The following is a 269,916-nucleotide window of genomic DNA, read 5'->3' on the forward strand; positions in this document are numbered from 1 at the left end:
GTCTCATAGGCACAGGGGGACTGGGGCATTATTTCCCTCACTAACCCAGGTCAGTGAAGTTGTAGTAAACCTTGTATTCATGTATGCAAAGTTAAAGAGTCCTATTGATGCAGATCAATATGAAAAATTCAAGTCGGGATGAAGGTGTTCCATTGATCCAAAGTTTTTACAAGCTGATGTGCTTCATGGAAATGCATCAATTTCAGCTTAGTGGCACAAATGATTCCCATCTTAAAGCCCCTGTGCACCCTGAACTCAAACACTGCTTATTTAATATTTATGTGTAAACTTTCCATACTGTAAAAGAGCATACCAGTAATATTCAACAACCAAATGACAAAAACCCCAGCAGTTATAAACATCTGATTTTGTGAATACAACATAAGTCTCTCTGCGACACATGAGCTACTTGATAAGAAATCCAGTATCAGGTGGTTGAGATTCTCCTCTCCACAGGCAGAGGATGACGATCTGCTTCAGCTGCAGCAAAAGAGAGTTTAAGGGAGGGCCAGATATCTACATGCGCAGCATTCAGAGGACATCCCGGCTCTTGAGTGTTCAGTCGTTCTCCAGACTGCACAACAATGTGGACGTCGCCGCCAGTGCTCTCGCTCCTGTCTGTTGTATTCTTCTATGGATGCAAGTGCGCTTCAGGGTTCGTCTGCCCGAGGATCTGCCGCTGTTTCACCAACACAATCAGATGTAACAATGTGACAGAAGGATCAGCGCAGACGATAAGCAGCAGGGATAAAAGACTGTAAGTTGACACTACTGAGGTGGATTCATGAATGTGGTAGAGACTGCGAGGTGGTGAGTCCATGATGTGATTGATTTACTGTGACTGAGGCAGTTCATTGAAGAGTGGTCAGTCTTGACTGATAACTACTTTGTTGGTCTATCTTTGGTAATTCATTTGGCACTTTAATTATGACACGTGTTATTCATTTATATCTGTTTATTGATGCAACTAGCTCCTGTGATAAAGCCATTACCAAGGCCATTCCGTGCGTATTTACGCATGGAGCTGGGATCCACCTGAAACGCGCTGGCTTGGTTACATGAAATGCACTTACATTTAGGTTAGATACAGCGATGCTAAAGTAAATATCACATAATTTAACTTTTCCCCCCAAATTTGATTAGATCATATTTTAATTTGTTCTGGTGTATTCGATTCTATCCTGGCATACAGCACAAATTATGTCATGCAACTTTACAAGCACTGCTGTGGTTAATTTGTTGGAACATCCTCTTAGCACTTATTCCAAGTTTAAAAGAAAGACCAGTGACACCGTGTTGGCGTAGTGATGATACCTCAAGAGGTAGTTTACCACCTATAAAACAAATCCTAGTGTCAGTTTTATAGTCTAATAGAGGAAGATATCTAGAGTGTTGCCTTTGATCACCCCCAGCCATTAGTAAGTTATTTATAGAAGATGCCCCATTGACAAGAGGGTTTATAGTCATCTATCTAATAAGACGAGGTCTGTGGTGCATTTCTGTGTATGGAGTTTCTATCCATATGAGCAACTGGGAAGCCCATATTGGTCTAAATGTAGTCCAAACCAGTTTTTCATGCAACTTCTTTTCTGCGAACACACTGGAAAGGCATTCAAAGAATTGCAGTGTTGAGGCATAATTTGTTTCTCCTCATGTTCTAGTTTTTTTATTTTCCTGAACCATAACCATAGAACATCAGTGGTGCTAAAGATAAATGAGGGCTGCTTTATAAATGCAGCCTTGTTTATCTAGGAGGAGGAATCCTCCTGCTGTGTCATTATAAATGTATGTATAAGGCTCCTATATAGACTAAAAGTTGCTCGGCAAGTTTAGTAACTGTTAGCCTTGTTGTGTGCCTGTACACCTTGTCATAAAATCATAACAATCATAGCAATAAAATAAAAGACATGGACAGACTGAAGGATATCATCTTCTGGGTAATATTGATATTTCCCATTTCCAGCTTTACCTTATACAGCAAAAGTACCACCACACACCACACTCTATTGTTGGGAAACAGAGGACCCTGCACGTGTGCAACTTAATTACCTGTGAAGAAAATGTCAAGCTGATCTCACACGGTCAAGTGCGTCCTCTCAGTCTATATGGTTTTTGGGCATCAGCGCTCACTTTTCAAGTTTAGCAGATTGTCACGAGCCTTGAAGGTGGGGAATCTTGACCTCTCCTCTGCTAAATCACAGAACCTTGAGTCACTCCTGATAAGTGTCCATAAACACCAAGGGCAGCAGCTTCATGCATGTGTCAAATGACACCAGCACCTCTCACACTCCAGGAACTTTGTGATTTGTCGAATGATCAAATAACAGTATTTTTGAGTGATATCATTAGTTTAACATGTCAACTGAACATGTAACAGCTGAAGTCAGGAGGTGAGCAAGTGAAACAGGCTGGATGGCGAAGTTTTGTATGCCTTAAAGGCAGTGTGAAATACAATGAGAACCTACAACTTCAATGCCGTTGTGCCCACGAGGAGACAAATGATCAGTGTGACTGGACAGGCTGAAACTTAACCTGGAGGTCATGAAGTTTATTTTAAAGATTTGAGACTAAATTTAAAGCATTTCTGTATTTACACCTACAGTAGCTATGATTTCAGCATTAAAAAATCCTCCAAAAACATCCACTATGCAGTTTATTTAAACCCAGTTGTCATGGTGCTTTAAGACAACTTACTTAAGATGCATTTGATTATCAGATATTTTTAATTAATGGTGCTTCTCCCTATACCTTTTTCAGATTTCTCTATCACTTGCCATTGCACACGATCTCTAGCCATTCTTTTGAGGGTTTGAAAAGAGTCCAGAGAATGTAAGTATCAATTAGCCTCCACTGACAAACTTGTTTAAATGATCTGACATTTTGTCATATAACTGCAATGAAAGTTCATGTTTTCCAGTTTTCAGACAGGGATTTTCTTTCCAGTATTCATTAAACCATTAATTGTATGTTTCTTATGTTGCAGATATGTTGAAACTTTAAGTTTCTTTTGGTTCAGTTTTCAATTTTATGTTGTGACAACACTTGTGGTTAGGTTTGGGCACCAAAATCATTTGGTTAGGGTGAGGAAAAGATCATGTTTGGCTTAAAACACCCACTTTGGTCACTCCAAACATGGCTGGACATGTCCCAAACTGTTGTTAAGCTGCTGTCTGAGGCTTGGCAGCTGTCTCGCCTAGGGGTCACAACACCCACCATCCCCTTCCTGGTGAGAGGCTCAGCTCATATACATGTAATCTATATATGTCATAAGCGTGAAATGTACAAATGTAACATATGTGTACTTTGTAGAAATGAACAATGCCAAGATTCTATTCTGGCGACTGGGCAGGAATCAGTCAACTAGCCTCATGTTACAATGATAAAGCACTGTCAGCTAAACTGATGCAACCCCTCAAGTAAGGAACAATTATGAAAATGGGTGCATTACCATTTCCCTGTATATGTAGAGTAAGAATAGGGCTATGCATGTAATCATGTAAACTGTTATCATCCCTAACTTTGCATTGTTTTTTGTGGCCCCATTAATAAAAAGTTTATGGGCATCAATGGGCAATCTGTCTTTTCTTTCAGTGTTATAAAGGTACATGTTCATCTGATGAACTGCTTTGTTTCTGCCCTAAACTCAGTGAGATTGCTCAGAGTGTGACCCTGGAAAACATTGAGGCATTAGCGTTTAACAACCTTCTCAACCTCTCTGAAATGTGAGTCTTTTTTTTGTGGTTATCTGAGTCAATAAAAGTCCTGGCTACTACAATGTAGTGGAGTTAAAGCTAATGTTTATATTGCTTTGCAGCTCAATCCAGAACACCAGGAGTCTCATGCACATTGGCAGAAGGACATTTAACAACCTTCCCAAACTACATTACTTGTAAGAGACCTCAAAATATACAATTTTGATTTCTATATATGTATTTTGTTTAAGATATAAAGGTTTCAAATCCCATATACTCAAGACTGTGTTTCCCTTTACTTTAACAGGAGCATCTCAAATACTGGGATGAAAGTTTTTCCTGATATTACATCCATCAATTCTCTTGAATCAGAGTTTATCTTGTAAGTACATGTGTTGCAAAAGTTTTAGATACTTGTGACAAATAAAAACAAAAAACACATCATGTTGCATTGTTATAAACTGTCATGCTATTGCAGGGATATCTGTGACAACCTGTATCTACTGGAAATACCTCCAAATGCTTTCGCTGGCTTGACAAAAGAATACGTAACAATGTAAGTGATGCAAGAAATTCACTTTAATTGCTTTACACTGTCATTTAGTTGGAGACAAAGATGAATATTTCTCACCTTTAATCATAACAATCTTGTGACCGCTCACAGGAACCTGTACAACAACGGCATCAGAGAGATACATGACCACGCCTTCAACGGGACAAAGATAGATAAACTGTATTTTCCCACATTTACTTTTCCTTTTAACAGAATGATGTAGTTTCTCTCACAGCATTCAGCTTTTTGCTCCATTACCCTGTGTCTTGTAATTTCAGGGTATTAAAGAATAATCGAAATCTCAGAGTGATCTACAGAGATGCTTTCAAAGGAGCCACGGGCCCTGGAGTCTTGTAAGTGATATTTTTAATCCTCCTGAAAGTCACTTAATGCAACATTTATTTGCTTAGATTTATTTCGGGGCGGCAGAGGGAAGAGGATGTTTGTCAAAGTGACCGTTTAAATTGTAGACTAGCTTTTTATGTCTTGATAGATTCATTGCTCAAATTCTTCGTCCAGACTTGAGAGACAGTGAACAAGATAGTGCTTTGTGGCGTGCGCTTCTGAGCAGCTTTTCTTTCCATCTTGCATATAAAGATATGTAATATACTAATATAATAACAGCTGATTTTGACTGACTTTGCGCTCCGTGGCAGTGCACAACCAGCTCATTGGTCTGAAGAGGCCTTCTCAACCCCCACACAGTTGTATTGTTCACTATGTTCTTTCACAGGGACGTGTCTGCAACAGCTCTTACAAAGTTACCACCACAGGGACTGGAGTCAGTGCTGGTGTTGTTAGCTCAGTCAGCGTACGGCCTGAAGAGTCTTCCTCCTCTGCAGGGACTGTGGAGCCTACGAGAAGCCCATCTCACCTACAACAGTCACTGCTGTGCACTGCTGAGCTGGAACACCCACAGGTGACTAACACTGTGCATATAACAGGCTGATCTAAAGTAAGCTCTGCCCCACACTGCTGTTTCAAAGCACCTTCTAACGTGTGTATCACAGTAAAAGCAATGATGGTGACAGATTGTTTGATGATTTCCTTCCTTCTCTTCAGGGACCTTCCCATTATTCCTGCATGGAGTAATGGCTCTACATACTGTGATGAGAGTGACCCATCGGCAAGGTGCTTTCCTGTGTATAATCTGCTTTTAAATTAAAGTCTGTGCAGTAGTTGGTGGTTAATGAAAAGCTTTATTGGCAGAATCTTTGATTTCAAATGACACCACTCTCTAGTTTGGCTTTGACTTCTGAGTTCTTAAGATTAAGATGAACTAACCAGAATTATTTCCTCTCTTTTTTGTCTTCCTCTTTGAAACCAGTGTTCAACGTGTGATTGGAGGTTCAGCAGACACAACCCTACTTATGGATGTGCCGTTTTTCTCAGATGCCGATCTGTTTGTTGAGGATGAAGGCTTTGGAAACGTGAATTTCCACTATCCAGAACTGGACTTCTGTCAGACCCGACCGACTTTGGTTTGCACGCCTGAAGCAGATGCTTTTAATCCCTGTGAGGACATCGCAGGCTTCAGTTTTCTCAGAGTTGCCATTTGGTTCATCAACATCCTGGCCATCACAGGTAACCTGACGGTGCTCCTGGTCACTTTCACCAGCCGGACCAAGCTGACGGTGCCTCGCTTCCTCATGTGCCACCTTGCTTTTGCGGACCTCTGCATTGGGATCTACCTTCTGATGATAGCTACAGTTGACTTGCGCACACATGGCCACTACAGTCAGCATGCTATTGAATGGCAGACAGGGCCTGGCTGTAGTGCTGCAGGATTCCTGTCTGTGTTTGGTGGGGAGCTGTCAGTCTACACGCTTTCCAGCATCACTCTGGAGCGCTGGCACACCATCACCAATGCTCTGCAGGTAGAGCGCCGTCTGGTACTGACACAGGCGGCAAGTATAATGGCAGCTGGCTGGCTCATCTGTCTAGGGATGGGCATACTGCCCCTGGTTGGTGTGAGCAGTTACTCCAAAGTCAGCATGTGCTTACCCATGGACATAGAGACGCCTCTGGCTCAGGTCTTCATCATAATTATCCTGCTCTTCAACGTGGCTGCCTTTGTTGTCGTGTGTGTTTGTTATGTGCTGATCTATCTGGCTGTAAAGAACCCAGAGATCCCTGGAAGAAGCGCCGACACCAAGATTGCAAAACGCATGGCTGTGCTCATCTTCACAGATTTTCTCTGCATGGCACCCATCTCCTTCTTTGCCATCTCCGCTGCATTCAAGGTTCCCCTCATCACGGTCACGAACTCCAAGATCCTGCTGGTCCTCTTCTTCCCCATCAACTCCTGTGCCAACCCCTTCCTTTACGCTATCTTCACCAAGGCTTTCAGGAAGGACGTGTATCGGCTTATGAGCACCTTGGGCTGCTGTAAAAACAAGGCCAGTGTTTATCGCATGAAGGCCTACTGCTGCGAAGACGCACTTAAGAGCAACTTGCGATCCAAAAATAAAAGATCCGGTGCAGGAATGAGGCTGGCTGATATGTCACAACAGAGCCATCACCTGAAAGACGAGGGAGAGCTCACCTGAAAAAAAGAGATTTAAAACTTTTTTAGTCTGTTAATAGGACAGAAAGTGAGCATGTACAACTCATGCTGGATTTGGAGGAAATCGTTTGGATAAGTATAAGCAAATATTATTTAGTGACCTCTGACAGCTCCAATGAATGGAAGGGAAATCTGGTTACTCTGCTGTAGCATTGGGTGCCTTTTCCCATCATGCCTGCAGTTCAACCCACTGACTCAGCCTTTTTCTCGGGATACATGTGGACTCGTCTAAATGTGAAAAACACAAGTATAACTAATAGAACTGACGATGGCTTAGAGTCTTGGTAAGCCATACCAATGTGACCACCACTCAGGACATCAGTTCCACTTGTAGTTTTCCTGCTTGTAACCATGAGCAGATTATGAGACTGTGGGACCCTGGGCACAGATATGCCAAAGTTCCCACCACCACTACATAGGAGCAAGACACACAGACTTTGTGGTGGTTTTGTGTGTCTTGTTAGTTGTTATAGATGTTTTTGTGCCTTTGTGTCTCTTTGTGGTCATTTTGTGTCTCCTTGCGCTCAGATTATATCTCTACGAGGCAATATGACATCTTTATCGGTTGTTTTGTGAATCTCTATAATCCTTCCTGGCTCTTCGAGGTTGTTTTGTGTCTCTTTGTGGTAACCTTGTGTCTTATTTGGTCACTTTGTGTATGTATGTAGTCAATTTCTGTCTCTTTGTGGTTGTTTTGCTAATTTTTGTAATTATTTGGTGTCTCTTTGCAGTTCCTTTGTATCTCTTCATAGACTTTTTGTGTCTCTTTTTGCTCATGTTGAGTCTCCTCCTGGTCAGCACATGTTAATTTGAGCGACATTTTGCAGTTGAAGGACAGGGGTGCCTTTGGGGCCCTGGGCATGTACCAGGTAGACCTGTTCTGTAATCCATCCATGCTTGTCACATGTCCAAATGTCACCTGTGAAAAAGTCCTGTGGCTAGGTGGACATCCATTAATAGAAATCTGCAAGAAGGAAGCTCAAGAACAGCCACTAAATGGACCCTCACTGTGTTTGGTTTTTGTTCTAAATCTCAACATTTAAATGGACAAGAAGTCTTAAAGTGTACCAAAGAAACTGAACATTTTATTCCATGATTGTGTGATATGACTGAAAGCTCCAGGACAGCTACTAAATGGACCTTGTGTTGAGACTGTTTAGTCAAATAGGAATCCTCTCTCAGTGTTCCTCTTCATCTACAAGCAATTGTTGTTATCAGTGGTGAAAATGGACCAAACCATGGCTGCCTCTGTCGATTAATCACATTCCTGTTAATAAATCATGTAAATTAAATTATTTGGTTCATTCTGAGGTTGGATTAATTTGTTTTAATCAGGATTATCTGTGACCAAGGTTAAAACTAGAAGCTATGTTAGAGTTGACCACGTGGGGGAGTAGTTGGGCTGACAATTTAAATGCCACCAGGGTTTTTGTTTTTATTCTGAGGGTTTTTGAGATAATGTTACTGAAGATAAAATATATCACCTACCGTGTCAGTCTATGTTGTTAGGCTACATACATGTGCATAATGCTTGTTAGAAGATAATATGGTAAAATCTATTAGGTATATTTTTCTGTCTAAAAGAAAGAGAATAAGAAAACACATAGTTTAGGAAAAATAAAAAATATATAAACTGTGAAACTTAAAGACTTTTGTTGAGTGTCATTTGGGGTTCACTGCTGTATTTTGGTTGTTTTCAGTATTTTATTTCCACACTCAGTCCCGCCTTCATGGGATCCCTCCTGTGACGTGGAGAGAAGTTAACTTTTTTCTCCCCCTCTCCAGCTGAATGTGATCTCGGGTCAACAACTCCTCACACAAGCTGAATTGAAGTCACTCTAGTGGGTGATGTTGGTTATTGTCGGAGCTCAAGTGTCCGGTCCTGCACCACAATTCGCTTAGTATCAGCGACGTTTCCAGCCTGTTGCGGGACAGAGAGCAGCGGTGAGGAGCTCACACTGGTCATGGCACAGAAGGCTCCAGGCTGGTTTGGAGTTTTCCTCTCTACAACGACCCTAGCCATTATTGTGGGGAGTCCGGTCAGCGGTGAGTTGTTTATTTCCTTGGAGGCTTGTGTTTTGCTGGACTATAACTTCATGTCCCTCACAGTGGACTCTCAGGGTTAACTGTACAGCAGGGGCCAGTTCTCTCTTCTGCAGCTGGAATAGATTTAAATGCTCATTTAAAGAGATTTATATCCGCTCCTGGGAAAGGCTTTAAAGGGATTCTTTATAGACGTACAGAAAGTGCTTAGAACATCCTTAAAAACACAAGGCAGAATCCTGAGTTTGTTTCAGAGCACTGAGCATCTAAGCTGTCTTACTGTAGCTTCATTTTTAATTATAGCAATGAAATATGGCTTACTCTTATGCACTGGAATGTGACAGTAAATGCAACACTTATAATTACCTATTTGGTGAAGAGCCAAAGTTCATGCTGAAATATTTTTCTTTAATTTTGTGGTCTAATTTCACTATCCACCCTTTTTTAGGAGGTTAAATCCATTTTTTATTTCAGTCAAAACTGGTAAGTGCCGAAATGATCTGCAGATTTATCATTTAGTCATCACAGAAAATCGCCAGCTATTTTGTTTTTTGTCAGTTCATCTGTTAGATAATTGTTTAGTTTAGTTCAGTTTATCTAAGAAGGGACAGTGCAAACGAATAAATACATGGTATGAAAATGCCAGAATTAGCCAAAAGGCTATTTTTCATCCATATTTGCCAAGATGTTACTCAAGGCTACCTAAAATAAAACAGGGCATACAGTTTAAAATACTTCTTTGAACACATCAACAAAGAATAATTTTAACATGATTGTTTAGTCGCAAGAATCAGTAAATGCTTTATTTAGTGCTAAAATTGATGCAAAATAAAAGGACATACAATTTTTGAAAGCACTAGAGGCAGTGGTGACATATTTCCATGTAGTACAACACTAGCAGGTATTATTAGCAGTCGCAAAAAAGAGTTTAGTGCTGAGGCTACATGTGTATGTTTTAATCGTCCATTTTTTAATTGATTACTGCTAGAAGTATTTAGTTCTCTGATATGAATTTTAATTACATTCCACTCAAGATGCTTATTCGATGCAGCCCTGAAGCTGTCACATGCCCATGGTTTCTGCTTCTTTATGGTGGTTTTTGATGTAAACATATGCCTAATTCTTTCACTTTGGTTGTCAAATCTTTGATGCTTATTATCTCAGGTACAACATTGTGCTTCCACATGAATAAACATGTTCCTCTGTGTCAAGAAGAAACCATATTTTTCATCCAGTATGTTTAATATAACCTCATATCTCCCTCTGTAAACAGCTCAGCATTCAGGGGGCCGGTTCCACCGTCCCACCAGGACTTCTGAACCTCTTGTGAGACCAGGCCGTGTTTCAAGGATTTACCTGACTCCAGATCAGCTCAGACGGCTGCACTTCAAACCCACCATAGGCACCATAAAGCTGTCAGAGGGCCATGAAGCTAAATTCAACTGCTCCATCGACATCCCAGATACAAGGCTGGAGCCCAACATCCTCTGGTTGAAGAACGGCCAGGACCTGGCAGGAAACTCACAGGTGGTGATCAACGAGCTCCAGACCATCACAGACGGGGTCACAACTCTCCTCTCCACTGCCAGGTATGTAACACATTTAGGTGAAAAGCTGTGTGACAGGTTGATTACACAGACTGACAAGTGACCTCTGTATTACAGCATTAACCATGTGCAGCGAGGGGATGCAGGGGAGTATCGCTGCAGACTGAGCATCACCTCCAGAACTGTAGAGTCTCAGCCGATCACCATTGAGGTGCAAGGTAAGTTTTAACATGATGCCAAGACTGGATGCTTCTTGGGGTTTTCACATTTGTCATGACACATCGTTTAATCCGTCTGTAGGTCTACCAACGTTTATCCGGCAACCTGAGGACAGAAACGTAACCAGAAACTCACCCTTCACTCTGTCATGTGAGGCAGTCGGACCCCCAGATCCTGTTCAGATCCGCTGGCTCCGTGATGGATTACCTGATAGTGACTTTCATAACTCTCCCAGCAGCTTCTCTGTGTCAGGTGAGACATTAACCACACAGTCTCTGTGTCTTTCTCACACATACAGAAAATATGTGTTGCATTGTGGTCTACTTAACAACAATTATATACTCCTTCCCTCTCAATGCCTGTTCCCATTGAGGTTGTCACCAGAGAGAAGTGTTATTTCTTGCTGTTCTTCTCACACATCGTCCAGTGAATGGTCAGAATATGACTCGACATAAATCTGGATGACACCTTGAATCAAACAGAAAGAAGCTGAAGATGTGCTGACATAAGATAGGCTACTTTGCTCCCCTATCAGTCTGACGTGTAAGAGGAGCTATAGAAGTAGTTCTCTCTGGACTTTTAAAGTGCTCCTTTAAGGTCTGTTTCATCTGCGTCAAATCACTGAAAGCGCTTTTTGATCAAGCGTTATTTGTGGGTTTGTTTTTTCTGAAACTTGTTTTTAATAGAAGAACCTCTGGCTTTTATAAAAAGTTGTAAAAGTAGTATACTAGAAGGTACACACAAGCTACAGCTTGTTAAACCAATTAATTAGTTTCGCTTTGGTTAACCACCCTCCTGTGATTGAATGTGGAAAAATTCATTAGCAGAGATAAAGGGACATGTGGCTCTCTGATAATGGTGACACAGCGTGGAGCAGGTCTAATTCAGCTAGCATCACTTTGTCGGTGGTTTCTATTCTGCCTCGTCTCTGCTGCCTCAGCATCTGCTTACTGCAGTGAGATTTATCACCACAGTCAGTGTCACTGCTGAGTGGTCAACAACAGTCATTCAGGTGACGTGACACACATGGGGAATAACTAAACACTGAAATGCATTACTTCCTTTCTGATTAAAGCAACAGTTTGACATTTGGAGAAATATACTTATTCACTTTATTGCTGAGAGCTACGACTATACTAAATGAGCCAACAGCTGGTTAACTTAGCTTAGCATAAAGGCTGGAAACAGGGGGAAGCAGCTAGCCGGGCTCTGTCCAAAGGTAACAAAATGGGACCAGTTGCCAAGTAACTGGGCTTAAAATAGTTTGGCATGTAAACAAATCCAGTGTATGTACGCAATTCCCCCAAATCTTAGCTGACATATTCAAATAGTTTGCTTTGTCTGATCCACAGTCCAAAATCAAAGATATTTAGTTTATTAACATGGAAAAATAATATAATAATAAATAATATTCACATTTGAGAAGCTGAAACCAGTGAATGTCACATTTAACAAAAAAGGACTTTTATAGATAATCAATTTGCTGCACCTTAACTGACCGACTAATCAATCAACTAATCATTTCAGCTCTGCATGAAAGTTAATACCTACTGAAGTTGATTATTGTTTATGAATATACTGAATGTAAAAGTCAAGAGTAGTTGTGAGAAGATCAGTTTAGGTTTGTGTTTTAATTTCACGTTATACTCTCGAAATTATATAGCAGCCTTTTCAACTTGGACTCTCCCTTTACGGCCTCAGCTGCCCTCCTTTTGAAAGCAAACATTTGTTATTAGAAGCATAACCTTTCTGCTCTTTCTGCTCTAACCCTTCATTTTCCGCTCGCCGCAGGCTACGAGTTGCTGCTGTAGCCAGTGAGTGGAGATAAAGCCTGGCGCTGGGGGGTTAAAGGTTCAGAGCTGTGCTTTGGTCTAGCATGTGCAAGGGCCTGGGCAGTAAGGGGATGGGGGGCTGTACGGGGAGTCTGTTCGGGGGTTGGCTCCGGGGACAAAGACCTCATTCACGGGACGGCCCACAAACCAGCAGGGAGGGGCTGGGCACAGAGGCTGCAGGCTACCACAGCGCTGTGCAAGACCAAATATTGGCACAACCGCTCCTCTGCACCTCATGCATACTACGAGTCCAGGGCCCCCTTTTCCACTACGGCTTGGATCCCATGATATTATCACAGTGCTTTTATGATGTGAAGTGGTGCATGATTGTATTTTTGTTTGAGTTGAGTTGTTGTTAGCATTCACTTTTCAGTCAGAATGCTTCAAAGCAGATAATTAAACTCTCTTAAATACAGATGTTGATGGAGATTTAAATTGAGGTTATAGCCTTCTTATCCACATTTCAATCTTAAATCTCTCTCAGGACAGCAGGTGGACACAGATTCGGCTATTCAGCTTTGAAAAACAAAAAGAGAACTGAACCAAATGTGGTGCACAGTAATAAAGAGTGAAAAGTCGAAGGCTTAGTTGTAACCTGACTGAGCAGTTTGGCTATATTTGCTGCCTGAATATAAAAATGGAAAAATCACAGACATCTCAGGCAGCTCAGTAAGCTGGAGAGCTCCCCTCCATAATTTGTGATGTTTCCATTTGAGTTGCCAACCCATCTATTTTTATGACAGTGCTGCAGCTTTTTGTTTTGATTTACTTGCCAAGTACAGTGAAAGCAGAAGTGCGAGCCATTAAACTTATTTCATGTCCTTAAAAAGAATTGTGTCTTTAATGAGCCATTAGCTGATATGACTGACACTCTACTGTAGATGCTGGGCGGGTAATCCATTCATCAAACTGCTCCTGCAGCATGATCCACTCTTCTGTTGTCATATATTAGCACAGCATTGTGGAAACACTCATTGTTTTACCAAAATACTGCTAAACACATGTAAGCACATGCTTCACACAGCTCTGTTGCAAGTGGCACTTATCCATTCTTAAACGCAGTAATGAGTGTTTGGAATAAACTCATCATGTGTACGGACAGAGGTGGATTATGCTGCAGGTGTAATTACAGAAGTTTTATGGACATTTCCTCCACCATGAAAACTTGTCACCGTTTGATAGCAGTAGCAACTGGCATCATTTTAACAAGACCACAGCCACAAAAAACAATTAACAGACAGTAATGCAGCAATGTTTCTTCCTCTTAGGGGCTGAATAGTTTCACTCAAAAGACAGATATTGGAAATAAACCAAGGTGTTGTGACATTTACTAGATTGGCTTTTTCCCTGTTGTCACTTTTCTCCTTTGGAAAATTGTGGAAAGACCACTTTCATTTGGGTCAACAGTAAACCCTGCTCAGTGCCCACATTGCCTCAACCATCTGTTTGCCATGCAGTTTGAAATGAGGCATGTGGTAATTACATTTGCACAGCTTGGCTGGAAATGCACTGATGTAGGCTATTTGCATGTTTCTGTCAGAACCTTAAAGGGACACTTGTTGGGTTGCAGAGTGTTTGAGATATCGGCCGTAGAGATGTCTGTCTTCTCTTGAATATAGTAGAAATAGATGGCACCTGGCTTATGGTGCTCAAAGCACCAAAAAGTACATTTGAAAAGCTCAACAGTAATGTCTCTTTCCAGAAATCATTAACCGGTTACTCTAGATAAGCCACAGACTTTGCTGTGAGCAGTTTTTTGTAGGAGCTATTTTATTTCTAAAGTACTGCACATGCCACCTGTATCACCGTGCAGAAGGAAGCGTGCAGCTAGCTCACCTAGCACCACTGAGCTAGCTAACATTACAGCTTAGCCGAGGAGGACAGCAATAATGTTGACATCTCATGCTGTCATAAGCACACGCCTTCTGCGCAGTGATACATTTGGCAAATCTAGTTTGGCAGACAGAAAATAGTTCTTACATGAAACTGCTCACAACAAGGTCTGTGGATTATCTTGAGTAAACAGGTCATGATTTCTGGAAAGAGATATTGCTGTTGAGTATTTCAAAGCAGAGTGCCATCTAGTTGCATTATATTTGAAAGATGGCAGACATCTCTACTGCCGATATCTCCAACATATCAGCAACTCATACTAAACAATCTAAATTGATAGATAGCACGACAGGTAGAGGAATTGAACTGTCACTTAAAATGTTAATTTATGCACTTTTGATCTATGTGATCCAAAGTTTATATGAGATGGGTTTTTTTAAATGTAACTTATATAACTGATTCAACCCAACCTAACTAAAGCACTCTTTACCCTGGAGCTCCCGAGCAGACAAAGGCAAACTAAAGAGGTCTCGATATTCTGCAGAATGTAAACAAAGCAACCAAAGTTGTTTCCAGTCATCTCTCACAGGCTGTTCTGTGATAAGCTTTGTGGAAAGGTTTCCGAGATAGAGAGACTGGAAAACAGAGCACAAAAGGGACATTATTTTGCAGCCGTCCCAGTCCTATTCTAACTGGGCAGATCTGTGGCTGTTGAAAGAGAGGAATTGTGCATCCAGGAAAAGAGACCCAGCAAAACCATTGTTACCACAGTACATCGCACTGGAGAGGCTCAATTTGATCTTACTGTATGAGGTACTGCTGTGTGAACTTTTGAGGTATAATAAAGGAATGAGTCATCCCCAAATGTGTCTTTTGTATCAGTTTCAGTCTCACTTCTCTATTGAGACCGACATGGCACTTTTGCCACCCATTCGCCTTCGACACAGAGAGAAATCAGTAAGTTTGTCCAAACATAGAAGATGATAACAATGTGCCTGGCCAGCTTGAACTTCACTTTTTTTCCCTAGTAACACCTTTATCAATATTCAGCTTTGTCTTGACCTTGATTCCTCAAGGGTCCTTGAGGATTGTTTGTTTTGAGATCATACAGCATTGAAATGTTTCATTGTCCTCCCAAATGTGTCAATTACAGGTGTGGACAAGTACACACAGTTCAGTTGCGAAGCTTACAACACAAAGGGAGTCACCACCTCCAGAGAAGCAAATATCAACATCAAAGGTAAAACTCAGTCTTGTGGGGGCTGGTACACATTCCAAGAGGTTTTCATGCTCTGCAAGCTGACCATATGTCTCCATGTTAGGGAGTTAATAAGGGTTTTTTATGGTGTTTGGTAGTGCTTCCTGACCCTGTGTCCAACGTTACTGTGACGGCGAGGCAGTCCAATAAGTTGATGTTGAACTGGAGCCCCGGACATGATGGTTTTTCTCCACTAACTATATGCCACATCAGGGTAAGCCCCATGCCTGCACAAAGACTGGTGTTCCCTAATGTCCTCGAATTGATCCTCACATGTTCGTTGTTTCATCTAAGGTTAAAGAGGTGAGTCGGCGGCAAGGGGAGGTGATGACCACCAGGTTCATCAACGTCACAGTGCCGCCTTTCCAGAGCGAAATCCCTGGGCTGCAGGCTATGACGTGGTACAGCATGAGTGTTTCCTGCAGCAATGAGGTGGGGGCTTCTCCCGTCAGCATGTGGATTCAGAGCAACACTACAGAGGGAGGTGTGTGAGTAGTTAAGGAACTGTGGAACAATTATAAGGTTGAATTTAGTTGGCAGTTTGTGATACGCCAGCAGATTTGCAGATACGTGGCTGCAACATGGGAAGACGAACCAAAATCTAATTAAATCCATCCTAGTGTATACACATGTTTGAATTCACAAGGCTGCTACTTGCCTTAAAAGGCACCTTGATTATTTATTTAAGAAGAGCCTCTGTGTTATGCCTCATTCTCATCATAGCAGATTCCTGTTTAGGTTTCAGAAACGTAGCACTATGTAATTAGCCGACTGCTTTCCTGTCCAAAATGTGCTAAATGTAAGCCTCCTTGCAGTAGCAGCATGTCATGACTGGAATTTATGGAAGTTGCACAACTACCTGCTCTGGTCATGGCAAGTCCCCTTCAGGAAAATGTCTTATCCAGTAAAATCTCTTTTTTTCCTAAAGGGTCACATAGGAAATAGGAGTGGTCTCACAGAGAAACACAAAGTACTTACTGGGTGGAGCTGCGTTCAGTTTCCTTCCTAAAGCCACCGCAGGGGATATTTTAGTTGAAAGATTTGATACGTTGTGCCAGGAAGTGACCACATACCAAACTGTAATCAAAGATTTCAATGGAGAGGCAGTCTTACTTTCTCTTTTCCATTTTTGTTTTATAGGTTTATAGTACTCATGACGATATCTTAATCCCTCTGTTCCCATTTTTTGTCACACTTTCAGTGCCATCAGTGTATCCCCGAAATGTCACAGCACAGCTGAATGAGTCCCGGCTGGTGGTCAGGTGGAAACCTCCACCGGATGATAAAATAAATGGCATCCTGAGTGGTTATGATGTTATCGTCAGACACGGCACACAAGTGAACAAGGTGAGCTTGCCAACAACACTGTAATTAAAGCCTTTTGTAAATAATGATTCTCCTTGTCTATGGATCACACTAGCTTAGACAATTAACAAAATATAAATTGGAAATAAGAAGAAATACATAAAGTTAGTAAAGTTAGAAGCAACTTATATACTACACATACAGGAGATACATGTGTACATAAAAAAATATGACAACATAGGTAGCATTAACATATATAAAACAGTATGAGCATTAGTCACCTACATTTGAAAATGAATATAGAGAACACAAAGGCATCAACACAATCAAGTGTGATCAAATGAGTATAGACAGACACACACACATACTCACACACACACGCTAATAACCATAAGCCTGAGGGAATAAGTTTCAAGTTTGCTTTTAAATGTGGACACAGTTGCTCTGGACCTCAGGTTAGCAGGCAGCTTGTTCCTGAGAGCAGGACCACAGTAACTGAAGGCACCCTCACCAGAGCTGGATCTAATTCTGGGTACAACTGTAAAACCTCTGCCTGATGACCTAAAAGGCCTGATCAGGTTATAATAGTTTAGTTTCAGGTTATGTAGTCAGAAATATACATTCATGTACATAGATGCACATACATAGATGTACACATACACTATATATGTGCATGTATGTATATACATAGTTATATAAAGTCACACATGTGCACACATGCAGTAGATATGTACATACAGTCCCAAAAAAACAAAACATGACTTCTTATGTACTGTATTTACTGATTACACATAGGTAAACATACATACATACAGTATGTCTAATACCACAGACGTGGACTTGTCACATGACTTGGACTCATGTAAGACTCGAGTCACAAATTTGATGTGTCTAGACTTGACAAAATCAAAAAAGACTTGCAACTCAACTTGGACTTAAACACCAATGACTTGTAACTTGAGTTGGACTTGAGCCTTTTTACTTAAAAATACTTGATAGCAAAGCAAAGGCATTTTGGGAAAAGAAAGTCAGAGATGTTTTTCTAATATGAGATGAGTTAAATACAACAAGACAGGACAGAAACATACAAAATTCATTCTGTTGTGGTACTCTACCTTTTTATGACTAAGTTCAGTTGCACTTGCTTTGAAAGATTGATAAAAAAAAATTTAAAGCATGATTTTTGTGAACTTAATATTTTCTTAATCTGTGGTTAAAATGGCATTCCATTTGGTGAAGAGTACATTATGACTTCTCTAGGACTCAAAACTCAAAGTTTAGGACTTGGGACTTGACTTGGGACTTGTCGGTCTTGACTGAAGACTTGTCTATGGACTTGACTACAAAGACTTGAGATTTATTTGTGACTTACAAAACAATACAGACAGTATTTATATGTGTGCCTACACTTACGTACACTGCATATTCTCCACTATACACACACTACTACTATATTGTATATTAAGATATATAAACAACAGTTATGCTGTTGTTCATGCTCATGTTTGTGGTGTTATCTTTAAAGTTTCTTCTTTTGTGAAAGCTGATGTTTTCCTTTGAACATTTCTGATAACAATGACTCATGTATGACAAACATGAAAAGAATGCGTCTGACATATTTGGGAATATGTGATCCTCCCTTTGTCCTGCCTACAGAACCAGAGGTCAGCTTCCCTATTATCTCTGAACAACAGTTTTTCCACTCCTCTCAAGAATCGATGAGGCAGGGAAAGTAATTTACGAGAAGTGTCTCTTTTTCAGATTCACTCTCTAAGAAATAGCACAGTTTATTTTAATACTTTCTTTTGTATGCACCAATGGCGTGGCACATTTTTCCATGATGCTGTTTGTGCCGAGTCGTGCTTCTGTTACTGCGTTTGTGCTCTCTGGTACAATAGTGTGTTTCCCGTCCTTCCTGTCCGTGTTGTAGTTAAAGGAAGCTGATGGTGTGAAAACTGGCAATCTGTTTTTCTTTCTGCAGCATGTGGCTTTGAGTCATCACAGACTGACTGAAATCTGAATACAACGGGATGTGTACTATAGGCCCAAATATCCTTATGCGTTGTCCAGTCAGGTGGTGATGTCATTTCACAAAGGCTTTGTAATAGCAGTGACTGGAAATGTGCACATATGCTGCGTGTCTAATCCTCAGTCCCACCTGCCCCTGTGAAACTGAAATACATAGTTCGGATAAGATTAGATTTGATTAGATTTGAGGAATTAATAGTTCCTGTTACTTGCTCATAATTCTCCATGTTCCATGGTAGAAGTCATGGTGTCATCATCTTGTTTTGAATCTGAGGCTGATTCCTAAAATTTGTTGAAGATTTGCTGTTGTAAGACCATTTAACCACACAGTGCCCTCTGATGGGTGCCACAGACATGATGGACCATAAATCATGGGTTCAGAGTTCCCAGTCCGATCGTCAGCACATTGGTAAAGCAGAGGAACCCCACGGTGTGGTGTTGTGAAATGCAGCCCTATGTCTGTCACATGTTCCCTCCCATTGCAGGACATGAGCTTATATAGAAAGTGGGTCTCCTTCCCTTTTCTGAGGGAGTTTCTTTGATATATAGTAATATATATAGTTCCTAGTAATCAGTTCTTTGGGATTTTCCAAAAAGGTTTCATACTGTAAGTGAAATCCGTTTTAAGGGACTTTTCAATTGAGTTTCTTGTTTCTTATCGTGCTTTAAGTGGAAATGAGAACAAAAGGAGGAGACATAGTGAGAGAGAGGTCAGGACGTGCAGCAGAGCTGTTGAGTGAGATGTTGCACAAGTGTACAAGATGTTCTTCAGCATAATTTTCCACCAGTGTTTCCGAAACATTATCTCTTTTCATGGACAATATGCTTCCCTTTCAGTTTAATGACTTACCTTACTGTACCATTAAACCTATGTCTATCTGGTGACCTGCAGTATCTTCTTTTAACAGGTTAAACTCCACAAAGATAATAATTAACCTTAAAATCTGTTTTTAAGAGGAATCTAATTATGGCACTAGAAACAAATCACATTTGAATTGTCTCTGTTGTTATGCTGTGTGTTATTTCAGTTCCACAGTATCAACACCACGGTCCATGTAGAGCTGCAGGAATTCAACACAACCTACAGTGTGGAGGTGGCTGCATGCACGCAGGCAGGGAGCGGCATGGTCAGCCCACGAGTCTGGCTGTTTGTGCCACAGGACAGTAAGCTGCTCTATTGATTTATCTCATCATCTGGGAACTGTTAACTTTACTATCTGGCTCTAGTAATGGTAGTGTCCTTGGAACTGTCAGCTGATTGTCCAGTATTTTGTTTTATGACCAAATACAAGCCAAACTAACGGCAGTCACATCAGCCTCAGTTCTGTACTTTGTGTTATGTGCAAATGTTATCATGCTTATATTGTCATTGTGAGTATGTTAATAAGCTGATGTTAGCATTTAGCTCAAAGCAATGCCGTGCCTGGTAGAGCCACTAACATTTAGACTTTAGTCTTGTTTAAAGGGATAGTTCAGGTTTTTTGAAGTGGGGTTGTATGAGGAACTTATCCATAGTCAGTGTATTATATAGAGTAGATGGCAGTCAGCATGACTGCAGTTTGGAGAACCAGACAGCAGTACCGCTAAGGAAGCTAAGCAATGTACTCCTAAGGATGGGGCAGCAGCAAAAACGTTTTTAGCTGCCAAAAAAAATCCTTTTGAGAAAAATCAATATATACTTGGAATATTTTCTCTACTTTACGTTGCAGCAGACAGCCTTTCAGAGGGGGAACTAAAGCTGTCATCTATACTCTCTGTAGAGCCACCAGACTCCTTTGACAAAAACTGTGATTTTACCTCACAAAACACAGGAGTTGCTTTCCTACTGCTGCCTATATTGGTTGGATATTTTGTGTTACAGTGTGACTATGGTGGGTTAAGGGGTTAGTTCAGACTCACTGAAGTCACAAAATAACACAAAGAAACTTTTTGATCGAGGCAGCGGTAGACCAGCAGCTCCCATGTTCTGCAAGGTAAAATTACTGTTTTTGTTATAGGAGTCTGGTGCCTTTGAAGAGAACATTGATAACAGCTTCAGTTTCCTGTCAGAAAGGATTGTCTGACGGCAAGGTAAAGCAGTGAAATATTCTGAATATAGCATACACTTATACCGATATTGATTTTTTTAAGGTGGGCCTTTTTAGGTGACTAAAACACGATTTCTGCTGCTTTTCTGCTAATACACTGACTATGGATAAGTACCTCATACAACGCAACTTCACAAATTACGAACTATTAATTTCAGGTAGGATGGCCACAACTTGATCATTTACATTTAAACTATTTATCTATGGACATGTTGCTACAATCTTAGTTTTGCTGCAGTGCTACCATAAGGTACGGTAATGTGATCACATAACTGATCCTGAATATTCGATTTTGGATGTCTCATTTTGCTGAATGTTGTTTTTCTAAACTTTGCTTATTGTTCCTTCTCCTGTCTCAGAATCAGTGGTGTCCCCGTCGTCCAGCCCTGACACCGCAGTTCCAGACTCTGTCTATGTTGTGCTGGGTGTGGTGTGCGGCTTCTGTCTTCTGCTGCTTATCCTCTGGGGGGCTATCTGTGTACAAAACCGTACTTCTGACTCTTGGTTTGGGTATGCTGACAGTCTTTCACCTTCTGTGCAAACACGGTGCTGATTCAATGAACAACCTTGCTCTAAATTTGATTGTCTTTAAAGTTGCTTCAGATCACTGTATTTTTGACCCATTTGTCTATATGGTTCATCTTTACTTTTAAAAACTTATAGATCGGATCATGTTTTGGCCCCTTTCGATGTTAAGTAATCTTTCTTCAGTGACGCACTGTAGTAGAACCTAAAAAAACTGAACACTTCCTGACTCTGTTAATAAACTGCCTTTGCTTCCTCTTAATCATTATTATCTGCACATGAAGCCCGTAATAACTTTGCAGCTGGAGAAATCGACAACAGCCAGCTGTTAATTCTCTGGAATTCCTTTATGAAGCGTGTGACTCAGTCTTGCCACTCAGGATATGGATAGGAATGTGTCACAGGCTGCTGCTCAGATAGGAAAACAGCATGTGGCCCCAAGTCAGGAAGGCAGCTCTGAGGGTTTCCTCACTGTGACCACCACTTCAGTTCAATTCCCTGTGTCTGTGTGTGTGTGCTACTACTGAGCTGCAATGACGTTGGTGTTTAGCTCACTGTTCAGCGTTCCCTGTCTTTTCTCTTTCACTGTCTCCCCCTGCAGGCGGCTGTTTGGAGGTGAAGAAAAGCTGCCCACTGTGGTGCAATACAAACCCCAGAGATCCTACAATCGATCAGCCATAGGAATCACACGTATGTTCTTGAATATTAATGTGGATGATTCACATGTATGCAGACATTTTGAGTGATATAGACACATTTCTTAAAATACACAATAACTTGAGTGGGTCCTGTCCGCAGTTGAGAACCTCGGTATTAGTGAAGAACTCCAGGCCAAACTTCAGGACGTTATGGTCATGAGGACCTTGCTCTCCATTGGGAAGGTTCTTGGAGAGGGTGAGTGAGCTGTTTCATTTTGAGAAATGTGTAACCATAGGAGACATTCATATCCACATGATTACATACAGATAATAACACATAGTGTGCGGAGTATTAAGTATTTGTGATTTCCTTTAATCAGGTGAATTTGGCTCGGTGGTGGAGGGACATTTAAGACAACCAGATGGAACATCTGAAAAAGTTGCTGTCAAGACAATGAAACGTGAGTTCTCTATCACTAAAAGATCTCCTTTCATCATCTATAAACTGTAAGACAAGTAGCAACAAAGGATGATTTTCCGCTTTCTTCAAACAGTGGATAGCTTCTCTCAAAGGGAGATTGAAGAGTTCCTGAATGAGGCGGCCTGCATGAAAGATTTCAACCATCCTAATGTCATCAAACTGCTAGGTAGGAATAACGTATTACCTCTCTGAAGTATTGTAAAACCCAACAACTCTGTGTCCTGCTCTGTTTTCATTTGCACATCCTTACATTGTTTCTGTGCCTTGACTTGTCCTTTTTAGGTGTGTGCTTGGAAGTAGGTTCAGGACATTTTCCCAAACCCATGGTCATCCTGCCTTTCATGAAATATGGAGATCTACATAGCTTCCTGCTGCGCTCACGCCTGGGAGAAAGTCCAGTGGTGAGATTTCAGCCAAACACTGAAATACATTCTGGCTCATAAAATATATTATTGTTAGAGGAAACTTTTTTTTGATTGTCTGTTTTGTACACAGTTCTTGCCCACTCAGACACTCCTGAAGTTCATGGTTGACATCGCTTTGGGTATGGAATATCTCAGCGGTCGTAACTTTCTGCATCGTGACCTGGCAGCTCGCAACTGCATGTAAGTTGCAGATACAAAACATTTTGAGTAGTCACTTTCAGATTAAAAGTGAAACTTGTAAAGTTCAGTTTGCTTCTTTGCGAGGGTTGTGTCATTTACTATTCCTGTTTATTCTCAACGCTGTTCCTCGTTTGTCTTACAGGCTGCGTGATGACATGACAGTGTGTGTAGCAGACTTTGGGTTATCCAAGAAGATCTACAGCGGAGATTATTACAGGCAGGGCAGAATAGCCAAAATGCCTGTGAAATGGATCGCAGTAGAGAGCCTGGCTGACAGAGTTTTTACTGTAAAGAGTGATGTTGTAAGTAACTCCATCTGCTCCTGTCTCTTCCAGTAACAGTCAGCACCATAAATCACTAAAAGAAGAACTAACACCTCATCTTCACTCTCTGTTTCACACACCAGTGTCTGAATTTCAAAACCATGTGAAGTCTACACAGAGCAGTCAGCTGAATTTACCCAGCACTAATTACTCAGCGTTCCTTTTACAGATGTGGTAGACATTTTGTTTCTCCTCACATCATTTACCAGTGTGTGGTAATATCAGGATTTTTACCCTGTGTTGCAATTTATCCCTGCTTTTGAAATTTTAGAACTTTCAAAGTCTAATTACCTGACGTTTCAGATGACAAACAAAAGCCCTGTTTTGTTTTGTTTGCAAAAAGACAGTATTTTGCAGCTGAAGGGGAGAAACTACAGGTGAAAACAAAGATTTGTTTTTGGTCAATTTTGAGATTCAGGGCTTTTTTGCCTAGACTAGTGGAAAGAAAAGCTCCAAAATACACATTCATACCCATAGTTAGCTTTAGATCAGATCAGATTTCTGTTCTGGAAATCTATCCAGAAAGCTCATATTTAATTGGTTCATTCCTGATTTACATGCTTAAACATAAAGTTTCATAAACTTGTAATGCAAAAGATGATTGTCTTATTGCAAGTAATAATCTGGGAGAAGTTTTACCCTGTTAACCTGTAGTGTCACCCCTGGTTGGGGAAAAAATATGTCTATGCTCTATATTGAAACATAGAAAACTGGAAATGAAAAGTGGAACCAAAACCAAGGGCTGAATACATTCAAAGTTCACACAGTATGTAGTGGGCTGTAAACACAAATGTAGATTATCCTTTTGAAATTATTTTCAGCACACTTTCAAGCCAGCAAATTTTAAGGGTCGGAATTAATATAATCTTTTTCACATGATGAAATATCTGAAGTTAATATTCTGTGTCATGCAGTGGGCATTTGGTGTTACCATGTGGGAGATTGCTACACGAGGCATGACGCCGTACCCTGGTGTCCAGAACCATGAAATTTACGACTACCTTCTTGAAGGACAGAGACTGAAGCAGCCGGGAGACTGTTTGGATGAGCTGTGAGTATTGTCCATTCTTGACATGAGTGTTCACTTTGGGTTCGATTGTGTTGGACGTAGGCATATCAGAGTCAGGATAGACTTTAAAAGAAGAATGGAGCCCTTTTTTGTCAGGAATGGGCAGCAATGGGGGAAGTTTTGAGGAATGTAAAATTAGGAACGTAAAGCTGCAGTTGGTAACTTGAATAAAAATAACTTTGTTGTATTAACTGCAACTCCTTCAAATGTCTTAAGAACCACATTTTAGTGCAGCGTAATCTTTGTGACCCAGCTGCCATGTTGAAAACAGTTTAGCCAGTTGGAGCAAACTTTCTTCACTCACAGCTAAACAGTACACTAAAATATGTTTCTGAAAACATTTGAGCTGAGAAATAGGTACCGCATTAACAGAATCTCGATTCATATTTGATCAGTGCTAGTTTGACAGTGTGACCGTAGTTTATGAGCAGAGACTGACGTGATTTATTGCGAGTTAGAGACTCCTCAACTCTGATTGGTTGTTTTCCGTCAGCTGCAGTGGATTGTTGCAAATGCCATCAGAAGCTCTACAAGGAGAAGATAATTTCTTTTTGCATATTATCTGTCTTGTGAAATACTGTGTGGATATATTAACAGTTTAAGCAATTGTGACATAAACTTATTTTTATAAAAGTTACCAACTACAACTTTTATGTATTAACAGTGTAAAAGAACATAATGCAAGCTCTTCACGGACACTTTAAAAAAACCCTGAAATTCTTTGTGGTTAAAATACTGTCACTTGTCTGTATCAGAGCTCAGGTGCCACTATACAAGCAGCTGATATGTAGCCCTGCCTTCATTTCTCTATGGTGCAGTAAACTTTACTGCAAACTACACGTCAACCTAGAAGTTGTTTTGCACTTAAAGTACTGATGTGCAGTACATAACCTTTTTTTCATTTCCCCTTATTTTGGCTTACATCCAGTCCAGCAAAAAATATCCCCATCAAAAAGCTTCATCTTTTAGAATTAGACTGCTCTGCTCACCACTGCCATCTGCAGTGAAAGTAGAAACTGAATACAACTTGCAGATGTGTTTTGAAATGTTCTCTTATAAAGTGCTCTTATAGTTATTTCCTTTATTCACCTGTGTCTAGGTATGAGATCATGTACAGCTGTTGGAGGGCTGATCCACTGGACCGACCCTTATTTACCCAACTGCGAGAAATGTTGGAAAAGCTCGCCGAAAAGCTCCCAGAGTCTTTCAGCAAGGACGACATCATCTACATTAACACCAGCTTTCCTGAAGAGGACCCTGACGGAGAAACACTCCCTGCAGAATTCCCCTTGTTCAACTCGTCACCTTCCTGCAGCCATCACGCGGCAGAAAATTCAGTCGTTACTGCAGACATTCACGGGAGCCTGGAGGAAGAGAATGATGACGATGATGATCGTTACGTGGTGGTGATCTCCTCTGATCCTTCCCTCAGATCTCCTGCAGTGGACACTCCTCTTTTGTCGAGTGATTCTTTAAGTCAAGCAAATGGAGACATGGGTACTGATGTGACGGCTGTGCATCACAGCTCAAGTGACACTTCTTTCCTGTTGTAAAGATCGGTACCAAGCAGATCAGATCTGTAAGAAAACTGTCACCATGGTTCATCAGTACTAAACAGTATGCCTCATTGCACTGGGAGCACCTTGACTTTTCCTGATGTGAACTTTCTGTAGCATTGTTACCTAAGCAGTTTATGCTTTACATGGCCAGCCTACATGTCAGTGTTAGGAATGTTGTCAGACATGTTCGAGCACATCTTCCATAAGCTTAAGATACACTGAACTGTGAAATTGTTTACTGTACTGAATTTTGTGTTGCAATGTAAATATGGAAATGTACAGAATATTTGTAAAGTGATCTTATATACTGTAAAAACACATGATTCATAGATTTCTTTAAGACCTTATTAAATTGAGACTTATTTCACCAAGTTTTGCAGATTCTCTTAAATCATGTAAGTCAAAATTATAATTATAAAAGTAGTAAAATTCAAAAGTAGCAGCTACAACTATGGAAACGTATTTTATGAAAAGAACTGCACTGCAATATTTAAGTGCAAGCAAATATAAAGTCATAAGCAAAAGAAGTCACTCTAAAGAAAGGTCCATTTTGGCACTGATGCATGATCTTATTCTGAAAATTCAATTGCCAAACAAACAACATAAGCAGATAAATAAAATCTAGAGACTGACCGAAAATTAGGACCTAAATAGATTCAGTGATGGTGCTGCCTGCTCTGGTAATATGCTGCAGCCTACATGGTTAGTGCCTGGTGTAGGAGATGCTGTGAATTGTCCTCTATCACTATGGCAAGATGCTTCATTTGTATTGAACATAACTGAGAATAACAATGCATGTATACACAGCTATGTAATTTTCAGTATGTGTTGTGGATGCCTGTGTCGCACACAGGTAAGCATGCAGTGGTGCCTCAAGGAGGGGCCCCAGCAAGGATAACTGGAGGCTGATACTACGGTCTTTAAGAGGCTTTGGTGTCCAAATTTTTTAAGCTAGTGCAACGTGTGGTATCTTGTGAAACTAGAATACCTAATGCATCTACTGGTACCAGTTATGTGGGGCTAAATATCTCTCCGAAGTTTGGCTCAATTCTATTGAGGGAACAGGGGTCCCTTGAAGTCTCACCTCAAGGGGGGGGCTTCCTGTATATTCCAATGGCTTTTTGGCTGATACTATAAATGGCCAGAAAAGAGGTGGGTATACCCCGTAAACCTGCATTTACCCCCCACTACACCACTAGCATCAATGAACTCCTTCAAATTAAAGATGTGTCTTTTTCAAGGATAGAGACAACCAGCCTGTATGTAGAACAATGAGTCACCTAACATGTATAGATATGTAACACATTATAACAGGATTGTTGTGTCTAATAAGTCTATGCAAATCAGATAATTGGAAACATCCATTCATCCATTTTCATCTGTTTATCCAGGGTCGGCAGTGTGTACCAGTGGGACATACCTGGAACACCTCTAACAGGAGGCGCCCAGGAATCATCTTGATCAGATGCCCGAACTACCCCAACTGAACCCTTTCGTCGCGAAGGTACCATTGATTGTAAAAGAGGAAACTAAAATGTATCTGTATGCAATTCCTTAAATCTCCATATTGATTTAGTTTTCAACTAGTTTGAAAAATCCAGTTATGGCTTTTAAGTTTTGGTGTGCCACCCTTAGATGTTCACCAGCCCCATGAGGCCACCCCTATGAAACATTTCTATGGGCGCCACTGTAAGGATGGACTGTAGGTAGTATAAGTGGATAGGTTTAGTCAGTGTGATGAAACAATGGCTGACAGTAACCCCGGAAGATCTAGTATGCATCTTATGACCGCATGAGACTTTGTTCTTTTGTTATAAAAATAAACAGAGTGCAACTCCAGCTGGGACAGGTAGGTGTCAACGTCACCCTGAGTCCTCCTCCGGTTGTTCACGGCGCCTCCTGCAGGGACGTGTTCACTCACACAACGACATGGCTGCTGCAGTCAGGATGAGGACGTGGAGCTGTCCGGCCAGAGGAGTTTTCTATCCATGGACCGTCCTTTTTGCAGTTTTACTCAATACCATAAATGCGACCGAAGCAGCACCAGAGACAGGGCTTTGGATAATCACAGTTGTAAATGTGAGTATCTTAAACCCGTAAACACTGGAGAACTGCAGCACCGGTTGGCTAACGTTAGCTACATTAGCCTTGTTATGCTCGCCTGCTGTCAGCTGGGAGTGTGGACACAGTCATGTAATCTGTCCTGTATTAATTATATCGTGTTAAACCTTCTCCACTGCCACTTGGTGTCCTTGAGAGACCTGGATAATGTGTGCCAGTCGAAAGAGTAGAGTATGTTGTAAGCTAATTAGCATTAGCTTTGTTGAGAAGGGCTGATATTCACTTTAAGGTTAGCCATCAGCTAACTAACGTTAGCTGGCTTTAGCTCAGCTTAGACAGCTGTCCAAAGACTGTTTCCTATTTAGCTGAGTTCCTTGAATAAACCTTAATATGTGTATCCTTGTCTTTGGTTCTGTGTCATTAACACATATCACCTTATTGTTGTAATATGAAACCTGGAAGGTGATTTACAGTCAAGTACTTGTACATTGATGTCCCTCCTCCAGTTCATCAGTATTAAGACAGTTCCCAGACTCAGTCCAAGGAGAAATAGAAAGCCTTGATCAATAATTTAAGTACGGAGAAGTGTCTGATTCCCTCTGTTGTGTCTGTCACTATATCTAGTTGCAGTATTGAGTTTGCTGAGAGGCAGGGCACAACCTGGAGGGGTCATACAGACCTCTTACACACAGACACACACACATTCACATTTAAGTTTCTGATTAACCAGATCCACAGGTCTTGTTCCCTCTTTGCAAACATAGAAAGCGGCTGATTGGGTTTGAACTAACCATTGATCCCCCATCCTGCCTTAATGATTATATATTGATCAATAAGAAAACATATTTATTTACTGTCTCGCAGACCTCAAGACCATTGCTGTTAAGGAAATCCATGTATAAAGACACTGACATTGAACTGAAAGGTAAGACCTGGAAAATGTGCTCATGATCAATCGCAAAAAAATGTGCCCTTTTCCCCCTTGTGTTTATCATCACCTCTGTCTTCATCTTTTAGTTCTGCATTTTGGATGTCCTGAGAATGTGTCCTTCTTCATTGACTGGTATTTAAAATACTACCCCTGTCACAATGAATTCAACAATATTGAAGTAAGTACAAAAGCTTAATGCCATATTAATGAACAGAAAATGTATCTGGACACTGATTGTTTGTGAATGCTGATTGGGGACCGTTGCTGTCTATAGGAAATGTATGAGAGAACTCCTCTAAGTCGTGGGGAGGGCATGGATCCAAATCCCCTTGGACCAGGAGAATACATCAAACACAGACATGGTCCGATAATGTGTAACAGTGGATTACGCTCCTTCCCAATGCTCAAAGTAAGTTTGTTACATTACTCTCCTCAGCATGGTAACACACTTCGCATCATGGCATTTATTATCTCTCAACATCCGGTTACTGTCTGTGTTTTTCAGAAAGCCAAGGCAGATCCACGTACAGTCGGTCCGCCTGTTGATGGTGAAGTACGTGTAAAGAAAAAACATTACTGCTCATTGATTAGAGTAGAGTAGTGAAAGTTAAAGCTAGCAAAGGTCTAAGAAAGTAACAGAATGAACTATTAAAAGTAAGAAAATGTTTTTCAGTGTTGTTTTTTTAAATGGTTTCTGAATACATGGTGTAAAAAGATTTGCAATAATAAACTACATTACTTTTGTGATACTATAGGTTGAAAGTGACACTGGGTGGATTAACGAGGAGTATGACAGTGGCACCACCGCGAAGAACAGCAGTGTTAAAATCAAAGACAACGTCATTGCCACTACGTGGAAGGATGGGCCATACCTGCTGGTTGTTAAGATTGAGTCCAGTAAACAGGATTCCAACTGGAATTTGACAGGTGAGATTTTTTTATAAGCAGAAAGAGCCACTAATATACTGTGTGACTGGCATAGAGGAACTTTATCTCTCTATATTATGTTATTCTGAATGGAAATGCAGTTAAAAGCATCGATTGATTGGTGGTGCATTAATGTGCAGACTTCCCTCATTCATCAGAAGCTGGCTCAAAAACGCAAAGCTGTTTTGCATCCAAGTGTCAGATTTCAAAACCACCAGAAGCAAAGTTTCAAAGCTACAGCTTGTCACTTTTATGACAATACCTTTGTGTCATGTTTGCTTAAGCTGTCACTATATTCTGAAAGAAGTACATGAGACTGATAGTCTGTGGGGGAAAAAAAATCATTACCTTCATCCTCTTCCTACTACTTCTAATGGCATTCTCTAGAATTGACTGTGGCGTACTGAAAACAACCAGTCACAGCCAAGGAGTCCCTAAAGCAGCTGTCAATCATGTCAGTCACTCTGAACTTTGGTCAAAACTAAATTGCACTAATCAAATATGAATCAAGATTCTATTGCTGCATTGCCTGTTTCTTGCCTCAAATGTTTTCAAAAACATATTTTAGTGCACTGTTTAGCTGTAAAATGAGAGTTTGTGACCTGGCGGCATGTTGGAAACTAAAGAATGAAGCACCGCACTCTAGCAGGACCAACTTTCTCACTTTTACAGCTAAACAGTACACTAAAATACATTTCTGACAACATCTGAGGGGGGAAATAGGCAATGTAGCAACAGAATCTTGATTCATATATGATTAGTGCTGCCTGGTTTGATAGTTTGACCACAGTTCACGGGTTGTTTACGATCATACGCGGTAAGGCGGTTAAAAGCTTTAATAGAGCCAGCAGAGTAAAATTTATTTCACAGATTATCAGTTTCATTTAGTGCTGTGTGAAAAAAGTGACAGTTTCAGCTGATAAGAAAAAAATATTTTTGTAAAAGCTACCAACTGTTTTAATGTATTGGAAATCATTTGTCTAATGTCTGAATTTTTTTTTTTTTTTTTTCCCCAGTTAATGTGGTGATGAAAGGCAGCCATGGCTTCATCTCTATCACAGAATGGCCTCTCATGATTGTAAGTAAATGACTTCAGAGTAGAAACATGAATGAACTCATTCTTAAAATGTATGTGCTTTGATATTATGTGCCTGTGATTCTGTCCTGGCTCTAATGGAGGGTTGTATTTCACTGTTTTTAGTTATTACAATGGAGTCAAAATATGTGTCCACTGCTTTAAAGTGACAGTTCATCTAAAACACAATAAAACATACAGTTGTCGCTCTGGTTATCCCAGTACAATCTACTCCAGGGAAGTGAGTGGATTTAATTTAATTTGACTCCAGACCTTTGCAGATCAAACTGAAGCTGAATGAATCGTCTGTACTCTGAAAAAAGTAGATGTTTTTGGATGAACTGTCAGGAATTCGGTCTCCAGCTAATGAAGAACAACTGCTCCCATATGTGTTTATAGACTTATCCCTCTCTGTCTGTTTGTAGTTCTACATGATGATGTGCGTAGTGTACATCCTGTATGCCCTGCTGTGGTTTATCTGGGCAGCGTGCTACTGGAAGGATCTGCTGAGGATCCAGTTCTGGATAGCTGGGGTCATATTTCTCGGGATGGTGGAGAAGGCCGTCTTCTGTGCCGAATATGAAAACACTAATGCTGTCGGCTCTGCTTGTGAGTATCCACAGATCGTTGTGACCTTTTTCATGTGAGATGGGAAGATGTTTGGTTTTTAAACGTAATTTATTCCCTGTCACTGTTGCCTTCAGCTCCAGGTTTGTTGATCTTTGCCGAGCTGGTCTCTGCCCTCAAGAGGACTTTGGCTCGATTGCTCGTCATCATAGTCAGCCTCGGTTATGGCATTGTAAAGTATGTCAGCATATATCCGTACATACAGGTAACATCCAAAATTATTGTTCAAACCATATCAGGCACTCAACTTTTTGATTTTCTCTCGGTCTCTTTGATTTTAGGCCTCGACTGGGGCAAGTAATGCACAGAGTTGTGGGACTCGGCATCCTCTACTTTGCCTTTGCTAGCATTGAAGGTGTCCTGAGGATTACTGGGGTGAGTTGTGTTCTCTGATTTGTTATTGTTTTTAATCGAGGTCAGTCTATAAAAATGCCAATAATAGTTAAAACCGGAAGATTTTAACAGTTTTTAATCAGAGGAAAGCAAACACATGGAGCAAAGTTGTAACCTGCTTGTTTTGGTTGGCAAATGACAATAGACTATTCAGTGATCAAAACTATCTTGTAATCAATAACTCGACCCATTGTTTCACCACTAAATAAGAATCAGCAGTACAATATTAAAGCTCTGTGGTTTGTTGTCAGATTGTTTTGTAGTAACATTGACATGACGTTACAATACAATTTGTGCATCTTCCCTGATTTGTTGTGGGGCCATAAATCAAGGGTCGAGACAATGGCCCCGCTCTCATTACAGCAATTGTTCTGGCTGTGTTTGACTCCTGCGCCATCTGGTTCATATCCTTCCAGTGTACTCCTCAGCTGCACCAATTATCAATAGTTATCATACTCTCATGTAACAGCAAAGTGGATGTATTTGTTAATGAAGTGGTTTTCAGTTTTCCTGCCTTTTAGGTTTGGTGATGTGGTGTTTTCTTCTTTGCACTTTGGTGAATGGTTCTTGTTTTACTGGCCCTGCTGCCTTTTTTTTTTTTTTTTTTTTTAAATCTCCCAGCCTGTCTGTGATTTTTCCACGTCTTTCTCCTCTTCCCTGTGCCCTCTGGTCCTGCGCTATCCTCCCCTTCTAGGCGAAAGACTCTGACTTGGCCCTGCTGGCCAACATTCCCCTGGCTCTGCTTGACTCCTCTCTATGCTGGTGGATATCCTTTTGTGCACCTACAACCTTTCCCTGTGTGGCTCCTCTCTGCTCCTCACCTCCTTCACATGAGCCCAAATTAGACTAGGAGAGGTTTATCTACAGCTGTCTGTTTCCCCTCCCAGATAATTAGCAGTAGAAAGAGCACTTATAGTACAAGCTGGCTGAGAGACATACAGCATTAATCATTCATGGTTTCATCCTCCACTGAGATTTATAGCAGCTCATGTTTATCGGGTTGATGATTTAACTGCTTTTTAAATTTTTCATTCTCACTGCTTCTTTTCTTGCACAGTTAATCACATTTTGCTGTGTTACATTATGGGACAGTCTTGGTACGACTTGGCAGAAGTGATTGATTTGCATGCTCACCCACCACACTTTACAGGTGGTCCTGTTTAAAACATGGGTGCCACACGGGTGGATAATATAGATAAAAATGCTCCATTGCAATATATTTTTATTTGAGAAATTGTTAATGACAAAAAAATGTTTAAACACCGAGAGTTGTAAGAGGAATAGTTCCCACTGATTACAAATTTACAGTGCTTCATGGTTAACATTTTCAAATTGCCCAACTTTAGATACCACTTTGACAAAGACGTAAGTTTTTGCCAACTTATGTTGAATACACCTGTACATCTATGAATTAGCTAATTAAAATAAAACATGTAAAATCAGAACATACACATATATACAGTTGTCCACATTATTGGGTACACCTCAGTCTCAGAACCCATTGGCTATCGGTCTGATGACAATAAGCCTCTGGGGGCAACGACCGATAATTCGGGACATGTAGCAAGTGGATATCTGGGCCAAAACTTCCTCTTCCATGTGTCAGCTATTTCGGCTAATCTCTATGAAAAGATACCTGCATTTAAGTGCTGATACATTTTTTAATATATAATAAAAATCTACATCATAATCAGCTGATAGCCGATGGGTTCCACGATGTATTCTGGCTAATGTGTTCACCTCTTTTGCTTACACATGACCTGTTTACCTGCAGGCTACCAAAGCACACTCAAACATGCTAAGTCCAAACTACCTGGACTACAAACAGAAACTAAAATGCTTCTCTACCAAAATCTTGTTGCGTTATCTGCAGATTCTGTATTCATATGCAGATGTAGAGATTAGGTACACCTAGTTAAGACGGGGTCAACTGGAGAGTTGCAAATCTATGCTTTTAACTTCCAGTTCCACCTCATTCCAAAGGTAACGACTGTTACGAAACCTGACTCACAGGAGTGCCAAAACTATGCAGCTCAGGCTTTTTCTGACATCAACCACGTTTATTACCCATTCATTTGCTTTGTTGAAGTGGGTAAGTGAAGTGACCACTCTTTTTGTTTTGTTTACATGTGACTCAGTGTCTGGAGGAAAGAGCTGGAATATAATTATATGTGTTCTACGTAATGTCCGCCACATGTTTACCTTGACTGCCACTAACATCTTTGTCAGCCTGGCACAAACCATCAAGACTCTGAAGCTGAGGAGAAACCCCGTCAAGCTGTCTCTCTACAGGCACTTTACAAACACACTAATATTTGCTGTCATTGGTAAGTGGTACAACAAGACTTAAAATTACAACACCACGCTCTGTGCTTGCGTTTACAATTTTTAGTTATTTACATTTTTATCCATATAAAATTCATAGAAAGTGGAGAATCACCAGAAACCTTTTCCTTTTCTCCCCCAGCTTCTGTCATTTTCATAGGGTGGACAGCAAAAAAATTCCGCTTAGCAGAATGCCAGTCTGTGAGTATGGTTTGGCATGTTTATCAGTCGTAGTGTAAATGGTTTGATGTTTAAATTTTATTGATAATTGGACCTGTTTTGTGTAAAGGATTGGATCGAGCTGTGGGTGGAAGATGCTTTCTGGAGGTTCTTGTTTTCCGTCATTCTGTTCGTCATAATGTTCTTGTGGAGACCATCTGCAAACAACCAAAGGCGAGTAGTTTGCTGACTGATAAAATCACCAACATGAGCTTAATTGTTTACTGTGCTTTACTGATTGCTTCATTTTCAATATCCACAGGTATGCCTTCACACCTCTCATTGATGACTCTGACGATGAGGAGATTGAGGAGTTCATCGCCTCTACAAACATCGGTACACTAACTCAGAACGCAGTTTCTAGTAATGTCATATTAATTTTTACTCACTTTTATTTTATTTTATTTTTTTTTACAGCTGATGGCATAAAGTTGAGAGCAGCTAAAAATGAGACGAATGGCACAGCGAAGCCTGCAGAAACAAACCCGGTCAGTAACACAACTGCACACTTAGTCTGGAATAATTCTGTATTGATTAGTTTAATTTCAGTGTGGTTTATTAAAAAAATAAGCATCAATGTTAGGAGTAGCTGTCCACATTTAGGAAATGCAGCTGTACATGTGTCACATGTTTCAGCAGATGGCAGTGTTTTTTCTCTTTTCATCCTTGTTTTTCCACTTGTCCAGGAGGACGACCTGAAGTGGGTGGAGGAGAACATTCCTAGCTCTCTCACTGATGTGTAAGCATCCTATCAAATTTATTTTTATTGTTGGTGGTGTTCTCATGCAACGCATGTGTGATTCTAACAGAGTCTCTCTGTCTCTGTCACTGCAGAGCTCTGCCCGTCCTGCTCGACTCAGATGAGGTATGAATTACTTTAGAATCTATAAATATATATAATGACAGGATTCACACACCTTATTCATCTAACCAGAGACATGTGGTGTAGATATGTGGAGATGACTAACTTTGTCCAGAAATGGTAAGAAGGAAAGCCTTGCTTGATAATAAACAGGACTTATTCTGGAGTTGCTGTATTAGTGGCGATGTGGGGACTGACGACAGGACCTGTGGTATTTAAGGGATTAAAATCACATTTTTTGTTCATACTACTTTGAAATCAAGCACATACTGGCTGCTCGCTAAACCTTTCCCCTAAAAAGCTTAGCACCTCCAACTAGGCACAGCAGGCCTGTCGTGCTTAGGATTTCTTTACATGTGAAGCGGTGTGCATGGTGCTGTAGCGAGGGTGATGAGACTCATTCACCAATGTCAAGTATTTTCTTACTTTTGTTCTTAAAAAAGGTCCTAAGAAGAATCTATATTGGATTCATGACATTTTTTGTAACTGCTGAATTGTTCCACTGTTGTTCTTACATTGACGAATACCATTTCAAGTGCATGCCAGTTGATTCTAATTAGCATAAGTAAACGCCCCGCCAATCCACATAAAAGGGCATGGCTACAGGTCTGTGTGCACACAGAGTAACTGAAAAGAAAGGTTGAGAGATTTAAAGTTAAGGATGTCTGAACAATAGTTTAAAGAGAATCGAGCACCAGACTCCAAACCAAACTTCAGTAGCTCTGAAGTGGAGCTGACTCTGCAGGAAGTGAACAACACAACACAACACAACACAACACAACACAACAAGCTGTTAGATTTAGGAGCATCAGTATTAAAAAAAAAAAAAGATGCATGGGATGATGCTATTATTTATTTAGTGAATGCTGTATCCAGAGAAGGGAGAACAAGTGATGAGGTAAAAAAAAAAAATAATAATAATAAAAAAATAAATTAAAAGCTCAATCTGCAATCTGGGGCCCAAAAAATAGTTTGGGCCTATAAATAGTGTGATCAATCACTACTGTTTGGATGGCATGGTTCCCAAATAACGTAACTGAATTGAATTAAAGTGTTTCTGTAGTGCATAGAGTCCATTATGCTTTGTACAATAATTATTTAAAAACATTATACATGATTAAAATATAATTCTAAATTAAATCCGATATTATTATACTACTGTAGAATTAAAGACAAACATGTCAGCACTTAAATGTGTGTAAGCATGCTCCTGAGTGTGCGTAGATTCTGTTCTTACCTAAGAACAAATCACAACTAAGAAAACATTTTGAAAAACTGCTTAAGGGGATGCCGCATTTTTTGCGCCTTCAAATTCATTGTTTTTAATATCGACGCACGGCAGGCGCACTCAAACGCCAGAGCAACACCGTTGTGGTACGCACACGTTCCCAAGTGCCCATTTTTCAGGCCGCGATGGCTGCTCTTTGAGATAAACTGAGTTCAACTTTTGGAACGCAGCAACGTGCAGCGCATGTCATGTAACAAGGAACAACCAATCACATCCGACAGATCTCTTTCCCTTCTTCAGTAAATATCAGTCTGTGATAAATATGGAGGAGAAGTAGATCATTTTAGTGCAGGGCTGCCAGAGCTTTACATCTGTCCCACGGACGATATGCCCACACACATTAACAGTGCCAAGAAGAAGATCAGCTCTGCACTCAGGATTTCAGGTAAACAGGCTATGGTACCGTGCTTGTTGAGCTTGCTTAGCAACCTCAGACGCAACCTGCCACCACGCTCTTAAAAGCTGGCACAAAAAAGGCACAAAAGTAGCACCCAGCGCCCAACCTCGCGACGGTTCAAAGGCGCAACGTGTATTGCCCCTGAGCAGGTGTTAAGAAAAATTTCCTGTCAAGAACAGCTGATGAAAGGGCCCAATGTTTTGCATTCATTTGAACAGTTGTGCTTGCTCTGCCAACTAGTTGTTGCAACGTCCTTTTTACACATCCTGTGCAACAGTGATGTGTCGTGGCACTATAGAACCAGGCCATATCACAGCTTGTTGTGGTCATTGGTACATTTAACAGGCTACAGCTGATAAAATCAGCAAAATCTGAGGACAAATTGATGGTTGCTGTTTGGAAATGGGAATCCTGCTTTTGTCTACCTCCGTCTGAAATTCAGACCCAGTGTTTAAAACATTGCAAGAATTTCAAGTGATGCAGTTGTCACTGTTATAGCTGTGAACTGCTGTGCTCTGACAGAATGGAAAGCTTAACAATAACTGAGGGGGGTGAAGCTGTACATTTCATCTGAATAATAACAGGCAGTAACATTGGTTTTCAGGGAATATCTGTCTGAAAATGAAAACTTGATTGCCTGGACAAAAATGTTAAGTTTATATTTGCATATTATTTTGCAGGAAATCATGACGACCAGATACGAGATGTCAAAGCTGGAGTGAGGCGAAACATTTCCAGCCATCAGCTGACACGGAGGGAGAACATAGCAGCTGTCCCTGACTCTGCAGCAGGGCTTTCTCCAGGATTTCCAGTCGGGTGGTGGTGGTGGAGTGCCATGTGGGTCTTATCAGGGGATCTTCGCGTACGGCTTCGACTTCGCAGGGTGGTGCAGACCACAAATTTAGGGGGAGCTCTGCTCATTTCCTCAACTTCTCAAGAGCAAAGGACTCTGCCAGAGGAAAACTGTCTTTTCACTGACCAACTGGTTCACCATTTCCCTGATTATGATCAGTTTTGAGCCTTTCTTTCCAAAGAGAATGTTTCATTTTATATTAAGTGTTGTATTTATTTTCTGTTCTGTTCATGTGAATTTATTTGATCAGATAATTAAGAACAGTGGGCCTCATGCATGAACCTACTCTCTAATATATGTTAAGTGTCTTTTTAAGGGTATATAGATGTTATTGGCCGGTTGTAATAAAATAAGATGCTTATTTATGATGGGAGCATAATCAAAAGGCCTTTTTTCCTCAGTAATTAACAATAGGAATGATTTATCAAAGCTATTTTTGCAGCCAGACGAGAGACAGAGAATTTGACTTTAATGTGTTTATTCATTAATTTCAAACAGGATCGTCATGTATAAATATATAACTGTGAAGCTCTGTAAACAGTATGTATTTTTCATGTGGCTGAGTGTCTGGAACACCCTTTTTTTTCTTCTTTTTTTTTGCTAACATTAAAATCTGAGACGATAAAAAAATTCAAACACATTGATTTTGAATAGAACATTTTGCTCTTATGCACTTTGAGGATCTAAGCTCTGTGCCTACATGTAGTTCTTGTATGAGGCCTAATCTGTTCAGGTAATTGAGAACAATGTGTATGAAAGTGTCGTCCATGTCTCCGGCATCCTCAGTATTGGTGTGTGTGTGTGAGGGTGATGAAGCACAAACACGTGATTTGTACAATTTAAATGTTAACTGGGTTCAGTAGTGTAGAATTCGGGGGTTTGAATCTACTGTATGTGTGTGGGTGGGCAGGTTTGTGTCTTCTGAAATACGGAGCAATATACTGTATGTCTGTTAATATGGAGTTGAATAATTTCATTATTTATTTGTGTTTCAAGTGTACTTATAAGTTGTTTAAGAGTGTGTTCGGCCCTGTTTACTCTCAAATGTGTGCTTCCATTTTATTTTAACACATTGGACCCCAAACAATCTCGCAATGTGTTAAGCGGTCAGCAAATTGAAGTTTCTTTCTCATTGCTTTGCACAGTTTGCTTTCTTTGCTGATAGAAATCATTGTGGTGGTTTCACAGACACCTTAATGACGTTCGTGTTCTGTTAAAGTCTTAATATTGGTTATTTTTCTGCAAATGGCTGCCCTGGTGTTTTTGTCAGTGTAGTTTTGGAACACTGTCGTCGTCTTCATGTGTGTTGTTGGACTTTTTCTGTGCAGGCCATCCCATATTATGACACATTAGATAAGTTATGTTGTTAGCATAAGCACAAGCTGATCACTTGGGTTTATAATGTCACTGTTCCGTTTTCTTATTGGTTGGAAACCTGGAGTAATTGTGCTTTTGATGGCAAGCTGTCCTTCTGTTATATAAAACTGCAGACACCTGCAGTGGACCTCGATTATTTGTACAGATGGGTTTTGGCTGATTCCTGTTATTTCATAATTCCACAGGTGGAGAGGTGTCTGGATAATATGACTCGTCTTTTTCTTTTTTTCTTTCGTGGGTGTCACGAAAGAACTGGGCTTGAACTTTTCATACCAGCAGTTTTCTTCTCTCTTCCTTCTCGGGGAGTGTGTACAATATTAATATTAAATATTAATTGAACACAGGAGAATGTTTGTTTCCTGGCTTATGATTTTCAGTATTAATTTGGCAATAAAAGTGCATATTTTACGACGGTTGTGATTTTGCTACATCAGTTCAAATCTGTTTCTTTTTAAAGTTGCCTTGTAAATACCAGATTCAGGAAGAAATAGGAGAAACATTTGAATGAATGGGCTATTGTGAGGTAAAAAATTATGATGAATGATAATGAAACACAGATTGAAATGCTGTGAGGGGACTTCGAATAAAGCCCAGTTGCTGAAAAATAAACCCTGAGTTTCTCTCAAGCCATTAGCCTTTAATAGGCTTGTGACCGAGAGGGCTGAAACAGCATAAAATTCACAAACAACCCAATGTATTTGTTATATTGACATTACAAGTTGTTTTATGGAGACCAAACTGGTTAACCTTTGAAATTAAAATGCTCTTTAAAGCTGCATGATTATTCAACATGGACATCACATGGACGTCACTTAATACCAGCTGTTGGGCTTATTTGCACCCTTTTCCTTTGCTGTGGGCCTCTCCCGCAGTATTTTGGTTAAAATGATCAAACATTGAGAGCCCAAATATTTGAACTGCAACTATACAATTATGAAATCACCAATAAAAATCGTTGTGATCTTTTCGTGGCAACAAAAAGGAAAACATGGTCTGATTTTGAGAAAAACCCTGTGAGTCCCAGAGCCATAGAGACTGGTTTCTTCATCTGAGCAACCTGCTACACGAATTCATTCATTTCTTACAACAGTTTTCTTGTTGATCAATCATCTATTTTTTCTATTCAAGCTGATAATAAGATTGCATCAGACAGTTTTTTGCCCCAAACATAAAAAAAACAATTATTATTCTAAGGCCTGTAACAGCAGATAATAGGCCACTTCAAAGTCAGAGACAAAAGCAAAGGCACCTTCGTGTTGCTTTCCAGTACCCTCACATATTTCAGGATTTCTTCCAAACATTTCTCCCGCATGAAAGATGATCCACAGGCGACCTCTCCCCTCTCCTGGATAATAGAAGTGCAGCAAAATTCCTCTCTGGTGCCTTTCATAACGAACAAACCCACCAGCAAGACATGTGCCTCTTTTCTGTTTTGATGGCGATCCATAGATTTACAGTGTTTGTGCTGTTTCACTTCAGATTGACTCATGGTTTTGTGCTTCAATGGGCAAAGTCAAACTATTTTTTATAAGGATACTGTAAATATTTTGGTCCAGTATTTTATTTGAATTAATGTGTGCCCATTTTGACCAGAGGTTCAGCATTGACATTTATCAAGACACAGAGAACATGCATTTGTAAAGGGGAACAGTGGTCACATACAGATCCTTACCAGCACTAAAGACATATTTATCAATCTGGACTGTTTTGATGTGAATTGCTGAGTGTTGGAGATATGCACTCAGCTTGTGGTGCTTGTGGTCTCTTTCCAGAAATCATGACCCAATTACTCAAGATAATCCACACAAGGCCGTAACTACCATTGAGGACACCGAGGTCATGACCTCGGTATTTTTTCCCGACCTAAATGAATGAATAAAATGAAAATAAAAATAAACCATTTCATTTGTGCGGTGAAAGTACGTGGGAGGACCGATGGAAAGTGATTGAGTGACTCTCTCTTCTCTATAATAACAATTATTTAAAAAAGAAAATTCTGGTACTCTTGTTTAATCGACGCAGCTTTCATACAGCTTTGCACACACATTATTCTTAGATGGATTACTCACGAATGCAGGGTCGCACAGAAATGCCATACATATCATATGAAAGTGCAGGCCCAGAGCTTTCCAAGGATACCACAGTGCCCAAAATGTCCCCTCAATATATAACTGAAACTGAAAAACAAAAAACGTTCAGGTCAGGCCAAAAAGCAGCACAGAGCACAGAGAAGTAAGTCAAGATCATGTCGACAAGAAAACGTCCAGAATTTTTTTTTACTGCAAAGTGGCAAATAGTATCTTGGAGGAGATCATTGCACTTGGTTGACTATTTTTCTATGATCTTAGATGTAAATATTGCATGTTTCTTTCAGATAAAACACATTTTTGACTTGTGAATGAGTCAATGGAATTTCTTGCAATAATGAAAAAATACTGGCAATCATGTCCGCCTGGCACAAACCACATGTTTTGGACAACTGTGAAGTGACAGAATGTCCCAGCATCATGGTTCTTATATTGCCAGATTCCAGAGAGTCTCCCCTCTTCATACATGGCAGAATATGTCTTCTTCCAACTTGCTATGCTGAGATACATGTAAAAATGTAAGAATTTAGTAACACGGATTTGTTTTTTTCATTGATATAAAAATTAATATAACTAACAACTGACAGATGAAGAGAAGTACTTCCTGCTAAAGAATAAGTGGTTCAAACATAACTATAAATAACCACAAACAAAGTTTGGTGAAAGGCAATTACGCTATAGTATGAAGTGGGAAGAGAAACATGAAAGATGGGATTAATCTAATATGATGTGTGTAGTTCTTTATAGATGTAGCCTCTTAATTTGGCTGTCAAAGTACACCAGATTGAAGGCTTTTGATATATAATTGACAAAAATTTCTGACCCCCCCACGTGCACCACGACTAAATGACCTTGGTATTTCAAAAATCCTGCGTACGGCCCTGAATCCACAGACTTTGTAGTGAGCAGTTTGACGTAGGAACTATTTTCTTTTTACTGAACCACACCTGCCAATTGTATCACTGAGTGGAAGGAAGCATGCATCTACAAGAGTCTGTGCTAATGACAGTGTGAGATGGAAACATTAATGGCATTTTCGTTGACTGAGTTGTAATGTTATCTAGCTCAGTGGTACTACATGAGCTAGCAGTAGATGCACACTTCCTTCTGCGTGGTGATTTGTTTAGCTCAGCTGAGGAGGGCGCCATTAATGTTTACATCTTGCACTGTTACGAGCACAACCCTCTCGTCCATGAGTAGATGCACACTTCCTTATTCACAGTGATATGGTTGGTAGGTGTGGATTAGTGAATAGAAAGAAAATAGTTCCTACATGAAACTGCTCACAAGGTCTGTGGATTATCTTGAGTTACCAGGTCATGGTTTATGAAAAGAGACATTGCTGTTGAGCTTTTAAATTTATTTTTTGTAATATATTTTTTGCCATATCTTGTTCCATTATTTCTGAGAGAAGGCAGACATCTCTGCGGCTGATATCTCCAACATTTGGCAATTCTAACCAAAAACAATCTAGACTGATAAATAGTGCTGCAAGTAATAGGAAAAACATTTATATTTGATTTGGGGGTTGACTGCCCCTTTAAAGTTACAGTTAAAAGCTTCATCAAATTCGTATTTACTGAAGTCCACTATATCGTTGTGTGTGCATATATTTCTTTGTTTCTGTTACTTTGTCCACTCCCCTATGGATGGCGCACTAAAGTCACCATGTTTCTGTGACTCTGATGTAAAACAAGTGTAAACCACACTCTGTCCTGGCTTTGCCTCAAGGCCCTTACTGTATATTTTTATCATTACTCTCCAGCAAATGGCTTGTGTTATGTAGCTCAGCGCACTTCAATCATCCCTGGCAATATATCCTTCCGCTTCAGAATGGATGAAACATGTGAACATCAAACAGCCCGAGCACAAGCCTGAAACAAAGGCTGCAATGTGAGCCCTCCTGGTACGGTTACTGAGGGAAATTAGCCTGCCATTAAGGCACGTTGTCATTTTCAGAGCAGCGTGTGTACCGTCCGTCGGGGCATGTGTTTTGATTCTCACCATCCACTCCCTCCTGGAAGCATGCAGCTCTTCTGGCCCTTTTTATTGCAATGTAAATCCCTGGATGGAGATGCGAGAGGAGGACAAAGTGAAGGAAGTTAAGAGAACACATGTGGTGAACATTAGTCTCTTCTTTCTCTAACAAGCAGACACACTGAGATATGTTTTTAAAATGTGACGGTTCCTGCTCCGTGTATTAAAATCAAATAGAAACACTGTGAAACTCCTTTTGTTCCCGAGACATGTGGGGAAACGCTGCTTTGGCTTGTATTGTCTGTGAACTTCTGCCTCAGGCATTATATTATAAAACACACATTCCTCCTCTCTAACCTTTCATCCATTCAGTCAGAACACTTTTTATAGCCATCCAGCGTTCATTCATCAACTATGCGTTGGTTTGGATTTCACTCATTAAAATTCACTCATAATGGATGTAGAATGAAAACAAGCGCTGCCACGGGGACATTTAATAGCACACTGTTCAGCGTCAAGTGAGGTAGTTGTAACAAATCCTGAAAAGTTAGACTTTATTTCAGATATGTAGAGACAATTAAAATTCCAGATAAATTGTGTAGTGCATTTGCAAGCTTGCCAAATCATCTTTGATTTAGGATATAGTGATTTCTGGGTTACATACAGAATATGAGTAATAGAGAAAATATGCCCAGGTACAGTACTGCATACTGTTAAAAATAAAAACTCCCTTAGTATAATGGATGGTGCCTTAAACAAAGCAAGCTAGTACAAAACAAAACAAATATACAGTATATGATGGAAGATGTGGCGTACAGTATGTTACAATGTATAATCCAGCAATAATATTTCCAATAATTTAGAGCCACGGGAGCACTAATGTCTTATAGGGATTTATCGTCAGTAAAGCGAGGGCAGTGCATCAGCCCCGGGGCCGGACCCTGAGCTACACAGATATGATCTATGATGGACATAAAAATACAAACATAAAGCAACAGCAACGACAAACACAGTTCTCCATCCCTCCCTGCACATTCATGCATCCAGACACGCTCAGTCAAACATCAGTCAAAGCTCATACTGACACTAAAAGAAGCATCTATGATGTGTTTAGCCATATATTGTTATTCTTATTATAACTGTTAAATATTGGCTTGTCACTTTCTTTTGGTAACTTGGGCACCGAACAGATGCTGGCCTGTGAATGGCCTCTCAGACAAATGAAACAGTATCAGTAAACTCAGTGCCCATTACACTCTTCCTTGTTCTTCATCACCTTCCTGTTTCTGGTCTTCCTCCTTCTCCAGCTCGCTCTCAGAAGTTGTAAGGTGAAACCAGAATGTTAACCCTGGCAACATGCTTGGCCTGAAAAGTGCGGTCGCTGTACTCAGACATGTCCACATCGAGGCTGATCTCCTGCGGCCCGCGAAGCTGCTGGACCAGTATCAGCTCACCCGTCTGCCTGTCTGAGCGCTGCATCACAAACATGCCTCGGGAGTTTCCTCCCACTATGCCAAAGCGCAGACTGTCCGGCCCGGTGCGCCCTGGGGCGGCGGCAGTCGCCATACGGAAAAGCGTTGCAGGAGTCTTCAAGTTGGAGGTCAGAGACAGGTAGTGGAAGGACACGGTCTTAGGAGCCAGGTGGCAGGAGCGGCTGTCCATGGGGCAGGGGTTTCTCTCACACTGACTGCGGAGAGAAATGTAGGAAATGTTAGAGGGACAGTTGATTATAATGGAACTAGATGCACGCTTCCTTCTGCACTGTGTCACGCTTGGCGGATGTAGCTCAGTAGAAAGAAAATAGTTCCTACTTGCAACTGCTCACAACAAGGTCTGTGGATTATCTTGAGTAACTGGATCATGATTTCTGGAGAGAGACATTCCTGTTGAGTTTCTCAAATGTATTTTTTGGCACTTTGAGCACCACAACCTGAGTGCCATCTAGTTCCATTATATTTGAGAGAAGGCAGACATCCTTTCGACTGATATCTCCAACACTCGGCAACTCTCACCAAAATGATCCAGACTGATAGTACCACCACAAGTAAGAGAAAAAAAATGGCATATTTGATTTTGGGGTGAACAGTACCTTTAAGAAATTGCATCACAGAGCATGGTGGCAAATGTTTTCCAGTGTGTTTGGCAGTTGTCACGTAACGCAGCCATTTTTTTAACTCTAAGAAAACGATTATATAATTAACCTATCCCCATGGGAAAGTGTTTATAACTGTTTCTTTGTGACTTAAGAGAAGTGACACACATACATACAGTACATATGAGGTCATGTGGCCTGAAGTCTTGGATCAAAGTAAGCTGTGAAGTATTTTCTGTGTTGTGTGCAGTATTTCCAAACTTCCATCCCCATGCGCTCCAATCTCAAAACCTGCACAGCATTATTATGAAATGGGGACATAGCTACTGTCTTACTCGATTCCCTGCTTTCTCCCTTGTTACAAGTGTTTTCCCAAACATTTATTCATTCCCTTTGCTGGCGGTGGAGCAGTATTTCACCACATTGATGGTTCAGTAGAAGCAGACAGAGCTTTGTTTCATGGTTTTAAATGAGGCAGCTTGCTGATGACTGGCAAATACGGAGATGGAAGTTATAATGTCTTTAAGCATTTGGCCAGGAGACAGATGTTATACATGGTTTTATGAAAGAAAAAGGAAGAAAAAAAACATGAACGTCATCTGGTCAAGTTCTGCTGAGCATGCACGTTCTTTGTCAGGAATGATTTGCTTCACTGTGATACAGCTGTGACCGCAACTCTTTGGTTTGACTGTCATCATTTCTATTGATCATAATAACTTTGTATTTACCAAAGTAAGATATGGGGGCATGGGGACATTAACTAAAAGAGTCTCCACCAGTCAGACGATCAAACAGGTTATAAACAACAGTCAACAATTTAGCCAGATGCCTAAACATTTTAATGTGCATGCAACATGTTTGCAATAATCTATAGCAACCACTGCAAGTGACAGTAGACCAGAGAGGTTGGTTGATAAACCATGATGGATGTTTATAACAGTTCTAGTTATGGTTTCATCTGCAGTCTTTGATTTCTCTTCCAGAAAAAAGTTTGGTTAACTTGGCAGTTAGTGATGTTGCTGCGTCGCCAGATCTCAGCAGTTACCATGGCAAGTTTAATGTTATTTTGACCATAGCAATGATGGCCAAAACTAAGTCCCAACTTGAATCACTTTTCGTAGTTGTGCTGGAGAACTCTGAGGCTGTAACACCTTATTCAAGTGCACCTCCTCAATGACAAATGATACGTGTATTTTACCCTCTAATTGTGCATACTGGCTCACTGGCGTAGTTTACTGGAACACCTGAATATATCAGTGGTCAGTTTAAGCTTTTCTTGTTTTTCCAAGTCAAAATGTCCACCAGGAGTCCATTAGCGTCTCGCAGTTGGGTCTGATTTAGTATGAGCGGGGTCATTTGAAAGTTAATGACCATTTGCTGACACGTGGACGATGTGATCCTGGTTTATTTTTTCGCTACAGCTCTCGAAAACATGACAAAGAACGCCAACAGGTCACATTGGGGTGTATCCACTTACAAGGGAGATGTCTTGACGTAGCTGATGTTGCCATGAGAACGGGGACACTCTGGGTTGACACACTGAAAGCCTCCCCCCATGTTGATACAAGTTGTCCCTCGGCTGCAGTTGTGCTGCTGGCTTAAACATTCGTCCACATCTGGAAGACAAAAACAGCGGAGGCTTGTAAGAATGAGAGGAGGAGAGAGACTTGCCAGACTGACTCCCTGCTTCCTGGTTACCACAGCCTGAGCAGGGGGTGCTGTGATTGTTTATTTGGTTTTTTTAGTTTAGTCTCCCACAAACGCCTCATGTCCTAAAGATCCCTTCTCTGCTGGGAAAGGGTGAGGTCATTCATTCCACTGGCAAGCAGTGTAAGCTTCAGGGGTGCAAATGAAAGTGGTAACGAGGTTTGGGGCTGACAGACACCTCTGCAGAAACTAATAGCTCTGCTGCTAAAGGCTCCTCGTCTTTTTAAGTCACAGGTATTTCTCTCTGGAGCCACATACCCGGCCAGATCTGCAGCCAGGGCTCTGTGAATGAGCCTTTGTCCTCTATTCCCTCTTGTCACTCACCCTCACAGCTCCGCCCGTCTGGGAGTAACTTGTAGCCATTGGGGCAAGAACAGTGGTACGAGCCCGGGACATTCACACACTCGTGGATGCACAGCTTCCCTCCTTGGTCCAGCCGGTACACTTCACACTCATTTACATCTGTCAGGAAACAGACACAGAAATGCACATCTGAAACATGCATCACATGACCAAGTCAATGCATTATGCATTTAAAAGTAGCACAAACACCTCATACAGTTTACAACACGCTCTGAGGAACCAAAGAATGTTGTTTTTGTTTCTTGGTGTTTCGTCAGTGTTTATATGCCTTAGGTTTGCCCTTCTGCATCTTGGACATCAATACATTGGAGAAAACTGCATGAAAAATATTGTTTCAAAATGTTACTCAATCAATTACATCTTAAAAGCAACTGAACTGTGACCTAAATGGATGCTAATCAGCTTGTGACCTCTCAAGAGGATTATTTTGTTTTTCACAGACGGGCTCCACAGATTACTTTGATTTGTAACCATATAAATCACTAGAGGAGTAAAAGATTCAGGTATTTTTCTGGGATCATCTCGGCAGTAAAGTCCCCGTAACAGCTGCTGTTTGCCCTGCTGAGATGTCGTTGAGCGGGACACCAGCTCGAGGGAAGTGCTCTGTAGCTGACCTTACCTCCCTGTGAGGTGGAGCAGCAAAAGGAGTATTTCCCCACAGGGATCAATTAAGTGACACGTAATTACAGCTTACCCTGACAGATACTGTTGTCAGAGGTGCCACTCATGTGGAAACCTGCATCACAGCTGCAGTGCTGGGCCCGGTTCACTTGGGCACAGCGAGGTCTCCGGCTGAACGCTGGATCATTCATGACACTCCACTCAGGTGGTGCTGCATTATGGGAGAAGATATGCAAGTTGAAGACCTGTGTTAACATTTGATCTAGAGTTTAACACATTGTAAACATGTAGTCTTGACTGACGTGCAAATACAAACTACACAAAGAGTCATTGTGGTAGTTGTGGTACTGACCTGTCTGGGTTTGGTGCTGACAGTGAGAGCCACTCCAGTTCTGGGGGCAGGTGCATTTGTACTGGTTAACACCTTCCACACAGGTTCCTCCATTTTGGCAGGGGTTACTTGCACACTCACTTATATCTGTGGGTGTAGCAGCGGGAGAAATATCACTGTGGTCAGCTTGTTGAGAAACTCGCAGCTTCCTGTTTCCTTTTTTCATCAGACTGATGCATACCGATTAAAGGCAGGCAAAAACATCAAGTTTTGGCACTACTTTTGACCTTGCTTTCATTATGTAATCTTTGCCTCAGGCTGAAGTTTCGTGTGTCTACATTTGCAGCTGTGAGTGTTAAAAAAAATACCCAGAGACATCCTCACAACCTATCAGTGTGCCTCTGTCAACCATGACAAAATAAAGAAGACCAACACAGCGGTCGGCTGGAATGATGTGCAGCCAAAACTATCAAACCACATAAAGAAAAGGGATGGTAAGACTAGATCCCGAAAGAAAAAGAAATGCATCAACAAAATTAAAGAGCCTCTGTAAGCCTTTTCCGTCCACCATTAATCTATAGGGCGGCAATGAGTGTCCACCCAGTCTGATAACTAATACTTAAGAATGAGAAGCTGGTACTGTCATTATGGGCACAGCATGTCAACAGTAAGGCAGCGGTGCCCTTTTATTTCTTCCATTCGAGGAAAAGTAGTAGTTATCTTGATGCAATCTAATGGTAATGACTATTATTAGTCATTCAATAATTAGTAATTTAGTCAAATCTGTCTGCATCTTCAAAGTTTGAGTTGTTTGTGTTGGTCTATATCAGGGGTAGGCAACCTGAGGCTCCGGAGCCACATGTAGCACTTCAGCACCTCTCCAGTGGCTCCTTGACAAAAAAAAAATACATGGAAATGAGTAATGTTCATGTTTTTTAACATTTTATTTTTTATATATCAGTGTTGTAGGCCTAAAGAAACTCCTGCATTCTCCAATTGTAAAGTTGCGAAGCCTCCAAACCAAATGAAAATAACTAAAATGTGTGTAACACATCTACTGCCTGGCACCTTTGCCTTGAAATTGTGCCAAACCTCCACAGCAGAGGCTCGTCTTGAGTCCTAGCTGGTTAGCTATGGATGCCAGATCAAAAAAGTAAAAGTCTCAGAATATAATAGAGAATTTAGTAGTGTGCGGACAGATTTGTTTGCTTCCACCGCCAGCTCTGCAAAGATAAAGTACCAAATAATCATGAACAGTGCCCTGTAGAGTCGTTACCTTGTGGTAAGACATGAATGAATGATCATTTAGACTAGTAGTATAGGCTAATTTGGACTTAATAGGCCTTTTTACCTTCATTAAAAGTCTCAAATATATTTTGTGGCTCCACACAGATTTTTGAAAATTATTTTTGGTCAGAAATGGCTCTTATGATAGTAAAGGTTGCCGACCCCTGGTCTATATGGACGTTATTCCTCTCTGCAAACAAGCTTGTAAAGGTTTACAGCAATACAACTCACATTTTCACACAAACTTCATTCATACTTCTTTACAAGTGTGTTTATGGCCTCCAGCTGGACATGTGCAGATTGATATAACATGGCTTTGATTGTGAGTGTGTGAGTACAGTAGTGCAGTTTATTGTCTTATTTGTGGCACTTAGCTTGATTAATGATCAAATAGTGGCCCAGTAGATGATAAACCTGTATGAATGTGCTGTTAGTGTATACAGAAATACTACCAAATGCAAACTGGTGACAACAACAGAAGGTAGAAAAATTAGTCCACCATGCCTTATGATCTTTGTCACTGTAGCCGACTTTCTGAATTCTGCAGATGTTCAAATTATGAAGCAGTCTCTGCTCTCTGAGGCCACAGTCTACTGGATGACAACCAATCTCTTTAATGTTTATTTGGCTTCCCCTGAGGCCACCACAGGGCCATGACATGAAAAGGCCCACTTCACTCTGCTAGATATTTTTAAACTCTTCTTAACTTTAAAGTTTTCACACTCCGTCAATACTGCTTTTTAAGCATGACTAAATTTAGACCTCTTATGCCGGGCTGAAAAACATGAACAGGGATAATACTGTGCAGAGTCGAGTCTTCTCGTGTTGTTTTAACCATTAATGTCAATAAACGTATGCACATGTTCGACTGAGTGCGCCACTTGGAATTTCTGGAAGAGTGCCACCAGCACAGGCTGAAGGGGCTATCAATAGCATGCTTAGCATACTTGTGTGCTATCAGACCATGATGTGGGTATAATGTCTGGACCTAACCCCGTCCAGTGGGACTGCTGTCAAAGGACCAGGGAAACATGAGCAAGAGAGGTAGGGTTTATCTTACAGTAGCCCAAGCACTGCTGTGCATGAGGAGCAGAAAGCTGGAGGGTAAGGCACCCCACAGTGGAATGCAGTACAGGTGTTTTTCTGTGTTCAGAGACATTTAATGCCATTTTAACGAGGGCTTCATTCAGTATGTCGAGGAGCTCCAGCCACTCTAAAGAATGCCTCTTTTCTTTGCCTGTTATCTCTCTCTCACTGTGTGTGTGTGTGTGTGTGTGTGTGTGTGTGTGAGAGAGTGAGTAGCTCAGGTTGGCTTTTGGGCTGCCGTCTCTTTCAGCCTGGCATCCAGACACTGTTGAGCCAAGGTCGCACTAAATTGGTGCTGGGATTTCGGCTCAACAGTGAATATGCACAGACATGGCAGGAAACATTCCACTAAATCAAATTAAGGTGGTGGTGGATGTGTGGATGTGTGTTTATATGTGGAGAAAGTCATGACTGAGTGAAAAGGCTGAAAAGCTCCTGATCCTGTGATGAAAACATACCACAGCTCAGCTGAAGTGAGACTGCATTCCTCACCTATATCATGCTTAAAACTGAGGATTTGTGGCGGGGGAACAGACCTGGAGTTCCTGTATCTTGCTCACCTTTACAGATGGCACTGATGCCTGTCCAGGTGCTGTTGTCCTGGCAGACACGAGTGGCAGAACCGACAAGATGGTAGCCCTGGGAGCAAGTGAAATGGACCTCATGTCCGACAAAATACTTTGAGCCAAACTTGGTTCCGTGAGCGGGGGCTTCCAGAGAGGGGCAGGTGGTGGGAGCTGTGGAAGAGAGAAAGAGAGCATGAGAGGGGAGGCTGGTCACATGTGGAGTAAGCCTCCCGACATCCTCTGGCATTCTCTGCCTGAGGATATGCACGTGTCACTGGGCAGTGCGGGGCCTTCATGGGAGAGGATGGTTCAAACGCCTCATTTACAGTCAAACAGCACGGCGCCGGCCATTTTTTATGAGTCAGAATTTCAGCAGCAGCCAAATGTTATGCTATGTTGCATGCTCTGGAAACTTTAAGGCTTGTGTAATATAGAACGCAATTACATTACATAACATTGTAAATAAATTACATTTTTATGTGAATTTATGCTCCATCCAACTAGGACAAAATGTTTCCTATACTTTCAACCTCAAGTGAAAACCAGTGCCTGTACACTTTAAGATACTATATGATAAATAAATCTCACATGGCCCGACCCCCATCATACCCAGCTTGTGTTTATAGTATAATGAAAGCTCACTTTTTCTGACCACTTTACATTTGAGCATGATGTCACAGGGGCATGAGAGATAACTAAGTGTATAATGTTTTTTTTCTTGCATTTATTGCATACAGGGAAGCACATACAGTAGAATAAGCTAACTACGCTAATGGTGACAAGTACCGAGAGAAGACGGGGAATGCTGCACAGTATCATTTGAATAACATTATTATCAAATTATAATCTATATTCTTTGAGCTTTAGCCCTTCTTCCCATGGCTTTAACAAAAAATAACTTAACTTCTACTTTTCATTGTTGTAGGCCTAAAGTGATCCTTAAATTTTCCAGTAGCCTATGCACTGACTAAACATAATGTTTTACGATTTCATCATGTAAAATGATTGCCGTACCTTTAAGGCAACCTCAATAGTGATGGCTAGATGTGAGTCTCCCTACAGGCTAGCTATTGACTCCAAATCCCAAAGAGAAAGAGTCTCTGAGGAAAACAAAGAAGTTATTAGTGTGTGGACAGATTTGTTTGCTTTTACAGCCAACACTGCAAAGTTAAAGTACAAAATAATCACAGAAAGCCCTCTGCAGAGTCGCCCTCTTTTGTAAAACATATTATGAATGCTCATTTTGACCTATTAGTAATGTTTATAGGCTAATTTAAACTTAATAGGCTGTATTACCTTCATTATAAGGCTCAATAAGTTTTTCAGCTCCAGATAGATTTTATTTTTTGGCCAAAAATGGTTCTTTTGATCGTAGAGGTTGCCGACCCCAGCTATATCTACACTGAAAATGGATTACAGTTTTTATTTTAATGTGGATTTTTGTCCTGTTCTGAGAGCTTAAAGCAGGTGGTGCAATACTTTGACTTTTGCCTTTTAATTTTGTTGAGGCTTTATTGGTATAAATGTAAAATATCAGCTTCCTCTTGTCTTGCCAAGTACTCTCCAGAGTTATGAACTGCACTGGTCCATCACTAACAAATTGGCCTCAGTGTCTGCTGCCAAACAACACAATTCCACAAATCCACTTCCCCTGTCACGTACCCAGCACTGTAATCGAGATGGCCTCGCACTGGATGAATGTATAATCCCTTAATAGAATATCTGGCTCTCTATTGTCAAAAAAACTTTCTGAAGATCAACTTCAAACAATTGAATGTTCCCAAAATGTTGTAAATTTGATACTTTAGTGTTGTTATGTTGCTGAACATAACCTCAGTCACATGATGCACCCATGTGAAACGAAAATACAGCATGGATTGTCAACTAAAATAAATGAAAATAATCCAAATACGATTCATAGTTTTACAGCCAACCATATCCTGTGTGTTACATGACCAGTGGAACAGATAAAGACGTCTATTTTGTTTTAGCAGCCTATCACACCATGGTATGTCAATTTCACAGCATACAAGAATGTGTATGAAGTTACGACTATATAATCTATTTCATACAGTTACCATGAAACAATATCAGTACGGCGTCTGGCAGATAATTCAATTGACATTTAATTGACGTTATAATTGTATTTATATCTTTCAACTTAAAGACTTCCACCACTACCACTTTTTAAGACAACACAAAAATTACATAAATATGAAATACATAAATAAAAATCAAAGCATTTATCTCTATATTTGTGCCAAATGATCAGATAAGCAGAGAACAGTCAACTGCATGTAGACAACTGTGACAGCCTTTAAACAAACTTCTACTGATAAAATGGCACTGATTCATTTATTTACCTGAGCAATGAGACACAAGTTAAAAAATGGATATTTACCAATTCCATTACCAAATTTATTGTAAAATAGCAGATCCAACAACATGCCATAATTTCTATAGTTTAATAGTATTAAAATTCATGCATACAAACAGGATATATGTAACACTGTGGCGACATTATGCACATCCTGATATAGCTCTGCCCAACCTCAACCTGTGCAGAGGTCTCATCAGCCAGGATAAGTGAGTCAGCTGGACATAAAGGAGCTCTACATGATATTCACAGGGTGGCTGCGGGTCCTTGAAAAGTCTTAAAATGTCTTAAATAAACATTTACTAATAAAAGGCCTTAAAAAGTATTAATATGTCTTATATTCATATTGAAATGGGTCTTAAATGTCTTTTAAGTCACATCAACGATATAATGTTTGGTGTTGGTGCTACAGGACACATCATTTTAACAGGTGAGAAACACTTTTCGACGGGGTATCAGACTTTGACACAACACCTGTATGTGCGCAATGCCCCTATTTTTGCACCCGTAATGCATTTACATCATGCAATGAGTCTGCATCATTAAACTAGGACCTTGCAAGCTATGAAAGTGTAAGGACAAATAGCTTAAAAGAATAACAATGATTACTCGTGGTGATTAAAGCCAGTGCCATGAAATGTTGTTGTTGAAGATGATTCAAACTAGGTACAAGGGGAATCAGTTCAGGGTCATTTTTACTGTTCATTTTGAACTGACATCAATGTGTGTACTTGGAAAGAGCATATTTTCACTTCTGGTGTGTATTTTCATTGCAAGTCTGGTCTTAAATTTCATTTAAAGTGGTATTAAAAGGGTCTTAAAAAGTCTTAAACTGAACTTATACCTGGAGACAGAAGCTTAGCGCCCACCATTGTTAGCACTGTTAGTACCATTAGCTGCTAGCTGCCAACTCCTCCATGTTGAGAGCCGTGTGCAGACAATGTCTGAATCATAGACCCCTCTGGATATTGTATAGCTCCTTTGGTAATTATCAACAACTGTAAGAACAAGTTGATAAAGATTGCGATTAAGAACTTCAGGAGAAGACACTTTGACAAGTGACACTGGGAAAAGCACAGACGTAATAAATGAATGATGGCTGCTTCAATGTCAGGGTCCTGGTATTACTGTCACACTGTCATGACTTACTGGGACACACCTCTCCGTTTCCAACTATGACAAGTCAAAATGTCTGCTGAGGAAAATGCCTCTAAAGATGTCAGTGATTAAGAGAATATGATGAATGGCGTGACAATGTGTGTTGTTATCTGTTTATTACTCACCAGCTGACTGGTCAGCTTGAGGCAACTTGGAGACAGAGTTCTGAAGAGTTGCCAGCTTTGACTTCATGATCCTGAGGCCCTCTGTGAACCGGATCTCCTGGCCTTTCAGAAACTTCTCCATTTGACGAAGCACCCCGACCACCTGGTGCTTATCCATGCACGTCTGTGGATAAAGCATGCGCACTGTGAGCAGAGTTAAGAGTTATAAAAGAGCCTTGGGCGAAACATTTCAAAATGCAACGACTTTCCAACAAGAAAACGAGCGGTTACCTCAGTTTAACGGTCGTAAAACTTAAAACATGAGCTGCGAATAAACATTAATGTGCAGCTGTGGAGCATGATGTAATTGAAACTGAATTCATCTTATTGGTGGGCACATGGTTGTTATGGTTACAAGGAGTTTTCATTGATATTAAAATACATTATGTAACACTGGCAGTTTTTACTGTACATGCATGACACAGTCACCATGATTTGTACTACATTTGCTTTCCATCAGACCTCATTGCACTCACATGTGAGGTATTCTAAGCCCACCATCTCTCTTCCTCTCTGCCTTACCCTTTTCCACTCACTATCACAACTCTAGTGGCAGACGCAGCTGGACAAAAGCTGCCGGGCAGATGTCAATGGGACCTAAGTCCAAAATGCTGTTCCTCTGTATATTTTGCATGGCGGTAGGAAGGCACATGCTCATTGGATAATCCTGAATGGGCCAGACTGAAAATAGCATGGATGCCACGAGCAGTTACTTGAGGAAGAGAGCTTGACAAGCCATTACAAAGTTCCTCAGAGGAAAGTGCCTCTAATCCTTTCAGGAGGGTTTATTAATCACATGCTCATTGGAACAATTCCTCTGAGCAGCATACCTTGAATTCCTGCTTTGGCATTTGGAGGGCTTTGTACAATAACAACTAGCTTCAATACATTAACATTCATTGTGCACATAGTTTGGACCAGTAGTTACACAGTGCTCTGCTCCTTTTACCTGCCCCAGGCAAAAGGGGAAATGCTTCCAGTTGACAAGAATGAGGACTCTTATCTGGATGCTACAGGAGAAGTTTTTTGGGAAAGCAAAAAGCATCAAATACTTTCTCCAGTGGAAACTGTAGACTGTAATCACAAACCCTGCAAAACTTACAATAATACACAGACTTACAATTGGATTGAAAGCTAAAACAGAATAAGAACAATTACATTATTGGTTGGGATAACTTGTTTTTAATGGATAATAGCATTAAGATATCTAAATGGATTACTTTTCTTTAAATTTATGAATGTTTCCCAAATATGGTTTGCCCAGATTTTGAGATCTGAAAGGCTATCACACTTTTCTGATTCAGTTTGCCCAAGCTGCAGATCTATGAGTAAGTTGTTATGTAAAATAATGTAAGTAACTCTTACCTGAACGGCAGCATGACCACACTGGATGGCTGTCAAACACAGCAAAAGCAAACACCTGCGTCGAAAAGATAGTGCCATCTTTTAGAGTCTAGTAATAATAATAATAAAGTAATGCAGTTCCCTGTTGGTGTTTCCCAGGATTTAGAAGCCTTCTTGTTTATGGTGCTTCGATTAAATCCAAGCAGCAGCTCTCTGTTGTGAAGCTGTCCGCTGCTTTCACGAGTCTGGAGGATGCTCATCAGGTGTCTGAGACAGAGATGCGCTCCCTCCCGTCTCTTTATCTGCGCGCTCGGAAAGTTCAGCCTCTGAGCTCTGCACGCCAACTGGGTTTCCTCCTGCAGCAGGAATCCCTCCCACCGACATACTCCCAAAAATGTCTATGTTTTTCTCTTTACATCTCTCTGCTGCTGCCAAGCACAGTTTACCACAATATAGAGCCAGCTCTATCTGGTGTGTTGCAAGAGTGTAATAAGACCTAAACTGTGTTTGTTTACACGACTGTGAAGAATAAAAAAATGTTTACCTTTCGTTATAAGCTCAAAGGACTGGATCTCTTCAGAGTAGCTGCATTCCTCCACATATTATGATGTTTATTGTGACACAGGTCGTCATGCTGCAGATTGCCATAGTCGGCTAAACACACATAACATGACCAATTATCTGTCTATAGCATCAGATCACTGCCACAGAGCTAACACTTAGGGACTGTACTCTACTTATCAGGGGAGGGGGGTGGGTGCAGTGTGACTTCATTTTGTTTATTTTATCTTATTTTTCCTTGGGCCTCTCTGAGTAACTGTGGCACATGCATGACCCTCCCTCCACCATGAACAACCTTTTATTTATTTGAAATATATGCATACTTTATAGGCTACATGTATTGGACCCAATGCAACGAGTAAACAGCAGAGGGGTGAGAGTTTCACCAAAACAAACAGCAAATTTCTTAAGCAAAACGCAAATCCTCCAAATTGCATCATTACACAAGTGTATGTGCACTTCAGCAGAATATAGGTGCACAAAAGCCACCTGTCATTGGTCCTACCACAGAAAACCAACAAAATTTATAAGCTTACACAACAATCACATACACACACGCAGACATGCATGTGCAAATATTACATTGTGCACAAAGCTAGCACCAACAACATTTTTATATAACAGTACACAACAGTGGCAGTGTCAATAACTTGGCATGGTGGATGTTATACCATTTTAAAAACCTACCCTTTGATGTTTGAAGGTTAAATGTTGAAAAATGAAATCCTGGAGTTGAAAAAACACTTGGTTTTTCACTATTGTCTTGCATGCAGGTGTGCAGAATTTATTGTTTTTAAAGGATTTGGTTGGTGTAAATGGTTTATTTTTGATGACATGTTTAAATAAAACATGTAGAGGAAGTGATTTTGATGATGGAGTCACGCATACTATGTTCAAGAACCATCAAAATGAAGGAATACTTCGCACATCTATTTTCAAACAGGTGCGCAGGAGAGGGACGAGAAGAATAAAACTTGTAGAAAAGACTCCTGCACACTGTCAGGTGGTTTCCTGATGAATGTCTAGTCGCAGAAACGTTGCAGCAGCATTAAAATCATTAGTTTTGCAAGTTAGACAGTGTGCAGTCTTTTCTAAGACAGTTTTTTCAAGTTTTATTCTTCAAGGACCATCAGATATTCCAAAAACCAATGATAATTGTTGTTTTTACAGTTTCTAGCAATGATAAATTGTGTAATTTGGGCAATTTTTAAAGAAAACATGCCTTTCAAACTCGTTAGCAACAGGGTATTTAAAATAAACAAAACACTACTATTGAAAGTTGTATGTCTAGCCCTGAAGCCAAAATAAAAAAACACAAGTCCCTCCCCAATGCTTAAAAAAATATTTGACATTCATCCCCGTCTTGCACCACCCTCCCCCTCATAAATAACGAACAGTCCCTAACTCTGGCTACAGTGTTTGTGAACTAGAAACAACTGGGGCCTGTTGTTAGTCCACTGAGTAAACATTTAACTGGACGTGCATTATTTTTATTGGCTCAATGTTACCGTTGCACAGCACGTCTTTTAGGGTTTGGCTTGTGGAGTCGGAGCGACACCTGGTGGTCAAAGACAGGACTGCACGAGCGCGAGAAGTCGAGCTCGTCCAAGGATGTGCGCGTCTGCGTGCGCGCGCGAGTTCGTGAGCGTAAACAACAAGGAATAAATACGTAGCTACTAATAACGCGATAAGGCGAATTAGCTTCAGCTGTGTTGTCTTTAAAAACGCCATAAACTCCGGTCGTTAAAACTGCGTAATACAAACGGTCCTAAATTAAAACACTGACAAAGGACAAAACTGAGCGTCGTATACACTTCATTGTTGCAGATGTTGAAAATAACTGACATTGCTTTGAGCCAATAAGAATCGCAGCTCTCTTGGCTCGTGCGATGCCTGACCAATAGCTGACGAGAAGGTGCTGTATCCATGTTAGGTAGATCCGCGTAGGACTATATATACGTGGAGGAATACATGATCCAGGAATGTGCTGCAGACCTCAGAAGCCATTTTGAGATGATGTCCCTGTTGAGAAAGCCTATGAAGATGCTGAAATCAACGAACATGGTTACATTTCTGTCTGTTTCTCCCACCGTCTCCTCTATTTCACCATGGCAGCTGTCAACCGACGGGACATTAGCAAAGCGGGGTATCAAGCTGCGCTCACAGAGTTAAAACGTCATTGATATGAAAGAGGAGAGTGTCTGTTTACTGTCTCTGTCGAGACATGTAACACCGTGAGTTTTTCTCCAGTCTGAAATCTTCCAGCATCTCTCACAACCCAACGTCTCCTTGAGTGACTGAGATAATTCACTCTTGTAACGTTACCGGAGAGAAAGGAGGCAGATCCGTTTGCCAATGGCTTCTGTGAGCCTTGTTTCCAGTCCCCCAGCCCCTGTTCTTGACAAAAACATGACAGACTCTGAGCTTGCAGGGGATGAAAGGTCGAGTAACATTCTTATGCAATTCTTAATACGCTCATCTGTGCGTTTCAGTGCTGTGGGTCTACATGCTTGTGTTACTGTTTTCTTATTTTATTTTAACCATGAATTGCAGGATATAGAGTCCACGGTTTCCCCCCTCAACAATCTTTGCATGCCTCTTTGGTGCACTTAAATAACGCTGTCCAACTAGATTTCCCATCACCGTGTCGAAAAGACTCATTCATGATCATTTCCATGCAAGATAGCAGACCTCATCGTTTGTGTTGTTGTGGTACTGGGGTGAATTGGCTTCATTGTTGCCATCTGCAGGAGACTATGCAAATGACTATGATGTAAATGCCACGCCCATCCTCGCACTGTACGCCCCCTACCGGGCACCTGGCAGTACTGCTGAGACAAGGTTCACGCAGGGTTGAGATTATGTGCTTGTGCTGGAGACAGGCCATGCCCGTGTCCTTGTGATTGGTCTCTAGTCCTGACAGAGCTGTCACACCATGTGAACAAAGAGGGGCCAAGAGCGTGCTGGTGCCAAAGCAAAGATCTCACAGATTTCACTGTCTAGCAAAGTTCAGGTGTAGTGTTTGGTTGGTGTAGTCTCAGCTGCTGAAGGCTGGACTGAATGGGAAGTTTTGGTACAGGATCATGGTGGCTTCGGATGTGTAGGGTGCCAGGTTGAAGCCTGATCTGCACTGGTGTCAGAGGTAGACATGGCTCCTGTCTGTGAAAACAGACTGGGATCAGTGGGAGGACATTCTTTCCCATTTTTAGGGTGTTTATGTTTTAATGCTCCTACCTGATTCATCTTTTGAAAACAGCTGACTTGACATAGTATGAAAAGAATATTAAAACTGCACTGGGATGGTGATATCTACCACTGTCATACTTTGATATTTTCATGCGTTGACATACTTGATATTTATATAAACTTTTAAATGACATACTTGCTCTGTATTGGCCATCTATTATAATCCAGTATGTGTTGATTTCAGTTTTAGATATGAGTCCATGCTGGTACAGCTGTAATTTTAAATTTGGAGCAGGTGTTATAAAGGCTTGCTTTTAAGTGCCAAGCTTTAGTGTTATAACCAACTTTCTCTTCCTATTCCTGTGTGACACACAGCAGATTATAAAAGCAGCATATATGTGAAGAACAGTTGTTTTCTTTGTCGATTTATCTATCAGTTAATCAATTAGTTTGGTTTGTAAAATGTCAGAAAATGTTGCAAAATGTCCCAACGTGATCTTGTTTTGTCCACAACCCAGTGATATTCAGTTTACTGTCATAAAGGAGTAGAAAGCAGAAAATATTCACATTTAAGAGGCTAGAATCAGAGAATGTTTACTTTTTTAATTACTCAAACCAATGAATCGATGATCAAATTAGCTTTCAGTTCATCTAATTAATTAACAATTAATTACAGCTCTAATGTGAAGAACTAAGCACTGTAATGCTTGTTTAACTACTCCTCTGCAGACACACAGGGGTCATTGACGCTGCTGCAAAGTAATAGAAAGAAAGCCTTGGATTATATCAAAGTTATGCTTACATACTGATCATAACAGTGTCAGACATTAAACATCAACTTCACTGAGAGGACTGTCTGCCTATAAGATATTCACAGTCCTTTTAATTTACAAATACACCTTTGGAGAATTCCTACCGGAGTGCACAGGCCTTTCAGACTGATATATTTTGTCAAAATTCCATCAAAATGTTTGCTATTTATTTAAGATTTTCTTTGTATTTAACAGTAACAATGAGCCTGTTGTAAAGACTAATGTGTGCCTAAATCATACTTAACTCATATCTGACTCCAGGCTGTCAATATATAAAAAACCTTGCTTCTAGAAATCGGAGGCTTTCATGGATTTTATTCGACCTGAGGTTGAATTTATTTTCACTCCCATGAAATAACTACATATTGGTTCACAGGAAATTAGAACTTAGCCTTGAATTGTTGACAGGATGTTTTTAGTACAGGAAAGGCTCAGCGTGTATTGGAAACTGTCTGGCTTATTATTCAGTGCTTTGCTCCAAATGATGGGAAAATACTTAATGGCAGTGTAATAACATTTTTATTTCTTATTAAATCATTACAGCAGGTGATTCTGGTTTTGCTTATGATATGAAAAACATTTTAAGAAAGTCTGACACTGACAAAATAAAGTATATAAACCCTTATAGTTATACTTGAGGAACTCACTGTTTTCCTCTTTTTCTTTTAGAGAGGATGGCGAGCTGGAAGATGGAGAAATAGATGATGAAGGGATTGGAATTGAGGAGGAAAACAAAGAGGCTCCAGAGGTGAATGAAGACAAAGAGAAGGAGAAGGAAAAAGAAAAGGTTAAAGAGAAAGAAGAGAAGACTCACAGGCACTCCAGGAAAAGATACAAAAAGACCAGAGAGAAGAGGAGGTCTAAAAGGAGAAGGCGTGACAGACAGAAAGTAAGATGCTGCCATATTTGTTACCACAATAAAATATGTGTTACTGCTACAGCAGTGAAGTTAGGAACAGGTTAGGAAAATTCACTTTAATGGTGTATTTTTCCTTTGTTCCCTCCGCCCTCTCCTCAGCACCACTCCCCCTCCAGCAGCTCCAGCTCTGACAGTTATGACTCCGACTACGACCGACCTGAAAGGCCCAAAAACCGTAAGAGCCAGGGATTTGATAGCCAGTCCTCTCAGGTGAGTTCACAACCGCTGGCTGCTGCTGACACTTAATATCCATAATAGCATTATTGTGTGACATTTTTTTCTCTGTGACTATTGACCTGCCAGCACGGACGAGATTCAAAGGGAGGTCATGGCAACTCACAGAAGTCCCCGCCGCACAAGAGCAGTGACTTTGACAAATATAGCGACTACAGTGATGACAAGTACGACTACGATGAAGAGGAGGATGATTATGAAGATGACATGTCCGAGTATTCACAGTCAAAAGATTCCCAGTGTCAGGGAAAGGGACGCCACACTAAAGACCAGATGAAGAGAGGAAGCATGAGAGGGATGAAACAACAGCAGTGTATGAGTGCTTTTCAGATTCAAACACTTTTGATATCAGATCATTACTGTTGCAATTTATCTAGATTTATTGTGAATAATAATGTGTTTGATGAAAATGTCATTTTCAGTTGGGCAGAGAGGAAGAGGCAGAGGGAGTGGGCCAGGAAGAGGACGTGGGATGCTCAACAAGAACAAGAAGCTGAAGGGGAAACCCTGGGGAGGACGCGGGCGAGGTCGAGGAGGAGACCAATGCATGGACGACATGGTGCCGGTAAGTGTGCCTTGTAAATTTCAGCCAGATATTAGTATCATATGTTATTTAAGTAGAATATATACTCTACTGCTTGAGCCACAACTGCCCCCTAAAAAATACTAGGGATGGGGGAAAAAAAATCAATACAGCATAGTATCGCAATATTTTTTTGTGGCAATGTCATATCATGATTTTTTTTTATTATATAAATGATTAATATTACAATACATATCAGCTTTTTATAGTCTACTAGAATCATATGTTCATTGCTTTTCAGTCCACTAGATACATTTTGCTGCAAAAAAAAGTCAGATTAACAGACTGAAAACTTTATCTTATTAGATTAAAAAAATGTTGACAGAGTTCTCCTTTGGGGACATAATTTACAGTCAAAAAAAAAAGTTATAAATTGCATGTAAATCAGCATATCGCAACATATTTAAAATTGCAATAATATTGTGTCGTGACCTAAGTATCGTGATAATATTGTATTGTGTATCTCCTGCTGATTCCCACCCCTAATAAATACGTTAATATTATATTAGTCATGGGGAATCAAGCTAAAATACTGTATATATTTTTCAGGGTTTCTGCAGACCCTTAGTCTCAGAATCATTGAATTCATTCATCTAAAAAGGCCTTAATTGGTATTAAAATATCTGTAATCAGTCTTTCAAAAGTCTTAAAAATGCAAAGACATGGGAAGTAGGACTTTGTAAATCCTTTTCTTTTGACAGTGCATTTAAAAATATCAAAATAATTGGTATAATTTTTCTTAAATAACTTACCGCATGCCTCTTACATTAACATCACAGAGATGTGGAATGTGGACACTCATACTTTGTGAGAATCCACTGTCTGCTAATTACCTGTCACTGTACCCTGGACGACATGGGGAAGTGCAAATACAGTGACAATTGGCAGTTTAGCCAAGATTTCCTGCTATGACTGAAATGCATATGAGGCTCAGTGTACTTTTATGCAAAATGTTTGTCAAACTCACAATGGGAATGAAGGCAGTGGAGTCCAACAGGCAGAATGAGAAACACAAAATCAACAAGAAAACTTGCCATGAGACAAAAAAAAAATCATGTTTTATGTCACAATAAACTTTTAGGCAAAATTTTCCCTAACCGTGTGTAATTAATATCGGTGCACGTTTCTTTTCTTCTGTTTTGGTTATTGTAAAATTGGTCTTAAATTTCATTCTGAGTAGGGTTAAAAAAACTCTCAAAACATCTTAAATCTAACTTACCTTAAGCTGTGGGAACCTGGTTTTTGTCTGCATCACAATGTAATTTGCATTTTATAGAAAACTGACATTTAAAAGATGAGGTTATTCTTAAATTTTCACAATATTTCATCTTTTGACTGTACCATTCAGCTTTGTATTAAACAGACTGCACATTAAGACACTAGTTGGGGGAAAAGACAAAACTAAGACCACATCTTGTTTATTTTGTGTCACAGGAAGGAAAAAATTCCTCCGGTTTTCAGAAGAAACGACCGATCATGAGTAAAGAGTTTATCAATCAGCACACGGTTGAACACAACGGCAGGTACATCTGCAAGTATTTCCTCGAGGGTCGATGCATCAAGGTAAAGTAGCACTAATGTTCTTTTACTTGTTTTAACAATATACACTGAAGTTTCCTACCTGAAGGATAAACTCATTTTTTCTTTACACAGGGGGAACAGTGCAAGTTCGAACATGAGCTCGTCGTACCAGATAAGAAAAAGGAACTCTGCAAATTTTACCTCCAAGGCTACTGCAGCAAAGGAGATAACTGCATTTACATGCACAATATCCTTTACTAACAAGAGTTTTTAATTACATTTGTGTAATTGCATAATGAAGGGAATTCTCATCACACCTTTTAATTAGTCCTGTTCCTTAACCTGTGACTGCACATGAATACCCGTGCAAGTTCTTTCATACTGGAGCCAAATGTTATCAAGGGGACAACTGCAAATTCTCCCACGAGGCTCTGAATGACGTGACCAAAGAGTTGCTTGATAAGGTAAAACAGAAAGAAGTGTTTTTTATTTAAACTTTTATATGCTGAGAGATTTTCAGCTCTAATGATCAATAATTGTTTTATTTTTGCTTTCTGACTCATTTATCAGATAATAAACACTGAGGAGGAGAACGCCCGCGAGGACGAGTTGGAGCTGGAGGATTTGAGAAAGCAAGGTATCGCCCCACTTCCGAAGCCTCCTCCTGGGGTGGGTCTGCTGCCCACTCCTGGTCAGAGCAGTCCTACAGATGGAGCCTCTGGCCAGGCGGGGAAGAAGATCCCCTCCCTGTTTGAAATCAAGGTTCAACCTACTGTGGACTTGGCACAAAAAATTGGTCTGAGGTAACCAAAAATAATCTGTAATCAAACCTAAATGGAACTCCGAAGATCTTATTCTCAACCTAACTGTGCATATTATTTTTTCAGTGGATCCAACTACACCCAGAATCAAGGTGAAGGCACCAGTCAGTTTAGCGGAGGCTCAGAGGACACACAGAGCGCAGGTATGGTTCCTACAGCCCCCTCTGCTCCTCCAATTCCTCCCCCTGGATCACCTGTTCCCATGGGTCACCCCACTGGAGCACCCATGCCACAGAGCCCTCCAGGACAGCACCCACCACCTGGATTTCCAGTGCAGCCACCAATCCCCCCTGGTCAACCTCCACCCTTTCACGGGAACCGACCCAGTATGAACCCGCAGATGAACATGCAGAGGCCTCCGTTCCCTCCTATACCAGATCTACAGATGCTGCAAAGTCTCTTCCCATTTCCGTCGTTGGGTCAGAACCCAGTAGAGTTGTTCAGCAGCTTCCTTCGAAACCAGGCCATGGGTCAGCAAGGAGGTCAGTGTTATAGTTACATTGTCGTCCAGTCGGTAAATCACATTTAAACCGGTAACTCAAATTGCAAAGTTATTCTTCTTTGTTTTATTTTCAATGCAGTAGACCCCAGTTTGGCCTTCATGCAGAACCTCCAGCAGATGGGCGCAGAGTCACAGTTGCAGTCTTTACCACCAGCAGTGCAGAAGGCCATCTTTTTACACCTGACACAGCAGCAACAACAACAAGAGTCACATCCACAGGGAAATGAGCCACAGAGAGCAGAGGGCCAGGATGATAACAGTGCAAGCAGAGGTAAGTGCCCGGGAGCAAGAAGCAGGTCTGCTGAATTAATTAAGATAAAACCCAATAACACCCAGAACAACCTCACAAATGGAGAACTTACTAAAGTAAAGAGACTTGTATTAGCAAGTAAAATTATTTATGTCAGTAAATTCAAGTAAACAGACTTTGCTTATCCCATGTGAATGCAAATGCGAATCATTTCTAAATCACATGACGTCCCCTGCTAATACTAGTCACGCTCAAATAATGCTTAAGAGAACAAACATTTAAATATGATCTAATTTTTGTTTACAGATGAAACTACAAACTGGTACTCAAGCGACGAGGAGGATGGAAGCTGTGTTTCCTCCATCCTTAAATCTCTCAAGAAGCAGAGTGAGATGCAGCAGTCTCAGTCCAAGCCCCCCCAGGCTGCCCCTGTGGCTTTAGCACTGGGTGACCCTCGGCTTGTGAAGGAGAGGGCCCCACCCACTGACCCCCGTGTGAAGACAGACCCACGTCAGCGACCCCCGGATATGAAAAAAGAGTCCGATGGAGCTGCAGACCCACGGTTCTCCAGAGACCCCAGGAAGATGAGACCAATGGAGCCGAGTTCTTATCGCCAGCAGAGCCACCCTGTTCCTCAAAAGCCTCCTACAGGTGATGAAGATGATGAAGGAGAGAGGGAGCTCAGGGACAAAGCGGTTCTCATCCCTCTGGATCCCAGCCCCAGTGCAGTGCTGCGGGATCCTCGTTGTCAGTTAAAGCAGTTTAGCCACATTCGGGTGGACATCCTGCTCCAGCGGCCAGCCTTCGCTCAGACAGTGGTGTGGGCCCCTGAGGACCTCATCCCTTCCCTGGTGCCCAAACAGGAACACTCCATCAACCTGCCCCTTCCACCCCTAATTGCAGATGCTCAGATGAACCGAACAAGCCTGTCTGACCATCCCCCCGTCTCCAGCCCTCCACCGACTGACCCCAGACTGGTAGCTGCACGCTTGAAGGAACGTATGAGTCGATTACCCTCTGGATCTCTGGAGTCTCGACCCTCCATTGAAAGACCCATAGATCCACGCCAGCAAAAGACTCTCGACCCCAGACTAAAGCGTACAGGAAGTCTGGACTCCAAGTTGCTGGGTCAGAAGGTGCCCTCCTCTGGGGGAGGAGTTGTGGACCCCAGGTTACAGAAGGCCGGTGTGAGCTCCTCTCCTCATGTTATCCAAGCGAAGCCAGAGCCTGAGAGGCTGCCACCTTATGCCCCTCGTCTGGCATCCTCTGGTGGGGGGCTAGAGAGTCCCACTACAATCCTCGGCGGCATCAGTCTGTACGATCCTCGTAATCAAACCGAGCAAGCTCAGAAGGAGCAAGCAGAGCCTCCTAAAAAGGCAGGCATTCTGAAACTCCCCAAGAAAGACAATACCCCGCCTCTCTCACCAACCCAACGAAGCAGCTCTTTCGAAGAGGCCAAAAGCACAGACGTCGCCTCAGATCAGCCTCCACCCTCCAGTTCTCCCACAGTGCCTCCCGCCTCACCCGTCAAACCCCCTGCAGTTCATAACCTCCCCATCCAGGCGCTGGCCGGGCTGATCCGACCCCAGTACACCGACCCCAGGCAGGCCAAACCAGGAGGACAGGGCTCTACAGGAGCACAGGAAGAGGCAGAGGAGAAGAAGCAAGAGGAAAAGAAGGAGCAGGAGGACGCCATGGAGGAAGAACCAAAACAGGACGATCCAGAGGAGGAGGCAGACGACAGGACACTGAAAGATGTGTTCAAGACTTTTGATCCAACTGCTTCTCCTTTCTGTCAGTAAACACAGCGTGGAAATATAAACAAGTTGCAGAAGAATTGTATTTTGATGAGACGTGTCTATTAATCTTTATTTAGCTTTACATGAACCTATTTATTTCTGTATATAAATGATCCTGTATATAATCGCATACTATCTAGTGCACTACACATTTGTCCGTACGGAGATGATACTAGATATGTGCACAGACACAGTGTATAGTTATTTTAACTTAATCATATCAATGCTGAAATGTTTGTTTTGACAGTGTGTGTGTTGGGGTCTTTTATCATTGTGTATTTTTCATGTATGTTTTAAACAATCAGAAAAAAGGAATTATTTAAACTTGTATAGTTTTCACTAAGGACTGACCCGTATGGGTTTATTCCAGGCATTACACCCTGTAGAATAGATCACTCCACATGCAGAGACATAACACTACATAACTGATCAAACAATTATTGTAAGAATTCCCTTGAGAAGTTTTGTATTTATTTATTTCGCGACACTTTTATATTACGAGATGCTTCTGTTTATGCTCACTTTTATTATAAGGGATTTTTTCACAATAAGTCAACAGACATTTTTTTTACAACACACCCTGATATAAGTTTATGATTGGTCATCCTCTGGCATGATCAGGTTAGATAATCAAAACATAAATAAAATTATCTACAATATTAGATAGTCCTCTAAGTGCACTGAGAAGAAATGTGTAATTTCGCAACATTGCAGCCATTCAATTTTTGCTTTGTACATTGTTGGACCTTTTTTAAGTGGCCTAAATGCTTCGAGGATGTGACGTTACTGTTGTAGACTTTTCTAACTTGCTAAACGAGCAGTAATAACAGTCAATTGAGTGAAATAATATTGGAAACTCACTTCGATCTGTCATTGTAATTCCTCGAAACACTGATGAGAAGCTTGTATATAGCAGTTCAACTGTCATTCACTTGTTTTCATCAGAATAAAAAAAGAAGTGTACTATACAAAGAGAGAAAATATTATCATGTTCACATTACATTGATATATATTATATAAATATGGCATTTATAACTATGTTTAATGTTGAATTTTGAGTTGACTGTAATTCACAGGGGGTTCTGTGTGCTACAAAGGGTGAGTGTTGTAGGCTGAAGGTGGCGTAACGCTCCGCTCGGTGCTGTGTCTGTTAAGGTGAGCTGTGTTGGACTGAAACTAAGCTATGTACTTTTTTTTTATTGTTTTCATAATTCACATTGTAAATGCCTATTTTGTATCACGTGTACAGTCTGTTTTTGAGTGTTTTAATGAGAAATACTTTGTTTTATTCCTGTCAGTTTGGTGGTTATGGTTGTATTAATACTGTATGACATTTTAACAACACACATGCCCGTCACATTTCAGTGATTTGATTATAAATATCTGAAATAAAGACGTAAAACATGAGGTGTTTTCTTTCAGAACCACACATCAGGTTGCATTGTGTCATTTTAGTGTGCATAAATCCAGTAATATGTCCAGCATTACATCCAATCTCAGCTTCAGTATAGAATATTTTATTTCATCAAACTTGCTGGGGTGTCCTTGAGCATGACTGTCTGTGAAAAGCTCCTTCTGAGTGGGTGTCACGTTATTCTATCAACTCGAGAACAAAAATGTTATCTGTGTTAGGCTTAAGGGGCAGTTGTCACTTGTAGCCAACTGGTGGGGCAAGACTAGGTGCTACAGGGTGGGATGAGGTCTTCCTCAAACCCAGCTCATCAGTCTCTAGGTTAGACGTCTGCTGGGCTCGATGGATCTCCAGTTTCCGTCTCCACTGGAAACACAAGGCTGTAGCCTCTTCACCATCTGAGTTTGGCTCAGGCTGCTTCAAACCCTTGAACAAGAGAGTAATTGTACAGCTTTAAAGGGACAGTTCATCCCAAAATCTAAATTTCATATTATTCCTCTTACATGTAGTGCTATTTATCAGTCTAGATTTTTTTGGTGTGACTTGCAGACTGTTAGAGATATCAGCCTTAGAGATGCCTGCCCTTCTTGAATATAATGGAATCAGATGGCACTCGGCTTGTGGTGCTCAAAGTGCCAAAAAAAAGACAGACCTTGTGAGCAGTTTCATGTAAGAACTATTTTTATTTCTACCAAACTACACCTGCTAACCTGCAAGTCAAGTGCCATTTAGCTCAATTATAAAAGAGAGAAGGCAGACAGCTCTACAGCCGATATCTCCAACACTCAGCAACTCACACCAGAACAATCTAGATTGACAAATAGCACTACAGGTGATAGGAAAAATATGTATTTTTGATTTTGGGGTGAACTGTCCCTGGTTCAGGAGACAGTACACACAACAGAGTGTTTGAACTGTATCTATCTATAGTACATGGAAAAGACCATATATCAATGCAGATATGTTTCTGATGTTATATTTACCGTAATGCAGGCTGTTTCTGCAGCATGGACCCCACGCAAGACCGTCTGGAGTAGATTTTGCGTGTTCTTCACCAAGATCTCATCAGATGATTTGCACCCAGGTGTTACAGCATTGACACTAAATAAGCATGAAAATAACCTCTTTACAAATTTTCTCTTGCTTAGTTTTCACTATGTGATTTATGTTTACACTCTTCTGACCTGGAGATGATGTTGAGCTGGTTGGTGATGGTGAGAATCTGCTCAACTATGAGGGAGAGTTCAACCGTACACTGTTTATCCAGGCAGTGGTTGGCAATAACTCTGATGAACTGAGTCACTGATTGACAGTTTGAGATAACATCTTTGGCTGCACTGACAAATGCCTCTTTATTCTGGAATAAAAAACAGGAATGCCTGAGGGTGTTGTGGATGAGGATGCCTGCAAATATCAAGGTCAAGACAGTAAAGTATGTCAAGTGCCCTCTTGTGGTCCTTACCGGTATTGGGCCTTTCTTCTTCAAGTACTGAGTCATGTAACAAAGTGTGTCAGCCATCTTCCTGGTCACCTGGACAATTCTGTTGTCCTTGGGATCCCAGCTGTCACTTTCTTGCTTTAGGAAAAGAGACCTGTGGGTCAGCGAAGGAGATTCTTTGAATGTGCCAGACCAGACACCGTCCTGAAGGGAAAAATAGGGATTTATTGTGACATGAAGGAATCACTGAACCTTAAAATTGTGTTAATCATGAGACACCTACATCTTTTTCCATATTTCCAGGTTCATATTTGGCCACAGCTGCCATGTTCACATCTGGTTCTGCAGCTTCTACGTTTTCTATGTTGCCTTTCTGCCAGGATGTCATTGTCATGTCAGAGGGAAATTCCACTTCCTTGACTTTCAATGGGATTGTAGCCAACGCATCTTTGATATCATCAGGTGCTCTGCCCTGTAGACCAGCTCTGATGTACTCTTTAGCCTCTTGGTGAATCCCATCCTGCTTCCTGATCTCCTCCACCACATAGTAAGCTTTTGCAGACCAGCACTGTATCTGCACATCCAGACTGAGTGTGTCACAAATGTAGTGAGTCTCTACGATGAGCCTCGCCCTGCTGATTATATCCGAGATCTGAAAAGACAGGTGGTCGTTGATAGACCTCAGGTTAGAACGGGCACGTGGGTCGCGGACGTAATGTAAGCAGTCCTCGACTCTCTTCGTCGCTTGTTTTACATTTTCAGAAAGTGTTTGAGCTGCATTTTCAAACTTCTGCTCTGCATCTTCTGTGTTGTTCTCCCTGAAGTGTTCAGCAGCAAAATAAGCAATGCTGACAATATTTTGAAGTGCTGTATCAAAATCCTTATTTGCTTTGCTTAAATGACTAGAAAGCACCTTAATTTTAATCAAAAGATGTCTCTGAAAGAATTCAGACTTTGCAAGTTGCATCACACTTGGTGTTGTGTCAAGCTCTTCGGCAGCTTTGAGATAGGCGTCAGTCAGGGTTTTTAGTTCATCCTGGTGTCCTGTTAACTGTTTTGATTTGTAAGCACTCTTACAGTTTAGGCTGGTTAGCCTCGCTGCCTCTTGGATTCGAAGCGAGTTCTCTGACAGCACTGATAGGTGTTTCTGAGGGCTCAGCTGGTTCATTGCAGTCGATGTTCCCAAAATCTTATCAAGAGAATTTAGCAAAATCTGAATAGACAGGCCCCAGAGGATACAGAGTCCCTCGAGCTGATCTGCCTGCCCTTCCACTGAGGTGACAAACTCTACCAGATACTTTGTGCTGTTCTGGGCTTTGTTCAGCTTGTTGTGTAAAACGCTGAATGTTTCTTGACTGTCGCTTTGTGAGGCTAAATCTGACGATGTCAAGAGCTGGACCACATCAGCACCTAAAGTCATCACTTCATTTAGCTGCTGTGTAACAGTGGCTGCCTTTGTTGGAAGATTTCCTTGCAGCTCAGTGTAAACAGTATGATACCAGGTTCCAGCAACTGGCAGTAAAACCTTTCGGGTGTTGTTGATAAGATCAGTAAACTGCGTGCTGTGTTTGTAGATGCTCTCCGTGCTCATCGCCGAGCTCATCGCCGTCTCTTGAGCTGTCTGGACGAGCAGCGGAGTCAGTGACACCAGCTCTGCTCTAAAACATTCCAACGTCTGACAATCAACTGCATCAACAATGGCCGAGGCTTCCTTTGCAGCTTGAGCGTAACAGTTCGACAGCTCAAGAACACCAGTGCAGGCCCTGTTGAGCACTGTCACATCTTTCCCTTTAGTCACAGTCACAACTTCATACATGAGGGGTAAAAGGTCAAATTCAAGAGGCTTGCGGATCAGTTTGGGCTTATCGTAGACAGCTGGGATCTTTAAATCATCACTGTCATATTTATGAGCCAGTTCTGCTTCTATGGTTTCCTCATCTGTGTTCTCCTCCTCATGTTCGGTTTGGGAATCCCTCTCCACAGCCTGCAAAACAGGGGAGCCTCTTATCATATGATCCTGGTTCAGTTCACAGGTGTCTTTGACTGGTGCACATGACCGTGACATTACATCCTGACGTGCCCCCTCTCGCAGTGGACTCAGGAGATGTGGATGCTGTTGGCCATCCAGTCCCTTTCTGAGCACTTTAAAATGCTGAATAGCCATGGAAACATTATCTGAAAAAGTAGAATATACCTCCACATTAAGACTGGAACCTGAAAGCATGTCTCTGACCGACTCACCCACTTTGGTTCGAGATGACTGAACCTGTTTGAGCAGGACTAGGAGGCCATTCCTGTAGATGGGGTTATCACTTCTGTCCAAGTGTCTCCTCACTGAGTGAACTGCCAGCTTCATGTGACAAATAAGATTGGCTGCATGATCATTAAACAGTTTGTAGCTTTGCTCTCTGTACGCTGCATCACATCCATGCTGATCATTGACCACCTCATTGATAGCGATACTGGTGAACTCCCTGACATCCATCACGTCACTGAGAGCATCCTGAAGCTGACTTGTCTCCTCCTCCCATTGTTGACACACCTCATGGAGCTTTTGAACAGTTTGCATTGAATTATCCACCAGCTCCAGTGACAACGGTTCGATCCGAGCCCTGAGTCTTGTGAGGCATACTCGTGAGTTCTCCACATTCTCCAAACTCTTTGCATTGACAGCTATTGCTGAGATAAAATTAGCCACTTGGATTATTCGATCAGTTGAGGATATTAAATCCTCAACTCGTGGCTGTATAAAACTCATCTCTATCTCTGTAGAAGAGTGTCCAACCAGGATCTGTCTGGTCACACCTGAAAGTTCTTCAACTGTAGAAGATGCTGTAAGAAATGTGTCTAAGACTTGATAGAGAACTGTTGTCAACAAAACTTCGTCAAGCATTTGTATTTGCTGCACCAACAGAGGGCAGATCTTCTCAAGGCTTTGCTCAGAATCATTCAGATCATCTGAGGACTTTAAAATCCTTTTTATGTCAGACCACAGTTGCAGGATGTGACGACAATGACTCACCACCCTTTGCTGAAACTCTTTACGAGAAGTGTTTGCTACAACCATACAGTGAAACACCAGATCTCTCACCATGCTGTCAAAGCTGCTGCCTTGGATTGAGGAGGTTTGGGTACTAGTAAGTAGTTGCAGCAGACTGTTCCTCCTCCCTATGTAATACCCACAAGTACCCAGTGATCCACTGTGGCATTCACTTTTCAGGGTTACAACAATGTCACTCACTGTGCTCTGCACCTTGTCCAGAATGTATCTCCGAGCAGCCTGTGCCTGCTCACTTGTAGGGTGTTTGATGGTTGTGCACATGGCCGTGTGCAGCATGGAGATGCACCTCCTCAAAGTCTCCAAGGAATCAAGAAGCTGTTTCGTTTGTCTGGGATCCTGTAAGGAATTTGCTCTGTCCACTGTCAGGCTGTTGAGGAGAAGCAGAGCCTCAGAAAACACCTGGAAAGATTTGAGCAGAGACTTGATGTCTGAGGCAGAGCCGAGCTCAGAGAGGCACTCCAAAACTCGATCAGCAGCTGCTACAACTCTCCTGACGGTAGCATCATCGTCCACTAACAGAACCTAAGAGCAGAGAGACAGATAAGGGTACTGGTTACTACTTGTTTCTTATGTTCTTCTAGTCATGCTAGCAACATGGAACTGTGGAGGGCATGTTGGCCTGTCAGTCCACCATTTTGACAGAAGGCCTCTTTATCAATTGGCCTGAAATGTGGTATAAACATTCATGGTCCCCAGTGGATGAAGCTGTCTGACTTTAGTGATCCTTTGACTTTTCCTCTAGTGCCACCAAGAGGTTGACATTTTTGGCTTTTGGGGAAATATCTTGACAGCTGTTGGATGGATTAACATAAAATTTGGTTTTATACATTCATTGTCCTCGAATTTAGATAGCGCCTAGATCACGTAAAAATTGCAATTTGTCCAATACTTTGGTTAATGACAAAATACCCGTAAAACTAATTACATTCAGCCCCAGCTGTAACTTAAGATTTTATGCTAACTAGCAATGTTAGCATGCTAACATGCTAAGCTAAGATGGAGAACATGTTGAACATTATACCTGCTTATCATCGGCATGTTAGCATTGTAATTGTGAGCATGTTAGGATGCTGACATTAGCCTCATATGGAGCTGCTAGCATGGCTCATATTTTATGTTGACTGTATTCCTTTAAGGGCATATTAAATATCACCTAGTCATGCAGTATTGTCACTGATCAAATTTAATGACAAAATGTAAAACCTAGAAACTTAAAAACTAAGTTTGTTTGCACATAAACACAGATGAACTTTAAAAGGTCTACATTGTGGTGCAAAGGTACTATGACCTGCACTGCAGTGTGAGAGCATAATATTCTGAAAATAGCAATTATGGGTTCAGACAAAAGTCCTGGATCATTTTGCAATCTCATTCTAAACCTTGGACAATGATGGGAAACAAAGTTTTAATGACTCTGCCTGCTCTGATGGTAAGCACTATTGTCTGCAGAAAATGTTGAAATTCAAATTGCACAAATCACTGTATAAAAATATGATACTCTATTGTGTTAAAATTGTTTTGGAAGATCTAGACAGCATTTCCCATAACTAAGGAGAAGACAGGAGAGTTTGTTATGTTAAAGGTTGTGACCATGTCAGTAACAAAGTTGACTTTTGTGTCCTTTTTCCCAGTTTACAAGTTGGTGATGATGTAATCCCCCTCGATAAATTACAGACCATCTGTCCACTGACATCACAGATAAGATATCAGTCAGTAGCTGACATTGGAAAAAGTTCAACATCCTCACAAATGAACCAAATTTAAACTGTTATTTCTAACAACACTGGGAGTTTAGGCCAAGGATCATGGGTGAATAGCTGAGATATTCCAGGTGTAAAAATTTAAAGCAGCCAGCAGTTTAGCCTCTCGATGTGTGAAGTTGTATTCCCATTTAAGGACACCTCTTGGAAAGTAAAGCTGATGCAGCTGTGCAAGATGAAGCTATTGGAACTTCTCTTTCCTTTAATCAGTCAGTGTCTGCAGCCGTTCCTTCCTCCCTATCTCTGTTTATTTTTAAAGTGTAATATCTAATATTGAATGGTATTTTTAGTAACATACTTGCAGCCAGGAGAATAAAAGTCATACTTTACTTTGACTACTCCCAGGAAAACGTTTTGTGTAGCAGTGATGAGCTCCTCTCTGTGCTCAGTCAGACTGGGTTGGATGCTGAGTTTCTGAGCTGCCAGCAGCACATGTTGTCCAGACACAGTGACTGACTCCAACAGAGATGACATCTCCATATGCAGAACTTCATCCTCTGTGTCACGTATTTGCCTGGAAGTTACAAGCCTGATGTTAATCTGATAATACATTCCACATGTCCTCTTAACCTCAGTAAACTGTGCCCTGTACCTACCTGGAGGCCACTGCTGCCATATTCGCAGTGGCCTTAGCCACAGCCTGAGCTGCAGCCTCCAGCTGGCTGAACTGCTCGGGTTCCTCCGCAGTGTCACACAGCAGCACCATGTGGCATAAATGACTTGCGATTGGTGCGACCACCTGCTCCACTGCCGCAGTCCTGATCAACCCATGATCCAGTAAAGAGGACATATTGAACAGAGTGATTCTGTCGTATTAAAAGAAAGGCAGCATTTGCTGTGGTGTTCCTGCTGTGGATATATTAATAATTCATGGTGCTCCACAGAGGAGCTTATGCCTGGTATCAGTGTTTCATAGCAACTGGGGTCACCTGACCAAACACACAAAACCTCACCTGGTTTAAAGAGCGATTAGCTGCATTTTTTCCCCCTTGATGTTAGGTTTTGTCTGCACACCATACAGCCTATGATGCAAACCTGCAGTGACACTGCTCACACAAACAGAATGTACTCTACAACTTAAAATTATTTTCATTATCAATTATTCTATCAATCAGTATTTTCACAACAACAATTTTCACACAACAGACATAGCAAAGCATCTGACACTCTAATTAATGCTTTTAAGACCTTTTCAATATATTTTTTTATCAAGATTAAAGACTGATTTTGGGGGGAAAAAACTTATTCAACCATTGCAGGTAAATTAAAAAGTAAGTATGTAAGAAGTCCTGTGCAGAGAAAGGTCTTATGTGGCAATATGATTATTAGAGTGAGTTAGGTTGATCTACATTTTGCCAACAGTTTAGTTAAAGTATGAGGTAAAACAACAGTATTGGGTTCAGTGGTAGGTTTTAAAAGATTTGTAACATCAGAAATGTGAACTCGCAGATAAACTTGACTCATTTGACAAAAATAAATTACAGATGGATAAATGAAACAGATAGAATATTCGTGGCAATTAAGGCCTCACAAATTCAAATTTAAAACTATTTTATGAATTTTAAGGCCTAATGTTTAGCTGAATGTTGTGATTAAAGTGTTATTTAAAACACATAGTTGCAATGGCGTAAGGTAGTTACAAAGGGCCCCAGTACATGCTTCCTTTCATGACAGGCCCTAGTGCATGCAGGATACTATTTATGTGTCTAAACTACCATTACCGCATAATGTCATTGTCTCATTACATGATCAAATGGAGACTAGACATTGTTTAACACCTACATACATATTACCCATATGACATAATCATCACATATACATATTTGACAAAAATACCAAAGAAAATAATGAACTATTCATTTTTTAAATTATATTATTCATAGTTTATGTAGAAGAAGCACATATTTTATAATATATTTTGTCATAGATTGCTACTGACTGTTTTACAAAAAAACAAAACAAAAGAAAACCATGATGGGGATGGGCTTGCCTTTTCAAAGGGCATATAGCCTTGCAAATGGCACCACTTTTTATATTATGTTAGTTGCAGAGTCAATTTTTTTAATAAATTTTGGTATCATAGGAAACACTGAATTGCCTAAAAGATTTAAAGTGGTCCACCTTTGCTGAACGAACCTTGGTAAAATGTCAGAAAAAAATGAAAACTGCCTGTTACAATTTCTTACTGATTGAATTCCCCTAGATCACGTCTCAGAAGTTCTAATTTTATCCAAAGAAAACCCACTGATATTTCATTTACAAGAATGTGTAAAATGTAAAAGTGTAAAAGGTGTAAATTCCTCATATTTAAGAAGCCAAAACTAGAGATTTTTTGGGCATTTGTGCACCATAATTGACAAATTATAGTCTCTGATACTTTTCTGTTAACTGACTAATCTTCTCAGCTCTAGGACGTATACATACTGTATACAGGTGATGAAATGTTAGACCCTTATCAATAAAATCCTGTTTTTGCACAAGAAAACCTGACATTTAAGCAAATATTATTGCATGTACCTTCTAAAAAGTATTTAACGAACTTTGAGCATGTAGTTGTTTATGTGGTATGCAGAGTTTATGTCTGTACATCAACAGTAGAGCAAAGCAGCCAGCAGAGAGCACCACACACCATCAAAAACAAACCAATCAACAGCCACACTGGACTCATGGTGACAAAAACAGCGTACAGAGCCATGAGATTTCACTCTAAAATTTATCAACAGATAAATATACAGCTCCAACATGACTTTAAACATCAAACATACAGCACACTATAATGGAAATGATAATCAGTGACAGTAGTATACTCAGGACAAAAACCCCAAATAACGGTGAGATAAACGGTGACAACAAAACATACAAACAAAATATAATCATCACAGTTCAAATTTACCAAAAAAAATGTCAAGTGTCGGTTTCTCTGCATTCAGGTATAGCATCGGTTTAACAGATGCAGAGGGAAGACGTGAATGTGTACAGTATATGCCGTCATGCCAGTGGAATTAAATGGTAAAATAAAGTGTATCGGATCAATACAAGATTCATACAGCACAAAACAGAGAGCCAAAGCAATCATAGTGAGCCATAAAGTGTCTTAGCACTTAAGTGTGAAACATTAAAACATAGCTTTTGTTCTTTGGCATTGCACGTTTACATCCGGTCTACTGTAATACTGAATGTATTTTTCCTTATGTTAGTTTGCAATGAAGCTCTTCAAATGCACAAAATGCTTAATATTCTTACTTCTTTGGGGGCATTTAATATAACATTTAATTCACTGTGTTCTGCAAAATCCCATTCACAGTCAAGCCCAGCTTTAAAAAGACCTTCAAGAACATGGGGGGTAAAAAATGTGAGTATCGAGGAGCTGTGAACTTTAATAGTGGCAGATTTTCAGGGAGCTGACATTCCTCCATGTTGACTTAAAATGAGCTTTTCCCATGAGCCCAAAAGAGCTCGTTTATGTGTAGTGATTGAGTGCAGCACATTCCCACCTATTTTTAGGGCATTACTCATGCCATGGGCCCCTGTAAATGACTGTAGGTGGACTCCCATCGCTGACTTTCATCTGGCCGTGGAGAGTAATCTATCTCATATTTCACGCGAAAACCCAATGCCTAATAACATAATAGTAAAATTAAATATGGTCCGCGTAGGTGAAGTCTGGAGAGGATTTGGAAATAAATCATGATCAGGTCTCGTGTCATGACGTATAGTGAGCCGTATCTTACAGTATTTCAGTCTGCACTTGAACCTGGAAGCTTACGAGTGTCCAAGTCAGCTGCATACCTGAGCAACAGTTCCTTGCAAAAGCAGCTTCAGATAATTTACTGCGCATTGCACTTTCAAAGCATTTGTTAATTTAAAGCATTGCAGAGAGTAAAGATTGAAGTTTATATCTGACAAAAATCCTCTTTTAGCACCTACAATCAACAGGTTTAAAGTCAGACTGTAACAAATGGAATGCTTATGATAAGTTGCAAAGCTTGTGAATGGTATTATTCACAACCCCTCCCCTGTATGATCAGGCATGGATAACACAGGAAACATGACAAATAAAGTGTTAACAGAGAATTCTTGCAGTGTGGTTGATTACCACATACTGGACTAGGTCCTAATGACCTCAGAGAGCATGTTTATTGGGCCCTCAGCGCCTCTGAGACAACTCTGACAACACTAACGGATGACATGAGGACACAGCGCTTTAATCATTGTGTGTGTGAGTCTAAAACACTGAATTAGCTCCGGCTGATTATCTGTGGGAGGGAGGGGCAGTCAGATGTGTAAAACAGATATTCATAGGCCGGAAATAGTACAGAAAAGATACAATCTTTCACTCCCAGGAAGAACTGAATATACAAATGACTCCAATCATATACTATACACGACATATCTTTGGCATAGAAAGCATAGCTATGGAGCCAAGGCATTCATTCTTATCAAACATCAGTGCTTTTAGGAAAACATACTGCAGATACAGTATGTTTATAATGGCCTTCAAACCCCCATCTCTTCTCGAAGCCCAGTTTTATACAATATGGCTTAAAGTGTATGTATAAAAATAAATTTGCTATGTAACACAGCCCTGAGGGTTTTGTTGTCCACCAGTATTCATGCCGTCTCCACATCCCCGTACGGATGTGGGTCTCCATCAGCAGCTCCGCTCTCGCTGGTTGGGAGTTACCTCCTTTGAGATTAGCTGAATTCCGCAGCAAGTGTCCTCTGGCAAGCCACACTGTCACCTCAGAAGCCTGTTTCCTGGACCCCCACCCACAAAAAAATATCAAGTCTCCAAAAAATATGGAGAATATGCTTCTCTTCCACATATGGAAGACTGAAGGGCCTGGTGCCACTGGGGCGGCTGGGCTGCGAGACCACGTGCTATTGGATCCTTCCTGACCCAATCCCTAATCTCATTGGCTCCTGTGGGACCCCCACTGCAAGTCTCAGTGGTTCTTTTCCATCCAGTCCCAGCTTTCATCGCTGTCCTTCCTGTTCTTCTCAGCCTCGATGATCTCTCTGTAGCGCCGACGGAAGAATCCCATCTGTCAGAGAGTGAGAGGGACACGGATCAGAGTGGCTAGTACGTTAGTGCGGTGTATCTGTGATCACATATACTTACATCACTGCTGACCATTCTCCAAAGCATGTCATAACTTGCTGTGAATAAGAGCTCAAATGCTGGCTGATATTATCACCTCGAATTAGCTTATCACAGATATATCAGTGTAAGCAAATATGTCTGAAATCCACTTACTTCCACTTTTTTGCAGAGAGTTAGATGATAGGATAGGTAACACTGATGTCTGTACAGTAAATATGAAGCTACAGTCAGCAGCTGATTGGCTGATTACAACACAATTTGGCATTACTGGTGGTTATAGTATGTGCAGGACTGTTTCTCAACTGAACAAGTATTCCTTTAAGTAACAAGACACTGCTGTACATAGATCCAAAATATATATTGATGGTAATTTGGAGATGATTTATAAACAGTGCTGTCATTACATTACATTAGGGAACACTAACAACTAAAAAACCTAAGGGATTATTTTCAAAAGTATTTGTTTATGCATTTATGTTATGTTATTTGTTTATGCATTTTGGCCTTTAATCGATAGGACAGACAAGCGTGAAAGGGAGAGAGAGAGAGAGAGAGAGAGAGAGAGAGAGAGAGAGAGAGAGAGAGAGAGAGAGAGTGAGAGAGGGAGTGACATGCCGCAAAGGGCCACAGGCTGGAGTCCAACACAGGCTGCTGTGGCAACAGCCTTGTACATGGGGCGCCTGCTCTACCACTAAGCCACCTACGCCCCAGATTTTTCAGCTTTTTAATATCAATATTAGTATCAGACTTGAAAATCTTATATCCTTGGGCCATAATTTTTTCTGCTCCTGCACCAACGAGCGCATCCTGACAGGGAACATCACCGCCTGGTACGGAAACAGCACCCAACAGGAGAGTGCTTCATTCAGCTAAACACACTATAGGCGCTGCTCTAGCCTGCATTAAGGATGTTTACACCAGGAGCTGCAAAAGTAAGGCCAGGAGAATTATTAAAGATCCTATACTGATCTATACTGATACTATAAACATTTCGTCAGCTTTTTGTCAAATGTATGTGGTCATGCCTCACGATACAGTAAAATACTCCCTTTAAAGTCTTTGTTTTATTCATTTTTCATCCATTTTAAAGGGAGCATTCTGTCACGTTGCAAGTCTTTGTGAAGCAGTCACAGTTCTGGACTCAATATAAGAAGTAGTGTGATCTTCGTGTGGTAATGCAGTTACTAGAGGGGACTTTTTGTTGGTGCTTTCAGGGGGTGCTCCCACAGACTCATGAAACTCAGCTGCAGGACAGCACCATTTTTAATATGTCTGGATTTGATTTTACAATGCTTGTAAATGCAGTGTTATTTGGGAGTTCACTCTCAGAGGTGTCAACAAATGTACCACCTTCAGATGTATTATTACACTACTAATAAGGTTTTAAAAGGGGTAAGTCAAACCTTAAATTCACTGTGGTGGATTACACAGCTTTAAAGTTACAAATAACTACAAGTTGAGATTTCTCCTGCAGTGAAACAAATAGAAAACAATGTATGTTTGAGGGACAGGAAATCAATTTAAATCATCATGGCGTGGTATGCTTTGAAAAATGGTCGGCAGTACTGTAAAGGGTGCACAGTTTGAAGTTAATAGGCTCCACCACACAAAGGAGCCGACATGGATGGAAGCAAATCAAGCATTTCCCGTGTAGAATTGTGTTGCTTCTTTAGGATAGCAATGTATTCTAATTTTCATTTAACTACCAAGTGTAATGTAAGGGAGATATGAAAGGATGGAGCACAGTAGATTATTTGTGTGTATCTAAACAGAGCAGCCACGCTGGGATGATGCCGCTCTCACTACGACTCCATTCATTTATCTGCATTTGGCGACTAAAGTTTATTGATACAGACCTGTACTCTCCTCAGGCATTTCCTGAAGAGAGCAATACAGGACATGTGCTGCTCTTGTAAGTGGGGTTTATTTTGGCAGGGTCCGAGGACCTGGGGATCGGGGGGAAATGTATCCCAGGACCAACATTCCAAAGCTTCGTTGTGGTATTCCCGGTGGAAAATGAGGCAGTGAAAAAGAAAAGGCGTTCTGTGCTAACAGGGCCTCTGGACATCAGTGTAATTGCCATTTCCCTTTTAGATTCTTCTTTCATGTGAGCGGTATGGTGTGAATTATTGTCCAGTCTGTGATTTGTCCTTTTCATGGTTGTTAAAGGCCCAACGCGAGCTCTCACCCCCACCTCTTCCCCTACCTCCAGCTGTCTCTGTACAACTGGATACTCTGCTGACACTTAGACACAGCACTTCTGGGGGTGACACGCACGTTTGTGACAACTGCTTCTTATTTACTAACGTTGCTTCAGCAGAATATTGCTCGAGTTTGGTGAGTTTTGCAACTAATGTTAGACAATCACAATCTGTGTTGGTGTGCTGGTTACCTTCCAGAGTAGCACAGCTAACAGCAAAAAGATGAGGATTCCCACCAGCAGACTGATGGCGATGATCCAGCCGACTACGTAACCCCTCGGCTCCTGACTGTGGAGAGCCTCGAACACCAGCTGAAACACAACAACACTTCAGTCAGTCAGTGAGTCACACTCAAATACAAGACAGACACGGAGGGACACACAAGAGTAATCATTAAGTCATGTGCTGCTAATGATGCAATGCAGTGCAACAATAACAACTGAGACATGTCTTCTTTCAGCCGCTTTAGCTGCTGCCAGAACTCTCGATTTGATTCAAGAGGAGCTACATCTAAAACCTAAAACAGCGTGCAAGTGGATACTAATGGAGTTTATTTTATATAGAACACGTTCAATAAATCAGTACAAAAGAAAGACACAAAAACGGACAAAATCAATGTAGATTCAGAATCAGTTTATACTGTACACTATTGAGAAACATCCACTGAAACACATTTTTATTTATTTTACTGAACTCTAATGAAAGTCTGCACTCTTCAGCCTGAGTTTTGAGCACACTCAGGGCTAACCCCAGCCACATATGCAACAAACAGCCATGCAAAGTATGTTTTCATTCACATAGTAAGTGATCATTTGTAGCCACGCTGGCAGCATGACTCTAGTCTGTTGGTCTGTCCACCACTTTGGTCCAGACTGAAATATCCGAACATCAATGAGATGGATTGGCAAGAAATTTTGTAGACATTCATAGTCTCCAGAGGATGAATCCTATTTAGCAATCAGTGTGCCCAGGATTTTGGTTTATGACAAAACACTTGTAAAACTAACCCTAGCTTCAATTTGTGTTTAGTTCTACTTGGCAAATTCAGTTCAGTTCACTTCAATAGATTCATCCCGAAGGAAAGTCTTATTCCAGAGAATGCTTCAAATTACAGTAAAACTAAGTACAGTAACCACAGTTTCAGGTTCACAACCAGTAACAACCAGACAACCAGTGGGTTCCCTGCATCAGGGTCACTTACTGGGTCCAGTTTTATAAACAATAGAGTATTAAATATCTGGCAAAATGTAAAAATATGCACGAAAGAAGTATTTTCAAGGAGCAAAAGCAAAACCAGTGCCTAATAGAGCAACAACAGGGGTAAGATAAGCACAAGAGTTACTAAAAATGAACCAAAATGGTGGGAAAAAGCAGACCTTGCCTGATAATCAATGCTATATTGAATATGATATTACAATGAGAAGTATTATTGCACATTATTTGAGAAAATATTGCTCTCCTCCCTACAGAAGTCATACAGTTTGATGGCCACAGGTAGTGTTCTGTGGTGCTCCTTATGGTCTCAGTTTATGGCTGAATGTGCTCTGATATGACTCCAGAGTGGCATGCAGGAGGGTGAGAGTAGTTTTCTTAGCATCCTCCCCTCTGACACCTCCACTTAAGACTCCAGTTCCACTCCAAGGACAGAACCAGCTTTCCTGATGAGCTTATTGAGTTTGTTAGCATCAGCTGCCTTCACCCTGCTGCCCCAGTGTGGAAGATGACACTGGCTACCAGCATCAACATGGTTCTGCAGATGTTGAAAGATCTGAGTCTCCTGAGGAAATACAGGTGGCTCTGACCTTTCCTATCCACAGCATCAGTGTTTTTAGTCCAGTCTAGCTTATTGTCTGTGTGAATACCCAGATACACCAAGACTAAGAGTCTGTTAGCATGCTAACACGCAGATGGTGAACCTAGTAAACATTATAATCACTAAACATCAACATTTGATCACAGAGCCGCTAAGGTAGTGTACTTCCAGAGTTCTGTTTCCCAGCTTGATATCTGCTTTTTATGACCCATTAAGGAGACATTTCAAAGTGTTTCATGTTCTCAGAAATGGTTTCCCCCTTGGTCAAATGTTCAGTGTATGTTTCCCTGGGCCAATACGTTGAAATCATCCACTTATAGCCTACTGATGTAATTCTTCTTAAAACCTCCGCCTTTAAATTTGCAGGCAAGACAGTTTTCTTGACTTCAGACTTTGATAATGCTACAGTGGCTGAATAGATTCTTACCATTTAAAGTGCATTAGAAATGTCCATCTCCCTTCCGTTCCCCCTTTTTTTGTTTTTCTTTTTTTGCTATTTGAACTGCGAAGACAGCCCTCATCAATTTCATACAATGTTGGCTTATATCAAGAGGCACATGCTAAAAACACAACACAATGCTGGACTAGGCCCTTGGGAACAAAGGATCCTGGGAACATGGGGATGACACCCCTCCCCTCACACAAACATGGCTGTAGACTCTTAGTCTTGGTTTTCATCATTGTCTTCAACTGCTGCCTTTTATGTTTTTATCACTAGTTTGAATAACGTCACAGAACTCGTCAATAGGCTTGATCACTTTCATCATGCACCACTGGTTGTGTTTGATGCCAACGATGATTCGTCTTATTAGGTCAGTGAAATTGAAAATAATCTATCATCCACTCCCTTTTTCAATTCAAAGCGTCATGCCTTAAAACAGATTCCTCGGAGCTCAGAACGAGTATGACTCTGAGAGTTATCTCGGGAGGCTTGGCATCTCTTAAAAAATAGCCTGGTTCCACAATAAGTAAGAGCTGTTTAGGCTGTTTCCCATGACATGAGTGAACACTGACCTGTTGGATAATCTGTCACTGACAGGAAACTCAGTTCACTTAACCCAGTGCTCACTGTAATGCTCAACTACAATGAGGGGGAAGTGAAATATTGCATGGCTCTGCACCACAGCTAAGCCTGCTTTAATATCAGCATTCAGGCCTTAAATGGTAAAAAAAACCACATGTACTAGGATCATGAAATAGATGGGTTTATTTACTAATGATCCTAAACAAAGGCAAATAATGTGTAATCCCCCAAATGTCAATCTTGCGTAATTTGTTACTGCGAACAATGGTGGGACATTTTCAGAAATGACTGAGGAATTCACTGCTGCAGTATGCGCTGCTGCATGGGCTTTGAACACAAATGTGGCATGAGATGCCAACTGTGAGCCAAGACAAAACCAAGCGGTCAAGTTAAGATTAATCTCTCTGTTGAATAGTTTCCCACATTAACACCTCTCCCTTCCTCCGGAGCTCTGGAATCTACCCGTTGTTATGCATGCCGAGGCGCTTGCGTGTACAGAAAAGATGAAAGCTCTACTGGTCGTTGCTCTCTGACGTTCCCAATTTAACTTGTGCAATCAGATAATTCCAGGAATGTGTACTTGAATGTGAAGTTCGTTCAACTTAGCTCTGCGATGCTAAGTTTGCATACTTCCAACAGAATCCTATAGATTTATGTCAGTTTGTTTAAACGTCACAGGGGATAAAAAGTGAGCTTGTCGTTCCGCTGACAACCAGTCGGCTTGCTGTGTGCAATACAACCCGGGCCCACAAATCATACTTTGCAGTGTGTACTCTAGCCAGCAGGGATCCTGAGGGAAAAGGTAACTGTGTTTATTAAAACCTAGGGGGGGTAGCAGTCACTGGAATGAGCACACTTACGAACTGCTGAAAGAGCGGCATGGTATGGACATATTCATAGCAGGTCTGAATTTACCGAACACGTCTGCAGCTCAGGGTCAGCAGGGCTGCACCCCCGGTCAGCACCCTAATCACTTGAGAGATCCCCCTGTGAGCATGCTGGGTGCTCGATACAATCATCACATCCGATCTGGTGAGCGACTCAATCACTCAGCAAACAACAGAGGGGGGGGGGGGGGTCTGTCCTTGAGCACAGCTGAGGACCCCGAAAGGACGCTGATGGAAGTGCCACCACACCGTACACCCACAGACCCCAGCTGTTCCCCGGGCTCACATCAGCGGCTCAAGGATTGTCTAACCACAGCACAATGGACTGTGCATCTAAAGATAAAAATATATTACATACTAATATATTTTTGCCAGCAGAGCCATGCAGTGAGTACCCTGCCCTCCAAACAGCATGCCACAGTTAGCATCTGCCTTGAAAGTAAAGCACTTGTCAACATGCGTGTTTATTTATCCATAATCATTTCCAAAAAAAATGTGTCTAATCAACAGAATGCTTCCTGTTTCTGCAGTTGGAAAAGTAATCTTGCTATGTTTTCTGTAAGACCAACACTTGAGGCTGTGGGCATGCCTATAATTGAAACAACTAGTTACATGTAGAAAAAAATAAATGTAATTGTAATCAGTTACAGTTGCTGAGAAAAAAATAGTAATTAAATTACAATTACTAATCAAAATGTTGGTGATTACAGAGGGGTTACGTGTATACTGTATATGTTCTATATGGTATAGGGCTGTCAAAATAACATGTTAATTTTAATTAATTTATCACAGAAAAAATAACACGGAAAAAAAATTAACACTGATTAATTGTGTTCCATCCGTGTCCTTTGACCCCGTGACACAGTGGCGTTGTCACATGATTGAGGCAGAGAAGACAACGCTTTTTGGCCCGGTGACTGGAACATCTATATTTAAAAAATGCCCTGACGGGACTGTTGATAAGAGCACCGTCTCTGCAATTTCTGCAGCAAGGAACTTTTGTATTATTGGAGTACTGCAAGTCTGAAATATCACCTCAACGCAAAACATTTAGCAGCCAACTCGGAGGTCCCAGCTAGCACAGCCTCTGATGCCAGCCTCGTAAAACCACACTCGACCAGGTGTTCAGACGCAAACTCAGAAAGTCTACCTGTGACCGACTGACTAACTCCCTCGCAAAATGGATTGCAATGGACTGCAGACCAGTTCTGGTGGTAGAGGACAGGGGGACAAATGTGTCCAAAATCCAGCAGCTTTACTACGACACTTCACAGCAAAAATTAATCAATTTAGATTAATCAATTGCAGAGCATGTAATTAATTAGATTATTTTCTAATCACTTGATAGCCCTAATTTGGTAAAAAGTTATTATATAAATATGTGGAATATAACGATAATTTTGTTGCTTTGCAATTTTTTGCCATGCAGGAATGCCCTCTTGTGGCATATCTATGGACAGCACAGGTCAGCCAAGCCATTGGGATGACTTTTATTGCAACATTTATGCACTTTTGATTTTAGAAGTTTTCGGCATTATTCCCCAGTTTAAAACATTTGTTAGAAAAGTAATTAAAAAGTAATCAAATATAACAAGTTACATGACTTTGATGAAATAATTAAAATAGTTACTCGTTACATTTTTAACAGGTTAAATAGTAATTTGTTACTTTTTACATTTCAAAAGTAACCTTTCCAACACTGATAATGGTCATGGATTGCAGCCTAGGTCTTGTCTTCTTATCAAAGTAATAAAAACCATTCCACTGTGTGTTGGCATTTTTATTGTTTCTCAGCAGAGAGCAGTTAAAAAAATCTTTCCATTTTCTTTTACTTTTTCTGTTGTCCCAGTATTATTGGTATGAACTGAAATCTATTCTAGATAGTATATTTTTTCACGTATTCATGTATGCATGAGTATGTACCCTCCCACCCCCACCCATGAAAAATAGGGCCTCTCTGAAAGTCACGGTGTAATTTGAACACTGAGCAAGACATAGCGGCCTTACCAGCTGGAGCAGTTTTGCACTGAAGCCTGTGACTCATGGCAAGAGAAAATGTGTAAGGTTGTTAATCCAGACTGGGCAAAAGCGAACATGGTTCAAAGGGTCAATTCACCCAAATCACAAAAAACATTTTCATATCTGGGCCTTCAGCGGTAGCTGCCATTTGCTGCTGGTCACGTACAGTAGTAAACACCGAGTTAAATGTTCTCTGCTGTGGCTGAAAGTAATGCTGATGATAGCGGTGTGAATGAACCAAAGTGAAGCTGTGGGCCGTAAAACTTAAACAGTGGAGTGAAGGATGCTAAAATGCCAAAAAGACCTATAGTAAAATGCAGAGTGTGGTGATAATTCTGTGGGTTTGCCATTATAAGCAATTACTTTCAGATTACACATTGTCATCTTACCAATTATTGATATAGAAATATTAATTAAACAGCTGTGAGTAGATTTTAAACACTAAAACCGAACCTCTGACACTCTGAAGCTGCTAGATATCGCCTGATTCTGATGTTCAATGTGGTTATTTTGTTTGAAATTAATGTAAGGGTGAATTAAAATTCATGATGTACTCACAGAAATGTCCTCTGGCAGACCGTTTGGCACCTCCACTGCCCTGTCATTTACTTGCACGCTGCCTCTTGTCACAAACTGGATCACAGAGGAACTATCCTGTGTGTTGAAACAACAGGGTGGATTACCGTTACTATTAAAATCACAACAACCTGCAACTAAATTCATCAAGCCTGTGACACGTTTCTTACCCTCTTAAGAATTTCAGTGTTGAGTAGAAGTTTTATATCTATGCTCAAAGCTTCTTCTTTTAACTGCGGGCCCAGACTGCAGGAGATTGTCATACATGCTCTTCCGGGTCGGTCACAGTCCTTTTAAAAGACAGAGAAGAGGAAACAGATTAAGAAAGACGGAGAGTGAGCAGGAGGGTTTGTGATAAACAGATGTTGCACTGGCTAAAAAAACAAACAAAAACAGGAACCCTCACCGGGGTGTGTGTGTGTGTGTGTGTGTGTGACTGTCAGTGACCTCTGTAATGTCAAAGTGCAATGTAACATCTGCATATTTACCAAGACTTTGCGTCCTGATTTGGTGAAAAAGGCAAATATGGAGTGGAAGATGCTCTCTTTGTCCTGCGGGATGGTGCATGGAGTCGGGTTCCTGTGAGGGGTGCAGTTCCCTCGGCCATCAGCCACCTAAAAGAGGACAGCGATACAGAATAACTGACCTGTGTTGACGAAGATTTCAGGTAAAATCATACCTAATTATGTTGTAAGTATAACAGAGTTGAGTCTAAAAGGGATTTTGTCATGTTAATGTTGCAACGATTTGGGTGAATTTTGATTTGACAGCAAAAATGTACACACAGGCACTTTTGTCACCTTGTCTGGCCCAGTCCCACTATTGTTATGAGTATCCAGGAAGTTCTCCCCAACAACAAGCTGGTACCCCTCCCAGACAGATTTCCCATATGGAGTGATTTAGAGGTGTCTGGTTTACTGCCCAGCCTCCAGGGAACACTTCCCCTTTCCCCTCTCCTCAGTCCGACCTGAGGCTCTGGAGGTGGAAATCTCCTCTGGCCTTCCTCATTGTCCGCTCTGTTGCCACCCAGCAGGCCTGAGCTTTTATTGCCCTACTTTCTCACGTCCTGTGTTTCTGCTGTCACTGCTGGTGTGAAGATTCATAGGCTGCGCTAACTTTACCCTTCACCAGAACAGAAATTTCACATTAAATTATGGCGATTGCAGGATTTTGTGCAGAAAAACTATTACATATGGAGCAACAGTCAGGAACTTGTATATCATGTCTGTACAAATGGAGGTCTGTATAAAATGTAAGAATATCTGGCTATAAAATGTAAGTGTGCAACTGTCCGGTGTGCCACAGGCTAGACGCAGTGTTAACAGTGTTAATGATGTGTGTTTCCAGGCTGGGGATGGGACTGGGCAGTAGCCAGCTCCGCAGGTGTCCCATTCCCGTTTCGTGCAAGCTGTCTGATCCCCTGAAAGTGATTCCAGATGGGCTCAAGGAGGGTGGGATACAGTCAACCCCGTCTGCCCATTCACAGTAAATACAATTAACAGCTTGAGCTCCCCCATGATCTACCTATATGAAAGGAGCAATGCAAGGGTTAAGAAAACATTTAAACCCAATGGGGGTATTGTGTTTCTTTATCTAAATGCAAAATGTTGTGAAACTAAATGGTTGGCTAGCTTCAGTAGCAACGTCAACACTTTTGCTTACATTTTCACTGGCCCAGTGGTACCTCACACCAAGCAAACTGGCCATGTCATGACAAAAAGCCCACCAGTTTAGCAGCTTTCTGTGCATTTAAGTGTCCTCTGAGGTGGATACATGCAGCTGTGCCATGAGGAGAAGCAAGACCGACAGGCGAGGGCAGTATAAATGAGCTAAAAATATGTCAGCCTGCAGGTGAATAAACTAATAAATAATGATTTGGGCTAGATAAATAATGTCGATAGACTGCTGTTGGCATCCACCTGAGTTTCAATGATGTGGAACATGTCAGCTCCGTTGCCAGCCAGCCGGTTGGGTATCCTGATGTCCACGGTGGAGCCAGGCAGCCTGCTGGGCCCCTTGTTTATGGCCTGGAACCACATCACACAGAGACAGTGAAAGATGGAGACAAAGGAAAAGAAAAGTGAATATATATAGAGAGAGAGACATGCTAAAATACAAAAAGTCCTATATGCTCTGTGCGAGCAGTACCTGGAAAGTGAGGTTGAGAGGCTGGAAGTTGCACTCCATGTCCTCCAACTGGACGAAGCGCGAGGCATCGATGGAGTTTCCATACACAAAGGAGGTCGGCGTTACCACACTGCACACAACAGCCACAGGGTTCAGGAGAGAGAGAAGATGATGCAATAACATTAACAGAGCTTTATGTGACATTCAGAGTGTTTCTATAGTCTGTGTTTCAACCAAACGTAGCACAAATTTTAACTGAATTTTCAGAAAATCTGCAAAAGAAAATGCAACCCACTACTGTTATGCTGATATTGGGAGTTGGTTCTTTCAGATAAGCAGGAGGTGGTGCTAATTCACCAGTAAGCTGCCATTCCAGAAGAAAAGGGAGCATCAAGATGACGCAATTAAAAGAGCACCAGTCAATGAATGTATAACAACGGAGAGCACACTTGACAATGGAAATGGAGTGGAACAACTGAAGTTACAGCCAAAGCTCTTGGAAGAGTTCTGGTAACAGTCCTGTGTGCACACATAAACATGTCAAAAGCCATTCTGAGACAATGAAGAGAGTTTGCAGTGGCCTCTGCAATGATGGTATGTCATGGCTATATAGTATGTCATCATTTCTTCACTGACTCTGTTTCAATTGCATTTAGCTTTTTGCAGTACATTCACTCTTACACCTCCCTCAAGAGTAAAAACTTTCTTGCAATATTTCCAAATTTATTCAGATTTTGGTGTTTCCACTGAAGGTTTTTACATACGCAAATTGAAACTGCGCATAAGAAGAGGTGGATGAAAATGCACCTTATGACTCTGACTCTGAGACAGGATTGTCTGCACACGGCTCTCAACATGGAGGTGGCTGAGCCAGCAGCTAGTATGGTGCTAACAGCGTGAGCAGGGCTAAAAACGGCAACAGTGCTGCAGTGTTGCTTCTACGAGGACACATTCCGCCATTGTGGGTCGAGAGGGTGTTGTAAGCAATAACCGCCGTATGAACACAGAGCAGCTGTGATTAGCTAGCCAGTGGGACACACACACAGAGACTCACATGCACTAACGTGCACAGCAGCTACCACACGGCTACCACAGACCAGCTACCACAACAACGAGCAGAGAAGTGTGGATTACAACACAGAGAGGGGGCGTAGCTTCATTCTCTGCCATTACTCCACTATGTCTTTACACAGCAAATAGTTTTATCCTGCTATATTAATGTTCTGAATATCTATTAAAATGCCAACAGAAATCATGATAAAAAAGAGCCTCATAAAACTCTCTGGCTTCAGTCATGTTATTAGCTGAACAGCCAAGTTTTCTTTAGCAGTTGAGATATGAGTCAGATGTGTCCCGCTTCGCTCTGAAGCCTCCCTCCACATTAAAGACAGCACCCACAGCAGCTTTATCAGATGTCGGGGTTCTGGAGGATTTGGGCTGTTTTACATCTCTTTCCCCTTCTCTGTGAAGCAGCGCTATGATAAAGCCTTCAGAGATAAGGCTTTTCAAGTTGACATGCTCCATACTGACAAAAGCACTCCCTCTCCTCCCAACAGCCAACAGATGGGAAACCAGTTCAAGCTGGTTCCAGCTATTAGTTTGAATAATAGTACGTACACTGTTATGGTGCTCTTACCCAGTAATAGTTGTGTCGGTCTCATGAACCAGAGGGATGGACAGATCCAAAGTGTTGTCAGAGAGTTTGTGCTCGGGATTGGCGCTGCAATGAACAATAAAGAATAAAGTTCAGTCATTCTGTAAATTCTCCAAACACGCATGAAAAATGCATTTATGCTATGGGGAATAAAGTTGGCCACATTTATGGGGATAACTCAACATTTTAATTCACAGAAAACAAAAAAAATGTGTTTTTATTGTTAGTTATACAGTAAAATGTGACTCTTATACGTACCTTTTAGCTTGAACTAAAAACTGTAAGGTGTCGTTTTCCCCAGAGAGCTGACTCGTGTCAAAAATCACTGCAAAATGATACTGGAGAGGAAAAAGCCCAATAAACCAGGAGTTCTGAACACCAATGCTTCATGATTTACTGAGATTACAACACCTTTAAAAAGGTATGTCTTATACTGCATGCAGCTTTGACATTGTGCAATTAGGCCTTGGTTTGAGCTACCTTAGTCTGCGCTCTCATGAAGGGAAATCCCACGCTGCATTTGAGGAAGTCCAAATCAACAAGTCCACAGGAAATACCCTTCTCTTCCTGCAAAAAGACAGATAGAGAGTGAGGGGAGGAGATAAAGACAGACAGACTGGAGACAGAGTGGGTGACGCTCGTGGAGGTGCAAGACACAAAGAGGAAGACAAAGTAGACAAGACGCCAACTGTGTTAGGCAACAGTTAGGGAACATCAGCAGTGGCTTTGGGTGGTAAAATAAATGCAAATATCACACATAACATAATTGACTACATATGCATGAGAAAAAGCAACAGTAGACCCTTTCCTGCAGCTGCAAGAACACACACAGACACACAAACCTGCAAACATTTACAGTAAGGTCAAAGTTTATTAATAGAAAGAGACGTCTCCATGTAAAAGAGTAGGTTCTCATATCTTATTGAAGTTTTAAATTAAGTTAAACGAAAAATGTACAAAGCAGTGATGGCACACACACAGCCTGGCGGGTGGGTAATTGGACAACCTCCAGGCTGTGTGTTTGGAAGCTTGTCTAAACAATATGGAGCTTCACCGGCTGCGCTGTGTAAACACTCGGGCCTTGACCCTACGAGGAGTAAGAATTCTTTTAGCGAGAGTTCACTGGGAGGCTGTCGGCTGAGCTCGTGTGCTGGGAGCATGAAAGAGGGCAGAGATACTTCATGACTACAACGTTTAAAAAAGAGAGTAGCGCTCCTGGAACATTCAGCAGGGGGCTTAAGGTAAGTCATACAAAATGTCTGCATGCGTCGACTGCGGTCCAGTTTGGGCCTGTGTTTATAACCTGTTTCCAAAAGTGAGACAGAAAAGAGGTGTGAAGGTTGTCTCTGCTGACATATTTAAAGGTAGACGTCCATCCACCGTATCATCCACACTCCATTTCCCTTATTCAGCAGATTCCCAGTGTAAGTGCAGGGTGTGGCTGTTCCCTCCATCTTCATTAAGTCAGCTTAAATAAGCAACGTTGCCCTTTGCACGGACACTATGGTGAGCCCTGTGGGGGGGGGGGGTCCCCAGCCCAACTGGCAATGATGGAATTTCCTCTATTTCCTGTATTCCTTCATGCTGCTGTGCAAACACCGCCTGTCCCATGGGGCTGGGCAGGATTGGGGAAGTCAGCCTGTTTACCCATCATCCACCTGGCAGCCCTTGAGAGAGAGAGCAGATCACTACATATGGCGTGTTGTGCCTCCCTCTGTGGGGAGAAGAGTGACAAAGTCTGTTTGTTCAGCACTTCTTCACTTTCTCTCTCTTGTCTCTCTCCGTCAGGAACAAATACACACAGGGATTTTCACACATGGCAGGTCCACTAAATATCACCAGGAATGTTTACGCTGCTTTAGTGTCAGCTGAACCCTTCAATGGAGTGGTACGCCCGTGTGGATGACAGCACACAGGAGGCCAGTTTTCTGCATGCGTCTTTATGTCCCCATCCACCTCAGTGTTTGTACATTTGGCTTTACTCCTGCATACCTTTTCCAAGCCAGTGTCATTGCCTACTTAACACTTTCACACAGGTATGAAGATTAGGATCTACCTTTGGCTTTTGTAGCATGTGCAAAGCTGCACTTCACAGCCAAGAAAATCAATGATTCGTATACTCCTTGGGTTTGAAGGTCCACTGAAATTCACAACTTCACACATTTCTCAGTTGCATTCCCAGTTTCTGGGCTTTTCACCACCGAGCTCATCTGTTCCAACTGTTAAATCAACAGGAATCAGTGCTGTAAGAGGTATTCTGATTCTTTATTTAAAGGTCCAGTGTGGAGGATGTAGGGGGATATATTGTTAGAAATATAATAACTATGGTTTCTTTAGTGTATAATCAACTGAAACTAAGGATCACTGTGTTTATATTACCTTAAAATGAGCCGTTTGTATCTATAGACGGAGTGGGTCCCTACAAACGCCCCTACAAACCACAACCACCACCAACTAGTACAAGACAAACCCACCAATGAGACAGTTATTTGAACCCTGCTACAGTGCCACATTATAGTGAATGAATAAGGCAAAACATAGCAACGTTCCACTTCATAATTCATTATAAATGAAGACATGATTCAACTTATAAGCAACAGGATGTTACCCTTACCCTCACCTTTACCAGCTCCTCTTGTAATCTTACACTTCAGAGCTAGCAAAATGCTAACTTAGCATTGTTTTTAGGGCTTCTGCTTCTGCACCAAAGGGCGAAGGGGGCTGATAGTGAACTGATGTGTAAGCCACCTGTATGGTGGGCAGGTCACATAGCTATACACCTACTCACCTCTACCACAGAGTCTGCCCGGTTGTTTCTACAGTAGCCCAAAAAGAACCAACCAAAAACTAGCTTCAGATAGGGTCATTCATGTTTTTGCATTGGCCACCATATCTTTCCTACACGCTTGCCACACAGGAGAAGTTTCAGTTGGTTGCAATCTGCAACGTCACTGCTAGATGCCACTAAATGCTGCACACTAGACCTTTTAAGTTAAACTACTAATGCCACACCATAATAATACTCCACTGTGTAAAATCTTAATCTGCAAAGTAACTAGCAACTATGGCTTTCAGATAAATAAAGCTGAGCAGAAGAATCAGATGGCACAAAACATCTGCTACAAAAAAAAGAAGCTAAAACTGACATTTCAAAGATTTTTTTAAAAAAGAAAAAAAAAAAAAAAAAACAGAAGCTGGTGCAGCAGTCTCTGAATCCCTCGGGAGTGAAGGCAGCGCTCCTGAAACCAATTCACCTCCACAGCTTTCTGACAGCTTGTGTTGCAAGAACAACAGACAGATAACGCACCCGCTCTTGAATATGAGGGGGAGTGCAAGTTCACGCTCACTGGAGGAAAAAGCCTCAGGGGAGGATCTGGGGCTGACCTTAACTTTGCAAAAAGGGGTCACATCATCACCTCGGACTTCTCCAGTAGTAATTAGAAATGTCTCCGAGAGCATACGGCTGTAAATCTGCCGGGTGGCCTCTTTGTCATCCCTTCACTCTGTTCACTTCCTGCTCCCTTTGTTCAGCGGGCCACCCTGACTTATTAGGTTCCTGTACAAAATGAGGCTCTGTGGCTGCTGGTAACCTGATACTTAATTACTTCATTAGATTAGCCATGAAACTCAAACTGAAACACTGTTTTTCTAATATCTGCCTGCAGCATGTGTTCTATTTAAATTTAATTTCAGCTTTGTTGGGGGTTTTTAAGATCGTGTCACAGGTTGTGCGCTTTCCAGATGATCTTATCCATCACAGGGGTGCAAAACACAGCTGGAAGATAAACATGAGGTCCGTTATGAGGGGGAAAGACTTCATGATGGATGGTGTCCCCTCTTGCATCTGAAAAGCTGCTGAACTGGCGCAGGCTCGTGTCAGAGCGCTCTGACTGACGTGGCGTCTCGTTCAGCTGTGAGCCTGCTGGGCTCTTTTCAACAAGTGAGTGAGCAGACGCGAGCAGAGGCAGAGGTGGCCACTGTGAAATCCATCCACATACAGTACAGCGTGGTCTCGAGGAAAATCTCTCAGGTTTAATGTGGGATGGCAGTGGGTAGATATTTCTTTAACAGTGACAAAATGCTGAGATCCTCTTTGTTTTTTTGTTAGAGGTCAGGTAAAGAGCAGACCTGATCTATATCTCTGTGAAGGTCAGTCATAATCTTCTCTTTACATACCTGCATTACCCCCATTAAATATGGCTCTTTTTTGGACATAAATAATGCGATTTGAACGGCACATAAGTCAAGGTTGTGGGAATATGAAGCATGTGTGTTCTGATTTGTTCTCATGCACACAGCTCATATGTTGTTGACATGGTGTGTCTGCCTTGGATGAGTCAGAGAGCCATATGACAGGTCAGCCAGAGGGGCTTTGAGATGGGACAGCTGTTGCTGCTGCTGCTGTTGCTCTCCTGCACTTCATCCTTTTATCTGCAGGGCTGCCGGCACAGCTCAGGCGAAGCTCTCTTCTCGCAGGTCTGTCTTTTTGTATGCTTCACTGTTTAGACTGCGGTCCTGATGTTTAATCAGTCTTCTTAAATAAACCATCTTTTAAAAAAATTTACATCTCAGTGGAAGAACTGATGATCATGATACCCAGCAGATATGTATGTGTAAAATCTGGCTCTCAGGTCTCCACTTTATCCACATCTTTTCAACCAAACAACCAAAGTGTATTTCAGAAACAAACATGTGCACTCGGGTAAATAAACAGCAGATACTTCAACAAGAGGAACAAACCTTCTGCCAGAAGTTAATGTAGAAAACTTCTCTGGAGAAATTGAAGTAGATGTTGGTGTCGTAGGCGTCGTCCCCAGTGTTTGAGATGGTCAGGTTCAAAGAGACGTTCTTTACTCCTCCGAGGGCCAAATGAGGTTTGACATGTAACCTGATGGGAATATAATGTAAAGAATGTAGAGTGTAGAGAATAAATCATGGGATGTCACTGGAGCAGAGATTCATATGAACAAATCTAAGTTTGTTTTATTTTGAAATTTTTACTTTAAAATGTAAATTGACGGAGAGGGGTGAGTAAATATGTAGAGGATGACTACTGCTTACCGCTGTCACTAAAGCAAAAGATACACAATAAAAAGAAAGGGAACTCCCTCAGTATGGAAAAACATATGGATATCCTCCAAGCATGCGTCATGGTTCCACTACCCACACCCACATGGCCTATGACGTCAGCTTGCTTCCTCAGTACTGAAGAAAAGGCCGAGACAGAGCATGAATCTAAAGTGTGGAGGAAGTCGAAGGCTTTTACCCAGAGAGCAGCAGTTTCCCATGAAGCCTCAGGTCTGCAGCACAGTCGTCTGACAGGCAGTTCTTCTCGAACCAAGTCTGCAGAGGAAACAGTAAAGTACACAGTTCATATGACCTCATGCTGTCCACGCACTTAACTCACCGACTCCATATTCAGACTAGGGGGCAGTGTTGTGTTGTTGCTGGAGCTATCCAGAAGATTTTTATCCAGGAAGGCTAAAATCTTCACTCTATCTGATCTCTCCTTTAATCAGTCAGAGGGTGGTCTCTGGTTTAGGGCTAAATCATGAAAGGAAACTTAAGTCAAGCGGTAAAGTTCGATGTAACGTTGATGAGCTTCAGATAAATGGATTCTGTAGGTGCTGAGAGATGTAAATCCCTCCGTTTTTCAAGAAGTGCAGACAGTGGGGAAACACATGTGGGGCAGGTTAGAGGTGGGTGCAAAGAAAATAAATGAATCAGTCTTTTTGGATTCCACTCAAGAAAAGCTAACACAGACAATAATAAGCTGGTAACCCACACCAAATCATTATAACCTCAATTTGAGCTATTTCCTTCATTCCTTCTGTGGTCCAAGGGAAGACACGACTTTGTTCTTTATAATCAGTCAAAGAGATGAACCATATCAGAATCTGAATCAGCTGAAAATAACTCTGGTGTTAGAGTGATCAGCCTCTTATCTTCTTCTGAAGCACACCTGAAACAAAGCATTTCTATATCAAAGTGCAGGATGCGGTATCTGAATAATTTATAAATATAAGTCAAAAACAAGATTGATGAAAGGTTTAAATTAAAAGGCAACACATTTTCTCTGAAGCTCATTTTCTTGCTCAGAACAATAAATAAGCGACTTAATACTGGGGCTAGAATGTTTATTTCTTTTTTGTCAGTACTAAAACCTGTAATCATCCATCATATATCATAACCCAACCACAGGAAAATAAATGACCAATGACCACGGTAAATTTTGAATTATCACTAGGGGTGTAACAGCTCTGAAACCAAGACCCAAGGGCAAATCTTTCTCCCATTGCAGATTCAGGCCGTGCCAAAATAACAACCAATGCTATGGAGTGTTAATGGTGACGAACACGGGACTGCATTAAATCAAAGTATATTGTCAAAGTGCGCCTTCTTATTGACAACATGCCAGTTTCTGTTACAGTCAGAATTACGGCCACTGAGCCACTGTTAAAAAAAAGTTATTCTCTGCATGTTTTTCCACTGCAGTATCAAAACCATACTGAGCTGCAATGGAGTCAACAGGGAAAATCTTTTTGTGCGACAGACTAACAGAGAGTCAGAACAGGTTCCTTCACAACACTTTTTACCCTGGGATTTCTCCCCTATGTGTCAAGTGCAAGAAAGAGGTTGGAAGTTTCACAGGAACTTAATGCTATTTTTGATAAGGAAATTCAAATGGATCCTTTTCTATTATTGTTGAATCTTCCAAGTGAGGGGCCCTCTTTAAAAAGTATTCAGTAAAAACTCTTGAACAAGCTTCTCCTATTAGCAAGAAGGTGCATTTTATTTCAGTGGATTAAGCCCAGATCTCCCACTATCAACCAGCTGCATGGAGAAATCTTCAAAGTTTGCCAATGGAAGCACTCCATTGGCAAACTTTGAAGATTCACTTTCAGTTCTGAATCTTCTCTTTACCTGACCTCTAACAAAAAAACTTTGAAGATTCAGTTTCAGTTCAGTTTTAAAGGAGAATGAGAGCTTTGATAGGCTGTGGGCACCTTTCCTGAACTACCTTCCAAATAGCACAGCATACCTAGTACGTATAGGGACATGGGCACCATAGATTGACACTGTTTGAGTGCCCCTGTGAATGTCAAAAGCTCTCTTCTGTGTATTTTGGTTCTCTAAATTAGTTGTGTTCCCGTTGACCTGTGCTTCTTATGTAGGCTCTGTGATCTCTATACAATACTTTCTCATGTTGGGAAAAAAAACAACATACTGAACCGAAACCCCTAAAACCAGGGTGCATCCGGAACCATGAATCTTGTGTACCATTACACCCCTCATTATCACCCTTCTCTGCACACTTGTTTGTGACCATACTGAGACCATTTTTTGTCTGGTTACTTACTTTCATCTCACAAAATCAGACAGTGAGAAGCCCTGAAACCTTTAATACCTTATCTAAATAGAATATCTACCCACAAACATTATTAATCCCAAACATCATATTATTTTTACCTCATTCCTCACTGCAATCTTGTTTCCTTTCCTCCATCGTAGCACTGGAGCGAGCGCAGGCAGGCCTCGGTCCTGGTGTTCCGACAGCACGTGCTTCCCCAGGCTGTACGCCACCTCGAAGGTGATTGGTGTGAATACTTCCTTCACATCTTTCTGCAGAGAGCACCAAAAAAACACAACGCTATTGCAAAGAGTTTGTCCCATCATAGACCAAAAACTGTTAAAAACAAAATAAACCTCAAAGAAATAAGCCTGGGTCATTATGGTAATTTAACATCTTTCTCCAATTGACGCCTGCCGCAAAGACTGATTACATTGCAGACGATCACAAGATCACACAGTCTGGATTTGATATCATCACTGCGCCAAAGATCCACAGGGTTGAACACAAATTTAAGTGTACTGATAAACCACAAAACAATCTGAACTGGTTTAAATGGACGGGTGACACACTCATTAATTACTGTTAATGTTTTGTCATTTTGCTGAAAGTTATAAAAGCAAGGCCACCGCTAAGTTCTCAGCAAAGGAAACACATGGATCATTTTTTTTAACCTGCTGGCACTGCCTCTGAGAGATATCTTTGCGTTTCTGGCAGCTCCATCTAAGACCACAGAAGAAGTGTTTGATTTGGCTTCAGGTTTGGAAACAATACAGACAGAATGAAAACAGAGAGCAAAATGTGATCAAATCCCAAATCTTCATTAGCTGACAGCGCTGACAGACGTACATGGGAAAAGCATATACTGACTTTGCTTTTTTAGATCTCCTCTGTCCATTATAGTTACACTCAGCTCTTTAAAGTCAGCTTTGTGGGTCTGGCTTTGGTCTTAGCGTCTAAAAGCCGCAACAAACACAAGCTTCATAGGCAACCTGTGTGCCCTTGCCCAACTGAGGTCTACCAACGTGGAGCCAAACCCGCAACGTAAACACAAAAGGCTTCCGGTGGTCGCTTAGGCCACTCGTTCTTTCACACTTTCTCCCTTTTGTCCATTATCGCAGGACTTTCCAGTGTCCACCCACCCATCCTCTCCTCTTTCCTCAGGCAGGCACAGAGCCAGTCTGGACTTTGAACACATCACCAGTGGGGAACCCACCCAACTCATCAACAGTGAGAGAGTTATAGCAGGAAAGAGCAAATGTTGGTGCAGGACATGAATAGACAAAAACAGAAGATTTGGGGCTCATTTGGGAAACAGTGCTGCGCACAGATAAAAGGGTGGGCTAACAAAATCTATTTTTAGAGATTTTCTGTCATTATTTGGTTGAAAATAGTTGGAAAAAAGTGTTGCAAATCATAACTTATTTTTATTATCCATTGATCGCAGGGTTTTTCCCGGCTTAAAATGAGGCGCAGGTAGTACCATCCTAATCACGTGTACACATGTATCATGGCTTCAGCCGGACTCAAGCAAACACTTTTTACAAGCAACGAATAATAAGTGATTTTAGTGACACAACAATTTAAGTGAAGTGAAGTTACTGAATATTTTTTCCAATAAAAATTACACAAAAGCACATTTTTCCAAAGTACCTGTTGTAGTTTGAGCAAAAGAAGACCACTGATGTGTGAAGTGATTTTGGAGACACTACATTGTTTAAGATATAAGTTACTAAAGATTTTTGTGGTAGGTTCTTATATGTGGTCTCACATCTGCTGCACTTAGAAAGCAATGTAATTTGTCAACTGTCGAGCTCTGAGGACTCCTTGTTGTGATCAAAATTAGGTTGTAGCTCATTGTCTAGTTTTCCACGGCTGGAAGGAGGTGTCGTTCGTGTTATTGATCAGGGAAGTTTGAATCTGTGAATATCTCTCCAACTTTACCGATCGGCATTGAGCTGCATTTACAAACACACTACTAAAAGTAGACTAATGATGACCTCATCGACTTTCTTTAATGTTTAGACGGCTGGTACCTGCTTTGCTGCAGTTAAGCCAAAAACAGACATTTTTTCTTCTTCCTCTTTTGCAGTTTTGGCAGTACCTTTCTCGGTGCACTGTGATGACTACGATACAATGCTACTGCATCGACAGTGATTAAAATACAGTATCTAATGCATTTGAATATGACAGAAATCCATCAGGTGCAACCCTTGTCAGAAAAGTCTTTGCCATGAAGACACCTGTCAGAGTTTTGTTGAAAGCTGGAGGTTGGGCTGGGAGATATGGAGAAAACCAAATATCACAATACTTTTGACCAAATTTTGGTCACATAATCATCAGTAAGGTGGATAAAAGACCCAGTGGGTAAAGGCAAATAATACAACAGCTATAACAGTATTCACAATATTACTCTATCCATAATCGAAGACGGTATCTAGTCTCATATCATGATATCAATATAATATCAATATATTGCCCAGCCCAAGCTGGAGGTGGCATGAACTTTGACAGAGGCGGCCGCCTTCTAACTGTCTATGCAGGAATAACCCAGAGATATCCTATTGACAATCATATAAGACAAAGAAAAACATCAACACATCAATGAATCCACTAATTGTTTCGGCTGTAATTGAAACCGACAACATGAGCTTCTCATTACCACAGCAGACCTGTTCAATAGTGAGGCTGAGTAATGCAGACGCAAGAGGTTGACCTCACATCCATCACTGGACTGCAGTTCATGCCTCATTAGACTTATAGAGACGGTGTTGTTCTGTTCGTATGTCGTCTCAGCTGGGAGGGAAACATGACACAGTGTTGTAGTCAGTGTTGGACAGGCAGTGGTATACTATGTAAGGCGCTGGCAAAGCCCTCAGCCTCAATAGACATTGAGGCAGAATGCTTGAAATGGCCCCTGTCCGCTGGCCTCTGAGTGAACTGACCCCTGGGAGCCGACTGCCCCAAACTCCCACCGCTTATCTCACATTTTCACGAGCCACAGGAGAACTGGGGGACATAATGACCTCGAATGAAATGTGGTGTTCTTGAACAATCTCATGCTTAAAGAGTGACTTTTACGCACAAGTAAATAGGCACAATCTTTCCATAAAAGTAGTGTGCTGTGGAGAGATTTCCTCTTCTTTTTTAACAGAGCGTCTATTATTGTGCACATACAGGATCACTTTCTTCTTGAAACACAGGACAACAGACTGCTAACTAACTGGAGAGCTCCCAAGACTCACAGCAAGCTCTTATTAGAAGTGCCGGAGTCTGTTCGGTAACACTTGGCCTAAGCTTTTATTATCCTTCGATCAATGCTGCCAATTGCCCCACCCGAGTCCACGCCCCCGGCTCAGTCACCTACTCCCTCCAGATCCTGCTTTTAATTCCTGTATTTATGGAACAGAGGAGTTCCTGAGCTCCAGCTGAGAGGGACACCGGCTCGTGTTAACTGCCTGCTACCTCTGAATTTATGGAAAGTAACGCAACAACTGTTTCTTACAGCTTGTGACAGATCGTTCTCTACTCAAAGGCCTCCGCTGTGTTAATCCTCATTCAAATATAGAGGCCGCAGGGTGGGTCCTTGATCTCAGATCAGATAGAGCCATTCTGAGATTTATGAATGAAAGTTGACATGTGAACCAACAGATTAATATCAGTTATCAGTTTTGAAGTGGCAGAATATGACATTTAGAGGAATAAATAAAACATTCTTCATCTACCAAAGAAGAAACTGAACTCATGAACAATAAAACACACCCATGCTCAACTGAGAATAGTCAGGGATTTTGTTGCTACAGCCTCACTTGGTCTGGTATGACCACAAGCTTATGGTGGTTAAAGTCAGCCAGTTTTAGACCTTACTAAGTCTGTTTGCCAACTTTTTGACTCGTTTCTGCTTGTTCTCAGTTACACTATGTTTTAGCATTTCACAGAAAACATGTCAATGGTTTTGTTGACACAAAATGATTATAAAAACAAGACATAAACACATCATAATGGAGACATGCTTATTGTTTCAGGCACTGGGTCCCATTCCATTTACTCCTTGTTGGGTCTCTACTGATGACGTCTTTTAAGCAACTCACTCAAGAAAATCTTGAAAATGTAAAAGTGCCATCCTGTTAGCACTTGTTAGTGTCATGTTATTACCACTTGTGGCGGCAGTCTCACTTTACAGCCAATATGTGCATAAATTTTTTTTTTTAGAGTATGTGACCGTAGTTTCTTTCAAACAATTCTTATGGCATAAGTTGTTTTTTTGCTTGCTCCTAGACCTCTGAAAATGAAATACGCAAGTAATTTCCACAACCTTGGGAAAATAATCGACCTATCACGGCTTTGTAGGCGGGATTAACTATGTGGATGTCATCTTCCTACATAGCTAGCTAGTTACCTGGCAACACCCATTGAAAGTAGCAACAGGAAAATGGTGATGAGTGTAAATGAGATGGACGCAAATTTAGATGTTGTTCTTTATCCTCAAATTTACACGTTTCTTTAAAGGTGCTACAGGCTTATACCATATTTAGAGCATTATTAAAGCAGCAAACAACTATTTGCTATGTAAAGATATAGTGGCGTAATGGTGTCCTGAGCAGAGAATGAAGTCATGCTACCTCTGTTTGTGTTGTAATCTGAGCTTCTCTGTTTTGTGTTGTGGTGGATGGTCCAGCTGCACGTACATGTTAGTGCATGTGAGTCCCTGGGTGTGTTTCCAACTGGCTAGTTGATCGCCACCGCTCTGCTCTACGCTCAACAGATGCACGGTGGCAGAAGAATGTTGTCGTCAAACCAAACTGCCAACCCTCCGGTTCCTCCTCACGTTAACACTGTTAGCTCTGTCAGCACTGTTGTTGTTGTTAACACTGTTTGCGCTGGTAGCCCCGTTAGCTGCTAGCCACCAGCTCAGCCACCTTCATGCTGAGAGCTGTGAGCATTCAATCTCAGCTAAGACTCTAAATCATGGATATGCTCTGAATGTTATGTACCACTCCTTTACTAATTATAACTGGTAACTGCTCCTGTCTTCCATGTTGACTGACATCAGCAACATAAACAGATCACTCAGTTGGTCCCATTATCAGGTAGTTTCAGTTTGAAGAGTAAAAATCATACATCAGGTCAGGGACGTGTTGCTTATTTCTGTCTGTTTTGATAGCACCACTGGGGATTTTAAATCTTACACAAAATGTCTTTTAACAAGACAAAGTGTTTTTTCACACAGTGTCCTTAGAGATGGAAATACTGCCAATAAAAAAAAGGTACATTTCCTGCATGGATACTTAAAAATAGTCTGAACCCTCTCATCATCCCATGGACAAAATTACTTATTAATGGTTCCAGTCAAGCTGCAGAGATGCCAGCAAACTCAGCAGGAAGCAACAGTTTTCCAGCAGTTCCCACCACATTTTGGAAACAGTAAATCCTCCACTACAGTACAAAAAAATCTGCATGTTACAGCAGTCGCAATCTTTTATGACACACTTGATACAAAGTCTTCCTCCCTGTATGCATATTCATGGAGTTAACTCACGGGATGGAGGACAGCTTGCCACTCAGTGTGTTTTGAAAGAAAACAACTGGGATTCAAACGTTCACCTACGGCACCCCCCCTCTCTGTGGAACAAGGTTTCTGCCAATATACTATCTCACTGTTTATGTTCACACTCAGGACCCATTTATTTGGTATGGCAGAGCATTAACTCCCACCTTACCATCCATTCTTTCTCCTTCACTTCCCTCTCTGCTGCCTGTGCGACTCTTTCCTATGCATCTATACTTAATGCTTGCATGGTTTAAGGAACATAAACACAGCTACTGTATGAATTAATCTGACTTAGATGAACATATTTAATAGATTTCACCCTGAACCCTAGTTGAGCTGTAACTATACTCTAGTGCTGCAAGCTCTGATTCTCACATGTTAATCTGATCAACGAGATGGCAAGCTGCCCCTCTATGCTCCCAGAGCAGCTCCACCACGGTGGGTGCGGGGAGGTTGACGTCAGGCTGCAGAAGGCTCTGATCCTCAGTTTAAACGCCTCATGCTTGGCTGAAATGCACAAGAGCTCTTCTCTCAGCCAAACCATTCCCTCAAAAGCATATAGTTTAAGCCTGGTCACGGGAAGTCTTTATTAACTCGTGAGTGAAACTCGCACACAGCACTCCTTTTTAGGACAATGGATGTTTGGATGACTCGCAGGTTGAGGCCATTTCATTCAGGGGCTGAACGCCAGGGAATCTCAGTTTAAATGGAAAAAGCTTTTTAGTTAAGTGTGGAATGGATTCAGCCTGTCAAAGGTTGGGGATATGTGTGTGTACTGAGACACAAGTAGACGACCTGAAATTGAAAGTATTTACAGTAATGTCTGCAGCATATGGCAGACATGCACTTAGGCAGCTTATCTTAGCGTGTCCTTGAAAAAAGTTGAGAAGCGAGACAATTACCAAAGGCTTTAGTGTGTTACTCTACGCCAGATTGACTATGGGTCAAACTTCAGCAGCTGCTCGGCTCAGAATAGGTTAGCAGATGTTGAGGAGCCTTGAATGACAAACTGCGTAGGAGTAGGGAAGAGTGTCATCCAGTTGTTTTAGGTAGAAACCTTTTTGGAGCTTTTGAGTATGAACAGCTTCATTCTGTCTGTGAAAACGATGCTTGGGCTCCTAAATCTTTCTAGTCACGTGTGCCTGCTTTGACATCAAGCTTCTTAAAACTGACAAACGTATGACAAACGGAAATCTTTTTTCTTGCACCAGAACAGATAACACATCTATTAACAAATCCCATCGCTCACACTCATATTTAACCAAACTCTTCTTAGTTTGACTTGATTTATCTGCTATAAACTTCACTCTAATAACCTTTACATCCTGCTAAAATCCCCCAAGGAGCAGCTTCTCAGTTCACATTACCGCCAGTGACGGGATACTTTTTTCAAGTATTTTAATAACCTCCATCAAGGACACTGTCAATGACGTCTTAGGGAGAATGAGAGCAGCGTGCCTCTAAATCTGGTGATTCTTCGCTGCTAATTCTCTTTATGTGCTTTTCCTGTTGTTGTTTTTAGCTGTGTCTTTATTGTTCAGATCCTGCACCCACCAGTGTGCCCTCATTAGCTTGTCATTTCAAATTAGGTGACTTTCTGCCTCTTGTAATTTGAATTAAACACATTTATCTCGTATTTTTCTGTCTTTTTGTCAAGTATCTAGTCTTATTTTAGTATTAATTGATTTTTTTGGACATTTAGGGGCAGCAGAACAAGCTGTAAACCAAACACTGACACATTATCACCTAATAAAGGCTATTTTGCAAGTTTATTAGCAAATAGTTGCCTATTTGCACATCCAGCAGACAGGGAGCTACACTTGCATTCATTTGGAGTTGTGTTTCCGGCCATCTGGTGAATGTAAGTCCACTCCTCGTTCTCCCATTAGCTCCTGTTTTGGTCTCCTGAGGGAAATATCTGGCTGTTTACCTGCTATGTGCTCCTGTCTGCTGCTTGGAGCTGGGCATGTGTTGGTTTATCAGCTTTTACACTGAAAACAGCTGCCTGCTGCTGCTGAGAATGACACTGATGAGACCAGTGAGAGTGAACCAAAACAATGAAGTCGCGGGCTGAACATGTGTTAGCACATAGTTGCTTATTTACACATCCAGCAGTTGTTGAGTAACATTATCATTCATTTGGAGTCATGTTTTTGTCCACCTGCTGGGTGTAAATCCAATATCAACTCTCTTTTAGCTTTGTTTTTGGTTTCTACCAACTCCAGAGGGAAATATCTGGCTCTTTAGCTGCTAAATGCTCCACTATGTTCACCAGCTACACTCTGTGTCTGTCTGCTGTTTGGGGTTGAGCAGGTAACTGTGCAGTGCTTTTTCTGTGAAAAAACATGGCTGCTGCAGCCAAAAAACGACGCCACGAGAGAGAGAGAGAGTGAGAGTGAACTAAAGCAGTAAAGTTGCAGTACAATGAGGTGAAAGTCACTATAAAGCTCCGTAAAGCCAAAAGGAAACATAGAGTCAGATGATAACTTTCTGTGGGGTCATCACTACAAGCCGCCTTTTGCCACATTGTCACTTTTTTTTTCATGTAAAAGGAAAAAAAAAAAAACCTAACTTTTTTCAGCATGCTGTCTTGTCTGAAATAATTACATGAATCAGTGAAAGTGATCATGTTCTTAATCACCCATCTGGTTAGAGAAAGTTACAAGTCAACAAAATATGCCCCTGGGTTTTAATACCTTCAGCCCGTCCAAAACCAAATAATTCTGAGTAATCTGAAATTGCCAGACTACCAGTCATACCAAATGTATGCAGTATTCCTTTGAAAACTGTTCCCATTCAACATGAGCCATGTTTACTCCAACCGCTGGAAAATATCTCAGCATGTCTGATGTGAAGGGCAGTGATTCTCAGATATCCGTCCAGCTTCAGGCACTAGCCCGATAAATCAGGGTTCAACTCCACAACCTTTTGTGCATCAAAACACGCTGCGCCCAGAAACAAATCGAACTGATGAAGCGTTTCAAAACAGCAGGGCTCAGAGTTCCTCGTGCATTGTGTCTATGGAAAAAAGCAAATATGTTTTTATTACTGAGAGCTACTCCGGGAAGTCCTTATTAAGCTAATTTAGTTAGAAATGAAAACAAATGTGTGAATTTACGGGGTTGTACAGTCATGGTGATTAGGAGCAAATAGTCCATTCAGTAAACAGTGAAAAAACAAAACCACTTGTGACACTCACACAGGGCGGAACAATAAGTGTGTTTTCACATCCTATTCTCTCACCATCCAAAAAAGGGTAACGAGAAATAGAAAATAAATAACTGATCAGCAGTTTCAAAAACAGAACGCTGAATCCTGAGCACTGTTTTGGGCTGCTGATCACTCAAAACATAAATCAACCAAATCCTAACCTTTAGCAAGATTGAGTGCTGCTAGATAACTGTGACCTGTTGTAATGTCTCCCAGGAGCAAACACGTATTTCCTCCCAGCTAAAACAGAAGAGCATCCTCACTCAACTGACAGGAAACATGTACCATCTGTACTGTCACGCAGCCGTGCCACATCACGAATAAACATGTTGCTCTGAATGCACCGTGCACGCAGGAATATCCATTTGCATAAATACATACTACAGTACACGCTATTCAAAACCTTTGTCTCACACATCAACTTTTCCTCCAAAACACAAACACACACCTCTTCAGACTTCAGTAATATGACTCTCCTCAAATAAAGATCCCAAGGGTGCAGATAAAGAGATATACATCTCTTATGCCTCGGAGAATCCACCTATATTGAATTTATTGCTTTTTAAAACAACGCTCACGTAAACACAAATTACAGGAAACTTTTATGGCCTCGCATGCATCATGAAGAAGGCATTCAACATTTGACCCTTGGACAGTTAAAACCCACAGCTGGGATTTATAAAGGAGGAGAGAAAGGTGCCTCACTTCCCCCAGTGGAAATTGGCAGATGGAAGAGGTTTACTGCTCAAACATACCAAAATCATCAGCATGTTCTTTTTACAACATTCCACACAACAACAACTTGATTTAGCGCCAATGCTAACTATAGCTGAATTAGTGTAATATCTGGATCTGAAATCCAGCCAGCCACCTATAAATACACAGATGTGTTTCCTCATATCTCAGTTCCTCCTCACTCAGCTCCCACATTGTGCTGTCCTCAACACATTATTTGTATCTGCGCTATTTTCATTAACGTTACTACATCTCATTTGAGAGCGTTACAAGGCTTTTTACACTTAAAGTGACCCTAAAGCTGTAAAGTTGAGCTCAGGAAATTCAGTAACAACAGTAGCAAAATGATGGGAAATTAGTCTAACAGGTTCTGCATTTATGGGGACTTCGCTCCCCAATTCTCGACCCGGGGGCTCCCGTCATCATCATCAGGACTATCTACCTTTAACCCCTCACTGGTATCTATTGTACCTGACTGAAACGTATGGAGTCACCACAAGGACACATGCACAGCTCTCCTAAGAAGCAAAACAGACCGAGTGTTGAAAAAAAAGAAGAATCCAGATGGGATCCTTTTAAGGAAGCAGCTTGGGGTCTTCAGAACCGGGAATCAAATAGGAACAAGGTGGCTTTAATCACTGCTTAAGTCCATAATATGTTTTGGCCAATAATGGGAATAATACTGAAACTACTACCACCACTAATAATAAGAAGAAAGAGAAGAAGAATTTAGGGCTGTCCCAAATACCAGTTTCTGGGAAGCTTCAGTAAGAAATATGTGCAAAGCTTCAAGGGGGCAGAGGTGGGGTCTGAGAGACAAGGACATCAGTTGATGCACTGAAAATAACAATTATAAAATAAAAAAAATAAATAAATAAATAATACTCTGCAAGACGGCTGAGCTGTTGATTAAAGTTTTCAGGTGATTTGCCAGGCTCCTTGTGGAGTTATGGCGTACCTTTTTTCTTTGGTATATCTGCCACTCGACTTTAAGGGTCATCTTCACAAAAGTTGAAAATATTCCAGACACTTGACGTATTTGACATCTTGCTGACGTATCTGTAAGCCTGTCAAGAGTGGTCAAACTGTCAAGCTGGACTGCTAGTGACTGAGATTAGATGAGAATGAGTTGGACTCACATATCAATCATTAGGTTAAAATGTCACTGTCTGATGATATGATTATATAAAATGCTGATTGCTGACGTTGATTATCGTGGCAATAGTTGATTCGAACATTTGGGTCCACCCTAGAAGAATGCTTCCAGCCATCTGAGATAATATTCGTGTACGAATCACTTCCTTGCTCACTCAATAAAACGGAAAAGGGTAAATATTGTGTGTCAGGTACTGTAGCAAATGGGTAGAGACTTCAGGCGCAATGTTTAACTGGACTGTACTCATAAACTCATCTCACTATGAGTTTCATAGTTCTATTTCAGAATTTTGCTGCTGTTTAGAAAAACATAACAAGCATCTGAAGACTTCCTGTCACTGAGAGATTAACTCCCCTTGACATCCTGATAAACCCTCTTCATGCATAAACAGGAAGCTCGTTATCTGATGTAATTAATGTGAGAAGTACAGTACATTTTCTAAAAGAATGAAGATTCTGTAATAAAGCTGACAGTTGCAGATTTGTGCATCATGTCCTGACAGTTGAAACAATACTACACTGTAGTTGCATTCTTTTGTTTGAAGTTGCTATTTCAATATGAGGAGAAGTCAACCCTCCGATGGATGAGATACCGGCAGGGAGGAGCAGCTCAAAATGTGCCGCTTTTGAAACGGCGTTCAGTGATGTTTGTGTGTTTGAGTCTGTTCCATCCTGGTGATAGAGGGGGTCTCCAGATGCTTCCTGCAGCTGATTTCGTCACTGTGCACAAATTCTGGGGCACTTTTACCTCACTGTTATTGTTGAAGCCATTGTTTTTAGACCAAGCCCTGATAAAACTGCAGCACGCCAACATGAATTTGTCAAATTCACCTGATGAGGGGTAGGTTACAGTCTCCGCTGAACATAAACAACATGTCTTGTGTGTATATTTGCTCCACTTCCTTTGTGGCGGATGTTGCCTGTATATGCAGGAAGCAGAGTTTGATGTTGACGCCACTACATCAGGAATATACTCTAATATTAACAAATGGGTCAAGCAGAGGGAAATGATAACGGGGTCGCAGCCAGGTTGTTAAGGAAGCGCCGTGACGATGCCAAGTGATGACGTAATCACAGCCTTTTATCTTATCCTGGTGTGGCGAAGCAGAGGCCCCATCATACTTACGACCGTCTGATCCGCACACTGAACTCACATACATGTTTCCTCTGCAGTGGAAGTGGGAAACATGGCAAGAGAAACTCTCTCATTGTGGTCAGACTTGGCCACCCATTACGTTGCCTTTGCGGTGGCATCGTGTGGCAGCAAAGCGGCCAAAAGACTGCGGAAAACATTTGCCCAGCATGCTTAGCTGCCAAAATCAACAAATCATCAAATCTGCCCAACCTTTGGTCGGTTTTGATATGAGTAGCAACGATGGATTTACTATGGCAACAACACAGAGTGGGTCTAATGAGCAGCCATACCAAAAATAATACCTCACTTAAATTTTCAGTTCACATGCATGAGAGGAACTCCATGAGAAATCGGACTTGTTTTACTGTAACAAAAGTCTGCTGGCTGTGCACTCCCAAAACAAGCCTGGAGAAGAACTGTTTAATGTTCACTCTGGCACGACCATGTAGGGAAATCCTGACCAAAATATTACCCTGCGCTAAAATTAACCTGAATAGCTCTTCTTTAGTATCCAGTAAATGGTATTAACACTAATACTGTCAGACAAAGCGTTCAGCTGAACTTATTCATGTGACAGTGTCTATGACATTTTCCATTGGATTTATTATCGCAGTGCACTGCTCGTATATTTTATCTTTTTTTTTTCATTATATTCTTTATAAATAGACTTGCTGCCATGTGTAACAGAAGACAGCTGGATATGATTACCTTCCTGCTATATACTTTCATTGTATCAGCTCTCTTGGCCTGAGGTAAATGAAACCGGGGGAACGGCATCAAGGGAATTGCACATTTCTGTTGAACTGTAAAGAGGCAAACAAAGCAGGCAGTGTGGCAGCGGCCCCAATGTGGGTTTCCATGTGCCAGATAGTGCTGAGGGACTTTGTCTTAGTGGAGATTCTTTAAGATGCAGCGACAGGAACTCCTGTTTTGCTTTATTCTCAAGGGCTTCCTGTTTATCTGTTGAGAGCAGTCTTAGGTCAGACAGTTGTAGCATGAATGATTTTTTCACATTTGTTTTGACTTCTTTGGAGGAACAGATTTGTGGATTTCACTGCGGATCAAATACTGTCAGGTAAGTTGTCAATCCCAAAAAAAGTTTAGTACACCATCTTGAAAAGAACACTTCCTGTTTGGCACTATATACATTAACACAAAGCAACATGAAAAACCTTCTTACCAAATTGTTTTATTGCAAAACTGGAAATGTGATGCTTTATTTTTTATTTATTTGATTAATGATTATTGAGCTACAAAGTTTTAGAAAATTGTCAAAAATGACCCTCATATTTTCCCAGAGCAAAAGTTGACAAATTCATATCCCTGCATTTGACTGACCAACTGTCCAAAACCCAAAGGTTTACTATCACTGAAGACTGAGAAAACGCACAAATGTCCACAATTGAGAAGCTGCATTTGGTGAATTTTTGGCATTTTTGCTTAAACAAGCATGAATTTGCTATAGCTAAGCCAACTGGCATGAACAGTTTCTCCAGTCTTTCTGCGAAATCTTCAAGTGCAAGCCTGAGAATTCATGGTTATGCACCTTTTAGCAGTTGGCCATTACCATTGCCCCCTCTGGCCCCGCCACCCTTTAGCCAACTGGCATGAACACAAACACACACCTTCACGCACACACTTGACCTCCGTGCCAAATATCACCCTCATAGGTCTATGGCTGCCAAAGGGTGGGGAAATTCTTGTGGACTGACCAACCAACCCATACAGCCAGCCAGCTATAGAGTTGCTGATTGCAGCTAAAAATAACTTCAACCATTAATTGGCTATCAAAATTGTTTAGGATTTACCACTTATGAATAGATGAAAAATAGTTCTAGCTCTACCACAGACTACTTTGACTTTACCATTTACGAGAGCCTAACTCTAGAAGTCATTTGTGGATGCAGGCAGCACAAGTAGAGCTAACACCACATAAATGAACCTGATAAGACGCACCAGACCACAAACTTCCAAAAATAACCTGGATTTATTCTCTATCTAGTAAAGCTGCAGTTTGTGTTGGTTGTTGTCTTTCCGGCTTCGACTTCTAACAAAGTAAAGCATGGATCTGTCCACCAAATGAGACATGAATGAGGTGCAGCGCGATGTTAACAAGCAGACACACAGGCAGGTTAAAGCATTAGCTCCTTTCTATTGCATTTGCAGAGGTAATGATGCAGAGAACCCGGTTCCGTCTGTAACTTCATAGACCATCATCATTGCAGTGCATCGCTCAAATCCAGCATGTCTCTAGTTTTCCATTCAGTCACAAGAGACTGTTGATTTGCTCAGTGCTTTTAGCTTTGACAGATAAATGTTCATCTCGTAGATGCCTCACTAACAGCAGCAGTCATCAGAATAATGTTTGGTGGATCTTTAAATACTCCGGTGGTGCCGAGCAAATGTTAGTGGGACATGAGATATAGGGCACAGTGGAATATAGGCCAGAGGAAAGAGGTGGGGGGGGCGGGGGGGAGTGAGCAGGATACTTTACGAGCTAAATTAAACAGACAACTGTTACAGGCAGGGCTTTAAATGCCTATTTTAGCTCCTCCTTGGAGACGGCGATGCATCTATACAATACCACTCATGGCCACAAATGGAAATGGTTCTTGGCATGATTTCAAGGCTCACGTGCACTGCACTGTGATGGGACTGCGGGGGTTAATACACGATGAGTAAACTACCAAAAATGTAAACATACCATGAGATGTATACATCACAGAAGAAATGCAGGACAAAGGAATAGTTTAATGTGTTTACTGAGACAAGCAATAAATCAAAGCCAAGTGAGCAGTAAAAACCAGCCTCCAACCAAATACTAAGTGAAACAATGAATGATGAATGCTTTATAGTTTATATTAAGACATACGCTGCAGTGTAATGTTAGCATTTGCCTGTGGCACTCAGGGCTGGCCAATATATCAATATTATACTGACATCATGATATGAGACTAGATATTAGATTTTGGATATGGTAATATTGTAAATGTTGTCTTTTCCTGGTTTTAAAGGCTGCATTCAAGTCAACTGATGTAATTTTCTTAACTTACCAGACTTTTATAGCTGTTATTTGCCCTCACCCACTTTATCATTTATCAAAAATCTCATGGTGTAAATATTTTGTGAGAGCACCAATAGTCAGCTCTTTAGTACTGCTGCAATATCGATAATAACACTAAGATATTTGGTCGGACCTAGTTGCACTTAATATCTATGGGCACTGATGTCCTCCACTCAGCATTGATCATGCACATAAAACCAGTGACAATCCCATCAGCCTCAGCTGTAATTTGTTTAGTGCTAATTAGTAAATGTTAGCATGCTAATATGCTAAACTAAGATAATGAGCATAGTTAACATGAAACCCGCTCAGCATCAGCTCGTCAGTATTATCGCTGTGAGCCAGAACCCCAGAAAATGAGCCGGACTTTAAAGGAAATGACCACTTTAGAATGAAAATACAGACAGTACTTACTGACCCTTATGCCAACAAGAAGTCCAGTGTAGTTTTTTAATCCACAAAACTCGTTCGGGGTATCAGAGGATAACGGCTTGCTGGATTTTTCCATACACTTGAAGTGCATGGAACCCACGTCCAAAATCATTTTGAAAATGTAATAAAACTCCACTAATGCATTTCAAAAACGTCAGAACGGCTCGTCCGTCATAATCCAAGCGCCCTGGAGCCACAGCATGCAAAATTGACTTGAAAAGACATAATTTACTCCACTTTTATAGCATAATTTCTCACCATGGTCAGTTAGCCTGCAACTTGCGAGACTCGAGAACAAGAACGTCTCTGAACGTTCTCGAGTCTCGCGCGAGTTGCCATGTAAACACAGCATGCCTGCACGCCTGCTACCTGTTATCCTCCGATACCCTGAACGAGTTTTATGGATTCAAAAACTACACTGGACTTCTTGTCGGCATGAGGATGAGTAAATACTGTCTGTATTTTCATTCTAAAGTGGCCATTTCCTTTAAGGCTGATTTTCCTAGAGGCCAAACAGTGTAATTATATCCGTCACTCGATGCCCTGTGGTCCAAAAAGACATTTCCCATGGAATTACTTTGTAGAAGAGACATCTGTCAATCAGTAAATGATTTTATCGAGCATCCATAACCCCTGTGAAATACATCGTTTGATAATCCAGTCCAATAACATCTGGAAAGTCTAGAATAGCCACGCAACTGAATCATGTTATCTGTTTTATCCGTTTTATCCACAATTATCCATTCCATAAGTTAGCGGAGCGCTAAACTGGAAGCAGCTGGCTTGGCTGGTGGAAGTCTCAATTGCACCTACTCTGGGTAATTAAATACGCTGCTGTTAAACTTTTTTTGGCTTCAAATGTCACTGAACAACTTTCTATACGGGGCCCCTCCTCCTACACTATATCCAGTTCTCTTTATACATCCATACTGTAAGCATCTTAGCGTGCTGATGTTAGTATTTACAGCCTCACAGAGCTGTAGACTCAGAGAAGTAAAATGTCTTAATGACCGCCATGGTGACTCTTAAACATGCCAGTCCTCCAACTACTGTGTGCGCTCCTTATCGCACCCATGCCACATATGGTGGATGCAGAAATTGAGTATGTCTACATAGAAAGTCAGTTACTTGTCTCATAAATATTTGCACTGCACCAGTTTTCTGTCCTTGACTCCACTATAATAAAGTTTAATAGCTGAGGCATCCGGTTATACATGAATAATACTCAAAACCTCCGAGCTATTTCACTACAAGGAGAGGCACTATGATAGCCCAGGAGGATAAAATGCAATATTTCCTAATGCAACACATCAGACTGATAAATTCCTGCTGAAAGTCAGGGCTCTCTTGTTAAATGACTCATTGCCATCTCACGCACACAGCACCTCTGGTCATCTGAACTCTAATCATTCATCAGCCGTCACTGCGAGGAACTGTTTTTCCTTCCTAAATCTGAGGTACAACTCAAGTAAAAGGCTGCATGGAGTTTATTTAGCTAAAAATAACCAAACAAAGACCATCTGGAGGGCTGGTATGCTGTTCGTCGATGAAATGAATGTTGAATGCCAATGAAAACATGTTTAAAATGATCAACATGAAAGACTTGCATAATTTCAGGTAGGAATTACTCTTGAAAAAAGTAAGAGTTTGAACTATTAGCCTCTGTACTCTGTGCTCTCTGGATAATTCCAGTTATGCCCTTGTGTTCTCAACACTACATGATTTACTGAGTGGCCCGTCCAGCTTTTTACTTGATTTCAGATGGTGAAAATTGAGCATGTCTGTTCCAGTCCTGTTGCTGCATGTACAGTACACTATGTAGAACAAATACCACTTTAACAGCGCTCTATTAAGTTTAGCTGTTAACTGAGGTTCTTGAAAAGTGTTTATACAATTTATAAAGTCAACAAACGGGGTCGACAGATGGTCAGCGTAGTTACAAACGTGAGAGTGGCTCAGAATAGCTCATGGCCTGCTTCCACCGGCCCTCATGCATCAGGGCTTCAGCAATCAACCCTGACGTGAGGGTTTTCCATCAGCAGCGCCAGCATGCAGCTCCAGTTGACACAACAGCAGCCCAGCGCCCTGCTGTGACGCCAGCCTCATTCCTGTGTTTTCACTGTATGTTTTAGCTACGAGAGGGGTGGGGCGGGGGTGCATGATCCCCTCATCCTACCCTTGAGGATGCAGTCGGGCAACCAGCTGGTTTCCATTAGCATACCTCTTCTGGGGAATGGGAGGACTGGCTCATGTGGGCAGACACATGAGGAAGATAAATGATGCGATTGGTCAAGCAGACTAGACTCATCTCTGAGAGCGGAGCCAGATCACCTCTGATTATGGTGATTCTTGAGCTCTTCCCTTAAGTTTAGGACAAACACGTTATGGCAGACAGTTATCATGCAAGGTCTTAATCTTCCTCCCCTTTACTTTTCATATATATCTAAGGTAATTCTACCTCTAAACAGTTTAGGAAAGTTGTAATTATGGGCACCACACCTTTACCGTCCTGTGTGGCTCTTTAGGCTTTGGTAACTTGAGGAATCTCACCTCTGCTTTCTGCTGCTGAGCAGGTGGAATTTGTGGCCACATGTAGAGAAAAATAATAATCCACACAGCTAGAGTGGCAACCATGCCACACTTCACACCTCATTTGAGCCAAGCCAAATACTAATACAGACGGGAAGATGTAGTGACATCTGCGTCATCTGTAAATGGAAACATTTACTGTCGATTAAAGGGATACTTTGACATTATGGGAAACACACTTCACAGTTCCCTTGTTTTCCCTGAAAATAAGATGAAAAGATTGATACCAAGAGAGGGTAAATTTAGCTGATCATAATGGAAACAGAGGGAAACAACCAGCCTGGATTTGTCTCAGGGTAATTAAATCCACTTACTAATCACTTATACCCTTGTTCCACCAAAGTTAGTGCCAATATGCGGGTTTCTTAAATGCAGGAAAACACGCTAAAAATAAGTGATAGGCTCCTTTCCTGTTGCCAGTAGACTAGAGCCTAGTACATGGCTCTGCAGTAGATGAGTATGCCTGTCTGATTTTGTCTTTCGTGCATTGACGTGCTACATTCAATGTCGCAAACATGCCCACCAACAGGTTTGTAAACAGTAGAAAGCAGCATGAAGGTCAGTGAAAATGTTATGGCGGTTACTTCTTTTTTATATCTATGACTTATTCAGTCTCTTTTTCAAACTTGGTGCTGACTAATTTGGAACAATGTCTGGGTGCTGCTTGGACGGCGGCGGACCGCATTTGTGGTGGTGCGTCATTACATTTGCTGGAAAGGGGGTGAAAGTTTACACCTCCACCCGGGTGTCATTACATCATTGCCAATCACAGCCAATCGGAGCTGGAGCCAACACATACCTGTGACTAATTCAGAGTCATTTGTCCTGGGACTGAATGCCGGTTGTAACATTTACCATTAAATAAAAAAGCCAGATGTTAGTGCGTTAGTTGTCCAGTGGGAGAGGGGCTTTGAAGATATACTACACGGGTTTGACCTCAAAAACAATGTATAAACTCGTACAAAGTTTATTCCCCTTATCCATAACTTCTGACCCACTAGAAGTGTGTGGCAGTGTATTTACCTGCAGAGACCCTGCTCCCTGCCTGCATTGTCTTACTTTGCTGTGTTTGGGATGTTTCTTAGTGTATAGCCTCCAGCCACTAACAGCGCACAGGCGAGGTCGGGACTTTTTTAAAAAAGTAGCAACCAGACTGTAAGCATCATGAGTCCAAGAGGAAGCTATGAAAACTGCGGACACGGCACTGAAAACAAAACCCCCATGCAAACCAAGCCACTAAGCCAACAAAACTCACCAAAATGAGAGTGGATCTAGAGTTTGCTTTAACTTTCACTTTCACTACTTGAGGAGAGGATGGAGAGTTGGCCTTTTTTTTGTTGGGCAGGTAGGTGTCGGTGGTTAGCTTAGTTAGCTTGCTAAAGTATCATCTTTTCCATTACAACAAATGTAACATTCTTAGGGCCGTAATAGACTTGCCGCTTGAACATACGCGCACACAATGCACCGTGTCTGTGTATATACTTGCTGCAGCACTACGCAGCCAAAACGCACAATACTGGCGGTCTCCACTTGGGGCAGACAACAGAAATATGATCGGTAGTGCATGCCGGGTATTGTAAACAAACATGGATGCCCTTGATATGCTTGATGAGGAAGAAGAACTATGTCACTATGTAACGGCGTGGAAACATCATAGAGATGCAGGTAGTTCTGCACCAGGTCTGTCAGTCTCTCTTCAAAAGTTTCCGCCATTGCTCCGACAGCGACTCTGTCTGGTCGGATCTCACGGTCACCATGTTCATTCGCACGAGTGCCTCTAGCAGTCAGGTCAATATTGCATCTCGTGCACATTCAGTACCTTGCGTTTAGATGTGCAGCCGATGCATCGAACGAACACAGATCACGCATGGCAGCCATGACGCGGTCGCGTTGTTTGCAGCAAGTATATTAATGGCCTTACAAGAGTAGCTTGCAGTGTACATACAAGCAGCATAGGCAGAAGAGGGGCCAAGTCTGAATGTTGTCTTTAAAAACAATGACCATAAATTTCTGCCCAGCATACCTTTAAACTGTACAGACTAAAATGTGAAAAACGTTGGAGACTTTAGTAAGTTATTGCGCCTGGCCAAAAAAGGTTCAGCACATAACCCCTCGTAAAACCCCAACAATTTTACCCCAAATTTCCCAAAAAAGATTCCTTTAACAACATCAAAGTGTTATTTCATGCAGCAACATTAGTGCTTTAAGCTGCAAACTACAGCTCACCCCTGAAGTAACATCTGGCCTGATGGATGGCACTTAAAGTATAAGTGTGTTTATCTCACAGCCAGAGAGATGCCACAGATATGTGGCAGCTACGAGCTACGACTGAGTGATAATTCACTCGCCCACCCACAAACCAAAAGATGTTTGGTTCAAGTGTTGAAATGTCCGATTTACTTTAGGCAGAAACATTACTTTACATGACTTACCCTCCTGTTAATGTTCTATGTGTAGAAACTTAAATGCATGGAGGTGAAAATTAAATTTGAAATGTTAGATTCCTCTGTCCAGGTTTATTGAAGAGCCTGGGTAAACACACGCCAGACTTTAATGAATAAACCTTGATAACTGTGATGTGTATGTTGCGATGAATAAAGGGAGCTTAATGCTGCGACTGCTCTGTGTGATGTACAGTCATTATGGTGTGAATGGCTGAAGGAAGAGAGGCAGGCGTGGTAATGACAGCCCCCCTCTGTCAGCAGCTCAGTCTCCCACGGTGAAAGCGCCTGGAGAGCACAGTTAAGAATGCCAGTGAAATTTACAGGCCTGTAGTGGGCCTCCATATTAGCGGAGGTGAAACATGGATGATGCCCTCAGGACGAGGACCCTCTGAGAGGCTGCACGGCTAAATCACAGGGTAACACAATAGAGGGACTATGCAATGACAAAGAAGACTCTGTTTCCTGTTTCTGTCAGTTTCTGCAGACGCACACTTGAGCAGCATGGTTTCACGAATCATCAAGTGTCTGACTGTTACCTTTAACCTAACTCAGCAGGATGTCACAAAGAGCTTCCCAGCAGATGCCTGCTGATCCGTAGACTCCAGCCACAGCAGCCACTGCTCCTACGCCATGGGATATGGGACGGCCTTTAATTTATCTTGACATTTTAATTTTCCTCTTGTTTTGTTTTGTGTAAACATTTCAGCTGGAAGCGCATGGACTTTGATGCTCCCACCAAAAGCCACAGATAAGAAATAAAAACAGACCACATAAGCAAATAACTCATATCACACATCAACATTGCGGGGTGAGAGAGCTCAAGGTTATGTGAAAGCAGCAGAGAGATCAGCCGAGGACATGAGCAGCACATGGACAACCCAGCGCAAACACAGCCAGCACTGAGACCAGAAAGTCCAACCTTACCTTAACGTAGGCGGTGTAGCGTTGGCACTCCTCCCTGTTGATATCCAAGCTGAGCTGCTGACTCATCTGGCTGATCTGAGATCCGCTCTGAGTGAAGTAGACCCGCGAGGGCTGGCTCTTCTGTCGCTTATCCACATCAGCTGTCAAGTTGTACAGCAACTCTGAGAAGAGACAGAGAAGTGGTTGCACAAAAGATGAACTGACAGCGATGGTCATTTGAGTAAAGTTAATTTTGAGAAACGCTTCAAGTATGCAGGGTTTGGTTTTTTGGTAACTGCCATCAAATCATGGTTAAAGATGAATTATGGCTTATTGCAGTGAAATGAATGTAGAGGGAAGATGGGAACATGTTTGACATTTCTTGGTCAAATCATCTGATATTACTTCCACTTAACAAGAGTCCTTTGTTCCACAGTGTGTTATGAAAACAGTGCTAATCTCAATGCATTTAATGTAATTGCCTATAGGTTTGCTACTGTGAGGAACACTGACTTAACCTTGGCGTCAGACAATCGGAAATCAGATTAGATTCATTCACAAGCCAAGACAGACAGCTAAATTATACATTCGCTCAAACTGAATTTATACATGAAAATAACCCTCTTGTGCAGATATTTTTTAGAGTTTTAAAGCATATTTCACCCCAAAATTGAAAAGTTGTTGCTGACTGTTGGAGATATTCGCTATAAAGATGTCTGCCCTCTTTCGAAAATAGTGGAACTAGATGGCACTCGGCTTGTACCCAGTTACTCAAGATAATGCACAGACCTTGTTGTATGCAGTTTCATGTAGGAACTATTTTCTTTATACCGAACTACACCCACCAACCTTATTACCACACAGGAGAAGGCACGCATGTACTCATGAACGAGTCTTGTGCTTGTGACAACCTGAGATGTAAATATTAATGGCGTCCACCTTGGCTGAGTTATAACGGTTAGCGGATGTAGTTCAGTAGAAAGAAAATAGTTCCTACATGAAACTGCTCACAACAAGGTCTGTGGACTCTCTTGAGTAACCAGGTCATGATTTCTGGAAAGAGACATTGCTGTTGAGTCTTTCACATGTATTTTTTTGGCGCTTTGAGCACTAAAAACCGAGTGCCATCTAGTGCTATTATATTAGACAGAAGGCAGACATCTCTACAGTTAATATCTCCAACACTCTTCAACTCACACCAAAAGAATCTAGACTAATAAATAGCACTACAAGTAAGAGAAAAATCTGTATTTTGGATTTTTTTTTGGTGAACTGTCCCTTTAAGGTGAGCAGACATGACTTGATATAAAAAGGGAAGTCATTTTCCTGCTGGTGGGGCTGAACCAGTATTACTGTGAAAGAAAATATTTCAATAACAACATTCCTGCTGGTTCCACCCCTGGCCATAGTGTCATTAAGACGCAAAACAGCTTTAAATTTATTTAGAATTGAGAAATCATACGCATGAAGTAAACATTAGCAATATTTCCAGGAAAACCATATATGGGCCTCTGGCCATTTAAAACCCATTCCTCTGAATGAATCAGCCTCAGTCTGGAGTAATTGCTTCAAGAGGGTGTTACACTGGTAAAACAGTGGGAAGGGTGGCAAACACACCCCTGTCGCACCATAGCCTACTGTTTCCTCCGTCCAACAGAGGGAACGCCATGAGCTCACTCCAGAGGAGGCAAAGGAAGGTTTCATTAAGGGAGTCACCAAACACATAGTGCTACACTTTCCATAGTTTTCGCCAGACGGCTAAACAGAGAGGCTTTATTGCTGCAAGCCAGGACGTAGTCATTACATAACGACAGGGCTCCTGCTCCCCTGGGGTGGGCAGTGAATGACCACACCCAAACACTGAAACAGGACTGCACCTCAGCACTCAACAGGCACCGCACCCAAGAGTCAGTTAGCAAGGGCTGAAGGGTAAAGCATCAGCCAAATGCGCTGACAGTCCGCTGCGGGCCAAAGGCTAACCACACAACCGTGTCCGAGCCCGGGGAGGATTGCTCAGCATGATCATGTTTACATATTTTCTCCATTTAAATGACCACCAAAAGCTCAAGGAGTATAAACTTTACATCATAACAACAAAAAATGACCAAAACATGCTCTGTATGATGAAGACCAGTGATGGATGACTACTACGGTTTATGGCTTTTGAGATTCACCTTCAAAATTCACAGTAATGTTGAGGCTTGTGCCGCTGTGCCTGGGCGCACAGTGAAGAAAGACATGAGATACAACATCTTAAATACTAAGTTTTAGAGGTGACAGTAGGTGTTTTTTTTTCTTTGGAGGCTGCCAGGCTAGCTGCTGTTTTAAGTGATTATGCTAAGCAAAGTTAATTGCCTCCTCGCGTTAGCTCCACACAGACACAAGTGGTATCAATTTCGTAAGTCTCTGCAAAAAAGCTAAGCAAAACTCCCAATATATCAAACTATTCCCTTAAGTCACAAAAACGAAATATGATTAAAGTATTTTGCATTCTGCAACTCAGTGGTATGCATGTTTCTTTTTTTTAATTTTACTCTCTACTCCTCAACTTTTGTGAGGTTTCTCTTGTTAAGATGTGTCCTCACCTATCTGTCCGGGCAGCTGTCTTCCCCGGAAGCGCATGCAAACAGTAACATTGAAGCAGTTTAGGTTCTGCTGGCCCTCGTGGCACTGCGGCACAGAGATGTTGATGGAGACGGGCAGGAAGATGGAGACATCTACTGTAATGACAGGCCGGGTCCTGCAACCACATCGACCGACACAGGAACACAGTGTGGGAAAGACTGGACATTAAGATGACTCAGACATAGAAAAAAATGGTGCAGTGTCACAGAGAGTGACCCAGTTACTCACCTCAGCAGCACCACACTGTCTGACATGAAGGCTCCGATGGTGACATCTACAATGACAACATAAACATGATTGATTTGGAACGCCAAAAAGAGGATATCAATGCAACATCTGCTCACAGCACTCTTCACACCTGCAGATCCAAAACAATGCACAGAGGTCTTTAATAGTTATGTTGTCTGAGTCTGAATGTCAGCTGTGGAATGCAGTAAACAAGATGCCTCTATCACGAGTCTTTGCGCCGCTACTGCAAGACACTGAGAGTCAAATACCAAGAGGGCAAAAACTCAAATATTTCATCATCTGATCCTTTCATATGTGATGTTTTTATCTTATTTTCCTGAGGTACTTAAGCCTTCATCTAGTCTGGTATAATCTTACCTGTGTATCCGTTGCCATCCATGTCCACATTGCCTGAGATTGACTGGCCAAACATCTGCAGACCAGGGTTTACACTGCGCCCAGACAGTTTCTAAAACACATAATACCAGCCTTCAAATAACACATGGGCGCCAAAATGAGAAAAAGAACACATTGTATGATTTGTTTTTGCTCAGTTTGTTTTCCACAGATGAATAATGGCTGGTTTTATAGATTTACAGTAAATAACACATTCGTTAGCTTAGCATTAGGACTGGAAACACAGGGAAACAGCTAGTCTGGCTCACTCCAGAGTCCAGAAATTACACCTATCAACACCTCTAAATGCTAGGAAATAATTACAGCACCCGAATCCTTGTAAAACCACAACTTGCCACCATTACTGACGTTTTACTACTAATTAGATAAACTAGATAAATTGTGTTAATAAGAGAACTTTAGAGATGCTGGTAGGTGGATTGTTCTAGCTTTGGATAGAGGCTAGCTGTTTCCCCACGTCTTAAAGGTCCAGTGTGTAGGATTTAGACGGAAATATTGGCAGACATGGAATTTAATATAATAAGTATGTTTTCTTCAGTGTATAATCACCTGAAAATAAGAAGCCTTGCATTTTCGTTTCCTTAGAACGAGCCATTTATATCTACATAGGGAGCGGGTCCTCGTCTACGAAGATTGCCATATTGTTTTGCCATGTCTCTGCAGTTGCCCAGAGCGGCAAACCAAACGCTCATTCTACATAGTTAGCAAAACCTCCGCAACGAGAGCATTGGAAAAACACAGATTTTTTTTTTTTTTTTAACATGAAACTGCGTTATTCAGTGTTTTTATTGGTTTAAATCAGCGGGTCCTCTTGTTTTTGAGAGGACAACTGAACGTCTCGATCAAAAATCACAGAAGTAAAGTGAGCACACACTAGTCCACCAGGAACTGCTTGCTCCTCATTCAGAGCTACGTGGGCTTTCTGTGTATTCCCGAGGCTACATCACCACCTGCGACTTTACCACACATGACTCAACTTCTGCTCGATACACAAGGTGAACTCATGCCTTTCATCTAAATTTAGCATGAGAAACAACAGAAACTACAACTAGAGACAAGAAGAGACTCACATAAAGGTATTTCTTTACTTAAATTAAATAACAAAGATCTACATGATATTGGCTTGCTGTGTGACACTATGAATTCTTACCATGGAGTATTTGCTGATGATTCCTGTGGCGTCCCCGTGGTAGATATAAACAGCTCCTCCATAGTCATCCTCTTTAGGTGCTCCTATGGCTACATCTGAGGGGACAAAAAGTGTTTCTGTGAAAGGTCAACATAGAAATGAATGTGTGTGTTTAGGAATGTGTACAAAAGCCTTCATTAATCCTGGGAACAAGCTGTTACAGTAAGAGAGACAATTAAGTGTTGTTAGTGGCCATAAAACTTGTGCGACCTCTGAGAGAGTGGAAACAAGACTATAAAGTGCTGGCAAGAGCACTGAAACAATGTCTCCTTATCCCATTTCCACAAAAAGTCCATATATAAACTTTCTTTTTATAAACCAAAAACACTTCCTCACCATGTGGTGCAGCATTCCAAAGCAGAGCTGGTAAAGAAGTGGCACTTTTAAATATGCCACAATAATGAGCTCATTATGGAGAGGCAATATTGAACAAATAATTTGTTCTTAGTGAAAGCAAATGTGTATTCTGATTTCTGCAGTAGTTCTTTCAAATTAAATAACAGCAGTTTGGCTGTAAATAATAGATCGTCGGGCAGGGAGCAAGTCTGGCGCTTTCGACACTCCGAGAGTGACGAGTTACAAGATGAGTTATGCTTCCCAGCTGCCATCTTTCTCCGCACACACTTAGTGCCAGGCTGCAAGCCTTGAGGCGTATCTCACACGGAGATGAAACCGGGCAGCAGCTTCCAGCCTCGAGCTTACAATGGGCGCCAAGTCGAGCCCTTTCAGCCAAGCCGTGCATGTGCCAGGAAAACAGACAGTGTAAATGTATGTCTGTGTGTGCGGATAATTTAGTTTGTGACTGGATGACGCTGTGCACACGAGGGTGAGAGAGGGGCAATATTTTCTAAAGATCCCCCTCGCCGCATGTTAATCGAAACAAAATGTCTGTGAAAATGATGGGTTTTGTTGCACCTACTGAGAGTCTCAACCAGCCAACATTTGCTTGTGGGCTGATGTGGAGGATATAAACTGTGTGACTTTATTACTCGCCAGATGACAGAGGAAATAGCTTTGTTGCATGACTACAGGACAGTGTCACACAAATAAGACTGTATATTATTGAAAAGTGGTTGCCGTTGCCTGGATTATAGATTCATAGAGAAATGCAGGACCATTACATATAAAAGCACGACCCCCATTTGAGCTCTGACCTCTCACCAGTGGCTCCAGTCTTGCAAACAATTTCTGTGCCCAGAGATACTTTAGTGGTTAAAAGACAATGCCAGATTTTGATTTAAAGGCCGTCTCTTGGTGCATTCAAGGACTCTCTGGCATCTGAGACACAAGAGGAAATGAACATGATCTGTTTTTTGGTTTGTATTGCAGAAACTGATTCAATGGATACTTTTTAGAAGACTCTCTCCTCTTAAGGTGTCACATTAGAACAATAATAAGACTTCAACAATAACAAAAAAAATCATGTGGTTACGCTGTGTGGTGAACCTGTTCTGAGCAGGTTTTGAGTTGCAGCAAATTCCACATGGTTGAAAATATCTTCAAACTTGCGGCATGGTTGTAAAAAGTGTCACTTCCACTAAACAACACTAAAACATGTTAAAGCTCCAGTGTGGTCCTGTATATCAGTGCTTCCAAACCTTTTTGGCTTTTGACCCCCTCAAGGAAAGCGATGCCTACTTGTGACCCCTTGTCATGGGTTTCAGATGCCTGTGAGCAGTTCCCTCACCTCTAAACTTCTCAGGTTCTGTTACTAAATAACTGCAAATACTCAAAGAGGCAAAACTATGCAAATTTCAAAGAAAATCAAAGATAAAAGTGAAAGTGAAATTTGTAGCAGAAATTTGCCTCTTCTTCCCTACCTCATTAATCATCTCATGACCTGCTGAAGGAATCCCGACCCACAGGTTAGGTACCACTATTTTTTCGGATTGGCAAAATACAAAATGTTTAAACACTAGGAGTGTAACGTCTTACGGAAGCATAATGAATTCACTTCCAGAAAAATAATTGCATTAAAGTCTCCTTCCGTGATGTTTTTTTTTTTAAATGAATAAGATAATTATCTCATAATTCAGAAAAAATGAGAATTTATGAGATTATTATCTCAAATCAAAAAAACAGAGCATTTTTTTCTGAAGTGAATGCATTACACTTCCATACTGTCTCTTTTAAAACATATGGAATATTTTATTAGATAGATAAAAAAAGTATGTATGTATAAAGAATTATAATATTATAACAACATAATAAAATATTATAACTACATAATAAAATATAAAAGACAATGTGGATGTCCTAAACGTGCTCAGAACAATGCAATGCTAGAACATCTAAAGTGACAGCTGAGTAGGGCTGCAACAAACTTTTACTTTCATTGTCAATTAATCTGTTGATTATAGTTTTTTTTGATTAATCAATTGGTCGTTTGGTCTATAGAATGTCAGAAAATGGTAAAAATGTCAATCAGTGTTTCCCAAAGCCCAAGATGATGTTCTCAAATGTCTTGTTTTGTCCACACCCCAAAGATATTAAGTTTACTGTCACAGAGGAGTGAAGAAACGAAAACATATTCACACTTAAGACGCTAAAATAAAATATAAAAATGTTGAGTTTGTTCTTTAAAAAATGACTAAAACCCATTAATCAATTATCAAATTAGTTGGCCATTAATTTAAAGGTCTAGTGCGTAGGATTTAGAGGCATCCAGCATTGAGGTTGCAGTTGCAACCAATAGAAACTTCTCACGTGTCAAGCGTATAGAACGACAGTGGCCAACACAAAAACGCAAATGGCCCTATAGCCAGAGTTTGGTTTGTCTGTTCTGGGCTACTGTAGAAACAACATGATTAAAGAGGATCCACTCTGTATGTAGATATAAGCAGCCTTTTCTTAAGTATTAAATACACAGTATTTTTTAGTTTCAGGTAATTAGAAACTAAGGAAAACATTGTTATGAATATTATATTCCATTTCTGGCAATAGATGACCCTAAATCCTACAAACTGGACCTTTAAAAGTAAATCATAAATCATTGCTGCTCTACAACTGAGCAAACTTCACCTGCTGGTGAAGACCATGTGATACAGTCAAAAGGTCCTGCACGAGCTAGTTTGTGGTTACACTGTAAAACATGTTTATGAAGTCCAGCAGGCAGTTGCTAATATGTTATTATGATACTTTGTTCTGACCTTGATATCCATCGTCATCAATGTCTCCGATTGCGGCGATACATTCTCCAAAGTGCGCATTGAAAGCATTGTCACCATTCAAAACAGCGTGCTCCTCCATCACCCCCTGAAAACAGAAGCAGGCAAGATAGCAGTTTATATACTGAGCTGGCAGGAGAACAAAGACAGGTCCTGCTGCAGTGAAGTTATTGCTGTCAGATAACATTCTCTGGCCCAGACTGCAGTTAGTTGGCTTTCTATCCACATAATTTAACAACCAAACAGACAGTCACCTTCCTTGGAATAACTCATAAATACAGAATGTACAAACAGAAGCTTTGGTCTTTGTCGGTATAATCATTTCACAGCTGAGCTGTGATAACAAACATGGTCAGAAAGAAATCAAACATGAGCAAGGCTACAAACACTGCAGACAATAATAGCAGTATAGAAACATTCAAAGACAAAGAGTGGATATAGTAAACAATAAATCTCCAAGTTATGGTGTCATGTTCCCACTGACCCACAGATCCCACTCACATTGCCCTTACTGAGGTACACAGACACCTGGCCCTCATCCCGGAGCTGGCTGTGCATGGGTGCCCCCACCAGCAGGTCCGACAGGCCGTCCTGGTTCAGATCAACTGCACATAATGAGGAGCCAAAGTAAGAGCCCATCTGGAACCAAGCCGAGCCACAGAGCAATGGGTCAGATCACAGACACTTCTTCTTCAGATCATACCATTGACATACGATTCACGCTCTGACTGGATTTACCACCCCTTTAATATAGCTACACCAACACTAAAGGAATATTTACACAACTTATGTCTTAAAGCCACCCTGACTTCCTTTTATTTACTCTGAATGCAAAGCATTAGCTACCTCCCTGGCTTTGCTTCTGGCAAGTGTGTTCCTTCTTTAAAGCACTGTTGCTGTCTAAACACTTAAGGCAGACATAACCAGTGCGGTTCTGACAACAAAGCAATCAGAGTAGCATGTCTGCAACGTAACTATATGATCCCTGAGGCAGGTTAGGCTAAATAACATATGGTCCTATGGTGTAACAATAGCCTCTATGCAAAATATGTGCTGCATAATGATTAAAACCAGGACGAGACCACATCCATGCTCGTACCATTTTCCCTGAGGCTTGAAAACTCTTCACCAGAGACACACCGTCGATTTTGAAAATGTAAACCTGTGTGGGAGAAAAACAGGTCACTGTAGCGAGCAACACAAAGAGGACTTCAACTCAACAGCTGGAAATAAGACAAGAGAAGAAGTCCCCACTTTTCCACTGCCGCTGTGCTGAGGCGCCCCTGCAGCTATGTCTATCACATTAGGAGAGGAGAAGTGTCCAGCAGTCACAGCGTAGCCTGGAGACACAGGAAGTAATCAGTTACAGTGGGGTTTTTTCTCATAATTTTAACATTTAAAGGTCCAGTGTGTAGGATTTAGGGAGATATATTGGCAGAAATGGAATATAATATAATAAGTATATTCTATTAAGTGTATAATCACCTGAAAATAAGGATTGCTGTGTTTTCATTGCCTGAGAATGAGCTGTTTATATCTGCATAGGGAGCAAGTCCTCGTCCACAGAGATTGCCATGTTACTCCACCATGTTTCTACAGTAGCCCAGAATGAACAAACCAAATACTGGGTCTAGATAAGTCCAGAAACACTGATTTGTAACGTGAAACTGCTTGTCTCTGTTGATTTAAATCATTGCATCCATTTGTTTTGGAGAGGAAGAGACCTCTGTAGATAATTTGGCTCCTGGTAAAAACTTCTCTAACAAAGAACACCGAAGGAGTTCAGACCAGGAGAAGTTTCAGCTGGTTGCAATCTGAAGTCCGCCGCTAGATGCTACTAAATCCTCCCTTAAATCCTACACACTGTTCCTTTAACACAATCATCCTCATGAGCAGGCTCTCACCAAGGTAGCTGTATCTGTGGGAGTCAATGTCTTCTTTGTTCGGGCTGTAGAATGAGTCAGAAGTCAGGTTGTAAACCTTAATCGTCCCGGTCCAGTAGTATGACCCCGGCGCCCCCATCACCACCAGCTCCTGTAAATGAAAACCACATTCACTCAAATGACTGTGATTCACCTTTTTATCTGCACCGCTATAGCCTGCTGAAGACAGGGGGGAGGAAGAAAAACGCTGTTGGGTGAACGTCTGGTTAACCAGCGGCCACAGACTGGTTTGTGCTATCTGCTCTTAACCACAAAGCCAGACGGCATGCCAGCTGAAGCTGCCCCCTTTGATGTGATAAGGAATTCAGAGCACAAGCAAACTGACAGCTGTAAAATGAGTTGTTCTCTGTTGTGATGCTCCACAGCTATTGCAGGGACCAGAGCACGGCAATGTCTCTCAGTGGACGTCTAGTCAACCCAGAGAGCTCACACAAACTGAGCGACACTGTCAAGACCTCACTCAGCAATATACTGTATATCCCCTGTGCTGCGGTGTCAAACATCTGGGCGCCATGGTTCAGGCGAGGATAAGGTTTAACAGTTGGACATCCTTTCTTTGAATTCCTCACATTCTTCCAAAGGGGGGCTCGTTCAAACGCTTTAACAGATCAACACTGACGTCCTCAGTCTGCGAAAAAAGTGGACTTGATGAGTTTCACTTCGGTTTTAAACAGTAGCTGCATTGTGTTATCTGAATCTCTTATTTCCTGAAGCCAAAAATCTTATCTCCGGTGTTTTTTACAGCTTTCACATGATGTGGACCAAAACATCTCATACAGTGAAAACTGACGAGGCTCCATGTATGAGCTCCTCATGCAGTTAATCCCTAAAACATGACGTCAAACACTCCTGTAAGTGCAGCAGTGAGCAGTGAATAACACTTTCACAGGCTCTTGAAACACACACGTCAAAGGATTTCATTTAAGTATCTGTGAAAGGATTTTTAAAGCAAAGCCATGTGGGTGAATGCTGTGTGCTCTCGAGTCTATCATGCACAAGTAAAGTATAGTTTAAGGCAAAGTTTCCCACCGCCCAAGAGGACGCCTTCACATGTCTAAAATAATGTTATTTAGCAGAGGTAAAATAAAGAAAAAACTGCTCAAATTACATGACATTTTCATCAGATTCCTTCTCCCCAGTTTCACCCTGCGGGCACAGCTGTGCTCTGAGGACACATTTTTAAGTCACTTACAGTCCACTGTACTTTACTGTATGTCCCAAATTGAGCGTAACTGTAACTCGAGACTTGGAAAAGGACCCTCACTGAACATGTTCCTCACGGGCAACATCAGGAAAGAATTATGTTGCTAATGCACAGAAAACAAAATGTCTACACTGGTAAAATATACATTTTTCAAATTGAAATTTAGTCCTCATATGCACATTTTTCCTGTCATACTATATTTTTTGCTCTAAGGCATTTATATGTTAAATCTATTTGACCTGTTCTGCTCACTGCAGCACTTTCACCTTTCCAAAGACATTTGTAAGATACACAAAAAGGTATTGTACAGCTAGAAGGATGCCATATGTTCGTACAAAAACAGCTGTGCATCTATGCTATAGAGAAAAGGAAACGTGTATTTTCTTAAACGTTTTATCTGTGGAGCCACACCAGGTCAAGTGAGGCCGCTGCAGCCTTTCCTCCAGTATCTTCCTATGGAAACATAAGCTAACAGTTATCAGCTGTTAGTCAGCAGAGCGCTGGCTGCTTTGATACAAATACTTATGTACAGTGTATTTGACTGCAGAATTTTCCACATCATTTGACATCTTAAGCAACTTTGGGGAAAAAAACCCCTCAGCCCCATGTATAATGTCTCTGCTAACTATCTACCAGAGAGTCAGAGTCAACAAAGAGTGAGGAGGAAATGGTTCTTTGAAACACGAGATGTGCGATAACGGAAGTCAACTGAGAATATCTGTCACCTTATGAGAAAACAGAGGCAGCGGGTAAAATAACTAATAGCCTCTATTATTATGTAACATGAAAAGAATGTAAATCATTTGAAGACCTGATTAGACTGCTCAGTTTTAACAAACAGTGAATCGGCTCCATGAGTGTCCAGACGATAGAGTCTGGATGGCACCAAACAAATATGTCTGTGTGAGACTACAAGAGAGTGTTACATGGATTAAGAAGATGAACAAGCACTGTTACTGACCTCCGTAAAAACTCCCGCTATCCCGGCTTGGCACGAGCCGTGCTCTTCCCCATACTTCTGCTTATAGTCTGTAAGAAAAAACAAACCACAAATTATTTCACTGTGTGCTTGAGCCAGCGTTTACTGGAGTTTTTCCTGCATTCCATATGGAGCTAGTCAAAGTCCCAGTCCCATCCACGAGGAGTCTGGGGCCAGAAAGCAGACTGGGAGAAGGGGTACAACACCACATTCAACAAGAAGACCTCTCACTTGGAGAGGGGGGGGCACAGTGCTCTCAGGTTACAAAAATATTGAGCTTGGATCTGCGCGAAATGCACTAGAAATACAGTCCCATGCAAAATCTGTCTGGCTTCTGCACAAGTGCTGGCAAAGAGAGTTGCGGAAGGAAGTGAAATCCTGACCTGGGAGCACAATTAAGGTGTAAAACAGGCTTTGATAAATAGCTCTGAGTCACATATCAAAACATATGAAGAGCACATTTGCATGAGTCAGCTTCAAATGTTATTCAGAACATTACTTTTTAAATGGAAATTGATTTTTAGTGTTGTTAAGGGCGTGCAAACCAACACAACCTGCAGCACAAATGGATTTGATTTACCACAGCCATAACAAAATCGGATCTCTCTACTTTGCGAGCAAATCTTTCATAAAATCACCTGATTTCTGGAAAAGCCAAAATCTGTGCCATGATCAGATCTTTGTGAAAACGCTTTTCATTTGCGCAAAAGTGCACAGGGAATACTAACTCTCCATCGCCACTGGACAAAGACTCATATTGGCTTAACAAAGTTTTCAATCGTAGGAGCTGGCTCCTGCCAAAGTACTTGTGTTGGACTGAGGAAGAGAGATCACACTACTAGTCCTCAGCGCCAGAACACCAATCAGAGGCCAGAAGCAGATGATGGTGTTGGCGGCAGAGATCACGTGCCATGATAAAATGAACCACAGAAGAACATAAACAGAGCTTTTCTTGAATTTCTTCTATTTTCATATGAAATAAATCTTCAGGCCTTTAAAAATCAATGTGAGAAGAAGCATTACACTTTAACTGCTCACAGCTCACGTCCACACTGAGGCCATAACCTGGGTCTTTGCTTGATTTTAATTGGTTATGAGGCAAAAGGGTTGGGAGCCAGTCTGGACTGAGCCAATAAGATTTCTCACCCCCAGCGATGTGTTTGATCTTTCCTAGTGTCTGGCTTACATGAGAAGTTAATATGAGTTATGATGACGGAAAATCCTTATTAAATTTGTGCCCCCACTGTACCTTCATAACAAGGGATGAGCGGCTTCGTCCTGCCCTGCAGAGTGGGAGGAATGATGGAGCAGTACCCATGTGGAAGGATATGCTCCGAGTCATAGTAGACATTTTTCCAGCGGTGAGCGCAGGCCTGTGGGAAAAAGGCAGAAAAATAAATTCAGACACACGTTCATACTGTAAACACAAACACTTTAGAGTGCAGGCAGGCGGTTCCTCCACCGTGCTGATTGTTTAAGCCCCTTCCTCACTGGGCTGGAGTCAGTGCGTCTCTGCGGCCGTCAAATGAGCGTCGATGAGAGGGGGACTTAAAGCCCAGCCATAACCATCGACCATAAAAGCCATGGTCTGTGGTGTGAATATCTCAGCTGCGGCGTGAGATCTGTATTTCCTAAGCAGCATTTAATGTGCAGCAAGAAAATCTTCACATCATGTTTTTAAAAGTTTTAATTTCAAAACAGCTCCTCCGGCCCTTGGAGGCAGCTGGAGGGGCCAAAAGTTCATACAGCAAAAAAAAAAGTGGATCAAAAGACAGAGAACAAACTCCCACTTTATTATGCTGCTGTTGAAACAGGGGGTTCGTTTCTAAAAAAGACAGCGAGTAATTCTCAAAACAATATTTTGCTGCTGTGTTTTCCAAAATAAAACATTCCACAGATCGATATGCAAACAGGATAATATAGGCTCGATTTCAAACTCTGCACAAATCTCGCCGCATAAATGTGTAAATGTGGTAATAATTTAGTACCCTGGGGGGATGGTGGTGGAGCTCCTGTGGCTCTGGGGACAGATCTGGACGCCTCTGTGCAGACAAAGTTCACTTCATTTCCCCTCACGCTGTTTAACTCCCCCTGCACGCCCCCCCAGCACGCACACACACACACACACATACACAGCCAATCTAAATGAATATAAGAGCTTGGCAGATTGTGGGCACACACAGAGCATCAGATGACTGTCTGGAAGCTGTGTTGAGAAACGCTTGTGTTTCAAAGGACGCCGTTGGACAACAGTAGTAGCAATACCAGCATGGACTCTCCCCCTTGAGTAGAAGCAGATTCTTTATAAAAAATAAAAAAAAGATCAATCAGCTGACATAAACACAGCGAAAGCAGCTCTCGCAGCAGCTGACAAGTTCTGTCGACGCAGCAGAGAAGGCTTGGAGTCTGCGCCGTTGTCATGTTTCTGTTCAGTTTTAAGGGCTCGCTGGTCACAAACAAGGCCTTCACTGAAAGCGCAGATGAAATCACCACTGTACACATCTGCCAAGCAGCCGCTCCTGTTGCACAGAAACGTGAGTCCATTCAGATGAGATAAAAAAAAGAGAGGCATAGCAACACGTGGCTCTGGAGCGTCACCACCTTGCTTTTATGATATCCCTCTCTGGAGTGTGCTGCGGATAAAAGCCTGTTGTTGTACAAGTTCCCAAGACTGACAACTCCAAGAACTCTTCAAATTTTGGGTCATGGTTTGAAAATCAAGCCAAAACATTCCACTGAGGTATAAAAAATGGACCAAAGACAAACATATTGAAAGGAATAGATGCTTAAAAGACCAGGCACTTATCTGGACGCCTTTTTGAGAAGGAATTCTTATAATTTGCTTGACTCCCAGAGGAGGAGGTCAATCAGCGACAGGTATTCATACACACACCTGTCATGAGTGTTTCAAGAGCTGCTCGGTCCAGCAGTCGGCTTCAAACTGTCCTGGAAGGCTGCTGGTTTCCTCACTACCCTCCGTAGGAGACGGGGGTTAACGTGTAATGAAAGGCTGCCCTTGGACGGGACCACCGCAGAGGGGCTGAAGCCTAAACAAACTCTGCCAGCTGCCCTATGATCTCTGTGCAAACACCCAGCCAAGCACCTCTGGGATTAGCACCACTAGTTAGTCTTCTGGTTTCTCTAAAGCCCTCTCCTATTTTTTTATAAACAACAATCTACTTTTGACAAACCCTGTTCCATTGGCTCGTCCAGCTCCAAACACGAGGTAAATGTTTCACAGTATTATGTAACCACACAGCAGTTTCCAAAGCTGTCTCACTTCAGTTGTGTGAGCTTTGAGTTTGCAAAAGTTCAGTTTTTGCTTGAGTCAGAGCTCATGAGCACGGTCACACAGAGGAGAAGGACGGGCCTTTTTACTGTAATGTTGAGACCAGCTGTGGTTTCACAGTGCGGTTCATGGTAAGACATTTGTAGCAATGATGTCGGCATAATCAGGTCTGTTTTTTACGAGTGTACATGTTTCGCATTAAACAATTTGGTGGGGCGACTGCGGCACTGCGTCCCTGAACTCACCAGTATTTTGCCGTTGGCTCTGTCCTGGCGGGCCAGGCTGACCCCCATCCACTCATCGTCCCTGTCCCCTTGACACGTCTTCCCACACGACTCTCTCGGCTTGTTTCCTGAAAGACAATGAGAGCAGTTTGCAGACGTTGAGTCATCAGGATGTCTTGGAGCAAGTACTGTTGCTTGTTAGACACTGTCAGCTTTTTGACTTTTGAGTTTTAGTCTTTATTTCTGCTGAATGCGCAAGAGATGTTTATACAGTTGACAGTTTAAAATATGTATATGAAAGATTAAAAAAGGCTGTGCATCCAGTAGAGGCAAATACTGTAAATCACTTTAACTTACAAAAAAATCTGTTATGACATTTAACACCGGATTTTTGAGGTCAATATCAATATCGATATCTGAGTGTTAAAGGTCCCATATTGCAATGAGTCAGATTTCTGTGTCTATTTTAATATAAAGCAGGTAAAGGTGCTATTTAAATACTGTGAAAGTTCCAAAACGCTCAACCCACAGAGAAAGTACATGGTCGTTTTCAGAAACTGTGATTTTAAAAGAGCCGTCAGGATTTCTGTGACGTTGTGATGTCACAACTTAACTATAAAGACCACTTCAAACTTGAAACATAAACATTCTAAATTGGTCCCTTTGTATTTCCTGAAATGTTTCTTGAAATGTTTTGCAGTCTAGGTGAATGGCAGCAGCTGACAGGAAGTAAACAGGAACACAAGCTGTTGCCACATAGAAACTGCCACTACAGAGCCGTTACCGCCATTCCCCACCTGCAATGATGGTGCAGAGACACCAAAAGTGCAGATATCAAAGATCCAGGAACCCTGACCAATCAGAGCAGAATAGGCTTTTTTGAGAGGGAGGCTTAAAGAGACAGGTGGTAAAAAGGAGTGTCTCAGACAGAGGGTCAATACAGGTATGTTTAGGGGGCCAGTATGTGAAAAATGATATGATTTTTGAACATTAAAGCATGTAAACATGTTCAAGTAGAAACCCAAAATAGAAGCACTAACCTAAAAATAAGCACAATATGTGACCTTTAAACAAGTCTGATAATATTGATATATGTTCCATTTTTAACACATAACATACACAAACATTTTTAGGATCCCCTGAGGGCTGCAGCTATGGATTATTTTTATAATAAAGCCATTTGAATCGATATATTCAACATTAGTAAGCAATAAAAAAAGCCTCGCAATGACCTCAACCCCAAATGGTAAACTGACTGCATTTATATAGCGATTTTCTATTCTTAGCAACCACTCAAAGCACTTTACAACACAAATACAATTGACCCGTTCAAACACACATCCATACATTGATGGCCAATGACCATACAAGGTGCCACCTGCTCAGCAGATAAACATCACACAGCAGTTTGGGGTGCAGTATATTGTGAAAGGACACTTGGACAGCAGGGGCCATTTAAGGATCAAACCACCAACCTTTCCCCTGCCAGATAACCACTCTACCTCCTGTGCCACAGCTGCCTGATGATATGTCATCAAGTTTCAAAATCCAAATAACTTACTGTACAATATACACTGCTTTATAATGCTGTTAACATTATTGACTTTGAATACTGGACCTTCTTTATGATACATAAATCAGGAAGACGATTAAGAACAAAAATCCACTGAAAGTAAAATAAACATAAATGTGCAGAACAAGGAGAATAAAGCCAATAAAAAGACAAAGATCTGTGGCACCTCTACAGCTTCACTTTTTAAGAGTCCAAATCTTCTCTTGCATTTTTATCCCCCTCTTTCCTCCAAGTTTTATTCTCTTTCTCCCTGCAGGCAGTTGATTCAGCACAATGGCATGTAACTGTGAGTGCTTCTCTATGTCAGTGTGTTTTGTGCTCCCAGAGGCCCGTCAGAGTTCAGCTCCTCTGGTCCATGTGGCTCACAGAGCACCGAGCAGCACACGCTCGCTCTGATAATGATGTTTTTTTTTTGGGTGACACATTGACTGAGCACGGGGTTAATATTAAAGCCATGCCTGCACCCTGGCTTTTTTGACCACAAGAACAGAACCAGGGCCGAGGGGGGTTGAAGCTCAACTTTTTGGCTCACGTGCTTGGAAAATATTAGCAGAAGCATAAATCATATTTATCAAAAATATTTATAGACCTCTGCACACTGGATCCTCTTGTTTTTTTGCATGTCTCTCCATATAGCAGGTTCAGGACTAAAAGAACAACTGTGGCACTGTTAGGAGCAGTATAAGGCTGCATTATTCTGATAAAACAAAACAGATGCTTGGGGGAGTTTAGGCAAAGAGTGGACAAGGAAAAGCTGCAGGGAAGCTCAGCATGTGTGTGGACTGTAGCACCAGAGAGTGAACTTTTCTGTGAGATGCTGCGTGTGTGAGTGCATGCATTGCCCTGAGGCTGCAGTTAGAGTTGATGTCATTGTGTGCTCTTGTATTTATGCTGCAGGCAGTGGTGACTGACCTCTTCCCAGATCCATCTCTGTGCAGCGGCGCTCTGGGTTGCTGTGAACTCGACACTTATATACAGCTCCAGGAGAGTGCACAGAGCTACTGTAGGTCGAGTTTGCCTTTGGTGCCCCTACTATTACCCTGCAGACACGAGGAGAGGGGAGAGGATGGGACAAACACCTTACAGTATCTCTAATCTGTGCTACTGAAACATTAAAATTACAATATATATATTTTTCAAGCAGGAAAAGTTACAGTAGAAGCAGAAATGTCTGTTCATGAGGAATATTACGCATTATTACATGTATTAATTGGATGTGGATGCAGCCTGGACTCTAAAAACACTTCAGCCTTTGTTTCAAAAGTACAAATTAATTGCATCACTGACAGAAAATAACAGCATTTCCAGGAACAGTAAAACATGGGACTCACCAGCGTGTGTTGTCATGATAGTGCTCCAGCACTGAGTAGCCAAAAAAACTAGAATTTGGTCCGCGGAACACCAAAGGATGTTCTAAGTCTATATTGTAAGAATAAGCCACTGAAATAGAGAGATAGACATAAAAAACATTCTGTACTCCCGTTTTGTGTCTCTGAAGAGGAGCCATCCCTTTGCGCATCGTGCGTAATAACGCGGTTAAAGTGTCCAAAAAGTAGAAGAAAGAAAAAAACAATAAGGAGGAATTGTCAGCTCTTGAGTTGTCAGAGTGTTACAAAACTATCTTTCAGTTGTTTTGTCCTCGTCTAGCGCAGCATGTAGGCTGTGATGGCATGAGGAAAAGCTTGAGGAGGAAAGTTAACGGTCCGGTAAATAACGGTGCGTCAGCTTCTCTCCATTCTGTGTCAATCTGAGAAAGTTGTTGCTCGCAGGCTCCCTGTCGTGGAGATAAATGCGGTCACTTGTGTCAAGTTAATCAGATAAGGCCGGAAATGTAAAGGGGTTCACTCAAAATAAAAGCATCGCTGGTGATTGAAGTGCTGCTGCAAGTCTGGGGTTTTAATCTGAAAGGTGAAAGCGGAACGTACGTCTTCATCCTAGTGGGCTGACACTGGTAACACGGTCATGGAGAGACGCGGATGGTTTTTGAGGCGCAAAGCATCACATTTCATCCGTGGGCTTTGGGGGCACCGCTCACCTAAACTGTGGGATGAGGGCGCACTGCTGCCATCTAACGTTTTACAGTCTCAAAATGCAACTCACTTATATTTACATATTAATCGATTCTGATAGATCATTAATGAAATTTTGGAATATTTTCACATTTTTTTGGAGTAAAAGTCACATGAGACACATATTATTATTTCTATGAGTCTTCATACATTTCTGGAGAGAATTTTTAGTGGTTACTTTTAATAATACAGTATTTATTTAATTATACAGTATGTACAGTGAAAGCAACAGAGAACCAGAGTCAATTTCCTTGTATTTTTAACACTTAATAGTGGTGGAGGAAGAGCTCAGATCCTTTATTTAAGTCCTAATACCACTCTATACAAACACCATGTTACAAGTAAAAGTCCTGCACTGAAAATGTCATTTAAGTAAAAGTATGTAACATGCTAGTGAAGATCTACAGTCATCCAGGTCATGGTAATCCTAAGTGCTATCTTGTATCGTAGTACAAAAGGGAAAATTTATTTAGGTGGTGATGGCAAATGTACTCAGTGCAGAAAATTTTAAACCCATTTACTAAAGCAAAAATACAGTAATTAAAAGTAAAAGCAGCAAGTTGTCACATTTGAGGAGTTGGAACCATGAAATGTTTTTGCTTTAAAAAATGGCTGCCATTTATTCTCCAATCAATCAACTGATCATGTCAGTGGCATTTGTATATTTTCACATGGTTTCGTGCAAAAATCTTGATTTGTAAAGTAATCAAATAATTGTAGTGGAGTAAAAAAGTACAGTATTTCCCTCTGAAGTGTAGTGAAATAGAGGTAGAATGTGACATGGCATTAAAGTACTCACGTAAGAGTACCTCACATTTATACTTAAGTACTGTGCTTTAGTTACTGTATTCAGTTACACTCCACCACTGGACTTGACTAATAGTTTATTCTGATCCCTGTTAAATACAGGTTTCCATGGTCTAATACATGCATGTGAATCATATATATGTAAAACTGCATTTCTGTTGTGAAGGAAAGGTCAAACAAAGGTCACCCTCGCTGAAGATGTGACCAGACAGGATCTTTAAAACCTAGATTTGTCGTGATGTCTTCATCCCACGTGTCTATTTCAACAGGATGTTATCATGCTTTATCCTCTGTTCCACAGACTGAACAATGTAAAACCAGGTAATGAGATAAGCAATTGAATTGAACACAGACAATACTGTATGATAACAAGAATAAATGAGTGACAAAAGGTGTTCTGTAAATAGGATTTATTTTGTTAGTTTGAAAATGTATAGCAAGTCTTATATGGTGCCCTATAGTACAGTCTTAATTATCATAATACAATTTACAGTTTTTGTGTGTTTTTTTTGTGTTTATTTATGTGTCTCTATGTCAGTGTAGTGACAAAATATAAAGCATAGAAAAGCTGTTAAACAAACAAGGTCCAGAGGCCAGTATATCTTAACATGGTGCGAGTGCACAGTTAAAGGGTCGTTTACAGTTTTACACAGGAAGTGATTCAGACGACAGCACAACACAGAAACCTAATAAATCAACTGACCTGTCAGCGTCAAACACGTGATAATGATATCATTTATTGCACAAGCCAATCTGTATAGACACAATCTAAAATAAAAGGGAAACAATTTCACCTCATCTAAAACGTATAAATTAACAAAACTTAATTTCAGGGTAAAACTAGATTTATGGAAGATTTGTGTTTCTGGCATATTCTCTTATATCCCTCATACCTTTAGATATATTCACGCATACGGCACCACACGCGCGCGCACACACACCACACTTATGTCCCAGTGTGCGCTCACACACACATACAAACATTCACACACATAACATAACACGAGATGCAGAGAGAAGGGCTTGATCAAATCCATGGCAGTCGTTCCCTTCAGCAGCAGCAGCAGCAGCAGCAGATTTTCATCCATTAATACCTGAATCATTCACACGCTCATCGTAACCAAGGCTGTGGAGAGACAGATATGAAATTAATTCAACTGTGCAATCAGTAATGATGAATATGTTTTAACTGCAAGAGGACTGAGGTGACTTTTGGGAATGAGCTGAAAGTATCCTCAGCAGGTGAAGATGCTTACAATCGCTTTTGAGTCTTCTTTGTCCAAAACCTTTTGCGCTTGGTCCGGAGGAAACTTGAGCATGGAGGTAATCACTTTGGCCATCGTCTGTGGATGAGGAGCAAATAAATGAAAACGCTTGACAAAAAGCTTTTTAAGAAGACCTGTGTTTCTAGTACAAATTCTCCATATCCCTTTCATGAACACCAGACGCACTAACCCCACCTTTAACACCATGATCCAAACAAATCGAGCTTGTTCTCTGTCAATTAAAGTCCAACAAGACCGAAAAAACCCCCCAAAAAACAAAAAAAAAACCAACTCCAGGCCTATCTGCCAGGGTGCATGCATTTCCCCGTAAACACATGGGATAATCAGAAACAGTGCTGCTGTGTAGGAAACCTAACCGCTCAACTCGCACTAAACAAGGCCAGCATGTCTTTAAATGGCAAGTCTGCGTCATGCGAGATGTATGCGCTAGCAGGCAGCCTGGGGGACATCCTCCGCGCCGGGGAGGTCTGCCATGTTGCCATAAAGACTAACTGTTTGCTGAAGAGCTGGGAAAATCCCGCTGACTTTAGGACCATGTCAACAGCACTGTTAATTAGGGTGATCACTGTTAATTTGAACCCAAGAAGGCTGGACGCAACATGACTTTTATATAGCGTCCTAAATGGTCTCACGTTTTGTGTGGTCAGAGGTCAACGGGTGTCTCGCTAAACAAATGGGATGGTCTGACTCACTGAAATCATTACTTATTATTTCACTGCAGTGGCTTTACATGGTCTCCTTTCCAGCTTAAAATAAAAATCTGCAGTTCATGTTTTATTCTGTTACTCTGCAACATCCAGACAATCAAATGATTTCCCAAAGAAGCATCTCTACATTTGTAAAGATATTGTCGTCATGGATCACTGTGATTGGCACAGCTATTTCAAAGCTAGTATGCGAACAGTTATGTGACTGGCTAAACATGTATTTATTAATTACCACACCCTGCAATCAGCGACAGGTAGGGGCGTAATGATACATTGATCTGGATCGATATACTGATTAAATAAACAGCGATCTGATATTAGTGATGCAGAGCGAAAACATTCATACATATTTTCATCTTTACGATAAGCCATCTTTTTCTAAATTCCCATGGCACATCTATGTCACCATTTCTATCCAAGCACACCTCCGTCTTAAACTTTCAAACAATGCCAGTGGTCTAGCACCAGGCAGATAACCGTAAGCAGCCAAGAAATAGACTATGAGAATGTTTACTGATACTGTCTCGTGTCAATCACAGGCCACTGAATTGAATCTAATCCAAATAGTATTGGGGTAGACTTTGTGATATCAGCACATATTGGATCGTCCAGAGAATCAATATTATATCTGTTGTGAAGAATCTTGTGATTTACACCCCTAGCAGCAGACACTTGCACTGTCTGCGACCTACAGTAATGCTCTGCGTTTGTTGTTATGAGCTTGAGGAATTAAAATAGAGACCCTTGGATTTACTTTCCTTGCTGTTCCTGGTGTTTTCAGTGTCAACCACCCAAAAACCAGAAAATGTAAGCACATAAACACAACATTTATAACACTGTAAAAAAAAATGAAAGCATACTTTTGTTTCCCGTCCCATCATGTATTCAAACAACACCTTCCTCAGGTACTCCATCTCAGTAGCTTCGCTGCTGTTGTATCCAGGATCTGTGAAAACAAGCAAAAACAGCCATTTAATCATCTGAGACCTGATCAGTCACACTATAATGCATATTTATGGAAGACTTTAATGGTCAACTGTAGGGCTGTGTATTGGCAACAGTCTGACATTACCATACGTATCATGACACAGGGGTTACGATTCAATATACTGTGATATATTGACATAAGCAAAGCGATATATTGCGTTTTTCTTTTAATCTAATTTTAGAACAACTCTTACAGTATAAAGAACACATCACCATGTTCAAAATTAAGGTTTTCTTTTTTCATGTATTCAGATCAGTAGGATCTGCATTTGTATTTATCACAGTCACTGTAACCTCCAACATTACAGCACTACTTTTTGTGCAGAGGAATTAACATCTGCTTACATCATCAGTAAAAATCAATAAAGTAAAAGTGCCTGCAGGATTCTTTACGTAAACAAATTAAGAAAATAAAAAAAACCCTAAACAATAAAAAATCGATAGCGTTTTTGAGAATCGATGTCACGAAAATATCCAAGTGTTTCGATATTTTCTTACACCGCTAATCAGCCGTAATAATTTTAAATATTTAATGAAGAATTGATTGTTCTAGAGATTCAAGCTTCGCTCTCACTCATTGCCTCTCAGGTCCTATTACTGTGAGATATGTGAATGTTTTGTGTTAAGTACACTCTGCTGCCATTGTAGCCAGGTTTCTCTCGTAAAAGAGACTTTCTATTTTAATACAGTAAAATCTGTCTGTTGTCTAGTTTTATAGTAAGACTTGCACACAATGCCTGTCACTGTCAAAAACTCTGACTGAATTCTGACCCAACAACAACCCAGAGCATCATGTTTGTGTTAGCAACCATATACAAAGCAGAACTATAAGCACAAGAAATAATGGCGAGGCCCAGCATGAGCACATTAATACCACACGAGTCAAACAATGTACGTTTTACTTCTACGCCCAAAGCTATAACGCCATTATCCCTCTGAAAAAAAAACAATGAATGGGAAACTGTGTTACAGCACGGACGGACGGGGCTGGCAACACTTAGACTACTGCTTCTTCCTCTGAAATGTCCCCCATCAGGTTTTTAATATGGAACAACACCCACTTGCTCTCTGCTTATCTGGAATAATCATTCAGGTGACGCTAAATGTCCCCGCATGTGCTGAGAGAGACTGTGTGATTAGAGGACTGGAAAAGGTGATACGGAGGTGCAAACAACTCTTTGATCTCTTGTGTGAAGTAATGGGTCACCAGTAAATCCCATAGCCTTTGTCCTCCTGACCCCATGTTGCCCCAGCAGAGCCTACCGTCCCACCACACATAAAAGCAGCCCTCTGATTCAACCTGAAACCACAGCTCTGTGATTTATATAGGCTCAACAGATTCATAATGAGTTGAAGACGCTTTCGCTAATAAGTACTGCAATCCTAAATACATGCAGGATAGAGTAGGTATTAGGTTGGATATAGTATGTGTATTGGAAGTAGAGGATTTGAGGAGTAAAAGTCTGTGTGCTTGCAGGGTCCTGTGTGGGAAACGTTAAGAACAAAATCTGCAAAACCCATTAAATCCAAGGATGGCTTCTTCACCGCCCCCCTTCTGACAGCAGATTCTCTTTATTACACCAGCAGGGAAGCTCTAAGAGGAGGGTAGAATTCACTCAATCTCCCCCGTATCTCTCACACACACACCACGCTCAGTTTATGGTATACTTTGGGATACTGCAGTGACTTACAGTCAGCACCCAGAGGTTAACCCTAACCTTAACCACAGTGGTTGTATGTCTAACCCTAACTCTTAACTCTAACCTTAATTATAACCACAGCTCTCAACTTAACCAGTACGCCTAAAATCACGCTTAGATGGCTAAAATGTCCTCAACAGCACATTTAAACCAGGCCACACACCCACATACTTCTCAGGGTCTGCATCTTTTGTCTCATCTCTGATCCACAAAGCGATGTGGGGGCTGGCAGATTAGGAAGACTACTGGTAGTGTGTACAAAGCACCAACTCTGAGATCCTACAGAGCAGCTCGGCTACAACAACTAGAAAATTTACATGTTAATATGAAATATAATCATATGTTCTGTGTTCTAAATCCTTATGACAATAAAAAAAAAAGTTAAGTATGTCTCTTAGGCTATATCCACACTAACACATTTTCATTTTAAAACAGCATTTTAAAACCAAACGATCAACGTTTAAACACCATTTCAGAAACAACCTCGGTCCATATTAACATGCCTTTAAAAAGCATATCACATGACCATAGACTCATTGAGCGTGAGCGTGCAGTACAGGAAGCAAATTGTCTACTCTATGGTTGGTTGCTCAGTTACAGCGCATACTGCGGAGATGGCGAAAAGTAAGACCAGAGATTTCTTTGCTTGGACTGACAACAACTTGAAACTGTTACTGAAAGTGACACATGAGTATAAGGTGGTGGAAAACAGATTGGGAGTCATCGCAAAACAAATACTGCAAAAATTTGACTGGTGCCGACAGCTGATAAGACCCAATCAGGAAGCGAACGTGAGTGTCTATGCCATCATTTTCAAAAGTCTTAATTTCCGCCTGTCCGGACAAAAACACAACCTTCAAGTTTTGAAAGTGAAACAGGTCACCAGCGTTTTTAAAGGGCTCAATTTTAGAGGGTTCCAAAGCGCCGGGTTAGTGTGGACGCTAGGCGTGAAACAGACTGTACATATGATGGACATAACCTCTGTAACACCACCCATTGGTTTGTGGACCCCTGTTTTGGAGCCCCTTGAGTTTGGCACTGAGGCTGTCACCACCTTGGTTTTTTGGAGCCAGATGTGACCATGTTTGGATAAGAGACTTGAGCTGTGGTGGAGCGAGGGGTGGATCTGACTGAGAGGCAGATGACACTCTGGCCTGTTAACACATTCATTCCTGCTTTAAAGTTGGGCATTTCAACACGGGGATCTATGTGGATTGACCTCTGGAGACAGTTTTAAGCGGCCATTTAAAAAACTACAGTTTTTGGCACTTCCATGTTGGCTTCATATTGGCGTACATGTAGCAACAGTTATGCATTTCAAAACAAAAACTTATTAGTGTGGATGTAGCTTTATACTACAGGTCTATGTAGTGTGTGCTGTGTGTGTGTTTTCCATGATATTGCACTGTGTTTCATCATTTTGAGTTGCATCTCTGTTGTGCCGATCTAAAAAGGAACCTGGCTCAAGAAGCAGAACTAAGTGATTCATGGCGTCAACATTACCTTTGTACGTGCTCCCGAGATGAGTTACAACAGTGGTTCGGTGGAAACATTTAATCTTGTCCTCAAGCGAGTGAATCTACCGTGGAGAAACACACATGCATGCACAGATTAATAACTTAAAAAAAGCCATTTGACCCCAGTGGGTTAATTCTATGCATTAGCTTAATTGTTGCATGGGACACAAGCACAGCATTCTGTAGATCGTCCTCCGGGGATGTTTGTGAGAATGACGATGTGTGTGAGAAAAACTGTGGGAGGCGTTGCTGTGATTGTTTATAGGGTTAAACCAAATGTAAACAGATGTGCTTTGTAATTAAGTCGGTGCAGCAGGAGAGCAGTAGCTGCTCTTGCTGCAGGCCACAGAAACATGGGAATATGCTGCGTGGGATTTGCTGTTCACTTGTCCCCGTGAAGTGCACACACGGAGCCCAACACTCACTCTCTCAACAAAGCCCTGCTCCTTCAGCCGAGCCTCGCTTAGCAGAGACGTCTTCTCAGCAAGCTGAGCCTGAGGAGGAGAAGGACAAAACATCAATGTCAATGAGAACTGCACAAGAATAGTGTGCCTATCAATGATGCATGTTTTCTTGATAATCAACTGTTTTACAGTGGTATGAACGGTGAATGATATGGATCTCCGAAACAGTAAAACCAGTGATACTGGAGCCAGCAAACATACCTGTAGTTCTTCTGTGCTCATCTGTGCCCAAATAAAGAAGAGAAAAGGGGAAGATACAAAATTTAACAATAGAATAAAAACACAGTCAAGGGCAAAGGTGGCCAAACTTTTTTAAAAATTGTGGACCATATACAGAAAAATATAAGGAGTCACAGACAAAACAATAGTAAATGCACAGTTTTCAACCAGTTACACAGCTGGAAAATCTGTGTTACTAGACCAGAAATACCCATTTGCCATTAAAAAAAGACTTTTTCAATCAAAATTATTATGCAACACTACTTAACATTTCAAAGCATAACATTACAATAGTTTTTGGTATTGGTGCACCAAAAGTGTTTCTCTAAATCCCATTAAAAGACCAAAAACAATAAGTTGATCCTACTAACAAGTATTATGCATCCAAAGCTCATTCCTGTGTGCCACACAGCTCCATAAAATATAAAAAACACATCAGTGAGCCACTCTGTTGCACAGGGTGACATGTTCCTTTATTACAATGAACATGGGCATTGTAGTTTATCTTGAGCCAACCCAACAAACGCATTACTTTCTTGAATAAGGGTAAGCTACACACAGCTCATTAGCCCCTCTCCAGTAGCTCCCTGTGGCTCTGACAAAAAATGATGAATGAATAATTCTTTTGTTAACATTTTAATTCTCATTTATCATTGCTCTAGGCCTAAACCGATTTTTACTCTAGCCCATACACCAAATTAAAGATATGTATAAGTGTTTTGTCAACTAAAAATGTGCGTCATATGTCTACAGCCTTGCACATTTTCATCTAAATTTTGTAAAAACCCTTACTCACATTTGGCAGTGGCTAGTCTTGACTCTAGCTAGGCTAGCAATGGATTCCAAATCTAAAAAAGGATAAAGTCTCAGAGGCGATTTAATAATGCATGGACAGATTTGTTTACGTTGCCAGAGCTGCAAAGTTAAAGTACCTAATAAATAGCCCACTGCAGAGTAGCCACTTTGTGTTAAAACATATTAACGAATGCTCATTTAGACCTATTGCTAATGTTGATAGGCTAATTCAGTTACGGCACCTTCATTGTAAGGCTCAAATGTGTTTTCAGCTCCAGACAGATATATTTTGATAGTAAAGGTTGGCGACCCCTGTGCTAGAGCAACAAATCTGTATTAATCCACTGCTGAAAATAGTTCCCAACAAATAGGCAATTTAGTCCTGTTTTGGTAATGTTTTCTAAAAACTACAGTGCCCAGTTGTTGGAAATTATTTGACAATAACCATATAATGACCCATTGTTGAGCCACATACAGGTGGAAGAAGTCTAAAAGAGCTGAGATGGACTAACCCACTGTTAGTTTTGGTCTTAAGTTGTGTTTTTTGACAAGACAAAGAATAATTATACCTGCCTTAGTCTTTAATTGGACAGTAAAATTAAAGGACAAGTTCATGCCCAGTAAAGTCAGCACAGACGGTCTAAACTGGAGTTGTACTTCTCCAAGAGTGTTGGTTTGCTGTCTCTATGGAGAGACACACTGACCCACTGTCTAAATGAAGAATGGTTTGTGAGGCCCGTTGTAAGGAAAGGCCTCCCTGAGCATGAACCCATACAATCCACCCATAAAGTTATTACCTCACCAGGGAAAAATGCAGCAGAGAGAGCAACGTAACTCTTTGTGTTTGTGTGTATCTGGACACAGCGCAAAAGGTAGAAGAAGGGTCTAACGGCACCTCAACACCTGGGTAAAATGTCTCCCTGGAGTACTTTTGTCCTTTCTGGCCCCTCTCCAGTATGCGAGTCTTGCCTCTGAGTATTGCTGCAGTATAAATCTGAGGTCCAAAATCACGTCGTATGATGATAATTGAGAACAGGGATTGAGGCTTGCTGCTGCCTCACAATCTCTGTTTTCCGAGGGGAACATTCCTGAGTGATTCAGACGAGCTTCACAGCATCCGGCGCACTTTGGAGAGCAGCCACACGGCTGGAGCGAGACACTGATCAGAGCGAAGTATGTGAGCAAATTGTCCCTGAGCTCTTAGACGGAATCCTTCAATTACGAAGCAAGACAAAGGAAAGATAACCGAATACTGCTAAATTTTTAACCTGGATGTGAACTCTCAAATAATAAATGTATCCGAAAGGGCCTCGCGGTATGGACACAAATATGTGTCTGGATTGGGCTGTCATTCAAAACTAGTAATGCTTCCATCAGACAGCCTTTTCCCTGAGGAGGAGAGAGAGCTGAAAATAATGATTTCATACAGCCATTGTGACGTGACTCACAATGGCTGATGATTTCAACAGAATCACTATATAAATTTAATCTACACCACCAGCCTTATATTTCACAGACTTTAATAGCTGCAGGTATGTTTTTCTACATCTGTGTAAACGGAAAAATGTGCCCAATACATCAACCAGTTGTGACACCAACCACAGATGTTTGACCTGGTGACTATACACAGGAGGACAGACATGTTTGTACCTCAGCAGCGTCATGGCTCTTTGCTTGCAACTCCTCCAGTTCCTTCTGAACCTGCCACACTCTTTGTCCCATCTCCTCCTCTCGATTCTGAAAAAGAAAAAAAATAACAAAGGCTGAGTCATTTCCTATGTTTCATCTCAGCATCACAACCCAAGTATGTCGGTCTGATCACTCAGACAAAGAGCTGCCTTTATTTATTGAAGACCTCCCACTCATAATTATGCTCGGAGACACTAGGGGAGAAACTTTACGATCAGACGCTGACTGTTCTTAAGTAATCATTTGACCACTTTCCAAATATATATCATTCAGCAAGCGTTCATTGATGATCAAGTCAAGGTTTCTCTAGACCAGTGCTTCACTCAAACAGGGAGCTGCCAGAGGACCTCAGACACATCGTTAAGAATTTATGATTTGATTAAAAAAAAGAAAAAAAAGTGTCATAATATTTAGTCAGCTGAGTTAGCAAGCGAGCCAACAAGTAGAAGCAGTTAGTAAAAATGTAATGAATAACAGATGAATAATTAGAAAAAGGTCATGGATAAACAGCTGAAATAGTTTACAAATAAAAAGCTTTTGCTGTTGCCGGGTAGAGTTTCTAAAGTTACCTCGGTTGTTCCACTGTTGCCACAGTACTTACAAAGAACTCACATTGATACTGCCTGGTAAATGGGGATAACTACCGATAGTTGCTTGCGGTAAAAAAAAGGCGCTATCCTCATCCTGTTTTGGCTGCGCAATGTTTGACATACTTCCTTTGTGCAAGAAATCGAGCCTTCATTTTCCTGGGAGATTGTACCCCGTGGCAGACAGAACTGCATAGTTGAAGAGAGGCTTGTAAGAAGCCAAGGTGGTGTCATTATTCATACTTCATAACGATATGTTAAAGCAAAAAACAAAAGGTCTATTTCCGCTTTAAAATCAATCAGAAGCTGATTTAAAATAAGCACATTTGGAAAATGATGGTTGGTGTAAATGTAGGGATACCTGAGTTCATCTGAATGGGGCTGGGGGGCATGTCTGATGAAAATGTTGGAAATGAATGGTTTAGACTGGTGGTGGAGGGGTGATGGTGGTGGTGGGTAGCTGCCAGCTAGTGCAATGACAGCTTCCAAATGATGGGTGGGGTTAATTTCCTTCTTGTTTTAGGAAAACATGTTTTTGAGCTTCATCTTTTCAGAGTACCTGTAAAACCTCCTCATATTTCTGAACAGTTCTGTGCAAATCATCCTCCTTCTTCGTAATCACCTTCCTCAGCTGACTGGCTTCGTCGCGATGGCTGGTGATGAGCTCTGCCTCGACAGCCTGGGCCTTCGCTGTGTAGAGGAAAGGGAGCGAAGCCAGAGTTAGCACATAAAAAAACTAACCAAATTCATATTCCAAACCGCTCAGTCACATCCCATCTGGAACGTAACACGATTTAACCATAGAGGAAACGAGGAAACATGGCAATTCAGACGCACTGTTTCCAAATGTAATGATCCCTTAATTTTGTTCTGCCCAGTGTCGAGATTAAAAACTGTACCATGTTTCCATGTACTTATTCCACCCTACTGTTGTACATGAAAGTCAGACACAGTCACTTTGATTTTTCCATTTTAAGGCTTGGTTGCCTAAAACAGAGGTAGACTGTAGTTACTGAGATGATTTCACCACAACAAGAGATAATATTCTCAGTCACTTGTGTCCTTTACAACACAGCTGTAAGTTTTGTCAGTTCAATTTGATGAATGGAGGATAATTTCCTCCCGCCTCACCAATGGCCTCCTTCACTGATGTATCCAGCTCCCTCTCCTTCAGAGCCATCTGCGTGTTGAACTCCCTCATTAGCTGCTTGATGGCAGAATTGTGCTTCATCTCCACATCTTCCAACTCCAGCCTATTAGAACACATGTAAAGGAAATCTATTAATTTAGTATTGACATCACAATCACATTTTATTTTTTGTTATGACATCATAAACTTACTTCAGCCTTTTCTCAGTCTCCTCCAACATCTCTTTCTTCATGTATTCCAGGTCCTGTTCATGCTCCTTCCTCAGTACTCGCATGTCCTTCTGTAGCCTGGCAAAGTCCTTGTGAATCTTCTCTTTCTCGCTTTTCACCTGACTCAGTTTGTCCTTGAGAGACTCCAAAGAATCACCGTCCACCTCTTGCATCGGAGAGTGGTTTTCCATCTCGGTCTGCATCGCGCTCCTGGTTTGCTGTACGCTGCTACATTCCACCTTTATCTCTGCCTCGAGCTCTGGTGGGTTTTGTGCGTGCTTAATAGTCGCCTGATGTTCCTCAAGCTGGGCATCCTTCGCACATATCTCCTCTTTCAGACGATTTATTTCTGCGAGAAGGTTTCCATTCTGCTCTTCTGCTTCTTTTAGCTTTGCCTCGATTTCGCGCAGCGCTGATTCCGTTTCTTTCAGCTCCCCTTGTTGTGCTGCATCACTCTGAAGCGAGGACAGCTTTTCTTCAGACAAGTTTTTCAGCTCCTCTAAAGACCTTTCTTTCTCGAGCCTCTCATTACTCAGAATCTGCTCGAGTTGTTGCTCCTGCTCTTCCTTAAGCTTTACCAGAGCTTCCTCAAGTGTTTTTGTTTTCTCCTCTAACATTTCTGCGTGTTGTTTTCTGGATGTTTCGCCGCTCTTGATTTCCTCCAGGCTGGTCTGAAGAGCCTTAACCGCCTGCTCTTTTTCCTCGAGCTGTGAGGTTAGCTGTTTTTTAATCTGACTGATTTTCTGCTCAGCTTTCTTCTTCAGCTCTGATACTTTCCGAGCGCTCTCCGCAGACAACTTCTCTTCAGCCGCCTTCAGACTCTCCTCTTTGCTCTTGATAATCTCATCTTTCGTCCTTTCAAATTCCTCCCTCTGACTTTCAAGCTTTTCTTTACACTTTTGGTTGTCTTCCTCGAGGGAGCGTAGTTTTTCGACCATCTCCTGCTCCAAACTACCATTCTGAGCGCACTGCATCTGGGTCTGCTGCAGCTGCTCCACCAACTCCCTCTTTTCATTCTCCCTGATGCTGTGTTGCTGTTTGAGGTCTGCTGTGAGTTGCTCGCACTCTTTTGTCTTTAAGGCTAACTGCTCCTGGAGCTCACCAAGTCGACCTATGCAACTCTCCAGTTCTGAGGTGAGCCCGCTGACCTTCTGCTCCTTCTCGCTCAACACCTGGTCCATCTCAGACTTGCTGATGGACTGATTGTCAATACTCGCTGTCAGCCTTTGCAGGGCTTCGTTCTTTTCAGAGATTTCTCGCTCCAGCTCATCGAGCCTGGTCTGCAAAGACGTAATAGTGTTATCATTCTGGGCGAACTTTGTCTCTGCCTTGTTCTCATACTCAGACAGACTGTTCCTGAGTGCATCTGCCTGCTCTAAAGCAGACTTCCTCTCCTGCTCTAATCTCTGAATGGTCTCCTCCATTTGAGCAGCAGCCTGTTGTCTCTCCTCTTTATACTGCTGGTTCAGCTGATTTATGGCTTGCTCCTTCTCTTTTATGCTACTTGCTAGCTGATTTTTCAAGTCACTCACGATGCTTTCCAAGTTACCGATTTGCAACTCGTTTGCTTTCATACTTTCTGATATGAGTCTGTTTGCTTCATTCAGCTCCTCAATTTTCAGAGCTTTCTCGTTGATAGACTGAGAGTGATTCTCCTTCTCATGAGTTAAGGCATTGACATGCTCCATGTGAGCATTTACCTGAGCAGTCATCTGTTCTAATGAAATGCATAGATTCTTATTCTCCTCTGTTTGCTGGCGGAGATTGTCCTCTAAAGTGCAAATTCTATCTGCTTTAGTGAGGATGACGTTTTTGAGATTCACTACCTTTTCTTGACTACGGAGCAGTCTGTCTTTCAGCTCATTCAGCCTACATTCAACTCTTTGACAGAGTTCATTAGAGCCACACTCCACTTTCGACTGAACCTCCTGACAGCAATGCTCCATTTGGTTTCTGATCAGAATTAATTGCTGCTGGAACTCTGCTTCCTTGGCTTGTAGCTGCATGGCAGTTTCCTCAAATTTACTCTGCAAGTCCTCACTCTCCTTACATCTGGAACCTTCCAGTGCTTTATGCTGCTTCTCTGCTTCTTTCAACTTTCCTGACAAGCTCTTTAACTTCTCTTTGTTCTGTTCCTTCGTCTTGTTCAGCTCGTCCTGGAGGGAGTTTCTCTCCTTCAGAGCTTGGTTAAGGTTCCTCTCCACTGACTCCATTTGCTCTTTGAGCAAGGCTTCGCCCTGAGACAAACTTTCAAGCTTAACCGCTGCTTCGTTGAGCTCTTCTTGCAGCTTCTGCACAGTGGTTTCCCGAATTGCCAGCTCCTCCTTTAAATCCTTTAATTCACGCAACACTTGCTCGTTCTCCTCTTTGCCTCTGTTGAGTTGCTGAGAAATTTCCTCCAGTTCCTGAACCTTCTCCTGTAGTATGTGCGAGTGTTTCTCCGTTAATTCTTCCTCCTGCTGCCCCAACTTCTCCTGCCAACGACGCTCCAGCTCCTCAGTCTCATGCTTATGGGTGTCATGTAGCTTCTCCACCTCTTCCTTATGGTTGGCCTGCAGCTCTGACATTGCACTGCTAAGGCCTTGGGAACTTTTTTGGGCCATCTCCACAATTTTCTCTTGAACTTGTTGCTCTGTCTGCTGAAGCTCTTTCTCCTTCTTCGCAAGTTCCTTCTTCATGGTCTCCTCATTCTGCTGAAGCTTTTTCTTAAAACTCTCATGCATTTCTTTGGCCTTGTGTTTAACCTTTTCCATTTTCGTCTCCTGTGATTTCAGCTTAGCCTCCATCTCAGTGATAGTGTTTTTCATCTTATTTTCATGGGCAGCTTTTTCATCATCCAGCTGTTTTTTGAGGCGAGTTTGCTCTTCCTCCTTAGTGTTCAGTTCTGCTGTAAATGACTTCTCCTGCTCTGAGAGCTCCTTTTTGGTCTGCTGTAACTGTTGCTCTAGTTCTTGAAGCGACTTCTCTTTTTGTTGACAATCAGTCTTTGCTGCTTCCAGCTGATGCTCCAAATCAGTCAAATCCTTCTTACACTTATCAAGATCCTCTGACATCTTACTTAACTGTGCATTAGATTCCTTTAGACTCCCACTTTCCTGCTGGGATTGTGACAAACGCTGCTGCAGCTCCTCCAATTCTTTAACCTTGACATTTAATTCTTGTACTGTGGAATGTGACTCCTCTTGTAGTGTTTTTTCTTTTAGGACAAGGTCTTTAATTTCCTTTTCCCTTTCCTTTAAAACAATCTTCAACGCATTCAGCTCCTCTTTCAGGGTTTTCTCTGTACCAAGGGACTGCTCTTGCTCCTGTTTGATATTTTTAAGCTCTACATTGTGCTTTTCCACCTGATCTTGAAACCGCTTTTCGTTTTCCTGTTGAGCCACACGATGAGCATCTTCAGTTGCCACCAGCTTCTCCTCAAGAAGCTGTTTACTCTTCAAAGCCTCGGAAAGCTCTGCGGAAACTGCCTCTAGCTCTGCCTGCTTTGCATCCAGTTTCTCCAAAGTCTTCTGGTTCATGTCTTCGACATGTGCTTGGAACTGCAGTTCTTTATCTTTCAGAAGGGTCTCCACTTCAACTCTGTGTTTCTCCTTGAGCTCCTCAAGAGCAGCGTTATTCTGCTGGGTTAGGATGCCCTTGTGCTTTTCCAGCTCCTCCCGGTGCTTTTCCTCTAATGTGGAGATTTGCTCCTTGTGTTTATCCTTCAGTTCCTCCAGCTGACTGGAAAGTTCATGGGACAGACTTGATCCGTCTTGTGAGATCTTCTCCAGAGAGCTCTCCAACTCCAATACTCTCTGCAATCACATACATGTAGGTTGTTAGATTATTCTATAAAGTCACCACAGTTAACTATAAAAACAAATGGTCAATAATCAAGATTTTTTTAACAGAGGGTCTGTACTGAATCAGTACAGTTATCACCAAATGTCAGATGTCGTATGCTGTAAAGCCCTCTGAGGCAAATTGTAATGTATGATATTGGGCTTTGTAAATAAAATTGATTGATTGATTGATTGATGATTCTGTGTTGAATAAATCAATCTTCCTGTTCCTCTGTGTGTGTGTGTGTGTGTGTGTGTGTGTGTGTGTGTAGAGCCAAGAAGTTTCTAAATAACTACATGCTTGCTTACACACATTAATCAAATAATATTAATGCCACTTTTGTTCGTTAGTTAACATGGAAATGATCAAAGATTTCAGCCTCAAACAATTCAGTCATCCCTAATTAAAAGGTCTAATATTGTCCAATTAACTACATGTTTTAGAAAGCAATTATAATAAAAAAGCAACTCACAGTTCTTGCAGCTTCCAGCTCCAACTGAATCTCCTTAACCTTGTTATCAGCTTCAGTCCTCAGAGCTGTCTTCTGTAGCTCTACATCCTCCAGAGCCAGAGAGGACTGCTGTTCTCGCTCCTTGCCCAATCGCGCAAACTCCTCTTTGCATTGCTCCTAAACACACAAGCAGCGTCACCATCATAATTTTAAAGCGACTGTTTTTTCATCTGATTTACTTGAACATATTGTGAAATTAAACAAATGAAAACCTTTGGAACATACCACAGCTTTGTTGATTCTGGCATTCATCTCTTCTTCTTTGGCAGCCAGAGCCTCACTGTGGAGTTTCTCCATATTGGCCACCGTCTCCTCCGATGATTTCTGATAATATTAATGACATTTTTTTTTTAAATTTTTTTTTTGAATTAAAAAAAGTGGCAGAAGTGGAACAGCTTCAACTTGTCAGACATTGTTATTACTTGATCATTTTGGCTGTGTGTCTTTGAACATGGCAACTATACGGCCACGTCATAGAAGCTAACTCATAGGGTAATGCCACAAATGTCAATGTACTAATGATTTCTTAAAAATGAGAACAAATGAATAAGTATGCAGCAGATGTCACTTCCTGACCTTCATGATGGCAACGACCTCCTGTTTGACCTTTGTGAGCTTCTGCTGCAGAGTCTTCCTCTCTTCCTCGCTGGCCCTTTCAACCTCTTTCACTTGCTCCTCCAGCTGAACCTGCAGCTGTTTACGGGCCTCCTCTGCCCTCTGAGCTACACCCAGCGCTCGCTCAAGTTCTTCAAATGCTTTAAGAAAATAAACCCCACATCATTAACATATCCAGAAAATACACGCACATGTACACTTACAGTAGTGGACTCCACTCACCTGATTTCTCAGCCTTTTCTTTCTGCTCCTGTAGCTCTTCTTTCTGGGCAGTAACCTGCTGGAGCCTGGAGCGGAGCTGAGCAACCTCCTCTTCCTTCATTTCCAGGGTCTCATGCATCTGGCGCTTTGTCTCAGCAATTACCATTCCCTGAAAGCCAGCAGCAGCCCATGAAGGAAAATCATCCTATTAACTGTATGGTCTGAGCAAATAAATCGACACTGAAACTGAAGTTGATTTGATGAGTTATACCTCTGTATTTTAATCCGAACCCACTAATGAAAGGAGTATTATCAGCAAAAGAGTTTGAGCTAATATTACTGTGTTGTAGTTGTTTAAAGTTGTGCTAATTTTAACTTCTTTATATACTGCTGGGTAGTTTAAGCTACAGCAATGCATCATATTCTATAAGATCATTGTAAGTTTGTAGCGTCACTGTCTTGTGAGAACCACGCATCTCTGAAAAAGTCAACTTTTCATACTGTCAGACAAACAGCCCTGTTTTCAGCTTTGTGACGATGCATTTTCCAGCTGATCCAAGAGGGTTTATTTAGCTTAAGAAGTATGAGAGTTTTCTTAACCCATAAGGAACACTTTATCCTCCAGTTTATCACAAACATTCAAACACACACAACATTCAAGTCACATCTGGAGATACATGGTTTTCACTTGACAGGAAGGAGATGGAAATGTGTAATCTGAGAACTAACTACAGCTGTCAGAGAAAAGTAGTGCAGTGAAAACTACAACATTCACCACTGATATGTGGTGGAGTGTACAAGTGTCTCTAATTTGTACTTAAGTACAGTACTTGAGTACATGTACTTGGTTACTTTCCGCCACTGCCCTGACTCAAGCTCAAGTGACTGTAATTGTTTTCGACTTTAAATGCTTTCAGCATTCCTCACACAGATCTCTTGAGCTGCTGTCCATCCTGCAGAGCTGGGGTCAAAGTTTAAGAGAAACAACATGGGACTTTAAGGTGTCTGACTTCTTTACTCCGTGGCAGAGTAAAAAAACATGTCATGTCTGAATTTATAGAACCGTCAATCAAGATGTGACTAAGGCATTAAAAAAAAAAAACCTTCTTACTCACCTTGTCCTGCTCCAGCTGTTCAATGAGGTTCTTGGCATCACGCAGCTGAGTGATCAGCTTTGTCTTTTCTGTTGTGTGCAGCTCCTATAAACATAAAACATTTGACAATATGTCACACACTTTACACACATTTATGATTTTTTAGATTCATGTCCTCTCCATACTTTGGTCAGATAACTTCAAAATGTTTTCTGCACCACCCAGGATGCCTCACCCACAAGCCAAATAACCAGAGAGTGTACACAAGCCCAGCTAAACCAACAAGTCGACCCAAATTACAGCCCAGTTTAGCGGCAGTGGCATGTAGGAGCTGTGTCCCTGTGGCAGCGCTGTGTAACCAGTGGTTTCTAAACAGGAAATGCTGGGCTGCATGTATCTGTCAGTTGTTTGATCTATGTGTGCTATGAGGTAGTGGTGTCTATGCAAACTTTGGGTTCACTGTATCTTGATATTCAAAAATTCATATAACACATTTAAAAAACGTATAATTGTACCCAAATACAGCATACAATACTCTGTCAGCCAGACTGTAAATAATAAATTCGAAAATCCCCAAGCTGAAGGTCTGGAATCGTACACAGATGGTCTGTTTTATGGGATATTTGTCTGAGGCATGGGATGAGCACAGCACAGCCCAGCAGGTCCAGGATGCCTTCATGCTGCTTAAGAGGGCTACACGCCTGTTAACCTCTGCTTTTCCCGACACAGGAAAGCCCTATTTCCAAACAGACTGCAGATTCAACACAAAAGCGATGGCGAAAAATGAAAGCAAGTCAATCAACATACAGTCACAGACGAGCTGTCTGTTATCACAGTGTCTTTGTAACAACAAACATTTGTTATCAGACGCTGCAAAACATCAGAGCGACCACAGACAAGCTAAACAAGCCATCATACCACTGAAGCAAAATATTTTGAAATCAATGAAAACAACGGTTCAGTCATGTCGCGCTGACATGACATGAACCCTCGTTCTGGAGTTCTGCCAGAGAATTTGGATGTTTGGACTCGGAGAACCACAGAGATCCACTGTGTCACTGAGATAATTGAGTCACATTATCAGTGGGCCGTTAAGATTTTGGCAGACATTTTGCAAAACAACATTAATTACCCTGAGCACACTGTTCAGTCATTTGCAGCATCTCAGGCAAGCCTCATTTTAATCAAACCACTTCATAATTACAGTTAACCACCACATCAATTTTTAGTGAATGGCTGTCTTAAGGAAATTGCTTTGAAATATGTGGTTGCTTTGTACTTTTGAAAATACAGACAAAGTGATAATGAGTATAAGCAGACATCATGTAAAATTTATAGCTCAATTTGACTGAAAAATGTCATGATATTAAAGTATGAACATGGTCGACACTCCAGTATCATTGCTGTTAAACACAGGTTAGCCACCTTCATCTTCTCCAGCTCCTGCAGTCTCTCCTGCAGCTGCTCCTGCAGAGCTTCATTCTCACTGCCCAGCTGGATGCCCCGCTCCTTGTGTGTTCGCATCACATCTTTGCACTTCTGCAGGAGGTTTTCCTGCCTCTTCACTCTCTTCTGCAGAGCCTCCATAAGTTTGGTTGGATCACTGTTGCCCTCTCCTGCCCGGAAAATAAAATGCACTGGTTAAAAAATAACATTAACCCTTACAAGGAAATGATTCTCAAACAAGTCTCATACACAGTGAATTCATTTTTTGCTTTATCGCCTTACCAAAGTAAGAATACACATAAAAACTGTGCTTACCCTCGGTGACTTCGGCCTCTACTCCTTGCTCCTTCAAAGGACTTTGTGTGGAAGAGGTTGAGTCTGAATCTGCATCTTCAGACTGCGGGACGTCACCCTCAGGTGGCACAGCACCCTCAGAAAACCCTTTAACTCGTTTCTTCAAAAGAGCAACCTGTTAAAAAGAGCAAAGTCCATAGTCAGTGAAATATGGCTCTGACTGATTTGGGTGAAGGGCTCAAATCTGGCATTAGTCCATGCATGCTAATTTTGTACATTTAACTTTTAGTGTGTTTTTATTTATACTGTTTTGCAAATATTGCAGTTAACTCCTGCCTCTGATTAACGTAAAATGTATGTAACATTTATTAGTTGATCACTGCAATAAAATCTGCATACGGAATTCTCTGTTAATCAGTCATGTTGATTCAATATCCTGTATAGGATATGGATTTAGATTTGTCTCAGTAAATATAATCTGTAAATATAACATCTTCCACAAATACAAAAAAAGATTTGTAAACTTACAAAAATATTCTGCAAACATAAAATGAAAATACAAAAAAACATAATAGTAATAATTAAATGAAAGGCATTTGTGAATATCTTCCTGACGTTTACAATTTTCAAACAGGCATTTGTAAATCGGCTTTTTGCCTTTAATGAACAGGACAGAGTCAAATGGGGCAAGAGAGAGAGAGAGTGGGGGTTGACATGCAGCAAAGGGTTGCAAGCTGGAGTCGAACCTGTGACTGCTGCAACGAGGCATCGCCTCTATACATGGGGCGCAGGCACTATCCACTACGCTACCAACGCCCCCCAGATTTGCATTTTACACACTGTGTTTTGAGACAACCTTTCTGCCAGTTTGAACAAAATTCACTTGTATAATTCAGCCATTTTCGAATAGCACGTAATCACCTCTTGACGGCATTCCACACACAAATAAGAGCATACAATCATTCTTTGAGCTGTCCCTTTTATTTATTTTTTTAAATCAGCGATAAGTAATATGCAATCATTATTTTATGAAGATATTGTGACACAGTGAGTTTTATTGTGTGTTTATTTACTCTATGTATATTATCCAGCACACACTTTCATATACATTTCTGTTTTAGTATGAAAGGCAAGAGAAAGTTTGTGGGAAACTTTCGGGTTCCAATATAAGCAGTGGGCTTGCGCTGCTTCTTCAGTTGGTAGTTACCTAGCCACAGAGGGCCAGCCAATCATCCTTTATATTTTTCATTTATAATATTATATTTTCATGTATTTGCAGACCTATATTTGCAAAATATTTTTGTGGGTTTAGATATCTTTTTTTCTATTTGTGAAAGGTGTTTAATATTTACAGATTACACATTTAATCACAGATTGCTGATCTATTCACACAAAAAATATTAAGACAAATCTAGGGCTGCACAATAATTAAGAATTTTTTTTGTGGATACACAGATCTGTTTCCATGGTATGTGTGTTGGTTCAATGAATGTGATTATGGTTGGTGATGCTTTTTTAAAGTCATATTTGAACATTTATCAAGTATTGTGTGAAGACAGGAAGAAATTTCCACCCAAATTTGAGTCATACTTTGCTGGCTTGTAATTCCTGAAAGCTTTAGACTTTGTCCCAAAAGCATATATATGTCACCTTTCAAGTACCAGCACTCACCTGTGTCTGCAGTACAGTGATCATCTGGTCTTTCTCTTCCAGCGCAGCATCAAACTCGTCTTGTAGGTGTTTCTTGGCCTGTTGGTCCATTTGAAGCTCCTAGAGATCGTTCAATATGTTCACTCATACGGAAATATTTTTTTTATCAAAAAGGAAGACAGACACTGACCTAGGGCGACAACAACATTCATAACATATAGCCATACCTCCCGCAGCTCCCCTATCCTGCGGAGAGCTTTATCTTGACTCTGACTGAGGATGACCTGAGGGGAAGGAGAACAGAAATGGACATCTGATCAGTTCAGGATGAGGGAAAAACATTGTATCAAAACTAAAATATTAGCCAACATGGTGGAAATTACCTGTGTTTTTTCTTTATCCCGCTGTACTGTACGGTATGCAGTAACCAGCTGCATGGTGAAGAAGTGGAGGTACGTGAAAGGGGAAGAAACAGAAAGAAAGAAAGAGAAAATCAAAAATGAGAATGCATCAAACTATAGTCACACACTTCTATGGCTATACACTAAACAGATGGACAACTTGACATTTGAATCTTCTTGGAGCCATTTCTCTGTGCGACTCTCACCTCTGAGTACTTCCCTCTGTACTTCCCCAGGCTCCTCTCCACTCTGAGCAGCCGATGCAGCAGCTGCTCTTTGGAAAGGGACTCTGCACTTCCTGGTGGCTCCTCAGCCTCACTCTCAATATCTGAGGGGGGGTCATATGTGGGGGCGCCCGGTGAGTCGTTCTCTCCCAAAGGTGTCAGGGAGTCACGCGATGAGCTTCGGACCAGGTTTTCTTTCGAGGGAGAGCGGAACAGGTTTTCTGCCCGACTGGCACCACCACGAATTAAGGACTCCATTGAGGGAACTCTTAACTGCAGTTTCTGGGCAAACGACTGAGTCTCCTCTCTCTGTTGGATCAAGAAATTCCATAAAAAGCTCATTTTAAAACAATGAATGAGCCACAGCAATATAACATTAACAAAAATCAGAGTGGAGGCAGGGTAGGGTTGGGTGATAAACCTACATGAGGTGAGGCACTTCCATCCCCATTGATGCTACCTCTGGGAGATCGTGCTGGTCCTTTAGGGGCGGTCTGCAGATAAAAAGACATTATGAGAGACAGAAAAACTGCGCTAGTGAACTTGTCCTGGGCCAGTTAGTCATCCAAACCCAGCGTGGCTCTCCCTGATTACTCTGGAGGGAGCAATATTAGTATTGCTGGGAGCAATGCAGGGGCAATGGGTACCCTCATGCAACTTGGAAAAAACAGAGGGGTTAAATACATAAAAGAAGGCATCTCTACTGTACATTAAACAAAAAAAGGGTTAAAACTAGACTACAGAACAGCCATGAGGTCAGAACAAACAGACAGTTAATAGTCGAGAAGGAGAGCTGGTATTGAATTAAAGATGCTTGGCAGTGCCGTGTGCAGCTGTATTACAAGAGCACAAGAGAGTCCTATTTAAAGTAAGTGAACATTTAGCAGCTTAGTTGGTTTAGTTGACTTGTTAGAAGCAGGATCAGAGTAAGCACATTTTCTCCTCCCTTGTCCAGCTCCGAGCTTCTCCTTCCTCTGGATTACTGTGCAAAACATTCAACATTTCTGTCCTGTTCCTTGTGGAAGAGTTATTAATGAGACAGGATCTGTGTGCTGTGCAGCAACAGCCATGGACCTATTTTTGTTTTATTGTAGGGAATGGTGAGGTTTGAAACCAAATGACTAAATGTATTTTTATTGTACAGCGTATAGGGCCACTTAGATTCAACGAGAGTGTGATTGTGTGTTTGTGTGGACTACCAAAGCTAAATGAATAGGAACTAAGCACTAACTTAACTGTAGGTGACAGAAGGTAACTTCTGATGAAGTCAGAGTTCATTCTCTCTTTATTTAAAGGGGACCTATTGTGCTCATTTTCAGGTTGTACTTGTGTTAAGTCTCTTTAAGCCCCCCACCCAAAAATGACCAGTCTGCTTTGATTGGTCAGCGTTTCTGGGTCCTCTGTATCTCGGTGTCTCTGCACCATCATTGCAGCCGAGGAATAACTGTAACAGAGTATAGCAGCACTCTCTAACATGAAACACTGACCAATAAAAGCTTATAAACACAACTGGACATGTTCCAGCAAGAATCTGATCTAAACTAAAATTCTGTAATGTAAATACTTGCAGCAGCGTGCCTGGAGCAGATGACCATATAAAGAATGATGTCAGCTTGTCTCCAAAGTAGAAAAAAACGTTGGAAACACAGTATTCATATATAAAGAATAAAGAAAAACATAATAGGTCCCCTTTAAATCTTTATTTAAACGAACCGATACTTGATTGCTTATTTCTCTCACAAAGGTTTATGTGAATGAACAGGAATAAAAGACCAAATATAATTCTATATAGCATACAATACTTACTAGCTTCTTTCACTACTCCACCATGTGTGTCATCCCATGTAGATGCTTGTCACCAACCAAGACCTAAATGCCTCTAGTGTGTTTCAGTAATGCTCCATTTCCCAATTCTCACAGACAACGAATTACTGACTAAATTCAAAGTCAAGTCAAGTCAAGTCAACTTTATTTATATAGCACATTTCATACATCAAGCGTAACTCAATGTGCTTAAAGTGCCTACAGTGGTTCTGAGTCCAAAATCCAGTCGCTCATAATAGTAAATATGACTAGTAGTATTACCTTAATTAGTTACCAACACAAACAAAATTCCAAGAAACATAAAGATTCCTTGACAAAAAAGTTTGTACCTCCAAAATAAAATGTAAAATATTCAACTAAATTAGTGAATGAATGAGTTTGATGGGATTACTATCACTGGATTGAGCAATTAATATTTGTGTTGATAACATCTGAACACAATGTGGATGGAACGTGACAAAGACATTGTGATGGATTTAAGTAATGTATGGTTAATCATAAGAGATGATAATGACACAGGTTGTATCTGTAGCTGCAAAACGTTTTTGCAGCTACAGAATTTCCCAGAGTGTAGAGCTATAATTCACAGATCTATGAGTCTATTACTGACACAGTACAACAGAGGTTTTATCAACAGAGGAAAAACTGTTAGACTAACCTGTTAGGTATAGTGCAATTATATATTTTAGATATTTACAATTCAATTAGCCAATTTAGCCTAGCTGTAATAAAGAGCTACATGTCAAGTAAACACTGACAACCACTGACCCCAGTAGAAGTTGTTCATGGTTTTTACAATTAATGTCAAATTATGTTTGCTTACACAAAATACTCAAATCACTAGACAATTGTAACAGTGCTAATTATAGGCTACACTGTTTGGGTAAACAACATACATCAGCATTTGAGTTTTAAAACATATGTACATTACAGCAACTGCGAGGCAAATTCCCTTTGCACAGAGCAGTTAATTAGTAGTCAAAACACAAATGACAAAAACTTCACATTACACGTTACATCAAATGTATCTTAGACAGACATAAAGAATGTTAGCAAAATGATTTTACTGTATGCATTTAAAATCTGTTTCAAATGTCATTTTCCTCTAGTCTTCTTCTGACTCCACATATAAACACACATCATCTGGTTTTTGAGCTCCACAAGCGCATCTACAAAGGTGCTCTGGTCTGTTTGTTTATTTGGAAAAGTAACAAGCAATTTAACATTTCAGCTGTTTAAAATGCCTGCACGTAGGTTGTAAAATGCAAACAGCAACTCTCCAAATAAACAGACTTGTGGGGAGAAGGGACAAAGGCCATCAGGCAACATAACAGGTTTTTAGGGGTCTATAAGGCAAGCAACTACGGACACCTAAAGACAAGGGGGCGATATCCAATTCTGTGACAGATCATAAGAACTGAAAGGTAGGGCAATAAACCAACATACAGCAGAAAGCACACAAGCTTCTATCCCACAATGTAAACCATTACTCCCATTAGATGCAGGGTTAGCCTAGATATGAGATGCCTTCTTGTTGCTAAATCCAAAGGAAACAGGAGACAGAGAGCAGGGAACAAGCTGTCCCTACTTGGGCCACAGTCCTCTACCGATTCCCCAAAGGCACGGAGACGGGAGGAAGGAACAGGGCAAGAGGAGGAGGAGGAGGAGGAGGAGGCGAAAGATGAGGAAGGAAGAGACAGGAAGTGAGGACAAACTCACCACACTGGCTACCTGGGCCGTTTTGGGTCGTTTTGAATGGTCCAGAGCAAAGATAGTATACTCAGAGAGAAAAGCGGGCTCTGCTATCATCCCGGCCAGCATCTGACCCCGTCAGTGCAGTAACGGGACGAAAGGTGGGGAAAGGAGAGGAACACAGAGAGCAATGAGAAAAACAACACCATGAGTGTGAAATAGCGCCGAAGGGAGAGTCCAGCCAGACTGTCCAGACCTGGCTGGCTGAGATAGACTGAGATGGATGGAGAGAGTACAGAGAGAGTAGAGAGAGACAGAGGGTGAGAGACTACATGGGATAGGAAGAAAAATAAGAGAAGCGGGAAAGTGAAACACTCAATCAACATTAATGTTATGAATAACAGTTTGACATCTCTGCATGTAGTCTTAAGTTATAATTTTGTCAAAAAAAATCTGCCAAATCTGCCTGCAACAACAAGTACACACGATCAGAGATGTCAAAGTGTTACAGATTCGTGAGGTGGAAAAAAGATGTTGATAAAAAGCTTCTAAGCTGAAGGCACATGGGCCCGCGTTACAACAACACATCTGTGCCTCCACAGAATAAGGGAGAAAGTAGAGTGTAGAAACCTGTGCAAAAGGGGCACTGTCACTGCTCCAGTTCGGAGTCTGCAGTGTTGAAATGTAGGAAACGTGTCATGAATGAGTGATCAAGCCTATTTTTTGATCTCAAGATCAAACAGCCAAAACTGGAGACATCATATCTAACCTCTAAAATAGATGTATTAACCAGGTGTTGCATCATCAATCTTACAGTCGTGGTCGGTACGTCATTGCCGATCTACCTCTGTCTAATGAAGCAAAGAAGACTTGCATAAACTTGCCCATATCCACTGGAGGAAAATATTGCAACAAATCACCAGAGAAAGAAAAACACTCAGAGGAGGTTACATCAATTATTCATACACATGCTGAAATACGGTCTGCTCTCCACCATTAAAATGCTCTTCCCAACATCTCTAAATGAGAATCTCTTTTGGCAGCATTATAAAGATAAATAACATATGTTGTTGTTTTATTAAAGGAGCTATTTTATATATATTATATGATATTTAATTTATGTTAGAAAGCTTTTTAACAACAGGCCACATTATAATAATTGGCCAAGTGCTTTTACAGATGAAGATAAAATATCCTGAATTTAATCTAAATTTCTAGGTTATTGTCTTATGTAATAATACATGCAGTTAAATGGAGGGAAAGCTTAACAAACCATACCTGCATATGATGAGGTCACAGTGCTGATTGTTCTACAACATCAGTTAGCACAGTGTTATTCCAGCTCATGTGTTCTCATGAAATCATAAGGGCCCTGTGGTGACAGATTGCCATCTGTTGCCTGAAGTAATGGAACAGCTACAATTCAGGGAATATGCTTAGGGAATACGCTTGGGGAATAATATGCATCTTTTATTATATTAACAAATTACAATCAGTCTCGGCCAGAGAGTCAAGACTGTTTCATTTGGTAGTAGATAATGCGCACTGAAAATCAGAGGCCTACACTCTTTGAAAACCGAAAGCACTACTTGGTGACTGATTTGCTTTCACTTGGCACAGCAATCAAAAAGGAACCAGTTTGTTATTGAGGCAGCATTCAGCGTAACAAAACACATGACTGACAGAAACATTGCAGTGTACTGAAAATTAGAATATAAGCTGGGGAAAGAACATGACACTTTTGCAGGCTGCAGTTTGAGCTCAAAGATATTAAACGTTTAGCCTATCTATCAGAGGATGACCCCACGCTCACCTCTCTGTCACTGGGAACGGGTGAGCCATCGTGAAGAAACGGCGGGGTTTGACTGCTGCGCCGGTCTCCACTGCCCATCTGTTGAATAAACAAAATAATATATACATCTGTTTCAAACACTCAACATCTTCTCCTTTTAATAGCACCTTATCTATCATATTTTAGCCTTATCCTATTTTAATGTGTGGGTAATGTGAGTGTGTATTTAGGCAGAGTGAATGTAACAGCTTTGTCCTTCACGAGAGACAGCAAATTTTGTTGTATGTGAACATAAACTGACAATAGAGGCATTCAATCATTCAATATCATACGCTCTTCTTTCTTATTCTGATAAGGCTTTAAGGATTCAAGCATTTTCTACTAATTATAGCTCACTGTTTGTCCGTCTTCACCTTTGAATCCAATCAGCTTTGTGTTCTTTAGCAAATCAATGTGTCATAAACTACAAGCACAAACAGCGGCAAAGTGAAGTTTGCTCCACACAAGTGCCAAGACGCATTCAGAGACATGCAAACCATTAATACAAAGTAGGCAAAGAGATGTCATGCACTGTGGAACATGGCTTTTTGCATCTGAAGTAATTTTAACACATTTACAAACGATTGGCCATAAATGCCAATTAGCTGCCTGCTACAGCTACAAAGGAGATTTGGCTAACAAAGCTGAAATGTAGGTTTTAAATTTTAAAGCAAAACCAAACAACAGAGTTCATAAGATCATCTTTGCTCAAGATACAGTAAAAAGATTAAGTCAATATCTGGAAAACACTGACAAACTGCATCGGCAAATAAGGACAGGTTGAACCTGACCAGCAGGGTTGTAATGAGCCCATGCATAGCAATTCAAACTATCGTTAAGCCCGAGACAAAGCAGCTTTGTAGCAGTGTCTCTGATGATTATTTACTTTGTTAACTTCCACGTTGATTTCTAGCTGCTCTGAACCCTGATATGTATATACTGTGATGGCAGGCGTTTGACACTGACAGGATTTGCATGTCAAACACAGCTGCCAGCTGACATCCATTTGCAGCCCTTGCAAGCAACATAAAACAGACACGCCCATATTGTCTCATATCTATCATAAGACTCATGGCTAGTGTTTCCACTTCAGCGAAGTTCACGAGATTGTTGTTTTAGTCTACCTTGAACGACGAGATGTACTAGTTGCAAGTTTTAGCAGCAGCTGGTGACAGCTAAGTTAGGCAGCTAAATGACTTAGCATGATGCTAACGTCGAGAGGACAGCAAAAGGACCAACTGAGAATACAAGTTAACAAACGTTGACAGGCTGTTTAGTTATGTCAGTGCTATACTAAACATTTATGGTCGGAGCACAAAGCGTCTGCCAAACAGAAACCTATCGTCCTCAGCTAGCACCTCAGCAATGTAAACACGTATTAGCTTCGCTAGTTAGCTCCCAGCAACAACAACCAACCTGGGCCTGCTGTTGTGACTGCGCATTCCTCTGCGGTGACTGCTCCTCGTTAATCTTCTGCTTCAGCTTTTTAAACATCTTGTCACGCCGATGTAGCTCACAGCTGACGGGCAGATGACTACTATCCGGCGGAGATGTAGTTTTATGTTAGTTTAGCCTGACATCCAGTCCTTAGTGTCAGACTTCCTTGTTCGCTTCTGATATCCAGCAGGTGACCGGGCTCTCTGCGCATGTGCGGCCAACGTGGAGGAAAAATGAAACGTCAGAGTTAAAGGGTCAGTTCAGGCTAAATTAGCTACAGCGCCACCTTTGGAGAAGACATGCAGCACACCTGTATTTTCTAGGTAGCTCCAATTACTGGTCCTGCTGGTGTTACCGTAGTAGTTGAATGTGTTGTTGCAGCCCAGTGGTAGTTTGGAGTCACACTTTACTTAATGCTTAATGTCATAACTTAAAAATATTGCACGCATTAATATTGTATAAGCATGCTATGTTATTGTCCCATATCTGGGGAAAACGTCACTGATTTTTTGAAATTTGTTTAGTATGGAGTTCAGCTTTTATTAGGCTAATTTCTTTAAAAGGGAGTTATACATGTATATGTATGGCTGAAATAAAAAGATTTAATTGCAGTGGCCACAGAAAGATCATGTTTAAAACGCTTAGTAGGCCAGTGGTGCTATATATTCTTAGTTTTATTAAGGCAGGATTTAACAGATTGTAGTATTTAAAACAAATTCTATTTTACATTTAAACGTATCTAATGCTACTTGTGATAAAGGTGAAAATACTTCTTAATCTTAATTTGTTGAAACATCAGATTCATGAGTTTAGTCTTTGTCTTTCTTATCCCTTTAATCATCTTCATTGGATGTGGATCTATCTCAGTACCAGCTCCCGGGTCTTTAAGGTTTAAAAACCACCCTCATGCAACAAATATGAACTCAAAAACTAGACAAACTTAAAAAAGAGGCCTTGCTTGGACAGAAGAGGGCACTGTGTAAGCATGTTTTACTAAGATTTTGCTCTAGGCCAGTTCAAAGCACAACTCTCTACACTTACATAATGTTTCATACTGTAGCCGATGTGCTATCAAGTTTTAATAGCTGGTTCTACTTTTCCCTACTAAAAGAAGATAAATTACCTCCCTTTGTTCTCTAGCCACATCCCTAAAAGTGAATGTCACAGAGAAAAACTGCAGAGCACTGTGTTGCCATTTTAGTGGTCTGGTAATTCATGCCTTTGTGCTACCTGGACCAGTTTGGTGAGAACATATTTTATCTGGTTTATTTTATGCTATAGAGGGGATAGATATCTCATCATGTGAGGGCCAGTACAGATTATCATTGTGAACTTCAAGCATTTGTTTTACACAAGCCGATGCTGAGCAACAGTGATTTACAAATATTAGATTAGAATTTGTTCCATTAGAAACAAGGTCCACGCAACACATTCATCACAAACAGATCAATGTGTTCATGTGTATTGTTTATGTGATGATCTGTGGTGGACTCCCTGAACTCTGATAATTTATATTAATGTTATATCTGTGTATATCTAAAAATAGAAAGTCTGTATGTTTGCTCTTCATCTGAGTCATAATGTCCTTGGGTAACATAATAACAACTGTAACAGACAGAGAAGTTCACACTGTGGGTGTGAGTAATGATTTAAATAGTTCTTTCCTTTGGGATCTGGCCATGTGCAAATATCTGAAATAAACACTTCTGAGTCAGACTTTGCTGTCTGGTGGAGAAAGAATACAGCGCATGTCATTTTGGGCCCTAAATCTATTAAAATGAAGCCTAAAATGAAGATGTGATTTGCATTTTTTCACCATTCTGGCTCTAATGTTTACGACTCAGCAGGGCTTTTGATCTATGATGGGTGACTGGAACAGTGAGTATGACTGATGGGTGGTTAACAGCAGAGTGATGGAGCTCTCCTATACCATGCGACAGTTACTGCTTCACCCTGAGGCATACAGCAGAGAGGATGTGAAGTGAAAACAGAGGGATTGGCTGCTGCTGCATGTTTGCTATGGCAGTTTTGTTTTAGACAGAAGCTTAGTTTCTTAATACACCACACGTATAAATGTATGAATTTGCGAAATTCTGGATAATTGGTGTCTTTGGGCCTTGAACAGTTACTTAAATGAAACCATCTGAGAGCTTCGAAGGAGAATTGCCTCTTTTGTGGAACTGCGAACACTAGAATATACAATACATCTTAAAAGAACAAAGAGTCTACTTTTTTGTTATCTGGGGAACCACTTGTATAAGTTTTAACAATGCTTATGCCTTCATGTGTTTTTTTATGGCAAGTCTTGATCTGCAAAGTAACTTGCAACTATAACTGTCAAATAAATATTGTTGGGAGGAAAGTATTTCCCTCTGAAATGCAGCAGACTAGAAGTATAAAGTAGAGCATAAAATGAAAATGCTCAAGTAAAGTAGAAGTAGCTTACCTCAAATCTTTAATATCTCACTTCTTTTATCTGATCAATCATTTCTTAGGATTGTAATTAACAGAATTATGGTATTATTTTATAAAAATTATTTGAATTATCCCGTTCTAAACTGAAATCTGCATGTCCGTTTTCACTTGGGAACTTACCTTGTTTCGTTGGGCCTTTATGCAATCTTACGGACTTGGACAGAATGTTTGAGGGTGAGATCACCCAGCACATTCACTTACGGCTGTGGCTCAAGTCCAACACATAAACTCCAGGAGAGCACTGTGCACTTCAAACTCACTGCTGACAGCACAATGGGGCTCAGAGACCAGATCAATAAGAAAAAAAACATAAATCCCCTGTGAAGTTTATTAATGCCCAATTAAAAGCACATCTGCAGAACCTGAAGTGAAAGCAAATATTACACAGCTTGGTTTTGCCACTGGCACCAGCGGTCAGTGCTGTGAAGGCTGATATGTGCTTAAAGGTTCCATATATGAGAGTATGAACATTAGGAGCAATGGTGAAACTGATGGTAGCCAGTCTGGCCGCCAAATCTTTTTCCAACTATGGTGAATCATGGCCTGGCCTACTGTTCCTGTGGTATTCGTTGCCCTCATTGGTTGGGTTCAGGCATGAGCAGTAAGATTGTTTAGGGTAAGAAATTCATGGTAAGCCAATCAGAGTAGGGTAGAGTTGGGTGGGTCATGCCTTTACCCTGACACGAAATAAAATGTTCCAGGCCAGCCATGTGTGCATGTTAGTGCATGTGAGTCCCTCCCTTCATGTTGCACTGGTTGGCAAATTGCCGCTATTCTGCACTGCCCTCATGCGGCAGTTACTGCTGATTACACCATCTCAACTCACGGTGGCAGGACGGCATCATCACAGAAGCATAACGCCCATCCTCCAGTTCCCCCCTTTGGTTAATACTGTTAGCCATGTCAGTACTGTTTCCATTGTTAGCACTGTTAACATGGCTATCATTGCTGTCCACCACCATTTCAGCTCAGCCACCTCCATGTCTGCTTGTGACACCAGACTTTGAATGTTATATAGACCTATAGCACCTGGAGCTATATAGGTCCAAACTCTGCCTCATGCAGTATCTCTTGGTATTCCAGCTTTACATATAATTGTCTCTCTGGAGGCTTGCTCCTGAGAGAATGGGCCAAACTGATTAAATATTGATACACTTCCTGGCTTGACGTTGCTTGTCACGACTCTTTATCACCTCCTTTCTCTCCAAAAACCTCTCCACAATGCGGCGTAGATCCTTGCTGCAGCTCTGAGGGTCATCTGAGGGAGCGTCTCATTCTCTGCTACAATGGTTAATGCCTTCTCATCATTTCTCCCTCCTTGAAAATGTGTTGTAGAGAATTATTCTAAACCACTGCCTTCGTGTACAAGGGGTCAAGCAGGCTATAATTAAGTTACTAGTAGTAAATTGAATTACTCCCGGTATCCTTACTACCAAGGTGTCCTCAAAAACCATCAAAGCTTTTAGTCAAAAATATAGTGACTACTTTTAATTTTCACATTAAGTTTAAAGTTGATCAGATATTACTTTATTTGTCCTTATTTATAGGTTGAAAATGTGTCAGTCTTGTGCTGAGGTTGATTTTGAACACTGATTGATGATTAAAGGCTGGCACACTGACCACCTCTTGCCCCTTTCCCACCTCCCATGGTGTCATCATCTGGTTGTTTTGTGCCCATGCCTCCTGTCACAGTGAGGCCGTGCCAGCTTGAAGAGCCTGTTTCAGAAGCAGCTCCATGGGCACATCTTTGTCACTGGCAGGGGATAAGCATCGCACAGCCATCATCTCTTATTCATGACCTGTCCAAAACCTGTGGTACATGATGATTTGCAAACCTTGGCTGTTAGCTGATTCTATTGATAATGCAGTCATGAAGGTGTGTTGAGGCCAAAGTCAGGGCTTAAAAGTTAAAAAATAAATCAAGAGGTCATTTGTTTTTAGGGAGGCCAAGGTTTGGGAGAACGTGTCTATGTTCCTGTGTTCCCTTAGACTGGTACCTATGCCAATAAGGTAATGTTTTCCCCAATTCTGTTTGTGTGTTTATCCGTCTGTCTGTTTGTCTGTAATTGACATTGTTAGCGCAATAAGTCAAAAATTTACAGACCGGTTTTAACATGGGCAACCCTAACCCTAATCTAACCCTAATCCAAGCACCCAAGAACAGCACCAGCCTTTGAGGACAATTTTACATAGTGGCCAAATGTGGAATTACAACTTCTGGGTCCATCTCGTGATGCCATGGGGCCCCAAAAACTTTTTAATATAGGCTTCTAAATCTTAGAAATCAGTGTTTACATTTTTTTGAGCAATACAACCCCTGTGAAATGACTCATTTCACTGTCTAGATTTGATCAATTTGGTCCAATAACTTTTCTAAAGTCTAGAAGAGCTGCAAGATTAATTATTTTAAGGCATTTCAAATACGCAGAGGGCTAAACCAGGAGTTAGCTGCTTAGCCATTGGGAGTTAGCCACTTGACCACTGTACGTCTCTAGTGCACTTGCTCTCATACCGTGGAAATCAAGCCTTTTGGCGTCATGCATCACTGAGCAACTTTCATCGTAATGAACAGGCGCTGCCTCCAATGCTATACCCAGTTCTCTTTATACAATCATGCCCTAACCCCTGAGGCTCAGATGCTGAAAGAACATGTGGCTGAGGAAACATACGGCTGACCCCTTCTGAGGAACCATGATCCCTGGTATTCGTTGAATGTTACTGCATGTTGCTGCTGTGTTTTAATGTAGGGTGAATCCACTAGATGGAGCTACCCCTGCACCACAACACACCCACCTTACTCAGCAAAGGATAAGGCTTTGTGTCATATACATTGAGAGAGGAGGAAGAGTGAAAGACAATGCAGCTCTGCCTGCCTCATTGGGCTGGTCTTATCTGGAGCAGCCCATGATAATTCATTGTAGCTTAAAATCTGTTGCAACAACAGATATTCATCATTGTTCAGCTTGCATTCGCTTAAAGCTCCATATGAAAACTTAGCGCAAGACTGTTGCCTCAGCAGATATTTTGACCCATCATTCAAAGAAAGCACAGGTGTAACTAATGACATTACTGATGGCTCTGTTCCATTTAGCTGAGCCAATAAGCCATGATAGTGAGGCAAATTGCTCAGTTTTCACGGGAGACATTTTGAGCGGTCATAGCAGGGAAAGTACAGGTGTTACTAATAACATTAACGATGGGTCTGTGCTATCTATGTCCCAGTAAGACAGTGTGACAGTGAGCCAACATGCACAATACCAGGATTTTACTGTTTTACTCTGATGTGTCAAAATGTACTCAGTTAAAATGTCTGTTGCCAAAGCCCTGGAAAAATGTATAAACTGAATTCTTCTTTCCCTTTATTTAACCCAATAAAAGTCTAATTGAGATTTTTTCCCCCCATAGCTTGCGTAAAAGTAATTGGTTTATGGACTTCTGTTTTGAAACCTTGAGTTGTTATTTTGGCTGTTGCCATCTTGGATTTTTGGTGTGCCAGAAGTGACCATACTTGAACAAGAGGGTGGAACTAGGGAGGAGCGAAGGGTGGATTGACCAAGTAGCTGTAAACATGTTTTTTTTCTGCTGTAAATTTGGTCAAATATGGTTGTTTTGGGGAAGTGACTCACTATTGGAGCCAGCCTCAAGTGGCCATTGGCAGAACTGAAGTTTCTGGCGCTTCTGTGTCCATTTTAATTTGCAACCCTGGAGGTTGCTGCTTGTTTTTTTCTCAACCTGTCTAATCGTCTGACAGCTTGTCTCTTGCCCCTACTGGACCTCTGTGGATGTCAGTGTATCTCAGATCTCAGCAGTCACATTGGTGAATACAATATCATTGATCTTTTTAAGAGGAAGAAATTGTTACAATAAACCGGAACCAGCCTTACTCTAATGGTTCAGTAAGACAAGACATAGACAAGGCAGTCAGTTGCAACATGTTCAAAGGGGCATTAGCAGGAAGTCAGGATGGCAACACAGAAGCTCTGGAGGACTACTGTGGCTAAAGTGCAGGTATAGTGCATACCGGACACTAATTAGGGAGTCGGGAGCAGAACACAGCAGTAAGGACTATTGCTGGTAAGAAAGAGAATGACAAAAGAGGTAAAAGCAAGATTATGCAACTTTTGAAAAAAGGAATAACATATTCTTCCTTTTACAGATGAAAAGTTGAATTCATAAGCAATAAAATACACCCTTGCTCCATCCAGTACTCTCAGAGATAGGGATTGGATGTCGTCATGACGGAATTTTCCGCAGGCTTGAGCCATTTGAGCAATTGACCATATGAGTGAGGAATTCACTGACAGGTGACACATTATGTTTTTCAAGCATTACATTACGTCAAATAAACGCACACTTTCAGTTTGATGGGTACTGGCATTTTACTGACGTTTCAGCGCCACTACTTTGAAGGACTAAAAGATCAAAGCTGTATTTATTTACACAGTTCAATTTATTTCTACATGAAAAGTGACTTCACCGACATAAATCAGAATCTAATTTTCTGCTAGCGCGGGTTACTAATAAATCTTGAATAAAAGAATATGTGGGATCTTTGAATAATGTAATAGTGCTGCCAACCAAAGACCTTTGAATTTCTCACTGTGTAAGTACATTACGGTTTTTCCTTTTTAACACTTTCCACACATTTTTTCACCTTATGAGTAATGGTCAGAAGGGATTCGACCTTTTTTGTTATTCCTATAGAACAGACAAGCCAGAGTCTCTCATGATCATAAATACTAGTCCCAGACATCGAATGTTAAGCAGTTAAATTGCAGTCTCCCTCAGACATAGAAGCCATTACGAGGCATTCCCCACAGGGAATTCACACAGATCTACACACTCACCCAAAGACATAATTGCCTTTTCAGTTTCTTCTTTTTGTTTCATCAGCCAGTTCATCATTACTTTTTAATTGCTACGTAAAAGAAAGGAAAATATGAATCTTGCTATTTGCAGGCATTGACTCCACTGCTGCAGTTTGTTTTGCTCACTGCTATGTTACATGTAGAAATAACAAAAAGGAAAACTGAACATGGAAGTTAAAAAAAAGGGGGATGATGAAACAAGTGTGTCTGGTAATTGTTGAGTCTTCTGTGTGATTCCACCTGGGGACGGGTTGTATTTGTTTGCCTGATGAGAAGGATGTCGTTCATTACAAAGACCCCGCTGTTCAAAGATTCAGCGTCTTGAGGGGAGGAGGGCGAACCTGGATGAACATGTTTTATGTAAGGATATCATTCCGGAAGGTTGTGCTGGTCTCAGTGTTATTATTTCTCAAGCAGCTGGATTTCCATCCGTCTCTGTGGTCAGAGCCACTGGCATTTCCAGATGGCATTAACACCCTGGTGCATAAAACAGCACATTCACCCCAGTATTATCTCATCTACCAAGCTCATTAGTGCTCACTTCTAGATATTTGGCATGAAAGGGCAGAAATACTGAAAAGTAAATAACTATACGATATTGGATATTACAATTTGTGCTTATACAACCGTTGAGGAAACTGAGATAATGTTCTTAGTCTTTTTTCTAGTAATTTGGGGGTACGCCACCCAGGTGGAGCTTACATTATATATTTAAAATAAACAAACTCACGGTGGGTATTTATAGGCTGATCTAGTATATTCTGTCTGAACTTTTTTTTTTTTTTTTTTTTACTACCTTTAGGTTACCAAAAATTAGATATTTTGTCCTGGCAGTGTCTTGGAAAAAATAATTAGATCTGAAAGTTAGAATCTTTAAGAATTTCATTAAATCAGACTCTATTTTTAGAATTATGGTTGCATAATTTTTTAACAATAGTTATTCAGTATATATACATACTGTAATTACCTCTTTATATATTCTTTTTCACTGGCAATGGCGGAGTATGCCATTCTCGCTACAGATTAAAATTACCTACCTAAGGGGGAGGAGATTACAGTAAATGATACATGCATGTAATCCAGCCAAGCAGCAATCTCTGGGGCTGAAAAATGAAGCCAACAGAGAGGTGCCAAAAACTGCAGTTCCTCAAATGGCCACTTGAGGCTAGCTCCAGAAGCGAATCAGCCCCCCTAAAAAGGCTAACTTTACAGCAAATATAAACATGTTTACACTCTGGAACAAAAAAAAAAGTTTTGGTCACGATTAGACTCACAAGTCAGTCTTTAGACGCTTTGCTTAACTAAAGACTGATGACTTTCTCCCTGATTTTGTGTTTAGATGGGCGGATACAATTTCAGAGTTTAAAAAAACTCCCTACATTGCAGAACCAATAGTAAATCCGCAGGGCTCTCTGTGTTTTTGTTGCTTTGCGGACGAGAAAAGGGGGAACGCACATTTCCGGGAGGGCGTGTCCTTTTCAAAAATGCAAGAGGCTTTGCTTTGTTGCCGGCTGTTTTCGCCGGTGTGTTAAACACACTTTAGAAAGGAGTGTCCCCAGACTATCAGAAGGCGGAGATCTCTGATTGTCTGGTGGCGAGACTAGGTCACGATAGCTAATGTCGCCTTTCGTGACAACTATTTGGGGGCTGAATTTTTATTTAACTCACTGGTTAACATTTTAACCCATTATGGGTAGGCCGCTTTGAGTGACAGACTGTCTGCTGATAGTGTCCTCGGCTTCTTAGTTTGATCCACCCCTTGCTCCTTCCCAGTGCTAGCCTCTTACCCAAATTTGGTCACTACTGGCTCCATAAGAAACAAAATGGTGACAGCCTAAATGCTGAATTCAAGGCTTCAGAATGGGAGGCCCATTTTTATAGGCTATGAATCCAGAGTTACAATTTGATTTCACCTCACTGATATTAGCTGCATTCACTAAACATTTCCTAGAGTTAAAGGATCCCTTTAATGTGAAACATTAATTATATTATATAATGCTCTCCCTTATTTTCTGCTGTATATATAATGTTACAAGATCAGGCACTCATATCGAAAAAAAAAAAAAAAAAAATCTCAAGCTTCAAACTGTTCTGAATACTGTTTCCAACATTTTTTCTCCACTTTTGAGACAGATGTCAGCTCAGGGCCATTTACTCCAGGCACTAATACAAGCTTTACGTTATATAGCTGACAGTGCTACATTTAGCTACATGCTAACGTCAGGGAAACATGTAGTCTTGGTTGTTAATTGCTCCCCATTTTCAGACATACAGACACAACCAGACACATTCCTGTTGGAACGTGTCTGGTTGTGAAGATTTAGTGTAGAAGCTTTAATTGGTGATTTTCGTGTGGTAGAAAGTGTCACTATACTCTGTCTGACAGTCATTCCCTGGCTGCAAAGACAGTGCGGAGAATGACTGGGCTTTTTGGGAGGGGGAGGTGTTAAAGAGACAGGCACTAAAATGGAGCGTCTCAGACAGAGGGTGGATACAGGTGTTCCAGCACAGGCAGTGAATAAAATAAAGTGGTTTTTGAACATTAAAGCACGTAAACACACTTTGGTGCGAACCCAAAATGCAAGCATAAACTTGAAAATCAGCACAATAGATCCCTTTAAGATGATTCAATCAGCGAAACTCTGGTTGGCTTTTATTGTAAGGCAGATACAGAAATTTGATTTGTCACCATGATTAGCACTGATTGACTGATGTTTTATCAGAAATGTATCAACAAAATCAGACTTGCTTCTTTGTAAAAAACAACATGAGATTGTTTGGCTGCACTGTAAACAGATAGACTACTTGCTCTATGTTGTGTGGAGTTGTTCAATGAGTAGTAGTAACTACATTTGCTGTTACTACCTGCACTACCATGAATGTTGCCAAATCAAACTGAAATATTAAGACTTACTTTTTTTAATGTAAATAGAACTGACAGAAAATAGAGTTAAGCGGATAAAAAAGTCAAACAAAAATGTAGCAATTTAAGAAAATCTATTTTTCACCCAGTCATTATTATCTGAGGGGTGGGGGACAACTCATGAGTCAAATCATTGCTACGGCTCATTTTACATCTTTATTATACAGACATAATAGGACACTGCTGTGTATGGATATCAGGCAGGTGGAAGCGGTGTTGCATAATAACCGGTGGGCTGAAACTTGTCACTTTTCTTCATGAATCCCATCGAGCGAGTTCCAATTAGCCTCTCCGCTGATATGACTATGTGTCTAATTAGATACACTTTTATGTTTTTGAACTACTAAAAGGCATCTGGCAGCACAGATAGAGGCTCATCTGTTGCTGACAGGGATCAGACAAACATCACTTCAGCCTGTTAAAATGTCTCCAGCGTGTCCTTACTGTGGCCACCATTGTCACAGTGCAACCTTGAATGGCGTTTGATAAATCCAAGAGAGAGAAAGAGGGAGAACAGCTGCAGGTCGGGTCTCACAATGCACCAGCAGGGGAAGCGTCTTTCGGGCAATGGCAAGAGGGGTTATCTATCTGTCCCCCTCATCACCATGCCAGTGGTAATAAAATGCTGCTTTGTGGCAGAGGATAAAAGCAACCCTGCTGATAACTGTGATTCCTCCCCCTCTGAGCTCCAGGAGGTGGGGCTGAGACAGAGAAGCCATTAGAGAAGAAAGAGGCAGTAATCTGATCATGTCCTATAGGGGCAGATGCGGCATCAGTCAACTGTGCCATAATGCTAACCTTCTGCCTCGGAGCGAACATAAATTTCCTATTCGTTTTGTGTTTACATCTGTGTATTGCTGGTCGTATTCTGGTGTCTGTGTTATAATGATTACGTCTTTACTCACCCGACTGCAGGAAAACACATGGTTCGGCTACAGGAGTAGGCTCGTAAAGTGAACTGCATGCTGGATGAGTGCCAAAAGAGACCAGTCACTTATAAACTAGGAACCTAATTATGTTCAGCTAATCTAAATGGCTGCAAATACTGCTCTAAATTCACATTTGTGAGTATCATTTATAGGTATAGATTATTGAAGCGTAAAACTATCCCCACAGCTCCTCGTCATTTTCAGATAAGTTTTCCAAGTATACTGAAAATGAAGTGAGTGTATTTGACAAAAAACATAACTCCTTTCCAATTAAGTGAACAGTGGGGTGAGTGTTGCACTTACCATGATTTCTTCTCCACTTTAGTTAAGGGCATAGGTTATGGCTTTATTAGAATAATTCCCCACTTCATAATTAAGAGTCAAGAAAAACAAACGTGAGAGGGTTTGAATTCAGGCTTTTCAAAAAGTAACTCAGGTGCTTGGAGGAGGATAAACATATACTCATAGGAAAAAACTGAAGGAGACTCTCAGTTGTGCAAATGATGATCCCATAACCAAAATGTCAATTTTTTTGTCACCTTTTCACATATTAATTGATTTTTTTTTCTAAAGAGCTCCTTCTTTTTTTTGTCTGTGTTTTTGGCACTACTTTATGAATAATCATATTACTACAGCTAAAGCAGTCGTCACAGTATCCACAGAGAAGGATGAAAATGTAAACATATTCTGGAGGAGTATTAATGTGCTTTATGTTTTTTTTCTCACAACCATTGTAGGCAATCAAGCTTGAATTCAGCAGCATATCAACATGAAAATTATATTTCAATGCAGCATGAGAGCTGGATCAGTGCTTTCTGTATGCTCATTGGTCCATGCCTTTACAGTACATCATATTATAGCAACATAATTCTGGTGTTTATTTCCTGTCTCACTGGCATAGAACTGCGGAGGAAGCATTTATTTTGAAATGTGTGGGCGTGAGATATTCACACATCACGAGTTCACGACCTATAGGAGGCTGGATCCATACCATCAACACATAGTGTAATAAAATCTTCCCACTGTCTGAAGGAGAGGCTCCAAAGGCTTTTTCTATAAACAGCATTGTGGGGCTGCACTGAGCTTTCACAATCTGCTGACTAAGACGCTCGCTGAAAACGCAGCACACCTTATCTAATCATTTTAAATGCACTGTGACAGGACTTTTCCAACTCATATAGTCTCTGTTCCACAGCAAAATAACATGCTGTATAATTCCCTCGTCTCCTCACAAAACACTCGCCGAACATTCAGTTTGTGATGTGTCTGAGCCGCTGTGTGGCTGTCTGAGTCATTTTGTGAAATGCCAAAATAGTCATAAAAAAAAAAAAAAAAACAGATTAACTCTAAGGGGAGGAATATTACTGAATCCAGACAGGAGGTTCACTAAATCAGTTTCAAGGGGTTTTTAAAATGTACTCTTCCTAGCTACTTTTATTTGGCATGTAAACAGGAATTATTGTTTAACATTTTTCTTTAATGATTAAGGCAGATTTAAAGGGACATTTCAACCCCAAACCAAAAATACATATTTTTCCTCTTACCCGCAGTGCTATCTGTCAGTCTAGATTGTTGGGGTGTGAGTTGCCAAGTGTTAGAGATAGTGACCATAGAGATGTCTGCCTTCTCTCCAATATAATAGAACTAGATGGCACTCGGCTTGTGGTGCTCAAAGTGCCAAAAAATAGCCTACATTTTGAAACCTCAACATCAATATCTCTCCCCAGAAATCATGACCTGGTTACTCAAGATAATCCACAGACCTTGCTGTGAGCAGTTTCATGTAGGAACTATTTTCTTCCTACTGAACTACACTCACCAACTGGATCACTGTGCAGAAGGAAGCGTGCATCTACTGCTAGCTCACCTAACACCACTGAGCTAGCTAATGTTACAGCTCAATCAAGGAGGACGCCATTAATATTTACATTTTGCGCTGTAATGAGCACAAGCCTCTCATCCATGAGTAGATACACGCTTCCTTCTGCACAGTAATATGGGTGTAGTCTGGTAAAAAGAAAGTAGTTCCCAACTGAACCTTTTATTTATTTGACTATCTTTAGTTAAACAAAAAATATTTTTTTCCCTGTGGATATTTTGACTGGGCAATGTCTTGAAAACACAATTTAAATCTTAAGAGTTTCATGAAATCAAATCCCATTTTTAATATTATAGTTGGCGTATTAGGAGAGAAGGAAGCGTGCATCTACTCCTCCTGCACGGTGATATGGTTGGTGGATGTAGTTCAGTAGGAGGAAAATAGTTCCTACATGAAACTGCTCACAACAAGGTCTGTGAATTATCTTGAGTAACTGGGTCATGATTTCTGGAAAGAGACACTGCTGTTGAATTTTTCAAATGTATTTTTTTTTTGGCGCTTTGAGCACCACAAGCAGAGTGCCCACTAGTTCCATTATTTTTGGGAGAAGGCAGACAACACTTGACAACTCACACCAAAACACTCTGAATTAATAAACAACACTACAGGAAAAATATGTAGTTTTGATTTTGGGGGGAACTGTCCTGTTGTCAGGTCAGTGAATGCAAACATCTCTCTAATCAACAGAACTTTCTCCAGTGTGATATAAAGTGTCCGCGTGTCGCAGTATGTGTTTTTCTGTGTGTGTTTTCATATGCAGGCATGTATCACAGTGCATCTTGTGTGTACCATGCTGCAATGCTATCATCTCCAAACATCTTAATTAAAAAAGTTAAGAGAAAGTGCTTGAACAGAGAGACAGGGCCTATAGAGGGAGAAGCTATAGGAGGCTGTCACTATGATGAATGGATCACGGGGAGAGTTAGATTTTCTTCAGTGTACACTTCAAAGTCTCAGTGGGCCAAAAATTATTCAGGTTTTAAGGAGCTCTAACAAGAACAGGAATCTATATTATCCTGGGATCAACTGATTATTTCTTACTGTCATGGATGTTGCACCATCATCCTGTAATAAATAGGGATCGTCTTGGGTGTTGTTGCTGTATCCATGACTCATTTCTACCGGATAGATGTCGAGAACTGGCATTTTTGGGTAAATAAACATATAGTAGAGACATGGAGTGTGACTTTTCTGAGATACTGGATTTATCGCACAGCTCAGGGTTTACAGCAAAACTACTAGACTGTGACATTTGCTGCTTCAAGGGATTTGCAGTAACCAGGAATGCAGTCTGTTGGGATGTGAAGCTGTCCAATCAGCTTTTTCTCAGTAATTAACAGACCCTCGCTACAGTCAGCCTACTGTTGGTTTTTCTCAAGTTTGGCTCCCGAGTTTTGTGGTCTTTAAGGAATAAAGACAATCTGAAGAGAAAAACACTGTCTGATGCTGCTCTGTCAGGCATTCATTTATTCTAATTAGTTTTATTTAATTCATAAACACATTAGGCAAACATGATGATACATGTGTTGAATATAAAAACTCAGCACCAGCATTGCAGCACTGGGACTGCAGCTGACAGTGGATACTAACATGAGCATGTTTCGGGGAGATAAGCATCCAAAGCGGGCTTATCCACTGTCAGCTGTTCCTCGTGCATATTAGCTTTCCATTCTGAGGTGGTGTTTGAAAAAAAAAAAAAAAAGATTACGACGGTAAAAGAACTGGCAATATGTTGGCTGAAATACCCCAGAGACACTTAAAAGTCTGCTCTCCTTCTCCTTGTACCATTTAGCTTGTCGGAAAGTTATGATATGTTAGTTTGTAATTCCACTCTCTTGGCTGCCCTTGAGAGCTGCAAGCTGTTGAAAAGGTGAGTGGATTTGGAAGGTATAATAAGTGCAGCAAACCACAACCATGTAGAGCTCTTACTGTGGACCACCTCCAGGTTTTGACTGGACTGTTCTCAGCGAGAGAAATACGCTCTACAAAAGAGGATCCTCTCGAAAGGCTGCGATTTAGAGGACATACAGAACATTTTTCTCACTCTGCAGAGTGACTAAAATGAATGTGTTGCACGAAGGCATTAAGTAGGTTAAAGAATAGAACAAACGTTGATAAAAGGGCCAGGTGATGGTTGTGGACATAAGGTAGGGAAAAGGTGAGACAATCAGTTACACAATCTCCTACCACAGAATAAAAGGACAACCAGAGTGAGAACTTTGTGTGTTTTTGTTGCATTTTAATGTGATGAAATTCCTCTTAAGATGACAAAGCTTGGATGATCCTTCCACTGAGGTATCACAACCAAAAAAGCTTTACATTTCAAAGACGTGTGGGCAGCAAGAAACCCGCCGAGTGGAAAATCACATATTGTTGGACAGGGCTCACCTAAATCCACTGCAGACTGGCCAAGTGGATCTGTTTCTTCACCAAAATAAAATGCAGGTTCCACATTAAAATGAATCACCTTAAACCTCCCGCCCCCCAAACAGTGTACCTTCCAGGATTTTCTAGGAGACTATTGTTGCTGGACTGTAAATCTAATTGGATTCTTGATGGCAAATCCTCCTCAGCAGGAAGAGTGGGGAAATGGTTTTCATTTAAAGCGAATACATGCACGCACACGCGCACGCACAAAATCACACGAGCACAAAAGAAGTGGATTAAAGTTGTGGGACAGACGTGCTGATTGACTTGCACTTTTGTCAGTGCTAGTGTCAGAGATTATAACCGGAGTTTATTTAAAAAGAAAACCTCTGAGTCACAAAGGGAGACGGGTAAAAGCTACATGCAGCTTAAGTTTTGCATGCAACTTTGAAAGCCCACATTATTTTTTATCTTAAAGGTAAATTCAAACTTTTTATTCCAAGACACATTTCTACTTTAGAAGTTGCAGATATGCCAAAGAACCAATCGGCATGCATGGTAAGATCAGCACCACAGACAGAGCTAGTGTTGACAGCTGGGATTTCCACCACCCAGGCTTGTTTCACTTGCTTTCCTGGTTTTACTTCTTGTCTCGATTTGAATTATTCTCATGAAACAAACCGTTTATGGACACAAATCGTACTGTGCTGACCTTTGACACGGTGTGCAGGTGCTGAGATGTTCAGTCAATTACTCTGAAGCCCACGCAACAAATGAGCTTTCTGAGGGGTTCCTCTCAAATCTCAGAGGACTGTGTTGGGCAAATTGGCCTTGTCAAGCCTGATCTAAATCAATACACCCTCACTCCTCGCAACAGTATCATGCCTGTTTTTTCACCTCTCACGTCAACCTTACACGCTAGAACTTGTGGGATATGCATCGGAACACATTCGTCCATTAAAGGGCCGTGCACAAAGTGGTTTTGAAAATGACAAAATGATTGATTTCACCATATGTTCTCAATCACTGGGATCAGCCCCTTGCTCAGCAGGGTGGGAGGAAATCCCTCATTCGCTTCCCCGGCTTTTTCATTTCTCACTGTAGGCGCATGTGTGTTCTCCCTTGTCTCCTCATCTTTATTCACCACAGAAGGCCTTGTTGCAGCACTCTGAAGGATTGTCTGTCCTCTGTCTTCCTCGCATGTCCCCTGTTTCTCCTGTAATGGGCCCGTTAAGGTGTGAGCCGAGCTACGGCTGGAGTGCTTTTACCATTTAACACTACATTTAACACTTAGCCTATACGACTGCAAAATGACTGCTGCGGCGGAGCTTACAGGAGTATATGGCATGTGGGGTTATGTACTATTAATATAATGGGGGAGGAAGTATTCAGATCCTTTGCTTAAATAAAAGTAATTATACCACACTGTAAAAATATTCTGTGACATGTAAAAGTCCTGTATTGTAAATGTAACAGAAGTAAAAGTAGGTAAGTATCATCAAGAACATGTAATTAAAGTATTAAAAGTAGAAGTACCTCATCCAGAAAAAAAAAACAAAACTCAAAATGTCTCAAAATAAATAAGAAAACGACTATGATGTTCATCAAAAATAGTCGCCAATTAATTTTCTGTCAATCTGCTGACTGATTAATTGACTAATTGTTTAATCTGTACATATACAAACTGTTGGGTGGTTTTTATTGTGCTTTTTATGCAAAAATATTAATTTCTCAAGTAACTAGTAACTAAAGCTTTCATATAAATGCAGGGAAGTGAAGAGTAAGTGCAATATTTCCCTCTGAATGTAGTGGAGTAGACATATAAAATGGCATAAAAAGAATAGACTACAAGTACCAGTACCTTAAATTTGTACTTGAGTACAGTACTTGAGTAATTGTGCTTAGTTACATAACACCAATGTATTAATATGAGTTTATTGTTTTAAAATTAATATACTTTAATGTTAAAAAAACACTTAAAAGCTAAACCATGTAACTTTTTAGAGTCTTACAAATAAAAAGTTTAATTCATGACCAATAAAACACTTGCTTAAAGGTCTTAGTGTGCAGGATTCAGTGGCATCTTGTGGTGAAATTACAGATTACAACTAACTGAAACTTTGCCCGTGTGCCAAGCATGTAGGAGAGCTATGGTGGCCACTGCAAAAACTCAAATAGTCCTATCTAGAGTAAGTGTTTGGTTTGTCCGTTCTGGGCTACTGTAGAAACAACATAGTGGACTCTGTGGAAAAGGACCTGCTGTGTTTGTAGATATAAAGGGCTCATTTTAAGGTAATGAAAACACAACAATGCTTAGTTTTAGGTGATTATACACAAATGAAAACATAGTCATGAATATCATATTCCATTTCTGCCAACAGATGCCCCTAAATGCTCACACTGGACCTTTAATTTAGTACACTCCTGCTACAGCTTTACTTAGTCTGGTACGACCAGCAGCTTATTATAAAGCTAATGTTAACAATGTCAGCAAATTTCAGCTAGATATTGCTGTATAACAGACATTACTGAGTCAGTGTACTGACTTACTGACTCCTCCATACCTGTTCTACTGTTATGCTACAGTGTCACAGGAACCATTATCCTGTAATTGTCACTGTTGGCCACAGTAGCTGTTGAAGAGCAAAAGTCAAATGCTCATTTTAATTCTAGCTTCGAAAACACAGCATCACACACCAGAGATGGGGACACTTCTTTGCAGTGCACTTCCTTTGCGGCGTTTGTGAATCTTATTTGATTAGGACTTAAAGTGATCCATGTTTAAGTTTTGTTATCAAAATCATTAATACAATACTTAAAAAATAAGATAAGATAAAAAAAAAATATGTTGACAACTTGGCTTCATTGGATATCTAACTGAAGACTGATATATGCTTCTACTGTGTTGGCAGTTTTTACTTTTTCAGTATTTAGCATTTAAAAGCAGTAGTAAAAAACACACCTAATAAATAGATTATGACACATAATAAGTCAGAGTTGGCATGCTGGTGCAGTGCTAATGATGGTTAGTACTGCTGCCTCACAGCAAGAGGGTTCAGGGTTCGAACCCACCCACCTCTCAGCTGGGGCCCTTCTGTGTGGAGTTTGCACGTTCTAACCGTACTAGTGAAGGCTTTCCCCAGGTTCTCTGGCCTCCTCCCGCAGTCAAAAGACATGTTAGGTCAATTGTTGACTCTAAATTGCCTGTAGGTGTGGATGGTCTGGCTACAGTGCCTCCCACCCAGTGTCAGTGAGAGATTACAGATATACAGATACAGATAATGGATGGATGGGACACAATAATTTGCCATATTGTCACTGTGTGCAGTGATAAAGACACTGTTTATCTAAATAAACATAACTCCTCCATTATAAGCATGTGTATAGAGTTAATGAATGCATGATGAGTAATAAGGGATAATGTACAGCGAATGGTCATTATTGCAAAACAAACCCCTGCATCACTCTGTTATCCCGCTTATCACACAGCTACTTACTGAAGAAATCAATAATGTGACACAAAATATTGATCCAAGAATGATTTTGATGCTTTTCTCCAGTAGGCAGAATCAGAATCAAGTATTTGACAAAGCTGTGTGATGCCATAATATAACATAGCAGAATTTAGCTGAAAAATACAGAAAAAATGCCTTATATTTACTTACAACAACATTATTGTTTGTTATAGTGTCATTTTAAGTGTGTATTGACGACATATAAATTCTAAATAGGGGAGGTAAAATAAAATTACCGAGTAAATCTGACTGTGATGCACTAAAATGCTGGATATACTGTCTCAGAGTGTTAAATATTTTTGTTGCCTGAAAACAAATGGACCCAGAATTAGTTTCTGCTTCAGCTGCGCTGGTTTCCTCCCACAGTCAGGTGGACTGGAGACTCTAAATTGCCCCGAGGTATGAATGAGCGTCTGAGCTGTATGTCTGAAAGCTTGTAATGACTTCCCAGTGCATGCTGGGATAGTCTGCTGCCCCCTGCAACCCTGAGAAGAAATTAGTGGGCGGAGAATATAAATGACTAAAAACGGGAACATATTGTATTTCACTTCATTTCCACTGATCAGTACGTCCCTCATGTTGCTAATCATCACTGGCGGTGATGCTGTGTGTGTTGCGTCTGATGGATTGCGTTCTGCTAATGTATTTCTAGATGTCTTGTGCATTTTGGCAAAGTGTATACACATATTTTTCAAACACAATGACCAAGCTACAGTCCAGTTAATGGATAGGGCTCCTGTCACTGCCAAAGACACAACTCTTCATTGATGTCTTCTTCCATTACATGTCTGTCCCGTGCTTTCTTACATTTTGCGGTAGTGATTGAAATTGACAAGGACAGTGCAGCTGAGATGACTGCCGAGCATGTCCTTGTTCTGCATTGTGCCTTGATTTTTGTAAGCCAATTAGCTAGATTAGAAAGCATAATCAATACAACCTCTTTGTGCAACCCCACTGCTGTCCTCTCATTAGACAAACAACCTCTGCCTGCCTAAACAACGTGGATTAACCACACTTTTTGGCTCTCATAGGATATCTCCTTCTCTCAAGGCCCACTGTGTGTTTAGGCATCTGTGGAACAGAGTTAAAAAGTGTGTCCTATAGCAACTAAACATCCCATTCTGAGCTCTACAGTGACATTTTATATGTGACAGAGAATCACTGCTTCCACTTCTGTTGGATATTGTGTCTTTTTAAAGCACCAGTCGATTTTCAACGTGTCTTTTCATGGATCAGCAGCTCCAGGTCGTCAATAGATTTTGTTGGAATCTCCACTGCGTGTCCAACAACTATTGCTGTTTTTTTTTCTTTTTTCTCCTGAACAGTAATTTAAGCCTGGTGTGCTCTGTAAAAAATCACTCAACCGTGTCCTAATAGTTCTGAAAACGGTCAATAGAGTCTTGACCTTCTGTAAACGCGAGCAGCAAGTTGATGAAAATGCCTCTCTTTTTTTGGTAGGGAGATTTTGGCACAGGCGCACAAGCTAAATACTGTCAGTGCATTGCAAAACTCTCCATCTTACATTAAGTCTGCTGTTGGGGTTTAAAAGCAGAGCAGGTCGTTATTTGTTTAAATCAAGTGAAACAAAGACAGCTGGGTGAGATCATGTCTGTCTCCAGTCTTTTTCTTAATGTATCACATGAATAAGTATGACATTTATCTATGTAATATCGATGAATATTATTTACTCAAGTAGGGGAGACTGGGGACGGTTGCAACATTTGCATTATTCTTGGTTACTCAGCAACTATTTGGACTAGACCAACCAAATTTTCATATATCAAACTTATATCTGTTTGATAATTACCCATGCTATTTAAAGATGATGGCATATGATACATCATCAATATTTATTTGAATGGAAGAAGTCAGATGTTGCAACTGACTCCAACCCTGGGGACGCCGTATGTATCTGTGTGAACAAAACCAAGACAATACAAATAATTAAAAAAAAAAAAGCAATCCAAATCTCTTGTGTGCCCCAAAACGACTTTTTGTATTAAAAATGCTGTTGTGTGGTCTGTTGTGATGTGGATGCTTAGCTTTGCAACAGTCGTTGCAACCGCCCCCATCCTACCAGCCACGACTACACACACCTTGACACATGCTGACTGTGTCACTTAGAATTCAACAAAACAATGATTCAAACAGCAAAACAATGATTCAAACAGCAAAACAATGATTCAGGATGATTACAGTATAACTATAGGCCTGTATGTGTGTGTGTGTGTGTGTGTGTGTGTGTGTGTGTGTGTGTGTGTGTGTGTGTGTATTTCCCAATAAAAGCAGCAGCAGATGTTGATTGTGTATTTTGCCTCCCTGGGGGGTGGGGCTGGGTGCAATGCATGTGTTCAGTATAACCGGAAACTGAAACCGGAACCGGAAAATGGGATCCCGACTGGAAAAAGATCACGTGTGAATGCCGCCTCAAGTTGCCGAGCTGACGTCATACGTGCAGAAACATGGCAGACAAAAGTAAATGTTCAGTAAATGGTAATAAACGCTAATTATTCACATACTGCATGTCATTTTTTGCTCACATGTAATTTGCATTATGGTATCAGGTTGTAACCTCACCATTGCTGCCTAAGTGATCGAGATTATTTAGAAAAGTTATTTATTAGCAGTAAGGTAAAGCAATATTTACATCGTTTTTGGGGACGCACTGGTGCAGCAACAAGTCTGGGACAAAATCACTTTGCAATAAACTGTTATAAACTTGTTTTTAAACGCTCGTAGCAATAAAATAAGCACATCTTTGTGGCGGCCATGTTGTTGTATGACTTCATTTCATTAACACACCGAAGTCGAAAGAACCTCTTTCCAACTTGGGAAATGGGACCATCCGAGGAGCACGTGAATGCAGCATGTGTCATGACTTGAGCAAGTTTCTGATTGGAGGAATAACACCTGCTGCAACCGTCCCCAGTCTACCCCACTGTACTCGAGTAACATTTTGAGGTACGTAATTTTCCATTTATCTGTACTTTACCTTTTTAACTTTATTGTACTTTTTACTGCAGTACATTTATTTGACAGGTGTATTTACTGGTTACTTTGCAGACTGAGATGTGTTGACTCATAAAATAATTTGATCAAAATAGTCGATGAATCATGGGTGATAAATGAAAATGATCCTGCAACTATTTTGATGATCAATTCACTGACATTTTCCAGCTCATCATGATCTAAATCCAGCTTCTCAACTGCGAGGATTCATTGCCTTTCCCTTTTTTCTACATCACTGTAAACTGAAGCTTTCATTTTTTAAAATACTATTTTATTTCCCCTGTGCTATTTCCTGAAATTTAATAGACCAACAGGTTAATCGATTAATTGAGAAACTAACTGGTGGGATCAATCGTAATAAAAATAATCGCAGCCCAAGATAAGATGCATTGGAACAGATTTATTAAATTTCCCACAATATATAAAATGCTACAAAAATTCTCCACCTGCGAGCTACAGCATTATCATGCATTTGTAATGATAATATATAATGCATAATCAATTAATATATAATTCCATTCTGCCTGCATAAGGCATTCTTAACACTGTAAAGTATAATTAGCTGATTCGGAATGCGGGGGTTTTATTTGTATGGGAGTGTGTTTCTACACTGTCCTTGGCTCCGTGTTGAGGCTTTTAGAAACTTTTTTGTAAGCAGCTTAGTTCAGGAGTGTATCTTTGTTTTCTGCATTTGTGCCCACGGTGCAGAAAGTGAGTAACAGTTTCCAGTGAGTGGAGTATCTCCAGTGCGCATGGCACAAGGCAACACGGCTGCACTCAAGTGCAAATGTAAATCCTCTGTTATCTGAGGACTATACCTCATTAAGGACGCACCGGGATACTCCTTTAATTCTGCCAACTGCACAATATTAAATGTCTAATTTAATCTGCTGGCTTTCTTCTGCAGAGGGATGCTGTAGTGTCTGATTTGTATAGCGGAGAGTGAGCTCACCATATGCACTGATCACAGGATGCAATGTGCCACTCTAACGTCCACATGAAAGCTGCGGCTCCACTCCACTCCACAGCAAGGAAGCCTGAGGATTGATGACTTTATCTGGGAGCGGGAACTGGCTTCTCCTGCGGCGCATAAATCTCTAACTTGCAGAATCCCGAGTGTCATTTTTGTGGAGGAACATTTTGGTGCAGGGGAGCCAGAGGATACTACTACTGCTGCTTGCATTTGCACAAAGAAGCGTTCAGCGCGTCCGGTTGGATTTTAAGCTGCAGTCCACTTCCCAACCAACTGCATTGGCACAACTGTGTGAGAAAATGTATCCATCATGAAACAATGCGCCGGCAGCTTTTCTTATGAACTCTTCCAGTGGATCTGCAGACTCCCTTCCACAAGTGGAGCGTTTTTCTGCCTTTCCGCTCAAAAATCACTTCACAAGTACAATGGGACAACGTGGTGGGCTAAGTGGAGGGAATGTTGCCTATAGAAGTGTAGTGAGAGTGCAGGGCAGTGACTTTCAGAGGACAACTGCAGACGAGTGAATGCCGTCTCCGATGTGGAGCTTGTCGCTGTCCGACGCGCGCGTGGTGCTGAAATTTGGATGATGCCTGGCCAGCGACTGCAAGGCTGCCGCTCCCTGCACCTCAACGAGGACAACGGCCGCTTCGTGCTGCTCGCCGTCCTCATCATACTGTACCTGCTGTGCGGCGCTGCGGTCTTCTCGGCCATAGAGAGGCCCTCGGAGCTGCGGGCTCACGGCCGCTGGAACGGGACGCTCCACAACTTCAGTGAGACCTTCAACATCAGCCTGCAGGACCTCAACTCCTTCCTGCGGGAGTACGAGGCTGCCATCGCCGCCGGGATCCGGGCTGATGCTCTGAGGCCACGATGGGATTTTACAGGGGCTTTTTATTTTGTTGGAACTGTGGTGTCGACTATAGGTGGGTGATCTATGCAGCATTCACTCATTTCCCTGACCTTTTGCTTGCAGCCATGGTGTCCTTTAAATACTTGTTGAAAAACACGTCTTGTTCCATATAAAACCATGTAGCCAACCCCACATGAACCCTCACAAATACAACACAAATGCATAGTAATCAGCACACACCAGTAAGACAGTCATAATTAGATCTTTTAGTAGGCATTGGAGTCTGAATGCTGATCCAATTTGGGATCTAATGCCTTGATGAAGCCACATTCAAGACAAATAAGTTGGAGAATATGAATATGGCGTCTGTTTGTCAAATAATCATATCATTACTGACAGTCTGGATGTCAAAGGGACTGGATCTGCCATCCCTGCAGGCTGCTTTCTTTCCACTGGCTTACATACAGAATAACAGATTAACATTTTTGTTTTTTTCCAGTCATGTGTTACATTTTGGCTGTGAGGGACTTTGGCAACGGGGGCGACATCTGACTCGCCTGCCAGGAACGGCACACTCATCCCTGGCTATAGGACAGCACCCATGGGTGCAGTCTCTCTCTTTTTTGTCACATTTCCATTCAAACCAACAGGAATGTCAATGAGAAGCCCCGTCTGCTCCCCCTCATTTAACATTTACTCGTGCAATAGGTCAGAAAAGAGCAAGTGTCCCTCGCAGGGCACCCTGAGGGCCAGTGGTGTGGTGCACTGCATGGCTGATGGCTCCGACACCCGCCAAGCCCTCGGCCCCTCCCTCACCGGTGGGTAGAGAGGAGCCACAGCATGCAGGGAGTGAGTGAGTGAGTGTGAACGGGTGAACAAGCAAATAGAAACACTCTAGGTAGTCATTTTAACTGACAGCTGCTGTCTATCTCTGACCTTGCCCTCAACACACATAAACACACACACACACGCACACACACACTGTATGTACACTGTGATTCCTCAGGCACCTCCAATTAATTGAAAACTGTAGCAAGGAGAGCAATAAGGAAAACTGATGGCTGTGCATGAGTGCGCAGAGAGAATTGGATCCACATGAGCAAGAAACCTGTCAGAACTTTATTTACTGTAGACCTGCCATGAGAGCTTTACTGGCTCCTCCACCTTCTTCCACTCAGATACACAAAGCTCCCAGGCAGCCTGTGCACGCAGCTCACCCAGTCACAGGAGGGAACCACAGCAGCTGTGTTTGTGTACATGTCTGTGGCAGGATGAAATCCTTTGTGCTCCAGTTGTCATGCAGCAGCACGCAGTCTTCCCCCGACAAGTAGGATCACATAAACTGACTCAGCTGCTTAGGGACGAACACAAAAAAAAAAGTGGAAAAAAGGGTGATGTCTCTCTCTACAGTATTTGTCTTTTTCATGTGCTTGCATGGATTTCTGTCTAGATTTCCATCTCACTTTGATCTCCGGCGCCCCCCTACCCCTCCGGCTTGTGTGCTACTTTTCCTGCATGCTTGTGAGCCACTGATATGAAAGGGATTTGGGGGCCTCCCCACACAACTCTTTATCAGAGTGGCATCCCCCTGCGCACTCTAGACACTCCTCCCAAACACTTCCCGCCTCTGACTCGGCTGTGGCAGAGGCTTCAAATCAGCTGTGACACTTTGCTCCCCTTGATGTGCCTCCACAATATCACTTTGAAGAATGAAAGTGAAGCCGTGGCCACTTGAGGCGCTTGTTTACCAAGAGTCCTGGCCAGATTCAACGGCCATTAGTACCGCACCTAGTGTGTAGTTTCCCAATTTCAGGAGACGCTGCAGAACACAAATTGTACATGGCAGATTTTTCTAAACCATGAGCTAGACAAATGCAAGAAAATCAGCTTTTGGACTGATTCTTTACAGTTTAAGCACCTTTTTTGACAAAAATCTCATCTCAAAGTTAACTCAATGGCTGCTCTGATGCTTTTGATCATAGCAAAGGATATTCCTCAGCAAATGATGTTGCCCACTTGTCATGAAAATGTAGGTGTTTGAATATCCATTTTTTCAGAGCATTCTGAGGAAACATGTCCATGTTTGCTTAAAAGAAAATATTGATTCTGAGGTCACAGAATGAGCTTCCAACGTAAACACTTGTGTATGTATTGATCCATGGTGCCCAGCGGTTTAATTGTAATGAGTTTTCCTGTAGCACTCTGAGCAGGTTCACATTTGAAATGCTCCAACAACTATTAAATAGATTAATGTGATATTTAGAGGAAAATATTGATTTGTCCAGTACTTTGGTTTATGACCAAATATCTGCAAAACTAACCTCCGCATTTGCGTCAGCTGTGCTTTGTGTTTGGTGCTAAATTAGCAAATGTTAGCATGCTAACATGCTAAGCTAAGATGGCAGCCAAATGTTACCTGTTAAACAAATTAATATATATGGAGATCTAGATCAGGCCTGGCGGCCATGAGGGGTTTTTAGGGGTGTCAGCCACATCAGTTGTATTTTTTGCCTCTCCTGTTTAATCTTCATGCTGTAGAGGTAAAAACAACAAAGATTTTGAGATAGATGTGACCATCACTTGGCTGTTGCTTCAGAACCCTGAACAGCGACCTGGAATGCATCTGTAGGTGGAGCGCTATCTGTAGTACTGAAACAGAGAGTGATAGATATAGACAGCACATTTCACTTAGTTATTTTTTGTAGCCTGCTTGTTTTTCATAGTTGTAAACAGAACTTAAAACATAGCCAAAATTCAATTTCCCCATTGTAACAATCCACAGACAGAAGGGGCACAACAGGGAAGTGAAAGGACAGTCAACACGAGAGAGAGAAGAGACATGCAAACCATAAACAGCTGTCTCTGAATCTGTCCCTCTGCTTAATTTGACTGAGAATGTTCATAAGTTTTAAGACAATATTTAGGACTCTGCTAACGCTATGCTCTCCTGTGCATGCTCTGATTAATAAATGTATGCTTTGATCATAAGACAGTAGAATAGTGTTGTTTAGCCTTTCAGTGGCTGTTGCATGGTTAAATCAATGCAGTTTATTTTTTGTAAGAAAAAAAAAAATGCCCCTTCCAAATTTTTCACAGCCCCCTCAGTCCCTCTATCCTGGCACCTGGCCTGATTTTGACACAGCGGCGCTGCCACCCAGTCTAAATGCCAATCTGTCCCAGCGGCCAATCACGGTGCTGAGATGAAAAAATCAAAAGCACAAAAATTCACCATTCTGAAAGAGACGTCTGTAAAACTGCTAAAACGACACCTTGAATGGCAAACAACTTCTATTACTACTCTTTGTAAATGTAAAAAAGCCTAGAAAATCAATTTTTATTTGCATAACGTCATCCCAAAGTGAAGTCTTTGCGTCTTTTTGAGTCCAAAAGCTAGAAAACTTTTTTGGTTTTTGAGTGTGGCAATCAGTTTGCATACAAGTGAGTGAGTACCGCCTGTGAGTCCCTATAAGCCATATCCTTGGATAAACATCCACATTTTAGCTTTGTCTTTGTGAGAATGTTAGCATGTTGACATCAAAGCACCGCTGTGTCTGAGAACAGCCTCACAGAGGCACCAGTGTGACTGTACACTCTCATCTTGTTGAAGCACTGGATTGAAGTTGAGCTTGTTTTTGTCAGCATCAAACTCCTGGTGTTGTTGTCCTACATTTTCAGACACAGCTCTACTGTTGCATGCTCATTAAAGAGGGCACAAGAGTCTGCTCTGTAAACAGAATTTCTATTAATAAGAAAGCTATTTATAAGCCTCAAGGCTGATTGATAGCTGCTGACTGCCAATTAGGACAGCTCCCTGTAACCGGTTGTGGGCCTGGAGGTCTCCTTGTGAGCTGCTATGATGACATTTTGGAGAAACACTTTGTCAGGTTTGAAGTGCTCATGGGGGGCAATATTTGTCTGAGAATCAAGTGTACTTAGCGATGCCTGTCTGATCTGAGACTTTAAACTTGTTGAGATCGAGTGGGATAAGCCGGCTAGGTTAGGGCAGTTAGCTGTTCTGCAGTTATGAAATTCAGCTGCAGATTCGGATCATCTTCTGGGCTATTTATTCCCGGGTATAGACTCTGTCGTGCCTCTCTTTGCCCCTGGCAGCCACTGCAGCTCCTAGCTCCATCACACTCATATCCACCCACTCAGAGAAGCCACAAAAGCAGACAAGGCAAAATAGGACAGTTTAACCAACTGCACAATACAGGCCCTGATGCAGTTTGTCCTTTAAATGAGGCCTGATTTAACCTCCTTGCAGTCCACAACTTGCGAAATGAGGGTAAATGTCAGAGGAGTTAAGAGAAGATAAAATCCTGTTAAACCCGGAGCTGTGCTGCAGCAGGATGACAGGGCGCTCTGCCCTCAGGATACACTGGGACAGGCGTCGCCTTTTCCCTCACAAGCCCATGATCCCAGGTTAAAATGTGATATTTAAATCAAAGCGTCCTTATTAGGCCTAATTTAAACTGTAATGTACAATTTAAATATTGACACTGAGAGAGGTGTTAAAACAACTCTGTGGTGTTTTCTAGGTTGCAGTTGTTAGTGTTACATCAGACTGCATTGGAAACGGCTCTCAAAAGTTAGCTTAAAGCTGCACTAATCAACATTTCCACATTAACAATGGATCGATTGACTATGTGGTGTAAAAGGATTTGCTTGTAGTGACGAACCCACAAAGAACAGTCACCTAAATCTGAAGTTCCATTCAGCTCTAAAGAGCATTTTAGCACCTTTCAGCTCATTGTTTTGGTTTTACATACCACAACTTGACTTTGGTTCACTGTCATGACGCTCATAAATGTTGTTTTCACAGCAGCCCGCTGTTTTAGGCAACATTGTTCACTCCATGCCTGCCACCAAACAGTAAATAGAAAAAGTTAGGGACTAGATGGTGAATATATTGAAGCATTTAACAGCTAAAGAGCTCAGGACTTGGTGGAGACCAAAAAAGAGCCAAATGGAGACTGAATATTCAGCTTAAAGGTCCAGTGTATAGGATTTAGTGGCATTTAATGCTGAGGTTGCAGACATGAATATTTCCCCATTTGCCAAGCGTGACGGAGAACAATAATGGCCGACACAAAAACGCAAATGGACCTCTGTAGAACCAACAATTTGTTTATCCTTTCTTGGCTACTGCACAAACAACATGGCGGACTCCGTGGAAGAGGGCCCACTCTGTATGTAGATATAAACAGCTCATTCTGAGGTAACAAAAACAGAATGAATCTTACTTTCAGGTGATTATAAATCAGTGGAAACATTGTTGTGAATACCATATACCTTTTCTGCCAGTAGATGCCGCTGAATCCTTCACACTGGACCTTTAAACTTGGTAGGTCACCTGAAAACCCAGTTTGCAATTAATGCTTATGTCTGTTTTTCTTTTTAAGATTATGTTTTAGTGCTTTCTTGCCTTTTATGAAAGTACAGTTTTGAAATGTGAAAGGGGGAGAGAGAAAGGGGACGATATGCAGCAAAGGGCCGCAAGCTGAATTGGTTCATATCTGCTGGATTTATAAATCAGCATACTGGAAGCCGTTTCAACTTTACATAGTGATACTATGTGAATGTTTACAGCCTGCTCTGTTGCTCACAGGTGGACTCTGACACATTATAAAGCATGAACATTATTAACATCATAAACAGTAGAGTAGCATGTGTGGCAGGGCTCACTTACTGTAGCTGGATTTGTCCACTCAGTTCTGTAGTAAATGGACTCAGCTTGTAGGAGTGAGTCTGTCAAATAGTAGTTTGACATTTGATCAAAGCACCCTCGTCAAGCTAACATATATACCGTTTATGACCTTAGACCACAGTGCAAGACTGTAGCCTCCCTTCAGGTTTCGCCAAATCTGTGCCAGTGGTGTCAGAGACAGCACTTTTGAGTTAAAATATGATATACAGTCAGTCCACAGTTTGCTGTAAAGCCAGGACACGGTGCCAAAATGCATAACTTTGCAGAGCTGCCCAGCTGTGTTGGGGATATCAAGTTTATGTGCGAAATTTTATTTTATTTTATAGCTTTCACCTCAGGCAAATCAATGTCTCTCACCATCCTGCCAAGTATTGTGAATCTCAACACCACAGATGTCACATGTCCAGTAGACTACAGAGTCCTGTAAATGAACACTAGATCTGACCTCCACTACAGAGCTCCAGAGAGGATATTTATTAGGTTTTGTATTCTCATTATATTACAAAAAATATTATCTTGTTCTCTCAACCTAAAAATCATTTGCTGTAATCAAAATGTAATTATTGGAGACACATTAACTCATTATGACATTATATTCAGTTCCTGAAGCAAGTATGCTGCGATAAAGAAATTAAAATTTTGTTAACTGAAGAAAACTACAAGCTTATTATGTCACGATCACAAGGAAAGATTTATAAATATTACAATTATTGTCCTCTCCCTCATTGTGCAGGGTGAGTAAACAATCAGGCCTAATGGTTTAGTGGGTGTTATCTTCCTTGTGTCATCTTCCTCGTCTTCTTGTGCCAATTTAAAAAGTGCTGATTAGGCAGTCCAATCTCAGCAGTGAGGAACACTTGTGCGGTCTGCGGGACTATTACACGCTTGTCTGACCAGGGCCCATGTATCTGGAATGAAACTGCAAACCAAATTTGCGCCGTATAACTCACGAGTCTCTGAGGTTACAAGACAATGTCACCTCAGACCGGCTGAGCATGCATTTGGCATTTAAGCAGTTTGAAATGTCACATGATAGACTCCGTGGATTCCTGAAGGCAGGCTGTGTTTTTGCTTTGATGTCGCGTTCGTATTTAGATTAACCGCTCGGTGCCGCCTCGCTGGGACAAAACCATCTGTGTTGTCGTTACTGTCGGTGTATGTTATGAGTGCGTTTACAGGAGGTGGGTGGGAAAGGTTTGCAGTCTGTGAAAGCAGATTCATCGGTGCACAGCGTTGTTTGTTCTTGCTGTCTGTCTCTCACTTTGGCATTGTTGCTAGACTGTCCCAGACAGTCTGGACTTCTGTCTAACATCTATCTCAAATCTAACTACATTGCTCCTGTGTTCAGAACTACAGCACACTCTCTTATTTAGATTGGTTCATTCAGTCATTTTGATCTCTTCATGCAGTGAGTTTCTGTGGGACAACACTGAGAGTGTGTTACAAAAGAGTCTTCTCATATTATACAAGCAGTGCATTACATAATGAGATGGAGATCACTTTACAGTCCATTGTACAGAACCACTAGAAGCCGGTCAGTACGACTCTTTATTCTGTACCTTGTCTCTGCTGCCGTCTTTTTTTCCGTCTCTTCTCTTCAGATCTCCCAGGCTGCTCTGTGAAATCACAGACTCAGAGGAAATGTCACTGGTAAAAATGGAAAACAGAGGGCCTCCAGTCACATGAAAGGCACTGGGAGTCTTTTTAGACTGTGTGCAGTCCAGACACAAAAATTGTGTCCCCAGTGAGGAAGTGGAGCTCGACTGCACCACTGCTGCATAGAAGGTCCAGAGGGCTGTGTCTTAATTAATTGAATTGCTGTGCAATTAATCTCTATTAACGGATCTGCGCACATGAATGCAGAATCAGTAGGTAAACGGACAAGATTTTGGTATTGGAAGTGTTCATGTTTCCATTTGTAGTCCAAGTGGTATTGACCAATCATGTTTGAGCTGGCTTTGGTTGCTTATAGGTCCATGTGGAGAGCAAAAGAAGTGGAATGTATTGGCTGAAATGCAATCTAAGATCCACACAGCTACTGTCTAAAGGTGTTTTAGCTTTTTTTTTCATTTATTTGCAATCATATGCAGATATCTGTTTAAAAATCTAATAAATGTTATAGGGTGGGGGTTCAAACCCAGGGTGGGGAAGCCCTTCTGTACGGGTTTGCATGTTCTGTGTCAGCGTGGGTTTTCTCCGGGTACTTCTCCTCCCACAATCCAAAGACATGCAGGTTAGGTTAATTGGTGATTCTGTCTCTATGTGTCAGCTCTGCGATAGTCTGGTGACCTGTCCAGGGCCCGCCTCTCGCCCAGTGTCAGCTGGGATAGGCTCCAGTGATTTCATGCCAGCCATCGTAGTTCTCCCCATTCCCTCAAGTTATTAGGTTACATCATCTTGGAACCATAAATGCCTGTAGAAAATTCCAAGGCAATCCATCCAATAGTTATTGAAATATCAACCTGGACCACAGTGGTGGACTGACCGACCAAACAAGCAACATTTCCCTCCCTAGAAAACAGAAAAATAAATAAATAAAACAAACAGACTTACTGCTGAGAAAATTGAGGCAAACTGATAAATGGACAAATCAAAAAAATAATAATAACTGTTAAATTGACAATCACCCACTCAAAGTGCTTGATATTAGAGTCGGAGAAATTACCACCATTCCTCCCACTTCCTCTCCTCACTGGGTGCTTCCTGATGTGGAGTGGAAATGTGTGTATGTCATGTGTGCATGTGTGTGTGTGTAGAGGGCCAACCTGCTGAGAAGCACTGGCTTCAATAAATCCCCATCTTACTTAACTGCTGTTGTACAGGATGGCTGTGCACACCTCTGCGCTCTGTCACAGCGGGTCATAAATCTGCCCTGACTCGCTCAGGCGCGCATTCGCCTACAGTAACTCAGACTGAAATCATCATGGCCAACTGATACCAAGATCATTTTAGAGGACACAGCAGATTTGCTGGGCCTCCTCCTCCTCCTCAAACTGATTAACATTTCACTGATTCTGCTCTTTGCACCGGCCAAGGCAAAGAAAGAATAAACTCTGTGTGCTCTTTGCACTCTGCAGTCTTGTGACCTGCTTCCTATCAGGGCTAATTTCAACAGCCATTTTAAATTATATTCTGGTGTTATATTTTGATTATCATCAGTTTCTCCGACAACCCAATTTGCACCGGTGCTGACGTCAATGCTGACTTGCAGCTATGAGAGTTTCAACTTTCCCCCATAAGCAGAAAAGTCCCCCTCTTGAAACTTTTAGATTGGTCGGCAACCTTTGATGCAGTGAAAGTAAAAAGTGTCGCCATGTTGCAGAAAGCCTGCATAGCAGATTCCACCAGTAGAACGTTTATCTGCATCTTGGGGTCATGTGTATAAATAGTTATCAATGTTAATAAGCTAACAGCAAGTTGGCAAACAGTGTGATTTGGCAGCCGTCCATTTGTCTCTTTGTGTGAAGGAGGGGCTGCTTGTGTGAGAGCAGAGAGACACAGGAGGACAAGCTGCACTTTTGCATCTTAAAACTGCGCAAATGCAACCAGCATGCTGAAATAGTACACTGCAAAATATTTAAATGGTACCTTTTATGCTTTCCCTTATTTTCTGTCTTATATACTGTATAATGTTGCAAAGATGGATTTTCATATTAAATGTGCCCAAAGTTTCAAGAAATGAGATAAAAAAGTAATCTGTGTAAACTTTTGAGATAAGTTGGTTCCAGCTGTTGATGGATTTCTTTATATGGTCATCTGCTCCAGGCATGCTACTGCAAGTGTTTACATAACGTAGCCTACACTGCTACATGCAGCTACATGCTAACGTCAGGGAAACATGTAATCTTGGTTGCCGATGTTAACTTCTCCCTGATTTCAGGTCATATTCCTGCTGGAACATGTCCAGTTGTCAAGATTTTGATTTATCTATCTATGATTTATTCACAGCAGAAAGTTTGGCTATACTCCATTGCACTCAGTTCCACAGCTACAATGACGGTGTAGAGACCAGGCCCCCAGGAACAGCAGCAGACTTTGAAGCCAATTTGACATAATGGCCAAACTGTGTGACTACATCTTCCAGGTCCATCACCTGATGCCATTGGGCCCAAAAAGCTTTTTTTCCCATTAACTTAGAGACCACCTCTTCAAGAAGGTCTCAGTCTGGTTATTTTGGTGCGCACCCTAGTGCAGTTGCCGTGTTCACAACTGCCCAAATGAACCGCACTTAGGGGGGAAACAAACTTGAGTTCGATTGAACTGAACCAAACAGGGCTGGTGTGAAAGCACCCTTACATTGTGAAGTCTGTAAATCATTTTTTTTGAGTGTCACAAACTCCATGAAATGATTCATTTCACTCCCGGGATTTGATCCATTTGGTCTGATAACATTTCAAAAGTCTAGAGGAGCCACACCATTAAATCATTTTATCCCCATTCAAGTTAGCAGAGGGCTAAACTGGAAGTTAGTCTCTGATGGGCCTAACAATGTGGCAGAACTGGGTCATTTTAAACCTGGGAAGTCAAATTTTTTTTGGCTTTACGCGCCACTGAGCAGCTTTCATAGGGATGAACGTGTCCTTACCTCCAACGCTGTGTCCAATTCTCTTTAAACAACCTAGGCAGAGACACTAAAATCATAAGACATGTAAATGCTGACCAATTAGAGCAGACTGGGCATTTTCAGGAGGTAGGCTTAAAGAGACAGGACATAGTTGAATAGGTATTCAAGCACAGACAGCCTGATGAAAATATAGTTTTATTAAAGCATGTAGGCATGTTTTAGTATAAACCCGAAATGCAAGTATGAAGCTAAAAATGAGCACAAAAGGTTTGAGATGAATTAACATCCTGTCACACCAGATTCAATCCTCGTTCCTTTGAGCCTCAGTCCAGACTTCTACACAGAACACAATGACGGCGTAACACATGAGAAAACGAGGAGGCATGCATGACTTTTGAGCATGACCTTGCATCAGTCAGACGGTTGATCAAAATGTTAGATTACAAGATGACATGCATGGCATCCTGGGTGGCACGCTAGCGGGAGTCTATTGGCTGTTGCATGTTACACATCTGCCTTCGAGAGGAATGACAGGAAACTCAAACACGAGAGCTCGTTGAAAATTGGAAAGTAGATGCAGTGCGGGCCACTCATGTTGAATTTTTTATACACCAGTCTGTTTGGATTAGAGGAAACAACACTCCTGATCCTTTCCTTTATTTCAGCAAAACTGTGTGAGATTCTCGGTGAATCCACACCGGCCTCTGAGCAGATCAGCTGGATTTCAGCCAGCACAAGAATTTAAATCATTCAAGTAACAGACCTACATCTCTAACAGCCTGTATCCACATTCATTTGGCATACATTTGGATTATTAAATAATTATTATCCTTGGAAAACACCAGGATCACACGAGAGCTGAAAGTGTTGAAATGCATATATTTTGTCGTCATGCCAGCATTCACAAATTACTCAGCTACCTCCAGGCTGGCAGCCTCTGGCAGAGCCTCAAACTCATAGTGGGCACATTCAGTTAATAGAAAGTAAAATATAATTTAATTGTGAGCAACAGAGCATTGCCTCTTCATTTCTCCGAGGCAGCTTGCTGTGGTTTGTCTAGTGTGATCCAGGATCATTATTGCAGCTGTCACTAACTTAGCAGTCCCTGACAGGAATCGGGTTTTTGCTCAGCCTTAAATTTCAGGGACTTGTGCTCTCACATTATCAGTAATGAAAAACCATTATATTGAATTATTGGCTGGGCCTCAAGCATTCATTTCCTGCTGGCATCTGATTCCACTGTTTTCATGTGGTGGCTAAAAAATCTGAACACATACAGTTCTTTTAAGGGAACAGTGTGTGAGATTTAGGGTGATTTATTGGCATCTAGTGGTGGAGACTGCAGTTTGCAACCAGCTGAAACTTCTCTCAGAATTACTTAGGTGTTCATTGCTCAGGAGGTTTGGAGCCGAATTATCTAGGGACATTTCTTCCTCTCCAAAACAGACGGACCAGGGGTCTCAACATTGAGTACGCACAAACAACCCAGTCTCACTCCGAAGTCGTCAAATCCAGCACTTGGGTGGTCACTTGCACCATCAGACACTGACGAAAAAGCCATCCTTTAACGTCAGCGTGATATGCAGCTGGTCGCTGTTAAAGTTTATGGGTGCTCTGCGGTGTCAAGGGGAAACATGGTGGGACAAGAATGGAAGTTAAGGCGGTGAAAGTTCAAGTAGGGTGAGAGGGAGTGGTGGTGGGCGGGTCCAACAACCACCGACTTTCAACTGGGAGAGTGTTGTTCATGTCGCGTAAGATTCTACAGCCTGTTCTTTTTTTCCTAAACCCAACCACGTACATTAGTTGTTGGAGGAAAGAAAATGTCAATTTGGGCTGTTGTACTGACATAGTGCGTTTATTTTGAATGAGACTGTATGTAAATGGTAAATTTCCTGTGAAAACCGAAGTGAATTTTGAAAGAAGACAATGCATGTAACAGGCATAACTTGACACGGCGTCCCAGAAAGTCCACAACATGACATTGGTGACACAGATGGTGATTTGGAAGCTTAATTGTAGATTGTAGAGCTATTTTTTGGCGCATGCCCTTTTTGGCTTTTGTTCATATGTATGTACATTAGTACATTATTATGGATCCAGCACACTGTTTTATGAATGAGACCTCAGGTGATTAAAACTGGTAAGACTACTGACTAAAGCAGCTTTATGTTCCCAATCAGTGTTTCTCCGGTGCTGTTGGGCATGACGAAAATGGGCTGCTCGCCTAGCATTGCTAATGTGTGCTAACCTTTTTTATCTGATGAACTTATTCTGATGTAACGAAAATAAGGACTCCTTTTTGATTATACATTCAAGAAAACATATTCATTATATTCCATTTCTGCCAATTTATCCCCCTAAATCCTACACACTGGACCTTTAATGTAACACTACAATGATACTGACTGAACATCAGATCTATATTACCTAATATGCTGAACCTTTTGGGCTTATCACACTGATCTGAGGGTGATAGTGTTTCAAAAGCTCCACCTGGACAGGTGTGTTTACTTTGGGTAATAATACAAGAGGGCTTCATGCAGCTAAGCTTTTACTCAAACATTGACTGCGCATACAGTACAAGATAGTCGGAAACACAAGGACATGCACCCTTTAGATCATTCAGGGAGAAGCTATTAATCTGATGAGAGAGTGACTCCTCAGTCACATGAAAGGACAAAATCTGTTACCGTTTGCAGACGTGGACGACAGAGCCACGTGAATCTGAATTTTAATTTCGCTTATGTAAGCCCTGCTTCCCTAACTGCATAACAGTGGTCTTTTCAGGTCTTTTAAAATCCTGTGAAGATGAAAAACAGATCGAAAAATGAAGAAAAAAAAAACCAAATAAGTCTTGGCGCAGATCCAGAGACAATGCAGCATATTTTTTTGACAATAAATCAATACAGACAGTGGCGGAGTCATCAATCCTCCCGGCTCTCTTTGCCAGTGAATTAAGTACCAAGATACAATTTAAAACACTCGACTCGATGCAGGTACGGAGAGGCTAAACAAATCACAAGATCAGAAAAAGAAGGAATGCAAGTTGTGTTTTATTCAAACGGTTTGTGTTTTTTTTTCTGTAGATATTATCTCATTGCTTCTAACAGTGTGTCGATAACCTCAGTCTGTTTCTAATTACTGCGCAGCCATGTGTAACACAAAACACTTATCAATGCTTTGACATGCAGAACAGATACCATTAATGCATCGCCTATATTGTGTGTGGGTGGGCTGGGTGTGAAATTCAAAGCCACATTGTTTAGTTTCAGGGCACAATAGAGATATTGTTGCATGTGTAGGCTCTGGGTGTTTTATTAATATGACTGTGGCCTTGATTTAACTTGTGCATGCAGCGCACAGACTCAACAATAAAGCTGCATCTCAATGATGTATGTGACCTATTCTATCATCTGCTTTTTGTAAACCTGGCAGCATAGTGTGAATGTTCCTATTATTATCCAGTCTGCCAGTAACCCTGGCAGATCCTCAGCAGATGGTTTGGTGATGATGTGTCAGATCTGGCCACGTTGCTGCTTCCTCAGCCCTCTGTCCTCTCCGCAGCCCCCCGCCATGCCACCCCATGACAAATGATTTCCTGTTCGTCACAGAAACAGAGTCATCAGAGGGACGTGGCGTTTTCTGTTGCCGCTCCTATCAGGCCAATTTAAGAGTATTCCCACTAGTGGGACACAGTTGGTTTGACTGGGAGCTTGCTTTTAAGCTCGTTAATTGGGGACATGAAGAGGGAAAATGAGGTCAAGGTTTGATTTTTGGTTTGCAAAACAGTTATAATAAATCTTTGGGTTCATTTTTCAGGCTCTCTGGGAGATGTATGTGTGTGTGTGTGTGTGTGTGTGTGTGTGTGTGTGTGTGGGGGGGGGGGGGGTGTTGTCCTCAGTGACACACAGATTGACCTTCAGATTCAATGAATGTACAGCACATGTCCTTCATCCAAAGACGAAAACATGACTGAGTACTTTTAGTTAGCCTTTATTCTCACGTGGGTATCCATTAGGAGCTTTGACCCATTCAAACTGGCTCCCCTGCTGTATTCTTTTGCTCTTGTAGATTAGTGCTGACTGTCCTTATACACCCACAATTATCAGTTGAACTCACTCACCCTAAAAGCAGATTTCTCCAGCGTGAGACTGAAATGCGCTCGGCTTTGTGATGTTTGGCCTTGTGAGGCTATTTTCCAGGAAAGTGAATCAATATGTCTTTTTCGGGATACTTCGTTTCATAAAAGGTGTCCATGCAGCTTTGCCACCAGGTCCAAGGTGAGCTCTGTGAAAGCTTCAATAGTTTGACAAGACATAACACATTTGAAATAAATTCTTTTCATCTGTATTTTCTTTTTAAATAATGATTAAATAATGTATCCTATCTGCCAGTCACGCAGTTGACAAATGTTTCCTTTTAGAAATGATGTACATAAGAATAAGGTCTGCTGATATATATATTTTTCTTAAGGTCAACAAATGTAAAGACCAACAGCCTTATTCCTCTGTGCTGTAGAGCTCCATTATTGTACAGAAACTATTAAAAACACATCAGTGAGCCACACTGTTGCACTGGGTGACATGTTCCTTCATTAAGATAAACATGGGCCCTGTTTAAACAGTCTATAGCGCATGATCTAATGCACATGGCACCAGTGCATTTAGGACATATCCAACCACTTATGTAATGCACATAATGCACATAATCTGGGTGCAAAGTAAAGCACAAGGGGCAATGAGGATTTATATTTGGTTCCTTAATTAATTATAGCTGTGTTTTGGGTATAAAATGAATTGAAAGCCAAAAGCGCACCTGCACCTATAGCACGCTGCTATTGTCATGGTGGATTTGGCAAATTGGAGAGGCGACCGGTTTTCTGCTGAGAGTTAACGCAATAAAAGCAGTAATGTCACTGCAGCAAATATCATGGGACATTTAAGCAGCAAAATTAAAAACTGTAGTTATGAACTCGACAGAGGAAACAGAACTAAACTTTTAGCTCCTGAGATAATCAATGAAGTTACGCTGCTCTTCAGTGCCTGTGTTAATGGGGAGTCTGCTGCAGAGCAGCTGTCCACTGCTGCGCTGCAGCTCTGCAGCTCTGCTTTGTTCACATTTTAGAGGGTGAAATTAATATTTTCCTCAGTAATGATGAATTATTGCACTCATCCACAACTAAACCCCTGTGTGTGTAACAAGCAGATTGTACATGTGTTGTGAACCTTGGTCAATAATACAATTGCTCTCTGCTGCCTCCAAATAGCAATGCGCCAACAATGCACCTGGCCACACCTTATTTTTAAGACCTACCCAACCATGGGCACACAGATGGGTGCACGTACATTTGCTGCTGACACAGCGTGGGTGCTGGTCGTGAAAATGACAACTGCATTGGTCTGAAACTAGCGAAGACAGTGGTGCTGCGCTGTGCGACATATACACTGTCCTGTTACCCTAAATATTCACGAAAAAAATCTGTCACAAATATAAAGTTAGAATATTTTTAAGCAAAAAAACCAGTGGGAAACAAATTTAATAGCAAATGTTTGGTGCAAAAACGCAGCAAAAATGTCTCTTGTTTAAGCAACATTTCCTATAAAAAGCTAGTGTTTCCTGCTGTTTTAGCAAATTATTTAGCTTTTTCAAAAGATCAAACTTGTGACAGATTTTTTTTTTTACCACTTTGGGGCAGCAGAAACACTGAGATATTATCACTTATTTAGTTAATGTAGTGAACTTTTTAGCAAAACTGTTGCTTATTTACAAATCCAGCAGACACAGGGCAACATTATAATTTAACTGTTGACATACTGATTCACTTCCACCTGGTGACTGTGTCCAAAATCCACTCTCTTTTAGCTCTGTTTTGGTCTCCAGCAACTCCTGGAGTAAATTCATCTTGTCAGAGGATTTGTTGACAAAAACAAAAAACTTGAATGATGCAGCTCAGTCGCCAGAATAAAACTGTGTGCTGCATTGTGCGTTTCTACAAACCACAGATATTTTACATTCGTACATTTCACAATGACAGGGTTTCTCACCAGGATGAAAAGGGGATGGTGGATGGCATGAGGCGAGGGCAGCAGGCCACCGTTCGAGAGTAACAAAACCATGATATGTTTTGAAGAGAGTTTGGGACAGCTGTGTTTGCAGTGACCAAATGGGGTATTTCAAGCCAAAACAGTTTTCTGAATCCTAACCAAGTGCTTTTTGTGCCTAATCATAACCACATGTTAAGTGCAGTGTTGTCACAACATTAACTTGAAAACCGAAAAAAAGTTTCAGCACATCCTCTTGTATGACACAAACAACACAACACCAACATGTATTATGGTGATTGGGCTGAATACTACCAGCCTTATCCACTCCACTTATGACATCTGTGACCATAGCTCTCTTGTGATGTTTATATGCTTATTGGGAATCATTTCCACTGCCTCATTGTTTTCATGCACAGACTGCTATAAAATAGCACAATTCAATATATCTCGCCAAAGGAAATGTCACTCCGCCAGGCGAGGAGAGTTTAAACAGCGCACTTTATAGGTTTGGATTAAATAGCTGCTATTAACTCCTTTGTGCTGCATACTCTTGAGATAATGAAATACCTGCTGAGTGTTGCAGACTCCGAACAGGTCTCCTTCACTCAGAATGGCTCTTTGGCGTAAAATCTGATGATTGATTACGGTTTAGAGGCGAGCGGTCGACTGAGTGGAGCAAATGAAATGCAGAGTCCATCAATACTTGTATTAGCAACGCTCTTGGTAATTTGTACTATTTGTTTAGGTCCCGACTTTACTACACAACTTAATGGCCCATTGTAATTTGCCATCGGACTGTAATGAGAGCTGCTGGCTCTAAACTGTGTCAACTCTGTGATTACTGCTGAGTGCATGTGGTTTAAACTTGACCGCTGGTGATAAAAGCTGACCTTAGCCCTGACATCGCCGGAGATCAGCAACAATCTATTTTCACCTAACCCCCCATTTTTATCTCCCTGCAGGCTGATAACCATTAGAGCATCTTCTTCTTCTTCTCTTAAAACTGACAAGTGGTAATTAATGGATACTAATGGCACCATTTCCATCACGTTCCTTCTGATTGAATCTCTAGTGTGTGATTATGAGTGCAAGCATCATTAGCCATTAGTGCATAACATCATTTTCTATGTTGAGTTTAGCATACTGTATTTAATGCTAATGAATAAATATTCTCCCAGGGCTCTGATTTAATTGGATTAGCACACATATGATTTTCTGGCTTATCAAGTTCTGCTGAATTAAATGACTCTTCATGGCTCGGACACAGTGGAAACATTATAGCGTTCACCGAGGTCAGCAGCAGGATCATTGGTGTAGACTGGAGGCTTCGTAACAATTAAGAGTTTTAGATTCTGAAGTCTCTGTGTGTAAAGTCACACAGTGTTTAGTTTTAGCTTGCTTGTCCTTTGCTTTCTATTATTGTTCTGTTTTCCCTAATGTGTCCTGACACAGTAGTCTGGAGTAATGGCTCTGAAATGCTACACTGAATCGATGCCTGGTGCCTTTTCCTCTCTTAGGTAATTTACTTGGTAATGAGAGACGGTGCGGAAGACTGTCTCCGTGCACACTGAGAAGATATAATCTGTTTTCCCTGTTATTCAGTTGGGTTAAAAAGACTTGAGCTGCTAATTAATTAACCATGAAACACTGAAATAGGATTCCACTGAAGGGCTTAATTTGGGTAATCACTGCCCCTCTCTTTCCTGCCATCCAAGCGTCCCTCGGTGTCTGTTACTGAACTTTGTCACTATCTTTTACAAAACTGGATAATTCAACATCTGGTGTAATATATAAAACCTACACAAGTCTACCTGTGCATGCGCAAGGCCATAAGGTGTGTGTACATGTGTGCACACGTGGGGGATGTATCCCCTCTTGTCTCTATGAAGCAATCTGTATCAATCAGCACTGATCTAAATGACCCAGCGTGTCAACAGCAAACCCACGGGAGAGTGGTTTCAGGGCGACAGATAAGGTCAAAAAAGCCATTTTGAGTATCATAAAGGAAGTATTGTCTAGATATTGTTGTCATTTATTACCCGACAAGGATGGTTATAGACGGTTTGGTGAAAAAGGGGGGAAAGGCGCTGCCCTAATGCTCCGAGAAGACTGAAATGGAGGATAGCCATGATGGAAAAATCAATTAACCTTGGCCTGGAAGTGAACTGGTTGATCTTTCAGCACGATTTTATTTGTTGACAAATATACCATCTGCTGTTCTGTGGATAAGGGGAATGACACTGTGTGTGTGCGCTCAGGTGTGTGTGTATGTGTGTGCTCGCAGTGGCCCTGAGATAGAAGTACTGTGTGTGTGTGTGTGTGTGTGTGTGTGTGTGTGTGTGTGTGTGTGTGTGTGTGTGTGTGCAAACAACCATATAACCTATACACATAAGAGCAGAAAATGTGCATAGGGAAAATCAAACATAGTAGTTACCACAGTGAAGAACATATGTAAAAGGGTCCTGTTTTCTACATATTAGATGTTTTTTCTGGAATATACATTAATATTTTGTAATGATAAAATCAGTTGTAATATACTGATTCCCAACCTGGAATGGCACCCTAACACGGACTGCATAAAGGAAGTGGACATAACCACCAATACATCACCCACTGGTTTGTAGACTACCATTTTCAAGCTTCGAATTTGGCATTTTCGCTGTACCCATCTTGTTTTTTTGGAGCCAGAAGTGACCATATGTGGGCGGGAGGGTGGAACTGAGGAGGGGTGCTTGTTGGATGTAACTTAGGTAGCGACCATGGACTAAAAGATGGACAATGCGTCTTCATTTTCTGCAGTTATCGCCCATACACCCGTTCAATCACAGGTGGTGCCATTGATTGAGAGTACACTGATTGGCACACATAGCTGTAAATCATGATGTCATCAAATAACTACTTAAAACCAAACTTTAAAAAACAAACACTTGAAGATGCATAGGCATAATAAGAACGACCTAAAATGACAGAGACTTTGGGAAAAATGTATGTGATGTAGTTTGGTTTATGTCCCTTCCGATAACATGGAGGAGGTGGGGTTTATCAGCTATACTGCAGCCAGCCACCAGGGGGCAATCAAGACATTTGCCTTTACTTTAATGTAGGTATCGTGCTGTTCATCTTTACTATACAGTCTATGGCAGTGACTTGTCAATCACAAGGGGATGCCAGGAGGCCAGGAGCCAGTAATTAAATAAACATTAGTAATTAATGTATAAATAATTAGCCGGACCACTGTCGAAGGGTCCAGTGAATCCTCTCCTGGCACTCATTCTTTTCTCTATTTTAATGCCTTTTCGAATACACTCTGGTACCTTATTTACATTCAAAAGCTGACAATAAATTGCAGTGTGAATTAATTTTAATTTTATTGTGAATTACATACCCTGCTTTATCATCTATTTTACTCTAAATGGGACCATAATTTACAATTTCATGCTGTATTGAAGAAGACTTGAAATGAACAATTGAGACCATGAACTCATCAGCAGGGTCATTTGCTCATAGACTTTTAAACAGTCAGACTTGTTTTTGCAACCAGTGGAGTCGCCCCCTTCTGGCAATGAGAAAGAATGCAGGTTTAAGCACCTCCACAATGGCTTCACTTTTCAGACCTGGAGATAACAATAAATCTGAATGGTCACAAGATTATGAAAGGGACTTGACTGTACTTTGTTCCTTTTAGCAAGGCTCTAGGGATGGATTTATCAGTCTGTCAGCCAGTCCGCCCCTCTCGTCCAAACAGAGATATCTCAACAATGGTTTGTACAGACGTTCATGCTCTCCAGAGGGATATCCTTCTGACTTTTTCTCCAGTGCCACCATCAGGTTTACATTGGTGGTTCAAAAAGGAGAAGTCAGTCTTTGGTTGGACTGCTCGCAGCAAATGCCCTCACTATGGCCATGACCTGTCATGAGGGCTTGAAAGCAGACAGCCTATTTGAAGGCGTCACAAGCAATGAAGGTTGGAAACTACTGCAATAAACCAGAGGGAATGTTTTTCTGTCAATATATGATCCTCTCTTAAATATTTTTACACCTCCTCTTAAATTAAAGTGTCAGCCTTCTTGCAGTTATGGTGCTTCAAGAGTTTAAAACATGATTTGATCTTATGAAGAAAAACAATATTGTGCTCAAATACTCAGGCACTCATCAACCAATGTTAATATCAGAGCCGCGCTGCAGCTACCAAATCAGAGGTGCACCTGTGATGCTCGATGAGAGTGAGAAGTGCTCCTCGAACATGCAGCAGAATTCATAAACATCCTCTCCTCTCCCCTCATAACCCCTCTCCCAGCTTGAACACTCAGTCTAATTGACTAAGAAATCAGAAGATAGCAGGAAGCCGAACCACACAGCCGAGAGAGAGAAAATATTCAGAAGGCTTACCTAAGCTTGTTCCTGGCATCCTCCTCCCCTCAGTATAACCCCGGTGTCCTTGTTTTTACAGTCCCAACAAAAGCAATACACGGTAAAGCAAATACTGACATTTATGTAAACACACCCTGTACATACACATGGCTTTACACAATGCAAATAAAAATATACTTTAATATTACCTTATGCCAGTGTGCTATTTAATTTCCTGAATCAATGGTAATAAAATTGAACACATAAAAATCCATGCATTTAGTGAAAGATGGTGCGTTCAATTGTCCTTGGACATTGTTCTTGTTTTTAGCCATAAAAGGTTTACATTGAGGTCTGTCCTGATGCCAAACATTTGTTTTGCTTTTGGTTTACTGCTATAAAATATAATGCTGGTTTCACTAGAGGTGCCCAGTTTGGTTATTTTCCTTCATTCTCTCTGACTTCACAACTTGCAACTTCATTTGCAATGCAAAACACTGTCTTGTTAATTATCCCATAGTCACTTTTGTGTTGGCCTCTTCGAGCATTATGACTTAACAAACACTCATCTTCCATAGACAGTCTTGTATCAGCTTCAACATAAATTATTATCCAGTATTTTTTTGCATATTACTTGTGTGCACTCCACTCAATCCCCTCTTTTACATAGATTTTATGGCACACAATATGATTTAAGCGTCATTTAAAAAAACATTTAGATTGGGGGTTGTTACGCTTTCACGCACCGCTTCCCTTGTCTCGGAGACATCATTTTTTGTGGGGAAACTGAAGTCATCTTGTTGGAGAAAATGTGTTTTTGGCCTCAGTGAGGGAACTGCCTGATATATTTCTTCTCTCTCCGCAGGTTTTGGGATGACAACGCCCGTGACAGTTGCAGGCAAGGTGTTCCTGATTTTTTATGGGCTTCTGGGCTGTGCTGCCACCATCCTTTTCTTTAACCTCTTCCTGGAGCGCATCATCACTCTGCTGGCCGTGGTGATGAAGGCCGTGAGAGAGCGACGAATCAGGAACAGTGGTCTACTCCCTCCAGGCATCCGCCATGACTTCTCAGCATACTCCCTCCCCGGCTGGAAGCCCTCGGTGTACCATGTGATGCTGATTCTTGGCCTGTCAGCCATCACTATCTCCTGCTGCGCGTCAGCCATGTACACCCCCGTGGAGGGCTGGGCGTACTTAGACTCCCTCTACTTCTGCTTTGTCACCTTCAGCACCATCGGCTTTGGGGATTATGTCAGCAGCCAGAGCGCGGCTTACGAATACCAAAGCCTCTACAGGGTGGCCAACTTCCTCTTCATGCTAATGGGAGTGTGCTGCATCTACTCGCTCTTCAATGTCATCTCGATTGTCATCAAGCAGGTGCTCAACTGGATTCTGGAGAAAATGAGCTGCTTGTTTTGCCAGCGCTGCAATAAGGCAAGCGCCCTCCTGGGCAGACGCAATGCCATCCGCCCGGGCTTTAAAGGTCGCCAGGGTCGGCCTGGCCAGCCGCCAGACTCAGATGGACCATGTGATAGTGATACCGAGGGGCGCAGACTATCAGGGGAAATGATCTCTATGAAAGACTTGGCAGCCTCTAACAAGGTGTCGCTGGCCATCATGCAGAAGCAGCTGTCTGAGTCGGCCAATGGATACCCCAGGACAGTCTGTGGCAGCTCACGCCATAATGGTTTCTCTGGGGGGGTTGGCGCCCTCGGTATCATGAACAACAGGCTGGCAGAGACGAGTAACTCCAGGTAGAGGACAGAGTGAGACATGAAATATGGGAGCTCTTGATTGTCATACTGTGTTACAAACCCTGAGGTGGATCGCCATAGAAAAAATGTCAAGGCTTTTGAGATGGATTGCCGGTGTAACTTTGTATGCATGACACATATGATTTTTTGGATACTTTTGGTTGGAATTACAAGCCTGTGGTGACAATACAGGTAATGACAGTGATGGTTTTGGTGATGATTTGATATTGATGGCATGAAGAGAGAACCACAGTGTCCAAAAAAACAAACAAAACACAAGTTGATCTGGAAGCATGGGGATCACCCATCACCCATTACATTAACCTCAAACCCAACCCAGAACAAATCACTGAAACGACAGTGTTAGTCTGCAGAGGTCTGCTATATATGCTCAATATATCAGCCTTATACAGCTGTAATGTTGTGCTGTAAAGAAGCCAAGGGAAGCATACAGTGCAGTCTTTCGCCAGTTTAGTTGAATGTACATATTGAATGCTGATATACAAAAGACAAGTGTAATCACTGAATGACATAGCACATACTGATCTATGCATTATACTTCTCATGCATTTTTTGCACCATTACTAGACCTTCCATTGATTGTGCGAACCCCATTTCTTTCTTGGCACACGTCAAGTTTTACCCTCAGGTGATTGATGTAATGTCTGGGGGCGAGTGTGTGGGTTTAGCTAAGCATGGCTGTGATGTAGCTGATTTCGACGGGGCTGTAGCGAGGGGCGGTTTTTACAGCGTGCCACACTAACGGGCTGTAAAGAGTAATTTCCCATTGCTCGAGATGGAGAAAAGAGCAGAGTTGAAGAATGAAAATCCATTTCTCGTGAGAGAGGGACTGGCCTCCTTATCAGCTCAGAAAATGCTTCAGCGGCCAAAGACTTTGACTTGAAGGGTAAAAGAAGGCACCACCCAACTCTTTCTCTCCCCTCTTTTTCAAGCGCACAGCTGTCTGCGAGGAAAACAAATGATAAAGGCTTGCAATGTATTAATTACTCTTTGAATGCAGAATGTAGACTTGTGTATTTATAAAAACAGAATAAATAAGAGGTAAGTTTATGTTTGTTTGAAGTGAAATATAAGGGAGAGGAGGGAGGTGGAGAAGGAGAGTGAAATAAGGATGGTTTCATCCTGTAGGCACATTACATTAAATGATGCAGATTGAAAGTAGCCGGGCCAATCTCAGATGCTGGAGTGGATAACAAAACCCTGAAGGATTCTCTCGCTTACATTGACTTATTTTTTGTGGGAATTTTCTGTTGTTGTCGAGAGAGATGTCTTGCTAGATACATGGCTTTCTCTCTTTGAGAAACAAAGCATGATCCAAAAGCCCGCAGAGGCTGATTTCCCTCGATTTCAATGTAAATGTGTAGCCGAGGTTTAATGGATGGAGGGTGTTTGCGGAAGTACGGTGCTACCCTGTCAGGCTGCGCGATCAATGTCCTAGTTGCCGGCAACTATCTCTTCCAGGGCATCTGTGATTTAAAGCCGTGTGATGTGTGTTTGATGTTCGTAAACAGCGAGACAGAGGAGGAGACGTTGACAGTTAAACTGTCCGGGAGACCGTGATAAAGGAAGAGAACTGGAGAGAAGGGCTGGTGACAGCAGAGGAGGTAAAGGAGGTGGTGTCAAATTCATGCCCAAACCAAATCAATGGTCTCTTGCAGCCAAGGGCTCAACTTCTCCTGGCGTCCATCTTCAAGATCTAATATCCTCCCAGGCCGCTCACCTCTTTTTCTCTGTCATCTCTGCATTCACTTCACACACACTGCACCAAAACACTCCTGCCTCCTGTTTCCACAGATCTCGGCTCTCTCCTCACGCTCATCACCCTTACACTGTGAATACGATGAGACATGCCATAAATGTATATATATAGTATATAGTGTTGGAATGTCTTAAAAAGCGCTTTCCCAGTAAGGCGTGAATTGGATCTGGATCTATCCTTCGTTGATTTTCATCCTGTCCGTGCATAGATCTGAATAATTTCCTTTACTCCCCAGTCTCACCGAGAGGAATAGAGAAAATGACTCAGGTAGTTAAATCTTCAGGCTTGTCTTAGTTTTTCCTGCATGCCATTATGGTAAAGCCATACGAGATAGCTGTATATAAAACAGAGGACTATTTAAAGTCTATTTTTCTACATATAGCTTTCAAATATCTACATGTGGATGAGTGAAGAAGTCACTGTCACATGTCTCTTAGAGTCAGTCAGCAGATTGATAAGATGCACCATACAGAACTTAACTACCCTCTAAAAACATGGACACATGGGTTTCAGAGTGAACACAAGCTTTCCAGATGTTAAGGATCAGTTTGATATTTTGGGAAGTGCACATATCTGTATTCACTTTCTTGCTGAAAGTTAGATGAAAAGATCTCACATCTGCAAGGTAAATATGTAGCTGGAGCCAGTTGTAAAATGTACATGATAAATTGAACATGATAGATAATGCATTAATTAGTAAGCTAATTCGTTGTTAACTGCAGAGCCAGGCTAGCTGTTTCCAGTCTTCACCAAGCTTTTTTCACCAGCACCAGTAACCTCCTGGGGTCTCTGCTGGTTACCTTGCAACTGGCAAGAAATAGCCTTGGCCCCCATAACACAGTGAACATGTTAATTATGCCTCATTTCCACTGCATGGTACTAAAATTGGGAAATGCAATCATCCATTGTTGATGGCTGTTAGTCATCGACCACTGAGCCCAACATAGTAATTTAAAAGCTCAGTCCCAAGTGTCCAGTCCTCAGTCCTGACAAATGTGCTACTATAATGCATAAAGTTGGCAGTTTGCACATCAGGTCCGGTTCAGCTGGTTGATTTAACATATTTTTGCAAACAATAATGTCATCGTGCCATCAGAATGTTTCACTGTGGACATCACATGCCAGTTCAGTTCACACCGCCCAGCCCTACATGTTAAGGCTTGACTCAACTCAATCTGACTCGACTCACTTTTTGTTTTCTACTTCCCCCTCGGTATAGGCCAGATTTTCAGGTGATCACCGTGTGAAACAGCCCGTGACATAATCTTCAATGGGACACTTACTGAATTATTTCATTGGCAAACAAATGTACGAACATCTGCACTTCGTCAATTGCACGGCGTAGTGTACAGTATAGTTTTGCGCACTGCCATTTTTGGGCCACTATTGACCATAGCTTGGCAGTGTCAAAATGGCGGGTTTGTGCAGGCTGTCCTGTGTCCAAGTTCTGTGTCCCCTAACTAACTAAACTCACTCCTCTTACCTAAACCTCACCAATCCAACAAACAAAGGCAACTACTGCTAGCCAATCAAAGGGAGAGTAAGGAGTGTCATCCCACCATCCTAGGGACAAAAAAGGCATCCTATGTTGTGCAAGTGACGATAGACTAATCAAAGTATCTGGTACCAGGTATTATACGCAACCTTTCCTAATGGAAACCATAGAAGAGTGACTCGAGTTGAATAGAGCTGTGTCGTACCATGCAGTGGAAATTCGGCATAATTAACATGTTACATCTTAATTCACTGTGTGATGGGTGCTAGGCCAATGAAAGAATGAAAGACAGCTTTAAATTCAGGCTAGCTGTTTCCCTAATAGTCCAGTCTTTATTTCATGCTAAGCTAACCTGCTGTCGACTCAAGTGTCTTGGCTCTGGCCCAAGGTAATAAAATCTACCTACCAGCACCTCTAAAGCTCACCAATTAACACATTATACCTTGTTTGTTAGATTTGTATGGAAACCAGAGAGACAATAACTAGGTTGCCGTTCCCTCCCTTTTCCCCCCAGTCTTTCCACGAAGCTAAGATAACCAGCTGCTGCCTAATTTACCCTACAAACATTAGAGAAGTAGCTCTCAGCAAGAAAGCGAATGTGAACTTTCCAAAGTGTAAATTTATTCCTGTAACGGCTCCCACCATAGTGGCTCATGAGCAGCAGAGTGAGCTTACTGTATCTTGGTGATGTGATGTGAAGCTTGCATATGTTGCCACACTGTTAGCAGTGACACTGTAGACATAGAAAAGTGTCAGACCTCCGGGACATCTGAGCAGGAGTATGGGCATGCTGTAGCAAATGACATATGAATTCAGTGGTGTTCCACTGCTGTGATATGTCAGGGGGAGATTTTCCTGGCACTTCTCTGGAATAATGATTTCTGAATGATATTGTATGTGAACCTTCATTTTCCCTCTGAGGCCTGGGGTTACAATAGAAGAGGTTTCTTAGGTTTTTTAAAAGCCCCTGCAGCTGTTGAGGGGCTAGTCAGCTGAATTGTATCCTTAACCTTACACCCTTGACAAGGAGCATGAGTGTATGTATGCATTTGAATGTCCAAACCAGTGTGTAAAGGACCGAGAATAAGAATTAAAGGACTGTGATATGTTATCTTAAATGCTTCCCTACACGTAAGTCCCCCCAGAAGGTATTCGATTTAATATAATATCCATTAAAATGTATTTTCCTTAAGCCTGAAACACATCAAGCTTTTAAGACATTGAATATAGTATTTAGAGTAATGTTTGCTCACCTAAAATGCATGCGTGGCTTGAAATCAATTGCCTTACTTTTAGTCCTTGCATATTACAAAAAGGTTCCTTATTGAAAAGATTATAGTGTGTAGAGCTTGTGTGTTGTACTATACAATCCTTTTGCATTTTGCAAAATTGATCTCCATTGATTGCAATGGTTTTAACTGCCCCGTTGTCCTCTGTGTCTTCTGTAAGAGGAGACAGGTGGTATTGGGATTTACTGTATGTTTGTATTTGTTATCAGCAGAAATGCTTCTTAAATGTGACATCACTGACTTTTCTTTCTGGTGTAATTAATTCCTCTCATGTTCCCGTCAAACATGAAATTAGACCGAAATGATGCAAAATCAAGCCCACACTTAAGTACATAATATGGGTGAACATAGCAGACTTGGATCACAGCGCTGCATGATTAATCTTAAATTTGTTAAAATCAACACTGCCAGTGTTTACACATCTTGTGCAACCATTGTACTGTAGTCACACTGGAAAATCTGCCCTGTAGTCAACAGCACTTTGACTGTAAAATAACCCCATTAAAATGTTATGCTCCGCAGCCATTTCAAGGCCCATAATAAAATAATTTGTTGCTAAATAAGCAGAGACTGGAGATGCTGTTAGTGTTAATGTTGAGGGCTGTCGATGGTGCTAATGGCATTATCATTTATTAGGCAAAGCGTCTATTTCTTTGTGATCACAGTGTGATACATAACACTGTGTTTGCTCCACTTTTCCCTGAAGAAGAATGCATGAATGTCTTTGTACTTCAAGACTGTTAAAGCCGCCTGTTTCAGGAACAAAATGTATTTACATTCATTTGGCTGGAGCGCAAGCGGTAAACAGCCGAGTGGTTCGGTAACAGAATGATGTATCACTGCTCTGCTTGGCTGCTACTGATCTTTAACAAGAGTCACATTGTTGGCTTTGATCGGGAGCTTGATTTCCAAATCCGCAGCATGTGAGCCTGATGGTTTTTTAAAATGAAGACTGATGGTTTGGAGCCGCAAACTACATTGAGATCTCAATTTTAAAATCTATTTCAGGTGCCTGTGATCCACAGTTATGTTGACCTTTGGCTCTGTCATCATAAGTATACACCTTGGCGTGTGTCTCATGTTGCTTGCATCGTGGTGTAACATCCAGTTAATGTATGCAAATTCATTCTGTTTGCAAGTTGCACATTTATACCAATGATTGTACTTTTATATTTATGTAATTAAAAGTAAAATCTATATGAAACAAGAAGGGGTTCCATTAAACACTGATATTTACTGATATTTCTTTGATCTTCTTAATTCTCTTTGAAAGACTTACAGATAATATAAATTCCAAGAAAAATCCTGGTACATAACCTCTATAAACATTTCATTATTACATTTTGCTTTTGATGAATATTAACAAAGAAGATACAGGCCTATGGTGTTAGTTAGTGAGCGTTAGAGATGCCAATAGGTGAATTTTATGACCTTCAGACGGGGCCAGGCCAGCTGTTACCCTGTTTCCAGTCTTTAAGCTAAGCTGAGCTAAGCTAATTGGTTGCTGGCTGTAGCTTCACATTTGGCATACAGACCTGAGAGCAATGTCAATCTTATCTAACTCTTGGCAAAAAGAAAATAATGGCATTACCCAAAATGTTGAGCGATTTTTTAAAGGAGCAGTGTGTAGTATTCATAGGATGTAGTGGCAACCAGCTGAAACTTCTCCTATGTGCCGAGCATGAAATCCCACTTAGGATTCCTTCATTGTTCATTGTTCAGGAGGGTTTTACCGTGAGCTGAATTATCCGCAGAGGTCTCTTCCTCTCCACACAAACAGACCAGTGATTTAAACTGCTAACAACACTAAATAAAGCAGTTTAATGTTAAAAAAGTCTGTGTTTTTGCAATACTGCTCGTTGTGGGGGGCTTGCTAACTATGGTGGCTGATGAAAAAACGCAAATGGCCCTATCTAAAGCCAGTGTTTGGTTTGTCTGCTCTGGGCTACTGTAGAAACATGGTGATGCAACATGACAGACTCTGCACATGAGAGCCTGCACCCTATGTGTTCATATACTACTCATTCTAAGGCAACGAAAACGCAGCAATTCTTATTTTCATGTGATGATACACAAAAGAAAACATGCTCGATCCATTTTATTTCATTTCTGCCAGTGTATTCCCCTAAATCCTACACAAAGGACCTTTAATGACTCACCAGTCAGAGATTTTCTTCACAACTTGGCAACCCAAAATTTGTTCTAACTTGTGAAAATTCACAATTTACACATTCTAGCAGTGCTGCAAAACTGCAAAAAGGCTGTTGAGCTGCAAAACCGTCACCAACAGAAAAGCTCAGTGTGACACTCACTTTTGTCTCCACAGCAAATGTCATCTTTGATTTCTTACGGACCTGCTATGTCTCACCATCACATGTCTGAGCGAAGAAGGACAAAAGATTCGTTTTTTTTACTTTCATTAAAAGCTCTTTATGTAATTGTGTTCATAAATGCTCAATTAACAGCTGGTTGATAGTGGTCCCTCAGTATGTATGATGAATTCGATGGCCTTTACTGATGCATGCGTTTATTTGGGATATTATTCCACCACAACGCACACAGCTTTCTGAAAAGACCTTGAAACAGCGTGGCTCTTCAGTAATGGGTCGATCAGGATGTTAGTCATAAAGGGGGACCTGTAATTGCATTCATTATTGAAATGAGTCTGATCCCGGCAAATTGTGCTGGAAAAACAACATACATTATCTCACTGCACAGGGGTTAAGAGGAGTCTGTGCAGAAGAAATGTGCCACAAAGTCTCTGCTCATCAGTAATTTTCTGTTTAGCGAGAAGCCGGGTTTCATTAGTAGGGACATTAAACAGTCCAATATTGTTGTTGGAGGAATTAACACCCACCTAGAATGTCTGCCCTCTCTGTATGCTGGACCACATTTGATCACCAGCTGAGCTTTTGTTTTGCTGGAGTTATCTGCATGTGGCCAGACTTGTGCAAAATAACTGGAGCTGCCTCTGTTTCCCACAGGTCAATTCAGCTTTGACACAAAAAAGAGTTCCCTGATTTAGTCAGTTATTGAGTGCAGAAATCTTTGCATCTTTTCTTTGTTGTCCCCTGCCAGACATACCAACAAGCCTCTCCGTCACACCGGCACAGTGTGAACGGTGCGGTTATCCCACAGGGAGACAGGACTGCAGTTAAAGGCTGAAATGTTTCCTCTGGGTCGGAGACATGTGCCTCGATTCCTTCACTGCGGCAGAAACTTCTGATTTCCTGCCATTTGTCAAGGGCTGTTCTCACTGTTTCTCTGCACCTCCTCCCTGTTTCCTCACACTCTCCTTTTTCAGTTAGTTTTCACTTAACATAATACGAACACTTCTGTTGCAACTGCAATCGGATAAATTTATCTCTGGAAACTGAGGAAGATAGATATAGGAAAAAATGGACTCCACTACTTCCCTACACACACTAAGTAAAAACTCATTTATCTTCATTTTAAGATTGTCACAAGTGATTTGGTTGGCGAGCTTCTGAGAATATACTCTTCTTGAAACCTTGTCAAATTAAATACAATGTTCACTCAGTCTTGAGGGAGAGGAACAGTGACAAGCATTAATGTAATAAAAGTTGAAGTAAGGTCTGGGGAAAAGCACCGTTTAAGATGATAAAGTCTTCATCATTAAATTATGTAATTTGGAGCCACTTTATTTTCTGATATCACTCCTTTAACTTTTACAAATGAACAAGAAATGGTCATTAGAGGACTTTTATTGACTTTTTAGAATAGAAAAAAGGAATTTTGACAGCTCAAATAAAGAGAAAGCTGACACTGTAATGATGTAAAAACCTGTAATTTAGTGTGTTGCACTTTGTAATACACCCAAATTTCACTTTAGAGGATAAGTCTGGTGACATTCAATATTTTTCTTGACATAGCTTATTCCTCTGTGTCACAGAGCTCCATTTTTGTCCAAATACTGGCCTACTAAAACACATCAATGAGCAGACACTTCTCATGCACTGTTCGTACGCATATTTATGAAGAGTAATGCACCACAATTTGCATGTAACCCCTGATTACGAGCCTGTAATTTGCATTTAACCCACATAATTCAGAAGACTGCCATTATGTGAATGATGTGCTGACGGGAGTAAAAAAGGAAGTAGTATAAAGTCTGTGTGAGGTAGCAGTTCAGGGTGGTGGATGGGTCAAACACAGGACTTTCCCCAGGAGTCTTAGAAATCATGCGAAACCAAGCAAACTTTATTTTAAGGTACGTCATCACCATGTGTCATTTCCTAAACTTAACCTATGTTACTTTATGTTAAATATCTAACATAATTTATTCATTAAATAATGGAAATGAGCCACACAAGGTGTGTTTCCGTCCACTATTTTTAATTTGCACTGAAAAAACCTGAGTAGAAAAATTATCTTAAATCTCAATTTATTGCAAAAATAAGTGTTTATGCTCAGGGGAGTTGGAAAAGTTTTTGTTTCGATAAAGGGTAAATGTGACTAAGTGCAATGGAAACAGAGCGAGCGGACAAATTTTGACATACCATCACTGTATAGACCACTGCAAGCTCTCTTCCTTATCTCTGGATGACTTTTAACATGTTTATCTATGCACACAGGACTATGAACTCAGAGCTCCTCCAAGAGCACAGAGCTGTAATATTTATTGTTAAAAACTCTCAATTTCCATTGTGCAGCATGGTCTCTATTATTATACATCCACTGTTTTCTTTTGATTGAGGCTTGACTGGGGCTCTTCTAATCTCATCTACTGTAAAGGTATGATAGCACCTGACAGGAGAATTGGCACCATATACTGCATATCTTGAAGAACCAATTATGTAATATTCATACAATATAGAAGCGGATGGAAATGCACATAAATTCACATTTCTTTTGCTAATTTTTGGAAAAATCAGCTTTAATTTGAGCCTTAGTTGGATGGAAACTCAACTACTGTTACACTGGCTGACGGGTTCCTTCATTACGATGAGCTTGGGCATTGTGGTCAATCATCCGCAGCTTAAAATAGTCCCTAACAAAAACACAATTTCTTCTTGTTTGAGTAAATTCTACTGAAACCTAAAGTGCCCAGCTCTTTTAGGAACGTATTTAGCCTATTCTCAAATATATTATATCAGTGGTTCCCAACTGGTCGAGCCACGGGCTCTAGATTTCTCCTTAATCATTAATTTAAGGTCCGCACAGTTTAATATACTCAGCGTCATACTTGCAGTTAGCCATGCTGTTAAGCTAGTTTGCTGTCTCGTCAAGTAGCTGTCTATTAGTCACTCACTCAACAGCAGGAAATGGCAAAGTGAAAGCTCTGTACTGGACATTTACTGCACTTCAAAATAAAGTGTTTGTTTCCAAAATTCACACACTTGCAAGTCACTTTTGGTCCATTCAGAATGGACCTGCGACCCACTTTTGGACCACAACCCACCACTTGGGAACCACTGTATTATATAACTATGTCAAATAACTTTTTTCCCCATCTTTCAGAGATCTTCATCATCAGTAGGAATAAATGGGCTTGGACAGACAGCTGCAGAGGGGGTAGGAAAGGCAGAAGACAAATGGCATGGGATTTGCTGAGGATAGATTATCACCAGCCTTCTACTTTAATCAGAAATAAGGCAGCAAATACATTTGGGCTTGAACTTTTAAAGTTTTTTTTTTTTTTTCATTTTGGTTGGTGCCTAACTTTAGTCATTAAAATGTTTTTGCAGAATTTACATCTAGATTCAGATCTTAGGAGATAAAAAGAAATATCAAGCTGTGGCTGCATTAGATGTTCTCTGAATTAATTTACAAACCCCATGTTTAAGAAATTAGAGCTGAGCCGAGGGTTATTGACGTCCAGAATATATAATGTGTTCTAAAATGACTCTTTATATTGACTGGTTGTTAATAAACAAAGGATGAATGAAGGACTCTTGAAACATTTATAGACAGAAAACTGACCTATGGCTCTCAAGTATAAAACCGTCATCTTTACAACTTTAGACATTTAAATAACCACTATACTAACAGAGTTAATTGCTTTAGTTGCCTTTAATATCCTCAGGCTCTTTGCTCTTTATATTGATGTATTAATGTGGAGCAGTAATACATTTAGACACATTAAGGATCACTTGCAAGCCAGAAACCTCTTCTCACACATGCCTTTCATGTTCAAGTGGCTGCCGTTTCATCAATCTATTCAGAATGCACATGGGGAAGTCTGTTGAAATAGCCTGCAGCGCTCAAATAGTATCTGAAGAGACCATGAGCGTATCTGAATTAAAGGCAAGAGTGTGAGAATCAAAAGTCATTGTGAAAATGCGACATTTACATGTAGAGGGGCTGAGCTGCCTGAGTGATGAGGCAATTACCTTATAACATCTGCTCTTTCAATTACCATGGGAAGAGAGATAGCGGGAGAGAGGGGTTAATAGATAAGGGAAACTCACCAATTCAGCTAATGAAGTTTAATACGATCTCTTCCACAGATTAGAATACAGCGGTGTTTACTATTGCATAAATTCCTCAGTGTCAGCTTGCTTAAATGCAATAAACCACGGCGTTCACAGCAGATAAAGTTAGGCGAATACTAATCAAGCTGGAGGTGAGAAGAAAACCTTTCAGCTCTGAACACCTCGGTGACTCAGATGGAGAGGAGATATAAAGCAAAAGTTAAATGGGTTTCCATTATCATTAGTGGGAGAAAAATTGGGCCAGATTCTACAGCAAATCCACCTCCTTCTGTGCACCAAGAGAGATTTTAGTGCCATTATCTATTCACCAAATGCCATCTAGGTTTAGTACTCTAACATATAAATAAAAGAAGAGCTTGGGATATGTAGGTCTGTTTTAACATTGTAGGGGACACACAGGGGGTTGGGGTCCTAAACACTTAATGTCCTGCATTCTGGTGAATGTTTATGCATCAATTTGTGTCTTTTCTGTGTCAATTTATGGTGTTAAGTCCTGTGTTTTCATTTTTTTATTGTGACAGATGCACATAAAATATTGAGGAGCATGCCCCTTGTGTGCCCCCCAAAATCTGCACCTATGCAAATAATTATTAGACTAGCCCCGTAAACCCTTGTGAAATATTTGCAGTTCCTTGGGAAAACACTAATTACACTAAATGGTCAAATCAGACCAAGAGAGAACAGTCAGATAATGATTAAAATAATGAGAACGTTGGAAAAAAGAACTTTTAAAGCTTGAACTTTATATGGTTCACTATATCACATTAAAAACCCTAAAAAAATAAAAGACAGAACTGACTTTTGAGCTGCCAGTAAAACCAACATCTCATCTCTGAGCGTCTGTGTTCAAAAGTCCTGACAGCGTAATAATACATTTATGCAAATTCCCACAGTCACAGAGATTTTTTTTTCCTTATTTCATATCACTGTTTTGGCAGACTGCCTTCAATATGTCAACGCACCGCACAGCAGGTGCAGTTCATTTAAGAAATGCAGGAGAAATAAACTTTAGTTCGCTCTGGTTTCCACTTGCTTTGAGGAAAAGATCCTGCTGGTGTATCCGAGAGCCAGCTGAAGGCACTCAGAAGCTTTAAAGCAGCTACAATTGATATTTTTATGATGGATCAAATGCGTAATGTGAAAGCGGCCGCTCATAGGATCAAAACCCAGAATGATCAGATCGCTCACATTTTAGCTTCTTTCAGCTCAATGTCTGGGTTTTTCAGAGCAATCTAGTGTTCTGCTTCAGTCTCACTTCTCTAGTCACTGTCGATATCTGCTATAGCATGAAGCTGTGTTTCATGGAAAAGCTAAAAACTGACTATACACTTCCTGAACCAAACAGCAGACAGACACAGTTAGGGATGTGTTTGTGAACATAGTAAAGGATTCCTCAACTAAAGAGCCAGATGGTTTCCTCAGGAGTTAACAGAGACCAAGAGGCAACCTCTGAAGCTGAAAAATGAAGCAAATGCGAAAGTGCCAAAAACTGCAGTTCATTGAATGACCACTTGAGGCTGGCTCCAAAAGTGAGTCAAATCCCACAGACCTCCACCACCTCATGTTGAAATGCTCAAATGTACAGCAGAAATAAACATGCTTGAAGCCTTGATACAAAAAAACCTGTTTTTGATCTGTATAGCTTATTTCTCTGTCATCATGACAACTGTACAGGGGGTACATTTTTATATAACTCACCCATATACATTTTATTAAGGCTTGAAGTTCCGCATATTTAAGGGCAGGGAAGCTTGAGGGACGGGTTTCTGCGAGATGTCACCACAGTCTATGAGTCAGACCCCTGCCTCGCTCCTCCACAGCTCCATCTATTTATCTAAATATGGTCACTTCTGGCTCCAAAAAAACAAGATGACATCAGCCAGAATGCCAATTTGTGCTTCAAAACGGGAGTCCACAATCCACTGGGTGACATCCTGATAGTCATGTCCATTATTTTACACAGTTCATGGTGGAGAGCTAAAAAAGGGTCAGTATTGAACTTACATCCATCAAGTGGCCAGAGACACAACTCCAAATGAATGATAATGTTGTTCCATATCTGATTGATGCGTAAATAAGCAACTGGTTGCTAACATTTTCACCATATTGACTAAACTAAAGGGGATCATATGTTAGTGTTGTGTTCACAACTTGTTTCTACCGCTCCAAATGGCACAAAATAACTCTGTTATGCCAGCGCGGTCTCACTCCGTAGTCATCAAAATCTGGCGCTTGGGCATTGTCTTGCGGTGTCGGAAACCAATGAAAAAGGTATCCTCTAACATCGGCATGATAGGCGGAGGGAGAAGGACGAAAATTAAGGCGGCAAAGTCCAGCTGTGACGGGCAGGAGAGGTGGTGGATGAGTCTAACAAACACTGACTTAAACCCGAAAGAGCAGTGCTCACGTCCCACAGGATTATAAAGCCAAACCCTGTTCCTTTTTCCTAAATGTGCTTTTGTTGCCTAAACTCAACCATGTTTGTTTGTTGTTGAAGAAAAAAAATCGTCAATTCGCAGTGTTGTACCAATGTAGTGCGTATATTTTGAAAGAGAGCGTCTGCAAACGTTAAATTTACTGTGAAAACGGAAGTGCATTTTAAAAGAAGACAATGCATGTAACAGGCTGACCTTGACACTGCGTCCCAAAACGTCAACAACCAACGCACCCAGGGTACCTTGCACACCATATGTGGACGTGGAAAGTCCATGAGCAAACATCAACATGTGACGAGGTCAGAGTGAGAATGTGTCGGTTATGCAGGTTGGAGTAAAATGTGACAGTCAGCCCTGAAATTCTTTATCAAAAAAAAGCCCAGGATTCTAGACACGTCCTTTTAGCAGTTCCCAAATGTATGACTTCAGTGTTGTAATTAGAACACCAATAATCAATAAAAATTAAGCTGAAGAGTTTAGTTGGAATTTGTGTCTTAAACGAATGTGGAATTGACTGATAGTGATCATTTATTTGCACTACACAACTATTCCAACAAAAGATATAAGGAGCTATAAAATGCCATGTTTATATTATTGAAACACAGTGTAGTTTAAGACTGGGAGGAATAACACCTGTGATCCTCTTTGTGTACTCATTTGAGAGGCAAAGATCTCCACCGTGTTGATGGTTAGTAAACTATTCTAAATATTCAGTGAAAAAAAAATGGATTCTAAAAATGGGGTTGGTTAAATTGCTTTTGAATTGCAAATCAGTGTGCGCAACATTGGTGCATCCCAAGGAGAGCAGAAATTACAGAGAGGATGGGAAACTAGATAACACCAGGTATTTTCTCCTTGATCTTTTATGGTCACATTTTGCATGTTTTATTTGTGTGGGTGCTCCAGATAACCTTGTTTGCAAAGACTCAGCGACTAAATGCATCTAAATATAGACAGAATTGTTCATCGTGCACCATTGGGAGGACAATATACCGCACGCTCCAATGTCTTCCTCAATCTCTCATCGCTCCCGTTTTCCTATTCTCATCTACACAAATACTCTCTTTTCCCTTCCATCTAAAGAAACAGATACCGCAGCTCTGCAGAGTTAAATCTGCTGACTGCACTATCACTCCACTATCAGTGACTGCCCCCACTTCAGCTCCCCCAGAGGCAGCTGAATTAATGTGACTGAACTATACACATTTATGGTATTTCAATAAGGCTCAGTGGCAGAATAGAGCAGTGCGGGGACGGTGAAATCACTGAACAGATAGCTGCGAACTGGCGAGAGGCATTAGTCATTTGCATGAAGGCTTTTAATTGGTCTCGGTGTTTTACTATGAAAGGAAAAAAATTTTAAAAAAAAAATGAAACCCTGTGATCATAAAGTCTGTTTTATGATGGTGTAAAGTAAGAGCAACAACAAAGGGGGAACTGGTCACCCTATTAAGCACGAGAGCAGAGGAAGAGAAGATGAGAGGAAAGGAGGAAGGAAGAGAAGAAGGGCTGAGCTGTTATTTCATGTTGTCTCCCTCTATACAGTCCCAGCAGTGCTTAGGGAATCACTCTGTACAGCAGCCCGATGTGCAGTCCTCATTATGCTTAAAACAGTCCCATAGTGCTGGCTTTGGAATAGTATCGCTTCAGGAGTGGTTGCAGAGGAGGAAAGAGACCCAAGAGACACAAAAAAGGTAAAGAAAAAAATGACAGGTGAGGTGATGGGAGAGCAGCCCATCAAAGGAAGATGGGAATAAGAGCAAAAGAGATGCTAAAATAGTCTCTGTTCTCTCATCAGCTCTGCTCCCTACAGAGATGACCATAGAGATCATTAAGTTTAATATTAACATTACTGTCTCAGATCCATTACTGCAAACCTTTCCTGCACTGATATTTGATTAATATAATTCAGCGGCTCCTAGGATCCGACTCTGTCAGCTGCTGTATCCCTCTGACAGATATCCTCATCCTTACTTATACCTGTAAACTGGTGCCTGCTGAGCTCTGCCACTCACACCCTGGCAGTGTGTTAAATAAAGATATGTATCATAGCCTACATCCCCAGTGGGAGTACTGAGAATAACAGGTTGTCATAATAGTAAATGCTTTATTAAAGGAATAGTTCAACATCTTGGGACAGGGCCGGCCCTAGATTTTTGGGGGCCCTGGTTTGTAACATGTTGCCACGTTACATGATATTGAACCGATGTCTATTGTGTATTGTAATATAAGTAGCACACATTAGGAATGAATAAGCCAAGTCAGTCTCTTTCTGAAGTTGGCAAATACTTCGACACTGACAAAAAAAGCTGTCCTCTCATGTCAGCATGATACCATTATTGTTTTTGGGCTCTTTGACTTTATTAGATAGGACGGATTAAGTGTGAAAGAGGGAGGGAAGGGGCGGATGACATGCAGCAGGCTGGAATTGAACCCACGGCCACTGCAGCAGGGACATTGCTTACGTTTATGGTATGCTTGCTTTACCCACTAACCTCCTGGGTGCCCTGACACTGTTGTTGGTTAATGGCACCCAGGGGCATCAGGGGGGAAATGTAGCCAGATAACAACATAAGTTAAGGGAGCAAAAAGCCCAAGTAGTAGTGGGAGTGGGAATGGGAGTGGTGGTGGATAGGTCCAACAACCACCAACCTTCATCGGGAGGCCAGTGTTTGCTTCTGTTTGAATGTAAAGCCAAACCCTGTTGGTGGTTTTGTTTTGTTGCCTAAACCAAAACTATATGCTAGTGTTGGCTAAACATAACCACGTGTCTTTGTCGTTGAAGGAAAAAGATGTCAATTCAAGGTGTTGACGTAGTATGTTTATTTTGAAAGAGACTGTATGCAACCTGTACATTTCCTGTGAAAACGGAAGTGTATTTTGAAAAGACACAACGCGTGTAACAGGCTGGAGTTGACATGGTGCCCCAGAATGTCAACAACCAACGCACTCAGGGTACCTCGCATGTCATATGCTGACGTGGAAAGTCCATGACCAAACTTTGATATGTGACGAGGTCGGAGTGAGTATGTGTTGAATATGCATGTAAAGACTTAAGTAGGACCTGTTAGCAGCAACAACTATCTTTAAACAGATTACAATTAACACATTATTTGTGAATGGTCCTCTTAAACCGATCTCCATATGTAATTTATTTAATTGTCCATTTTACCTGTCTCTGTTGTGTCGCCAATTTTAGGGGGTCAAAGTTGGCACAAAATATTGTCAGTTTGTGTTTAGGAAGTTCTTTCTTTCATCATTATTGTCTCCTGTTCATTTTCTAGGGGGTCCCCCACAGACCAGGGGGGCCCTAAGCAACTGCCCATATCACTTCATGGTTAGTGCCGCCTCTGTCTTGGAAAATACACCTATTTGCTTTTTTTGCACCGAGCTAAAGGAGAAGATTGATATCAAGAGCGTGTTATCATTCTTCTCATCTAACTCTCTGCACAAACGCTGATAAGCTCATTTCTCTCACTTTGAAAATAGCCACGGACTGATGGAGGAAATCTGCTGTAAATAAATAAATAAATAAAACATTTTATCTTTCAAAGCTCAACTACCTAACTTTGCAGTTTGCTGGCTCGTATAGACAGCAGCAGATAATAGTTTTGAGGGACAGTGAAAAGTTGATATATTTCAACATCCAGACATCGTTCCACATGACTTAAACATCCTCTCCTTGTTAAACGGTCGCCATGGAAATCATGGAAATTAATTCCTTCAGGAGCAGGTTTATCTACTGTTGCACAGTCCAGCTTGCTTGCTGCTGTTTGAGAGAAAATGTTTCGCTGCTCACAAGGTTCAATTCGTCACTTTCTGTGTAAAAATCTTTCTGCAAGTGACCACTCCTGGCACTTGACTTTAATCTCGAGCTTCTCAATGATATGGGATGGAAGGATCCTTTCGCAGCCCCATTTCATGATCTAGGTACGAAGTGGGTGTATTTTTACACATTAATCTTGCCTGGGGCAGCATTAAAATCAGATGATGACCACATCAATGAAGTCAGAGCAAGCTGTAACAGTTTATGATATTATCCAAGGCTACACCTCAGACTGCTCGCCCAATTTAATTCATAAAACACTTGACACAGCTCAAACAAGCCTGTGTTTGTGAAAATGTCTGTCCTTCAAAAAGAGTGTTTCTGTGCTTGGAATACACTTTATGGATCTTATACTCTGGAGTATATTGCTCTCTGGCTTGACATCATTTTAAACACAGTTAAACATTGACTATGGAAACTCACTGGGTTAACCCTGCCTGCTCCACACTGTTGCATCAGCCTGACTGCTGCACCTGCTGGGCAAACCACCACTGTGGACTGTGGACACTGCCACAGGAAAGAAGATTCACATGCAAGGCAAGAAAAGGCAAATACATTATGCAAAGACAAGGAGACAGGAGGATGAAGATGATTGCTTGAAGAAAGAATTTAATTAGTCAGAGAACTGCCTTTGGCTTGGCTCCTTTTTTTGACATTTGTAAATGAATTCATGCAGCGATAATGTAAAAGAGAGGTGTAAATAATAAAATGAATGATGACTGAATGGTGAGTGCATGCTGGCTTACTATCACACGAGCATGGCTTACTAAGAGACTTGATAAGAACAGAGTCATTAATTTTTATTAATGCTGTCCCCATTATGACAAAATGTCCGCTGTGAAAAAGGCCTGTTTACACATGTCTTCTGCATGAGCTAACCTCACCTGCTCATTGCTATTCACTTAAGAGGTGGCTGCACATTTCCAGTTCTAACTAAGGTGTTCCTATGTGATTATTAAGGCATTAGGTGTTTGCTAAGTTGTCACAAAGAAGGTGCTAGGTTGTTGCAAATAGGTTGCTAAGGTGTTTCTGGTGCTTTTTGCTAGGTAGTTAATACAGGATTTGTTGCTATGGTGTTCTCAATCAGCTGCTTGAGCTGCTTCAGCTGCAGACTTCAGAGCTGATGGGAGTTACTAAGAAAAGAGATCCTGAATTTCCATGTTTTCTCCAGGGTAAAAGATGTTTATTTATATTTACTTCAGACATAACTAACTGCACTGATTCTGCTAAAAGATACCCAATTTTAAGGTAAACATTTCTGCATATATGCACATGATACATAGACCTTGACACTGTCCATATTTACGGCATGATAACTTTGTTCATGTTTACTTATTGATTAGTAATAGCAAATCTCACAGAATTAAAACAGCTCCTCATAACAACTGCTGTGTAAGGTTTCACAATGCTGTCTTAATTAGATGCTTTCTATCACCCACACACCATATGCCAAAAAGTCATATGTGGGCGGATGTTTGGTTGTTTTGAATATGTAAGGCAACCCTTTTCCGGTGTTTATATCAGTATTTATTTACTCCATGCTTTGAAAGTAAGATAAATATATGCAGTTGGGCATTTTAAGTTTGTGTGAATCACAGCTGGCGAGAACATTACTACTGTAGGTAGGATAGACTGTAATATTTCAGCCACAGACTTTATAAGATTTCAGCAGAAACAAGGTCACTGTACTGTACGCAATGCTGACTCATTGCATACTGCTCCTTTTGTTCCCACTGATCAAATTGTGTAACAGTGGGACGTGTTTAACAAAATCTCCAAATCAACATTTATTTGCTATTTTCATTTCAAATTGTTAAGATATTAAGAAAGCATGCGGCTCAGATGTGTGTCAAATATAAGACTGAGTAATGCTGCAAAGGAACTGGAATATTTGTACTGTCATCTCACAATTTGAATGGTAAGAAATGTATATTATGTTACAGGCTATTGCTTGTGAAGCCTCCAGTATTCTGCTGCCCCCTGCTGGTGGTAAATGACTAGTGCAGATTATAGAGCCAGTGTCCAGTGCTCTGAACAGCAACAGCATTTTGCAATTATATTAACCTGCACACACACATAACACACTTGTCTGCATCATCAGTTTGCTTCTATCCCTATTATTTATAATCACCAGTATAGCAATGATGTCATATTGTGTCCTGTTTTACTTTTCTTTGATGGACTCATTCTCAGTGAGCTCTCTACTGTATATGGAAGTGTAAATTGCATTTTTTATTTATTTATCTTCTTTTTTATTTTATCTTATTTTATTTTATTTCTTTCTTTCTTTTTTTTTTTATTTAACCTTTATTTAACCAGGAATTCCCAATGAGACTGAAAATCTCTTACAAGAGAGACCCGGCCAAGGTAGCAGGAAAAAAAATATTCAAGAAACCCTGTCACCTCTGGATGTAATGTACTACCAATGCACCATTTATTCTCTTGTACACAACTCTTTATCCTCCTGTGACAGTGTCCCAGTGGTCTTCCAGGCCCTTATCAAAGTCTTTTAACAGGCAGGCTGGCCTTTCCATGTTCAGCAAGTCCAGATATCTCTTCAGCTATGAGTCCCTAAAGAAGCAGGCTGTTTTATGGTCCTTCCAGTTTAAAAGAATCAGTCTTTAAGCTGATAAGCAACCCAAAGTCCATCGGCAGTTGACGGTGACTCCAACATTATTATCCAATTTTAGGCCCAGCAAGTGTGCTTTGGGACACACTGGGAAATTAACGAAAAAAACTTGGACATAGGAGATATCACCTCTAACCAGAGTGTTTGAACAGCTGACAGTCCCAGAGCCAGTGGAATAATGAACCTCAGCTGCCACAATTGTGCCAGCATAAATCTGGATTTTCAATAAACCTGAGGCCGGTTGCACAAAACACCTTGAGGTAAGATTTTCCTTAAAGTCCTAGTTAAGGTTTCCTCAATATAAAATTTGTAGCAGGAAACACCCTTAAGCCTTGTCCTTAAGGTTTCCGTAAAATGTTTTTATTCCTTGTCTTGGTCTTATACTTAAGGAATCCCTTGACTGTTGCACAAAAAGGCCTTAGCAACCAAAGCAAGGTAAAAAAAAAAAAAGAAAAATAAGAAGTGTGTTCTGCAACCAGGAGAACCCACTGAATACGCTTTTGGTTTTTGGTTTTATTATTTTTTTGTTGCTTCTTCCTACTATCGTTTTCTGTTTTCTAGTATTTGGGGATCAAATTAACTTTTTAGTATGTGCCTTATAGGGTTGTATTCCTCCAGAGGTATAATCTTTGGGTTTCTTGTCTTCTTTTCTTCTGCCATTAACTATAAGCCAACTTTGTAAGACGGTAACAAGCATCACAAGCTTGAGATCAAGCACCCAAGCAATCTTCATGGAAACTTGTGCTGCTGTAAAATCTCAAGGAGACCTTTTAAGGGATTCTGTCTAGCTATGTCAGTCCCTCAGTTATGGAGAAATTAAGCTTTACTGTGTTTTGTTGATTCTGATTGAAGAATTACATATGGAGCAAAAAGAACATCCACATATATGAGATGTAGCTTTCCCCCCTGTATTTTCTGTGATCTTGGACCTTGAAGTAACCTGGACCAATGACATTTTTCTGAATGGAGTTAGTGTTGTTTACTTCCTCACGTGTTAAACTATTTCATTATTTACATATTTTTGCAAATATAGGACACTGTAGGCAGCTTGCTCAGTGTGTGTTGCTCTTTTACCTCAAAGCAAAAAGTGACAGTGATTCATGTTGATATGAGCGATATGGGAAAATGTAGAAGGTAGCCTTCAAACTGAATGTTATATGTGTGTATTCTTTGGTTGGAAATAACATTTAGAGGGAAAGGGAAGTTAAAAAAAAAAAAAAGATTTCCCCGCGCGCCAAGGGAAGTCGTGTTGACACCACGTGACGTCCATGTTACAGTAATCACGCTTGTCATTGGTGGAGGCTCGTGTCCACTCCCACAGCATCCGTGGGCGTCTTTCCCGCGAACGGGATGCGCTCGCGCGGTGAGGCTGTGTAGCTCAGTGCTAGGCGCTGCATGGAGGCTCAGGATAGTGTCGTTAGGATTATCTCAGCAGTGCAGTAAAAACACAACATGGCGAAGCAAAGCTCCCTCTTCAACTTTTTCACAAAGTCTCCACCGCCGGTGTCCAAGCCGAAGCCCAGTCCCTCTCCGGCCGAGGCGGACCTGCCGTCCTCCGTACAAAAGTCCAACTCCTCTCCGAAAGAAGAAGCTAAACAGACACAGCAGCAACAACCAGCCAAGGCCAACAAAGTTAAACCGAAAACTAACGACAAGTCTGTGAAAGGAGGGTTCAGCAAACTATTTGGCGACAAGGCCGCAACAACCAAACAAAGGTGAGTTAGCTGTGAGCATATTGGGGGCAGGGTAATTACTGGAGACACGTTTTGCTGCGTGTTTCATCTCTGCTAAGGATTGTGTGCAAGGCCCCGGAAAGATGCAGCTGCATGGTGCTTGTGTTAACGTTACTCGACGCATGAAAGCTGCATGTTCATTTGCTACAGCCTCTTTGTTGTTATATAACAAGTGAAGTTGGGGGTGTTTACCATCAAGCTGGAAACTTTAACTTTACTCTGAATCACAGGTGACTTTGTCAAACCAGTGAAAATGCATCCAGTTTAACAACAGTAACGTACATGCTATAGAGAATAAATGTGAAATGTACCAATGACTGTTACTTTGTGTAGTTAGACGATGAGGACTGTCTGAAGTTAGAGCAACATGAGCTAATGGGGAGGTGGTTATTGGTTTTGTGAACTCGTGGCATGGCAGTCCTTCTGCTCTGCTCGTAAAATCACGTGTGTAGTTTTCAAAAATGTCAGCAATATAGTTCAGGACTTGATATCATTGTGGTCCTTGATGCAAACATTGCAATGATGCAGGAGCCTAGGTAACATTATACTTCAACATCACACAACTTAAATTCCATTCATCCATTCATTTTCAACTGCTTATCTGAAGCTGGGTTGCGGAGGCAGCAGGCTGAGCAAAGCAGTCCAGACGTCCCTCTCCCCAGTAACGCTTTCCAGCTCCTCCTGGGGAACCCAGAGGTGTTCCCAGGCCAGGCACAATATGTATTCCTTCCAGCGTGTTCTGGGTCGGCCCTGGGGCCTCCTACTAGTTGGATGTGCCCGGAACACCTCTAACTGGAGGCATCCTAATCAGATGCCCAAACCACCTCACCTGACCCCTTGCGACGCGATGGAGCAGCAGGCTCTACTCCGAGATACTTGAACTCCCTCGCTTGGGGCAGTAGCTATCTCCCAACCCGAAGGGGGCAATCCACCATTTTCCCTCTCCAAGAATCGCCACCTTAACGTGGTGGAGGGGTTTGTGTGTCCCTGTGATCCTGGGAGCTGTGTTGTCCAGGGCTAATAGCCCCTGGTAGGGTCTCCCAAGGCAAAGTGGTCCCAGGGGAGGGGCCAGACTAAGAGCGGTTCAAGAAGACCACGATGAAACGGCACATTTGGGGACAGTGTACCTCACCAGGTATGGGGACACTGGGTCATGGGGCCCGGTCGGGCTCAGCCTGAATGAATAACATGGAGCCACCCTGTGGGCCCACTGCCTGCAGGGGCGTGGACCTGGGCGTGCTGACACCTGGTGTCACAGACTGGGTAAAGTTAAATTGTGGTGCTTTAATTGACAAAGAAATGTGTGACAGAAAATGTTAAATATAAAATATGCAACTCCATGTAAAAGAAATAGGACTGCCTTTATAAATTCTCTGGCATACACATTATTTAGTCAATTTAGTCAAAATGTAAAAAATATTAAAAGGATAGTGTCTGTTAACTTTTACTTGAAGATGTAATTCAGTTTCATGAATGGCTGATACTCAATATGTTGTACTACAGTAGCTTTTTAGAGCTGCGGTATATCAGTTTGACACAATCTGACTTTAGATGTCATGGGGGAGCGGCTGTAGTTTTACACATGTAATGACTGTTTTTCCTTCCTTCAGCAGCAACACATGCCCATTCAGTGCTGGCGCCCTTGTGTGGGCAAAACTGGAGGGACACCCCTGGTGGCCATGCATGGTAGTACCCCAACCTCTGACTGGACAGCAGATGAGGGGCCGCGGTCGGGACCAACGTATACATGTCCATTTCTTTGATGAACCTGCTACCAGAGGATGGGTCAGCACCAAATATATCCGAGAGTACCAAGGTTGGCTTCAATTCGTCTCTTAATTAATGACAATAATAATCTTAAAGCTGTGTCTATAATGTGCTTTGTCCTGCCAGCAAGCTACATGACAGTATTTACTATAGTTGGATGAGTTGTCTCATTTGAACTATTTTGCAGGCTCTGACAGCAGTGATGCTAAAACAGGAGGAGTGTTCTTCAGCGGCAAACCCGTAATCCGTCATGCAATGGAGCTCGCTGATGGAGTGATGTTTGACAGCCCTGAGAAAAGATTAAAGATGCCTATCTGTATGGATCCGTCTGATGAGGAAGAGGATGACGATGAAGAAGAAATGGAGGTGACACTGTGATTATAACTGATTGCTATGTAGATAATGTGGATATAAAAGTCTGTATTTCACTATAGCTAATAACAATGTCATTCAAATGTCTCTTTCTCATCATTAGTAAAACAGAGTGTTTGATATATCTAATCAGGCCAGTGGTGCAGGTTACACGTTTTTATTTTTAAATGTCCTCCTTTGTGTGTGTTTCAGGTTGACAAGTCAACAGTGACTGATGAAGAGGTCAGTGATGAGGAAGAACAGAAAAATGAGAAAGTGAAGTCGCCCAAGGTTGGTCGACGTTCATCCCGTGCTTCAACAGAAAAGGGAAATAAGGCCAAGCGTCGTCGCATAATTGTGGCCTCAGACAGCGATGGCTCAGATGAGGAATTCAAACCAGAACAAGCTGCGTCCAGCAGTGAGGATGAGGAGGAGGCAGCAACTGTGAGCAGTGAAGAGGAGGAAGAGGAGAGCCCCGAAGAGTCAGAAGTAGACAGCCCCGTCAAGCCTGTGAAGCGCAAACGTCCTGCAGAAAAGCCTGCTCCTGCAAAAGCCAAGATACTTTCTGCCCCCTCGAACACACCAAAACGAGCTCCAGCAGCTGTTGCGCTCGACACAAAGTCCCGTTTGTCAGCCTTCTCTGCCCCAGAGAGCTTTGAGAGTCAGACAAACGGATCAGGCGCCAGTGGAGGTGCAACAATTTGGGACCACGAGAAGCTGGAGTGGTTGCAGGATGGCAAGAGGAAAGACCGCCAGAGGCGGCGACAGACAGAGGATGACTATGATCCCACCACATTGTATGTGCCAGAAGACTTTCTAAACAGAGTCACTCCGGGTATGCGTCGGTGGTGGCAGCTCAAATCTGAGATGTTTGACACAGTCATTTTCTACAAGGTGGGGAAGTTTTATGAGTTGTATCACATGGATGCTGTGGTCGGCGTCAACGAGATGGGACTAACGTTCATGAAGGGGACCTGGGCACACTCGGGCTTCCCAGAAATTGGCTTTGGACGTTTTTCAGATGTACTGGTCCAGAAAGGCTACAAGGTGGCACGTGTGGAGCAGACGGAGACCCCAGAGATGATGGAAGTACGCTGTAAGACCATGGCTAAGCCCACAAAGTTTGACCGTGTGGTACGAAGAGAAGTGTGCCGCATTATCACACGTGGTACCCAAACCTACAGTGTGCTGGACGGTGCGCCCTCTGAGAGTCAGAGCAAGTTCCTGCTGAGCTTAAAGGAAAAGGCTGAAGAAGAAAGCTCTGGCCGTTGCCGTACATATGGAGTCTGCTTTGTAGATACGTCTGTGGGTTATTTTCATGTTGGTCAGTTCCCAGACGATCGTCACTGCTCACGTCTGCGTACCCTGATCGCACACTTTGCCCCTGCTGAAGTGCTGTTTGAAAAGGGAAACCCATCTGTTGAAACACGCAAAATACTCAAAGCCTCTCTGTCCTCCGCTCTGCAGGAAGGACTTAATGCAGGCACCCAGTTCTGGGATGCTCAGAAGACTCTGAAAACCCTCTCAGAAGAAGATTACTTCAGAGAGGCTGCTGGTAAGGATAAGGATACAGGGAATGACATCCTTCCTGCTCTTATAAAAAAGATGACCTCTGAGGGTGACTCACTGTGCCTTACTCCTAAAGAGGGCTATGAGCTGGCTCTGTCAGCACTGGGTGGATGTATTTTCTACCTGAAGAAATGTCTGGTGGACCAGGAGCTGCTCTCTTTGGCCAACTTTGAAGAATATGTCCCTGTTGATGTTGAGCTGGAGAAAGCAGCTGGACCTGCCAGTTTCTTTGCAAAGACCCGTCAGCGGATGGTTCTTGATGGAGTGACTCTGGCAAACTTAGAAATCTTTCAGAATGGGTGTGGAGGAACAGAAGGGACGCTGCTGGAGCGTTTGGACACCTGCTGTACCCCGTTTGGCAAGAGGCTGTTGAAGCAGTGGCTCTGTGCTCCTCTGTGTAACCCCACATCCATCAAGGACAGACTGGACGCAGTGGATGAACTGATGGGAGCTCAGGCCCAGGCTACTGAAGTCTCAGACCTGCTGAAGAAACTCCCAGATTTGGAGCGTCTCCTGAGTAAAATCCACAGCATTGGCACTCCGCTGAAGAGCCAGGATCACCCTGACAGCAGAGCCGTTCTCTATGAGGAGGTCACCTACAGCAAGCGCAAGATAGCAGACTTCCTTTCAGCACTGGAAGGGTTCAAAACTATGCAGGAGATCATCAGTGTCCTTGCTCCAGTTTCAGGGGAATCTCAATCCACATTGCTCTGTCAAGTCACCAGTCTGAAAGGCGAAAAGGATGGCCTCTTCCCCGACCTCTCTGCTGAACTCAAGCGCTGGGATACAGCCTTCGACCACCAGAAAGCTCGCACCACTGGTGTCATCACCCCCAAAGCTGGCTTTGACCCAGACTTCGACCAGGCTCTGACTGGAATCAAGAACTGCGAGCGAGAGCTGCAGGATTACCTGGACAGACAGAAGAAGAGACTCGGCTGTAAAAACATGTCCTACTGGGGAACTGGGCGAAACCGCTACCAGATGGAGGTGCCCGACAGCGTCTCCGAGAGGAATATTCCCGAGGAGTACGAGGTGAAGTCGACAAAGAAAGGCTGGAAGCGTTACGTGACTAAAGAGACGGAGAGGCTGTTCTCAGAGCTGCAAGGATTCGAGGAGAAGAGAGACGCTGCGCTGAAAGACTGCATGAGGAGGCTCTTCTACAACTTTGACAAGAACTACAAAGACTGGAAGACTGGTGTGGAGTGCATGGCAGTGATTGGTAATTACAGTCTTTTTATTCTTGTTAATCAGCAGTTAGTTTTTTCTCAGAAACATGACCGCAAATTACCCCATGGGGACGAGACGAACAGCGCCTTGTTCTTTGTACTGCAGGAATTTAAAGGCATAGGCAAAGTATCTCTGTGTAAATTCCTTTTTATTGTATTTTTTTTTTTAAATTGCTCTCAGTGTACTTGCACAGAAACAGACATAACAGCCAGGGACAAAAACAACAAAGCTCAACAAATAAAAATCAAGACTAGTCAGAACTATTATGTACACAATTCTGATTCTGAAATTCATAAAGTGATTGCTGCGTTTAAATTAAATGTTTCTGGAAAAAAACTTGCTGCTGTTTTGGGCTTGTGAGGATGAGTTTGCATCGCAGGTGTCTGCCCTGAATACATTTCCTGCAGCTGTTACAGATATACCTCCATAATTTGTATTTAAGATGATGATGTTGTGCCGGTCTGAGTGCTCGCTGTAATCTTGCCGTCACTGAGTAATTATTCCATTATTCCACTCGGCTAAGTTGACACTCATTAGTTTGTTTTTCATTGTTATGGAAATTAAGTAGTGGTGTTTGCTCCTGACAGAGGCAGAGATAATTGCATAGTTTAATACTGATCTGTGGTACAGTAAGATAATGTGCTTATAATGTGTTTTCCTACCACTGGGCCATCACTCAGCCACAGGTTATGCTTGGTTTTACTTGCGTGTTTAGTGTTAGAGCTTAGCTGCAGAATCACCCCATAAAATGTTAAAGATAAAAGATAAAATATTAAAAACGCAGGTAGCTAATTCTCTCTTTTTTAGGTCAAAAGGCCGACTGGATTAGCGCTAAATCCTCAACTGTGAATTGTTTTCAGATGTGCTGCTGGCCCTGTCACGCTACAGTCAGGGTGGAGATGGACCGATGACCAGGCCACAGGTGGTGCTGCCCGAAAGCGATGACCAAGTAGCGCCCTTCCTTGACCTCACTGGATCCCGCCACCCCTGTGTCACCAAGACCTTTTTTGGTGATGACTTCATACCTAATGATGTCTACATTGGCTGCCCTGGTGGCAGTGAAACTGATGAAGAAAAGCAGCATGCCTCTTGTGTCCTCGTCACAGGGCCAAACATGGGTGGAAAGTCTACCCTCATGAGACAGGTGGGTCACTTTATGTAACAAATATTTTATTGTTTCCTCCATGTGTGTAAGACCACAACAACCTTAACAGTGATAGACAGGAAGTAATCTGAATTTCACATTCACTTGGACCATGCGGGTCTGTTTGAAGTCTCTGTTGGCCCATATTGAGACACTGTGCTGCTCCTTTTGTACAGTGTGGACTTGTGATCATCCTCGCTCAGCTGGGTTGCTATGTTCCTGCTGAGAGCCTGCGCTTCACACCAGTTGACAGAGTCTTCACTCGGCTGGGAGCCTCAGATCGCATCATGGCTGGTAATGTTATGAACTCCTGTCATGTAGCTCATATGGGACGATGTCTTAAGCTCTCACTTCAGGGGCTAAGCATGTGTTACAAATATGTCTTCTTTAGGGGAGAGTACCTTCTTTGTGGAGCTAAGTGAAACTGCCAGCATCCTGCACCACGCCACTAAACACTCGCTCGTGCTCCTGGATGAATTAGGTACGTCTTTGTTGCTAATTCAGGCTTATTCAGCGGTGAACATTACAGGCAGGCTCCACAGCACTGTTTTGTTCTTGTGGTGTATTTAGAGTCTAACCATTCAGCTGTGACCTGTTTGCAGGAAGGGGCACAGCCACATATGATGGCACAGCGATTGCCAGTGCTGTTGTGAAGGAGCTTGCTGAGAAGATCTGCTGTCGCACCCTCTTCTCCACACATTACCACTCCCTGGTGGAGGACTACGCCAAAAGCCCTGCTGTGCGCTTGGGCCACATGGTGAGTACAGCAACGCTAAATACATCAAGTACTGTACTGCAGGGCAAACAGCTTGGGAATGTTAAAATGTAAACAGATTGATCATGTTGACAAATGTTTCCAGAAATGGTTGATTGTTTGTTTTACATAATATGCAGTGGAGCCATAGTCAGATTTCAGTGTGAACAACTTTTTCTCTTATGTGATGTCCCTCATTAGTTTTCAGTTATATATATATATATATATATATATATATATATATATATATTATATATATANCAGTGTGAACAACTTTTTCTCTTATGTGATGTCCCTCATTAGTTTTCAGTTATATATATATATATATATATATATATATATATATATATATATATATATATATATATATATATATATATTAGACGTCCCATTCTGATCTAAGAAATTGGTATTGGGGCCAATCAAGGCATTTAACTGATCAACATCAGCTATATACAGCCCAATCCGATCCTTTGTTTTAATGTGAGCCGTCACACCCAGTTTTCATGCACAGCAATGCGGAGTGTAGCTGTCGTCAACTCTCCGCACTGTGGCTCTCCTCCACTTCACTGAGCTCGAGCGTGTGTGTGTGCGTGTGTTTGTATAAACGACCGCAAACGTTTATTTATATTATATATTAGAGTTATATGCAGTCATTTCATTTTAGCTCATTATTAGTCTTGCATTTTGCTGCCATCTATGGCGCCTAGTGTTTCACCGCTCCCCTGCTTGACGGAAAGACAGACAGCGGTGCAGAGCTTAGAACCACACTCATCACACCACTGCAAGGGCAACAAAAGCCTTGTGAGCAAAAAGCCAGTGAGAATAATATGTTAATGTTGCCTAATCCACACAAGATGTAGCCTATAGACAACAAATAAACACTCAATGGAAAATAGTTCCTCCTGGGAGGCTAACTCAGACACAGGCTGCACTGAGGCAACTAACACTGGAGAATACTCTTAGAGGGAGAAGACAATTACCTCGACAGCGACAAGGCCAAAAAGATTTTACGAGACTTTGTTATTTTGCAGCTGTATTATCTAGGAAAATATAAGTATCGGATCGGGACTCGGTATCTGCAGATATTCAATATTACATGACTCACATTGGGATCGGGGGCAAAAAAAAACATCCTTATATACAGTTGTGTAGTCCATTTTCTGAGAGTAAAACTTTGGGGCAGGGAATTTACCTATCAAGTCACATTTCTTGGTTTCATATAGAGCCTGGGAGGTTTTGAGTATATTATTTCATACAAATGAGCTTAGCTCTCTTAAAAGTAAAAAAAACATATCTTGGTGTAGTCTCATAGATCACATAGTGTGTGTGTGTGTGTGTGTGTGTGTGTGTGTGTGTGTGTGTGTGTGTGTGTGTGTGTGTGTGTGTGTGTGTGTGTGTTAAATAGGAAAAAGCCAAAATATATCCAGCAATTAAAATGATTCTGAAACATGTGCTCTGGTTTTAAGTATAACGTCCCTGCTTTCTCCCCCCTAGGCGTGCATGGTGGAGAATGAATGCGAGGATCCAAGTCAGGAGACCATCACATTCCTCTACAAATTCATCTCCGGTGCTTGCCCCAAGAGTTACGGCTTCAACGCCGCTCGACTCGCCAGCCTGCCAGAGGAGGTCATTCAGTCGGGACACAGGAAGGCCAGAGAGTTTGAGAGGAGCACCATCAGCCTCAGACTCTTCAAGTATGCATCAGTATTTGGGTTTAAATATTCTGTAGCTACTGCAGTGACATCCATAGTAAGGGTTTCACTTGGTATTGATAAATGCTAAAGCGTAGTTGTGACTTTTTCCCCCTTTTCTCGTCTTGCAGGAAGCTGTGTCAGTTCGCTGAAGACTCTACCCTGGGCAACACACACTTTGCTTCACTTGTTCAGATGCTCAACACCCTGTAGTTTTGAAAACATGCTTTGTTGTTGCTGAATCAGTTTCTCTCAGCACTTGAAAAAACACTACTGTAATGATCTAATAAAGTTTATTTTTAAAAAATGACAATGTTTCATCTAGGAAATTAAACCCTTTTAATTCACGCTAGCGCCTACATAACGGTTATTGAATACTTCACAATATATTAAGTCTAGATGTTATGATACATGCATACATTTCAGTCTGTATGAGAACCCACAATCACCAGTACACATGAATGGGGAGGAGAGGGACGAGGGGGGGGGCAATGAAACCATATAGTGCTGTGTATAGATACTTGTCTCAGCTTCAGTAGAGTAAAAGCCTTTTAAATTCTCCAGCAACATTGGCAAACAAGGGGGAAAACACATCAAAATTAGCTGTGCTTTCACAAGACTTGTCTCTTTTCCTTGGACCTATAGTGAAAAATGAAGTCTGTCAGCTAAAGAAAATATCTCAACAGGCCAGGAAGCAGCATTTGTGCCTGTCGTTAAAGACAACCATTGATTCTAAGGGCAAGATGTAGATTATACAATCTACTGTGAAGTTAATGTACCACAGACGGTACAAGCATCCAAATGTCCTTGGATGATTTCCTAACAGATGCATTATAATGCCCTGACCCCAGACAGCAATGTGTTTTTATTTGGTACGTAAAGAAGAGGCTGCATCTTAATTACAATATGAAGGGGATATCTGGCTAAACAAACTACACCCCCTATATTATTATACAACTGCAGCCTGGAGTAAAAAAATGCTTGATCTTGCTCCGTGTCTCTTCTCCTGTAAATTGGGTCCTGCACAAAAGACCAACACAAACAGAATAAACATAAAATATGCATAGATTATGTAAAACGGACTGAAATATCACAACAGTTAATCTCACTTACAAAGACAAACACTTATGATGCTACTCCAGACAGAAAGAAAGCTACACAAGTCTGGTGAAAGCACATTTCAGCATCTATTGTTCGATATTGCAAATGTAAAACGAGTCAACATTGCTGGAGAAAATGTTTAGTGTTTTTTCCTCTCTTTTCTCTGATCTCTTTCACAGAAAGAAGTTAGATACTGCGACATGTATAATTACAGCAATTCTAGGGTATAATAACCAAAAAAAAAAATGAACACATTTAATAAAATAAAGACATTCAAGTACAGTAAGATTTTTGCATGAAAATACAAAACTACACAAAAAGCATTAAAATCAAATCTCAACAGTTGTCTTGAGGAAAAAAAAAAAAAAGCTGAAGTGCTAGGTCATTTTTCCCGTACGTATCATACGAGCACGTCGATTGCCCAGTGATGGAAGCATTGTTGTATTTGGGGCCTTTTCGCCTCCGTGTGAGAAAAGTTGTGCCTCTTCTGACTGAGCGTCTGTCCGCGATGGGTCTGTACATGACTGCAGTATTTCGTTCTTCCGCTTCTTAAAAAAAAAAGCAGGTGAGCCTCGGTGGCTTTTTGTCCGTCTCTCACCAGCTCCACTTGCTCGACCAAAACCAACACACCCACAAACCCTGAGTCAGCTGCTCTTCTGCTCGCTCCCACTGATGTCATCTTTTTTTTTTTTGTCAAAGAATTGAAGAAAAAGAAAAAGCGAGGCATCCATAATCAGACTTTTTTTTCTCTAAATGTCTCCTTTTAGCATATTTATGTCCAAGTCTTTTTTTTTTTTTTTTTTTAAAGTCACTGTATATGCTCTGTATTTTAGTTTGGATCTCCTCCACTGCACATTTTAAAGTGTCTCGTGTCCATTACTGCTGAAGCGCAAAGGGACCTCGGGTCTCAGGCTCAGTTGTGCTGCAGTGTATTGGACTCTATAGGAGGAGCTGAGTCATACAGTGTGTCTGTGTCATGAGTCGGCTCTCCAGCTAATGTGCAAGGATTTGACAGCGTCCCCGCACCACAGTCACAGAAGAATCTGCAGAAGGAGAAATCATTTAGTTAAACTCCATTAAGGCATAAAGAAAAAAGCCCAATATATACATAAACAATCCTCTTTTTGTACACATTTATAGGACTGACCTATCATGTCTGATGAACTCCACGTCATGTCCTTGGTGACACTTCTTGATGCAGTTCACACAGATGGCGTTGCGGTCTGTTGTGTTACAGGTGTGACACCTGCGGGAACCCAAATTGTGCGTGTTAACAACAACAAAACAGAAACTGTTGACCTGCGAGTCATCTTGATTGCGAGCGTAAACACAAATTACCTGTAAAAATCGTGCATTGGGTAGCTGGTGTAACTTGAAATCTTGTACAGGCACTGACCTCTGCTCACAGCCTTTTCAATGGCATCTTGATTGTTCATTATTTTATTATCTGGAGAAGAGAAAAAAAACAGAAACTGGTAAGCTTACAGGTCACTTACATTTTTGAATGAATGTGTCAAATCTGTGTGTCAGAGAGAGTACCTTTCATAGTGACATTGACCCCAGATGCAAGAAACAATCCCCCAAAGCGATTGTTGAAGATCTGATTGCCCTCTAGGGTCGCTGTGGCATGATTGGTGATCTCAATACCTAGTAGTAAAAAAAGACAGCTCATATTACAGATGCTCCTAGCTCCAATTAGTTAGGCATACTGTACCTCATGTTTGTTTACACACACACACATATTAGTTAAGACGTTTAAATGACAGATTACAGCCTGTGTGCAGGTGTTACCTGCTGCGAAGCCGTCAAATATCCTGTTTTTCCGCAGTACAGGGTGGCTGTTGGTGCTAATGAGGACTCCTGCTTGGGCGTTTCTGAAGATGTCATTTTCCTCTAACAAACCTGCGGACAGAAAACAGCCACAAACCGCTGACATGAAAATTAAACTGTACAAACGTCTTACATCTCTTCCCCAACTGGACACGATGCAAATGAACAAACAAGCCAACATCAGGTTGTTCTGTTTTTCCCACTGAAGATGTCCTAACCTGCTGTGCATCAGTGAACAGGCTAAGTGACGTGAGTTGCTTGAAAAAAACAAACAAACAAAAAACACTCGCCTTGGTTTTACACCTCCAACCTATTTCCAGAACACGAGCAAGCTGCTCGCTAGGCTCAGTAGGCTCCCTGACTGTCATAGCTGCTAGTGTATCTGGATAATTTTCCGTGCTCCATTTGCTAGAGTTCGCTTGCTCACAGAATGTCAGGAAGAGCTTAGAGATATTAAGTGTGCTACTAGAATTATTTGTGAGGATTATGTCAATCTATCAAACTACATGAGGTTGCATTTCCATAGACAATAAACACACACTCTAGCCAGCATAACGTCAGACAGCTCTGCATTTCTGAGGCTTAAAGGGGACCTATTATGCTCATTTTCAGGTTCATACTTGCATCTGAAATGCTCCGCTTTAGTGCCTGTCTCTATGCCCCCCTGCTGAAAAAGCCTGATCTGATTGGTCAGTGTTTCCAGGTTTTCTGTATCTGTACTCTTAACATCTCTGCACCTCCATTTCAGCCAGGGAGTGACTGACATGGACTACAGTGGCACTTTTTTGTACTGTGAAAAATCCCTATAAAAGCCTCTAAACCAAATCTTTACTAATGGACAAGTTCCAGCGAGAATATGATCCGAAACCGGGGGAAAAGTTAAAAACACCGGCAACCAAGATCACGTTTCCCTGATGTTAGCATGTGGCTCCATGTAACAGTGTACACTAAGTCATGTCAACACTTGCAGTAGCATAATGACCATATAAAAAAATCTGCCATGTGCTAACGTCAGCTTCTCTATTCACACAGGTTTTTGCTCACTGGGATTACTTTTACATATGTGAAACATTGGCCTCTTTAAATTGATAATCCAATGTTGCTATAAGAGAAAATAAGTACACCATAATAAGTTTCCATTAAAGGTTCCCTATGGAGTTTCAACCTCTAGTCGCACTTTGAAACTGTTTTTCTCAAAGATACACAATGAGTTTTCGTGGGAAACGCTCAATGTAAACATCATTTTTGTTTGCTTAGAAGAGAACTCCACAGGGCCCTTTTAATGAAGCTGGTAATTATCCCCTAATTTCCATGCAATAAATAAGTTACCTCTTCCTCCGTTGAATATACAGATCCCGCCGTCTCTCCCGTCATGGATTTTATTCCTCCGCAGAGTGGGGTTGCTGTCCGTCTTGATCCACACTCCTGCCATGGCATTGTCAAAGATCTCATTGTCCTCGATGAAGCCTAAGCCTAAAAAAACCCACACATATTCATGTTTCATTATTAGGGCAACAAGGGAACTGTTTGTCACATTCATCAAACTGTTTATCAGCAACAGCCACAGAGGCCACTGACTCTGTCAGGTGTCAACAAGTAAATCGATTTAATCCCGACAGAAAGCAACCTCTTGGGGGGAAGAGATGATCTGTGCTCTGGGAAAAAATCAAACAGAAAAGATTTTTCTGCTTCCTACCTGAGTTGTAAACCAAAATGCCTCCATTCTGGCCTCCCCAGATCTTGTTCCGCCTGATTTTGGGATTGCTGCCAGTCCTGTCAAAAACAGCACACACACTTCAGCTGATCCACTGCTTCACTAATGCTGAAGGCATTTCCTTCCCCATTTTAAGATCAGGACAAGTCAGACTTTATTAAGACATTTATCTATTATCAGTCTATCCAAACTTGCACAAAACACAGTGAGACTAATTTTGTGTCACTGTCATGAAGGATTGAGGTGAATATTCCCACAAACCTAATTTGAACTCCAGAGTACATGTGATTGTAGATGTCATTGTCTTCCAGAACGCCATGGCCGTTGTCATAGAAGTAGACCCCGACCTGTTCAAATGACAGAAAATATATAAGCTCTCATTTATTCTTGGTATTAAAATGTATTTTATAAATTTGTTTCAATGTGACGAAGCTACCAACATGAAAAAAATAAAATAAAAATTATACAACAGTAAGCCAGTCCCATATTGCACTGTGACATCATAAGTATGAAATAAGCACACCAGTGTCACTACATCCCACCAGATAACGGTGTACATCTTTAGTTTGTCACTTTACATTTATTCCTCATCATTAAACTTGTAACCAGCCTGTAATCGTACCTGCTTCCCGCTGTGTATCCTGTTCCTCCTCAGCACTGGCGTACTGCCCGTTGTCACCCACACTCCTGCCAGCGTGTTGCTGTACACTTCGTTCTCCTCGATGACGCCTTGTCCTTTTTCATGCTGCGTGATACAAAACCACCATACATCACTGGCGTGTTTCTGAATTATAGCATAAGAAAGCTGAGGATGTGAAAATGATCCAAGATGTAGGACTATGAAAGAGGGGGAGAAGACACTGCTGGTGTAACTTCATGGGTTTATATTTACCACATAAATGCCGCCATGCTGGCCATCGTGGATCTTGTTGTGTCTCACAATAGGGCAGCTGTTTGTCCTGATCTGGATTCCCGCCAGGGCGTTGCCGTAGATGTCGTTCCCTTCAATGAGGCCTCGGCCATCACCGAAAATATAAACGCCACCTTGGTTGCCGTTAAAAATGGCGTTACCCCTGTATTTGGAAAAAAGAAACAACTCATTTTAAAACATGATAAAACTGTGCTTAATTTGATTCCTTTTAGATGACACTTTCAAATTAGTATTGAATCTTTGAAAGCCTGGCCACACTGACCTTATTGTGGGGTCGCTGTTAGAGGTGATCCACACCCCAGCAAAGTTATTTGCATAGATCTTATTTTCGATGAACTGGCCGCGGCCCTTTTCATGCACGTAGATGCCCCCCGTCTGCCCATGATGGATCTCACAACGAACCACTGTTGGATTGGCGTACGCCTTCACCTCAAAGCCGGCTATACGGTTCCTATGGATGTTACAGCTCTCAAAGTAACCCTTGAAAGGGACAGAGAAACAACATTACTGTGTGTTTCATCAATTTTGTGTAACCGAGCCTTTACACAGTAACACTGCACTGCAGAGACAGCACACAATCCAAACACCGGTGTATCATACCATGCCGTGGTCAAATGTGAAAACGCCGACATCTCTGCCATGGTGGATGTGATTCCGTCTGATAATTGGGTTGCCGTGGTTTTTAACCCAGATTCCAGCCAGAGCGTTATTTGAGATCTCATTGTCTTCATATATGCCCTGAACAGAGAACAGCGTTGCATTCGTTTACGGCTTTAAAAATGTTTGTGTCCATGTTACACTTTTACTTTGTCATACTATTATTTTAACCTCACATGTAAAAAGCCAGACTAGTTTCATTCACAGAGACAAAGATGTGCTTTGCTGCCGTTGTTAAATTCACTACTTGTGAAGTTAAAATACCAACTGTACAATAAAATACATGCTGAGATATGTCTTTAAGTCTTAATGTAGTAGGTGTGTATTACCTGTGCATGGTCAGTGATGTAAAGACCAACATTTTCACAGTCACTAATGTTGCAGTGCTTGATCGTGGGACAAGCACCCTGACCGCTGACACAGACAGCTGACCCCACTGAAACAATCAGAACAGACATGTATTAGTGCACCAACATCCAGGCCAAACTAAACTGTGTTATGGATAAGCTCAGTTTCAGCTCAAACATATCCAGTGGTCAGAATATGAATTCTAGTCTATCAACATCAAGTAGAGCAGTGATTCCCGACAGTCGTGTCCTGTGATCCCTTCTAATGAATGAATGTCTACTTGCAACCTCTTGTCACAAGTTTCATATGTTGCATAAATGTATGAAGCATAACTTTGATTTTCTCCTTCTTACATATTCTATTAATAATCTCACCATCCCTCACATTTATCTTGTGACCGCTTTGAAGATTGGGAGCCACTGAAGTAGATCAGAGGAGCAGCGGACTTACCTGTGCACGTGCTGCGTATGATGCAGTGATCGATGATGGGGCTGCAGTTGACTGTAATCTCCAAGCAGTGGTGTGCGTTGTGGTGCTGGGCGGATTTATCGTCAGGATTGAACTGCAGCAGAGAGAAAAAAATCTGTTATCGACAACAGTCACTGAAACTAACAATTTCTTTCATCTGAACAATTTAGGACAGTATTGTATGTGTAGACTTATAAACCAAACAAAAATCATAAAGAAAAGGTCATCTCACCCTGATGGTCATGTATCCAACGTAAGCATCTTCTGAGCCTTCCATGAATACAAATGTCGAGTCTCTGGTGTTCTCAATGATGACTTTCTCTGCTACTTTTCCAGGAGCTGCAACACAATCAGAAATGTTAAAGGGGAACACCACCTGAATTAAGAACTCCAATATGTTATTTCAATGGCCTACGAAAATCCAATCACTACTTGTGAACATGAGCTACCCTCTGTCAAAGCCACAAAGCAGAGAAGTCTCGAACTTGTGATGTCAGTTAGACAGTGAATAGGAGCCTGATTTTGTGGACCCACAGGATGTCTGTATACCCAAATGAGCTTTATTCTATTGTAGTGTTCTCAGCTCTGAACAGAAAATGCACCCATATACTCAGATCACTCCTCTGGGTGCTCTAAGTGTCATTTACAACATTGTTCCCGATGCATTGTCTATGGAGCAGCTCCTGACTTTTTACTTGATGACATCACAAGTTTGAGTTTTAGTAGTAGGATTTGTGAGAGTTGTTAATGCTTACTAATATTTTTGGACTGTCTTGACTTTATGTCTCCCCCCTTTGGCAGTTAAGAGTAATTACACAAACACGGTCAACATGTACATATGACTTATGCCTTCAGGTGAGCTCGACGCATCTCCCCTGCCACCATGAGCGCTCTTCTAAGTCTTTTTTGACTGTAATCCTTTCTCTGAATGCAGAGTTTATTTTTGTCATCTGGAGCATCCACTCCTGAAACTTTTCTAGGATGCTTCTTGGGGTTTTCTGCAATCCTCCTAGCTGATGCTCCGCCGTTATGGTCTCTTACTTCTTCCTGCCTGCTTTCACTCTGGCTGGTTGATGTAAATAGCATCACTTCCTCTACCCCAGCACGGGAAAGTCGCTACAGACAACACAATTACAGTATACTGCGATAAGCAGAGAATGTTCCCTGGTGTAATCAGCATTATGTGGAACTCGGATGTTCATTTATATGTTAGTCCTACACTGCGGCTGTAAATTAGAGACTACACAAATCCACAATGAAACTGTAACCAAAACTTCACACAAACACACATACCAGCTCCGATCATTGTGATAGGCGACTCGATGTAGATCCATTCATCTGTGTAGATACCAGAGTGGACGAATATCAGGCCGTCAAAGTGAGGCTCCTGACCCCCTCCGAGAGCATCCTCAATGGTGTCGTAGTACTAGAGGGAACATCACAAGTCAGGTGAATGACTGGGGCATAAAAGAGAAAACAAAAAATCTTAAAAATGTTGTGAACAATTTACTCACAAACATGTTGTCTCTCCCTTTGTATCTGGCAGGATTACTGTAGAAGTGTTCTGCAAAGCCTGGCTTCACATGTGCACCTTTATACTGTAAAGAAAATATGATTATTCACACTTAAGTACAGAACAATTCATAATGAATAACTTGAGACATGACATTGCACTAACATTGCATTTGGACAAGATGGGGGAAATCATCCACAGGAAAAATGCCTGAGACAGTTTTGTCCACAGAAAACAATCCTAAAGGTCAATATATCGCAAAGGAATACAATTTAAAAACATAGCTCTCCTCTATCCCCTGCATACTGAATGTCACCATTGTGGCCTGTGGTGCTGCCCTTTCACATGACATTAGCTGTCTGTACACGGGAGGATTTAAAGTCGCACTGAAGCAACTTTTGGCAACAAAAATATCAAAAAAGATTAAAGGAAAGCAGCGGGACTAATTTATGTCTCCTGAACACTCCCTATTTAAAGTTAGTCTAGTACTGTATCATAATTTGCTGTATGGAGAAGCAACTTGTGCTTAATGGTTCCACCCCACATACTTCAACTTTCCAACTGACTTTCAGATCAGTCGGTTTCATTATTATTTAGTTCTATGTATTTTCAAAATGTGATATTATCATGGCCTTATTTATTTACAGTGGGAGCTCTGGAAACTGCATTTGACTCTTCTAGTGTACTATATCAAACATAAAGGCAATAATAGTGTCTGTAAGCCGTAAGCCAGTGAGTTATTTGTTTGTTATGGAGACAAATACATAAGGCAAGACTATAAGCCGGTGATTTCGTGAATCAGTAAGCCCACACAAGGTTCCATACCAGCTGCTGAAAACTCTCCTTCCACGGGTTTGGCTGCTCATATTCCTCCGGGTTTATCTGGTAGAACTTCCCTGCCTCGGGGTGCATCATGGGTCGTGTGTATTCAAACACTTCCATGTACAGCCTCTTCCTGAAATGCGAAGATAGAAGTCAATAGCCAGCATTATTTTGTTTCTGATCAGGGCGAGCAAAATGCATATTTCCTTCTTAATTCAGCTTTCAAATGTGTGCAACTACTTCAAATTAGATGCAAGGGCAAATTAAAGGCACTATCAAATCAAAATAAATTGAACAACTAGCTATGGGACTGTAACTGCCCTCAAACCATTTATTAAACACACACACAAATGAGCATGAGCAAAAGCACAGGGTATTGGTCAAGAGGAAACGTTCCCGACAGCAATAAGTCTCACCAGAGAATGGGGTCATTGGCCAGCTCGCTAAATCGCTTGCACACACATGCTGCACGGCACAGGTCCTGCTCCAACAGGTACGAGAAGATCTTTAGTACCACCTCGTCTGGAAGCTTCTCCTGCAAATACTGCTCTGCTGGAGCTGCTGGGAGGAGGACAACCATGGAATTAGAATAAAATATTTTCAAAGGAGAGGGTTTTGGGTGGAGTTAGACAACCACAGCCATACTAGCATATTTATAGCAAGATCACAGGAGGATAAAAAAAAAACTCTTATGTCTTATAAGCGACACATTTCTGCAGAAATGTTTAAGACTCCTTTGAAACATTTAGGCACGTAATGATCCTAATTGCCCTATTATCATCCTAATGGATTGTGCTCGTGTTTTTGTTTATCATGTTCATCATCATGAACAAAAAATAAAGGTGCTATTTGTGTGGATTTTTGCATCTAACTCAAAAATAAGAAACGAAGATTAAACAAAAAGATGTATTGTGTAAAATAAGTAAAAGGTCATACTTACTACAAGGAAGTCATTTTGCTTTTACAACAGATCATGTGGAGCTACTGTGCGCCCAACACAAGGCAGTGTGACCATTCACTTGGACACCACAAAGCCATGTTTGATGAATGGAAAGCCAGAACCAAATGCCATCTAACAAGGCAAAAATCTATTTTGGATTGCTTTGGCAAGAGCTGCACCGTGTGAGAAAGTCTCTGAACACCACAAATAACAGACTCTATAATTTCCGCTTTGTGAAACTCATGGTGCTACTTCATGTCTTAACCAACGAGGCTTCTAAAGAGATCATCTGAACTCTTGAGAGGTTGATATTATTACACATCTACTTTTTCTAGGCTGCAATCCCAGAAGTTGACATTAAGTGAAAGATAAACCTGGACTGAGGGTGGACACAGAATAAAAGTGCCATGTTGCTTATGTGCTGCAGCTGCAAACAACTGTATTATGAACCTACATACAAACCACATTACACAAACAGAATCTAGGCAATACACAGACCTCTCATTGTGAAACTGAAAGTGAAACGACATTTTATAATTTGCAAAAATTACAAAAAAAAAATTAAAAAAATCATACAGCAACGTGACACTTTGTATGATGCATAACTGCCCACTGCTAACGAACAAGAATGACTAACTACATTTTGCCCTGATTCACTATTTGATGAGTCAACACACTGCTGTCTTTGTACTTAAGGAGAAGTATTTAATCCTTAAACTGACCACTCACAACCTGTCAGAAACACAACAGTGCATGCACTTATGAGGAAGACACACATCCAGTCACATCTAACACAATGTGTTCCTAATTACCTGGTAAATCTTGACACTTTCCTGAAACTCTGGGGCGCTTAGGTCGATGTCCAAAGTTTTCTGTGGTTGAAGTGGAAGCACCCTGTGGATTGCAGAAAAGCCAGTGGAGACATTTAAACATCAGTCAAATCAAATCAGGATTCTCTTTGAGGGATTTGTACTATCTTTAAAGAATTCCTGGTATACGTACCTCCATGTTTGTCTTTGTCGGACACACTGTTCTCTTGGGTAGAGACTTTCTTCTAAGTTGGTAGGGACTATTCTGAGCTCCTGGACCGGATTCTTCTGCGACCATATCTGCAGGAACGTCCTCATCTGCAAATGGTGGAAGAGAGGGAAAATGATTACTTGCAATGCTATTAATCAAAGCAATCCAAAACACAGTATGATATGCAACAGAAGGAAATACACGAGAGACATGTTTTGACGTGTCGTCAACAACATATACACATGATATAACATTTCAAATATGCTTATTAAAGAAAGTGAGTCGGTAACTGGATACTCCTGAGGTACCATTCATTAGTAAGCACTATGAGTATTTACTTGATCAGGTCTTTGACATATATTTAAGCAATCAGCATTTTGTCTACCATATATTATTAGATTTTGAGTTTTCAAACATAAAGACACAATATTCTGTAACAACATATTAGCAGAAGCAATTGCCCTTAACACTATTCATCAACAGGTCACAGGACAAAACCCAGGAAAAAAAACAAAAGCAAGTATGTTCATTACCTGCTCTGTGTGCTACAAATTGATTACATCCCCTATCAAGAGTGGATTCAATCAACAGAAAAACAAAACAACCCCAGCATCAGTCCTGAGCTAAACCAGACATCTATTTATAAGGCTATTTACCACAGCCTGATGAGTTGATAGCTACCCCAGATGGGAGATGCAAACTCTGTCTTCTTGTTGCTCTGGTTGCAAGGATGACTCTCCCCGGCTACTAGGCCAGTAACCACTACAAACACTGTCTGTGCAACAAACTGGGCCGGTTCAAGCAACTTCTCTGTAGTTATAAACTGGGATCATTTATAGGTTGTCCTGCCTTGTTTGATTAAAATAAACACATTTGAGTCTGAGGGTGTATATCAATGTCACAGCAAATACACACTGTGCAATAAACACTGTAAGATGCCAAATGGGCAAAGATGCCATTGTCAATCTGTTACCAACCACACTATTATTAATTCCTTAGATGTCACTTTAAAATGACAGCTGAGCTATGCTGCAGACATCTGGACGGAGGGAAATATGTGCCATGGCAGGTCATTGATGAATAAATGAATTGGGACCAGGAGAAGCTCTCAAGAAAACAGATAAATCACTATTAGGATAAACATGACAGGTCATTCTCAAGTAGATTGTTTGGGCAACATTATCATTATCATTACCTTGGTCTTTTTATGTTTACAATCACTGTTGTGAGAGACAACAAGAGTCAACCGTCTGCTGCTGACTGGCTGATTGCCATTCAGTTGGTGGGGTGAGATCAAACATCATCCAACATGCCAGTGGTCCACTTTATAACGCTGCATCACATTTAACAATCAACCATTAATTTAAGTGATCTGTGCCCGCCAGATTTCAACTATGGGAACTATGATTACAGGGCACCCCTTGCTAATGTTTACTTTGACATATCGTGATCAATATCCGTTTATAGCACACCGCCTGCTGTCACACCGCGTTACGGTAGATACAAACCAAATAAAATGTGACTGAATTGTAACAGTGACGTTGTTACATTAATGACAAGCATTATATTCACGCACTGACATTTCAACGTTGCAAATTCTGTGACGGCTGTGGCTTTCTTTCTGAAAACGCCAGGACGCAGATAGCTAGCCAAACATGCTAATAATAACAGCTATGTTAGCACAGGCTACGTTCAGTTAGCATGCTACGACAACTGGCGAAACCACTTTGTGTACCCTTCCCTGCATTTGTCACCCATGAACCAAGCTAACCATTGTCTTTCGCTTGTCATTTTCAACACTAATGTAACGTTAGCTGCCCAGAAAAACAAAATTCAGCAGAAACATGAGGTCAGACAAGCAAAAGACAGACCGACTCGGGGCAAAATTTAGGCAAAAACAAAGCGCGGCCTGAATGCTAGGTACAAACACAAAAGCCTCGGTGTTTCCTGGCTGCACTGAGACCCGTTGAGACTGCTCTTAGCTCCCCTGTGTCTTACTGCAACAAACACCGCTGTCCTAATGCACGCATTACACATGGACATACACGACACATACATCTGTCCAAACATACAGTTTGGCTCCAAAGCTAGCTGTTTGACAAGCCGTTTCGCGATGCTAACGCTAGCTTAGCTAACATTACCTCTTTCCTGGTGGTTCCTGTCCGGCTGCACCGGGCGCGGCCTCGAGACTCGCCTAGGTCTTCTGCTAACGTTACTTGCTCTGACGGAGTTCATTTGGGGTGTTGTTAATCTTGAAGAAATGTCGAAGCCTTCACAGCAGAAGAGGCGACTCTGAGCACATCATCTATGTCTTTTTCTTCAGCATTGCACGATCTGCCATCTTTAGCCGTGGCACCTGAAAAAACGTCTCGGCTGAGTGTTATTCCCTTTCCTCTGCGCTGGTGTTACGTCCGGCCCCGATCTACTGTAGCAGGAGGAGCCATAACAGACAGGCACAGTCCGTCAGGCCTCGGTCACATCACATGGGAGGAACTCTCGTCGTCACGTCGCCTTCCCCTTCCACGGCGGTCTATTCAACAGTGATTGCATCTACTTTGTTAGCTCAACCATTCAAGCATCCATCAGAGCAGTCTGCCTCACCATCAGCCTACACACTGGAGCTGAGTGCAATCACTGGGCCTATACTAATCCTGATAGATGGAGGTAGGTGCCTTGCTCAAGGGCACATTGACAGTCTACTACTTGCATTGGAAGAAAAACATGCACCTTATTCTACTTATCCTCCAGTTGATCCAATAACATAGATCATATTTTGTCATGCCATGATAGAGATGGCCCCTATGTAGACTGTGGCTTGATCAGGGACCTGAAGTTAGATTCATAATTAATTTTGCATAATCAGCTAAAATAAATTGAAACAAATTAAAGTATTGGTCTATGTTGCTGCTATTCTTGGCCAGGTCTCCCCTCTAAAAGAGATCTTTGATCTCAATGGGACCAACCTGGTTAAATAAAGGCTAAATAAATAAAGAAAAGAAAAGCTGTCTTTGGCAGATAGTCAGAAGCCACACTAGGCTACTGATAATTGCTTAAGCTCAGAGATGAGGCAATTAAGAAGATAATTTCTCCTCAGGGATCAATAGTGTCTAATGATTATTACTATGCAGAGTTTGTATGAAGTGATGAGGAGCTGGTTCAGTTACTGAGCAACGCTCTTGCTCAGATAACCTTGCATGGCGAATCAGAAAATGGGATTGTGGAAATGAGTGGCCAAAATGAGATTTTTCATGTGGCTGAGTCTGAGTTATGAGAACTGGGGCTGACTGTGAGGAGACCCTCCGGCAGACCAGCCTCTCAAACACTCCTGCTTGCCCTTTTTAAAAGTGTCACTCCGACCTAGATAAGCATCTAGACAATGGCTGAAAAATGGATGATTGATCATTTTTACGTCTAACAGACACTCTAGTTCTCTCAGAATCTGCTGCGGGGTACATTATTCTCCCAAAGCAGATATGCTTTCATTTTTTCTGTTCTACTTCATGTAAGTTTACACAAGCATTCAAACCCTGCAGCGCCAAATGCACAAAATCATTATGCATCATGTTGCAACCAAGTGGAATACCTTAATATACCTGCAAGGGCTGTAAATAACTGAACACCAGTTTACATAACCGTACTTATGAACACCAGCTTGTGTGCCATTTTGAAGGCCTTTTAATGAAAATAATGAAGAAGAAGGAGGCTGTAGTGATGCTCACTTGCTCAGAGATTTGTCTTGTGATGGCTAAGTTTTGAGTATATTATCACAAAGTCTCTCTTTTTAGTTGTTCAAACTGCATCATAGAATATTTTTACAAGGGAGTTTCCAGTTTATCAGAAGGAATAAACCTCACTGGCCTCACAAGTCACAAAGCCACATATCAAAATCCAATAAACATGTTTTTCCCCTCAGTGTTGTTGAGTTTTTGTGATTTGGTGCAATCTTGGCTTACACACCATAAAGTGAATGCATTCTTAGTAAAGTTAATCTGTTAATAAGTGTTATTAATAATAATAATAATAATAATATAGCCAGAAGAACCAAACCTATGCAGCAAATTAATTTATATGTAGAATCTAAGAATTAGCAAACATGTAACTGCTGGTGAAATGGTACCTGGCGTGAAAATCTAGTATCTTGTCTGTTGGTGGTGCTATTCAGTATAACCAAATGCTCACACTGAACAGGGTCTCACATACATTTGTGCCCTGCCCAAACACCATGCACAGTTTATGAGAAGTATGGTGGAATTCAGTTATTATTATGTCATAATTTACACCTGTTTTTCCCTCTGTGACATGTCGAAATGCCTTCTGTGATAAAGGTACTTCAGGTTGACAGGGGAAAAAAGACATAGGGGGGAAAAACACAGTACACACACAGTAATTTCTGTAATCTTTTTATTTTTGTTAGTAAGTTTAGGTTTATTGTCAGACTCCTAATTGTACTAATTAAAATGAACACTTACTTTTTTGCACAGTAGCCTGACTGTCCACTAGATGTCTCCTCATCTCCACCTCAGAGTGTGGACTGCTTGCTGTGTGTAAGATGAGCATCACATGATACTTTACCTCTATGGTCTGTGTGTCTTTTTGTCTCCATTGTCTAAATGTTGCTTCACCTACCTCAGGTTTTAGTGCTAGAATATGAGTTTTTCTTCACATATGTCCCGAGCAGTCACTCATAGAAGTCACTGTAAATGCTCTTTTCTTTACAGACCCTTTGCCACAGCATGCTGCCATGACATCATGTTGTTTGTCATACTAATGGTGTCAAATTGCCAAATGTACTGAAGAATGATTTCCCCTCTGATAGAGTGAAACCTCAGGATTCTTTTTAGACCGCTTAACATTGTGATTACGTAAATATTTGCTCGTAGGAAATCAATATGTGCCTGTGGTGACAACATGCTAATTAATTAGCATATTTTTTGGCTGGTCTAAATGAATGCTGTTGCACTGACTAATTAACTACCTACAGCAAATGACTCACACTGAGCTGCAAAACTCCCCTGCAACCACCTTTAGATGGCAGCATCTCCACAACTGATGCAAAAATTCTTCATAGACATTTATAGTATTTAGATTTTCTGTGTATGCATCTGTTTGCTCTCATAATGGGTTGTTTTATGCCTGCAATCAACCCCAGGCCTATCAGCAGGACCATCTGTGATTTGTTGCTCTGTGGTCATTGACCCATCTGTGACTTTGTCTGTCTGTCTGCCTGATGAGGTTAATGGTGATTGACCTCATGAAAGGAGTCATCTGAGAGTCTTGTGTCGGACATTGTACGAAACCCTTAGTACCCCCAGCCAGCATTAGTAACTGCTGTGCCACGGACTGAGAGACCTCTTGTAGTTTTTGTCTTGTGTCTTGTGTTGTTACATCTGCAGTTATGTTATGAAAGATTTAATCCCTTGTTTTTCTGAATGGACTTGTTTCGCCAGCGGTAAATATGAATGACAAACCAAATTGTCTTTGTGTTCGTGATGCACTCGCTGTTGCCCTCTGATGATAAAATGGTTGGACTCAGTGTTGCCATGGCCAGAAGGAACATTTTTCGCCCAGTCTTATGCAATCTTCATTTAGGTATGTCTTTTTACATAAATTCTTTCACGCTGAATCGCCAGGCCTCTCAGAAATATATTCTGAAACATATTACTTTACCTAAAGCTGGCGCATGGGGAGCTTAACTGTCAAGATATCCGTTGTTTTCAACACTAATCTGTTGGAGATATGACAGTGAGGCACATGTGTTGGCTTGGTAACCAATCTAGTATCCAGTGGCAACAGAGGTCTATTGAATGCTGGGTGGCTCTGCATTGGCTGGTGTGCCCACCACTCTGCCGTGTCACTAAGTCACAGAGGCACATCCATATAGCAGCTCTGAATAATAGTAGGGTTGTGTAATATACAGTGCAGGAGTCAATATTGTGTGTGTGTGTGTGTGTGTGTGTGTGTGTGTGTGTGTGTGTGTGTGTGTGATTGGGGAGGGGTCATCCAAGCACTGATATTACAAATGCTCTTTGTGTTCAACAACTTAATGTACTGACCTGCAGGTGGTAGCACTCTCTGTCTCTGTCACTTTATCTGTCTTTCTCTGTCAGATGCACACAAATACACACACACTTTATCCCGACTTCAGATATCCTCCCTCCTTATATTCTCTTATGAAAATGTCTCAGGATCGTCTCTGCTCTTCGTCATCACTGAGTTCTATCTACATCTGAAGGCATCCGCTGGGGCAGAGGCAGACACAACAGGATAAGCGTCTTTGTCTCAGACTCCTGTCTGTCAGAGACACCCCCCTCCCAGCCTCTCCTCTATTTGGGCGGCTGTTACAGAGAGGGCAGATGGCTCATTACCATAAATAGGACAGAGAGAGAGAGAGTGAGTGAGGGGGCCGTGCACACCGACCAACAGGACCATGCCGCCCAAAACCAAGGAAATGGGAGGCCGTTGCTAGGAGAGAGGAAAGACAGCTTTATGGCAACACAAAGCTGATTCCCCCATCCTACCTCATCTCGCTCCCACCCCCTCGTTCCCTGCTCTGGGGACCGAGCATTGAATCTGCTGGTCTGGGACAGATGGTCGATGGGCCCCACCGTCTCTACAGCTGGACACAGGCTACACCGACACAGTCAGACCTGGCAGGACTGCATCACACCTTATCCTGTCCAACCTATGAGAAGCGGGAGCAGAGAGTGCTGAAAGCCCAGGCCATCGGCTAAGAATAGATCCACACTTGTTGCCCACAGGAAATGTGTGGCTACACAATAGATGATAATATGTTAAGAGTCTGTCTTGGTAGTAGTGTAAGGCGCTCTATAGGCTGAAAATCATTCACTGAGGGTAATCACAAGCTGACTCTTTCTTCTCTGTTGCTGCTATTTAGTTTCTAAACAATTAATAGAAACAAATTGGTCAGTCCTTGTATAGGGAAGTTCTAAAATGTTACACCCACACACACAAATACACAATATTCCAACATGACTCTGACGTAAATAGAGTGGGGCTTTTTTTCAGCCACACCTCTGTTATTTTTAATCTCTCTTGTTTTTGCTAATCTGAGCATCCCCATTCGAGTCACTGACCTTGTTTTTAATGACTGCCGTGTTTGTTAAATGTATCCGACCATATACAAATATAACGAAAGCACCAAAATAGGGGAGTGTCGGCTGAGGTGAGGCACTTGGAAAGTATATCAGTCAAGACACCACCTCTGAGACAATAGCACATCTGCTCTCACTAGACCTCTGGTTGAAAGGGCAAGAGCCACCAACTGTCTCCCAGACAGGAAGGAGGAGAAATCAATTGAGAAAACAAGAGTCTAATCGAAATAAATTAAAAAATGTGCTATGTTGATGTGGATATAAATACTGCAGCGTGGTGATTACTGAATGGTTGTTTCATCATAGTTTGATTTGAGATTACACACAGAAATCTGCTTAATTCCTTCTCATTTGCCATGATAATTAATGTTAGTTGATTAGGTTTGGGACATTTCGCACATCATCCTAGGGGAAACGGGGCGGTGATGTTTGACAACATCACCTTTATGTGTTGGGAGGGAAGGAGGGATAGGAAAGGAGGGGGAAAGGACAACTAACCAGAACGAGCAAAAGAAAGCGTGGCAGCAGCATGACAAGTAAGCAGAATAGAGGCGGTCCTGCATCACCTAGCCATCCGCCCTGGTTGCATAGGAACACGAGGGCCATGCCTACCCTGCAGACACACTCCTTTCCTCTCTCCTCTGCCACGCTTCATTACCCAGTGCTCAGCCAGGCACGGAGAGGCACTGCACCACTTTCTCCACACTACAGCCGTGTGCCCGCTCACAGCCAGGCTCCCCGTAGACCCGGGCAGGGTATACGCTGCCCCTCAGGCATCGGGTCACACTCACTTTATATGCATAGTGCAGAGACAACATTGGGAGGTCTGCACTGGTATCATACTAAGCAGTGGTTCCTAACCTTTTTTGTCAGATATACTGCCACAGTCATGTTAGATGAACCCATGAACTATGCGTCATGCTCCAAATGTATTTTTCGAATTTATTTTTAAACTGCATAACTCAAGTAATAATGATTTGAAAGCTGACATTATAGTGGATGTTACAATAATTATTTCCTACAATTGAATGAATTGAATGCTTTGGTCAATTAGCAGTGGCACAGCGAGAAATTTGTGTCCAGATTGGGCCACCTAAAATGTTGGGGTGGGACACCAAAACCAAAAGCCAAAAACTGAGTTCCAAACTATGTCAATACAAAAGTTAAGGAATCACATACTGATATACTTTGGTGTCCTATTTCACAGTCAACATTACTAATTATCTGATGTGTAAAGACTTATACTGGTACAGTTGACATTTTGAAAAGACAAATATACAGCCTTAATATGTCAGGGTACATTGATTGTATGGAACAAAACATTTACTGGGAACAAGCTTTCTCAAGTTCAGTGCAGACTCATGAGTACCCATAGAACCCAGTTTCATTCAGTTATCTTAAGGTGAAACTTCAAGGGATGCTTTTGAAAATGACCATGCCAGTTGTTCCCTCCCCAAAATTTAGCCTTACTTTGGAGCATTATTAGCCACCTTCCTGACAAGACGCTTGCTTGAATGAGCATGCCAGTTATTCCAAATATTTTCACTTGGAGGAGCCAGCAATTGTATCAGGGTGGACATGTCCCCCCCCGCCCCCGGCCCCCCTTGGTGGGGCCACTGTCAGTCCTGTTTACATTTGTACTTCCAGGACTGGCAGAAGCGTATGTTTCCATTCGTCCCTTATTATTGGCTACCTATTTCAACCTAGCTTTATCTGTTTTATGTATTTCGGCCATTTATTCCTCACTTTTAGCAAGCGATTAAATTCTCTATCCATTTCGTTAAGCTCATTTCAATAATTTATCCCAGTAGATGTCGTGTCACCTAAGCAGGACACCTGCCAATCCAAGCCAAACAACATAACGGGTTGTAATTTAGCGAGTCATTGCTGTGTTTCCAGCGGCTTTTTAGGCACTAAATATGGGTATTTTGTAGCGACCCGTGGCTGTTTTTCCTACAGGGATTGTGGCACGAAAAGTGGTTCTTTTCTTTTTTACTGAGACATTACTGGGGTTCCTGCTGTGAGAGTGGCACAAAAAGCAATTGTTTTTTAATGAGACATGGCTGTTTTTTCAGCGGGAATTGTGCCCCCAAAAACAGATATTTTAAGCTAACACATGATCTTTTTTTAACCTTATCCAAGTGGTTTTTGTGCTTAAATGTAACCACAACTTAACCACAGGTTTCAACATATCCTCCAAATAATAACCTGCAAACATAACGTATCCCTGTTTTGCAAAAATGTACAATGCCAACATTTTCTCTGGCGACTGGGTTGACTTATTCACCATCTCCTTACGTACCCCCTGTCAACTGCAGCAGTACCTTTGGGCACATGGTTGGAATTCAGTGATACCTTGAGTGCCCGAACACCAAAATAATCTAGTTTCATGGAAGTTCACAGCAGTACCAGTCAGATTATGAATTTATGGGTGCACATTTTTCATCTGGGCATGATCACTCTTAACTGCAGGTAAAAATTCATGTAATGTTTCATCTGTGTCACAAAGCTGCAGGCATGCTGATGGTTATAGTGTATATGCAAGAGAAAACCCGACACACACTTATTCACACTGCTGGAAGAACATTAGCAATCCCTCATACGCGTCATAGCCCACTACGGAGCTGGTAGTGCCAGACAACACTGCTGGGCACAAGACCACCATTGTCCCACAAGATAAAGTGCGTTTGTGACCAAGGCAAGGCGGGGAGGACCAGATGCTGTGAAAAGATAAGGGAGTGTCTAAGAACAAAGCTTTTGGTGTTGTGTTTGTTGTTTACAGTGAAGTCATCAGTCGAATGTTACTGCAGACGTCACGACTTCACTTCGCTGATGGAGCATTTTAAACTCTAGGTACATGTCGGAGTGGGTTGTCTTTCCTTTATCCACCCCCTGCTTCACAGTTAATTGACTACAAGTGTTCATTTGCCCGCTAGGAGCAGTCATTAAGGTTGAATAACAAAATTTAGCTCAGCAATAGAACAGCCAGGGATCAATGGGTTAATTCAATTGCCCCTGCATGTGGTGTATTGTATAGTAGGACCATTTGAAGGCCTTTATATGGGAGTCATGCCGTTTTAGTGTGCTTAAAAGTGCAAAGAGATAGCATGGGTATTGGTCAATAAAGAAAGGGAAAAAACGGCACTGAAGGCAGTGACATAAAAAAGACCAAAGTTCAGTGTTGTGTGTTTGGTGACAACTAAACAGTCAGATACAAATAGGTGACTGAGAGGCAGTCTTTCCATCACTTGTTACAGTCAAGGAAAGTGCTGTCACTGTATACACTATAGTGACTTACAGAAGTATGTAATCTGTTTATTTTAGACTCAATTATTTAAACTACAGACTTCACTGACAACGTGACTCCAAAATTATCAAAAGAAGTCGTCACAGCCAAATCAAGTTCATAATGACTCTTTATATCATGTGGGGTGCTTTTGGATTCATCTGACCTTTTCAGAGATGAACCATGTGACCAGCATTCTTTTACGCAACATTACTGCAGCTGCATCATAGTAATCCGTTACTTCCTGGTCAATTTATTATGTATGTTTAGTCGGTGTGGTGGAAGTTTTCAGCAAGAGTGACCCTCTATGATGTAGAGAGGGGTTTTGAAATAATTATGCAAATAAGGGAGGGTGTCATTTTGCCAGGGGGGTAAGCATTTCTAGCTACGACCCTGCTTTGGCCCTTTAAAGTGATTAAAACCAGCCCTTTTGGTAATGTCTGTGTTGCTTAGTGAACGAATGTCATGTCTTCATTACAAGTACATAACTGTTTTCCTCTGTTTACTGAGCACTGATTACTTGAATGAACAAATAAAATCAGGTAAAAAGAAAACTGTCTACTACACAGCTATAGTCCTGTCTTATTATACAGCTCTTTTTAATTTAGCCGTAGCAAATTTAACTTACTGTCCTTAGTTCATGCTGGCATTTTTAATCCTCCACTGAAACAAATTGACACTTGGGCCTGTTTATACAAGCGTTTGCCCAGTCTAACCTGAACAAATATACTGAATCAATAGAGAATTACAGGATATTTGTTTGACTGTTGAAAGGATCATTCCTCTGCCCTACATGTTGAGCATTTTATTGCCTGTGCATTAAAGGAGGCACTTATCAGCTGACAGATAACAGACAATCAGCACACTGCTGACACAATTCATAAGACCGGGTTAGCAGAAAGGATTGTCAAACAAAGGCTTCTGTCGGCAAACACGCTCTTCAGTTGAGGAGAACTGCAGGCAAAAGCTGGGAGAACCTCCAGGGAAAACAAACCTGGAGAACAAAGAAAGTGTTGCATTTGAAACAAGTTGACCACGCCTGGTTGCTCTGCTGACAGTTAGAGGGCGCGCACAAGTAACACTGACACTATTTTAACAGCCAAGACATGACTGTAGCCTTTAGGAATACTTGAAGATAAAAAATAAGATGTCTGTTGTGCTTGTTTTGGGCTCTCTCCTCAAACAACAGTGGATCACTCCTTCCAGAGCAATTAAGTCTATGACTTCTGTCCTCACACAGCACATGGCCTCTGGCAGCCTCACACACAGTTGAGATAGTATTCTCGTCCTGGAGAGAATGCAAATATTACCTGTTCAACCAGTAACCCCACTGACCATAGTTATCTAGGAAAATGAAATGCCACAGAGCCCCAGTGCACGTGTGTGGACAGGCGTCTGAGTTTGTTTCCGCATGCATATCTGTGCGCGTGCGCGTGTGCGTGTGCGTTAGCAGCAGTCTTTAATCTACGTCACAATTCTCTTGATGAGTCTTCCACTTCCCATTTCAAAGGAGGTTCAAACTAATTAGCTCAGGGTGCCGGTTGTCTGTCAGTCTCAGTCCCATAACAACTGCAGGTGATTGTTTAAACGTGTAAATCCTCTGAAAGGAACAAGACAGCAACTTTATATAGTACACTGTGTAATGTCTTCACCTGTCCAAGGTACATAAAGCTGAACTAACCAGAATAGTCTCAGAATGGCTTTTTCTTGTCATTACACGACAGCACCTATTATTCTGAATGTTTGTGTGAGAGCAAGCAGGAGAAAGACAAGAGGCAGAAATACAATACCTGACATGTTTCTGACAAATAGTAGGCCTATGCAATAAAAATAGTATGTTCAGAGTGTGTGACAGGAGACAAATATTATTTTACAATATAGCAGGTCAATCCCAGAAAGTTTCTTCTGGAATGTGATTTATTTTTACTAGATTTCACCCTTTTAGTAACTGTGTACCAAAGTGTCAACATCTGTGTTCCCACTCCAGAAACCAAAGCGAGGTGTAATGAGAAAAATGGAGCGAGAACAACAAAGGCAAGAGGACAGATTGAATGAAGAGCAGCATACAAACAGGGGTTGTCACTAATAGAGAGTTTTATGAGCTCCAGACCTGCTGAAATGGAGTGCCGTGCGTGTGCAGCAGCTCTTATCGGCTCGCTGGCAGCAAGGGGAGGGTGAGAGCTTCCACACTTGCGCTCCGTAAAAATGGTCTGATTCATTTTCCGCATGAGAGGGTCTCACTGGGGCGGCATCAGACCAGCCA

The 269,916-nt window shown here is 41.4% G+C and overlaps 10 protein-coding genes across 18 annotated transcripts; 6 read left to right on the plus strand and 4 right to left on the minus strand.

The window, feature by feature from the left end:
• The first annotated feature begins 430 nt into the window (after positions 1-430).
• On the plus strand, positions 431-8,406 carry lhcgr (luteinizing hormone/choriogonadotropin receptor). Its single transcript, XM_050070595.1, has 11 exons — positions 431-757; positions 2,758-2,829; positions 3,648-3,722; positions 3,815-3,889; positions 4,000-4,074; positions 4,171-4,248; positions 4,357-4,425; positions 4,524-4,598; positions 4,979-5,164; positions 5,308-5,376; positions 5,573-8,406. The coding sequence occupies exons 1-11, from the start codon at positions 585-587 to the stop codon at positions 6,792-6,794; spliced, it is 2,169 nt and encodes a 722-aa protein (XP_049926552.1). The 5' UTR covers positions 431-584; the 3' UTR covers positions 6,795-8,406.
• Positions 8,407-8,606: 200 nt separating this feature from the next.
• Positions 8,607-26,534, plus strand: mertka (c-mer proto-oncogene tyrosine kinase a). Its single transcript, XM_050070589.1, has 19 exons — positions 8,607-8,857; positions 10,128-10,443; positions 10,519-10,619; positions 10,702-10,872; positions 15,439-15,525; positions 15,642-15,757; positions 15,838-16,027; positions 16,745-16,890; positions 19,905-20,040; positions 21,323-21,473; positions 22,090-22,178; positions 22,287-22,382; positions 22,507-22,587; positions 22,681-22,773; positions 22,890-23,008; positions 23,103-23,212; positions 23,355-23,514; positions 24,450-24,586; positions 25,704-26,534. The coding sequence occupies exons 1-19, from the start codon at positions 8,776-8,778 to the stop codon at positions 26,155-26,157; spliced, it is 2,835 nt and encodes a 944-aa protein (XP_049926546.1). The 5' UTR covers positions 8,607-8,775; the 3' UTR covers positions 26,158-26,534.
• Positions 26,535-27,613: 1,079 nt separating this feature from the next.
• tmem87b (transmembrane protein 87B) lies at positions 27,614-39,846 on the plus strand. Its single transcript, XM_050070596.1, has 20 exons — positions 27,614-27,667; positions 27,991-28,242; positions 29,089-29,149; positions 29,242-29,333; positions 29,430-29,564; positions 29,661-29,708; positions 29,911-30,082; positions 31,099-31,160; positions 31,583-31,766; positions 31,862-31,961; positions 32,066-32,159; positions 32,872-32,943; positions 34,396-34,504; positions 34,645-34,703; positions 34,792-34,895; positions 34,984-35,057; positions 35,139-35,209; positions 35,408-35,460; positions 35,556-35,586; positions 37,949-39,846. Exons 1-20 carry the CDS (start codon positions 27,629-27,631, stop codon positions 37,988-37,990), a joined length of 1,854 nt encoding a protein of 617 aa, XP_049926553.1. The 5' UTR covers positions 27,614-27,628; the 3' UTR covers positions 37,991-39,846.
• A 4,248-nt stretch (positions 39,847-44,094) lies between these two features.
• Positions 44,095-57,019, minus strand: LOC126406383 (fibulin-7). The gene is made up of 8 exons (XM_050070604.1): positions 56,680-57,019; positions 55,276-55,438; positions 51,610-51,786; positions 48,698-48,823; positions 48,419-48,556; positions 47,686-47,823; positions 47,132-47,270; positions 44,095-45,249 (listed from the first exon to the last, which is right to left on the minus strand). Exons 1-8 carry the CDS (start codon positions 56,755-56,757, stop codon positions 44,877-44,879), a joined length of 1,332 nt encoding a protein of 443 aa, XP_049926561.1. The 5' UTR covers positions 56,758-57,019; the 3' UTR covers positions 44,095-44,876.
• A 1,845-nt stretch (positions 57,020-58,864) lies between these two features.
• LOC126406371 (zinc finger CCCH domain-containing protein 6) lies at positions 58,865-69,253 on the plus strand. Of its 2 annotated transcripts, none has more exons than XM_050070585.1 (12): positions 58,865-59,660; positions 61,887-62,106; positions 62,236-62,346; positions 62,440-62,683; positions 62,793-62,935; positions 64,388-64,516; positions 64,607-64,721; positions 64,829-64,938; positions 65,045-65,277; positions 65,362-65,777; positions 65,880-66,068; positions 66,354-69,253. In XM_050070585.1, the coding sequence occupies exons 1-12, from the start codon at positions 59,575-59,577 to the stop codon at positions 67,847-67,849; spliced, it is 3,492 nt and encodes a 1,163-aa protein (XP_049926542.1). In that variant the 5' UTR covers positions 58,865-59,574; the 3' UTR covers positions 67,850-69,253. The 2 variants fall into 2 exon arrangements, with proteins under 2 accessions (XP_049926542.1, XP_049926541.1); XM_050070584.1 differs by having other exon boundaries at positions 58,866-59,660; positions 65,877-66,068.
• An 8,957-nt stretch (positions 69,254-78,210) lies between these two features.
• On the minus strand, positions 78,211-140,098 carry itga9 (integrin, alpha 9). Its single transcript, XM_050070588.1, has 28 exons — positions 139,660-140,098; positions 139,241-139,368; positions 136,777-136,883; positions 134,492-134,615; positions 133,225-133,292; positions 131,021-131,150; positions 130,371-130,456; positions 130,216-130,278; positions 129,618-129,755; positions 129,099-129,204; positions 125,911-126,005; positions 124,722-124,812; positions 124,344-124,389; positions 124,076-124,230; positions 121,512-121,672; positions 100,392-100,544; positions 98,188-98,264; positions 97,662-97,809; positions 93,402-93,488; positions 93,180-93,259; positions 92,904-92,987; positions 91,289-91,397; positions 91,060-91,167; positions 89,629-89,754; positions 89,311-89,430; positions 89,123-89,218; positions 83,013-83,132; positions 78,211-80,561 (listed from the first exon to the last, which is right to left on the minus strand). The coding sequence occupies exons 1-28, from the start codon at positions 139,845-139,847 to the stop codon at positions 80,463-80,465; spliced, it is 3,093 nt and encodes a 1,030-aa protein (XP_049926545.1). The 5' UTR covers positions 139,848-140,098; the 3' UTR covers positions 78,211-80,462.
• A 1,501-nt stretch (positions 140,099-141,599) lies between these two features.
• On the minus strand, positions 141,600-169,758 carry golga4 (golgin A4). 3 transcript variants are annotated; one of them, XM_050070582.1, is made up of 25 exons: positions 169,536-169,758; positions 168,102-168,179; positions 166,316-166,417; positions 163,198-163,266; positions 162,755-163,081; positions 162,531-162,578; positions 162,375-162,431; positions 162,169-162,267; positions 160,519-160,672; positions 160,183-160,373; positions 158,779-158,862; positions 157,685-157,832; positions 157,424-157,602; positions 157,073-157,171; positions 156,809-156,964; positions 152,497-156,308; positions 152,287-152,408; positions 151,778-151,845; positions 150,530-150,616; positions 148,067-148,087; positions 147,827-147,895; positions 147,388-147,463; positions 144,058-144,143; positions 142,461-142,547; positions 141,600-142,330 (listed from the first exon to the last, which is right to left on the minus strand). In XM_050070582.1, the coding sequence occupies exons 1-25, from the start codon at positions 169,611-169,613 to the stop codon at positions 142,316-142,318; spliced, it is 6,312 nt and encodes a 2,103-aa protein (XP_049926539.1). In that variant the 5' UTR covers positions 169,614-169,758; the 3' UTR covers positions 141,600-142,315. The 3 variants fall into 3 exon arrangements, with proteins under 3 accessions (XP_049926539.1, XP_049926538.1, XP_049926540.1); XM_050070581.1 differs by having other exon boundaries at positions 151,715-151,845; XM_050070583.1 differs by lacking the exon at positions 166,316-166,417 and having other exon boundaries at positions 151,715-151,845.
• Positions 169,759-192,285: 22,527 nt separating this feature from the next.
• On the plus strand, positions 192,286-221,548 carry kcnk12 (potassium channel, subfamily K, member 12). Its single transcript, XM_050072065.1, has 2 exons — positions 192,286-193,417; positions 214,875-221,548. Exons 1-2 carry the CDS (start codon positions 193,078-193,080, stop codon positions 215,765-215,767), a joined length of 1,233 nt encoding a protein of 410 aa, XP_049928022.1. The 5' UTR covers positions 192,286-193,077; the 3' UTR covers positions 215,768-221,548.
• A 15,452-nt stretch (positions 221,549-237,000) lies between these two features.
• On the plus strand, positions 237,001-246,955 carry msh6 (mutS homolog 6 (E. coli)). Of its 4 annotated transcripts, none has more exons than XM_050070473.1 (10): positions 237,001-237,387; positions 239,019-239,221; positions 239,360-239,538; positions 239,737-242,311; positions 243,180-243,463; positions 243,640-243,757; positions 243,855-243,944; positions 244,066-244,220; positions 245,715-245,914; positions 246,043-246,955. In XM_050070473.1, exons 1-10 carry the CDS (start codon positions 237,125-237,127, stop codon positions 246,122-246,124), a joined length of 4,149 nt encoding a protein of 1,382 aa, XP_049926430.1. In that variant the 5' UTR covers positions 237,001-237,124; the 3' UTR covers positions 246,125-246,955. The 4 variants fall into 4 exon arrangements, with proteins under 4 accessions (XP_049926430.1, XP_049926429.1, XP_049926431.1 ...); XM_050070472.1 differs by having other exon boundaries at positions 237,002-237,387; positions 239,016-239,221; XM_050070474.1 differs by lacking the exon at positions 237,001-237,387 and adding an exon at positions 238,354-238,668 and having other exon boundaries at positions 239,016-239,221.
• A 153-nt stretch (positions 246,956-247,108) lies between these two features.
• On the minus strand, positions 247,109-259,724 carry fbxo11a (F-box protein 11a). Of its 3 annotated transcripts, none has more exons than XM_050070477.1 (22): positions 259,397-259,723; positions 257,238-257,362; positions 257,048-257,129; positions 255,712-255,853; positions 255,299-255,428; positions 254,475-254,558; positions 254,254-254,386; positions 253,193-253,299; positions 252,943-253,054; positions 252,474-252,580; positions 252,088-252,225; positions 251,750-251,967; positions 251,449-251,629; positions 251,179-251,301; positions 250,818-250,903; positions 250,539-250,615; positions 250,172-250,315; positions 248,804-248,914; positions 248,552-248,659; positions 248,351-248,459; positions 248,160-248,258; positions 247,109-248,055 (listed from the first exon to the last, which is right to left on the minus strand). In XM_050070477.1, the coding sequence occupies exons 1-22, from the start codon at positions 259,488-259,490 to the stop codon at positions 247,926-247,928; spliced, it is 2,640 nt and encodes an 879-aa protein (XP_049926434.1). In that variant the 5' UTR covers positions 259,491-259,723; the 3' UTR covers positions 247,109-247,925. The 3 variants fall into 3 exon arrangements, 2 of the variants coding, with proteins under 2 accessions (XP_049926434.1, XP_049926433.1); XM_050070476.1 differs by having other exon boundaries at positions 255,712-255,856; positions 259,397-259,722; XR_007571683.1 differs by having other exon boundaries at positions 247,917-248,055; positions 248,409-248,459; positions 255,712-255,856; positions 259,397-259,724.
• Positions 259,725-269,916: the final 10,192 nt, after the last annotated feature.

Source organism: Epinephelus moara, chromosome 19, assembly GCF_006386435.1.
Source record: "Epinephelus moara isolate mb chromosome 19, YSFRI_EMoa_1.0, whole genome shotgun sequence".
NCBI lineage: Eukaryota > Metazoa > Chordata > Actinopteri > Perciformes > Serranidae > Epinephelus > Epinephelus moara.

Bases quoted from the DNA above. Each gene is read 5' to 3' on its own strand.
- golga4 (XM_050070581.1), bottom strand. From the start codon at position 169,613: ATGTTTAAAAAGCTGAAGCAGAAGATTAACGAGGAGCAGTCACCGCAG. The intron at 158,863-160,182 runs GTGGCTAACCTG...TTATGTTTATAG, and splicing joins AGGAGCTGGAGAAGATGAAG to GAGCTGCACACAACAGAAAA. The intron at 152,409-152,496 runs GTAAGTTTATGA...GTGTTCTAATAG, and splicing joins GAGACTGAGAAAAGGCTGAA to GCTGGAGTTGGAAGATGTGG.
- tmem87b (XM_050070596.1), top strand. From the start codon at position 27,629: ATGCCCGAACTACCCCAACTGAACCCTTTCGTCGCGAAG. The intron at 29,565-29,660 runs GTAAGTTTGTTA...TGTGTTTTTCAG, and splicing joins GCTCCTTCCCAATGCTCAAA to AAAGCCAAGGCAGATCCACG. The intron at 34,704-34,791 runs GTGAGTATGGTT...TTTTGTGTAAAG, and splicing joins GCTTAGCAGAATGCCAGTCT to GATTGGATCGAGCTGTGGGT.
- lhcgr (XM_050070595.1), top strand. From the start codon at position 585: ATGTGGACGTCGCCGCCAGTGCTCTCGCTCCTGTCTGTTGTATTCTTC. The intron at 4,075-4,170 runs GTAAGTACATGT...ATGCTATTGCAG, and splicing joins CTTGAATCAGAGTTTATCTT to GGATATCTGTGACAACCTGT. The intron at 4,599-4,978 runs GTAAGTGATATT...GTTCTTTCACAG, and splicing joins GCCACGGGCCCTGGAGTCTT to GGACGTGTCTGCAACAGCTC.
- msh6 (XM_050070472.1), top strand. From the start codon at position 237,125: ATGGCGAAGCAAAGCTCCCTCTTCAACTTTTTCACAAAGTCTCCACCG. The intron at 243,945-244,065 runs GTACGTCTTTGT...ACCTGTTTGCAG, and splicing joins CGTGCTCCTGGATGAATTAG to GAAGGGGCACAGCCACATAT. The intron at 244,221-245,714 runs GTGAGTACAGCA...TCTCCCCCCTAG, and splicing joins CTGTGCGCTTGGGCCACATG to GCGTGCATGGTGGAGAATGA.
- kcnk12 (XM_050072065.1), top strand. From the start codon at position 193,078: ATGATGCCTGGCCAGCGACTGCAAGGCTGCCGCTCCCTGCACCTCAAC. The intron at 193,418-214,874 runs GTGGGTGATCTA...CTCTCTCCGCAG, and splicing joins AACTGTGGTGTCGACTATAG to GTTTTGGGATGACAACGCCC.
- LOC126406383 (XM_050070604.1), bottom strand. From the start codon at position 56,757: ATGGCACTATCTTTTCGACGCAGGTGTTTGCTTTTGCTGTGTTTGACA. The intron at 48,824-51,609 runs GTGAGCAAGATA...CTACACCCACAG, and splicing joins CATCAGTGCCATCTGTAAAG to ATATAAGTGAGTGTGCAAGT. The intron at 45,250-47,131 runs GTAAGTGGATAC...TTCTCTCCGCAG, and splicing joins TACGTCAAGACATCTCCCTT to TCAGTGTGAGAGAAACCCCT.
- mertka (XM_050070589.1), top strand. From the start codon at position 8,776: ATGGCACAGAAGGCTCCAGGCTGGTTTGGAGTTTTCCTCTCTACAACG. The intron at 22,588-22,680 runs GTGAGTTCTCTA...TTCTTCAAACAG, and splicing joins TGCTGTCAAGACAATGAAAC to TGGATAGCTTCTCTCAAAGG. The intron at 23,213-23,354 runs GTAAGTTGCAGA...TTTGTCTTACAG, and splicing joins CTGGCAGCTCGCAACTGCAT to GCTGCGTGATGACATGACAG.
- fbxo11a (XM_050070476.1), bottom strand. From the start codon at position 259,490: ATGAACTCCGTCAGAGCAAGTAACGTTAGCAGAAGACCTAGGCGAGTC. The intron at 254,559-255,298 runs GTATGGAACCTT...TTTTCTTTACAG, and splicing joins AGGAGAGTTTTCAGCAGCTG to TATAAAGGTGCACATGTGAA. The intron at 250,316-250,538 runs GTAGGAAGCAGA...GGGTTTTTTTAG, and splicing joins CATTTTGGTTTACAACTCAG to GCTTAGGCTTCATCGAGGAC.
- LOC126406371 (XM_050070584.1), top strand. From the start codon at position 59,575: ATGGCTTCTGTGAGCCTTGTTTCCAGTCCCCCAGCCCCTGTTCTTGAC. The intron at 65,278-65,361 runs GTAACCAAAAAT...TTATTTTTTCAG, and splicing joins GCACAAAAAATTGGTCTGAG to TGGATCCAACTACACCCAGA. The intron at 66,069-66,353 runs GTAAGTGCCCGG...TTTTGTTTACAG, and splicing joins TGATAACAGTGCAAGCAGAG to ATGAAACTACAAACTGGTAC.
- itga9 (XM_050070588.1), bottom strand. From the start codon at position 139,847: ATGCGCAAAGGGATGGCTCCTCTTCAGAGACACAAAACGGGAGTACAG. The intron at 91,398-92,903 runs GTAAGAGCACCA...TGTTGTGTGCAG, and splicing joins ACCGACACAACTATTACTGG to TGTGGTAACGCCGACCTCCT. The intron at 83,133-89,122 runs GTGAGTACATCA...GTTGTGTTTCAG, and splicing joins GTCTGCCAGAGGACATTTCT to CTGGTGTTCGAGGCTCTCCA.